Raw genomic sequence first — 238,920 nt, 5'->3', positions numbered from 1 at the left:
CAGCTTAGGCTGAACTAGGAGACGTGTGAAGCTCCTACAGTACCACTAGTATCACTTGCACAATATCATAAGAAAACACAATACACAGATATACTAAAAATAAAGGTACTTTATTTTTATGACAATATGCCAAAAGTATCTCAGTGAGTACCCTCAGTATGAGGATAGCAAATATACACAAGATATATGTACACAATACCCAAATATGCAGTAATAGCAATAGAAAACAGTGCAAACAATGTATAGTCACAATAGAATGCAATGGGAGCACATAGGGATAGGGGCAACACAAACCATATACTCTAGAAGTGGAATGCGAACCACGAATGGACCCCAAACCTATGTGACCTCGTAGGGGGTCGCTGGGACTGTAAGAAAACAGTGAGGGTTAGAAAAATATCCCACCCCAAGACCCTGAAAAGTGGGTGCAAAGTGCACCTAAGTTCCCCCAAGAGCACAGAAGTCGTGATAGGGGATTTCTGCCAGAAACAACAACACCAGCAATGCAACAACAATGGATTTCCTGACAAGAGTACCTGTGGAACAAGGGGAGCAAGTCCAAGAGTCACGATCAAGTCGGGAGTGGGCAGATGCCCAGGAAATGCCAGCTGTGGGTGCAAAGAAGCTGCCACCGGATGGTAGAAGCTGAGGATTCTGCAGGAACGACAAGGGCTAGAAACTTCCCCTTTGGAGGATGGATGTCCCACGTCGTGAAGAGTCGTGCAGAAGTGTTTCCGTGCAGAAAGACCGCAAACAAGCCTTGCTAGGTGCAAGGGTCGCGGTTAGGGTTTTTGGATGCTGCTGTGGCCCAGGAGGGACCAGGATGTCACCAATTGCGTGAGGAGACAGAGGGGGCGCCCAGCAAGACAAGGAGCCCACTCAGAAGCAAGCAGCACCCGCAGAAGTGCCGGAACAGGCACTACGAAGTGGAGTGAATCGGTGCTCACCCGAAGTTGCACAAGAGAGTCCCACGCCGCCGGAGGACAACTCAGGAGGTCGTGCAATGCAGGTTAGAGTGCCGGGGACCCAGGCTTGGCTGTGCACGAAGGAAATCCTCGGTGAGTGCACAGGAGCCGAAGTAGCTGCAAAACACGCGGTTCCCAGCAATGCAGTCTGACGTGGGGAGGCAAGGACTTACCTCCACCAAACTTGGACTGAAGAGTCACTGGACTGTGGGAGTCACTTGGACAGAGTTGCTGAGTTCAAGGGACCTCGCTCGTTGGGCTGAGAGGAGACCCAGAGGACCGGTGATGCAGTTCTTTGGTGCCTGCGGTTGCAGGGGGAAGATTCCGTCGACCCACGGGAGATTTCTTCGGAGCTTCTAGTGCAGAGAGGAGGCAGACTACCCCCACAGCATGCACCACCAGGAAAACAGTCGAGAAGGCGGCAGGATCAGCGTTACAAGGTCGCAGTAGTTGTCTTTGCTACTCTGTTGCAGTTTTGCAGGCTTCCAGCGCGGTCAGCAGTCGATTCCTTGGCAGAAGGTGAAGAGAGAGATGCAGAGGAACTCTGATGAGCTCTTGCATTCGTTATCTAAGGAATTCCCCAAAGCAGAGACCCTAAATAGCCAGAAAAGGAGGTTTGGCTACCTAGGAGAGGATAGGCTAGCAACACCTGAAGGAGCCTATCAGAAGGAGTCTCTGACGTCACCTGCTGGCCCTGCCCACTCAGAGCAGTCCAGTGTGCCAGCAGCACCTCTGTTTCCAAGATGGCAGAGGTCTGGAGCACACTGGAGGAGCTCTGGGCACAGGTCAGGGGAGTGGTCACTCCCCTTTCCTTTGTCCAGTTTCGCGCCAGAGCAGGGCTGAGGGATCCCTGAACCGGTGTAGACTGGCTTATGCAGAAATGGGCACTATCTGTGCCCATGAAAGCATTTCCAGAGGCTGGGGGAGGCTACTCCTCCCCTGCCTTAACACCTTTTTCCAAAGGGAGAGGGTGTAACACCCTCTCTCTGAGGAAGTCCTTTGTTCTGCCTTCCTGGGCCAAGCCTGGCTGGACCCCAGGAGGGCAGAAACCTGTCTGAGGGGTTGGCATCAGCAGCAGCTGCAGTGAAACCCCTGAAAAGGCAGTTTGGCAGTACCCGGGTCTGTGCTAGAGACCCGGGGAATCATGGGATTGTCTCCCCAATACCAGGATGGCATTGGTGGGGCAATTCCATGATCTTAGACATGTTACATGGCCATATTCGGAGTTACCATTGTGAAGCTACACATAGGTAGTGACCTATGTGTAGTGCACACGTGTAATGGTGTCCCCGCACTCACAAAGTCCGGGGAATTTGCCCGGAACAATGTGGGGGCACCTTGGCTAGTGCCAGGGTGCCCATACACTAAGTAACTTAGCACCCAACCTTTACCAGGTAAAGGTTAGACATATAGGTGACTTATAAGTTACTTAAGTGCAGTGGTAAATGGCTGTGAAATAACGTGGACGTTATTTCACTCAGGCTGCAGTGGCAGGCCTGTGTAAGAATTGTCAGAGCTCCCTATGGGTGGCAAAAGAAATGCTGCAGCCCATAGGGATCTCCTGGAACCCCAATACCCTGGGTACCTCAGTACCATATACTAGGGAATTATAAGGGTGTTCCAGTATGCCAATGTAAATTGGTAAAATTGGTCACTAGCCTGTTAGTGACAATTTGTACAGAGAGAGCATAACCACTGAGCTTCTGGTTAGCAGAGCCTCAGTGAGACAGTTAGGCATCACACAGGGAACACATACATATAGGCCACAAACTTATGAGCACTGGGGTCCTGGCTAGCAGGGTCCCAGTGACACATAACAAACATACTGAAAACATAGGGTTTTCACTATGAGCACTGGGCCCTGGCTAGCAGGATCCCAGTGAGACAGTGAAAACACCCTGACATACACTCACAAACAGGCCAAAAGTGGGGGTAACAAGGCTAGAAAGAGGCTACTTTCTCACAGCATCTGCAATAGGGGCCCCCAAATCGGTCTCCCATTTTTGTTTAAGGATTGTTAGTGGCTTACAGAATGCAGATCTGATCTTCCTATATAAGCCTTGTGTGTACCCGTGGCGCTTAGCAGGTATTGGGTGACTTCCAATAATGGCAGCTCCATCCTCCCCACCTGCCACTGTCGGACAATTGTTTCAGTGACTGCTCTATAAAGCAAAAAGTGCCCCGCTGGAATCTGGAATCAGGCACAGAAGTCCTCAAAGGGCAGGAGCGAATCTGCCTCATATAGAGCCCCCACAGTGGTTGCCCCCACCACCTCCCATCGCACGAGTCGCCTCCAGTCCCCTCTATGCGGCAACGCAAGCAAGCATTTCAGTGGTATGTCAGGTGTGTAGGGCGTGGCACATTGTGATCTGCGAAGATGCCGTAGCCAGCATCTATGCATCACCCTCAGCTCCAGCCAGTGATAGGCATGGGACCCAGACGTAGCGTGACCCTAGTCAGGGAGTGAAGGTCTGGGGTGAAAGGGGAAGTCTCCCTGTTGGGCATTGTCCAGCTAGCTAGCCATCTAGTCAGCCACTGCAGCTGACCTGCTAAATAGTATGCTTCGAAGTCAGGAACAGCCATCCCTCCTTCTTCAAGTGGGCGTTGCAGAATCGTGAGCGCCAAACGTCGTCTGCCTGTTCCCCATAAGAAGCCCACAATCATGGAGTTTAATTTTTTGAAGAAGACTCTCAGAATCCATAGCGAGAGAGTGGTGAAAAAGTACAACAACTTGGGTAGTGCTATCATTTTTAAGAGTGCCACTCGTCCCGCTACAGATTTTGGCAGTGAGGCCCAGAAAGTCATATTCCCCCAAAGGCTTCTCAGAGTTCGCTCTAGATTTCCCTCCAGCAGATCTAGGTTATTATGGTATACCTGAACTCCCAAATATGGCAAGCATCGTCGTTCCCACTGTAGGTTCCCAAGGTCCAAGGGTGAAGTCTTGCCCTTGAGGACAGGAAATAAGCTAGATTTTTGCCAATGTACTCTGAGGCCAGATATAGCCCCAAATCGTTGTAATAGACTGCAGGCACCACACAGGGCGTCTCCCTCATCCTGCAGGAAGAGTAGTAGATCATCTGCATACAGGGCGATATGGTGTGTTTGTCCCGCCACCGTTATGCCTGCATAAGCTCCACCCGCCCGGACGACACAATCCAGTTGTTCGATAGCTAATGCAAAAAGCAATGGAGAGAGTGGGCAACCCTGTCTAGTCCCCCTCTCCACCCGGTAGCTCTCTAATATTGTAGTGCCCGTGCGGACTCTAACCGTCAGATTAGTTTAGAGCAGCTTCGTCCATGCGATGAACTGGTCTCCCAGGCCAAATCTACAGAGCACTTCATATAAATATTGCTACTCGAGGCTATTGAAGGCCTTTTCGAAATTGATCACCATTATCACCGCCTTTTGTTTATCATAAGCTTCGCTATGAAGTAGAGAGAAGAGGCACCTTATATCCAGCGCCGTTTGACGCCCTGGGATTAACCCAGTCTGGTCCAAGTGGACCAGGCGCGGCATATGCCACAGAAGACCTGTAGCCAGAATTTTGCTCAGTATCTTATAATCCACAGCATCATCGACAGGGGCCGATATGAGGCCACGTCTGTGGGCAGTTTCCTCGGTTTCAACAGAGGAATGATCAAGGCCTCCCGGGTTGACGCCAGGAGAGTATGCTGCTCCCTAGCTTCTTCATATACCTCAACTAGTTTCGGGCCCAATTTATCCATATATGTTGAGTAAAATTTGACCGGGAGTCCATCTGGTCCCGGGGTCTTGTTTTTTGCCATGCTACTAACGGCCGCCTTAACATCAGCCAGGATGATCGCTGACCCCAGCTCTGTCTCCTCAAGTTCAGAGACTGTTGGGACCAATATATGAGATAAGAAACTGTGTATCTCTGCTGCCGCTGGTCGGACTTTGTTCTTATAGATGTCGGCATAGTAGTTATAAAACTCATCATTAATCTCGGTCTGGGTTTATATGGTATGCCCCCTGAGGTTGGTTAATTCGACTATAGCTGTGTTCCTATGTGTAGGATTTGCTAACCATGCTAGTACTTAACTGGCACGATCTCCCTCTGAATGCGCGCTATATACGCTTTGTAGTCATAACAGCGCAATCGTTCGATCGCTGCTGCTGTCTTTTCTCGTGCTGTGAGGAGGAGGAGCATTGTTTGTAATTCTGGGGCACCAGGGCGGTGCTGTTCAAGTGTGTGCTGTGCTTGTTCTGCTTTCTGTATGTCATGTAGCAGCGTGCAACGTGCACCAGCCGCTGCCGAAATGCAGTTCCCTCTAGTGACGACCTTAAATGCGTCCCATTCAGTCAATTTGGAGCGTGTAAAGCCCCTGTTAACTTCGAAGTAAGCAGCTATCGCTGCACTAATGGTATGTGTAAAAGCTTGATCCTCCAACAAGGCCGGCTGGAGCCGCCAGGTGGGGATCGGCGCGCGATGCTGCAACCACCCTTAGCTTCATTAACAGTGGGTTTTGATCTGATAGTGTCTGGGTTAGATACTAGGTCAGGTGCGTTTGTGGGTGGAAATCTGGAGAACATAGGAATGTATCCAGCTGTATGTGTAGATTATACATTGATGAGTAGAAGGAGTCCCTGCAATCTGGATGCTGGATGTGCCATGAGTCAACCAAGCCCCAATCCCTCTGCCAACTTTGGTAACCCTGAGCTGTTCTATTAACCGGTGAAGAGGGTAGGGGGGATGCGATCTATCCAGCATCGTATCTGCTACGCAATTAAAATCTCCCCCTAGCAGTACTGATCCTGTTAAGTGCATTGCCAGTTGTTCAGAGAGGGAGGCGAGGATTCCCACCTGGTCTGTAGTGGGACCATAAATTCTGCCTAGCACAATTGCCCTCCCATCCAATTTTCCAGTAATTATAGTGTAGCGTCCCAACGGATCTATAACTGTCACCGTGTGTTGGAATGGTACCCCATGTTTGACCCATATTAAAGACCCCCTGGCGTAAGCCGAAAATGTGGTGCAATAGACCTGACTTCTCCATCTTCTCTGGAGGGCACGGCTATCTTCCGCATCTAGATATATTTCCTGAAGCATACCTTGTGTCTTTTAGCTATGGATCGGATTCCTCTAACATTCCATGTGAGGAACTTAAAACTCAGTGTGGCCTCCATGAGCTATATAGTAAAGAACCCATTGACACGTTTAGGGAGCCCAAGCCCACCCTAGAGGAGCCCCCTCCACATCAATTTGCATATGTGACACATCCAGGCAACACCACATAAACTGTTCTGTACCTAAATAACATTTTATCCAACTCCCCCTCCCCAGGGCAAAAAACAGCATGTTCTCACCCAAACAGTCAAAGAACTGTAAGCAATAATACTCATGCCCTCCAACATTCAGGCTATGATATGAGTGGGGGTGGTGGTCTCAGTGGATTGCGGCAGGGTGGTCCAGGTGCACCTGGCCCCCATTCCCCTCCCCCCCAGCTTGCTATCAGCTATGGAGAGTGGGCAAACTTGCGCGAAACGAGTGCCGCCGCCGAGTCTATAGGGGCAGGGCGCGCCACTCTCCATGGATCTTGGTGGTAGCCAGCTAGCCGGTCGGCCAGTGTGTGAAGGTCCCAGTCAAGCACCTCACGCCATCGCAGCACTCCGTTAATTATCTATAAGAGTTCATCTGCAGTGTTTGGGGTGACCACTGGTAGAACTACACATGAACAAGTTGAAATCGTGGTCTCGCTCGCTCTGTTCATCACGCATCTGTCGACTCGGGGATATTGTGTGCCTCGAGGTCTCACCCATTGATGCAGCCACTGCTATTGCCTTCTGCCATTCCTCCTGCACTTCTTCTGGTGTGGGTGGGTCAATCCTGGACTGTGGATGGCTCCTATGAGATCTAGGTCATCGTTTCCTCTTTCTGTTTCAGCCAATAGCATTGGAATCAATGCTCGGTGATAGTTCAAGCCAAGTCCACGCTTCTTGGGGCGTATTAAAAAATTCCACCCCTGTCTGAGTGACTACCCACAGCCGAGCCGGAAATTACATGGAGTATAGGATCTCCAACTCTCGTAGCTTATGTTTCATGGATATGAAAGCTGCCCTCTGGCAGTGAACCTCGCGAGATGAAGTCAGGGAATACGGACACTTTGCTGTTGTCAACTTTCAGATCCTCCCATAGTCACGCCTGGCGCAGTATGGTGTCTTGATCTCTATAGTAAAGTAATCAGGCTATCACTGTTCTTGGCGGATCTTCCGGGGGGGGGGGCGGGTACTCTATGAGCTCTCTCCAGTGCAAAGAAGGGCAAAAGTCCCGCTGGGGCCACACCCGATTTGAGCCATTCCTCCAGATAACCCACCATGTCAGAGCCTTCAATTTTTTCTGGGAGTCCAATCACCCTAATGTTATTGCGCCTTGCTCTATTCTTGGCATTCTCTGCCCTATGTTCAAGCGCTTTCAGCCGGGCTTCGATGGCAGTCATGCACCCGTCCGTGGATGCCAATGTAGGGGTGCTTCTGAAAGTTCTCTCTCCGTCACAGTGACTCTCTCTGCTAAGCGCCGATGGTCGTCGTGAAGGAGGCCCAGGTCTATGCTTATTGTGTCTATTTTTACCTCAAGTGCTGTCCGTGAGGCTGCTATGGCCTGCAGCACGTCTTGTAGTGTTGGCGTGGCGGTCGTCGATTCCATTACTGTGGATTGTATTGGCTCCGCCATCTTGTTGGGTACTTGTACCTGGGAGGGCCCCTCTAGTTCTCCACCCCTCTTCCTGGTCGCTTTCCCCACTTGCCCATTTGCCTCTGCATGCGGTATTAGATCATCTTTTTCAGACGTTTACAGCACCCAGGTGTAAGTTTCTCCTTGACGCCACAAAATGACATCCTGTCGGAAATCCTTGCAGTGAGGCTGACCGTTGCATGCAAGGGAAACTGGAGTCCTGGACACTCTTGGGAGTTCGATAGGGATTGGGTGGGAGCTCCAGTTGTGTCCCTATTAATTGGCAATGTGCTGATTATTTCAGGGGCAGGGGAACGTCCAGTCAGCAATTTCACGCTTGTCCCTCTTCCCTTAGTCCACTCAGGATGCACTGGAATATTTCACCTCCCACAGTGCAGGCAAGAGCATGGCCTCAGATCGCCTTGTTACGTCGCTTCGCTCTGCGCCCCTGGGGATTACTCTCCACAATGCTCTTAGTGTCACTAGTCTCTTTGCAGTCACGACTCCCTTGCCAGATGTGATCCCCTAATTTGTGCTCTATCCACAGAGGTTCGCAGTAATATCTTGTGTCTCCGTGGCCCCACCCGTTCCTCCTGTCCAGGCCTCTCAGCAGGTCCCCCGGGGCTCCTCGTGTTACATGCGACTGTTGGTGTTCACTTTAATATGCTGCCCCAGGTCCCACTGTAATTGGCCCCCAATTCTCCAGCCAGGGTGTTCGGGTGGGCCCCCCAAGGGGCCGCTCTTCCGTACCCCCCATGACTAGGGCCTCCTCTAGTGATAGGCGTACCTACAACTCCAGGCGGCCACCTTCACGAGCAGTCTCCGCAGTGGTCCACTCCTATGTCCAGCGGCAGCACTCCGCACTCCTTCTCTTCAGCCTCTCAGCCCAATAGTCCCCACCTCAGGAGTGCTTGTGTCCTTTGCACCGCCGCCGCAGGTTTAGCGTGCTGCGCACTCAAAGCACAAAGGCCGCCTCTGCCGGCGGCCCGCCCCAATCAAGCGGCAACCCACGCGGGCCCCCGTCAGCACCGCTGCACCAGTATGCCCTGTGGCCCACCCTGAGCCCAGGTGCCCGGACTCAGCTGGGTCCAGCCTCCTCATCCTCCTCCTCTCAGCAGTCACTGGGCTCATGCCCTACGAATCAGCCCGATGAGCGCGGGCGATCCGGTCAGCAGCCAACTTGTGCCGGTCGCACCACCTAGCTCCAGACTTCGTATTCGGCTATTTGCCGGCTGCAGGGGACCCAGTCACCGAGCCCTCGATCTCCTTGGGGGTCCAGTGTACATGCCCTGCACTTCACCCTCTTTCAGGATGATCTGCAGGGGTTCTGATGTGGCCGTGGATCCCGGAGCTTCGGTGCCCCACCGCTTACTCCATTCACTGCTTAGCCAGGTCCCACCGCTTGGATTAGAAAGCTGTTGCTCTTTTTAAAAAGTTCCTTAATAACATGAGTCTTTCTTCGCTCTATGTGTTGTCCAATATGACTAAATCTGCCTTAATGTTTTTAGTTCGGCATTTCTCAGCATAAGGGTTTGGTTCCCTGTTTCTGTTTTAGAGGGTGAGGTAGGTTTAATCTTGTTTCTGATATTACCTACATCATGCCTGTTTCTTTAATGCTGTTTTGATGCTGGGTCCAACAAATGCCACCGTTCCCTCTCACCCGGTCTTGCACGCTTGCCTCCTCATAGGAGTTTACTGGTGTCAGGTGAGTCTGAATGCAGGTGGGTCATGTCTGGCCTTTGGTGTCCTTAGTGAATGGATATCACCTGCCTCAATACCTCTGGGATGCAGGGACCCTGCTGCTGCCGATGCATGTGTGCTCTGAACACCTTACATGGCAGTAAAAAGAAACTCCACCACCAGTCGTTTGCGTGCTGATGTAATAAAATGGCTAGCATGCAGCAAGACATGTGTAGTAGAGTTTGGCAAATCCTTTCTCATATTTTGTTTGCCAAAAGGCTGCAGTGTGGCCAAGGTTGACACTTCACCTTCCAGTAACTGAAGAAAGCTTATAGGTGAGGGCACTTGCTTCATAACTACTCTCGGATGGACCCTTGGACTTAGATTTTGCCCCTGCTGCCTTCACTTCGGTCAGTCTCTCATTACCTGGACTACTCCAGCCTCTCGTCTCTAACCCTTCTTCTGTCTGCGCTGATCTCCTGACTAGAACCGCCTTCTGATTTGCTCCTGGATTTGTATTAAAACGTTTGATTTTCCTGGGAGGCCCTCTGACCATCCATATGTTGAATGGAGTTTCCAGGCCCTGGTTGCGTGGAGCAGTCCATGTGGGTTTTAGCCTCTCTTTCTGGTTAGAGCCTCGTAGACATGATTAACAGTTATTTAGTTGTGTGTTTCCTTTGGCTGTATAGTACAAACTGATTCCTTGTCCAGTATCTTCTCGATATAGGTTTGCTTTTTTCATTGTCAGTGCAGCCTGTTTACTCATTCACACACTTCTGGGGACCACCAGCATTACCTGTATCAAGCCAGATGGGCAGCATGTTAATTGTATTTATTGTTTATTTTTATATATTTAATAATATAGCTTTGACACAAGTCCAGGGAGCAGCAGATACCTCTGCAAAGAAAATGTTTATTGGACTAGGACTGTCGGAAACAAACAGTGCTGTGGAAAGAGAAACAATGCATGTGTGGGGTGCACTTGAGATGGGACCACACACAATGTGACATCATTTAACACATGTTTGATTACACAATTCATACATTAACAACACATTGTTGGTTAAATACTTGCATTAAACAGCACACACATGTCTACAATGTATTACATATATATACATATTAAACTGATTTGCAATTTGAGAAACTAGGGGATAAAGTGGTTTGGCCTGAATCACACAATCATTAGGTGAATTGTCAATGCTGGTGTTAGAAACAGGGTTCCCAAGTTTCAAGGTCAGCAACAAAACCAAAGCATTTAGAGCAATAGAGCTGGTCTGCATTTCCTGCACCTAATACCACAACTGGTTAACCAGTGTATCAGAGGATCATGTATCAGAGAAGTTTGGGTTTTATTCAAGTATACTAAATAGGACGTGCATGTCCATTTACAGCCTGGTGAGTTTTCCTGCTCTGTCTTACTGATGAAATAATACTGTATTTCAGTTAGCGGTTGGGAATCCTCCGATTATGCCAATTAACTCTGGATGTAATTGTTATATGCAGTTTACTCTACTCAATATACTTTCACTTCTTGTGGTGTGAATTTGCTAAGCATCTGTTTAGTGTTGGGCAGTCCTTTGTGTAACTGAGCTAAACCAAGCATCAGCCCCATGGTTTAGGGCCAGTGCAGGAGATAGTGTGGTCTGCTTTATGTGTCCTTGGTTCATCCTTTTCTGTCAGATCAGTTAAATGATTGTTGTGGCTTTCCTCCAATCGCATAAGTGCAGAACGGTGTGCTTAAGTCTTTCATTGAGGTTTAGTAATTCACTAGCGCGATCATAAATGTTTCTGTTTGACTGTATTATTTCTCAAGAATGCATCTTCTCTAGTGTGTTTTCTTTGATGCAGATTTAAACTTTCTTTCCAAGTAAAGCTCTTCCCACAGTCAGTACACCTGTATGGCTTCTCTCCTGTGTGCATTCTCATATGTCTTTTTAGATTATCCTTCCGGCTGAAAGATTTATGACAAAAGGTACACGTACACGGCTTTTCGCCTGTATGTGTTCTGTAGTGCTTTATCAGGTTTTCCTTGTACAAGAAGCTTTTCTCACACTCAGTACACGAGTATGGCCTCACTTCAGAATATTTTCCTTTTTGCTCTCCTGTGCGCTCTCCTTCGCGACTCAAGTTTGTATCTAATGTAGCCGAAGAGTAGGATATTGAATTTTCCTGTAATTTCGAAAGTTTTTTCAGCAGCAAAGGACTTTTGAGATTGTTTGCATGATCACTGTAGTTTTGTGAGAGTCCTTGGGGTCTGGCATGATATGATCCATGATGTTCGGAACTGCTGAAGACACTTTCCCATGCAACAGTTCCCTTGCCTCCCTCTTTCCAGCACCTCTTTGAGTGCAGCTGATTCCTGGTGTTAGTTACCCTGGGAGACGTCTGCGGCACATTCATGTTGCCTTTCCTCATTGAAAGTTTATTCTGTGCTGTTGGTTTTGTACAGCGTATAAACTCTGCAACATTTTGTTGTCTGGTCATGCTTTGTTCACCTGCTGGATAGGAACAATAGTTAGATATTAGCCTTAAGCTTTTAGGAACATCATCTCACAAGCATTAACCCTACTCGGTTTCTATTGTTACAACTGTGTGAAAGAGCAATGCTATGCCCAAAATAAAATATGAATAGAGGTGTTGTAAAAAGGAATTCAGGTTATATTATGTATATTGATATATTATCAGGGTGTCAACATAGTCAGATCTCACATCGAAACAGTAGGCAAAGTGGTTAATTAGCATCAGATGTTTAGCTTTCATCAGGACCACAACAGAAATGAGAACATCTAGAATGGGGCCATCACAGTAAGTGGTTTATGCTTTCTCACACACTCCACAGCTTTGTTGCCTTGTCACTATACAGCCTTGACACACAGGAAAAGGCTGAATGCCTAACTTTTATGCACAAATACTATAGGTCCTTAAAAGAACACCTACTTAGCTCTTAAAATGAGTGACCACTTTGTTTCTTAGTTTGCTTTGCTCCTGGGATGATGTGTATCTACCTCCTCTTGTGGAAAATCATGCAGGTGGACACATCTTCAGTGCAGCCAACTGCATGACTGCTCCCACGGAAGACACCTAGTGATGGGCACAAACATGAGCCATACATCAAAGTTTCAGTCTAGAAGCCCGTTCAGGAAATGAATGTAACAGAGGGCCAGTGATTGCATCGTCTCTATCACCTATGGCCAGAGGTGCCCCACCTCCCCTCAACCCCCAGCTGTCTTTGTTTCACTTTAAGTGTTTAAGTGTCTTTTCTTATTTTGTACTGCAGAAAAGCCAATATATGTTAATACAAATTCTGAAAAAATATTCTGAATGGTCTGCTCGTTTACTTTGCCTGGAAAAGGGAGAGTATGAAACCAAAACACATGCTTTTACTTTAACAACTGGTGGTAAGGACACAAGGCAACCTCACAACAAGAGATGCTGCGCATCACAGAATGAGTGACACTAGCAGATGTTTAACCCCATCACAGGTAAATATTGAGTTGTTCCCCCCTCCCAGACCTGGAAGGCGAGGGGCTTAGTACATCACACATAATGTTTGGTCCCAACACAGTATGACTGCCATAACAAACAGTCAATAAGCAATGACACAAATAACACAACAGTCCACCTCTCATCGCCTGTCCTTGGGTGCATGGCCTAGCTCTGATGGCCGGAGACATCACAATGAGTTACTCTAGGTCTACAATGGTCTAGGTCGCTGGAAAGCCACCACACAGTTGATATTGTTACTCCTCAGTTTGGACATAGTTGAATTACTCTTTGTTGAACTTTTGTTACGGAAAATGAGGACTCTGACAGTCAGAGTAGCGATGGAAAGCTTGCAGTCAATGCACCAGTAAAACTATGAATTGAACAGAATGAATAGTGAGATGATACTTAGCATTGTTAGTAGTATAAATTGTGTGTAACTTATTCAAGGCAAATGTACAAAGTAAGTTAATAGGGTTAAGTAAACTGATGCGGTCTTCACTTCACTAACAAAAAAACCCAGTTGCTGAAGGCAGAAGGACTCTAAACAATTCTGCTAATCCTTTTCATATAGAAGGTGTTCCGCACCTTATTGTGGACAGATAATGTTATACTCTTTGAGACACCTGGTGGCCTGTTACACTAACAGAATACCCACAGACATGTAATTACCAGAGACCTCCACCGAGCCAGTATCACATGCTTTCCTAACAAGCCTCTGTGGATGGGCTTTCACTAAGTGAGAAAATAAACATTTGCTCTGTTGGTCTGGGTAGTGATGTTCCTGTTACAAAATAAAATAGGGTGCACTTTCTAATCAGGGAAACAAGTGAAATTCTCACGTGGAAAAACAGGCTTAACAAAAAACGTGCGCAGTATGAATCATAGTGCACACAAATAATGGGAAGACAGAAAACAGGTGTGAAGTTATGGTCTCTGATTCCAAGATCTGAAGCACAAGTCACTCACCTCCCGGGCTCTCCATTTTACCATTGTCTTCATGGTCAATGCTGTAGGGCTCGTCTTCTTCTTTGATGCAGATGGAAATAATCGCCTGCTCTTCTGTGTGGGTAGAAGCGTGTCAGTATAACATGTAAACTCAAACAAAAAGTGATCACAATGGAGGGGTCTCTGTAGATGTCATCAGAGTGCGGGTGGAGAAAGAGACCCCCTTTTTAGTGCTCCCAGAGTTTTGTATACCAGGCTATTGGGAGGGAGGCCATTTGTACAAGGCAGAGTGTCTGATTAGGAGCCTCCTGGTCTGTGAGAACAGAAAGACCCTCTAAACATTTTCTGGCTTATTCTGAAAGACAGGCAGTGTGACCAGGAGTCGCAGAGTCCTGCAGTTTGGAACCTTTGGGCTGAGTGTGATCAATTCTTGTGCAAACTCAAGAAATGCAAAAAATATTGGTCCCCACTAACCTGCGACAACTGAACCCTAACTAACCACAGTCAACAGAGAGTCAATTCGCAGTCAGGTACAACTTTCTGAGACAGTATATTTCTCTATCCTATCTCAGCACTGAAGCTGTGCTGCTTTCTATGACTCCTGCATCAAACTAATTAGTCCTACTTAAAAGTGCCTCCTCTCAAGTAAACACCTGGACTAAAAATAAGAGTAGAACAAATTCAACAAACATTGCGCAGATAGTTTAATCTATTACAAAAAAATCCATTTGTAAACAAATTATATTATTTCAAGAACTGGACCGGTATTCAACCACTGGTGCCACTTCAGAGTCACTATGTGCACAAGAGTTATAGATGTGCGCTCCCCTTGCTGGAGTCCGAGATCTTCCACTGCAGCTTTCAGAGCAAATCTACGCACTTGGCTTGTCTCTAATGCTAGAGAAATCAGACCATCTTACTCCAATCCTTAAGCAACTACACTGGCTGCTCCTTGAAATCCGCATCACCCTCAAAATCACTTGCATTACTGAAAGGGTCGTCCACACTGCGCTCCCGTCTTACCACAAAGACAAACTCCACACAACAGGCACTGAAAGATCTACAAGAGGAGAAACCAACCTCCTCCTTGAAATCCCTGACACAAGGAAAAGCAAGCCTGCTAGCCCAGCCTTTCCTCTGTGATACCATGTAGAAGATGTTTTAGTCAGTGTTAACATGTTTTTATTTTTATATGAGAAAGGTGTTGAGATGCATGTCTATTGCATCTATGTACACACACACACACACGTGTACGAACACACACACACACACACACACACACACACACACACACACATTTCCTTATTTAAGTGCCCAGGGTAACAGTTGTATAGCCAGTAACAAGCAGATTTATGATTGATCCAAAGAAAGGTACAACAGCAACCTTCTGAAACACTTAGATATACAATTATGATTCACAACTGTAATGACACATTTAGTTCTGAAATTCGGACTTTTGCAAACTTTTGATGTTGTCAGAACTGTACATTATTTCCGATAAGAAGTTATTAAAACAGTGGATGTAACATATTTTGTTTGGGTCACACACATCGCATCCATTATTTTTCACCTGGGTGGTGCAGATCAATTTTTTCTCTTCCTTCCAAGTCCTGAAGATTGTCCAGATTATCCAGATGCTGGTTTTCCTCTCTTCTGATGCTGAATAACGCGTCAGGACTGATAAATGAGTCATCTGTTGATTAAAGGCAACAATATGTGATTTCCGCTCACTTCTAACAATTTCTCCTAAGCATTGAGGCAAACATCATTCTAGTCCCGCCCTTTTTCTTATTGAATTACTTGTCCTGCGTAATGCCTCGGTTTCCTGAAAGGACCTTGTGTTGAGGGAACACAAAGGCTTTTGTGGAAAGGGTGAACCTAAATGGAAATGCCCAGTCACACACTTTATGGGTTCCAGAGGGTGGGCCAATTTGTTTTGAGAATTCTTCAGCATGAACATATATTTTAAATATCAACATAGACCATGGAGAATGTGTACCCTGGGTACAAGAACAATGTGGCGATATGAAAGAATCTGGATAAAACACTTCAGTGCCAGACACTGATTTTTATTTAAGTTGTATGTTCTTGAGGGGGATCAAAGGTGCACACACCCTCTGTGACGAGCAAAATTATACACATCAAATCCATTTAAAGGGTGCCGGACAATAGCTACACATTACTGGAAACGACTGGATGGAATACAATGCATGTACGACAGCTGCTGAGCTAAACCGGTCAGCCTGTAGATACCTGGACAGAAATCTTACTGGTCAGTGCTCTCCAGTTATAAACAAACACAGAAGCTAGTTTTGTGTTGTGTGTGTACTCAGATACATAGGCCCTCATTCTGACCTTGGCGGGCGGCGGAGGCCGCCCGCCAAAGTCCCGCCGTCAGGTTACCGTTCCGCGGTCGAAAGACCGCGGCGGTAATTCTGACTTTCCCGCTGGGCTGGCGGGCGGTCTCGTTCAGACCGCCAGCCAGCCCAGCGGGAAAGACGCTTCCACGATGAAGCCGGCTCGGAATCGAGCCGGCGGAGTGGAAGCTGTGCGACGGGTGCAGTTGCACCCGTCGCGTATTTCACTGTCTGCGCAGCAGACAGTGAAATACATGTAGGGGCCCTCTTACGGGGGCCCCTGCAATGCCCATGCCAGTGGCATGGGCACTGCAGGGGCCCCCAGGGGCCCCGCGACCCCCCCTACCGCCATCCGGATCTCGGCGGTCCGACCGCCGGGATCTGGATGGCGGTAGGGGGGGTCAGAATCCCCGCGGCGGTGCAGCAAGCTGCGCCGCCGCGGAGGATTCAATGGGGCCGCGGTACACTGGCGGGACCCCGCCAGTGGTGCCGGTCCGACCGCGGCTTTACCGCCGCGGTCGGAATCCCCATTGAAGCACCGCCGGCTTGTCGGCGGTGCTCCCGCGGTCCTCCGCCCTGGCGGTCAAAGACCGCCAGGGTCAGAATGAGGGCCATAGAGTCCTGATAGAACAGTGGGGGAAAGAAGCAGAGTACAGTGAACAAAGCAGGAATGGATGGGTTACTCATGGCACTCAAGAGCTCCTATTAGACACGCCAGCGTACTGCTAACTTGGCACATGGGCTCTATTTTTGGGATTGGACCTGTCAGTAGCAGGTTACACCCAGATGTCTAAAGCAGAAGCATTGCTAGTTCAGGCCTACTGAATAGTTTTTGAATCTTTGCTGACACCCTCTCAATCCTCATCACTGAGTATTCACTCACATGTGAGTTTCCAAAGGCTTTCTTTTCTCTTACTTTCCTAACAGTAGATAGGACTGTATTCTTCTTCATATTTTATGAAAAATGAAACGCCTTTTGAACACACATCTCTTTCAACTATTAAAGCTGTGCTTGGAAGGCCTATCTTAAGATCCACAGCCCAAACCACAACTTGAGCTCTCGATAACCCAAATCTCCCTGTGATTTTGTAGACAGTCTCAGGTCACTTTAGAGGACTTTGGCCAGACCTACTTCTGAGTTAATGCTCTTTACTCACCCGTAGGAATGCTGAAGCTTTCTATTCTCTTGTTGCCCGGATGACCACAACTATAGGATTCCAATTCGTCATTTATGCAGAAGGAAACAAGTGACTGCTCTGTTGTATAGAAAAAGCAGATTTAAACAAAAATAACATTATAAAATAGAGTCACGATGGGCAGTCTTGGTGTGAAATATTAATAAAGTGTACAGGTAGGAATGACCCTGTACAATAATATCGGGCAATTTCAAACAAATGAAGGTGATATATAGTCACTCGCACAAGCCTATCAGGAGATGTCAGATCGCGAGAGATCTGATCAACATGCCCATGTCTGTCACACGATCTTGGTCCAACATTTAATGCTGGTGGCCAATCTCACAATAACCTGCAATAGCGCATTACACGCCTTTCTTGGGCTGGTAATGATGGAAACAATACTGCACCAGTGGAAAACATAGTATCAATGGACCTTTTCAGGTGCTTGTTAAATTCCTTCTCTTTACTAGAAAACACATTAAACTGTGAAGTGAGGCAAACAAGAGAGCACTGCATGCATCTATGGGCCAGATGTATCAATATTAAAAATAGCGATCACCGAATTGTGATTGTCTGCAAGTTGCAATTAGGTAATCGCTATTCCAAATGTATGAAACTCGGAATTTCATTTAGTGATTCCTAGTTGGTCGCAAAATTGACATACCTCATGAATAATAATGAGGTAGGTTGCAATTTGCAACCTATTAGGAATCGCAAAAATCACAGGGATGGTGGCCTGCTGGGGTCAGCAGACCACCAAGTCTGTGATTGCTTTTCAAAAAAGTAGTCTTTAAAAAAAAATATATAGGGGGTGATTCCAACCCTGGCGGTCGGTGATAAAGCGGCGGCCAACCCGCCAACAGGCAGGCGGTTAAAAAAAAGGAATTCTGACCCTGGCGGGAACCACCAACACAGCCCGCCACTTTAACACTCCGACCGCCACGGCGGGACAGACAAACAGCGCGGCGGTCACCGCCAACATGCAGGTGGCAGACAATGTACCGCCCACCCTATCACAACTCATCAATCCGCCACCTTTTCCGGGGCGGGAGCCCCGCCGATAAAAACACGGCGGAAACAGACTACCAACGGGAAAACGCTCACCTATACACACTCCACGAGGAACCTGGACAGCATGGAACCCGAATTAAACATCCTACCAGCTATTGTCTACCTGCTGATCTACCACGAGTACGAACGCCGGCGCAGACGACAACGGTGAGTACTGCACCTACGACACAGGGGAGGGGGGAGGAGGAAAGCTTACGGGCACACACATACGCGACACCCCCCCCCCCCCCAAACTATCTACACACCAATGCAGAGCAACAACTCAGAGGTTCATTGAAGTCATGGAAAATCATCTATTTGAAATATTTTAAAAAAAAAATGAACAGTGCGAAATCTAAATACATAGGCAATAAGTCCAGCTCATTTTGTTAAAGTTCCACAGTCCGTGGGCCAATGTCCACAAACACATGGGCAAAGCCCACACAGGAGACCAGATACCGTTGGAGAGAACACTGCTGGGGCATCAGATGATAAAACTACAGGCACCTCAGGGGGAAGGGAAGGGGGGGCACCTCAGCCAGTTGAGTCCACGACGCCAGATCCACGAGGGGCCTCCATGCCCACTGTACCATCCTGGGGAGTGCAAAGCCACAGTCTCACAAGTCTCTACAGTGGGTGGATTGCCCACTGTGCCATCCTGGGGAGTGCAAAGCCACAGTCTCTCAAGTCTCTACAGTGGGTAGGTTGCCCACTGTTACATCCTGGGGAGTGCAAAGCCACAGTCTCTCAAGTCTCTCCAGTGGGTGGGTTGCCCACTGTTACATCCTGGGGAGTGCAAAGCCACAGTCTCTCAAGTCTCTACAGTGGGTGGAAGGGAAGGGGGGGCACCTCAGCCAGCTGAGTCCACGACGCCAGATCCACGAGGGGCCTCCATGCCCACTGTACCATCCTGGGGAGTGCAAAGCCACAGTCTCACAAGTCTCTACAGTGGGTGGATTGCCCACTGTGCCATCCTGGGGAGTTCAAAGCCACAGTCCATCAGATGGATAACCGACTCCACTGGTATTGGAGGAGGCAGGGTGCTCAGAGTGCAGCGTGAACACCAGCTCGACACAGAACCGGCACTGTCAATGGGCCAGCGGTGCTTGAGACGGCGGGGCCCAGCGGAGCGGTGCTTGAGACGGCGGGGCCCAGCGGAGTGGTGCTTGAGAAGAAGGGCCCAGCGGAGCGGTGCTTGAGATGAAGGGCCCAGCGGAGCGGTGCTTGAGATGAAGGGCCCAGCGGAGCGGTGCTTGAGATGAAGGGCCCAGCGGAGCGGTGCTTGAGATGAAGGGCCCAGCGGAGCGGTGCTTGACAGGAAGGGCCCAGCAGAGCGGTGCTTGACAGGAAGGGCCCAGCGGAGCGGTGCTTGACAGGAAGGGCCCAGCGGAGCGGTGCTTGACAGGAAGGGCCCAGCGGAGCGGTGCTTGAGATGAAGGGCCCAGCGGAGCGGTGCTTGACAGGAAGGGCCCAGCGGAGCGGTGCTTGACAGGAAGGGCCCAGCGGAGCGGTGCTTGACAGGAAGGGCCCAGCGGAGCGGTGCTTGAGACGGCGGGGCCCAGCGGAGCGGTGCTTGAGACGGCGGGGCCCAGCGGAGCGGTGCTTGAGACGGCGGGGCCCAGCGGAGCAGTGCTTGAGACGGCGGGGCCCAGCGGAGCGGTGCTTGAGACGGCGGGGCCCAGCGGAGCGGTGCTTGAGACGGCGGGGACCAGCGGAGCGGTGCTTGACAGGAAGGGCCCAGCGGAGCGGTGCTTGAGATGAAGGGCCCAGCGGAGCGGTGCTTGAGATGAAGGGCCCAGCGGAGCGGTGCTTGACAAGAAGGGCCCAGCGGAGCGGTGCTTGAGACGGCGGGGCCCAGCGGAGCGGTGCTTGAGATGAAGGGCCCAGCGGAGCGGTGCTTGACAGGAAGGGCCCAGCGAAGCGGTGCTTGACAGGAAGGGCCCAGCGGAGCGGTGCTCTTCACGGCGGGGCCCTCTTCAGCGGTGCCTGTCTTGGCGGGGCCCTGTTCAGCGGTGCTCTTCACGGCGGGGCCCTCTTCAGCGGTGCTCTTCACGACGGGGCCCTCTTCAGCGGTGCCTGTCTTGGCGGGGCCCTGTTCAGCGGTGCCTGTCTTGGCGGGGCCCTGTTCAGCGGTGCTCTTCACGGCGGGGCCCTCTTCAGCAGTGCCTGTCTTGGCGGGGCCCTCTTCAGCGGTGCTTGTCCTGTCTTTCAAGGGAGCCAGACCTGGCCAGGACTCCCCGCTTAGTCGCCCTCCGACAGTGCGGTTGCTGGCCCCTCCTGCGATGGAGTCCTGGGCCCGTGGGTGTCCTCCGTCACACCCGGTATGGGGCAGGTGGGGCCCTCCTGGTCCGCACGCCTGCTGGCTGACTTCTCCGCCCTGCTGCCCTTGCCCTCCTTCGATTAAGCTCTCTGGCCCTTGCCTCCCCTTGATGTTGTGGCAGGTGACGGGCCACGACTACGCTCCTTGGTGGCAGCCGTCTCAGCCTTCTCACGCCGACCCTTTGTTTTTCGGGTTCTCTTCCCAGGGGGTGGGCTGGCTGTCCCCTTGCTGCTGGCCGATGTAACTGCACTCGGAAAAGGTGGACTCCAAAACCCGTGCACAATGGTCGCCCTCGATGCAGGGCTGGTGGTGGCTGAGGTGCTCTTAGGACTCTTACCAGATGGAGGGGGTGGGTCAGGTGATGCAAAGAGGTTAACTTTGGAGAGGAAAAGTTTTTTAGGAGCAATGGGAAGGGTAGGTGCAGTGGGTATGGGAGTGGAGGAAGAGGATGTGGTTGTAGGAGAGTCAAGTGTGCTGTCTGTGGGTGCAGGTGCTTGTGACGTAGGCTGTCATGAGGTGGATGGCTGTTGGGTGGGTGGCTGCCTGCGTTTGTGTGTTTTGGAAGAGGGGGTGACAGACACACTGGGAGAGGACACAGGGGACGTGTAAATGGCAGTGGGGGTGGTGACTGCACGTGTGCGGACTGTACTGGAGGGTGTGCTGGTGAAGGAAGTACTGGCTGATGGTGGTGTGCATGCAGGTGTGAGTGGAGACGTCACAGGGAGGGAGGAGGGAGACGAGGAGGAGGGGGACACAGAGGTGGTAGTGACTGTTGGCATGTCTGCATCTGGATGTTGTTTGTGTGAATGCTTGTGGGATCTGTGGTGCTTATGTCTGGATGAGCTGCCCTTGGGTGTTGAGGTGTGTGCAGGCTGGTCTGATGGTGTGGATGGGATAGGCAGAGGAACAGGAGACTGGGACTGGGTGGAGGCAGTTAGAAGAGGGAGGCTGGAAACAGGGACAATGGCTGCCGTCAGTGCTGAGGCCAGAGCATTGAACGATCGTTGATGGGCAGCCTGACCCGAATGAATGCCCTCCAGGTATGCATTGCTCCGATGCACCTCCCTTTCTACACCCTGGATGGCATTCAAGAGGGTAGACTGCCCAACAATGAGTGTCCTGAGGAGGTCAATGACCTCCTCACTGAGGGCAGCAGGGGTAACTGGGACAGGGCCTGAGGTGCCTGGGGCGAAGGAGATGCCCGCCTTCCTGGGCGAGCGGGCACGGAGCGAAGGCTGAGGGGCTGCTGGGAGGGCGGGGCTGGTGCGCTGGGTGGCGGCTGTACCTGTTGTGGCGGTGGGCACGGATGTTGCCGCCACCGCAAGGGAGCTCCCTTCCGAGGACGTGTCGGTGTCGCTGACGTCTCCACGGGTCCCCGTTGTGGAGCTCCCCTCGCCCTCCGTCTCACTGGTGAACTCGGTGTCTGTAGCATGGCCCTCCGGGGCCATGTGAGTTGCAGCTCACTCGTGCTCCGATGCCAATTCTCCTCCGCCTGATGATGCTAATACACACATGCACAGGAAGATAAAGAAAATGGGTGGGGGGAGAAATAAAGACAGGTTGAGTGCATGCATTGGCAACACCGTTGGCGGAGAGGACAGACACAGAAGCCCCCTGCACTACGCCGCGCAATCGGGGTACACTACTCAGTACTTGTGACTAGGCCTGCAGGTCTATGGACAACAAATGCACACATGGGTGATGCAGGACCATGGATAGCTCGACTTGGCACCCTACAGAGGTGGGGGGCGGGGGCACAGGGCCATGCCTAAAGGAGGGGACTAGCCTACAGAAAGCGCCCTGGCCTAAAGTCACCCACAGCCCTCCTCCCCAACCCAGACACCTCCACTGCGTGCAAAGATAGCAGAATGTGCTGATACTCACCCCCTTGTGTCTGCTGTGATGTCCCCACGCGCCCATCCAAATCGGGGTAGGCCACCGCCAGGATCCGGGACATCAGGGGGGTCAATTGGCGGCTGGCACCCCTCCTATGTTGGGAGGCCATCCCCAGCAGAGACTCGGCAGTCTTCCTGGTCCCGCGGCGGATGTCCTCCCACCTCTTTCGGCAGTGGGTGCCCAGTCTGTTGTGGACCCCCAGGGCCCGGACGTCCTTGGCGATGGCACGCCAAATCTCAATCTTCTGATGGACGCTGACCTATGTGACATGTACAGGGTGGGAAAGGAAATATCATCACTTTTCTGCATGGTAGATGTGAGTGGCCCCCCCTCCCCAACCTTGCCATGTGGCACATGCTCTCATCTGTCGTGCGTTGCACTACTCATTCGCTCCCCTCCCCACCATCTTACATACACCCCACTCAACACAGGCATAGCCCATTCAACGTGCACCCAGTGTACTCACCTGTTGGTCTGGAGGACCGTAGAGTAGCGCATACTGGGGGAGGACCCCATCAACAAGTTTCTCCAACTCTTCTGAAGTGAAGGCAGGGGCCCTTTCCCCAGTCGCAGCAGCCATAGTATCTCCCAGACCGAGGTCACAGCAGCACTTGCAGTATAGGTCCTCTCCTGTGGATGATCAGGTCTCGAGTGATTAAGCAGCTAGAAAATGGCGGTCACGCCCGCGGCGGTGCGTACCGAGACCGCCGGCGCACATCGTCATTGGCTCCTGAGACCCATAGGGTTCAATGTTAACCAATGCGGCTTCGCACCGCGGTCTTCGACCGCCTACCGCCACGGTGTGCCACGCCAGCGCATTGACCTCACATCCCATTGTCACACTTCACAGGTCAGGCATCCGCCATTTCAAAGGCCCACATGGCTTAATTTCTACTGCGTCACACAGGCCTGGGCCGTGCATTGCCACTCATACACGCCTTTCACTGCATTGCGATTCATTTACTGTGCAAGCTGTGTGAACGAACCTGTGGCTTGCTTCACTCTGTACTCCATGTTGTCCTTCCTAGGCACCGTCCGCTGGGACTTGCGAGGAGAAGGATGAATCCTCCCATGTACCGACCGCTGGTGGACCTGTCGACAATGGAAGAACGACATATTATACTTCGTTACAGACTTGACAGAGCCACTATTCATGAACTGTGTGCCCAGCTGGAGCCAGACCTGATGTCCCCCATCCGCCAACCCACAGGGATTCCCCCTCTGGTGCAGGTTCTCTCAGTACTCAATTTTTTGGCAAGTGGGTCTTTTCAGACAACAGTGGCCATGTCATCAGGGATGTCTCAGCCTATGTTTTCTAAGGTTTTGTCCAGAGTGTTGTCTGCCCTGATGAAATACATGCGGGGATACATTGTTTTCCCTGAGGAGGATGATTTGGCTACAGTGAAGGGTGATTTCTATGCCCTTGGACATATCCCCAACATCATTGGTGCCATTGATGGGACCCATGTGGCTTTGGTACCACCCAAAGGCAGTGAGCAGGTGTACAGAAATAGAAAGAGTTATCATTCTATGAATGTCCAGGTGGTCTGTTTGGCAGACCAGTACATCTCCCATGTGAATGCCAAGTTCCCTGGGTCAGTGCATGACGCGTATGTTATGCGAAACAGCAGCATCCCCTATGTGATGGAACAGCTACAGAGACACCGTGTGTGGTTATTAGGTGACTCTGGTTACCCCAACCTCTCCTGGCTATTGACCCCAGTGAGGAATCCCAGGACAAGGGCAGACGAACGGTACAATGAGGCCCATGGGCGAACTAGGAGGATAAAAGAAAGGACCTTCGGGGTCCTGAAGGCCAGGTTTAGGTGCCTGCATATGACAGGTGGATCCCTAATGTACTCACCAAAGAAGGTGTGCCATATCATCGTGGCCTGCTGTATGCTTCACAATCTTGCATTGCGACGCCAGGTGCCTTTCCTGCAGGAGGATGGTCCAGATGGTGGTGTTGTAGCAGCTGTGGAGCCTGTGGAGAGTGAAGAGGAGGAAGACGACGGGGACGACACGGACAACAGGGATACAGTTATATAACAGTATTTTCAGTAGCACACAGGTAAGATTCACCCACGCCATTTTACATTTACTTCAGGCCTCCTGCGTCTCTACTTTCTGTGTTTCCCACCATTTCCTTTTAACTGAATTGTGACTTTCCCTTCACTTTTCAGAGCTGTTTGACCAACTGCGTGACTTCTGCTTTGTTTGCCCATGGACTACAGCTTGTTGTCATTGGTATGTTGTCATTACAATGTAACAGAACATAATTGCACCGTTATGTGTGATACATAATAGTAAAATAAAAGTAGACTCCTGTAATTGTAAGTGCAATAAGTGATTTATTATAAGTGCTACATATAGGTACATGATAGTAAAACGGTGATGGGTGGGGGTGGAGAAATGTCCATGGCAGAGTCCAGTTCTCAGTTTCACAGGTGCATTGTCCATATGCCTGTGGAAGGATGGAGCAGGGGCAGTTCAAGGTTGGACAGGGTGACAATGTGGGACAGTGGGATGACATCAGGGGGTATCTTATGCTGGCGGGGGTCTTGCAATCCTACTCTGTTTTCTTGTGTGATCTCAGGTTCCGCTTGCGGGGTGGTTGTTCTTCAGCAGGAGGTGGGGTTCTGGTGGCCTGACGTTGTGTGGGGGCCTCCTGTCCACTAGCGCCGGCGGAGGTGGTAGGCTGTTCCTGGCCTGGGCTAGTGACAGGGGCCCTTTGGGGTGCCACATGGTCCCGCAATGTGGTGACTATCTGGTTAAGGGCCAGGACGATGGTCCCCATTGCGGAACCGATGTTCCTCAGTTCCTCTCTGAACCCCATGTACCGTTCCTCCTGCTGTGCCTGGATCTCCTGGAACCTGGCCAGTACCGTCGCCATCGTCTCCTGGGAGTGGTGATATGCTCCCATGATGGTGGTGAGGGCCTCTTGGAGAGTTGGTTCCCTGGGCCTGTCCCCCCCCTGTCGCACAGCGGCCCTCCAAGTTCCCCTGTTTCCCTGGGCCTCTGTCCCCTGGACGGTGTGCCCACTACCACTGCCCCCAGGTCCCTGTTGTTGTTGGGGTGGTGGGTCAACCTGGGTGCCCTGTAGTGGTGGACACACCGCTGATTGACGTGTCCTGGAGACAGAGGCATGGGCCCGCTGGGTGGGAGCTGTGCTGGTGTTCCCAGAGGGGGTTAGGTCTGGTGTAGCCTGTGGGTGTCTGTGGGGAACCGACTGTCCAGAGGTCCCCGATGGGCCGAGCTGGTCATCTGGGTCCAGGTCGACAGAGCTGCTGTCATCGCTGGGGGCCTCTTCTGGGGGTGGGATGGACATCTCTGGACCCTCTGTGGCGGTGTGGTGGCGTTCGGGTCCTGCAGGGGTATAAGGGTATGGTTATTGGTTCTGTGTGTGGCATTTCGTGGGATGGATGGGTGTCCGTGTACCCAAGTGCAGGCATTCCCGTGTGGGGGCTTTTGTGAGGGTGGCTTGTGGGGGAGATGGTTATGTGCAGTGGGCATGCTTGGGTGATGGGTGTCCATGCTTTGTGGTCGCATGCAGGTCTAGGTGTTGGGATGGGTGGGTTGTGATGGTGGTACATTTGGAAGGAGTTGGTGTGATGGGGGTGAGGGTGGGGGTATGTGCTGGCATGCAGATGGGGTGGGAAGTAGTAGTTAAGATTTGACTTACCAGAGTCCATTCCTCCGCCTACTCCTGCGAGGCCCTCAGGATGCAGGATGTGCAAGACTTCCTCCTCCCATGCTGTGAATTCTGGGGGAGTAGGTGGGGGTCCGCCGCCAGTCTTCTGCACCGCAATGTTGTGCCTTGATACCATGGAACGCACCTTCCCCCGTAGGTCGTTCCATCTCTTCCTGATGTCCTCCCGATTGCGTGGATGCTGTCCCACCGCGTTGACCCTGTCGACTATCCTTTGCCATAGCGCTATCTTCCTAGCAATTGTTGTATGCTGCACCTGTGCCCCGAAGAGCTGGGGCTCTACACGTACTATTTCCTCCACCATGACCCTGAGTTCTGCGTCAGAGAACCTGGGGTGTCTTTGGGGTGCCATGGGGTGGTGTGGATGAGGTGAGGGATGTTGTATGTGTTGTGGAGTGTGATGTGTGTGGTGGTGTATGGTGTTTTGTGCGTTGTAATTGTGTGGGTGATGTTGTGATTAGCCTCTGTGTGATGGTCTACTCTAAGCAGTGCTGTCTCTCTCTGTCCTTGATTCGCAATTGTGGAAGTAAGGGTTTGTGGGTAATGTGGGTGTGTGTTTTATATTGTATTGAGTGTGTGGGAGTGGTGTGTGTATGTGTATCAGGTGTGTGTATTTCAAATTGTCCAATGTGGTTGTGTTTTGTAAGGGTGTGTGTATTTTGACCGCGGCGGTGTGTACCGCCAATGGAATACCGCGTTTGAAAGACCGCCGCGTGGATTCCTGGGTCGTAATGGCATGGGCGTATTTCTGTTGGCGTGACGGTGGAGGTTTGGTCATCGCCATTTTTTCGCTGACCTTTGGTGTGGCGGACTTTTGTGGATGTCGGGTTTTTGGCGGTTTGCCAGTTGCGGGTCAGAATGACCGTGGCGGTTTACCGCGGCGGTGTTATGGCGGTCTTCTGACCGGCGGTAAGCGCCTTTTACCGCCAAGGTCAGAATGACCCCCATAGTGCTTTTTCCTTAAAGGAAAACGTCATGCATTAAAAAATAAAATGTAAAAGTTTTCTTTTCATGTTTTAGGAGAAGGCAGTGGTAAATAAGGTTCCTAGAAGCATTCACAAAGGAGAATGGGGTCCCTTTGGGACCCCTTACCATTTTCAAATAGGTTACCACCTACTCGACGTACGTGGTAAAATGCTAATGTTTTGTTATCGCATTTTGGTATTAGGAAGGGACGACCTAAACACGCCCCTTCCTAATACCGAATAGGTCTGTATTTGCAATTTCATATTGAGATTCGGTAACATTTTACTGAATCCCAGTTTGAAATCCCTACGTACCAAAATGCATTCTTGTAGTTGCAAATGGCAAACGGCGACCACAGAAATGCTTGATACATCTGGTCCTATGCATGGTAAAATAAATAGGCTGATTATTATCAAAGTGCAGCTGTGAAACAACCTCCGAACAGATTATTTATTGCAGCACTATAAGCGATCAATTCACTGTACAACCCAAAGAAGCTTAACAGCTCAGGAGCCTTATAGACTACAAAGAAATCAGACACCAACCAGTATCCTCAAGCTGTCATTGCACTAATGGATGTAACTCACCTAATTTCGGGTTGGTGCTGCTTTCCCGGACTTCTGCTTCAAGATTAGAAATGGAAGCTGAAACTGTCTCTTCTTCTTTCCTCAAGCAATATCAGTGTTGACAGAACAAAATCATTTACAACTTAGCAACTGTTATGATATTGCATAGACATTATCCAAAACAATTATAGCAGCTCTTGCCATCACATCAGTTCGCAAAAAACTCATGTCAACTGCTTTGACGCCGGGAGGACCACAAGTGTCCTCCACCACCTACCTAGGGTCCCCACAAACCACATAAATAAAGAGGCTTCTTCTGCTGCTCAGGCCTTACCAACCTTCCCTGGCATCTCTGGACATGCCTACTGGAAGTAGGCATTGGGGAGTTAGAAGCTGAAGCATGATCTCCACACTCTCACCCAGATCTCTAAATACCAAAGGGAACCCGAGAAGAGTCACACGCTGGGGAGCTGCTTTACAGTGCCTTCTGCACAGCCCGGAGGGACTGAGAGGAGAGGTAGGTGCTGGTGCGCTGGCTACTGACACCTTCCTACGACTGCTTGTATCACAGAGCCCTTAGAGTGCAGCGATTGGGCTTCGGCTTAGGGAATTACGATCTGGGTGCAGGCTCTATTCTCATAGCCCCAACCAAAAACCCACGGCCATCACATGTGCACAGCTCAGTCTGGGCACAGGGCCTGGCCTTCGGTCAGGTCCTGCATCCCTTCACCCAAGAGACAATGGACTCAACCCTTGGCTACACCTTGCATACTCTGACACAAACGCCGGACTTCAGACAGACCATTTAAGGGACAGGGGTTCCAATACTTTGACAATGAAGATATGAAGGTCTGTTATCCTTTGCAGGCCTCCATCTCTGCATTTGTAGCCATTCACAAAGGAACTCCTCCTTCAAAAATATTACTGAGGTAGGACGTTTGCGAAGGTTTGAGAACGGCTTCCTAGTACATTCAGCAGAGGGGAAACATCTTCAGATCACAAGGCAGAAGTTGTTCAAAAAAGATATTCTTGTGCCGAGAAATGGCCAACCATACACAGGACACTAAATATGTTTTTTGCAGAAGGTAAAGACTTTTTGAGGTATATCTTTTCTTCTCTCTTCAGACCTGGTTATTCTGTTGGTTATAGGCTCAACCTAAAATTAAAATTAAGTTGCTATTTTACGTGTGTCCTATTTTGTCTTTGAGACAATAATATAGACGTGATCACATACAGTTAAACAATCTTTTAAATCTCTAAATAGAGCAGCATTTACGGCCTTGGTGGGGGATTACTCCATCCCAAATGTGACGGATATCCCGACCGCCATATTACAAACTCCATTATGTCCTATGGAACTTGTAATACAGCGGACGGGATACCCGTCGCATTTGGGACGGAGTAATCCCCCCGCCAAGGTCGTAATCAGGCCCTTAGTCACCAATGGTAATGTAAAAACACATTTATGAGTTCGACCCAATTAAAATCTGCGCCAGAGCTATTCTTTGAACTGGTGCATATGGATTCAACCTTTTTGAAAAAAATATTTGTAGAATTACAGAGAACAACGGTTTCACAGCAAATAAATGGCAGATCATTTCCGTGAGGATTTTAAAGTTTTGTGCTAGTTAAACGGTATTAGTAATGTGCACAACTCCACTGACAGTATCATAGTTCTGGAGATTGAAACAGACGAAGATTTGTAATGTATGAGATAGAAAAGACATCCACTCTGCATCACCTGCACTGGGGCAGTCACTCTGTGGCCATCTGTCTGCGTCCCGAGGGTTGTTTCGATGTCGATTTACATCTCTTTTTATGTGAAATACCTCATCAGGATTAGTGATGGCATCCCCTGTTGGATAAAGACAAAAGCCCATCAGTTCACTCACTAAAGAGGTTCTCTTCTGCGTTTGTACCCACATACACTATGGGTGCTGATCTTCTATTTGCTGTGAATTACTCCTCCCCCATTCAGAACAAACATACTAAAGAGAATTGATGGTAGAAGAAAAAACTGTCTGCAGACTTCCAAGTGCACAAGACATTCAGATACAGAATATACCGATTAAATGCAGACTTTTTCTTTTACCCCAGTACCTTAGTCTACTAACAGTGATGGTGCAGTTGTTCAACCAATGGACTGGACTCAAAATAGAACTGACTGTTTAAAATGGTGCCAAAAGTGGGGGAAACGAAGTAAAATAACACAGGAATGGAAAAGAGTACAAGAGAGCACAACAGGGTGAGAGCAAACATTGTTACCATCAAGAGAGTGCCTACAAAATACTTATTAAAGAAAGGCACAAGAAAAAATTTACTTAAAGATATTTAGTGTACTTGTTGAAATGCTCTAGGTCTTGAGAATAAATGGCTCTATATTCAGCCAGGGCCCAACAAAAAGTATAGACACTTATAGCAGTTTAGCGCAGGAGTGTAGTTTAGACGGATGTCTGACAGAACATTTGTGACAACAATATTGTGCAGACAGAATATCGTGTCAACAATGTTGAGGACCAAAATATTTAAAAGGTAAGTGCAAATAGGTTAAATATAGATATGCGATTCTTCGCTCCACATCTATGCACACACACATATATATATATACATACATATACACATACATACATCTATATATGGAAAATGTCACTTACCCAGTGTACATCTGTTCGTGGCATGAGACGCTGCAGATTCACATGCTGTGCATTATCCTGCCATCTAGTGTTGGGCTCGGAGTGTTACAAGTTGTTTTTCTTCGAAGAAGTCTTTTCGAGTCACGAGACCGAGGGACTCCTCCCTTTCGGCTCCATTGTGCATTTGGACAATGAAAATCGGCTATGTAGGCATCTGTTACATTTTCGTCTGCCAGTTCGCCCTTCATTTCCCCACAGCGAGCTGGGATTTGCATATATGGGAGACACCTTTAAGTTAGCCCCCATTCTACCCCATTCTAAAATGGCTAATGATTTGGTCCAACCCTGAGTTAACCCTTAATAGGGCCATTATTAGGGATTGTCTATTGCAAAAGGGAACATGTATTCCATTGATACTACAGTGAGGTAGTATTTTAATTCTAAAGAAACAGAGGGTGTGGGGCATTATATATCCTGGGCAATGGGAAGGTGGGAAAGTTCACTACTATTTCATTTTAGAGCAGGAGCAGGAACCGTTCATCATTTGCTCAGTTTCTCCTTCGGTTTCAACCATAAATTCGCCCTGGGTGTTTGTCCACGCAATGACTCTACTGAGAAAACCCTGTTCCATTTTTTGTTCTTTTGTAAATTTCACGTCATGGTTATCAAACAGTTTTTATTACTACTTTTGAAAAATGTGGTTTGCTTCAGAGCATGGTGGCCTTTCACTACTTGGATTTGTAGCAACTAAATGTTATGGGTGGCCTCCTTCCTGAAATATGCAGTGTATTGGAGGGAAAGTATGCTCTACTGAGCTCTTTTATCTATCTGCTCTTTGGACTTGGCTTTAATGTACTTTGCGTTTGTTTGATATACTTTTATTTTTATGTATTAGATTTGATGATTTATTGATGAATTGTTGTACTGATGTATTTATTGAGTTGTTATGTATTTTATAAACACTTTCTTTTATGCATACTTTGGTATGCAAATAAAGAACATTATGATTGATTGATACTCAATAATTAAAATCTAGAAGTGGGGAGGAAATGTAAAATTCTGATAGCTTTACTTGGCCCTCTTAAGAACAGGTAAAGGATTATGTCTCCCTTTGGGTGAGCATTGCTGAAAGCTGATGAGCCATACTGTGGGGGAGGCAAGAGTTAGGAGGACCAAGCCACCTTTGCTAACTTGAACTGGCTTTGTAAGAAGTTTAACATTTGCTCATTGTGTGCTAATCTATGCTGCAGTAATTGTAGCGATTTGGGGCCAAATCTATTTCAAAAGATTGAAGTTCTGTTGCATGAAGGGATTCTTGGGCCTGTTCATTTATAAACTAAGTTATGCAAAACAATGTTTTGTGCATTATGAAAAGGATGCTACATTCTTTGCTTGAGGAGTTTTGCAACAGCTCACCCTCCGATAACAAAGAACCTGCTGGAGTAGGATAGCATGTCCAGTGGTGAAGTATAGCCTCCGGCATGGCTTTTGCTGGTAGGCTTGTAGACCTGGTCCTTTTTACAGGGTCTTCCCCAAACTTTTTACGTTCCTCCTCCTATTTTTCTGACCTCTTTTTGTTGGCATTACAACTCTGAACACTTTATCACTGCTGATCAGTTCTAAAGTGCATATGCTCTCTCTTCTAAACTTGGTACGATTGACTTACACCTAACTGGCACATTTAATTTACCTGTAAGTCCCTGTACAGTGGTATCTCTTATACCCAGGGCCTGAAAATTAAATGCTACTAGATGGCCTGCAGCGCAGCTTGCGCCACCCAGAGAAGTAGCCTTTCAAACCTGTCTCAGGCCTGCCACGCAGGGCCTGCGTGCACAGTTTAGTGCCACAGGGACCTGGCATTTGAATTTACTTGCCAGGTCGGGAACTCCCCTTTTACTCCATAGAGGTTACCCCTAAGGTAGGCCCTACCTAGCCCTATGGGCAGGGTGCAGTGTATCTAAAAGTAACGTAGCTTGCTTGATTAGACCTGTGTTCCAGTTGCTCTCTAATGGAAGCTATGCGCTTCTTAACAGTGAGAGCTGCTGTGGAATACGAGCTGGAGCTGCTTACATCATTACGGTCTCTCAAATTGTCACCTGTTGGGGAATGTTCTTTTTCCCCTACACAACAGACGAAAATAGCAGATATTTGGCCTTACATTGCGACTTCAAATATGAATTTTGACAAGTTGAGCAGACTAAAGGCTGTATTGTTTCAAAAACATGTGGCGCATGTGAGACCTATGCTCTCCAAGTAGTGAGGTCACCTGCAGAAATACAGTCCCTTTTAAATACAAACTTTCCGAGACACTTTGCGCAACTTGTGGGACGAGTATTTAACGCATCCAGTACTACTTGGATTGTACATTTCTCTAAGGCTGTTGGTTCTGGTTTTGTTAACACCTTTTTGGCTCAATACTTTCAACCATACACTCAACGTTTTTAAGTATTTTGGGGGGATTTCTGATTACTTTGGCTGTAGCAGATGGCATCTTGCTGTTTTTTATTCGCAATGGCTGTCCCATCGTAACAAGGAGGGCTGATGGCGCATCCATTGGCGTAACTGTGTCGTGTACGCATGATGCAGTATTACAGACCACCACTTCTGGAAGAACTGGAGTGCAACTGTTCTCTGTTATTCAGACTGGTTTTAGATTGTGTGCAGCCCATGTTTCGATGCCTTTGGCAGCTTTTTGAATGTGCACTTCAAGTTTGTCTATCTAAGCAGTGCTTACTTTCATTGGTCACTGATCTGTTGATGTTCTCACTGAGGACTCACCACCAGACATGCGTGTTGAGGGTGCATTTGCTAGTGGAAGCAGTTTATGAGTTGCCCTTTGTGGATCATGCAGCTCTTCAATTAACATCGGGCACAACACGGACTGCTGCTGCCTCAGCTGAAGCTCAGGGTTTGGAACATGAGTGCTCCTTGGCACCGATTTGGAACATTTTCTTGACTCAATTGTCCCAGCTGTAATTGGAGATTTTAAGAATGATGCAGACTTTTAAATTTGGTTTCACTGGCGCCAGTGCCTACATTTTAAATTGACCCCTTCTAATTCTTCACATGTTTAAGTGTGTTTCAGCTTGTCATAATTGACATTTTTATATATATGTTTAAAAGCATTGCATTTTAGTTGTTTTATTTGGGAACTAGACTGCTTTACCACTTCTGAACCGACAAGGGGAGGTTGTTGTATAGCCATTTTAGTGATGTCTCTAGGCACATTACTTTAGCACGTAAGGCCTGCTGCTTGTGCCCTCTAGCCTAGTGACATTTCATTTTGCTTCACTTTATTATTTTAGAATCAGCCACATCAATGGTGGTGTTTTATTTTCTTTTTCTAGTTGTCCTTTCGCCTAGGAAAGCATCATGTTTCTTAGCATGATATTCCACCACCAAGGCACTGGAAGGAGCAGCTGCACCACGTGGAATGTCTTGGCATTCCTGATAATATGTTTATTCTGACATGTGCATTCTTGGTGACTATGACAACATGACTACTTCTTGTGTTATAGAATACCAGTAAACTATATGCTTGCGTGACTACTGCTTGCATTCGCAGAGTACTAGTAACCTGTTTAACGTTCAGACAACTGCTTGTGTAGCAGGTTATTACTGATACATGTTGTGTTAAACCTGACTGCTTGTGCCGAACTAACAAAGGGGTGAGCAGGAGTTCCTGCCTGGCTGAGGTGCATACCCTATCCAACCAGGAAACCCTTTTCTAACGTATGCACTGGGTTTGTAAAGTACAGTTCTGTTGGAGTACTCACAGGAGCTTCCCTCAAGTGCAGGGTTAATTGAGGTGGGCCTAGTGCCATTTTAAAACCCCATAACTGACCCCAGAGTAAATTATAATATTGTTCAGAAAGGAGTGTCCCTTGCATGGTATATGGGTGAGTTCCCCTGCCCTGAATGCCTGACGACATGTAACTCTAGTATTCTGACTTTTATTTTGGCCCTGGAGTCACACTGCTCAAGCATGTGCTTTGAGGCCTATCCACATCCCTTACAATGTGGGGTTCAGGACCTGTCCTGTGACTTTAAGTGGCACACCAAGTGCTCCTATGTACCTGAGAGAGGGCTGATGTCTCTGTCCTTGGTGCATCACATAACACAGTGGTGGCAGCGTACCATTTCGGGTAGGTATGACCAGACCCTTTTATCTGTGCCAGTTGAGTATGGCCTGCTGGTCCTTCTTGTGTGAAGTTTCTCTTTTATGTGTATCCTAAATCCCTGTGATTGTGCAATGAATCTGTGATCAATTCATGGTTGTAGGACTCTGTGTGTGCATGAGTCAGAATACTGAAGGCAGTGGGATCATTTTGGATGCCCCCGTTTTAAGATGGCATGAGATGGAGGATGAGGATACATTTTGCCCTCAGTGTAAGTCTGCTAGTGTGGCTGCAGTGTGGAGAGCCAGTCACAGAAGAGAGGATAATGGAGACTTGGCCACCTTTTGAAATACCATGAAGACTTTGTTAGCAAGGGGCTGCTGATTAGTTCTGCCTAAGCAGTGCCATTTGGCTGACAGCAGGGGTGAAGGGTGTGCCATTAGTTTCTGTTGCTCAGATTGGAATGTTTCTAGGTCAGACTGCGCTTTTTGCTATTCCTGATCACTGTTTTACAAAGTTTGGTGACAGCGAGGTACGGAGAGCTCATTCTCCATTGTGTCCATGTTGTGAGTGCTCCAGCCTGGAGACAGCCCCAGTGCTACCCAGCATTAAGAAGCACCACTCTACACAAGTTATGTATCTGTCGAGCAGCCTGAGAAGAATACTTGAAAAGAGAATATTTCCAACAAACATATTCAGAATTTTGAGACAGTGGATCCATGTCTTCTCTGGAGAGCAAGTCGGAAAAGGTTTTCGGACTCCTAAAATGAAATTCCGAAAGGATGTTGATTTGGTATACAGAAGTGGCATGTTGTAGACATCCCTTCCAAATACTAAATCAGTATCATCTATATCAATGTTTTGTGACCGAACTTTGATCGCAAAACATCGACATTTTACAGAACTCATGTTGGGGTGGTAACCCAGTCACAAAACTGCTCTTTTTAGTACCCCTTCCCTTTTGTGTATTAAAACAATATGTTTGCTGGGAAGCACTGTCAACTCTCAAACACAAAAAAAGTTTCTTTTCAAAATAAGCCCCATTTCCTTTAAAGAAAATGGACTGCATAAAAAACAGATTTTACTTTATTGAAAGAAAATCATATAGATGGCGGTCTGCTTACCTCTGCAGGTCACCACCTCTGTAATTGCCGCCAACTGAAGTGAGTCCCAATTTGCTACCTACCTCATTATTCTTAATGTGCTAGGCCAGACTACGACCCATTTCAAATCTGTATTTGTACATAGATCAGTCTGAAAAACTAGTTACTGGTTGCAAAATACTGATTGCAAACTGTACTCAGTGTTTTGCAACTAGTAACTAGCACACCGGGCACTAGGTAACATATATATGAGGCTTTTTAACCAAACACTTAAAGGATTAAATTGTCTGAAATGGCAGGAACCCCCTAAAAACAAACAAGTACTGCTTTTCAGTGTTCTATTCACTGTGCTGAAATGATAAAAAAAAACGTCAGTTCAGTCCTGTTCATACAAATAGGCACCTGATAATAAACTAGCTCATGGTATTCGCAGACAAGAAAATCTTTCTTCCTCTTAGGGACTCATTACGAGGTGGACTACTCTGACGCAACTTCACCGCCAGGGGTTCAATAGTAAGGGCAAACAACGGGGGAATAAGGGGAATCCCTGCCACTATCCACAACGTATGAGGTAGTGACATGCCAGCATGTCACTCCGTCGGCCCCCTAAAGGAGTTTAATCCACCTGAGCAGTGGTGGGGCTATACCATACTTGCTGAGAATTGAGAGAGAGATACGACCTCCTGAGGGTATCAAAGGCCTGCTTGAGGTCCAGGGAGATCTAGGCTACTCAGGCAGGGCTTTGTCCAGTATTTCTGATATTCAAGGACTTATTTCTACCATGACATTTCCAGGTGGAGACAATTTCTCATTTAACTTAATGAGTGAGACAGCAGATGGTGGAGCTTTGTCCCACCAAAACAGAGAAAACGTAAGAACCATAATTAGCGCATAGTGAGGACGCATAACACTGTGTTTTGAGGCAATTGCTTCTCGTTGAGGCATGAGGTCTATGAGGGAAGAAATGAGACAAGGCCGTCACTCAGCCCAGGGTGGATTAGGTGCTATATATAAGTCCGGGGAGATAGATCTAGCATGGCCTGTATGTGTAAAGGGCAGTAGAGTGTACTTAGAGAGTTGTTTAACCCTGCCTTCTACATCACAATATCCCATGGAGGATAAGGCCCATCCCTGCCCAGGACAGAGCATAGAAAGTGTGCGATAGTGACCAGGTCTATTACCACAGTTCATGCGCTGTCACACCCAGCGGTGTCGCTAAGCTCTGATCCCTACAGGCCTGCGCACAAGACCTGTTTGACTCTGGCATGGATCTTCTGTCGCATACTCTCCTCTCTCTATGAGACAAGCTCTCTTTTGTGATGTTTATTTCACTCCCTCTTTCCTGGACATAACCAAAGTGGCCTTTGTATAGTTTCTGATTTTGCTCACCCCTAGGTGTCTACTTCGAGCCTCCTTGGAATTTCCTGCTATTCGTCTTTCTCATCTTGTCGGTTCTCTTTCTTTCTTTTCTAGCTGTTGGTTTTCATGTATTTCTCTTAAATATATTGTTCCACCTTTCATCTGTCTTCCTAGCTCCTTCCATTCTTGTTTATCGGTTCTTCCCCTCCCTCTTTTGTACTCATCAGCTAAATCCAATTGGTCAGCTGGGTCTCATTCCTCCCTTCCTCTTTAGCTTATCTCATCACTTTTCATGTCTATCTTTTTGATCCCCAGTAGATTTTGTCTTTAACAGTTTCTCCCTTCTCCTCTGCTGTATCTTTATTCTCCTCTCCACAGCTCTCTATCATCTTTGGACTGAGTTTCTTTTCTTTGTCCACTGGGAGTTTCCAGCTCTTTGTTGTTTTAGTCTTCCTTTTTCGTTTACTTCTAGTTTCTCTTGTTTTCTTCCCTTGGTTGTTTTCGTCACCTGTTCCCATGTGATGCCTCTTTCTTTCTCACTGTTGAAAGTTATTGTTCTTTCTGCTGTAGTTGTTCTCATAAATCCTCTCTCCTGGACTCTTCTGTACTCCTGGCTCAACTCACACTCTCCTACAATTCACCCTTGCTTCTCCCCATGGAGCTCTCCTTCTCTCTCTCTCCAGGTTACCGCATGATCACTTTTCTTTTGTGCCTCTGTTTCACATTTAGATGGCTTTATTTTTTGGGCTTTTGTTCTACTTATTCCTCCTTTAAGTGTGTCTTTTCCCCTCCTCTACACTTTCAATATTTATTTCTCTCTCTTTTGACCTACACGTCTCCGGCTCACTCTTTCATTCTCTCTACCTCTTTTTAACGTGTGCTGCTGTCTCTCCCCCTTCTATCTTAGGCACCTGCCAAGTCTCTTGCTCTAGCTTTCTCATGCCTACTTTTTCTGTCTCTCAGACTTCTGACATGGTCTCTTTGTATTTCTCTCTGTATGCTTCTTAATTGTAAGCCCACCAGGATATCTCTTGCTGTGTTTTGGTCTCTCTCAGCCATTTTATTATTTTTTGAGTATGTTTTGAAGACTGAGTTCTCTCTAAGAAGCGTATCGTTATTGAACGTTTCTACTTCCCATCCTTCTCACTTTTTATATATTGTTTTTCCTGCCTTGTCTCTTTCCCCTGATCCTTTCAGGTCCTCTTTATCACTCATCACTCACACTACTGTCTTGTTTCCTCTTATTCTACCAGGCTTACACTATAATTCTTATTTTGCTGTGTCCCTTTGCAGTGCTTTCTTGTCCTTTACAAATTGAGCGTATCTATTAGTCATTTCAAACGCAATTATCCTTTAAGGCACATATCGCCCGGAAGACTCAGCGACCCCTCTCCAAACTTGGGCTCCTGTTTTACTGCATGCCAGGGACCAGCAGTCTGAGGCCTGAAGGATCACTAGAAGGGTTTTAAGAATAATGAAGTTTGCTCTAGTGACTGGACATAGGCCCTGCCCTACAGAAACACAATGTTCACTCTCCTGCCCCTCCTCCTTGTTTATCAGCAGTAGACAAGCAAGTGTGTGCGTGTATGTGTGGGTGGGGGGGTCTGTGTTTGTCTGTGTGTGTGTGTGGTTGGGGTCTATGTAAGTCTATGTGTGTGTGTGGGTGGGGAGGGCTGTGTATGTCTGTGTGTGTGTGTGTATGGGGGGTCTGTGTATGTCTCTATGTATGCGCATGTGTGCGGGGCATTCTGTGTACGTCTCTGTGTGTGTGAGGGATCTGTGTATGTGTGTGTGTGTGTGTGTGTGTGTACTAGTTGTGGAAAAAAAATCATAACTGTACAAACATAGAAAATGCACACTTTCACTTTTTTTTAAATTACTCTGGTACAATTTTCTGATCGGTGATGAGAACAGAGGCGTTGGAGCACTGTACAGAATAGACAATTAAGTAAGAAAACTGAAACCTACCTGAACTTTGAATAGCATGTCTTCTCTCTGACTCCTGGGAAGCAGCAGGGCACAGGTCTGGCTTTCCTTTAGCTCTTAATGTAAAGACAGTGGTGGTAATAAGAGGACCTGTAAACAAAAGGAAACAGAAGTGAATACTTTTTTGAGAGATCCGATGCAGTTGTCGGAGTGTTGTGCTCTTTTACCACGTGGCACATGCTGAACGACAAACGTCCATTTCACCAGAGAATGTTTAATAGAAGAGAAGGTGAGGCCTGGAACTGACATTAGAGTCTCCTTCTCCCTGACCCAAACCAACGCCTGAGTCACCTAACAGACCAGTAGCTTCACAGATGTCACCAAGCTGCTGAGCAGGTGCTGGCAAAACTAATCTCATGGATTCTGTGCAAGAATGTGAAGAATCCATGATTAAACCATACATTTTAATACAGCACTAAAATAAAATCACTGAAATGCACACCAAAGAATGTTATGGCTTGCAAAATGTACTTGTAAGAGTTAGACAGGCAACCAAGCTTTCTTAAGACAAGTAATGAATTATAGAAGGGAGCAGGGCAGGAGGCAAAGAAACACAAAACATAGTCTAGGTGTCCAGGTACAACTTTAAGTCCTTAAGAATATGAATGCTGTAAAAGCTCAATGGAGTGGTCAGCTTCCTGCAAAGATGGCTGCCTGAAAGTGGAGCTCTCTCCCACCTGCCAGCCCAAGACCTTCATCCGCCCAAATCCAGCCACAACATAAGACTGTCTCCTGTGCCCTCTTGTGATAAGCACTGGATGCACGGTATGTTTAGCAGGCCCTTTCCCCGAGCTGAATCAGTCAAGCCTGGTCGTGCCCTGAATGGCACGCTCTGTGCCTTGTGTTAACATGGCAGACTATACCGGCAGCTGAAGATTTGTTGATAAAGGGGTGATGGGGCTCTAGGTATGGGCATTAGGGGAGAGATGAAATCCTGCCCTGTGGGTGGGATGGTTAAATTAACGTTTGCACATGGCGGCCATAGAGCATGAACACACCATGGCCGCAATCAGCAACTCTAAACTACAGAGACGGAGTATAACACAATGGGAGTGGGATCGAGGACACTCCTCCGGTCACATTTTGCCTCTCTGCGCTTCTCTAGTAATCCTAAAGGGTGACAAAGAGCTAGGCTCCCCATGCAGGCTGGAGCTGACACTCAAATGGTCGTAAATTTCAACAGCCGCTGAATTATATGACAGGCTTCCTTTTTATGATACTCTACGTGCTCTTTTCTTGAAGACTGCATGCTTCCATGATGCGGATTATGAGGTGATTTGTCTCACCAGACATCTTTACAAGGCATTGCAGTTGCTAAATTCTGGTCTCTCTTTTGCACCCCTGCAAGCTCTTTAAATCTTCACCATGGAGAAGTCAAATGCCAAACACAGTAAACTGATGTTTGAACAAAGAAAGAGCACCAAGCTAAAGGGCGACCTGGTCGAATCATTGGCTTCTTCTCTTCGTCCTCCACTGGACTCAACCCCTGTAGACATCACTGTTAAGACACTGCAGACAGAAATACAAACCCTGCTGTCATTGAGAACAAGATTGATACTTTCAAGCAGATTCGACCCATCTAGAAAAGCAGAGCGCCACGTCTCAGATGTTGACAACAGTGGTGTGACAGCTACCGAAACCAAGTTATGCACTGAGAACGTCCTTGTAGTTATAAAGATCAAAACCCAAGACCAGGAATAGCACTCCCATGGCAATAACATGAGAACTGTAAAACAATTCATATTCAGTGAATATGACAAACTTGAGACCTTCAGCAAAACCTTACTGTTTGACATGTTTGGCTGCACATGGTTCTCAGACTTTCTGGCTATATGCAGGTGCACAGGGCTCAAGCCATTGATGGTGTGAGAGCGCAGTGTACCTAGTGGGAACGTATGGAGGAGGTGAGTGTCATGTCAAAGGCACACTGTCAATTCCAGATATTTACAAGGGTCCAATGGTGGTGGTCACATTTTAAATCAAGCCAATTTATGGAAGTCTGTGACATACTGCCTCATTTTTTGGGATTACTTTTCTTTTTATCGATTTAAAAACATCAGAGAAGGAAACAGTGTTGGACAGAGATACTTTTCTCGCTAGAGGAAAGGATTGTAGACAACAATTTTTGAGATACTGTACCAATCCAGGTCAATAAAACAATAAGATTGAGTTTCCTCTTTGGAAACTACTGATTGAAATGTATAAGTTGAAGGGAGTAATCACTCTTGTTGCCCAAATATCCGCCCTGCTCTCCATGGAAAACCCTGGACTAACCATGCCCTCCCATAGAGAGATTCCTTCCTGGTTCACAAAGGTCAATGCGGCAAAGTGCAGCTCCACAATCACAAATGTGGAACTGAATCTGTCACATTAGGTCGCAGAACTTACAAGTACATTGTAACAGGTGAACTTTTGAGCAATGTGTTTAAATTTTAGCTTCAATAGCAGGAAGGGAGGCCACTACTTACAGCCTGTACAATTAGAGGTTTTATCATCCACGTCACTAATTACAACAATAATGCTGTGATCGCTCTCCAGCAGACATCACTTCTGTCGATCTAAAGCTTCAAGGGTTAGAACTCACCTCATAGTGTGGACTATGCAGAGGTGGAGTCCAACACTACTCGCGCTGCTGGCTCACAACTGGAAATGTTTGCACTGACTGATTGTCACTGACTCAATGCTCATTTTATCCATTTTAGGCAGAACTGACCGGCAGATTTCAGACCATTTCACAGCCACTGATTTTTTTCCTTGTGTGATTCCATCTCCCATAAGGAACGGTCACTAATAAGCGGTCAGTCCGTCAGACGCTACTGCTTTATAATTTCCTGTAGAGTGAACTATGTCTAAACCTGTCAGTAGCTATGGTCAGTGCTGACCTTCCCTTTCTTGTAGCTCCCTCTTTTTTGGATTCCCCAAATCACTACTTCTGACTGCTCTCTTGGACTTCTCCACCTGAAAATGAATTACCATATTAATATTACAGTGAAAATCAGCATCATACTAGCTTACTGCTCCTAAATATTACACAAAGAGAAAAAACAAAGCAAACCCCCCACTAAAAATCCTGCAACAATTATTCAAGCTTTTGTTAGGCTGTCAAATCTCTTGCTAATTAACAGCGTAACTTTACCCAGCGAGATCAGGGCTTGGTGAATTTGCTGCATCACATTCCCATAAAGTTCCTTCTGCCATTCCTGTAAAAGCCTCCACTCCTCTTCCGAGAAGTAGGCAGAAGCTTCTTGGGTGGTAGCCTGTGTAAAGAAACCGAAAGATCACGTTGCTTACTTGGCAACCCACAGAGTGACATACCATACACATGGAGGATGCATTCGAACCAGATTCCCCGACACGTATCAATGCCCACCCAATGTTGCCCGTTCTCTTTACATGAGGTTAGATCGGCGAGCGTGGCGTTCTCGTAGTCAAGGTGACAAGAGGCGGGAGCTGAGAGACAGTGTGACTGTTTCAGAACAGAAACAGACATTACATGCGTTGAATAGAAGGAATCCCACCAGTCCAATTATCTAAACTTGAAGACCCTTTGAGGACATTTGTTGCTGTTAGAACAATATTGACACAACTAAGAACCTGTTCCATAATCTGTATGAAAATATGAATCCCTCCGTCCTGCTGAAGGCAAGAGATACTAACAGGTGAAGTTGAAACAGTGCTGTAAACAGGCAATATAAAAGAACTTCAACAACGGACGATTTATACAGAGACTAATGTGCCTCTGGTAGGATAATGATAAAAATAATATATGCTGCTGCAGTGTGGGGAGAGCCATAAGGACAGTATGAATGTTTTTGATGATTGGTGCAAGTGTGTTCATGTGATAAGGGAACAGTTTCTGTTAATCAATGTGAAGTGCTATATATATTGGGAGAATGCTGTTTAAATATTTCTTAACATTTGTATGAATTCATCATATTGACAAGTTTAAAATGTTTTTGGTGAGAATTGAATGTGTGTTAAATTAATCATTTTATAATAGAAAAGTGATGTTTGCATTTGACTACTGGATAAAAAAAATGGTTGTAGTATGCTGGGTTAATTTAAAAACTAGGATATTATTCATAACCCAATAACCCTAGGCAAGCAGTCTGACTATTCCTAATGTAGGAATTAAAATAACTTTCTTGGAAGCAGGTTTTATTATAGACAGATTTCATATAATGACAACATCGTTTATTAGGATAGAAAGGAACTTCTTCTGGTGTAAGATGATTTTTCGATGATCCTGACTAGATTGGTGGGCACCCAGTGTAACAACCAGGTGCATGCAAAGCAGAAGGGAAGTTTGGTCAGATGGAAAAAACAAAATCTCTGTCCTGTCCTGGTGCAAGGTTTGCTGGCAATGCTGCATCTTAGCATAGGCAGCCTGAAAAAATGTACAGACATTTGTATACACATTTAGGAATCTGTAAACGGCGTGCCATGCTGGCAAGGTACAGAGTGCAATAAGGAGTAAGGGGTGTAGTTCAAAGACATCTACTCTATGGTTCTTTTCGCACTGAGCCTGTGTTTAGGGGACAGATTGCGGTTCTTTATTGATAGTGGAAGATCTCCGCAGCAACTTAGCTAATGCTGTCCACTAGCTTTGTGAACATGCAGGGTACTTGCATTTTTACAATACTGCAACCAAAGCAACTGTAAAATCGCTAACTGTTTCTCCCCAAATTCGTAGCTTCTGAGTTTTCTGTTTTTGTGTGATATTTCTGAGATTGCTCATATTTGACATTGCAATGCCTTACGTGACACTATTTTGATTGCAGAAAACAGCAGTAATTGTCACCTACTTTTGTGTAAGTAACGGTCGAGAAAATGACTTAAAAAACTGCAATATTTATTTACTTCCTTATCACAGAATTGTACTGGGTTTTTATTGAGGGTCTGGATCTCAATTCAAGGAATGGTGCTGTTGAGAGAGCAAACTTTAAGGGAGTTTATACCACTGTCTACCTCACACAGCATTTAAAATGATCAATGCGTGCCATGGACCTTAAAAGTCTCATACAGCTGAACAATAAAAACAAATACTAGCATTTGTGTCAATCATTTTTTTAAATTCTATTAAGGACACAGAGGCAAGGATTATGGTTCTCTTTCTATGCTTTATTTGTTCAGCAGCCAATCAAAAGTAAAGTTGAAAACACTACACTGCCTATAAACATCATGTCACATGACCAATCATGAGGCCACCAGCCGTATATAACCATAATGAGACCCATAAGCCTCTTTTTTCTTTACGTAAATCCAAAACAGTTAAACAGTCTCAATCCTGAAACCAAAAGATCGAACCAGAAACACGAGCTCGAACTCCAAGGAAAAACTCTGGAACAGATCAGGACCCTGGAACTGGGGACTTCAGATCACCACTCCTGAACAGACCAACTCCACGACTGGAGGAAGGAGAAAACAAAAACACATCTGGCAACACCCAGGCAGAAGTGTCAGGATCACTTGTCCTCATTACCTAGGGCACAAATAATGCCAAAGCAATAAACACTGGACCGACAGAACTTTCAATACCCTAATCAAATATCATCAGGGGAGGGAAAAAAGGAACACTCAGAGAATATCACAGAAAATACATTTCAATCAGTAAGAAATCATGCATTAGAAAACAACAATGCAATAATGAAAAAAACAAAATGGGCTGGATAATCCTCGCCTCCGTGTCCTTAATAGAAATGAAAAATTCTTGATGCGAATTCTAGAATTTTTTTTATTCTATGTCAGGACAGGAGGCTCGAGTTATGCTAGTTTGAAGCTGAGCCACCACCACTGAAGCGACATCAACAATAGGTTTGTAGTAAAATGACTTAAACGTGGACGAGCGACCTTTGACCCTGTCACCAGGCAGGTCGCTCCCCCCATCTGCCACGCAGCCCCCTGTGGGTTGAACCTCTGTTGCCACTTTTGCCGCCTGACTACTCGCTCCCTTTTTTTTATTCCCCTGAGCTTGTGCTTCTGTGCCACTTGTTTTTTCCATTCTGTGCCCCTATGTTTTGCTTTCTGTACCCCTGTGCTCTGTTGTCCCTCTCCCGCCGTCTTTTCCCGCCGTTTTTTCCCCGGGTTTTCCCCTGGGTTTTTCCCTTGCTGCTGAGCCCCTGCTGCCCCGCCCCCTTCACTCCCATTGGCCGCCCCGCTCCCACCTCCCAGCTGCTCCTCCCTCCCTCTGCCCTCATATGAGGCCGCGAAGCGGGCGCGCACAGCAGGTGCGCCGCTGGCACGCCGAAGGCGCGCCTAAGGCAAGTCCGTCTGTGGCCGTCCGCGCCTGGACCGCACCCAGCACCAGAACCCCTGGAACCCGCACCCCCGCAACGCCAGACTGCACTACGACGCAAGCACCCTCCACGCACTCAACACCAGACGAGACCACCCCTGCTACCGGGCCACCCCGAAACGCACCCAGGGGCCTTTCACCTGCCGGAACTGCAGATTCATCAGCATCCAACCCTCCACACCACCAGCCAGAGAACCCAACCACCTCCGCTGCATCCTCCTCAACACCCGCTCCGCTCGCAAGCACGCCATCGAACTTTGGGACCTCCTAGACTCCACTGCCCCTGACGTTGCCTTCCTGACGGAGACCTGGCTGAACGCCACCTCAGCACCAGACATTGCCATAGCCATCCCACAGGGCTACAAGATCTCCCGCAGAGACCGCACCAATGGAGTGGGAGGAGGAATCGCCATCATCCACAAAGACTCCATCAAAATCTCAACGAACACCGATGACACCCTCACCACCGCCGAGCACATGCACTTCCAGATCCACACCGACCCCAACACCACCCTCAGAGGAACTCTCATCTACAGACCTCCCGGACCCCGCCCACAGTTCAGTGACACCATCGCTGACCTCATCAGCACCCACGCCCTCGCTTCCACGGACTACATCCTCCTCGGGGACCTGAACTTCCACCTCGAGAACAACAACGACGCCAACTCCACCGCCCTGATCGACAACCTCGCCAACCTCGGGCTCAAACAGCTAGTAACGACACCCACTCACGCCGCTGGACACACGCTTGACCCCATCTTCTCTGCAAGCCCCCACGTTTCCTTCAACCACACCACCGAACCACACTGGACCGACCACAGATGCGTCCACTTCACCTTCAGAAAACCCACCACCGCACCCAAAAGCTACCACGCCGCTGCTGGGGCAAGGTCACCGGGGACCAACTGACTACCGCCCTCGCCCTGAGACCACCCACTGACCCCACCGACCCAGACACTGCCGCGACCAACCTCACACAGTGGATCAACGACTGCGCCAACACCCTCGCCCCTCTCAAGACCTTTACAACCAACCACACCAACAAGAAAGACGCCTGGTTCACCGAGGACCTCCGGATCTCCAAGCACACCTGTCGGAAGCTGGAGAAGAAATGGCTCCACGACCGAACACCAGACAACCACACAGCCCTCAAGAGCGCCACCCGCAGACATCACCAACTCATCAGGACCGCCAAGAAGACCGCCTTCAAGGACCGCCTAGACAACAACGCACACAACACCAAAGAGCTCTTCAGCATTGTGAAAGAACTCTCCAACCCCAGCTCCATCACCAACGACATCCCGCCATCTCAAGACCTGTGCGACTCCCTGGCCACCTTCTTCCACCGCAAGATCACCGACATCCACGACAGCTTCAACCCCGACCCCCCCTCACCCACCACCGAGTCCACCACCCCTGCGACTACCACTCGCACCAGTCGCCTGATCGTCTGGTCCAGCGTCAGCGACGAAGACACCATCAAAACCATGAACTCCATCCACTCCGGATCCCCATCGGACCCCTGCCCTCACCACGTGTTCAACAAAGCCAGCCCAGCCATCGCGCCCCACCTCCGGAAAACAATCAACTGTTCCTTTGAGACAGCAACCTTCCCAGAAAGCTGGAAGCATGCCGAGATCAACGCCCTTCTGAAGAAGCCCAAGGCGGACCCCAAGGACCTCAAGAACTTCCATCCCATCTCCCTGCTCCCTTTCCCGGCAAAAGTGACCGAGAAGATTGTAAACAAACAGCTAACCCGCTACCTCGAAGTCAACAACATCCTGGACCCGTCCCAATCTGGTTTTCGCAGTAACCACAGCACCGAGACCGCCCTCATCGCCGCCACTGACGACATCCGGACCCTGATGGACAAAGGAGAAACAGCTGCCCTCATCCTCCTGGACCTATCAGCAGCCTTTGACACGGTCTGCCACCGCACCCTATCAGCACGCCTCCATGACGCCGGTATCCAAGAGAAGGCCCTGGCCAGGACCACATCCTTCCTCTCCGGCAGAACCCAGAGCGTCCGCCTCCCACCCTTCCGCTCCAAAACCACTGAGATCATCTGCGGCGTCCCACAGGGATCCTCCCTCAGCCCGACACTGTTCAATATCTACATGGCCCCCCTCGCCCACGTCGCACGACAACACAACCTCAACATCATCTCCTACGCCGACGACACCCAGCTGATCATATCCCTCACCGAAGATCCCGACACCGCCAAAGCTAACCTCCACCGAGGAATGAAGGCCATAGCCGACTGGATGAAGGACAGCAGACTGAAGCTGAACTCAGACAAGACGGAGGTCCTCATTCTCGGACCCACCCCATCAGCCTGGGACGACTCTTGGTGGCCCACGTCACTAGGCACAGCCCCGGAACCCACGGACCACGCACGCAACCTGGGGGTCATCCTCGACTCCACTCTCTCCATGACCAGGCAAGTCAATGCCGTCTCCGCGTCCTGCTTCAACACCCTCTGTATGCTCCGCAGGATATTCAAATGGATCCCCCTCGACACGAGAAAAACCGTTACCCAGGCCCTCATCACCAACAGACTCGACTACGGGAACGCCCTCTACTCAGGAACTACAAACAAGCTCCTGAGACGACTCCAACGCATCCAGAACGCCTTGGCCCGACTCATCCTCGATGTCCCCCGCCGCAGCCACATCACACTCCACCTGAGAGGCATGCACTGGCTCCCCATCAACAAAAGGATCACCTTCAAGCTCCTGATCCACGCACACAAAGCACTGCACAACACCGGACCCACCTACCTCAACAACCGACTCAGCTTCCACACCCCCACCCGAAGCCTCCGCTCAGCCAACCTCGCCCTCGCCACAGTCCCCCGCATCCGAAAAACCACCGCCGGCGGCAGATCCTTCTCCTACCTCGCCGCCAAGACCTGGAACACTCTCCCCACCATCCTACGACAGACCCAGGACCTGCTGGCCTTCAGAAGACTCCTCAAGACCTGGCCCTTCGACCAGTAGCACCCCCCCCTCCCCAGGCCTTGAGACCCTTGCGGGTATGTAGCGCGCTTTACAAATGCAGTGATTGATTGATTGATTGGACTCAGACGACCAATCAGCCACTTTGAGAATATCCTCCAGCCGTGAGCCTAATGAAAAGGACTTAGAGGCCTAGCACCCCTGGCAGAATGAGCACCAAATCTTGAGGTGTCAATACCTACCTCAGACAAAAACCATCACATTCACCTAGCCAAGGTAGCTGAGGAAACCGGGTGAAAAGGCTTCTGTAACGAAATCAACAATCGCCCCCCCATGTCAGTACAAAAACTTCAGCAGTACTCACCTCGTACTCCTTTAAATACCATACTACACATAACTTAAAATTATCAGGGAAACTAGGGTAAGAAACCATCCTAGTATCACACTTAGTACGACGTGTAATGGAAAAAGTGACTCCTTCAGGAAAAAACATTCTACCGCTAAATCCAAGGCCCTTACATCAGAAGCCCATTTACAAGAAACCAAGCACAATAGCATGGTAAGCTTAGCAGAAAGCTGCTTTTTGGAAAGATATCGATTTGCAGGTCAAGAGTCTAAAAAACGAAATTTACATCCCATAAAGAAGAATATCTTGGTTGAGGAGGACGACTGAAGCGAATGCCATGCAAGAGTTTGCATACAATGGGAAGCTCCCCCACAGGCTTACCTTCATAGGTACAGGACCTGCAGAAATGGCAGACCTATAGTTATTCACCGATGTATAGACCATATCAAAAGTGGCTCAGGAAGAAAAAAATTCAAAATCAAAGAGCAATCTGCTGAAGAGGGCTCAGCACCCCGTTCACTGCACCAATTACACCAGTGCTTCCAAGCTAAGTTGTAACGTTTGTGAGTGCTCGAGGACCAGGCCTGAGAGATGAACTCAGTAGACTCCTGCAAAAGTCCTGGGTGAGTCTCCCTGAAACCTTCCATGCCACCAGAGAGAGGCATTCAGACTGAATCAGGGGATGAGGAAGGCCCAAGGGATCTAGAACTAGGTTCCATCTTAACGGAAGAAGGACTGGAGGAGAATAACTTAGTTCCATAATTACTGGAAACCAAGCTTGAACCTTCCAGAGGGAAGTCACCAGAATCAAATCTTCCCTCGACGATGAGTCTGAGCTAAAACCCTGGGGATCATCATGAAAGGAGAAAATTCATACTCCAGGAACAGAGATCATTCCTGTGGAAATGGATCAGTTGCCAGAGACACCGGATGCGGGCGCCAGCTGAAAAACTGCATCAGTTGACGGTTGAGTCGGGAAGCAAAGAGGTCGATCGAGAAAGGACCCCAATGGCGATGGAGCGACTGAAAGACTTTAGGATGAAGTGTCCAATCGCTGAAGTCTCGAAGATGATGAGACTGCCAATCTGCTACCAGATTGCTGCAACCTGGGAGATATTCAGCTATTACCTATATCCAGTGTTGAAGGCAAAAATACCAGAAGTCCTTGGCAATCTCTGCCTGGAAGCGAAACTTCGTCCTGCCAAACTGATTGACATACCTCTCTGCGGAGATGTTGTCCATCCGAGGGAGGATGCAACAGTCTGACTTGTCGAGGGAGAGGCTGCGGATGACAAAGGATCCCACCACCAGTTCCAAGCAATTGATATGTAGGTCCAGCTCTGCTCTGGACCAACGACCTCCCGTGGAAATCGGACCACAGCGGGCTCCCCAACCCCAACAGCTGGCATTGGACTTTATTACGATCTCTGGAGATGATTTAAATATCGCTCTGCCATTTCAGGCATCCATATGCTCCAGCGACCAACGAATCTCCGTCTTCGCTTCCAGGGATAAGGGAATCATGTACGAGTAACTGAGGCCCCTCTGGAGGTGAGAGATTTTTTGTGTTGTACTTTTTTTTAATTGTTTTCATAACTTGAAACAACACACAAAAACACAGACCATAGACCTTCAAGACTTACATGACGTATACAGCCAATAGTCTGTCATATATACACGTCAGAATAATAAACAGATTAAGAAAGAATCTACGTTTATGGCATAAAATTGTTACCAGCATAGTTTTGGAGTAGAAAAATAGTTACAGTACAATAGTACAAGAATATTCCCATACAGTATCCTATTATAGTAAAACCAAGGAGGAAGAACACGACTACTCTATGGTATAACTGTAGTGCAGTATTGTTAAACCAGCTGTTGGGTGAGGTCAGAGATTTTGAGCCGCAGATGGGCTCAATAGTGAAGGGGACCAGGAAAGATATCCTGTATCGAAGAGGACAGAAGGCCCACCATGTGAGCAATGCATCTCAAGGAGACTGTCTGCTTGCTCAACAATGATCTCAGTTCCATCTTGATGTTGCGGATCTTGAGGGAAAGAAGAATTAATTGGGTCAGAACTGAGTCTACCTGAAACCCCAGGAATGCCATCCGCCGAGAAGGGGGCAGGATGGACTTGTGGCAGTTGACAATGAACTCCAAATCTTGAAGGAGATATAGCCCACTCTAGGTGAGTGATCAGCAAGAGAGGACACTGGGCCACAATGATGATAAAGTCTAGAAAAATTATAAGATAAACTTCTCTGCCTCGAAGAGATTCTGCTATTGGTTGCATCACTTTTGTGAAAAACCACGGGCCGTGGGCAGGCCGAAGGGGAGGACCTTGTACTTGAAGCAATGCCTCATCCAAAGAAGCTGTAGGAACCGACGGTAGGGAGGAAAACGAGGTGTGGTCAGTTAAGAATCCTTTAAATCTATTCTGACAATCAAATCCCCTTCTTGTAGGATATCCCTCAACAAGTGAATGTCCTCCATCCTGAAGTGGCGATAAACAATCCACCCATTGAAGTCTTTCCAATTTAGGACCAGATGGGACCCCCCACCTTTCTTTTCACTAGGAAAACGGGGCTGAGGAAACGGTGCGGGTGAGGGGGTACCTCCACTAAAGCTCCCTTGGCGATGAAGGTTGAAACCTCTGAGGAGATGAACTCCTGATCTTGTAGGGAAACAAATATCCCAGGGGAGGGAACTGTTGAACTGGGGAGTTGTAAAACTCTCATTTGTAACCCTGTATCACTTCTAGAACCCAGGAGTCCTACGTATTTTTTTGCCAGCTGTGAAGGAAACATCCTGTTCTCCCCCAAAATGACATCTGAAATTAAAACTAGTCTCACCTGTAGAACCGGATTCTTGGTAAGAGGTCTGAGAGCCTCTGTATTTTCCCCTTCGGAAGCGTTTGAGACCCGCTTGAGGTCAGGATAGGTAGAAGGTGGAGGAGGAGTAGAAATCCCGATAAACCCCTCTGTATTGCTGGTAATATCCTTGCTGAGGACCTTGTTGAAAACTGCGGCCGAAGGCTCACCATCTAAAGCATCCCTGGCAAAAAGTGGATGAAGGTCTTTCTTGATGGACCCTTGCGCTTTGTCTAAGTTGGCATATGTTGCTGCAAACTTAAAAGAAATCCCTGCGCCGAGGGACCTGCCTCAGATGTGGCAAGGTCAACTAACCTCGGGTCCGTCTTAATCAGAATAGAACATCGCCATTCACTAGAGATGACGCAGTTGGCGTTACACAAAAAAACACATGATCCTGGAGGCCCAGCCCACCAGTACTTCAGGATGAATTGGAGTCCCAAACTCCTGGGCGAGGAAACCCATCTCGAGGATCTTTGTTAGAGGCCCAGCGACGTCAAGAATCTTATCCTAACATCCGTGCCAAGCGCGATCAATGCCCTTCTTAGGGTCTTTTGAAAACCTTCTGAGATAGGTTAATAGTGTATTATCTATCTTGGGCATTGCGGTAACCTTGGAAGGTAATTCGGGTCTAGGGCATTCGGACCGCAACCGAGATCCGACATCCTTATTGAAACTGTGACGGCTATGGGGCTGAAGGCCTTCTGCCACCTAAGACGGAGGGGTCCAGGAAGATGAACAAGGATGAATAATATCCTCTGTTGTGAACGTGAGGACGTTAGGGGCATTTACGGCCACCTCAGAGTGGCGCAACTTCTTTGTGTGTTTGCAGGGAGGGGAACTATCCCCAAGATCAGGGCTTTGGGATGAAGAGGAAGAGCCTGACTCTTCTTGAGCAATAGCCACTGATGTAATAGTGGAGGAACTGTAACCATGGCCCATGGATAGGAACTTCACCAATTGTTCAAAATCAGACACATGAGGATTATCTGATGATCAGCCTGCAAGACAGAGGGAACTTCGCTGCTGCTAGGAAGATTGCCGGGGAGCCATCCCTGCTGTTCAGCAAAATCGAACAAGTGCTGCTGATTGGGCTGAATAGCCTTGGCCAAGGCTACATGAACAGTGTGGCGAATGCCAGAATCAAGTGCATAGATCAAGTCTTGACCCCACAGAGTCATTATAGTAGAGACCTTCCCCAGATTCTTCATCATATGGGGCCATTTTAAGTGACACAAAGTTGTAATTTCCTCAAAGACAGGGAAAAAAATCTGATTAAAATTGAGCTTCAGGACAGAAGCGGGGAGGTAACCACATCCAATGGATTTTAAGGCTGGTAATTGCAAGAAATTAAGGAAAACGTGGAGGGAGACCTGCCAAAACACTCAGGCAATGCCCAATCAGAATTATGACAGCCCAGAGTAGAAGTCCCAGTTGGACGTAGTCAGGGAGGAAAGCACTCGGGCCTGAGACAAAGTACATGTTAAGAGGCACTAAAAATTCAACTGGAGAAAAACTTTGATAATGCACGCATGAGTGCTATGGTCTAAGCATTAGACATCAAAAGAGGACAGCACGAGGGGGGACGCGCGTCCTCCCTCCCCTAATTTCCCGCTCCATAGACAATAATAGTGAGGCAATGCGCACCTCGCCGGGAGGTAAATACACTCCTAGAATAGTCAGTGCATCACAACCGAAGACCTCAATATAAAAACGAGTGCTGTCTGGTCAAGAGGCAAACGCTTACAAAATCGTCAGAGCACCACGCTCAAAATCTATTACAAAATCAAAGCGAGCACGCTGTAGAACACCACAGATTTACAGACAGTAATTAGTGAAAGGAAAATGACAGTACTTAACTGGCTGCAGAGCAGCAAGGAAAGAGAAAGCTTATGGGTACATTATGGTTATATAGGGCTGGTGGCTCTATGACTGGTCTTGTGACATTATGATGTTTATGGGAAGTGTAGTGTTTTCAACTGTATTTTGAATTGGCTGCTGAAAAAATAAAGCATAGAAAGAGAAGCATAATCGGAGCCTCCTGTCCTGACATAGAATTCCACGTTTTACACAAACTCACTGGCTCAGCTGTACACAGAAGAGCTGTAGAGGCAGCCATATTATTTGTGCCAGCCCTCTGGGATAATACATAGGACATATATTACCAATGCTTAGTTTCCGTTTCTATTTAATAGATGTTGAGGTTAAAAAGGCACCCCAGGAGTAGAGATAGCTGTTCCAGATTAATAAACAGTGACTTTCTGGCAGCGCGACCGTTGCTGTCCGATAACAAGAACAAGTCTACTGGTTCCTGCCCTGATGATGCCATTTCAAATTACAAAAAGCTCAAAATGCTGCCTACACTTTGAGCTAACAGAGTAGGTGTCATGATTCTTTACCTGTACAAAGCATTCAAGAAAAAGCAGGATTCCTGGTGGTCAGTGCGCTTTATACATGTATTGTAACATAACATAACACATAGGCGGTCATTCTGACCCTGGCGGTCAAAGACCGCCAGGGCGGAGGACCGCGGGAGCACCGCCGACAGGCCGGCGGTGCTCCAATGGGGATTCCGACCGCGGCGGTAAAGCCGCGGTCGGACCGGCACCACTGGCGGGCTCCCGCCAGTGTACCGCCGCCCCATTGAATCCTCAAGCTGCGCCGCCGAGGGGATTCCGACCCCCCCTACCGCCATCCATATCCCGGCGGTCCGACCGCCGGGATCCGGATGGCGGTAGGGGGGGTCGCGGGGCCCCTAGGGGCCCCTGCAGTGCCCATGCCACTGGCATGGGCATTGCAGGGGCCCCCGTAAGAGGGCCCCTAAATGTATTTCACTGTCTGCTGCGCAGACAGTGAAATACGCGACGGGTGCAACTGCACCCGTCGCACAGCTTCCACTCCGCCGGCTCGATTCCGAGCCGGCTTCATCGTGGAAGCCTCTTTCCCGCTGGGCTGGCGGGCGGCCTGAAGGCGACCGCCCGCCAGCCCAGCGGGAAAGTCAGAATTACCGCCGCGGTCTTTCGACCGCGGAACGGTAAGCTGACGGCGGGACTTTGGCGGGCGGCCTCCGCCGCCCGCCAAGGTCAGAATGAGGGCCATAATGTCCTCAAGGACGCACCTTCACACAGCTGTGCCTCACCTCTGCAGATCTGTGGGGTTCAGTGCGCTTTATAAATGTATTATAACATTACACATAATGTCCGCAGGGATGCACCCTCACAGTGTCATGCTTCACTTCTGTAGGATCTGTCGGTGTCCTTGCACTATATAAATGTACCGTAACATAATACAACATACCAAAAGATGTCCTCAAAGATACACTGTCACACAGTTGTGCCTCACCTGTGTAGAATCCATGGGTGTCACTGCGCTTTATAAATGTATTTTAGCATTACACAGAGGGCCTCATTATGACCCTGGGTGCCGCGGTGGCGGTCGGCCCGCTGTCAATGTGGCAGTCCGACAACCACATTACGACCATGGTGGTTGCGCCACAGTCGGACCACCAGCACCTACAGTTTTCTTCCACTGGATGGGCTGGCGGTCCAAATCTGCCAGGGCAGCTCTACAAGCAGCACTGCCATGGGGGTTACGAGTCCATTCTCCACCGGCGATTACATGGCAGTAGCTCTGCCATGTAGTGGCTGGCGGAGACTGGGTGCAGGGTGCCCCAGGGGGGCCCTGCACTGTCCATGCACTTGGCATAGTCAGTGCAGGGCTCCCCCTGACCATCCTCTTCATGATTTTGCAGACAGTTAAAATCGCGGGTGCACCCTACGCACTACAGCATTGCTGCCGGCTCTATTATGAGCCAGAAATGCCGATTCCCGCTGGGCCAGAGGGAAACACTTAATGGGGCCGGCGGGAAGGGGGCAGCACTGACAGTAACCTGACAGCGGGAGTATGGTGGACGGCCTTTTCCATCCGCCAAACTCAAAACTACCCTCAAAATATCCTCAAGGATACTCACTCAGACAGCCATGCCTCCCCTCTGCAGGACCAGTGGGTGTCTCGGCACTATATAAATGTACTGTAAGATAACACAACATAACACAGAGTGCTGTGAAGGCTGGACCCTCACACAGCCACGCCTCACCCCTGCAGGATCCCTGCGTGTCAGTGCGCTATATAAATATAATAATGTAACATCACACAGAGTGCTGTGAAGGCTGGACCCTCACGCAGCCTCGCCCCTGCGGGATCCCAGGGTGTCAGTGAGCTATATAAATATAATGTACCATAACACATAGTGCTGTGAAGGCTGGACCCTCACGCAGCCTCACCCCTGCGGGATCCCAGGGTGTCAGGGCGCTATATAAATATAATAATGTAACATCACACAGAGTGCTGTGAAGGCTGGACCCTCACGCAGCCTCGCCCCTGCAGGATCCCAGGGTGTCAGTGCGCTATATAAATATAATGTACCATAACCCAGAGTGCTGTGAAGGCTGGACCCTCACGCAGCCTCGCCCCTGCAGGATCCCTGCGTGTCAGTGCGCTATATAAATATAATAATGTAACATCACACAGAGTGCTGTGAAGGCTGGACCCTCACGCAGCCTCACCCCTGCGGGATCCCAGGGTGTCAGGGCGCTATATAAATATAATAATGTAACATCACACAGAGTGCTGTGAAGGCTGGACCCTCACGCAGCCTCGCCCCTGCGGGATCCCAGGGTGTCAGTGAGCTATATAAATATAATGTACCATAACCCAGAGTGCTGTGAAGGCTGGACCCTCACGCAGCCTCGCCCCTGCAGGATCCCTGCGTGTCAGTGCGCTATATAAATATAATAATGTAACATCACACAGAGTGCTGTGAAGGCTGGACCCTCACGCAGCCTCACCCCTGCGGGATCCCAGGGTGTCAGGGCGCTATATAAATATAATAATGTAACATCACACAGAGTGCTGTGAAGGCTGGACCCTCACGCAGCCTCGCCCCTGCGGGATCCCAGGGTGTCAGTGAGCTATATAAATATAATGTAACATAACACAGAGTGCTGTGAAGGCTGGACCCTCACGCAGCCTCACCCCTGCGGAATCCCAGGGTGTCAGGGCGCTATATAAATATAATAATGTAACATCACACAGAGTGCTGTGAAGGCTGGACCCTCACGCAGCCTCGCCCCTGCGGGATCCCAGGGTGTCAGTGAGCTATATAAATATAATGTAACATAACACATAGTGCTGTGAAGGCTGGACCCTCACGCAGCCTCACCCCTGCGGGATCCCAGGGTGTCAGGGCGCTATATAAATATAATAATGTAACATCACACAGAGTGCTGTGAAGGCTGGACCCTCACGCAGCCTCGCCCCTGCGGGATCCCAGGGTGTCAGTGCGCTATATAAATGTAATGTAACATAACCCAGAGTGCTGTGAAGGCTGGACCCTCACGCAGCCTCACCCCTGCGGCATCCCAGGGTGTCAGTGGGCTATATAAATATAATAATGTAACATCACACAGAGTGCTGTGAAGGCTGGACCCTCACGCAGCCTCGCCCCTGCGGGATCCCAGGGTGTCAGTGAGCTATATAAATATAATGTAACATAACACATAGGCCCTAATTCTGAGTCTGACGGGCGGCGGAGGCCGCCCGCCAGACTTCCCCCCTCCGAAATACCGCTCCGCGGTCGAAAGACCGCGGAGGGTATTCCGAGTTTTCCCCTGGGCTGGCGGGCGGTCTTCGCAAGACCGCCCGCCAGCCCAGGGGAAAACTCCCTTCCCACGATGACGCCGGCTCGTAATAGAGCCGGCGGAGTGGGAAGGTGCGACGGGTGCAGTTGCACCCGTCGCTTATTTCAGTGTCTGCTTTGCAGACACTGAAATACTTTTAGGGGCCCTCTTACGGGGGCCCCTGCCGTGCCCATGCCATAGGCATGGGCACGGCAGGGGCCCCCAGGGGCCCCGCGACTCCCCCTCCCGCCATCCGGTTCCCGGCGGGAGAACCGCCAGGAACTGGATGGCGGGAGGGGGAGTCGGAATCCTCCATGGCTGCGGAGCGCGCTCCGCAGCCATGGAGGATTCCTACGAGCGGCGGAAAGTCAGCGGGAGACCGCTGGCTTTCCGCGTCTGACCGCGGCTAAACCGCCGCGGTCAGAATGCTCGTAGAAGCACCGCCAGCCTGTTGGCGGTGCTCCCGTGGTCGGTGGCCCTGGCGGCCACCGACCGCCAGGGTCGGAATGACCCGCATAGTGCTGTGAAGGCTGGACCCTCACGCAGCCTCACCCTTGCAGGATCCCTGCGTGTCAGTGCGCTATATAAATGTAATGTAACATAACCGAGAGTGCTGTGAAGGCTGGACCCTCACGCAGCCTCACCCCTGCGGGATCCCAGGGTGTCAGGGTGCTATATAAATGTAATGTAACATAACCCAGAGTGCTGTGAAGGCTGGACCCTCACGCAGCCTCGCCCCTGCAGGATCCCAGGGTGTCAGTGCGCTATATAAATATAATAATGTAACATCACACAGAGTGCTGTGAAGGCTGGACCCTCACGCAGCCTCACCCCTGCGGGATCCCAGGGTGTCAGTGAGCTATATAAATATAATGTAACATAACACATAGTGCTGTGAAGGCTGGACCCTCACGCAGCCTCGCCCCTGCGGGATCCCAGGGTGTCAGTGAGCTATATAAATATAATGTACCATAACCCAGAGTGCTGTGAAGGCTGGACCCTCACGCAGCCTCGCCCCTGCAGGATCCCTGCGTGTCAGTGCGCTATATAAATATAATAATGTAACATAACACATAGTGCTGTGAAGGCTGGACCCTCACGCAGCCTCGCCCCTGCGGGATCCCAGGGTGTCAGTGAGCTATATAAATATAATGTACCATAACCCAGAGTGCTGTGAAGGCTGGACCCTCACGCAGCCTCGCCCCTGCAGGATCCCTGCGTGTCAGTGCGCTATATAAATATAATAATGTAACATCACACAGAGTGCTGTGAAGACTGGACCCTCACGCAGCCTCACCCCTGCGGGATCCCAGGGAGTCAGGGCGCTATATAAATATAATAATGTAACATCACACAGAGTGCTGTGAAGGCTGGACCCTCACGCAGCCTCACCCCTGCAGGATCCCTGCGTGTCAGTGCGCTATATAAATATAATAATGTAACATCACACAGAGTGCTGTGAAGACTGGACCCTCACGCAGCCTCACCCCTGCGGGATCCCAGGGTGTCAGGGCGCTATATAAATATAATAATGTAACATCACACAGAGTGCTGTGAAGACTGGACCCTCACGCAGCCTCACCCCTGCGGGATCCCAGGGTGTCAGGGCGCTATATAAATATAATAATGTAACATCACACAGAGTGCTGTGAAGGCTGGACCCTCACGCAGCCTCACCCCTGCAGGATCCCTGCGTGTCAGTGAGTTATATAAATATAATAATGTAACATCACACAGAGTGCTGTGAAGACTGGACCCTCACGCAGCCTCACCCCTGCGGGATCCCAGGGTGTCAGGGCGCTATATAAATATAATAATGTAACATCACACAGAGTGCTGTGAATGCTGGACTCTCACGCAGCCTCGCCCCTGCGGGATCCCAGGGTGTCAGTGAGCTATATAAATATAATAATGTAACATCACACAGAGTGCTGTGAAGGCTGGACCCCCACGCAGCCTCACCCCTGCAGGATCCCAGGGTGTCAGTGAGCTATATAAATATAATAATGTAACATCACACAGAGTGCTGTGAAGGCTGGACCCTCACACAGCCACGCCTCACCCCTGCGGGATCCCAGGGTGTCAGGGCGCTATATAAATATAATAATGTAACATCACACAGAGTGCTGTGAAGGCTGGACCCCCACGCAGCCTCACCCCTGCAGGATCCCTGCGTGTCAGTGCGCTATATAAATATAATAATGTAACATCACACAGAGTGCTGTGAAGACTGGACCCTCACGCAGCCTCACACCTGCGGGATCCCAGGGTGTCAGGGCGCTATATAAATATAATAATGTAACATCACACAGAGTGCTGTGAATGCTGGACCCTCACGCAGCCTCGCCCCTGCGGGATCCCAGGGTGTCAGTGAGCTATATAAATATAATAATGTAACATCACACAGAGTGCTGTGAAGGCTGGACCCCCACGCAGCCTCACCCCTGCAGGATCCCAGGGTGTCAGTGAGCTATATAAATATAATAATGTAACATCACACAGAGTGCTGTGAAGGCTGGACCCTCACACAGCCACGCCTCACCCCTGCGGGATCCCAGGGTGTCAGGGCGCTATATAAATATAATAATGTAACATCACACAGAGTGCTGTGAAGGCTGGACCCCCACGCAGCCTCACCCCTGCAGGATCCCTGCGTGTCAGTGCGCTATATAAATATAATAATGTAACATCACACAGAGTGCTGTGAAGACTGGACCCTCACGCAGCCTCACCCCTGCGGGATCCCAGGGTGTCAGGGCGCTATATAAATATAATAATGTAACATCACACAGAGTGCTGTGAAGACTGGACCCTCACGCAGCCTCACCCCTGCGGGATCCCAGGGTGTCAGGGCGCTATATAAATATAATAATGTAACATCACACAGAGTGCTGTGAAGGCTGGACCCTCACGCAGCCTCACCCCTGCAGGATCCCTGCGTGTCAGTGCGCTATATAAATATAATAATGTAACATCACACAGAGTGCTGTGAAGACTGGACCCTCACGCAGCCTCACCCCTGCGGGATCCCATGGTGTCAGGGCGCTATATAAATATAATAATGTAACATCACACAGAGTGCTGTGAATGCTGGACCCTCACGCAGCCTCGCCCCTGCGGGATCCCAGGGTGTCAGTGAGCTATATAAATATAATAATGTAACATCACACAGAGTGCTGTGAAGGCTGGACCCCCACGCAGCCTCACCCCTGCAGGATCCCAGGGTGTCAGTGAGCTATATAAATATAATAATGTAACATCACACAGAGTGCTGTGAAGGCTGGACCCTCACACAGCCATGCCTCACCCCTGCGGGATCCCAGGGTGTCAGGGCGCTATATAAATATAATAATGTAACATCACACAGAGTGCTGTGAAGGCTGGACCCCCACGCAGCCTCACCCCTGCAGGATCCCTGCGTGTCAGTGCGCTATATAAATATAATAATGTAACATCACGCAGAGTGCTGTGGAGGCTGGACCCTCACGAAGCCTCACCCCTGCAGGATCCCTGCGTGTCAGTGCGCTATATAAATATAATAATGTAACATCACACAGAGTGCTGTGAAGGCTGGACCCTCACGCAGCCTCACCCCTGCAGGATCCCTGCGTGTCAGTGCGCTATATAAATATAATAATGTAACATCACACAGAGTGCTGTGGAGGCTGGACCCTCACGCAGCCTCGCCCCTGCGGGATCCCTGCGTGTCAGTGCGCTATATAAATATAATAATGTAACATCACACAGAGTGCTGTGGAGGCTGGACCCTCACGCAGCCTCACCCCTGCAGGATCCCTGGGTGTCAGTGCGCTATATAAATATAATAATGTAACATCACACAGAGTGCTGTGGAGGCTGGACCCTCACGCAGCCTCGCCCCTGCGGGATCCCTGGGTGTCAGGGCGCTATATAAATATAATAATGTAACATCACACAGAGTGCTGTGGAGGCTGGACCCTCACGCAGCGTCACCCCTGCAGGATCCCTGGGTGTCAGTGCGCTATATAAATGTAATGTAACATCACACAGAGTGCTGTGAAGGCTGGACCCTCACGCAGCCTCACCCCTGCGGGATCCCTGCGTGTCAGTGCACTATATAAATATAATAATGTAACATCACACAGAGTGCTGTGAAGGCTGGACCCTCACGCAGCCTCACCCCTGCGGGATCCCAGGGTGTCAGTGCGCTATATAAATATAATAATGTAACATCACACAGAGTGCTGTGAAGGCTGGACCCTCACGCAGCCTCACCCCTGCGGGATCCCAGGGTGTCAGTGAGCTATATAAATATAATAATGTAACATCACACAGAGTGCTGTGAAGGCTGGACCCTCACGCAGCCTCACCCCTGCGGGATCCCTACGTGTCAGTGCGCTATATAAATATAATAATGTAACATCACACAGAGTGCTGTGAAGGCTGGACCCTCACGCAGCCTCGCCCCTGCGGGATCCCAGGGTGTCAGTGCGCTATATAAATATAATAATGTAACATCACACAGAGTGCTGTGGAGGCTGGACCCCCACGCAGCCTCACCCCTGCAGGATCCCTGCGTGTCAGTGCGCTATATAAATATAATAATGTAACATCACACAGAGTGCTGTGAAGGCTGGAACCTCACGCAGCCTCGCCCCTGCGGGATCCCAGGGTGTCAGTGCGCTATATAAATATAATAATGTAACATCACACAGAGTGCTGTGGAGGCTGGACCCTCACGCAGCGTCACCCCTGCAGGATCCCAGGGTGTCAGTGAGCTATATAAATATAATAATGTAACATCACACAGAGTGCTGTGAAGGCTGGACCCTCACGCAGCCTCACCCCTGCGGGATCCCAGGGTGTCAGTGAGCTATATAAATATAATAATGTAACATCACACAGAGTGCTGTAAAGGCTGGACCCTCACGCAGCCTCGCCCCTGCAGGATCCCAGGGTGTCAGTGAGCTATATAAATATAATAATGTAACATCACACAGAGTGCTGTGAAGGCTGGACCCTCACGCAGCCTCACCCCTGCAGGATCCCAGGGTGTCAGTGAGCTATATAAATATAATAATGTAACATCACACAGAGTGCTGTGAAGGCTGGACCCTCACGCAGCGTCACCCCTGCAGGATCCCAGGGTGTCAGTGAGCTATATAAATATAATAATGTAACATCACACAGAGTGCTGTGAAGGCTGGACCCTCACGCAGCCTCACCCCTGCAGGATCCCAGGGTGTCAGTGAGCTATATAAATATAATAATGTAACATCACACAGAGTGCTGTGAAGGCTGGACCCTCACGCAGCCTCACCCCTGCAGGATCCCAGGGTGTCAGTGAGCTATATAAATATAATAATGTAACATCACACAGAGTGCTGTGAAGGCTGGACCCCCACGCAGCCTCACCCCTGCAGGATCCCTGCGTGTCAGTGCGCTATATAAATATAATAATGTAACATCACACAGAGTGCTGTGAAGGCTGGACCCTCACGCAGCCTCGCCCCTGCGGGATCCCAGGGTGTCAGTGCGCTATATAAATATAATAATGTAACATCACACAGAGTGCTGTGGAGGCTGGACCCTCACGCAGCCTCGCCCCTGCAGGATCCCAGGGTGTCACTGAGCTATATAAATATAATAATGTAACATCACACAGAGTGCTGTGAAGGCTGGACCCTCACGCAGCCTCACCCCTGCGGGATCCCAGGGTGTCAGTGAGCTATATAAATATAATAATGTAACATCACACAGAGTGCTGTGAAGGCTGGACCCTCACGCAGCCTCACCCCTGCGGGATCCCTGCGTGTCAGTGCGCTATATAAATATAATAATGTAACATCACACAGAGTGCTGTGAAGGCTGCACCCTCACGCAGCCTCGCCCCTGCGGGATCCCAGGGTGTCAGTGCGCTATATAAATATAATAATGTAACATCACACAGAGTGCTGTGGAGGCTGGACCCTCACGCAGCGTCACCCCTGCAGGATCCCTGGGTGTCAGTGCGCTATATAAATGTAATGTAACATCACACAGAGTGCTGTGAAGGCTGGACCCTCACGCAGCCTCACCCCTGCGGGATCCCTGTGTGTCAGTGCGCTATATAAATATAATAATGTAACATCACACAGAGTGCTGTGGAGGCTGGACCCTCACGCAGCGTCACCCCTGCAGGATCCCTGGGTGTCAGTGCGCTATATAAATGTAATGTAACATCACACAGAGTGCTGTGAAGGCTGGACCCTCACGCAGCCTCACCCCTGCAGGATCCCTGGGTGTCAGTGCGCTATATAAATATAATAATGTAACATCACACAGAGTGCTGTGAAGGCTGGACCCTCACGCAGCATCACCCCTGCGGGATCCCAGGGTGTCAGTGCGCTATATAAATATAATAATGTAACATCACACAGAGTGCTGTGAAGGCTGGACCCTCACGCAGCCTCACCCCTGCGGGATCCCAGGGTGTCAGTGAGCTATATAAATATAATAATGTAACATCACACAGAGTGCTGTGAAGGCTGGACCCTCACACAGCCACGCCTCACCCCTGCGGGATCCCAGGGTGTCAGGGCGCTATATAAATATAATAATGTAACATCACACAGAGTGCTGTGAAGGCTGGACCCTCACGCAGCCACGCCTCACCCCTGCAGGATCCCTGCGTGTCAGTGCGCTATATAAATATAATAATGTAACATCACACAGAGTGCTGTGAAGGCTGGACCCTCACGCAGCCTCACCCCTGCAGGATCCCTGGGTGTCAGAGCGCTATATAAATATAATAATGTAACATCACACAGAGTGCTGTGAAGGCTGGACCCCCACGCAGCCTCACCCCTGCGGGATCCCTGCGTGTCAGTGCGCTATATAAATATAATAATGTAACATCACACAGAGTGCTGTGAAGGCTGGACCCCCACGCAGCCTCACCCCTGCGGGATCCCTGCGGGTCAGTGCGCTATATAAATATAATAATGTAACATCACACAGAGTGCTGTGAAGGCTGGACCCCCACGCAGCCTCACCCCTGCGGGATCCCAGGGTGTCAGTGCGCTATATAAATATAATAATGTAACATAACACAGAGTGCTGTGGAGGCTGGACCCTCACGCAGCCTCGCCCCTGCAGGATCCCTGCGTGTCAGTGCGCTATATAAATATAATGTTACATAACACAGAGTGCTGTGGAGGCTGGACCCTCACGCAGCCTCGCCCCTGCAGGATCCCTGCGTGTCAGGGCGCTATATAAATATAATAATGTAACATCACACAGAATGCTGTGAAGGCTGGACCCTCACGCAGCCTCACCCCTGCAGGATCCCTGCGTGTCAGTGCGCTATATAAATATAATAATGTAACATAACACAGAGTGCTGTGGAGGCTGGACCCTCACGCAGCCTCACCCCTGCGGGATCCCAGGGTGTCAGTGCGCTATATAAATATAATAATGTAACATAACACAGAGTGCTGTGGAGGCTGGACCCTCACGCAGCCTCGCCCCTGCAGGATCCCTGCGTGTCAGTGCGCTATTTAAATATAATAATGTAACATCACACAGAGTGCTGTGAAGGCTGGACCCTCACGCAGCCTCACCCCTGCGGGATCCCAGGGTGTCAGTGCGCTATATAAATATAATAATGTAACATCACACAGAGTGCTGTGAAGGCTGGACCCTCACGCAGCCTCACCCCTGAGGGATCCCAGGGTGTCAGTGAGCTATATAAATATAATAATGTAACATCACACAGAGTGCTGTGAAGGCTGGACCCTCACACAGCCACGCCTCACCCCTGCGGGATCCCAGGGTGTCAGGGCGCTATATAAATATAATAATGTAACATCACACAGAGTGCTGTGAAGGCTGGACCCTCACGCAGCCACGCCTCACCCCTGCAGGATCCCTGCGTGTCAGTGCGCTATATAAATATAATAATGTAACATCACACAGAGTGCTGTGAAGGCTGGACCCTCACGCAGCCTCACCCCTGCAGGATCCCTGCGTGTTAGGGAGCTATATAAATATAATAATGTAACATCACACAGAGTGCTGTGAAGGCTGGACCCTCACGCAGCCTCACCCCTGCAGGATCCCTGCGTGTCAGTGCGCTATATAAATTTAATAATGTAACATCACACAGAGTGCTGTGAAGGCTGGACCCTCACGCAGCCTCACCCCTGCAGGATCCCTAGGTGTCAGTGCGCTATATAAATATAATAATGTACCATAACACAGAGTGCTGTGGAGGCTGGACCCTCACGCAGCCTCGCCCCTGCAGGATCCCTGCGTGTCAGTGCGCTATATAAATATAATGTTACATAACACAGAGTGCTGTGGAGGCTGGACCCTCACGCAGCCTCGCCCCTGCAGGATCCCTGCGTGTCAGGGCGCTATATAAATATAATAATGTAACATCACACAGAATGCTGTGAAGGCTGGACCCTCACGCAGCCTCACCCCTGCAGGATCCCTGCGTGTCAGTGCGCTATATAAATATAATAATGTAACATAACACAGAGTGCTGTGGAGGCTGGACCCTCACGCAGCCTCACCCCTGCGGGATCCCAGGGTGTCAGTGCGCTATATAAATATAATAATGTAACATAACACAGAGTGCTGTGGAGGCTGGACCCTCACGCAGCCTCGCCCCTGCAGGATCCCTGCGTGTCAGTGCGCTATATAAATATAATAATGTAACATAACACAGAGTGCTGTGGAGGCTGGACCCTCACGCAGCCTCACCCCTGCGGGATCCCAGGGTGTCAGTGCGCTATATAAATATAATAATGTAACATAACACAGAGTGCTGTGGAGGCTGGACCCTCACGCAGCCTCGCCCCTGCAGGATCCCTGCGTGTCAGTGCGCTATATAAATATAATAATGTAACATCACACAGAGTGCTGTGAAGGCTGGACCCTCACGCAGCCACGCCTCACCCCTGCAGGATCCCTGCGTGTCAGTGCGCTATATAAATATAATAATGTAACATAACACAGAGTGCTGTGAAGGCTGGACCCTCACGCAGCCACGCCTCACCCCTGCAGGATCCCTGCGTGTCAGTGCGCTATATAAATATAATAATGTAACATCACACAGAGTGCTGTGGAGGCTGGACCCCCACGCAGCCTCGCCCCTGCAGGATCCCTGCGTGTCAGTGCGCTATATAAATATAATAATGTAACATCACACAGAGTGCTGTGAAGGCTGGACCCTCACGCAGCCTCGCCCCTGCAGGATCCCTGCGTGTCAGTGCGCTATATAAATATAATAATGTAACATAACACAGAGTGCTGTGGAGGCTGGACCCTCACGCAGCCTCGCCCCTGCAGGATCCCTGCGTGTCAGTGCGCTATATAAATATAATAATGTAACATAACACAGAGTGCTGTGGAGGCTGGACCCTCACGCAGCCTCACCCCTGCGGGATCCCAGGGTGTCAGTGCGCTATATAAATATAATAATGTAACATAACACAGAGTGCTGTGGAGGCTGGACCCTCACGCAGCCTCGCCCCTGCAGGATCCCTGCGTGTCAGTGCGCTATATAAATATAATAATGTAACATCACACAGAGTGCTGTGAAGGCTGGACCCTCACGCAGCCACGCCTCACCCCTGCAGGATCCCTGCGTGTCAGTGCGCTATATAAATATAATAATGTAACATAACACAGAGTGCTGTGAAGGGTGGACCCTCACGCAGCCACGCCTCACCCCTGCAGGATCCCTGCGTGTCAGTGCGCTATATAAATATAATAATGTAACATCACACAGAGTGCTGTGGAGGCTGGACCCCCACGCAGCCTCGCCCCTGCAGGATCCCTGCGTGTCAGTGCGCTATATAAATATAATAATGTAACATAACACAGAGTGCTGTGGAGGCTGGACCCTCACGCAGCCTCACCCCTGCGGGATCCCAGGGTGTCAGTGCGCTATATAAATATAATAATGTAACATAACACAGAGTGCTGTGGAGGCTGGACCCTCACGCAGCCTCGCCCCTGCAGGATCCCTGCGTGTCAGTGCGCTATTTAAATATAATAATGTAACATCACACAGAGTGCTGTGAAGGCTGGACCCTCACGCAGCCTCACCCCTGCGGGATCCCAGGGTGTCAGTGCGCTATATAAATATAATAATGTAACATCACACAGAGTGCTGTGAAGGCTGGACCCTCACGCAGCCTCACCCCTGAGGGATCCCAGGGTGTCAGTGAGCTATATAAATATAATAATGTAACATCACACAGAGTGCTGTGAAGGCTGGACCCTCACACAGCCACGCCTCACCCCTGCGGGATCCCAGGGTGTCAGGGCGCTATATAAATATAATAATGTAACATCACACAGAGTGCTGTGAAGGCTGGACCCTCACGCAGCCACGCCTCACCCCTGCAGGATCCCTGCGTGTCAGTGCGCTATATAAATATAATAATGTAACATCACACAGAGTGCTGTGAAGGCTGGACCCTCACGCAGCCTCACCCCTGCAGGATCCCTGCGTGTTAGGGAGCTATATAAATATAATAATGTAACATCACACAGAGTGCTGTGAAGGCTGGACCCTCACGCAGCCTCACCCCTGCAGGATCCCTGCGTGTCAGTGCGCTATATAAATTTAATAATGTAACATCACACAGAGTGCTGTGAAGGCTGGACCCTCACGCAGCCTCACCCCTGCAGGATCCCTAGGTGTCAGTGCGCTATATAAATATAATAATGTACCATAACACAGAGTGCTGTGGAGGCTGGACCCTCACGCAGCCTCGCCCCTGCAGGATCCCTGCGTGTCAGTGCGCTATATAAATATAATGTTACATAACACAGAGTGCTGTGGAGGCTGGACCCTCACGCAGCCTCGCCCCTGCAGGATCCCTGCGTGTCAGGGCGCTATATAAATATAATAATGTAACATCACACAGAATGCTGTGAAGGCTGGACCCTCACGCAGCCTCACCCCTGCAGGATCCCTGCGTGTCAGTGCGCTATATAAATATAATAATGTAACATAACACAGAGTGCTGTGGAGGCTGGACCCTCACGCAGCCTCACCCCTGCGGGATCCCAGGGTGTCAGTGCGCTATATAAATATAATAATGTAACATAACACAGAGTGCTGTGGAGGCTGGACCCTCACGCAGCCTCGCCCCTGCAGGATCCCTGCGTGTCAGTGCGCTATATAAATATAATAATGTAACATAACACAGAGTGCTGTGGAGGCTGGACCCTCACGCAGCCTCACCCCTGCGGGATCCCAGGGTGTCAGTGCGCTATATAAATATAATAATGTAACATAACACAGAGTGCTGTGGAGGCTGGACCCTCACGCAGCCTCGCCCCTGCAGGATCCCTGCGTGTCAGTGCGCTATATAAATATAATAATGTAACATCACACAGAGTGCTGTGAAGGCTGGACCCTCACGCAGCCACGCCTCACCCCTGCAGGATCCCTGCGTGTCAGTGCGCTATATAAATATAATAATGTAACATAACACAGAGTGCTGTGAAGGCTGGACCCTCACGCAGCCACGCCTCACCCCTGCAGGATCCCTGCGTGTCAGTGCGCTATATAAATATAATAATGTAACATCACACAGAGTGCTGTGGAGGCTGGACCCCCACGCAGCCTCGCCCCTGCAGGATCCCTGCGTGTCAGTGCGCTATATAAATATAATAATGTAACATCACACAGAGTGCTGTGAAGGCTGGACCCTCACGCAGCCTCGCCCCTGCAGGATCCCTGCGTGTCAGTGCGCTATATAAATATAATAATGTAACATAACACAGAGTGCTGTGGAGGCTGGACCCTCACGCAGCCTCGCCCCTGCAGGATCCCTGCGTGTCAGTGCGCTATATAAATATAATAATGTAACATAACACAGAGTGCTGTGGAGGCTGGACCCTCACGCAGCCTCACCCCTGCGGGATCCCAGGGTGTCAGTGCGCTATATAAATATAATAATGTAACATAACACAGAGTGCTGTGGAGGCTGGACCCTCACGCAGCCTCGCCCCTGCAGGATCCCTGCGTGTCAGTGCGCTATATAAATATAATAATGTAACATCACACAGAGTGCTGTGAAGGCTGGACCCTCACGCAGCCACGCCTCACCCCTGCAGGATCCCTGCGTGTCAGTGCGCTATATAAATATAATAATGTAACATAACACAGAGTGCTGTGAAGGGTGGACCCTCACGCAGCCACGCCTCACCCCTGCAGGATCCCTGCGTGTCAGTGCGCTATATAAATATAATAATGTAACATCACACAGAGTGCTGTGGAGGCTGGACCCCCACGCAGCCTCGCCCCTGCAGGATCCCTGCGTGTCAGTGAGCTATATAAATATAAAAATGTAACATCACACAGAGTGCTGTGAAGACTGGACCCTCACGCAGCCTCGCCCCTGCGGGATCCCAGGGTGTCAGGGCGCTATATAAATATAATAATGTAACATCACACAGAGTGCTGTGAAGGCTGGACCCTCACGCAGCCTCGCCCCTGCAGGATCCCTGCGTGTCAGTGCGCTATATAAATATAATAATGTAACATCACACAGAGTGCTGTGAAGGCTGGACCCTCACGCAGCCTCACCCCTTCGGGATCCCAGGGTGTCAGTGCGCTATATAAATATAATAATGTAACATCACACAGAGTGCTGTGAAGGCTGGACCCTCACGCAGCCTCACCCCTGCGGGATCCCAGGGTGTCAGTGAGCTATATAAATATAATAATGTAACATCACACAGAGTGCTGTGAAGGCTGGACCCTCACACAGCCACGCCTCACCCCTGCGGGATCCCAGGGTGTCAGGGCGCTATATAAATATAATAATGTAACATCACACAGAGTGCTGTGAAGGCTGGACCCTCACGCAGCCACGCCTCACCCCTGCAGGATCCCTGCGTGTCAGTGCGCTATATAAATATAATAATGTAACATCACACAGAGTGCTGTGAAGGCTGGACCCTCACGCAGCCTCACCCCTGCAGGATCCCTGCGTGTCAGGGAGCTATATAAATATAATAATGTAACATCACACAGAGTGCTGTGAAGGCTGGACCCTCACGCAGCCTCACCCCTGCAGGATCCCTGCGTGTCAGTGCGCTATATAAATATAATAATGTAACATCACACAGAGTGCTGTGAAGGCTGGACCCTCACGCAGCCTCACCCCTGCAGGATCCCTGGGTGTCAGTGCGCTATATAAATATAATAATGTAACATCACACAGAGTGCTGTGAAGGCTGGACCCCCACGCAGCCTCACCCCTGCGGGATCCCTGCGTGTCAGTGCGCTATATAAATATAATAATGTAACATCACACAGAGTGCTGTGAAGGCTGGACCCTCACGCAGCCTCGCCCCTGCGGGATCCCAGGGTGTCAGGGCGCTATATAAATATAATAATGTAACATCACACAGAGTGCTGTGAAGGCTGGACCCTCACGCAGCCTCACCCCTGCGGGATCCCTGCGTGTCAGTGCGCTATATAAATATAATAATGTAACATCACACAGAGTGCTGTGAAGGCTGGACCCTCACGCAGCCTCGCCCCTGCGGGATCCCAGGGTGTCAGTGCGCTATATAAATATAATAATGTAACATCACACAGAGTGCTGTGGAGGCTGGACCCTCACGCAGCCTCGCCCCTGCAGGATCCCTGCGTGTCAGTGCGCTATATAAATATAATAATGTAACATAACACAGAGTGCTGTGGAGGCTGGACCCTCACGCAGCCTCGCCCCTGCAGGATCCCTGCGTGTCAGTGCGCTATATAAATATAATGTTACATAACACAGAGTGCTGTGGAGGCTGGACCCTCACGCAGCCTCGCCCCTGCAGGATCCCTGCGTGTCAGGGCGCTATATAAATATAATAATGTAACATCACACAGAATGCTGTGAAGGCTGGACCCTCACGCAGCCTCACCCCTGCAGGATCCCTGCGTGTCAGTGCGCTATATAAATATAATAATGTAACATAACACAGAGTGCTGTGGAGGCTGGACCCTCACGCAGCCTCACCCCTGCGGGATCCCAGGGTGTCAGTGCGCTATATAAATATAATAATGTAACATAACACAGAGTGCTGTGGAGGCTGGACCCTCACGCAGCCTCGCCCCTGCAGGATCCCTGCGTGTCAGTGCGCTATATAAATATAATAATGTAACATAACACAGAGTGCTGTGGAGGCTGGACCCTCACGCAGCCTCACCCCTGCGGGATCCCAGGGTGTCAGTGCGCTATATAAATATAATAATGTAACATAACACAGAGTGCTGTGGAGGCTGGACCCTCCCGCAGCCTCGCCCCTGCAGGATCCCTGCGTGTCAGTGCGCTATATAAATATAATAATGTAACATCACACAGAGTGCTGTGAAGGCTGGACCCTCACGCAGCCACGCCTCACCCCTGCAGGATCCCTGCGTGTCAGTGCGCTATATAAATATAATAATGTAACATCACACAGAGTGCTGTGGAGGCTGGACCCCCACGCAGCCTCGCCCCTGCAGGATCCCTGCGTGTCAGTGCGCTATATAAATATAATAATGTAACATCACACATAGTGCTGTGAAGGCTGGACCCTCACGCAGCCTCGCCCCTGCAGGATCCCTGCGTGTCAGTGCGCTATATAAATATAATAATGTAACATAACACAGACTGCTGTGGAGGCTGGACCCTCACGCAGCCTCGCCCCTGCAGGATCCCTGCGTGTCAGTGCGCTATATAAATATAATAATGTAACATAACACAGAGTGCTGTGGAGGCTGGACCCTCACGCAGCCTCGCCCCTGCAGGATCCCTGCGTGTCAGTGCGCTATATAAATATAATAATGTAACATCACACAGAGTGCTGTGGAGGCTGGACCCTCACGCAGCCTCGCCCCTGCAGGATCCCTGCGTGTCAGTGCGCTATATAAATATAATAATGTAACATCACACAGAGTGCTGTGAAGGCTGGACCCTCACGCAGCCACGCCTCACCCCTGCAGGATCCCTGCGTGTCAGTGCGCTATATAAATATAATAATGTAACATAACACAGAGTGCTGTGAAGGCTGGACCCTCACGCAGCCACGCCTCACCCCTGCAGGATCCCTGCGTGTCAGTGCGCTATATAAATATAATAATGTAACATCACACAGAGTGCTGTGGAGGCTGGACCCCCACGCAGCCTCGCCCCTGCAGGATCCCTGCGTGTCAGTGCGCTATATAAATATAATAATGTAACATCACACAGAGTGCTGTGAAGGCTGGACCCTCACGCAGCCTCGCCCCTGCAGGATCCCTGCGTGTCAGTGCGCTATATAAATATAATAATGTAACATAACACAGAGTGCTGTGGAGGCTGGACCCTCACGCAGCCTCGCCCCTGCAGGATCCCTGCGTGTCAGTGCGCTATATAAATATAATAATGTAACATAACACAGAGTGCTGTGGAGGCTGGACCCTCACGCAGCCTCGCCCCTGCAGGATCCCTGCGTGTCAGTGCGCTATATAAATATAATAATGTAACATCACACAGAGTGCTGTGAAGGCTGGACCCTCACGCAGCCTCACCCCTGCAGGATCCCTGCGTGTCAGTGCGCTATATAAATATAATAATGTAACATCACACAGAGTGCTGTGAAGGCTGGACCCTCACACAGCCACGCCTCACCCCTGCGGGATCCCAGGGTGTCAGGGCGCTATATAAATATAATAATGTAACATCACACAGAGTGCTGTGAAGGCTGGACCCTCACGCAGCTTCGCCCCTGCAGGATCCCTGCGTGTCAGTGCGCTATATAAATATAATAATGTAACATCACACAGAGTGCTGTGAAGGCTGGACCCTCACGCAGCCTCACCCCTGCGGGATCCCAGGGTGTCAGGGCGGTATATAAATATAATAATGTAACATCACACAGAGTGCTGTGAAGACTGGACCCTCACGCAGCCTCACCCCTGCGGGATCCCAGGGTGTCAGGGCGCTATATAAATATAATAATGTAACATCACACAGAGTGCTGTGAAGACTGGACCCTCACGCAGCCTCACCCCTGCGGGATCCCAGGGTGTCAGGGCGCTATATAAATATAATAATGTAACATCACACAGAGTGCTGTGAAGGCTGGACCCTCACGCAGCCTCACCCCTGCAGGATCCCTGCGTGTCAGTGCGCTATATAAATATAATAATGTAACATCACACAGAGTGCTGTGAAGACTGGACCCTCACGCAGCCTCACCCCTGCGGGATCCCAGGGTGTCAGGGCGCTATATAAATATAAAAATGTAACATCACACAGAGTGCTGTGAAGACTGGACCCTCACGCAGCCTCGCCCCTGCGGGATCCCAGGGTGTCAGGGCGCTATATAAATATAATAATGTAACATCACACAGAGTGCTGTGAAGGCTGGACCCTCACGCAGCCTCGCCCCTGCAGGATCCCTGCGTGTCAGGGCGCTATATAAATATAATAATGTAACATCACACAGAATGCTGTGAAGGCTGGACCCTCACGCAGCCTCACCCCTGCAGGATCCCTGCGTGTCAGTGCGCTATATAAATATAATGTTACATAACACAGAGTGCTGTGGAGGCTGGACCCTCACGCAGCCTCGCCCCTGCAGGATCCCTGCGTGTCAGGGCGCTATATAAATATAATAATGTAACATCACACAGAATGCTGTGAAGGCTGGACCCTCACGCAGCCTCACCCCTGCAGGATCCCTGCGTGTCAGTGCGCTATATAAATATAATAATGTAACATAACACAGAGTGCTGTGGAGGCTGGACCCTCACGCAGCCTCACCCCTGCGGGATCCCAGGGTGTCAGTGCGCTATATAAATATAATAATGTAACATAACACAGAGTGCTGTGGAGGCTGGACCCTCACGCAGCCTCGCCCCTGCAGGATCCCTGCGTGTCAGTGCGCTATATAAATATAATAATGTAACATAACACAGAGTGCTGTGGAGGCTGGACCCTCACGCAGCCTCACCCCTGCGGGATCCCAGGGTGTCAGTGCGCTATATAAATATAATAATGTAACATAACACAGAGTGCTGTGGAGGCTGGACCCTCCCGCAGCCTCGCCCCTGCAGGATCCCTGCGTGTCAGTGCGCTATATAAATATAATAATGTAACATCACACAGAGTGCTGTGAAGGCTGGACCCTCACGCAGCCACGCCTCACCCCTGCAGGATCCCTGCGTGTCAGTGCGCTATATAAATATAATAATGTAACATCACACAGAGTGCTGTGGAGGCTGGACCCCCACGCAGCCTCGCCCCTGCAGGATCCCTGCGTGTCAGTGCGCTATATAAATATAATAATGTAACATCACACATAGTGCTGTGAAGGCTGGACCCTCACGCAGCCTCGCCCCTGCAGGATCCCTGCGTGTCAGTGCGCTATATAAATATAATAATGTAACATAACACAGAGTGCTGTGGAGGCTGGACCCTCACGCAGCCTCGCCCCTGCAGGATCCCTGCGTGTCAGTGCGCTATATAAATATAATAATGTAACATAACACAGAGTGCTGTGGAGGCTGGACCCTCACGCAGCCTCGCCCCTGCAGGATCCCTGCGTGTCAGTGCGCTATATAAATATAATAATGTAACATCACACAGAGTGCTGTGGAGGCTGGACCCTCACGCAGCCTCGCCCCTGCAGGATCCCTGCGTGTCAGTGCGCTATATAAATATAATAATGTAACATCACACAGAGTGCTGTGAAGGCTGGACCCTCACGCAGCCACGCCTCACCCCTGCAGGATCCCTGCGTGTCAGTGCGCTATATAAATATAATAATGTAACATAACACAGAGTGCTGTGAAGGCTGGACCCTCACGCAGCCACGCCTCACCCCTGCAGGATCCCTGCGTGTCAGTGCGCTATATAAATATAATAATGTAACATCACACAGAGTGCTGTGGAGGCTGGACCCCCACGCAGCCTCGCCCCTGCAGGATCCCTGCGTGTCAGTGCGCTATATAAATATAATAATGTAACATCACACAGAGTGCTGTGAAGGCTGGACCCTCACGCAGCCTCGCCCCTGCAGGATCCCTGCGTGTCAGTGCGCTATATAAATATAATAATGTAACATAACACAGAGTGCTGTGGAGGCTGGACCCTCACGCAGCCTCGCCCCTGCAGGATCCCTGCGTGTCAGTGCGCTATATAAATATAATAATGTAACATAACACAGAGTGCTGTGGAGGCTGGACCCTCACGCAGCCTCGCCCCTGCAGGATCCCTGCGTGTCAGTGCGCTATATAAATATAATAATGTAACATCACACAGAGTGCTGTGAAGGCTGGACCCTCACGCAGCCTCACCCCTGCAGGATCCCTGCGTGTCAGTGCGCTATATAAATATAATAATGTAACATCACACAGAGTGCTGTGAAGGCTGGACCCTCACACAGCCACGCCTCACCCCTGCGGGATCCCAGGGTGTCAGGGCGCTATATAAATATAATAATGTAACATCACACAGAGTGCTGTGAAGGCTGGACCCTCACGCAGCCTCGCCCCTGCAGGATCCCTGCGTGTCAGTGCGCTATATAAATATAATAATGTAACATCACACAGAGTGCTGTGAAGGCTGGACCCTCACGCAGCCTCACCCCTGCGGGATCCCAGGGTGTCAGGGCGGTATATAAATATAATAATGTAACATCACACAGAGTGCTGTGAAGACTGGACCCTCACGCAGCCACACCCCTGCAGGATCCCTGCGTGTCAGTGCGCTATATAAATATAATAATGTAACATCACACAGAGTGCTGTGAATGCTGGACCCTCACGCAGCCTCGCCCCTGCGGGATCCCAGGGTGTCAGTGAGCTATATAAATATAATAATGTAACATCACACAGAGTGCTGTGAAGGCTGGACCCCCACGCAGCCTCACCCCTGCAGGATCCCAGGGTGTCAGTGAGCTATATAAATATAATAATGTAACATCACACAGAGTGCTGTGAAGGCTGGACCCTCACGCAGCCTCACCCCTGCAGGATCCCTGCGTGTCAGTGCGCTATATAAATATAATAATGTAACATCACACAGAGTGCTGTGAAGACTGGACCCTCACGCAGCCTCACCCCTGCGGGATCCCAGGGTGTCAGGGCGCTATATAAATATAATAATGTAACATCACACAGAGTGCTGTGAATGCTGGACCCTCACGCAGCCTCGCCCCTGCGGGATCCCAGGGTGTCAGTGAGCTATATAAATATAATAATGTAACATCACACAGAGTGCTGTGAAGGCTGGACCCCCACGCAGCCTCACCCCTGCAGGATCCCAGGGTGTCAGTGAGCTATATAAATATAATAATGTAACATCACACAGAGTGCTGTGAAGGCTGGACCCTCACACAGCCACGCCTCACCCCTGCGGGATCCCAGGGTGTCAGGGCGCTATATAAATATAATAATGTAACATCACACAGAGTGCTGTGAAGGCTGGACCCCCACGCAGCCTCACCCCTGTAGGATCCCTGCGTGTCAGTGCGCTATATAAATATAATAATGTAACATCACACAGAGTGCTGTGGAGGCTGGACCCTCACAAAGCCTCACCCCTGCAGGATCCCTGCGTGTCAGTGCGCTATATAAATATAATAATGTAACATCACACAGAGTGCTGTGAAGGCTGGACCCTCACGCAGCCTCACCCCTGCAGGATCCCTGCGTGTCAGTGCGCTATATAAATATAATAATGTAACATCACACAGAGTGCTGTGGAGGCTGGACCCTCACGCAGCCTCGCCCCTGCGGGATCCCTGCGTGTCAGTGCGCTATATAAATATAATAATGTAACATCACACAGAGTGCTGTGGAGGCTGGACCCTCACGCAGCCTCACCCCTGCAGGATCCCTGGGTGTCAGTGCGCTATATAAATATAATAATGTAACATCACACAGAGTGCTGAGGAGGCTGGACCCTCACGCAGCCTCGCCCCTGCGGGATCCCTGGGTGTCAGGGCGCTATATAAATATAATAATGTAACATCACACAGAGTGCTGTGGAGGCTGGACCCTCACGCAGCGTCACCCCTGCAGGATCCCTGGGTGTCAGTGCGCTATATAAATGTAATGTAACATCACACAGAGTGCTGTGAAGGCTGGACCCTCACGCAGCCTCACCCCTGCGGGATCCCTGCGTGTCAGTGCACTATATAAATATAATAATGTAACATCACACAGAGTGCTGTGAAGGCTGGACCCTCACGCAGCCTCACCCCTGCGGGATCCCAGGGTGTCAGTGCGCTATATAAATATAATAATGTAACATCACACAGAGTGCTGTGAAGGCTGGACCCTCACGCAGCCTCACCCCTGCGGGATCCCAGGGTGTCAGTGAGCTATATAAATATAATAATGTAACATCACACAGAGTGCTGTGAAGGCTGGACCCTCACGCAGCCTCACCCCTGCGGGATCCCTGCGTGTCAGTGCGCTATATAAATATAATAATGTAACATCACACAGAGTGCTGTGAAGGCTGGACCCTCACGCAGCCTCGCCCCTGCGGGATCCCAGGGTGTCAGTGCGCTATATAAATATAATAATGTAACATCACACAGAGTGCTGTGGAGGCTGGACCCCCACGCAGCCTCACCCCTGCAGGATCCCTGCGTGTCAGTGCGCTATATAAATATAATAATGTAACATCACACAGAGTGCTGTGAAGGCTGGAACCTCACGCAGCCTCGCCCCTGCGGGATCCCAGGGTGTCAGTGCGCTATATAAATATAATAATGTAACATCACACAGAGTGCTGTGGAGGCTGGACCCTCACGCAGCGTCACCCCTGCAGGATCCCAGGGTGTCAGTGAGCTATATAAATATAATAATGTAACATCACACAGAGTGCTGTGAAGGCTGGACCCTCACGCAGCCTCACCCCTGCGGGATCCCAGGGTGTCAGTGAGCTATATAAATATAATAATGTAACATCACACAGAGTGCTGTAAAGGCTGGACCCTCACGCAGCCTCGCCCCTGCAGGATCCCAGGGTGTCAGTGAGCTATATAAATATAATAATGTAACATCACACAGAGTGCTGTGAAGGCTGGACCCTCACGCAGCCTCACCCCTGCAGGATCCCAGGGTGTCAGTGAGCTATATAAATATAATAATGTAACATCACACAGAGTGCTGTGGAGGCTGGACCCTCACGCAGCGTCACCCCTGCAGGATCCCTGGGTGTCAGTGCGCTATATAAATGTAATGTAACATCACACAGAGTGCTGTGAAGGCTGGACCCTCACGCAGCCTCACCCCTGCGGGATCCCTGTGTGTCAGTGCGCTATATAAATATAATAATGTAACATCACACAGAGTGCTGTGGAGGCTGGACCCTCACGCAGCGTCACCCCTGCAGGATCCCTGGGTGTCAGTGCGCTATATAAATGTAATGTAACATCACACAGAGTGCTGTGAAGGCTGGACCCTCACGCAGCCTCACCCCTGCAGGATCCCTGGGTGTCAGTGCGCTATATAAATATAATAATGTAACATCACACAGAGTGCTGTGAAGGCTGGACCCTCACGCAGCATCACCCCTGCGGGATCCCAGGGTGTCAGTGCGCTATATAAATATAATAATGTAACATCACACAGAGTGCTGTGAAGGCTGGACCCTCACGCAGCCTCACCCCTGCGGGATCCCAGGGTGTCAGTGAGCTATATAAATATAATAATGTAACATCACACAGAGTGCTGTGAAGGCTGGACCCTCACACAGCCACGCCTCACCCCTGCGGGATCCCAGGGTGTCAGGGCGCTATATAAATATAATAATGTAACATCACACAGAGTGCTGTGAAGGCTGGACCCTCACGCAGCCACGCCTCACCCCTGCAGGATCCCTGCGTGTCAGTGCGCTATATAAATATAATAATGTAACATCACACAGAGTGCTGTGAAGGCTGGACCCTCACGCAGCCTCACCCCTGCAGGATCCCTGGGTGTCAGAGCGCTATATAAATATAATAATGTAACATCACACAGAGTGCTGTGAAGGCTGGACCCCCACGCAGCCTCACCCCTGCGGGATCCCTGCGTGTCAGTGCGCTATATAAATATAATAATGTAACATCACACAGAGTGCTGTGAAGGCTGGACCCCCACGCAGCCTCACCCCTGCGGGATCCCTGCGTGTCAGTGCGCTATATAAATATAATAATGTAACATCACACAGAGTGCTGTGAAGGCTGGACCCTCACGCAGCCTCGCCCCTGCGGGATCCCAGGGTGTCAGGGCGCTATATAAATATAATAATGTAACATCACACAGAGTGCTGTGAAGGCTGGACCCTCACGCAGCCTCACCCCTGCGGGATCCCTGCGTGTCAGTGCGCTATATAAATATAATAATGTAACATCACACAGAGTGCTGTGAAGGCTGGACCCTCACGCAGCCTCGCCCCTGCGGGATCCCAGGGTGTCAGTGCGCTATATAAATATAATAATGTAACATCACACAGAGTGCTGTGAAGGCTGGACCCCCACGCAGCCTCACCCCTGCGGGATCCCAGGGTGTCAGTGCGCTATATAAATATAATAATGTAACATAACACAGAGTGCTGTGGAGGCTGGACCCTCACGCAGCCTCGCCCCTGCAGGATCCCTGCGTGTCAGTGCGCTATATAAATATAATGTTACATAACACAGAGTGCTGTGGAGGCTGGACCCTCACGCAGCCTCGCCCCTGCAGGATCCCTGCGTGTCAGGGCGCTATATAAATATAATAATGTAACATCACACAGAATGCTGTGAAGGCTGGACCCTCACGCAGCCTCACCCCTGCAGGATCCCTGCGTGTCAGTGCGCTATATAAATATAATAATGTAACATAACACAGAGTGCTGTGGAGGCTGGACCCTCACGCAGCCTCACCCCTGCGGGATCCCAGGGTGTCAGTGCGCTATATAAATATAATAATGTAACATAACACAGAGTGCTGTGGAGGCTGGACCCTCACGCAGCCTCGCCCCTGCAGGATCCCTGCGTGTCAGTGCGCTATATAAATATAATAATGTAACATCACACAGAGTGCTGTGAAGGCTGGACCCTCACGCAGCCTCACCCCTGCGGGATCCCAGGGTGTCAGTGCGCTATATAAATATAATAATGTAACATCACACAGAGTGCTGTGAAGGCTGGACCCTCACGCAGCCTCACCCCTGAGGGATCCCAGGGTGTCAGTGAGCTATATAAATATAATAATGTAACATCACACAGAGTGCTGTGAAGGCTGGACCCTCACACAGCCACGCCTCACCCCTGCGGGATCCCAGGGTGTCAGGGCGCTATATAAATATAATAATGTAACATCACACAGAGTGCTGTGAAGGCTGGACCCTCACGCAGCCACGCCTCACCCCTGCAGGATCCCTGCGTGTCAGTGCGCTATATAAATATAATAATGTAACATCACACAGAGTGCTGTGAAGGCTGGACCCTCACACAGCCTCACCCCTGCAGGATCCCTGCGTGTTAGGGAGCTATATAAATATAATAATGTAACATCACACAGAGTGCTGTGAAGGCTGGACCCTCACGCAGCCTCACCCCTGCAGGATCCCTGCGTGTCAGTGCGCTATATAAATTTAATAATGTAACATCACACAGAGTGCTGTGAAGGCTGGACCCTCACGCAGCCTCACCCCTGCAGGATCCCTAGGTGTCAGTGCGCTATATAAATATAATAATGTAACATCACACAGAGTGCTGTGAAGGCTGGACCCCCACGCAGCCTCACCCCTGCGGGATCCCTGCGTGTCAGTGCGCTATATAAATATAATAATGTAACATCACACAGAGTGCTGTGAAGGCTGGACCCTAGACGCAGCCTCGCCCCTGCGGGATCCCAGGGTGTCAGGGCGCTATATAAATATAATAATGTAACATCACACAGAGTGCTGTGAAGGCTGGACCCTCACGCAGCCTCACCCCTGCGGGATCCCTGCGTGTCAGTGCGCTATATAAATATAATAATGTAACATCACACAGAGTGCTGTGAAGGCTGGACCCTCACGCAGCCTGGCCCCTGCGGGATCCCAGGGTGTCAGTGCGCTATATAAATATAATAATGTAACATCACACAGAGTGCTGTGAAGGCTGGACCCCCACGCAGCCTCACCCCTGCGGGATCCCAGGGTGTCAGTGCGCTATATAAATATAATAATGTAACATAACACAGAGTGCTGTGGAGGCTGGACCCTCACGCAGCCTCGCCCCTGCAGGATCCCTGCGTGTCAGTGCGCTATATAAATATAATGTTACATAACACAGAGTGCTGTGGAGGCTGGACCCTCACGCAGCCTCGCCCCTGCAGGATCCCTGCGTGTCAGGGCGCTATATAAATATAATAATGTAACATCACACAGAATGCTGTGAAGGCTGGACCCTCACGCAGCCTCACCCCTGCAGGATCCCTGCGTGTCAGTGCGCTATATAAATATAATAATGTAACATAACACAGAGTGCTGTGGAGGCTGGACCCTCACGCAGCCTCACCCCTGCGGGATCCCAGGGTGTCAGTGCGCTATATAAATATAATAATGTAACATAACACAGAGTGCTGTGGAGGCTGGACCCTCACGCAGCCTCGCCCCTGCAGGATCCCTGCGTGTCAGTGCGCTATATAAATATAATAATGTAACATAACACAGAGTGCTGTGGAGGCTGGACCCTCACGCAGCCTCACCCCTGCGGGATCCCAGGGTGTCAGTGCGCTATATAAATATAATAATGTAACATAACACAGAGTGCTGTGGAGGCTGGACCCTCACGCAGCCTCGCCCCTGCAGGATCCCTGCGTGTCAGTGCGCTATATAAATATAATAATGTAACATCACACAGAGTGCTGTGAAGGCTGGACCCTCACGCAGCCACGCCTCACCCCTGCAGGATCCCTGCGTGTCAGTGCGCTATATAAATATAATAATGTAACATAACACAGAGTGCTGTGAAGGCTGGACCCTCACGCAGCCACGCCTCACCCCTGCAGGATCCCTGCATGTCAGTGCGCTATATAAATATAATAATGTAACATCACACAGAGTGCTGTGGAGGCTGGACCCCCACGCAGCCTCGCCCCTGCAGGATCCCTGCGTGTCAGTGCGCTATATAAATATAATAATGTAACATCACACAGAGTGCTGTGAAGGCTGGACCCTCACGCAGCCTCGCCCCTGCAGGATCCCTGCGTGTCAGTGCGCTATATAAATATAATAATGTAACATAACACAGAGTGCTGTGGAGGCTGGACCCTCACGCAGCCTCGCCCCTGCAGGATCCCTGCGTGTCAGTGCGCTATATAAATATAATAATGTAACATAACACAGAGTGCTGTGGAGGCTGGACCCTCACGCAGCCTCACCCCTGCGGGATCCCAGGGTGTCAGTGCGCTATATAAATATAATAATGTAACATAACACAGAGTGCTGTGGAGGCTGGACCCTCACGCAGCCTCGCCCCTGCAGGATCCCTGCGTGTCAGTGCGCTATATAAATATAATAATGTAACATCACACAGAGTGCTGTGAAGGCTGGACCCTCACGCAGCCACGCCTCACCCCTGCAGGATCCCTGCGTGTCAGTGCGCTATATAAATATAATAATGTAACATAACACAGAGTGCTGTGAAGGGTGGACCCTCACGCAGCCACGCCTCACCCCTGCAGGATCCCTGCGTGTCAGTGCGCTATATAAATATAATAATGTAACATCACACAGAGTGCTGTGGAGGCTGGACCCCCACGCAGCCTCGCCCCTGCAGGATCCCTGCGTGTCAGTGAGCTATATAAATATAAAAATGTAACATCACACAGAGTGCTGTGAAGACTGGACCCTCACGCAGCCTCGCCCCTGCGGGATCCCAGGGTGTCAGGGCGCTATATAAATATAATAATGTAACATCACACAGAGTGCTGTGAAGGCTGGACCCTCACGCAGCCTCGCCCCTGCAGGATCCCTGCGTGTCAGTGCGCTATATAAATATAATAATGTAACATCACACAGAGTGCTGTGAAGGCTGGACCCTCACGCAGCCTCACCCCTTCGGGATCCCAGGGTGTCAGTGCGCTATATAAATATAATAATGTAACATCACACAGAGTGCTGTGAAGGCTGGACCCTCACACAGCCACGCCTCACCCCTGCGGGATCCCAGGGTGTCAGGGCGCTACATAAATATAATAATGTAACATCACACAGAGTGCTGTGAAGGCTGGACCCTCACGCAGCCACGCCTCACCCCTGCAGGATCCCTGCGTGTCAGTGCGCTATATAAATATAATAATGTAACATCACACAGAGTGCTGTGAAGGCTGGACCCTCACGCAGCCTCACCCCTGCAGGATCCCTGCGTGTCAGTGCGCTATATAAATATAATAATGTAACATCACACAGAGTGCTGTGAAGGCTGGACCCTCACGCAGCCTCACCCCTGCAGGATCCCTGCGTGTCAGTGCGCTATATAAATATAATAATGTAACATCACACAGAGTGCTGTGAAGGCTGGACCCTCACGCAGCCTCACCCCTGCAGGATCCCTGGGTGTCAGTGCGCTATATAAATATAATAATGTAACATCACACAGAGTGCTGTGAAGGCTGGACCCCCACGCAGCCTCACCCCTGCGGGATCCCTGCGTGTCAGTGCGCTATATAAATATAATAATGTAACATCACACAGAGTGCTGTGAAGGCTGGACCCTCACGCAGCCTCGCCCCATGCGGGATCCCAGGGTGTCAGGGCGCTATATAAATATAATAATGTAACATCACACAGAGTGCTGTGAAGGCTGGACCCTCACGCAGCCTCACCCCTGCGGGATCCCTGCGTGTCAGTGCGCTATATAAATATAATAATGTAACATCACACAGAGTGCTGTGAAGGCTGGACCCTCACGCAGCCTCGCCCCTGCGGGATCCCAGGGTGTCAGTGCGCTATATAAATATAATAATGTAACATCACACAGAGTGCTGTGGAGGCTGGACCCTCACGCAGCCTCGCCCCTGCAGGATCCCTGCGTGTCAGTGCGCTATATAAATATAATAATGTAACATAACACAGAGTGCTGTGGAGGCTGGACCCTCACGCAGCCTCGCCCCTGCAGGATCCCTGCGTGTCAGTGCGCTATATAAATATAATGTTACATAACACAGAGTGCTGTGGAGGCTGGACCCTCACGCAGCCTCGCCCCTGCAGGATCCCTGCGTGTCAGGGCGCTATATAAATATAATAATGTAACATCACACAGAATGCTGTGAAGGCTGGACCCTCACGCAGCCTCACCCCTGCAGGATCCCTGCGTGTCAGTGCGCTATATAAATATAATAATGTAACATAACACAGAGTGCTGTGGAGGCTGGACCCTCACGCAGCCTCACCCCTGCGGGATCCCAGGGTGTCAGTGCGCTATATAAATATAATAATGTAACATAACACAGAGTGCTGTGGAGGCTGGACCCTCACGCAGCCTCGCCCCTGCAGGATCCCTGCGTGTCAGTGCGCTATATAAATATAATAATGTAACATAACACAGAGTGCTGTGGAGGCTGGACCCTCACGCAGCCTCACCCCTGCGGGATCCCAGGGTGTCAGTGCGCTATATAAATATAATAATGTAACATAACACAGAGTGCTGTGGAGGCTGGACCCTCCCGCAGCCTCGCCCCTGCAGGATCCCTGCGTGTCAGTGCGCTATATAAATATAATAATGTAACATCACACAGAGTGCTGTGAAGGCTGGACCCTCACGCAGCCACGCCTCACCCCTGCAGGATCCCTGCGTGTCAGTGCGCTATATAAATATAATAATGTAACATCACACAGAGTGCTGTGGAGGCTGGACCCCCACGCAGCCTCGCCCCTGCAGGATCCCTGCGTGTCAGTGCGCTATATAAATATAATAATGTAACATCACACATAGTGCTGTGAAGGCTGGACCCTCACGCAGCCTCGCCCCTGCAGGATCCCTGCGTGTCAGTGCGCTATATAAATATAATAATGTAACATAACACAGAGTGCTGTGGAGGCTGGACCCTCACGCAGCCTCGCCCCTGCAGGATCCCTGCGTGTCAGTGCGCTATATAAATATAATAATGTAACATAACACAGAGTGCTGTGGAGGCTGGACCCTCACGCAGCCTCGCCCCTGCAGGATCCCTGCGTGTCAGTGCGCTATATAAATATAATAATGTAACATCACACAGAGTGCTGTGGAGGCTGGACCCTCACGCAGCCTCGCCCCTGCAGGATCCCTGCGTGTCAGTGCGCTATATAAATATAATAATGTAACATCACACAGAGTGCTGTGAAGGCTGGACCCTCACGCAGCCACGCCTCACCCCTGCAGGATCCCTGCGTGTCAGTGCGCTATATAAATATAATAATGTAACATAACACAGAGTGCTGTGAAGGCTGGACCCTCACGCAGCCACGCCTCACCCCTGCAGGATCCCTGCGTGTCAGTGCGCTATATAAATATAATAATGTAACATCACACAGAGTGCTGTGGAGGCTGGACCCCCACGCAGCCTCGCCCCTGCAGGATCCCTGCGTGTCAGTGCGCTATATAAATATAATAATGTAACATCACACAGAGTGCTGTGAAGGCTGGACCCTCACGCAGCCTCGCCCCTGCAGGATCCCTGCGTGTCAGTGCGCTATATAAATATAATAATGTAACATAACACAGAGTGCTGTGGAGGCTGGACCCTCACGCAGCCTCGCCCCTGCAGGATCCCTGCGTGTCAGTGCGCTATATAAATATAATAATGTAACATAACACAGAGTGCTGTGGAGGCTGGACCCTCACGCAGCCTCGCCCCTGCAGGATCCCTGCGTGTCAGTGCGCTATATAAATATAATAATGTAACATCACACAGAGTGCTGTGAAGGCTGGACCCTCACGCAGCCTCACCCCTGCAGGATCCCTGCGTGTCAGTGCGCTATATAAATATAATAATGTAACATCACACAGAGTGCTGTGAAGGCTGGACCCTCACACAGCCACGCCTCACCCCTGCGGGATCCCAGGGTGTCAGGGCGCTATATAAATATAATAATGTAACATCACACAGAGTGCTGTGAAGGCTGGACCCTCACGCAGCCTCGCCCCTGCAGGATCCCTGCGTGTCAGTGCGCTATATAAATATAATAATGTAACATCACACAGAGTGCTGTGAAGGCTGGACCCTCACGCAGCCTCACCCCTGCGGGATCCCAGGGTGTCAGGGCGGTATATAAATATAATAATGTAACATCACACAGAGTGCTGTGAAGACTGGACCCTCACGCAGCCTCACCCCTGCGGGATCCCAGGGTGTCAGGGCGCTATATAAATATAATAATGTAACATCACACAGAGTGCTGTGAAGACTGGACCCTCACGCAGCCTCACCCCTGCGGGATCCCAGGGTGTCAGGGCGCTATATAAATATAATAATGTAACATCACACAGAGTGCTGTGAAGGCTGGACCCTCACGCAGCCTCACCCCTGCAGGATCCCTGCGTGTCAGTGCGCTATATAAATATAATAATGTAACATCACACAGAGTGCTGTGAAGACTGGACCCTCACGCAGCCTCACCCCTGCGGGATCCCAGGGTGTCAGGGCGCTATATAAATATAATAATGTAACATCACACAGAGTGCTGTGAATGCTGGACCCTCACGCAGCCTCGCCCCTGCGGGATCCCAGGGTGTCAGTGAGCTATATAAATATAATAATGTAACATCACACAGAGTGCTGTGAAGGCTGGACCCCCACGCAGCCTCACCCCTGCAGGATCCCAGGGTGTCAGTGAGCTATATAAATATAATAATGTAACATCACACAGAGTGCTGTGAAGGCTGGACCCTCACACAGCCACGCCTCACCCCTGCGGGATCCCAGGGTGTCAGGGCGCTATATAAATATAATAATGTAACATCACACAGAGTGCTGTGAAGGCTGGACCCCCACGCAGCCTCACCCCTGCAGGATCCCTGCGTATCAGTGCGCTATATAAATATAATAATGTAACATCACACAGAGTGCTGTGGAGGCTGGACCCTCACAAAGCCTCACCCCTGCAGGATCCCTGCGTGTCAGTGCGCTATATAAATATAATAATGTAACATCACACAGAGTGCTGTGAAGGCTGGACCCTCACGCAGCCTCACCCCTGCAGGATCCCTGCGTGTCAGTGCGCTATATAAATATAATAATGTAACATCACACAGAGTGCTGTGGAGGCTGGACCCTCACGCAGCCTCGCCCCTGCGGGATCCCTGCGTGTCAGTGCGCTATATAAATATAATAATGTAACATCACACAGAGTGCTGTGGAGGCTGGACCCTCACGCAGCCTCACCCCTGCAGGATCCCTGGGTGTCAGTGCGCTATATAAATATAATAATGTAACATCACACAGAGTGCTGTGGAGGCTGGACCCTCACGCAGCCTCGCCCCTGCGGGATCCCTGGGTGTCAGGGCGCTATATAAATATAATAATGTAACATCACACAGAGTGCTGTGGAGGCTGGACCCTCACGCAGCGTCACCCCTGCAGGATCCCTGGGTGTCAGTGCGCTATATAAATGTAATGTAACATCACACAGAGTGCTGTGAAGGCTGGACCCTCACGCAGCCTCACCCCTGCGGGATCCCTGCGTGTCAGTGCACTATATAAATATAATAATGTAACATCACACAGAGTGCTGTGAAGGCTGGACCCTCACGCAGCCTCACCCCTGCGGGATCCCAGGGTGTCAGTGCGCTATATAAATATAATAATGTAACATCACACAGAGTGCTGTGAAGGCTGGACCCTCACGCAGCCTCACCCCTGCGGGATCCCAGGGTGTCAGTGAGCTATATAAATATAATAATGTAACATCACACAGAGTGCTGTGAAGGCTGGACCCTCACGCAGCCTCACCCCTGCGGGATCCCTGCGTGTCAGTGCGCTATATAAATATAATAATGTAACATCACACAGAGTGCTGTGAAGGCTGGACCCTCACGCAGCCTCGCCCCTGCGGGATCCCAGGGTGTCAGTGCGCTATATAAATATAATAATGTAACATCACACAGAGTGCTGTGGAGGCTGGACCCCCACGCAGCCTCACCCCTGCAGGATCCCTGCGTGTCAGTGCGCTATATAAATATAATAATGTAACATCACACAGAGTGCTGTGAAGGCTGGAACCTCACGCAGCCTCGCCCCTGCGGGATCCCAGGGTGTCAGTGCGCTATATAAATATAATAATGTAACATCACACAGAGTGCTGTGGAGGCTGGACCCTCACGCAGCGTCACCCCTGCAGGATCCCAGGGTGTCAGTGAGCTATATAAATATAATAATGTAACATCACACAGAGTGCTGTGAAGGCTGGACCCTCACGCAGCCTCACCCCTGCGGGATCCCAGGGTGTCAGTGAGCTATATAAATATAATAATGTAACATCACACAGAGTGCTGTAAAGGCTGGACCCTCACGCAGCCTCGCCCCTGCAGGATCCCAGGGTGTCAGTGAGCTATATAAATATAATAATGTAACATCACACAGAGTGCTGTGAAGGCTGGACCCTCACGCAGCCTCACCCCTGCAGGATCCCAGGGTGTCAGTGAGCTATATAAATATAATAATGTAACATCACACAGAGTGCTGTGAAGGCTGGACCCTCACGCAGCCTCACCCCTGCAGGATCCCAGGGTGTCAGTGAGCTATATAAATATAATAATGTAACATCACACAGAGTGCTGTGAAGGCTGGACCCTCACGCAGCCTCACCCCTGCAGGATCCCAGGGTGTCAGTGAGCTATATAAATATAATAATGTAACATCACACAGAGTGCTGTGAAGGCTGGACCCTCACGCAGCCTCACCCCTGCAGGATCCCAGGGTGTCAGTGAGCTATATAAATATAATAATGTAACATCACACAGAGTGCTGTGAAGGCTGGACCCCCACGCAGCCTCACCCCTGCAGGATCCCTGCGTGTCAGTGCGCTATATAAATATAATAATGTAACATCACACAGAGTGCTGTGAAGGCTGGACCCTCACGCAGCCTCGCCCCTGCGGGATCCCAGGGTGTCAGTGCGCTATATAAATATAATAATGTAACATCACACAGAGTGCTGTGGAGGCTGGACCCTCACGCAGCCTCGCCCCTGCAGGATCCCAGGGTGTCACTGAGCTATATAAATATAATAATGTAACATCACACAGAGTGCTGTGAAGGCTGGACCCTCACGCAGCCTCACCCCTGCGGGATCCAAGGGTGTCAGTGAGCTATATAAATATAATAATGTAACATCACACAGAGTGCTGTGAAGGCTGGACCCTCACGCAGCCTCACCCCTGCGGGATCCCTGCGTGTCAGTGCGCTATATAAATATAATAATGTAACATCACACAGAGTGCTGTGAAGGCTGGACCCTCACGCAGCCTCGCCCCTGCGGGATCCCAGGGTGTCAGTGCGCTATATAAATATAATAATGTAACATCACACAGAGTGCTGTGAAGGCTGGACCCTCACGCAGCGTCACCCCTGCAGGATCCCTGGGTGTCAGTGCGCTATATAAATGTAATGTAACATCACACAGAGTGCTGTGAAGGCTGGACCCTTACGCAGCCTCACCCCTGCGGGATCCCTGTGTGTCAGTGCGCTATATAAATATAATAATGTAACATCACACAGAGTGCTGTGGAGGCTGGACCCTCACGCAGCGTCACCCCTGCAGGATCCCTGGGTGTCAGTGCGCTATATAAATGTAATGTAACATCACACAGAGTGCTGTGAAGGCTGGACCCTCACGCAGCCTCACCCCTGCAGGATCCCTGGGTGTCAGTGCGCTATATAAATATAATAATGTAACATCACACAGAGTGCTGTGAAGGCTGGACCCTCACGCAGCCTCACCCCTGCGGGATCCCAGGGTGTCAGTGCGCTATATAAATATAATAATGTAACATCACACAGAGTGCTGTGAAGGCTGGACCCTCACGCAGCCTCACCCCTGCGGGATCCCAGGGTGTCAGTGAGCTATATAAATATAATAATGTAACATCACACAGAGTGCTGTGAAGGCTGGACCCTCACACAGCCACGCCTCACCCCTGCGGGATCCCAGGGTGTCAGGGCGCTATATAAATATAATAATGTAACATCACACAGAGTGCTGTGAAGGCTGGACCCTCACGCAGCCACGCCTCACCCCTGCAGGATCCCTGCGTGTCAGTGCGCTATATAAATATAATAATGTAACATCACACAGAGTGCTGTGAAGGCTGGACCCTCACGCAGCCTCACCCCTGCAGGATCCCTGCGTGTCAGGGAGCTATATAAATATAATAATGTAACATCACACAGAGTGCTGTGAAGGCTGGACCCTCACGCAGCCTCACCCCTGCAGGATCCCTGCGTGTCAGTGCGCTATATAAATATAATAATGTAACATCACACAGAGTGCTGTGAAGGCTGGACCCTCACGCAGCCTCACCCCTGCAGGATCCCTGGGTGTCAGAGCGCTATATAAATATAATAATGTAACATCACACAGAGTGCTGTGAAGGCTGGACCCCCACGCAGCCTCACCCCTGCGGGATCCCTGCGTGTCAGTGCGCTATATAAATATAATAATGTAACATCACACAGAGTGCTGTGAAGGCTGGACCCTCACGCAGCCTCGCCCCTGCGGGATCCCAGGGTGTCAGGGCGCTATATAAATATAATAATGTAACATCACACAGAGTGCTGTGAAGGCTGGACCCTCACGCAGCCTCACCCCTGCGGGATCCCTGCGTGTCAGTGCGCTATATAAATATAATAATGTAACATCACACAGAGTGCTGTGAAGGCTGGACCCTCACGCAGCCTCGCCCCTGCGGGATCCCAGGGTGTCAGTGCGCTATATAAATATAATAATGTAACATCACACAGAGTGCTGTGAAGGCTGGACCCCCACGCAGCCTCACCCCTGCGGGATCCCAGGGTGTCAGTGCGCTATATAAATATAATAATGTAACATAACACAGAGTGCTGTGGAGGCTGGACCCTCACGCAGCCTCGCCCCTGCAGGATCCCTGCGTGTCAGTGCGCTATATAAATATAATGTTACATAACACAGAGTGCTGTGGAGGCTGGACCCTCACGCAGCCTCGCCCCTGCAGGATCCCTGCGTGTCAGGGCGCTATATAAATATAATAATGTAACATCACACAGAATGCTGTGAAGGCTGGACCCTCACGCAGCCTCACCCCTGCAGGATCCCTGCGTGTCAGTGCGCTATATAAATATAATAATGTAACATAACACAGAGTGCTGTGGAGGCTGGACCCTCACGCAGCCTCACCCCTGCGGGATCCCAGGGTGTCAGTGCGCTATATAAATATAATAATGTAACATAACACAGAGTGCTGTGGAGGCTGGACCCTCACGCAGCCTCGCCCCTGCAGGATCCCTGCGTGCCAGTGCGCTATATAAATATAATAATGTAACATAACACAGAGTGCTGTGAAGGCTGGACCCTCACGCAGCCTCACCCCTGCGGGATCCCAGGGTGTCAGTGCGCTATATAAATATAATAATGTAACATCACACAGAGTGCTGTGAAGGCTGGACCCTCACACAGCCTCACCCCTGCGGGATCCCTGCGTGTCAGTGCGCTATATAAATATAATAATGTAACATCACACAGAGTGCTGTGAAGGCTGGACCCTCACGCAGCCACGCCTCACCCCTGCAGGATCCCTGCGTGTCAATGCGCTATATAAATATAATAATGTAACATCACACAGAGTGCTGTGAAGGCTGGACCCTCACGCAGCCTCACCCCTGCAGGATCCCTGCGTGTTAGGGAGCTATATAAATATAATAATGTAACATCACACAGAGTGCTGTGAAGGCTGGACCCTCACGCAGCCTCACCCCTGCAGGATCCCTGCGTGTCAGTGCGCTATATAAATTTAATAATGTAACATCACACAGAGTGCTGTGAAGGCTGGACCCTCACGCAGCCTCACCCCTGCAGGATCCCTGGGTGTCAGTGCGCTATATAAATATAATAATGTAACATCACACAGAGTGCTGTGAAGGCTGGACCCCCACGCAGCCTCACCCCTGCGGGATCCCTGCGTGTCAGTGCGCTATATAAATATAATAATGTAACATCACACAGAGTGCTGTGAAGGCTGGACCCTAGACGCAGCCTCGCCCCTGCGGGATCCCAGGGTGTCAGGGCGCTATATAAATATAATAATGTAACATCACACAGAGTGCTGTGAAGGCTGGACCCTCACGCAGCCTCACCCCTGCGGGATCCCTGCGTGTCAGTGCGCTATATAAATATAATAATGTAACATCACACAGAGTGCTGTGAAGGCTGGACCCTCACGCAGCCTCGCCCCTGCGGGATCCCAGGGTGTCAGTGCGCTATATAAATATAATAATGTAACATCACACAGAGTGCTGTGAAGGCTGGACCCCCACGCAGCCTCACCCCTGCGGGATCCCAGGGTGTCAGTGCGCTATATAAATATAATAATGTAACATAACACAGAGTGCTGTGGAGGCTGGACCCTCACGCAGCCTCGCCCCTGCAGGATCCCTGCGTGTCAGTGCGCTATATAAATATAATGTTACATAACACAGAGTGCTGTGGAGGCTGGACCCTCACGCAGCCTCGCCCCTGCAGGATCCCTGCGTGTCAGGGCGCTATATAAATATAATAATGTAACATCACACAGAATGCTGTGAAGGCTGGACCCTCACGCAGCCTCACCCCTGCAGGATCCCTGCGTGTCAGTGCGCTATATAAATATAATAATGTAACATAACACAGAGTGCTGTGGAGGCTGGACCCTCACGCAGCCTCACCCCTGCGGGATCCCAGGGTGTCAGTGCGCTATATAAATATAATAATGTAACATAACACAGAGTGCTGTGGAGGCTGGACCCTCACGCAGCCTCGCCCCTGCAGGATCCCTGCGTGTCAGTGCGCTATATAAATATAATAATGTAACATAACACAGAGTGCTGTGGAGGCTGGACCCTCACGCAGCCTCACCCCTGCGGGATCCCAGGGTGTCAGTGCGCTATATAAATATAATAATGTAACATAACACAGAGTGCTGTGGAGGCTGGACCCTCACGCAGCCTCGCCCCTGCAGGATCCCTGCGTGTCAGTGCGCTATATAAATATAATAATGTAACATCACACAGAGTGCTGTGAAGGCTGGACCCTCACGCAGCCACGCCTCACCCCTGCAGGATCCCTGCGTGTCAGTGCGCTATATAAATATAATAATGTAACATAACACAGAGTGCTGTGAAGGCTGGACCCTCACGCAGCCACGCCTCACCCCTGCAGGATCCCTGCGTGTCAGTGCGCTATATAAATATAATAATGTAACATCACACAGAGTGCTGTGGAGGCTGGACCCCCACGCAGCCTCGCCCCTGCAGGATCCCTGCGTGTCAGTGCGCTATATAAATATAATAATGTAACATCACACAGAGTGCTGTGAAGGCTGGACCCTCACGCAGCCTCGCCCCTGCAGGATCCCTGCGTGTCAGTGCGCTATATAAATATAATAATGTAACATAACACAGAGTGCTGTGGAGGCTGGACCCTCACGCAGCCTCGCCCCTGCAGGATCCCTGCGTGTCAGTGCGCTATATAAATATAATAATGTAACATAACACAGAGTGCTGTGGAGGCTGGACCCTCACGCAGCCTCACCCCTGCGGGATCCCAGGGTGTCAGTGCGCTATATAAATATAATAATGTAACATAACACAGAGTGCTGTGGAGGCTGGACCCTCACGCAGCCTCGCCCCTGCAGGATCCCTGCGTGTCAGTGCGCTATATAAATATAATAATGTAACATCACACAGAGTGCTGTGAAGGCTGGACCCTCACGCAGCCACGCCTCACCCCTGCAGGATCCCTGCGTGTCAGTGCGCTATATAAATATAATAATGTAATATAACACAGAGTGCTGTGAAGGGTGGACCCTCACGCAGCCACGCCTCACCCCTGCAGGATCCCTGCGTGTCAGTGCGCTATATAAATATAATAATGTAACATCACACAGAGTGCTGTGGAGGCTGGACCCCCACGCAGCCTCGCCCCTGCAGGATCCCTGCGTGTCAGTGAGCTATATAAATATAATAATGTAACATCACACAGAGTGCTGTGAAGACTGGACCCTCACGCAGCCTCGCCCCTGCGGGATCCCAGGGTGTCAGGGCGCTATATAAATATAATAATGTAACATCACACAGAGTGCTGTGAAGGCTGGACCCTCACGCAGCCTCGCCCCTGCAGGATCCCTGCGTGTCAGTGCGCTATATAAATATAATAATGTAACATCACACAGAGTGCTGTGAAGGCTGGACCCTCACGCAGCCTCACCCCTTCGGGATCCCAGGGTGTCAGTGCGCTATATAAATATAATAATGTAACATCACACAGAGTGCTGTGAAGGCTGGACCCTCACGCAGCCTCACCCCTGCGGGATCCCAGGGTGTCAGTGAGCTATATAAATATAATAATGTAACATCACACAGAGTGCTGTAAAGGCTGGACCCTCACACAGCCACGCCTCACCCCTGCGGGATCCCAGGGTGTCAGGGCGCTATATAAATATAATAATGTAACATCACACAGAGTGCTGTGAAGGCTGGACCCTCACGCAGCCACGCCTCACCCCTGCAGGATCCCTGCGTGTCAGTGCGCTATATAAATATAATAATGTAACATCACACAGAGTGCTGTGAAGGCTGGACCCTCACGCAGCCTCACCCCTGCAGGATCCCTGCGTGTCAGGGAGCTATATAAATATAATAATGTAACATCACACAGAGTGCTGTGAAGGCTGGACCCTCACGCAGCCTCACCCCTGCAGGATCCCTGCGTGTCAGTGCGCTATATAAATATAATAATGTAACATCACACAGAGTGCTGTGAAGGCTGGACCCTCACGCAGCCTCACCCCTGCAGGATCCCTGGGTGTCAGTGCGCTATATAAATATAATAATGTAACATCACACAGAGTGCTGTGAAGGCTGGACCCCCACGCAGCCTCACCCCTGCGGGATCCCTGCGTGTCAGTGCGCTATATAAATATAATAATGTAACACCACACAGAGTGCTGTGAAGGCTGGACCCTCACGCAGCCTCGCCCCTGCGGGATCCCAGGGTGTCAGGGCGCTATATAAATATAATAATGTAACATCACACAGAGTGCTGTGAAGGCTGGACCCTCACGCAGCCTCACCCCTGCGGGATCCCTGCGTGTCAGTGCGCTATATAAATATAATAATGTAACATCACACAGAGTGCTGTGAAGGCTGGACCCTCACGCAGCCTCGCCCCTGCGGGATCCCAGGGTGTCAGTGCGCTATATAAATATAATAATGTAACATCACACAGAGTGCTGTGAAGGCTGGACCCCCACGCAGCCTCACCCCTGCGGGATCCCAGGGTGTCAGTGCGCTATATAAATATAATAATGTAACATAACACAGAGTGCTGTGGAGGCTGGACCCTCACGCAGCCTCGCCCCTGCAGGATCCCTGCGTGTCAGTGCGCTATATAAATATAATGTTACATAACACAGAGTGCTGTGGAGGCTGGACCCTCACGCAGCCTCGCCCCTGCAGGATCCCTGCGTGTCAGGGCGCTATATAAATATAATAATGTAACATCACACAGAATGTTGTGAAGGCTGGACCCTCACGCAGCCTCACCCCTGCAGGATCCCTGCGTGTCAGTGCGCTATATAAATATAATAATGTAACATAACACAGAGTGCTGTGGAGGCTGGACCCTCACGCAGCCTCACCCCTGCGGGATCCCAGGGTGTCAGTGCGCTATATAAATATAATAATGTAACATAACACAGAGTGCTGTGGAGGCTGGACCCTCACGCAGCCTCGCCCCTGCAGGATCCCTGCGTGTCAGTGCGCTATATAAATATAATAATGTAACATAACACAGAGTGCTGTGGAGGCTGGACCCTCACGCAGCCTCACCCCTGCGGGATCCCAGGGTGTCAGTGCGCTATATAAATATAATAATGTAACATAACACAGAGTGCTGTGGAGGCTGGACCCTCACGCAGCCTCGCCCCTGCAGGATCCCTGCGTGTCAGTGCGCTATATAAATATAATAATGTAACATCACACAGAGTGCTGTGAAGGCTGGACCCTCACGCAGCCACGCCTCACCCCTGCAGGATCCCTGCGTGTCAGTGCGCTATATAAATATAATAATGTAACATCACACAGAGTGCTGTGGAGGCTGGACCCCCACGCAGCCTCGCCCCTGCAGGATCCCTGCGTGTCAGTGCGCTATATAAATATAATAATGTAACATCACACATAGCGCTGTGAAGGCTGGACCCTCACGCAGCCTCGCCCCTGCAGGATCCCTGCGTGTCAGTGCGCTATATAAATATAATAATGTAACATAACACAGAGTGCTGTGGAGGCTGGACCCTCACGCAGCCTCGCCCCTGCAGGATCCCTGCGTGTCAGTGCGCTATATAAATATAATAATGTAACATAACACAGAGTGCTGTGGAGGCTGGACCCTCACGCAGCCTCGCCCCTGCAGGATCCCTGCGTGTCAGTGCGCTATATAAATATAATAATGTAACATCACACAGAGTGCTGTGGAGGCTGGACCCTCACGCAGCCTCGCCCCTGCAGGATCCCTGCGTGTCAGTGCGCTATATAAATATAATAATGTAACATCACACAGAGTGCTGTGGAGGCTGGACCCTCACGCAGCCTCGCCCCTGCAGGATCCCTGCGTGTCAGTGCGCTATATAAATATAATAATGTAACATCACACAGAGTGCTGTGAAGGCTGGACCCTCACGCAGCCACGCCTCACCCCTGCAGGATCCCTGCGTGTCAGTGCGCTATATAAATATAATAATGTAACATAACACAGAGTGCTGTGAAGGCTGGACCCTCACGCAGCCACGCCTCACCCCTGCAGGATCCCTGCGTGTCAGTGCGCTATATAAATATAATAATGTAACATCACACAGAGTGCTGTGGAGGCTGGACCCCCACGCAGCCTCGCCCCTGCAGGATCCCTGCGTGTCAGTGCGCTATATAAATATAATAATGTAACATCACACAGAGTGCTGTGAAGGCTGGACCCTCACGCAGCCTCGCCCCTGCAGGATCCCTGCGTGTCAGTGCGCTATATAAATATAATAATGTAACATAACACAGAGTGCTGTGGAGGCTGGACCCTCACGCAGCCTCGCCCCTGCAGGATCCCTGCGTGTCAGTGCGCTATATAAATATAATAATGTAACATAACACAGAGTGCTGTGGAGGCTGGACCCTCACGCAGCCTCGCCCCTGCAGGATCCCTGCGTGTCAGTGCGCTATATAAATATAATAATGTAACATCACACAGAGTGCTGTGAAGGCTGGACCCTCACGCAGCCTCACCCCTGCAGGATCCCTGCGTGTCAGTGCGCTATATAAATATAATAATGTAACATCACACAGAGTGCTGTGAAGGCTGGACCCTCACACAGCCACGCCTCACCCCTGCGGGATCCCAGGGTGTCAGGGCGCTATATAAATATAATAATGTAACATCACACAGAGTGCTGTGAAGGCTGGACCCTCACGCAGCCTCGCCCCTGCAGGATCCCTGCGTGTCAGTGCGCTATATAAATATAATAATGTAACATCACACAGAGTGCTGTGAAGGCTGGACCCTCACGCAGCCTCACCCCTGCGGGATCCCAGGGTGTCAGGGCGGTATATAAATATAATAATGTAACATCACACAGAGTGCTGTGAAGACTGGACCCTCACGCAGCCTCACCCCTGCGGGATCCCAGGGTGTCAGTGAGCTATATAAATATAATAATGTAACATCACACAGAGTGCTGTGAAGGCTGGACCCTCACGCAGCCTCACCCCTGCGGGATCCCTGGGTGTCAGGGCGCTATATAAATATAATAATGTAACATCACACAGAGTGCTGTGGAGGCTGGACCCTCACGCAGCCTCACCCCTGCAGGATCCCTGGGTGTCAGTGCGCTATATAAATATAATAATGTAACATCACACAGAGGGCTGTGGAGGCTGGACCCCCACGCAGCCTCACCCCTGCGGGATCCCAGGGTGTCAGGGAGCTATATAAATATAATAATGTAACATCACACAGAGTGCTGTGAAGGCTGGACCCCCACGCAGCCTCACCCCTGCGGGATCCCAGGGTGTCAGTGCGCTATATAAATATAATAATTTAACATCACACAGAGGGCTGTGGAGGCTGGACCCCCACGCAGCCTCACCCCTGCGGGATCCCTGGGTGTCAGTGCGCTATATAAATATAATAATGTAACATCACACAGAGTGCTGTGGAGGCTGGACCCTCACGCAGCCTCACCCCTGCAGGATCCCTGGGTGTCAGTGCGGTATATAAATATAATAATGTAACATCACACAGAGGGCTGTGGAGGCTGGACCCCCACGCAGCCTCGCCCCTGCGGGATCCCAGGGTGTCAGGGAGCTATATAAATATAATAATGTAACATCACACAGAGTGCTGTGAAGGCTGGACCCTCACGCAGCCACGCCTCACCCCTGCAGGATCCCAGGGTGTCAGGGCGCTATATAAATATAATAATGTAACATCACACAGAGTGCTGTGAAGGCTGGACCCTCACGCAGCCTCGCCTCTGCGGGATCCCAGGGTGTCAGTGAGCTATATAAATATAATAATGTAACATCACACAGAGTGCTGTGAAGGCTGGACCCTCACGCAGCGTCACCCCTGCAGGATCCCAGGGTGTCAGTGCGCTATATAAATATAATAATGTAACATCACACAGAGTGCTGTGAAGGCTGGACCCTCACGCAGCCTCACCCCTGCGGGATCCCTGCGTGTCAGTGCGCTATATAAATATAATAATGTAACATCACACAGAGTGCTGTGAAGGCTGGACCCTCACGCAGCCTCACCCCTGCAGGATCCCTGGGTGTCAGTGCGCTATATAAATATAATAATGTAACATCACACAGAGTGCTGTGGAGGCTGGACCCTCACGCAGCCTCACCCCTGCAGGATCCCTGGGTGTCAGTGCGGTATATAAATATAATAATGTAACATCACACAGAGGGCTGTGGAGGCTGGACCCCCACGCAGCCTCGCCCCTGCGGGATCCCAGGGTGTCAGGGAGCTATATAAATATAATAATGTAACATCACACAGAGTGCTGTGAAGGCTGGACCCTCACGCAGCCACGCCTCACCCCTGCAGGATCCCAGGGTGTCAGGGCGCTATATAAATATAATAATGTAACATCACACAGAGTGCTGTGAAGGCTGGACCCTCACGCAGCCTCGCCTCTGCGGGATCCCAGGGTGTCAGTGAGCTATATAAATATAATAATGTAACATCACACAGAGTGCTGTGAAGGCTGGACCCTCACGCAGCGTCACCCCTGCGGGATCCCAGGGTGTCAGTGCGCTATATAAATATAATAATGTAACATCACACAGAGTGCTGTGAAGGCTGGACCCTCACGCAGCCTCACCCCTGCGGGATCCCTGCGTGTCAGTGCGCTATATAAATATAATAATGTAACATCACACAGAGTGCTGTGAAGGCTGGACCCTCACGCAGCCTCACCCCTGCAGGATCCCTGGGTGTCAGTGCGCTATATAAATATAATAATGTAACATCACACAGAGTGCTGTGAAGGCTGGACCCCCACGCAGCCTCACCCCTGCGGGATCCCTGCGTGTCAGTGCGCTATATAAATATAATAATGTAACATCACACAGAGTGCTGTGAAGGCTGGACCCTCACGCAGCCTCGCCCCTGTGGGATCCCAGGGTGTCAGGGCGCTATATAAATATAATAATGTAACATCACACAGAGTGCTGTGAAGGCTGGACCCTCACGCAGCCTCACCCCTGCGGGATCCCTGCGTGTCAGTGCGCTATATAAATATAATAATGTAACATCACACAGAGTGCTGTGAAGGCTGGACCCTCACGCAGCCTCGCCCCTGCGGGATCCCAGGGTGTCAGTGCGCTATATAAATATAATAATGTAACATCACACAGAGTGCTGTGAAGGCTGGACCCTCACGCAGCCTCACCCCTGCGGGATCCCAGGGTGTCAGGGCGCTATATAAATATAATAATGTAACATCACACAGAGTGCTGTGAATGCTGGACCCTCACGCAGCCTCGCCCCTGCGGGATCCCAGGGTGTCAGTGAGCTATATAAATATAATAATGTAACATCACACAGAGTGCTGTGAAGGCTGGACCCCCACGCAGCCTCGCCCCTGCGGGATCCCAGGGTGTCAGTGCGCTATATAAATATAATAATGTAACATCACACAGAGTGCTGTGAAGGCTGGACCCCCACGCAGCCTCACCCCTGCAGGATCCCAGGGTGTCAGTGAGCTATATAAATATAATAATGTAACATCACAGAGAGTGCTGTGAAGGCTGGACCCTCACGCAGCCTCACCCCTGCGGGATCCCAGGGTGTCAGTGCGCTATATAAATATAATAATGTAACATCACACAGAGTGCTGTGAAGGCTGGACCCTCACGCAGCCACGCCTCACCCCTGCAGGATCCCAGGGTGTCAGTGCGCTATATAAATATAATAATGTAACATCACACAGAGTGCTGTGGAGGCTGGACCCTCACGCAGCCTCGCCCCTGCGGGATCCCAGGGTGTCAGTGCGCTATATAAATATAATAATGTAACATCACACAGAGTGCTGTGAAGGCTGGACCCCCACGCAGCCTCACCCCTGCGGGATCCCAGGGTGTCAGTGCGCTATATAAATATAATAATGTAACATCACACAGAGTGCTGTGGAGGCTGGACCCTCACGCAGCCTCACCCCTGCAGGATCCTAGGGTGTCAGTGCGCTATATAAATATAATAATGTAACATCACACAGAGTGCTGTGAAGGCTGGAACCTCACACAGCCTCGCCCCTGCGGGATCCCAGGGTGTCAGTGAGCTATATAAATATAATAATGTAACATCACACAGAGTGCTGTGAAGGCTGGACCCCCACGCAGCCTCACCCCTGCAGGATCCCTGCGTGTCAGTGCGCTATATAAATATAATAATGTAACATCACACAGAGTGCTGTGAAGGCTGGACCCTCACGCAGCCTCGCCCCTGCAGGATCCCAGGGTGTCAGTGAGCTATATAAATATAATAATGTAACATCACACAGAGTGCTGTGAAGGCTGGACCCCCACGCAGCCTCACCCCTGCGGGATCCCTGCGTGTCAGTGCGCTATATAAATATAATAATGTAACATCACACAGAGTGCTGTGAAGGCTGGACCCTCACGCAGCCTCGCCCCTGCGGGATCCCAGGGTGTCAGTGCGCTATATAAATATAATGTAACATAACACAGAGTGCTGTGGAGGCTGGACCCTCACGCAGCCTCGCCCCTGCAGGATCCCTGCGTGTCAGTGCGCTATATAAATATAATAATGTAACATCACACAGAGTGCTGTGAAGGCTGGACCCTCACGCAGCCTCGCCCCTGCGGGATCCCAGGGTGTCAGTGCGCTATATAAATATAATAATGTAACATCACACAGAGTGCTGTGGAGGCTGGACCCTCACGCAGCCTCACCCCTGCAGGATCCCAGGGTGTCAGTGAGCTATATAAATATAATAATGTAACATCACACAGAGTGCTGTGAAGACTGGACCCCCACGCAGCCTCACCCCTGCGGGATCCCTGCGTGTAAGTGCGCTATATAAATATAATAATGTAACATCACACAGAGTGCTGTGAAGGCTGGACCCTCACACAGCCACGCCTCACCCCTGCAGGATCCCTGCGTGTCAGTGCGCTATATAAATATAATAATGTAACATCACACAGAGTGCTGTGAAGGCTGGACCCTCACGCAGCCTCACCCCTGCAGGATCCCAGGGTGTCAGTGAGCTATATAAATATAATAATGTAACATCACACAGAGTGCTGTGAAGGCTGGACCCTCACGCAGCCTCACCCCTGCGGGATCCCAGGGTGTCAGTGCGCTATATAAATATAATAATGTAACATCACACAGAGTGCTGTGAAGGCTGGACCCTCACGCAGCCTCACCCCTGCGGGATCCCTGCGTGTCAGTGCGCTATATAAATATAATAATGTAACATCACAGAGAGTGCTGTGAAGGCTGGACCCTCACGCAGCCTCGCCCCTGCGGGATCCCTGGGTGTCAGTGCGCTATATAAATATAATAATGTAACATCACACAGAGTGCTGTGAAGGCTGGACCCTCACGCAGCCTCGCCCCTGCGGGATCCCAGGGTGTCAGGGAGCTATATAAATATAATAATGTAACATCACACAGAGTGCTGTGAAGGCTGGACCCTCACGCAGCCACGCCCCTGCGGGATCCCTGCGTGTCAGTGCGCTATATAAATATAATAATGTAACATCACACAGAGTGCTGTGAAGGCTGGACCCTCACGCAGCCTCGCCCCTGCGGGATCCCAGGGTGTCAGTGCGCTATATAAATATAATAATGTAACATCACACAGAGTGCTGTGGAGGCTGGACCCCCACGCAGCCTCACCCCTGCAGGATCCCTGCGTGTCAGTGCGCTATATAAATATAATAATGTAACATCACACAGAGTGCTGTGGAGGCTGGACCCTCACGCAGCCTCGCCCCTGCAGGATCCCAGGGTGTCAGTGAGCTATATAAATATAATAATGTAACATCACACAGAGTGCTGTGAAGGCTGGACCCTCACGCAGCCTCGCCCCTGCGGGATCCCAGGGTGTCAGTGCGCTATATAAATATAATAATGTAACATCACACAGAGTGCTGTGAAGGCTGGACCCTCACGCAGCCTCGCCCCTGCAGGATCCCTGCGTGTCAGTGCGCTATATAAATATAATAATGTAACATCACACAGAGTGCTGTGAAGGCTGGACCCTCACGCAGCCTCGCCCCTGCAGGATCCCAGGGTGTCAGTGAGCTATATAAATATAATAATGTAACATCACACAGAGTGCTGTGAAGGCTGGACCCTCACGGAGCCTCGCCCCTGCGGGATCCCAGGGTGTCAGTGCGCTATATAAATATAATAATGTAACATCACACAGAGTGCTGTGAAGGCTGGACCCTCACGGAGCCTCGCCCCTGCGGGATCCCAGGGTGTCAGTGCGCTATATAAATATAATAATGTAACATCACACAGAGTGCTGTGAAGGCTGGACCCTCACGCAGCCTCGCCCCTGCGGGATCCCAGGGTGTCAGTGCGCTATATAAATATAATAATGTAACATCACACAGAGTGCTGTGAAGGCTGGACCCCCACGCAGCCTCACCCCTGCGGGATCCCTGCGTGTCAGTGCGCTATATAAATATAATAATGTAACATCACACAGAGTGCTGTGAAGGCTGGACCCTCACGCAGCCTCACCCCTGCAGGATCCCTGGGTGTCAGAGCGCTATATAAATATAATAATGTAACATCACACAGAGTGCTGTGAAGACTGGACCCTCACGCAGCCTCACCCCTGCGGGATCCCAGGGTGTCAGTGAGCTATATAAATATAATAATGTAACATCACACAGAGTGCTGTGAAGGCTGGACCCTCACGCAGCCTCACCCCTGCGGGATCCCAGGGTGTCAGGGCGCTATATAAATATAATAATGTAACATCACACAGAGTGCTGTGAAGGCTGGACCCTCACGCAGCCACGCCTCACCCCTGCAGGATCCCTGCGTGTCAGTGCGCTATATAAATATAATAATGTAACATCACACAGAGTGCTGTGAAGACTGGACCCTCACGCAGCCTCACCCCTGCGGGATCCCAGGGTGTCAGTGAGCTATATAAATATAATAATGTAACATCACACAGAGTGCTGTGAAGGCTGGACCCTCACGCAGCCTCACCCCTGCGGGATCCCTGCGTGTCAGTGCGCTATATAAATATAATAATGTAACATCACACAGAGTGCTCTGAAGGCTGGACCCTCACGCAGCCTCACCCCTGCGGGATCCCTGCGTGTCAGTGCGCTATATAAATATAATAATGTAACATCACACAGAGTGCTGTGAAGGCTGGACCCTCACGCAGCCTCGCCCCTGCGGGATCCCAGGGTGTCAGTGCGCTATATAAATATAATAATGTAACATCACACAGAGTGCTGTGAAGGCTGGACCCTCACGCAGCCTCACCCCTGCGGGATCCCAGGGTGTCAGGGCGCTATATAAATATAATAATGTAACATCACACAGAGTGCTGTGAATGCTGGACCCTCACGCAGCCTCGCCCCTGCGGGATCCCAGGGTGTCAGTGAGCTATATAAATATAATAATGTAACATCACACAGAGTGCTGTGAAGGCTGGACCCCCACGCAGCCTCGCCCCTGCGGGATCCCAGGGTGTCAGTGCGCTATATAAATATAATAATGTAACATCACACAGAGTGCTGTGAAGGCTGGACCCCCACGCAGCCTCACCCCTGCAGGATCCCAGGGTGTCAGTGCGCTATATAAATATAATAATGTAACATCACACAGAGTGCTGTGAAGGCTGGAACCTCACGCAGCCTCGCCCCTGCGGGATCCCAGGGTGTCAGGGAGCTATATAAATATAATAATGTAACATCACACAGAGTGCTGTGAAGGCTGGACCCTCACGCAGCCTCACCCCTGCAGGATCCCTGCGTGTCAGGGAGCTATATAAATATAATAATGTAACATCACACAGAGTGCTGTGAAGGCTGGACCCTCACGCAGCCTCACCCCTGCGGGATCCCAGGGTGTCAGTGCGCTATATAAATATAATAATGTAACATAACACAGAGTGCTGTGGAGGCTGGGCCCTCACGCAGCGTCGCCCCTGCAGGATCCCTGCGTGTCAGTGAGCTATATAAATATAATAATGTAACATCACACAGAGTGCTGTGAAGGCTGGACCCTCACGCAGCCTCACCCCTGCGGGATCCCTGCGTGTCAGTGCACTATATAAATATAATAATGTAACATCACACAGAGTGCTGTGAAGGCTGGACCCACACGCAGCCTCACCCCTGCGGGATCCCTGCGTGTCAGTGCGCTATATAAATATAATAATGTAACATCACACAGAGTGCTGTGAAGGCTGGACCCCCACGCAGCCTCACCCCTGCAGGATCCCTGCGTGTCAGTGCGCTATATAAATATAATAATGTAACATCACACAGAGTGCTGTGGAGGCTGGACCCTCACGCAGCCTCGCCCCTGCGGGATCCCTGCGTGTCAGTGCGCTATATAAATATAATAATGTAACATCACACAGAGTGCTGTGAAGGCTGGACCCTCACGCAGCCTCACCCCTGCAGGATCCCTGCGTGTCAGTGCGCTATATAAATATAATAATGTAACATCACACAGAGTGCTGTGAAGGCTGGACCCTCACGCAGCCTCACCCCTGCAGGATCCCTGCGTGTCAGTGCGCTATATAAATATAATAATGTAACATCACACAGAGTGCTGTGAAGGCTGGACCCTCACGCAGCCTCGCCCCTGCGGGATCCCAGGGTGTCAGTGCGCTATATAAATATAATAATGTAACATCACACAGAGTGCTGTGGAGGCTGGACCCTCACGCAGCCTCACCCCTGCGGGATCCCTGCGTGTCAGTGAGCTATATAAATATAATAATGTAACATCACACAGAGTGCTGTGGAGGCTGACCCCCACGCAGCCTCACCCCTGCGGGATCCCAGGGTGTCAGTGCGCTATATAAATATAATAATGTAACATCACACAGAGTGCTGTGAAGGCTGGACCCTCACGCAGCCTCGCCCCTGCAGGATCCCTGGGTGTCAGTGCGCTATATAAATATAATAATGTAACATAACACAGAGTGCTGTGAAGGCTGGACCCTCACGCAGCCTCACCCCTGCGGGATCCCAGGGTGTCAGTGCGCTATATAAATATAATAATGTAACATCACACAGAGTGCTGTGAAGGCTGGACCCTCACGCAGCCTCACCCCTGCGGGATCCCAGGGTGTCAGTGCGCTATATAAATATAATAATGTAACATCACACAGAGTGCTGTGAAGGCTGGACCCTCACGCAGCCTCACCCCTGCAGGATCCCAGGGTGTCAGTGAGCTATATAAATATAATAATGTAACATCACACAGAGTGCTGTGAAGGCTGGACCCTCACGCAGCCTCACCCCTGCAGGATCCCAGGGTGTCAGTGCGCTATATAAATATAATAATGTAACATCACAGAGAGTGCTGTGAATGCTGGACCCTCACGCAGCCTCACCCCTGCGGGATCCCAGGGTGTCAGTGCGCTATATAAATATAATAATGTAACATCACACAGAGTGCTGTGAAGGCTGGACCCTCACGCAGCCTCGCCCCTGCGGGATCCCAGGGTGTCAGTGCGCTATATAAATATAATAATGTAACATCACACAGAGTGCTGTGAAGGCTGGACCCTCACGCAGCCTCACCCCTGCGGGATCCCAGGGTGTCAGGGCGCTATATAAATATAATAATGTAACATCACACAGAGTGCTGTGAATGCTGGACCCTCACGCAGCCTCGCCCCTGCGGGATCCCAGGGTGTCAGTGAGCTATATAAATATAATAATGTAACATCACACAGAGTGCTGTGAAGGCTGGACCCCCACGCAGCCTCGCCCCTGCGGGATCCCAGGGTGTCAGTGCGCTATATAAATATAATAATGTAACATCACACAGAGTGCTGTGAAGGCTGGACCCCCACGCAGCCTCACCCCTGCAGGATCCCAGGGTGTCAGTGAGCTATATAAATATAATAATGTAACATCACAGAGAGTGCTGTGAAGGCTGGACCCTCACGCAGCCTCACCCCTGCGGGATCCCAGGGTGTCAGTGCGCTATATAAATATAATAATGTAACATCACACAGAGTGCTGTGAAGGCTGGACCCTCACGCAGCCACGCCTCACCCCTGCAGGATCCCAGGGTGTCAGTGCGCTATATAAATATAATAATGTAACATCACACAGAGTGCTGTGGAGGCTGGACCCTCACGCAGCCTCGCCCCTGCGGGATCCCAGGGTGTCAGTGCGCTATATAAATATAATAATGTAACATCACACAGAGTGCTGTGAAGGCTGGACCCCCACGCAGCCTCACCCCTGCGGGATCCCAGGGTGTCAGTGCGCTATATAAATATAATAATGTAACATCACACAGAGTGCTGTGGAGGCTGGACCCTCACGCAGCCTCACCCCTGCAGGATCCCAGGGTGTCAGTGCGCTATATAAATATAATAATGTAACATCACACAGAGTGCTGTGAAGGCTGGAACCTCACACAGCCTCGCCCCTGCGGGATCCCAGGGTGTCAGTGAGCTATATAAATATAATAATGTAACATCACACAGAGTGCTGTGAAGGCTGGACCCCCACGCAGCCTCACCCCTGCAGGATCCCTGCGTGTCAGTGCGCTATATAAATATAATAATGTAACATCACACAGAGTGCTGTGAAGGCTGGACCCTCACGCAGCCTCGCCCCTGCAGGATCCCAGGGTGTCAGTGAGCTATATAAATATAATAATGTAACATCACACAGAGTGCTGTGAAGGCTGGACCCCCACGCAGCCTCACCCCTGCGGGATCCCTGCGTGTCAGTGCGCTATATAAATATAATAATGTAACATCACACAGAGTGCTGTGAAGGCTGGACCCTCACGCAGCCTCGCCCCTGCGGGATCCCAGGGTGTCAGTGCGCTATATAAATATAATGTAACATAACACAGAGTGCTGTGGAGGCTGGACCCTCACGCAGCCTCGCCCCTGCAGGATCCCTGCGTGTCAGTGCGCTATATAAATATAATAATGTAACATCACACAGAGTGCTGTGAAGGCTGGACCCTCACGCAGCCTCGCCCCTGCGGGATCCCAGGGTGTCAGTGCGCTATATAAATATAATAATGTAACATCACACAGAGTGCTGTGGAGGCTGGACCCTCACGCAGCCTCACCCCTGCAGGATCCCAGGGTGTCAGTGAGCTATATAAATATAATAATGTAACATCACACAGAGTGCTGTGAAGACTGGACCCCCACGCAGCCTCACCCCTGCGGGATCCCTGCGTGTCAGTGCGCTATATAAATATAATAATGTAACATCACACAGAGTGCTGTGAAGGCTGGACCCTCACACAGCCACGCCTCACCCCTGCAGGATCCCTGCGTGTCAGTGCGCTATATAAATATAATAATGTAACATCACACAGAGTGCTGTGAAGGCTGGACCCTCACGCAGCCTCACCCCTGCAGGATCCCAGGGTGTCAGTGAGCTATATAAATATAATAATGTAACATCACACAGAGTGCTGTGAAGGCTGGACCCTCACGCAGCCTCACCCCTGCGGGATCCCAGGGTGTCAGTGCGCTATATAAATATAATAATGTAACATCACACAGAGTGCTGTGAAGGCTGGACCCTCACGCAGCCTCACCCCTGCGGGATCCCTGCGTGTCAGTGCGCTATATAAATATAATAATGTAACATCACAGAGAGTGCTGTGAAGGCTGGACCCTCACGCAGCCTCGCCCCTGCGGGATCCCTGGGTGTCAGTGCGCTATATAAATATAATAATGTAACATCACACAGAGTGCTGTGAAGGCTGGACCCTCACGCAGCCTCGCCCCTGCGGGATCCCAGGGTGTCAGGGAGCTATATAAATATAATAATGTAACATCACACAGAGTGCTGTGAAGGCTGGACCCTCACGCAGCCACGCCCCTGCGGGATCCCTGCGTGTCAGTGCGCTATATAAATATAATAATGTAACATCACACAGAGTGCTGTGAAGGCTGGACCCTCATGCAGCCTCGCCCCTGCGGGATCCCAGGGTGTCAGTGCGCTATATAAATATAATAATGTAACATCACACAGAGTGCTGTGGAGGCTGGACCCCCACGCAGCCTCACCCCTGCAGGATCCCTGCGTGTCAGTGCGCTATATAAATATAATAATGTAACATCACACAGAGTGCTGTGGAGGCTGGACCCTCACGCAGCCTCGCCCCTGCAGGATCCCAGGGTGTCAGGGCGCTATATAAATATAATAATGTAACATCACACAGAGTGCTGTGAAGGCTGGAACCTCACGCAGCCTCGCCCCTGCGGGATCCCAGGGTGTCAGTGCGCTATATAAATATAATAATGTAACATCACACAGAGTGCTGTGAAGGCTGGACCCCCACGCAGCCTCGCCCCTGCAGGATCCCTGCGTGTCAGGGCGCTATATAAATATAATAATGTTACATCACACAGAGTGCTGTGGAGGCTGGACCCTCACGCAGCCTCGCCCCTGCAGGATCCCTGCGTGTCAGTGCGCTATATAAATATAATAATGTTACATCACACAGAGTGCTGTGAAGGCTGGACCCTCACGCAGCCTCACCCCTGCAGGATCCCTGCGTGTCAGTGCGCTATATAAATATAATAATGTAACATCACACAGAGTGCTGTGGAGGCTGGACCCTCACGCAGCCTCGCCCCTGCAGGATCCCTGCGTGTCAGTGCGCTATATAAATATAATAATGTAACATCACACAGAGTGCTGTGAAGGCTGGACCCTCACGCAGCCTCGCCCCTGCGGGATCCCAGGGTGTCAGTGCGCTATATAAATATAATAATGTAACATCACAGAGAGTGCTGTGAAGGCTGGACCCTCACGCAGCCTCGCCCCTGCGGGATCCCTGGGTGTCAGTGCGCTATATAAATATAATAATGTACCATCACACAGAGTGCTGTGAAGGCTGGACCCTCACGCAGCCTCGCCCCTGCGGGATCCCAGGGTGTCAGGGAGCTATATAAATAAAATAATGTAACATCACAGAGAGTGCTGTGAAGGCTGGACCCTCACGCAGCCACGCCCCTGCGGGATCCCTGCGTGTCAGTGCGCTATATAAATATAATAATGTAACATCACACAGAGTGCTGTGAAGGCTGGACCCTCACGCAGCCTCGCCCCTGCGGGATCCCAGGGTGTCAGTGCGCTATATAAATATAATAATGTAACATCACACAGAGTGCTGTGGAGGCTGGACCCCCACACAGCCTCACCCCTGCAGGATCCCTGCGTGTCAGTGCGCTATATAAATATAATAATGTAACATCACACAGAGTGCTGTGGAGGCTGGACCCTCACGCAGCCTCACCCCTGCAGGATCCCTGGGTGTCAGTGCGCTATATAAATATAATAATGTAACATCACACAGAGTGCTGTGGAGGCTGGACCCTCACGCAGCCTCGCCCCTGCAGGATCCCAGGGTGTCAGTGAGCTATATAAATATAATAATGTAACATCACACAGAGTGCTGTGAAGGCTGGACCCTCACGCAGCCTCGCCCCTGCGGGATCCCAGGGTGTCAGTGCGCTATATAAATATAATAATGTAACATCACACAGAGTGCTGTGAAGGCTGGACCCTCACGCAGCCTCGCCCCTGCAGGATCCCTGCGTGTCAGTGCGCTATATAAATATAATAATGTAACATCACACAGAGTGCTGTGAAGGCTGGACCCTCACGCAGCCTCGCCCCTGCAGGATCCCAGGGTGTCAGTGAGCTATATAAATATAATAATGTAACATCACACAGAGTGCTGTGAAGGCTGGACCCTCACGGAGCCTCGCCCCTGCGGGATCCCAGGGTGTCAGTGCGCTATATAAATATAATAATGTAACATCACACAGAGTGCTGTGAAGGCTGGACCCTCACGCAGCCTCGCCCCTGCGGGATCCCAGGGTGTCAGTGCGCTATATAAATATAATAATGTAACATCACACAGAGTGCTGTGAAGGCTGGACCCTCACGCAGCCTCGCCCCTGCGGGATCCCAGGGTGTCAGTGCGCTATATAAATATAATAATGTAACATCACACAGAGTGCTGTGAAGGCTGGACCCCCACGCAGCCTCACCCCTGCGGGATCCCTGCGTGTCAGTGCGCTATATAAATATAATAATGTAACATCACACAGAGTGCTGTGAAGGCTGGACCCTCACGCAGCCTCACCCCTGCAGGATCCCTGGGTGTCAGAGCGCTATATAAATATAATAATGTAACATCACACAGAGTGCTGTGAAGACTGGACCCTCACGCAGCCTCACCCCTGCGGGATCCCAGGGTGTCAGTGAGCTATATAAATATAATAATGTAACATCACACAGAGTGCTGTGAAGGCTGGACCCTCACGCAGCCTCACCCCTGCGGGATCCCAGGGTGTCAGGGCGCTATATAAATATAATAATGTAACATCACACAGAGTGCTGTGAAGGCTGGACCCTCACGCAGCCACGCCTCACCCCTGCAGGATCCCTGCGTGTCAGTGCGCTATATAAATATAATAATGTAACATCACACAGAGTGCTGTGAAGACTGGACCCTCACGCAGCCTCACCCCTGCGGGATCCCAGGGTGTCAGTGAGCTATATAAATATAATAATGTAACATCACACAGAGTGCTGTGAAGGCTGGACCCTCACGCAGCCTCACCCCTGCGGGATCCCTGCGTGTCAGTGCGCTATATAAATATAATAATGTAACATCACACAGAGTGCTCTGAAGGCTGGACCCTCACGCAGCCTCACCCCTGCGGGATCCCTGCGTGTCAGTGCGCTATATAAATATAATAATGTAACATCACACAGAGTGCTGTGAAGGCTGGACCCTCACGCAGCCTCGCCCCTGCGGGATCCCAGGGTGTCAGTGCGCTATATAAATATAATAATGTAACATCACACAGAGTGCTGTGAAGGCTGGACCCTCACGCAGCCTCACCCCTGCGGGATCCCAGGGTGTCAGGGCGCTATATAAATATAATAATGTAACATCACACAGAGTGCTGTGAATGCTGGACCCTCACGCAGCCTCGCCCCTGCGGGATCCCAGGGTGTCAGTGAGCTATATAAATATAATAATGTAACATCACACAGAGTGCTGTGAAGGCTGGACCCCCACGCAGCCTCGCCCCTGCGGGATCCCAGGGTGTCAGTGCGCTATATAAATATAATAATGTAACATCACACAGAGTGCTGTGAAGGCTGGACCCCCACGCAGCCTCACCCCTGCAGGATCCCAGGGTGTCAGTGCGCTATATAAATATAATAATGTAACATCACACAGAGTGCTGTGAAGGCTGGAACCTCACGCAGCCTCGCCCCTGCGGGATCCCAGGGTGTCAGGGAGCTATATAAATATAATAATGTAACATCACACAGAGTGCTGTGAAGGCTGGACCCTCACGCAGCCTCACCCCTGCAGGATCCCTGCGTGTCAGGGAGCTATATAAATATAATAATGTAACATCACACAGAGTGCTGTGAAGGCTGGACCCTCACGCAGCCTCACCCCTGCGGGATCCCAGGGTGTCAGTGCGCTATATAAATATAATAATGTAACATAACACAGAGTGCTGTGGAGGCTGGGCCCTCACGCAGCGTCGCCCCTGCAGGATCCCTGCGTGTCAGTGAGCTATATAAATATAATAATGTAACATCACACAGAGTGCTGTGAAGGCTGGACCCTCACGCAGCCTCACCCCTGCGGGATCCCTGCGTGTCAGTGCACTATATAAATATAATAATGTAACATCACACAGAGTGCTGTGAAGGCTGGACCCTCACGCAGCCTCACCCCTGCGGGATCCCTGCGTGTCAGTGCGCTATATAAATATAATAATGTAACATCACACAGAGTGCTGTGAAGGCTGGACCCCCACGCAGCCTCACCCCTGCAGGATCCCTGCGTGTCAGTGCGCTATATAAATATAATAATGTAACATCACACAGAGTGCTGTGGAGGCTGGACCCTCACGCAGCCTCGCCCCTGCGGGATCCCTGCGTGTCAGTGCGCTATATAAATATAATAATGTAACATCACACAGAGTGCTGTGAAGGCTGGACCCTCACGCAGCCTCACCCCTGCAGGATCCCTGCGTGTCAGTGCGCTATATAAATATAATAATGTAACATCACACAGAGTGCTGTGAAGGCTGGACCCTCACGCAGCCTCACCCCTGCAGGATCCCTGCGTGTCAGTGCGCTATATAAATATAATAATGTAACATCACACAGAGTGCTGTGAAGGCTGGACCCTCACGCAGCCTCGCCCCTGCGGGATCCCAGGGTGTCAGTGCGCTATATAAATATAATAATGTAACATCACACAGAGTGCTGTGGAGGCTGGACCCTCACGCAGCCTCACCCCTGCGGGATCCCTGCGTGTCAGTGAGCTATATAAATATAATAATGTAACATCACACAGAGTGCTGTGGAGGCTGACCCCCACGCAGCCTCACCCCTGCGGGATCCCAGGGTGTCAGTGCGCTATATAAATATAATAATGTAACATCACACAGAGTGCTGTGAAGGCTGGACCCTCACGCAGCCTCGCCCCTGCAGGATCCCTGGGTGTCAGTGCGCTATATAAATATAATAATGTAACATAACACAGAGTGCTGTGAAGGCTGGACCCTCACGCAGCCTCACCCCTGCGGGATCCCAGGGTGTCAGTGCGCTATATAAATATAATAATGTAACATCACACAGAGTGCTGTGAAGGCTGGACCCTCACGCAGCCTCACCCCTGCGGGATCCCAGGGTGTCAGTGCGCTATATAAATATAATAATGTAACATCACACAGAGTGCTGTGAAGGCTGGACCCTCACGCAGCCTCACCCCTGCAGGATCCCAGGGTGTCAGTGAGCTATATAAATATAATAATGTAACATCACACAGAGTGCTGTGAAGGCTGGACCCTCACGCAGCCTCACCCCTGCAGGATCCCAGGGTGTCAGTGCGCTATATAAATATAATAATGTAACATCACAGAGAGTGCTGTGAATGCTGGACCCTCACGCAGCCTCACCCCTGCGGGATCCCAGGGTGTCAGTGCGCTATATAAATATAATAATGTAACATCACACAGAGTGCTGTGGAGGCTGGACCCTCACGCAGCCTCGCCCCTGCAGGATCCCTGCGTGTCAGTGCGCTATATAAATATAATAATGTAACATCACACAGAGTGCTGTGAAGACTGGACCCTCACGCAGCCTCACCCCTGCGGGATCCCAGGGTGTCAGGGCGCTATATAAATATAATAATGTAACATCACACAGAGTGCTGTGAAGGCTGGACCCTCACGCAGCCTCACCCCTGCGGGATCCCTGCGTGTCAGTGCGCTATATAAATATAATAATGTAACATCACACAGAGTGCTGTGAAGGCTGGACCCTCACGCAGCCTCACCCCTGCAGGATCCCAGGGTGTCAGTGCGCTATATAAATATAATAATGTAACATCACACAGAGTGCTGTGAAGGCTGGACCCTCACGCAGCCTCGCCCCTGCGGGATCCCAGGGTGTCAGTGCGCTATATAAATATAATAATGTAACATCACACAGAGTGCTGTGAAGGCTGGACCCTCACGCAGCCTCGCCCCTGCAGGATCCCAGGGTGTCAGTGCGCTATATAAATATAATAATGTAACATCACACAGAGTGCTGTGGAGGCTGGACCCTCACGCAGCCTCGCCCCTGCGGGATCCCAGGGTGTCAGTGCGCTATATAAATATAATAATGTAACATCACACAGAGTGCTGTGAAGGCTGGACCCTCACGCAGCCTCGCCCCTGCAGGATCCCAGGGTGTCAGTGCGCTATATAAATATAATAATGTAACATCACACAGAGTGCTGTGAAGGCTGGACCCCCACGCAGCCTCACCCCTGCGGGATCCCAGGGTGTCAGTGCGCTATATAAATATAATAATGTAACATCACACAGAGTGCTGTGAAGGCTGGACCCTCACGCAGCCTCGCCCCTGCGGGATCCCAGGGTGTCAGTGCGCTATATAAATATAATAATGTAACATCACACAGAGTGCTGTGAAGGCTGGACCCTCACGCAGCCTCGCCCCTGCAGGATCCCAGGGTGTCAGTGCGCTATATAAATATAATAATGTAACATCACACAGAGTGCTGTGGAGGCTGGACCCTCACGCAGCCTCACCCCTGCGGGATCCCAGGGTGTCAGTGCGCTATATAAATATAATAATGTAACATCACACAGAGTGCTGTGAAGGCTGGACCCCCACGCAGCCTCGCCCCTGCGGGATCCCAGGGTGTCAGTGCGCTATATAAATATAATAATGTAACATCACACAGAGTGCTGTGAAGGCTGGACCCCCACGCAGCCTCGCCCCTGCGGGATCCCAGGGTGTCAGTGCGCTATATAAATATAATAATGTAACATCACACAGAGTGCTGTGAAGGCTGGACCCCCACGCAGCCTCACCCCTGCGGGATCCCAGGGTGTCAGTGCGCTATATAAATATAATAATGTAACATCACACAGAGTGCTGTGAAGACTGGACCCTCACGCAGCCTCACCCCTGCGGGATCCCAGGGTGTCAGTGCGCTATATAAATATAATAATGTAACATCACACAGAGTGCTGTGAAGGCTGGACCCTCACGCAGCCTCGCCCCTGCGGGATCCCAGGGTGTCAGTGCGCTATATAAATATAATAATGTAACATCACACAGAGTGCTGTGAAGGCTGGACCCTCACGCAGCCTCGCCCCTGCAGGATCCCAGGGTGTCAGTGCGCTATATAAATATAATAATGTAACATCACACAGAGTGCTGTGAAGGCTGGACCCCCACGCAGCCTCACCCCTGCGGGATCCCAGGGTGTCAGTGCGCTATATAAATATAATAATGTAACATAACACAGAGTGCTGTGAAGGCTGGACCCTCACGCAGCCTCACCCCTGCGGGATCCCAGGGTGTCAGTGAGCTATATAAATATAATAATGTAACATCACACAGAGTGCTGTGAAGGCTGGACCCTCACGCAGCCTCACCCCTGCGGGATCCCTGCGTGTCAGTGCGCTATATAAATATAATAATGTAACATCACACAGAGTGCTGTGAAGGCTGGACCCTCACGCAGCCTCGCCCCTGCGGGATCCCAGGGTGTCAGTGCGCTATATAAATATAATAATGTAACATCACACAGAGTGCTGTGGAGGCTGGACCCTCACGCAGCGTCACCCCTGCAGGATCCCTGGGTGTCAGTGCGCTATATAAATATAATAATGTAACATAACACAGAGTGCTGAGGAGGCTGGACCCTCACGCAGCCTCGCCCCTGCGGGATCCCAGGGTGTCAGTGCGCTATATAAATATAATAATGTAACATCACACAGAGTGCTGTGGAGGCTGGACCCCCACGCAGCCTCGCCCCTGCAGGATCCCTGCGTGTCAGTGAGCTATATAAATATAATAATGTAACATCACACAGAGTGCTGTGAAGACTGGACCCTCACGCAGCCTCACCCCTGCAGGATCCCTACGTGTCAGTGCGCTATATAAATATAATAATGTAACATAACACAGAGTGCTGTGGAGGCTGGACCCTCACGCAGCCTCGCCCCTGCAGGATCCCTGCGTGTCAGTGCGCTATATAAATATAATAATGTAACATCACACAGAGTGCTGTGAAGGCTGGACCCTCACGCAGCCACGCCTCACCCCTGCAGGATCCCTGCGTGTCAGTGCGCTATATAAATATAATAATGTAACATAACACAGAGTGCTGTGAAGGCTGGACCCTCACGCAGCCACGCCTCACCCCTGCAGGATCCCTGCGTGTCAGTGCGCTATATAAATATAATAATGTAACATCACACAGAGTGCTGTGGAGGCTGGACCCCCACGCAGCCTCGCCCCTGCAGGATCCCTGCGTGTCAGTGCGCTATATAAATATAATAATGTAACATCACACAGAGTGCTGTGAAGGCTGGACCCTCACGCAGCCTCGCCCCTGCGGGATCCCAGGGTGTCAGTGCGCTATATAAATATAATGTACCATAACCCAGAGTGCTGTGAAGGCTGGACCCTCACGCAGCCTCACCCCTGCAGGATCCCTGCGTGTCAGTGCGCTATATAAATATAATAATGTAACATCACACAGAGTGCTGTGAAGGCTGGACCCTCACGCAGCCTCACCCCTGCAGGATCCCTGCGTGTCAGTGCGCTATATAAATATAATAATGTAACATCACACAGAGTGCTGTGAAGGCTGGACCCCCACGCAGCCTCACCCCTGCGGGATCCCAGGGTGTCAGTGCGCTATATAAATATAATAATGTAACATCACACAGAGTGCTGTGAAGACTGGACCCTCACGCAGCCTCACCCCTGCAGGATCCCTGGGTGTCAGTGCGCTATATAAATATAATAATGTAACATCACACAGAGTGCTGTGAAGGCTGGACCCTCACGCAGCCTCACCCCTGCGGGATCCCAGGGTGTCAGTGCGCTATATAAATATAATAATGTAACATCACACAGAGTGCTGTGAAGGCTGGACCCTCACACAGCCACGCCTCACCCCTGCGGGATCCCAGGGTGTCAGGGCGCTATATAAATATAATAATGTAACATCACACAGAGTGCTGTGAAGACTGGACCCTCACGCAGCCTCACCCCTGCAGGATCCCTGCGTGTCAGTGCGCTATATAAATATAATAATGTAACATAACACAGAGTGCTGTGGAGGCTGGACCCCCACGCAGCCTCGCCCCTGCGGGATCCCAGGGTGTCAGTGCGCTATATAAATATAATAATGTAACATCACACAGAGTGCTGTGGAGGCTGGACCCCCACGCAGCCTCACCCCTGCGGGATCCCTGCGTGTCAGTGCGCTATATAAATATAATAATGTAACATCACACAGAGTGCTGTGGAGGCTGGACCCTCACGCAGCCTCACCCCTGCAGGATCCCTGGGTGTCAGTGCGCTATATAAATATAATAATGTAACATCACACAGAGTGCTGTGAAGGCTGGACCCTCACACAGCCACGCCCCTGAGGGATCCCAGGGTGTCAGTGCGCTATATAAATATAATAATGTAACATCACACAGAGTGCTGTGGAGGCTGGACCCTCACGCAGCCTCGCCCCTGCAGGATCCCTGGGTGTCAGAGCGCTATATAAATATAATAATGTAACATCACACAGAGTGCTGTGAAGGCTGGACCCTCACGCAGCCTCGCCCCTGCGGGATCCCAGGGTGTCAGTGCGCTATATAAATATAATAATGTAACATCACACAGAGTGCTGTGGAGGCTGGACCCTCACGCAGCCTCACCCCTGCGGGATCCCTGCGTGTCAGTGCGCTATATAAATATAATAATGTAACATCACACAGAGTGCTGTGAAGGCTGGACCCTCACGCAGCCTCGCCCCTGCGGGATCCCAGGGTGTCAGTGCGCTATATAAATATAATAATGTAACATCACACAGAGTGCTGTGGAGGCTGGACCCTCACGCAGCGTCACCCCTGCAGGATCCCTGGGTGTCAGTGCGCTATATAAATATAATAATGTAACATAACACAGAGTGCTGAGGAGGCTGGACCCTCACGCAGCCTCGCCCCTGCGGGATCCCAGGGTGTCAGTGCGCTATATAAATATAATAATGTAACATCACACAGAGTGCTGTGGAGGCTGGACCCCCACGCAGCCTCGCCCCTGCAGGATCCCTGCGTGTCAGTGAGCTATATAAATATAATAATGTAACATCACACAGAGTGCTGTGAAGACTGGACCCTCACGCAGCCTCACCCCTGCAGGATCCCTACGTGTCAGTGCGCTATATAAATATAATAATGTAACATAACACAGAGTGCTGTGGAGGCTGGACCCTCACGCAGCCTCGCCCCTGCAGGATCCCTGCGTGTCAGTGCGCTATATAAATATAATAATGTAACATCACACAGAGTGCTGTGAAGGCTGGACCCTCACGCAGCCACGCCTCACCCCTGCAGGATCCCTGCGTGTCAGTGCGCTATATAAATATAATAATGTAACATAACACAGAGTGCTGTGAAGGCTGGACCCTCACGCAGCCACGCCTCACCCCTGCAGGATCCCTGCGTGTCAGTGCGCTATATAAATATAATAATGTAACATCACACAGAGTGCTGTGGAGGCTGGACCCCCACGCAGCCTCGCCCCTGCAGGATCCCTGCGTGTCAGTGCGCTATATAAATATAATAATGTAACATCACACAGAGTGCTGTGAAGGCTGGACCCTCACGCAGCCTCGCCCCTGCGGGATCCCAGGGTGTCAGTGCGCTATATAAATATAATGTACCATAACCCAGAGTGCTGTGAAGGCTGGACCCTCACGCAGCCTCACCCCTGCAGGATCCCTGCGTGTCAGTGCGCTATATAAATATAATAATGTAACATCACACAGAGTGCTGTGAAGGCTGGACCCTCACGCAGCCTCACCCCTGCAGGATCCCTGCGTGTCAGTGCGCTATATAAATATAATAATGTAACATCACACAGAGTGCTGTGAAGGCTGGACCCCCACGCAGCCTCACCCCTGCGGGATCCCAGGGTGTCAGTGCGCTATATAAATATAATAATGTAACATCACACAGAGTGCTGTGAAGACTGGACCCTCACGCAGCCTCACCCCTGCAGGATCCCTGGGTGTCAGTGCGCTATATAAATATAATAATGTAACATCACACAGAGTGCTGTGAAGGCTGGACCCTCACGCAGCCTCACCCCTGCGGGATCCCAGGGTGTCAGTGCGCTATATAAATATAATAATGTAACATCACACAGAGTGCTGTGAAGGCTGGACCCTCACACAGCCACGCCTCACCCCTGCGGGATCCCAGGGTGTCAGGGCGCTATATAAATATAATAATGTAACATCACACAGAGTGCTGTGAAGACTGGACCCTCACGCAGCCTCACCCCTGCAGGATCCCTGCGTGTCAGTGCGCTATATAAATATAATAATGTAACATAACACAGAGTGCTGTGGAGGCTGGACCCCCACGCAGCCTCACCCCTGCGGGATCCCAGGGTGTCAGGGCGCTATATAAATATAATAATGTAACATAACACAGAGTGCTGTGGAGGCTGGACCCTCACGCAGCCTCGCCCCTGCAGGATCCCTGCGTGTCAGTGCGCTATATAAATATAATAATGTAACATCACACAGAGTGCTGTGAAGACTGGACCCTCACGCAGCCTCGCCCCTGCGGGATCCCAGGGTGTCAGGGCGCTATATAAATATAATAATGTAACATCACACAGAGTGCTGTGAAGGCTGGACCATCACGCAGCCTCGCCCCTGCGGGATCCCAGGGTGTCAGTGAGCTATATAAATATAATAATGTAACATCACACAGAGTGCTGTGAAGGCTGGACCCCCACGCAGCCTCACCCCTGCGGGATCCCTGCGTGTCAGTGCGCTATATAAATATAATAATGTAACATCACACAGAGTGCTGTGAAGGCTGGACCCTCACGCAGCCTCGCCCCTGCGGGATCCCAGGGTGTCAGTGCGCTATATAAATATAATAATGTAACATCACACAGAGTGCTGTGGAGGCTGGACCCTCACGCAGCCTCACCCCTGCGGGATCCCTGCGTGTCAGTGCGCTATATAAATATAATAATGTAACATCACACAGAGTGCTGTGAAGGCTGGACCCTCACGCAGCCTCACCCCTGCGGGATCCCTGCGTGTCAGTGCGCTATATAAATATAATAATGTAACATCACACAGAGTGCTGTGAAGGCTGGACCCTCACGCAGCCTCGCCCCTGCGGGATCCCAGGGTGTCAGTGCGCTATATAAATATAATAATGTAACATCACACAGAGTGCTGTGAAGGCTGGACCCCCACGCAGCCTCGCCCCTGCGGGATCCCAGGGTGTCAGTGCGCTATATAAATATAATAATGTAACATCACACAGAGTGCTGTGGAGGCTGGACCCTCACGCAGCTTCACCCCTGCGGGATCCCTGCGTGTCAGTGCGCTATATAAATATAATAATGTAACATCACACAGAGTGCTGTGAAGGCTGGACCCTCACGCAGCCTCACCCCTGCGGGATCCCTGCGTGTCAGTGCGCTATATAAATATAATAATGTAACATCACAGAGAGTGCTGTGAAGGCTGGACCCTCACGCAGCCACGCCTCACCCCTGCAGGATCCCAGGGTGTCAGTGCGCTATATAAATATAATAATGTAACATCACACAGAGTGCTGTGAAGGCTGGACCCTCACGCAGCCTCACCCCTGCAGGATCCCTGGGTGTCAGTGCGCTATATAAATATAATAATGTAACATCACACAGAGTGCTGTGAAGGCTGGACCCCCACGCAGCCTCACCCCTGCGGGATCCCAGGGTGTCAGTGCGCTATATAAATATAATAATGTAACATCACACAGAGTGCTGTGAAGACTGGACCCTCACGCAGCCTCACCCCTGCGGGATCCCAGGGTGTCAGTGCGCTATATAAATATAATAATGTAACATCACACAGAGTGCTGTGGAGGCTGGACCCTCACGCAGCCTCACCCCTGCGGGATCCCTGGGTGTCAGTGCGCTATATAAATATAATAATGTAACATCACACAGAGTGCTGTGAAGGCTGGACCCTCACGCAGCCTCACCCCTGCGGGATCCCTGCGTGTCAGTGCGCTATATAAATATAATAATGTAACATCACACAGAGTGCTGTGGAGGCTGGACCCTCACGCAGCGTCACCCCTGCAGGATCCCTGGGTGTCAGTGCGCTATATAAATATAATAATGTAACATCACACAGAGTGCTGTGAAGGCTGGACCCTCACGCAGCCTCGCCCCTGCAGGATCCCTGGGTGTCAGTGCGCTATATAAATATAATAATGTAACATCACACAGAGTGCTGTGGAGGCTGGACCCTCACGCAGCCTCGCCCCTGCAGGATCCCTGGGTGTCAGAGCGCTATATAAATATAATAATGTAACATCACACAGAGTGCTGTGAAGGCTGGACCCTCACGCAGCCTCGCCCCTGCGGGATCCCAGGGTGTCAGTGCGCTATATAAATATAATAATGTAACATCACACAGAGTGCTGTGGAGGCTGGACCCTAGACGCAGCCTCGCCCCTGCGGGATCCCAGGGTGTCAGGGCGCTATATAAATATAATAATGTAACATCACACAGAGTGCTGTGGAGGCTGGACCCTCACGCAGCCTCACCCCTGCGGGATCCCAGGGTGTCAGTGCGCTATATAAATATAATAATGTAACATCACACAGAGTGCTGTGAAGGCTGGACCCTCACGCAGCCTCACCCCTGCGGGATCCCAGGGTGTCAGTGCGCTATATAAATATAATAATGTAACATAACACAGAGTGCTGAGGAGGCTGGACCCTCACGCAGCCTCGCCCCTGCGGGATCCCAGGGTGTCAGTGAGCTATATAAATATAATAATGTAACATCACACAGAGTGCTGTGAAGGCTGGACCCTCACACAGCCACGCCTCACCCCTGCGGGATCCCAGGGTGTCAGTGCGCTATATAAATATAATAATGTAACATCACACAGAGTGCTGTGAAGGCTGGACCCTCACGCAGCCTCACCCCTGCAGGATCCCTGCGTGTCAGTGCGCTATATAAATATAATAATGTAACATCACACAGAGTGCTGTGAAGACTGGACCCTCACGCAGCCTCACCCCTGCGGGATCCCAGGGTGTCAGGGCGCTATATAAATATAATAATGTAACATCACAAAGAGTGCTGTGAATGCTGGACCCTCACGCAGCCTCACCCCTGCGGGATCCCAGGGTGTCAGTGCGCTATATAAATATAATAATGTAACATCACACAGAGTGCTGTGAAGGCTGGACCCTCACGCAGCCTCGCCCCTGCAGGATCCCTGCGTGTCAGTGCGCTATATAAATATAATAATGTAACATCACACAGAGTGCTGTGGAGGCTGGACCCTCACGCAGCCTCGCCCCTGCAGGATCCCTGCGTGTCAGTGCGCTATATAAATATAATAATGTAACATCACACAGAGTGCTGTGAAGACTGGACCCTCACGCAGCCTCGCCCCTGCGGGATCCCAGGGTGTCAGGGCGCTATATAAATATAATAATGTAACATCACACAGAGTGCTGTGAAGGCTGGACCCTCACGCAGCCTCGCCCCTGCGGGATCCCAGGGTGTCAGTGAGCTATATAAATATAATAATGTAACATCACACAGAGTGCTGTGAAGGCTGGACCCCCACGCAGCCTCACCCCTGCGGGATCCCTGCGTGTCAGTGCGCTATATAAATATAATAATGTAACATCACACAGAGTGCTGTGAAGGCTGGACCCTCACGCAGCCTCGCCCCTGCGGGATCCCAGGGTGTCAGTGCGCTATATAAATATAATAATGTAACATCACACAGAGTGCTGTGGAGGCTGGACCCTCACGCAGCCTCACCCCTGCGGGATCCCTGCGTGTCAGTGCGCTATATAAATATAATAATGTAACATCACACAGAGTGCTGTGAAGGCTGGACCCTCACGCAGCCTCACCCCTGCGGGATCCCTGCGTGTCAGTGCGCTATATAAATATAATAATGTAACATCACACAGAGTGCTGTGAAGGCTGGACCCTCACGCAGCCTCGCCACTGCGGGATCCCAGGGTGTCAGTGCGCTATATAAATATAATAATGTAACATCACACAGAGTGCTGTGAAGGCTGGACCCCCACGCAGCCTCGCCCCTGCGGGATCCCAGGGTGTCAGTGCGCTATATAAATATAATAATGTAACATCACACAGAGTGCTGTGGAGGCTGGACCCTCACGCAGCCTCACCCCTGCGGGATCCCTGCGTGTCAGTGCGCTATATAAATATAATAATGTAACATCACACAGAGTGCTGTGAAGGCTGGACCCTCACGCAGCCTCACCCCTGCGGGATCCCTGCGTGTCAGTGCGCTATATAAATATAATAATGTAACATCACAGAGAGTGCTGTGAAGGCTGGACCCTCACGCAGCCACGCCTCACCCCTGCAGGATCCCAGGGTGTCAGTGCGCTATATAAATATAATAATGTAACATCACACAGAGTGCTGTGAAGGCTGGACCCTCACGCAGCCTCACCCCTGCAGGATCCCTGGGTGTCAGTGCGCTATATAAATATAATAATGTAACATCACACAGAGTGCTGTGAAGGCTGGACCCCCACGCAGCCTCACCCCTGCGGGATCCCAGGGTGTCAGTGCGCTATATAAATATAATAATGTAACATCACACAGAGTGCTGTGAAGACTGGACCCTCACGCAGCCTCACCCCTGCGGGATCCCAGGGTGTCAGTGCGCTATATAAATATAATAATGTAACATCACACAGAGTGCTGTGGAGGCTGGACCCTCACGCAGCCTCACCCCTGCAGGATCCCTGGGTGTCAGTGCGCTATATAAATATAATAATGTAACATCACACAGAGTGCTGTGAAGGCTGGACCCTCACACAGCCTCACCCCTGCGGGATCCCTGCGTGTCAGTGCGCTATATAAATATAATAATGTAACATCACACAGAGTGCTGTGGAGGCTGGACCCTCACGCAGCGTCACCCCTGCAGGATCCCTGGGTGTCAGTGCGCTATATAAATATAATAATGTAACATCACACAGAGTGCTGTGAAGGCTGGACCCTCACGCAGCCTCGCCCCTGCAGGATCCCTGGGTGTCAGTGCGCTATATAAATATAATAATGTAACATCACACAGAGTGCTGTGGAGGCTGGACCCTCACGCAGCCTCGCCCCTGCAGGATCCCTGGGTGTCAGAGCGCTATATAAATATAATAATGTAACATCACACAGAGTGCTGTGAAGGCTGGACCCTCACGCAGCCTCGCCCCTGCGGGATCCCAGGGTGTCAGTGCGCTATATAAATATAATAATGTAACATCACACAGAGTGCTGTGAAGGCTGGACCCCCACGCAGCCTCACCCCTGCGGGATCCCAGGGTGTCAGTGCGCTATATAAATATAATAATGTAACATCACACAGAGTGCTGTGGAGGCTGGACCCTAGACGCAGCCTCGCCCCTGCGGGATCCCAGGGTGTCAGGGCGCTATATAAATATAATAATGTAACATCACACAGAGTGCTGTGGAGGCTGGACCCTCACGCAGCCTCACCCCTGCGGGATCCCAGGGTGTCAGTGCGCTATATAAATATAATAATGTAACATCACACAGAGTGCTGTGAAGGCTGGACCCTCACGCAGCCTCACCCCTGCGGGATCCCAGGGTGTCAGTGCGCTATATAAATATAATAATGTAACATAACACAGAGTGCTGAGGAGGCTGGACCCTCACGCAGCCTCGCCCCTGCGGGATCCTAGGGTGTCAGTGAGCTATATAAATATAATAATGTAACATCACACAGAGTGCTGTGAAGGCTGGACCCTCACACAGCCACGCCTCACCCCTGCGGGATCCCAGGGTGTCAGTGCGCTATATAAATATAATAATGTAACATCACACAGAGTGCTGTGAAGGCTGGACCCTCACGCAGCCTCACCCCTGCAGGATCCCTGCGTGTCAGTGCGCTATATAAATATAATAATGTAACATCACACAGAGTGCTGTGAAGACTGGACCCTCACGCAGCCTCACCCCTGCGGGATCCCAGGGTGTCAGGGCGCTATATAAATATAATAATGTAACATCACAAAGAGTGCTGTGAATGCTGGACCCTCACGCAGCCTCACCCCTGCGGGATCCCAGGGTGTCAGGGCGCTATATAAATATAATAATGTAACATCACACAGAGTGCTGTGAAGGCTGGACCCTCACGCAGCCTCGCCCCTGCGGGATCCCAGGGTGTCAGTGCGCTATATAAATATAATAATGTAACATCACACAGAGTGCTGTGAAGGCTGGACCCTCACGCAGCCTCGCCCCTGCAGGATCCCAGGGTGTCAGTGCGCTATATAAATATAATAATGTAACATCACACAGAGTGCTGTGGAGGCTGGACCCTCACGCAGCGTCACCCCTGCAGGATCCCAGGGTGTCAGTGCGCTATATAAATATAATGTAACATAACACATAGTGCTGTGAAGGCTGGACCCTCACGCAGCCTCACCCCTGCGGGATCCCTGGGTGTCAGTGCGCTATATAAATATAATAATGTAACATAACACAGAGTGCTGTGGAGGCTGGACCCTCACGCAGCCTCACCCCTGCGGGATCCCAGGGTGTCAGTGCGCTATATAAATATAATAATGTAACATCACACAGAGTGCTGTGGAGGCTGGACCCTCACGCAGCCTCGCCCCTGCAGGATCCCTGCGTGTCAGTGCGCTATATAAATATAATAATGTAACATAACACAGAGTGCTGTGAAGGCTGGACCCTCACGCAGCCACGCCTCACCCCTGCAGGATCCCTGCGTGTCAGTGCGCTATATAAATATAATAATGTAACATCACACAGAGTGCTGTGGAGGCTGGACCCCCACGCAGCCTCGCCCCTGCAGGATCCCTGCGTGTCAGTGCGCTATATAAATATAATAATGTAACATCACACAGAGTGCTGTGGAGGCTGGACCCTCACGCAGCGTCACCCCTGCAGGATCCCAGGGTGTCAGTGCGCTATATAAATATAATGTAACATAACACATAGTGCTGTGAAGGCTGGACCCTCACGCAGCCTCACCCCTGCGGGATCCCAGGGTGTCAGTGCGCTATATAAATATAATAATGTAACATCACACAGAGTGCTGTGAAGGCTGGACCCTCACGCAGCCTCGCCCCTGCAGGATCCCAGGGTGTCAGTGAGCTATATAAATATAATAATGTAACATCACACAGAGTGCTGTGAAGGCTGGACCCTCACGCAGCCTCACCCCTGCGGGATCCCAGGGTGTCAGTGCGCTATATAAATATAATAATGTAACATCACACAGAGTGCTGTGAAGGCTGGACCCTCACGCAGCCTCACCCCTGCGGGATCCCAGGGTGTCAGGGCGCTATATAAATATAATAATGTAACATCACACAGAGTGCTGTGAAGGCTGGACCCTCACGCAGCCTCGCCCCTGCAGGATCCCAGGGTGTCAGTGCGCTATATAAATATAATAATGTAACATCACACAGAGTGCTGTGAAGGCTGGACCCTCACGCAGCCTCGCCCCTGCGGGATCCCTGGGTGTCAGTGCGCTATATAAATATAATAATGTAACATCACACAGAGTGCTGTGAAGGCTGGACCCTCACGCAGCCTCGCCCCTGCGGGATCCCAGGGTGTCAGTGCGCTATATAAATATAATAATGTAACATCACACAGAGTGCTGTGAAGGCTGGACCCTCACGCAGCCTCGCCCCTGCGGGATCCCTGCGTGTCAGTGCGCTATATAAATATAATAATGTAACATCACACAGAGTGCTGTGAAGGCTGGACCCTCACGCAGCCTCGCCCCTGCGGGATCCCTGCGTGTCAGTGCGCTATATAAATATAATAATGTAACATCACACAGAGTGCTGTGAAGGCTGGACCCCCACGCAGCCTCACCCCTGCGGGATCCCAGGGTGTCAGTGCGCTATATAAATATAATGTTACATAACACAGAGTGCTGTGGAGGCTGGACCCTCACGCAGCCTCGCCCCTGCAGGATCCCTGCGTGTTAGGGAGCTATATAAATATAATAATGTAACATCACACAGAGTGCTGTGAAGGCTGGACCCTCACGCAGCCTCGCCCCTGCGGGATCCCAGGGTGTCAGTGCGCTATATAAATATAATAATGTAACATCACACAGAGTGCTGTGAAGGCTGAACCCTCACGCAGCCTCACCCCTGCGGGATCCCAGGGTGTCAGTGCGCTATATAAATATAATAATGTAACATCACACAGAGTGCTGTGAAGGCTGGACCCCCACGCAGCCTCGCCCCTGCGGGATCCCAGGGTGTCAGTGCGCTATATAAATATAATAATGTAACATCACACAGAGTGCTGTGAAGGCTGAACCCTCACGCAGCCTCGCCCCTGCAGGATCCCTGCGTGTCAGGGCGCTATATAAATATAATAATGTAACATCACACAGAGTGCTGTGAAGGCTGGACCCTCACGCAGCCTCACCCCTGCAGGATCCCAGGGTGTCAGTGAGCTATATAAATATAATAATGTAACATAACACAGAGTGCTGTGGAGGCTGGACCCTCACGCAGCCTCACCCCTGCAGGATCCCTGGGTGTCAGTGCGCTATAAATATAATAATGTAACATCACACAGAGTGCTGTGAAGGCTGGACCCTCACGCAGCCTCACCCCTGCGGGATCCCAGGGTGTCAGTGCGCTATATAAATATAATAATGTAACATCACACAGAGTGCTGTGAAGGCTGGACCCCCACGCAGCCTCGCCCCTGCGGGATCCCAGGGTGTCAGTGCGCTATATAAATATAATAATGTAACATCACACAGAGTGCTGTGAAGGCTGGACCCCCACGCAGCCTCGCCCCTGCGGGATCCCAGGGTGTCAGTGCGCTATATAAATATAATAATGTAACATCACACAGAGTGCTGTGAAGGCTGAACCCTCACGCAGCCTCGCCCCTGCAGGATCCCAGGGTGTCAGTGCGCTATATAAATATAATAATGTAACATCACACAGAGTGCTGTGAAGGCTGGACCCCCACGCAGCCTCGCCCCTGCGGGATCCCAGGGTGTCAGTGCGCTATATAAATATAATAATGTAACATCACACAGAGTGCTGTGAAGGCTGGACCCTCACGCAGCCTCACCCCTGCGGGATCCCAGGGTGTCAGTGCGCTATATAAATATAATAATGTAACATCACACAGAGTGCTGTGAATGCTGGACCCTCACGCAGCCTCACCCCTGCAGGATCCCAGGGTGTCAGTGAGCTATATAAATATAATAATGTAACATAACACAGAGTGCTGTGAAGGCTGGACCCTCACGCAGCGTCACCCCTGCAGGATCCCAGGGTGTCAGTGAGCTATATAAATATAATAATGTAACATCACAGAGAGTGCTGTGAAGGCTGGACCCTCACGCAGCCTCACCCCTGCAGGATCCCAGGGTGTCAGTGCGCTATATAAATATAATAATGTAACATCACACAGAGTGCTGTGAAGGCTGGACCCTCACGCAGCCTCACCCCTGCGGGATCCCTGGGTGTCAGTGAGCTATATAAATATAATAATGTAACATCACACAGAGTGCTGTGAAGGCTGGACCCTCACGCAGCCTCACCCCTGCGGGATCCCAGGGTGTCAGTGCGCTATATAAATATAATAATGTAACATAACACAGAGTGCTGTGAAGACTGGACCCTCACGCAGCCTCACCCCTGCGGGATCCCAGGGTGTCAGTGAGCTATATAAATATAATAATGTAACATCACACAGAGTGCTGTGAAGGCTGGACCCTCACACAGCCACGCCTCACCCCTGCGGGATCCCTGCGTGTCTGGGCGCTATATAAATATAATAATGTAACATCACACAGAGTGCTGTGAAGGCTGGACCCCCACGCAGCCTCACCCCTGCGGGATCCCAGGGTGTCAGTGCGCTATATAAATATAATAATGTAACATCACACAGAGTGCTGTGAAGGCTGGACCCTCACGCAGCGTCACCCCTGCAGGATCCCTGCGTGTCAGTGCGCTATATAAATATAATAATGTAACATCACACAGAGTGCTGTGAAGGCTGGACCCTCACGCAGCCTCACCCCTGCAGGATCCCTGCGTGTCAGTGCGCTATATAAATATAATAATGTAACATCACACAGAGTGCTGTGAAGGCTGGACCCCCACGCAGCCTCACCCCTGCGGGATCCCAGGGTGTCAGGGCGCTATATAAATATAATAATGTAACATCACACAGAGTGCTGTGAAGGCTGGACCCTCACGCAGCCTCACCCCTGCAGGATCCCAGGGTGTCAGTGCGCTATATAAATATAATGTTACATAACACAGAGTGCTGTGGAGGCTGGACCCTCACGCAGCCTCACCCCTGCGGGATCCCTGCGTGTCAGTGCGCTATATAAATATAATAATGTAACATCACACAGAGTGCTGTGAAGGCTGGACCCTCACGCAGCCTCGCCCCTGCAGGATCCCTGCGTGTCAGTGCGCTATATAAATATAATGTTACATAACACAGAGTGCTGTGGAGGCTGGACCCTCACGCAGCCTCACCCCTGCGGGATCCCTGCGTGTCAGTGCGCTATATAAATATAATAATGTAACATCACACAGAGTGCTGTGGAGGCTGGACCCTCACGCAGCCTCACCCCTGCGGGATCCCAGGGTGTCAGTGCGCTATATAAATATAATAATGTAACATCACACAGAGTGCTGTGGAGGCTGGACCCTCACGCAGCCTCACCCCTGCGGGATCCCTGCGTGTCAGTGCGCTATATAAATATAATAATGTAACATCACACAGAGTGCTGTGGAGGCTGGACCCTCACGCAGCCTCACCCCTGCAGGATCCCTGCGTGTCAGTGCGCTATATAAATATAATAATGTAACATCACACAGAGTGCTGTGAATGCTGGACCCTCACGCAGCCTCGCCCCTGCGGGATCCCAGGGTGTCAGTGCGCTATATAAATATAATAATGTAACATCACACAGAGTGCTGTGAAGACTGGACCCTCACGCAGCCTCGCCCCTGCAGGATCCCTGCGTGTCAGTGCGCTATATAAATATAATAATGTAACATCACACAGAGTGCTGTGGAGGCTGGACCCTCACGCAGCCTCACCCCTGCAGGATCCCTGGGTGTCAGTGCGCTATATAAATATAATAATGTAACATCACACAGAGTGCTGTGAAGGCTGGACCCTCACGCAGCCTCACCCCTGCAGGATCCCTGCGTGTCAGTGCGCTATATAAATATAATAATGTAACATCACACAGAGTGCTGTGAAGGCTGGACCCTCACGCAGCCTCACCCCTGCGGGATCCCTGCGTGTCAGTGCGCTATATAAATATAATAATGTAACATCACACAGAGTGCTGTGAAGACTGGACCCTCACGCAGCCTCGCCCCTGCAGGATCCCTGCGTGTCAGTGCGCTATATAAATATAATAATGTAACATCACACAGAGTGCTGTGGAGGCTGGACCCTCACGCAGCCTCACCCCTGCAGGATCCCTGCGTGTCAGTGCGCTATATAAATATAATAATGTAACATCACACAGAGTGCTGTGAAGGCTGGACCCTCACGCAGCCTCACCCCTGCAGGATCCCTGCGTGTCAGTGCGCTATATAAATATAATAATGTAACATCACACAGAGTGCTGTGAAGGCTGGACCCTCACGCAGCCTCACCCCTGCGGGATCCCTGCGTGTCAGTGCGCTATATAAATATAATAATGTAACATCACACAGAGTGCTGTGAAGGCTGGACCCTCACGCAGCCTCACCCCTGCGGGATCCCTGCGTGTCAGTGCGCTATATAAATATAATAATGTAACATCACACAGAGTGCTGTGAAGACTGGACCCTCACGCAGCCTCGCCCCTGCGGGATCCCAGGGTGTCAGGGCGCTATATAAATATAATAATGTAACATCACACAGAGTGCTGTGAAGGCTGGACCCTCACGCAGCCTCGCCCCTGCGGGATCCCAGGGTGTCAGTGAGCTATATAAATATAATAATGTAACATCACACAGAGTGCTGTGAAGGCTGGACCCCCACGCAGCCTCACCCCTGCGGGATCCCTGCGTGTCAGTGCGCTATATAAATATAATAATGTAACATCACACAGAGTGCTGTGAAGGCTGGACCCTCACGCAGCCTCGCCCCTGCGGGATCCCAGGGTGTCAGTGCGCTATATAAATATAATAATGTAACATCACACAGAGTGCTGTGGAGGCTGGACCCTCACGCAGCCTCACCCCTGCGGGATCCCTGCGTGTCAGTGCGCTATATAAATATAATAATGTAACATCACACAGAGTGCTGTGAAGGCTGGACCCTCACGCAGCCTCACCCCTGCGGGATCCCTGCGTGTCAGTGCGCTATATAAATATAATAATGTAACATCACACAGAGTGCTGTGAAGGCTGGACCCTCACGCAGCCTCGCCACTGCGGGATCCCAGGGTGTCAGTGCGCTATATAAATATAATAATGTAACATCACACAGAGTGCTGTGAAGGCTGGACCCCCACGCAGCCTCGCCCCTGCGGGATCCCAGGGTGTCAGTGCGCTATATAAATATAATAATGTAACATCACACAGAGTGCTGTGGAGGCTGGACCCTCACGCAGCCTCACCCCTGCGGGATCCCTGCGTGTCAGTGCGCTATATAAATATAATAATGTAACATCACACAGAGTGCTGTGAAGGCTGGACCCTCACGCAGCCTCACCCCTGCGGGATCCCTGCGTGTCAGTGCGCTATATAAATATAATAATGTAACATCACAGAGAGTGCTGTGAAGGCTGGACCCTCACGCAGCCACGCCTCACCCCTGCAGGATCCCAGGGTGTCAGTGCGCTATATAAATATAATAATGTAACATCACACAGAGTGCTGTGAAGGCTGGACCCTCACGCAGCCTCACCCCTGCAGGATCCCTGGGTGTCAGTGCGCTATATAAATATAATAATGTAACATCACACAGAGTGCTGTGAAGGCTGGACCCCCACGCAGCCTCACCCCTGCGGGATCCCAGGGTGTCAGTGCGCTATATAAATATAATAATGTAACATCACACAGAGTGCTGTGAAGACTGGACCCTCACGCAGCCTCACCCCTGCGGGATCCCAGGGTGTCAGTGCGCTATATAAATATAATAATGTAACATCACACAGAGTGCTGTGGAGGCTGGACCCTCACGCAGCCTCACCCCTGCAGGATCCCTGGGTGTCAGTGCGCTATATAAATATAATAATGTAACATCACACAGAGTGCTGTGAAGGCTGGACCCTCACACAGCCTCACCCCTGCGGGATCCCTGCGTGTCAGTGCGCTATATAAATATAATAATGTAACATCACACAGAGTGCTGTGGAGGCTGGACCCTCACGCAGCGTCACCCCTGCAGGATCCCTGGGTGTCAGTGCGCTATATAAATATAATAATGTAACATCACACAGAGTGCTGTGAAGGCTGGACCCTCACGCAGCCTCGCCCCTGCAGGATCCCTGGGTGTCAGTGCGCTATATAAATATAATAATGTAACATCACACAGAGTGCTGTGGAGGCTGGACCCTCACGCAGCCTCGCCCCTGCAGGATCCCTGGGTGTCAGAGCGCTATATAAATATAATAATGTAACATCACACAGAGTGCTGTGAAGGCTGGACCCTCACGCAGCCTCGCCCCTGCGGGATCCCAGGGTGTCAGTGCGCTATATAAATATAATAATGTAACATCACACAGAGTGCTGTGAAGGCTGGACCCCCACGCAGCCTCACCCCTGCGGGATCCCAGGGTGTCAGTGCGCTATATAAATATAATAATGTAACATCACACAGAGTGCTGTGGAGGCTGGACCCTAGACGCAGCCTCGCCCCTGCGGGATCCCAGGGTGTCAGGGCGCTATATAAATATAATAATGTAACATCACACAGAGTGCTGTGGAGGCTGGACCCTCACGCAGCCTCACCCCTGCGGGATCCCAGGGTGTCAGTGCGCTATATAAATATAATAATGTAACATCACACAGAGTGCTGTGAAGGCTGGACCCTCACGCAGCCTCACCCCTGCGGGATCCCAGGGTGTCAGTGCGCTATATAAATATAATAATGTAACATAACACAGAGTGCTGAGGAGGCTGGACCCTCACGCAGCCTCGCCCCTGCGGGATCCTAGGGTGTCAGTGAGCTATATAAATATAATAATGTAACATCACACAGAGTGCTGTGAAGGCTGGACCCTCACACAGCCACGCCTCACCCCTGCGGGATCCCAGGGTGTCAGTGCGCTATATAAATATAATAATGTAACATCACACAGAGTGCTGTGAAGGCTGGACCCTCACGCAGCCTCACCCCTGCAGGATCCCTGCGTGTCAGTGCGCTATATAAATATAATAATGTAACATCACACAGAGTGCTGTGAAGACTGGACCCTCACGCAGCCTCACCCCTGCGGGATCCCAGGGTGTCAGGGCGCTATATAAATATAATAATGTAACATCACAAAGAGTGCTGTGAATGCTGGACCCTCACGCAGCCTCACCCCTGCGGGATCCCAGGGTGTCAGTGCGCTATATAAATATAATAATGTAACATCACACAGAGTGCTGTGAAGGCTGGACCCTCACGCAGCCTCGCCCCTGCGGGATCCCAGGGTGTCAGTGCGCTATATAAATATAATAATGTAACATCACACAGAGTGCTGTGAAGGCTGGACCCTCACGCAGCCTCGCCCCTGCAGGATCCCAGGGTGTCAGTGCGCTATATAAATATAATAATGTAACATCACACAGAGTGCTGTGGAGGCTGGACCCTCACGCAGCGTCACCCCTGCAGGATCCCAGGGTGTCAGTGCGCTATATAAATATAATGTAACATAACACATAGTGCTGTGAAGGCTGGACCCTCACGCAGCCTCACCCCTGCGGGATCCCTGGGTGTCAGTGCGCTATATAAATATAATAATGTAACATAACACAGAGTGCTGTGGAGGCTGGACCCTCACGCAGCCTCACCCCTGCGGGATCCCAGGGTGTCAGTGCGCTATATAAATATAATAATGTAACATCACACAGAGTGCTGTGGAGGCTGGACCCTCACGCAGCCTCGCCCCTGCAGGATCCCTGCGTGTCAGTGCGCTATATAAATATAATAATGTAACATAACACAGAGTGCTGTGAAGGCTGGACCCTCACGCAGCCACGCCTCACCCCTGCAGGATCCCTGCGTGTCAGTGCGCTATATAAATATAATAATGTAACATCACACAGAGTGCTGTGGAGGCTGGACCCCCACGCAGCCTCGCCCCTGCAGGATCCCTGCGTGTCAGTGCGCTATATAAATATAATAATGTAACATCACACAGAGTGCTGTGGAGGCTGGACCCTCACGCAGCGTCACCCCTGCAGGATCCCAGGGTGTCAGTGCGCTATATAAATATAATGTAACATAACACATAGTGCTGTGAAGGCTGGACCCTCACGCAGCCTCACCCCTGCGGGATCCCAGGGTGTCAGTGCGCTATATAAATATAATAATGTAACATCACACAGAGTGCTGTGAAGGCTGGACCCTCACGCAGCCTCGCCCCTGCAGGATCCCAGGGTGTCAGTGAGCTATATAAATATAATAATGTAACATCACACAGAGTGCTGTGAAGGCTGGACCCTCACGCAGCCTCACCCCTGCGGGATCCCAGGGTGTCAGTGCGCTATATAAATATAATAATGTAACATCACACAGAGTGCTGTGAAGGCTGGACCCTCACGCAGCCTCACCCCTGCGGGATCCCAGGGTGTCAGGGCGCTATATAAATATAATAATGTAACATCACACAGAGTGCTGTGAAGGCTGGACCCTCACGCAGCCTCGCCCCTGCGGGATCCCAGGGTGTCAGTGCGCTATATAAATATAATAATGTAACATCACACAGAGTGCTGTGAAGGCTGGACCCTCACGCAGCCTCGCCCCTGCGGGATCCCTGGGTGTCAGTGCGCTATATAAATATAATAATGTAACATCACACAGAGTGCTGTGAAGGCTGGACCCTCACGCAGCCTCGCCCCTGCGGGATCCCAGGGTGTCAGTGCGCTATATAAATATAATAATGTAACATCACACAGAGTGCTGTGAAGGCTGGACCCTCACGCAGCCTCGCCCCTGCGGGATCCCTGCGTGTCAGTGCGCTATATAAATATAATAATGTAACATCACACAGAGTGCTGTGAAGGCTGGACCCTCACGCAGCCTCGCCCCTGCGGGATCCCTGCGTGTCAGTGCGCTATATAAATATAATAATGTAACATCACACAGAGTGCTGTGAAGGCTGGACCCCCACGCAGCCTCACCCCTGCGGGATCCCAGGGTGTCAGTGCGCTATATAAATATAATGTTACATAACACAGAGTGCTGTGGAGGCTGGACCCTCACGCAGCCTCGCCCCTGCAGGATCCCTGCGTGTTAGGGAGCTATATAAATATAATAATGTAACATCACACAGAGTGCTGTGAAGGCTGGACCCTCACGCAGCCTCGCCCCTGCGGGATCCCAGGGTGTCAGTGCGCTATATAAATATAATAATGTAACATCACACAGAGTGCTGTGAAGGCTGAACCCTCACGCAGCCTCACCCCTGCGGGATCCCAGGGTGTCAGTGCGCTATATAAATATAATAATGTAACATCACACAGAGTGCTGTGAAGGCTGGACCCCCACGCAGCCTCGCCCCTGCGGGATCCCAGGGTGTCAGTGCGCTATATAAATATAATAATGTAACATCACACAGAGTGCTGTGAAGGCTGAACCCTCACGCAGCCTCGCCCCTGCAGGATCCCTGCGTGTCAGGGCGCTATATAAATATAATAATGTAACATCACACAGAGTGCTGTGAAGGCTGGACCCTCACGCAGCCTCACCCCTGCAGGATCCCAGGGTGTCAGTGAGCTATATAAATATAATAATGTAACATAACACAGAGTGCTGTGGAGGCTGGACCCTCACGCAGCCTCACCCCTGCAGGATCCCTGGGTGTCAGTGCGCTATAAATATAATAATGTAACATCACACAGAGTGCTGTGAAGGCTGGACCCTCACGCAGCCTCACCCCTGCGGGATCCCAGGGTGTCAGTGCGCTATATAAATATAATAATGTAACATCACACAGAGTGCTGTGAAGGCTGGACCCCCACGCAGCCTCGCCCCTGCGGGATCCCAGGGTGTCAGTGCGCTATATAAATATAATAATGTAACATCACACAGAGTGCTGTGAAGGCTGGACCCCCACGCAGCCTCGCCCCTGCGGGATCCCAGGGTGTCAGTGCGCTATATAAATATAATAATGTAACATCACACAGAGTGCTGTGAAGGCTGAACCCTCACGCAGCCTCGCCCCTGCAGGATCCCAGGGTGTCAGTGCGCTATATAAATATAATAATGTAACATCACACAGAGTGCTGTGAAGGCTGGACCCCCACGCAGCCTCGCCCCTGCGGGATCCCAGGGTGTCAGTGCGCTATATAAATATAATAATGTAACATCACACAGAGTGCTGTGAAGGCTGGACCCTCACGCAGCCTCACCCCTGCGGGATCCCAGGGTGTCAGTGCGCTATATAAATATAATAATGTAACATCACACAGAGTGCTGTGAATGCTGGACCCTCACGCAGCCTCACCCCTGCAGGATCCCAGGGTGTCAGTGAGCTATATAAATATAATAATGTAACATAACACAGAGTGCTGTGAAGGCTGGACCCTCACGCAGCGTCACCCCTGCAGGATCCCAGGGTGTCAGTGAGCTATATAAATATAATAATGTAACATCACAGAGAGTGCTGTGAAGGCTGGACCCTCACGCAGCCTCACCCCTGCAGGATCCCAGGGTGTCAGTGCGCTATATAAATATAATAATGTAACATCACACAGAGTGCTGTGAAGGCTGGACCCTCACGCAGCCTCACCCCTGCGGGATCCCTGGGTGTCAGTGAGCTATATAAATATAATAATGTAACATCACACAGAGTGCTGTGAAGGCTGGACCCTCACGCAGCCTCACCCCTGCGGGATCCCAGGGTGTCAGTGCGCTATATAAATATAATAATGTAACATAACACAGAGTGCTGTGAAGACTGGACCCTCACGCAGCCTCACCCCTGCGGGATCCCAGGGTGTCAGTGAGCTATATAAATATAATAATGTAACATCACACAGAGTGCTGTGAAGGCTGGACCCTCACACAGCCACGCCTCACCCCTGCGGGATCCCTGCGTGTCTGGGCGCTATATAAATATAATAATGTAACATCACACAGAGTGCTGTGAAGGCTGGACCCCCACGCAGCCTCACCCCTGCGGGATCCCAGGGTGTCAGTGCGCTATATAAATATAATAATGTAACATCACACAGAGTGCTGTGAAGGCTGGACCCTCACGCAGCGTCACCCCTGCAGGATCCCTGCGTGTCAGTGCGCTATATAAATATAATAATGTAACATCACACAGAGTGCTGTGAAGGCTGGACCCTCACGCAGCCTCACCCCTGCAGGATCCCTGCGTGTCAGTGCGCTATATAAATATAATAATGTAACATCACACAGAGTGCTGTGAAGGCTGGACCCCCACGCAGCCTCACCCCTGCGGGATCCCAGGGTGTCAGGGCGCTATATAAATATAATAATGTAACATCACACAGAGTGCTGTGAAGGCTGGACCCTCACGCAGCCTCACCCCTGCAGGATCCCAGGGTGTCAGTGCGCTATATAAATATAATGTTACATAACACAGAGTGCTGTGGAGGCTGGACCCTCACGCAGCCTCACCCCTGCGGGATCCCTGCGTGTCAGTGCGCTATATAAATATAATAATGTAACATCACACAGAGTGCTGTGAAGGCTGGACCCTCACGCAGCCTCGCCCCTGCAGGATCCCTGCGTGTCAGTGCGCTATATAAATATAATGTTACATAACACAGAGTGCTGTGGAGGCTGGACCCTCACGCAGCCTCACCCCTGCGGGATCCCTGCGTGTCAGTGCGCTATATAAATATAATAATGTAACATCACACAGAGTGCTGTGGAGGCTGGACCCTCACGCAGCCTCACCCCTGCGGGATCCCAGGGTGTCAGTGCGCTATATAAATATAATAATGTAACATCACACAGAGTGCTGTGGAGGCTGGACCCTCACGCAGCCTCACCCCTGCGGGATCCCTGCGTGTCAGTGCGCTATATAAATATAATAATGTAACATCACACAGAGTGCTGTGGAGGCTGGACCCTCACGCAGCCTCACCCCTGCAGGATCCCTGCGTGTCAGTGCGCTATATAAATATAATAATGTAACATCACACAGAGTGCTGTGAATGCTGGACCCTCACGCAGCCTCGCCCCTGCGGGATCCCAGGGTGTCAGTGCGCTATATAAATATAATAATGTAACATCACACAGAGTGCTGTGAAGACTGGACCCTCACGCAGCCTCGCCCCTGCAGGATCCCTGCGTGTCAGTGCGCTATATAAATATAATAATGTAACATCACACAGAGTGCTGTGGAGGCTGGACCCTCACGCAGCCTCACCCCTGCAGGATCCCTGGGTGTCAGTGCGCTATATAAATATAATAATGTAACATCACACAGAGTGCTGTGAAGGCTGGACCCTCACGCAGCCTCACCCCTGCAGGATCCCTGCGTGTCAGTGCGCTATATAAATATAATAATGTAACATCACACAGAGTGCTGTGAAGGCTGGACCCTCACGCAGCCTCACCCCTGCGGGATCCCTGCGTGTCAGTGCGCTATATAAATATAATAATGTAACATCACACAGAGTGCTGTGAAGACTGGACCCTCACGCAGCCTCGCCCCTGCAGGATCCCTGCGTGTCAGTGCGCTATATAAATATAATAATGTAACATCACACAGAGTGCTGTGGAGGCTGGACCCTCACGCAGCCTCACCCCTGCAGGATCCCTGCGTGTCAGTGCGCTATATAAATATAATAATGTAACATCACACAGAGTGCTGTGAAGGCTGGACCCTCACGCAGCCTCACCCCTGCAGGATCCCTGCGTGTCAGTGCGCTATATAAATATAATAATGTAACATCACACAGAGTGCTGTGAAGGCTGGACCCTCACGCAGCCTCACCCCTGCGGGATCCCTGCGTGTCAGTGCGCTATATAAATATAATAATGTAACATCACACAGAGTGCTGTGAAGGCTGGACCCTCACGCAGCCTCACCCCTGCGGGATCCCTGCGTGTCAGTGCGCTATATAAATATAATAATGTAACATCACACAGAGGGCTGTGAAGGCTGGACCCCCACGCAGCCTCGCCCCTGCGGGATCCCTGGGTGTCAGTGCGCTATATAAATATAATAATGTAACATCACACAGAGTGCTGTGAAGGCTGGACCCTCACGCAGCCTCACCCCTGCGGGATCCCAGGGTGTCACTGAGCTATATAAATATAATAATGTAACATCACACAGAGTGCTGTGAAGGCTGGACCCTCACGCAGCCTCGCCCCTGCAGGATCCCAGGGTGTCACTGAGCTATATAAATATAATAATGTAACATCACACAGAGTGCTGTGAAGGCTGGACCCTCACGCAGCGTCACCCCTGCGGGATCCCAGGGTGTCACTGAGCTATATAAATATAATAATGTAACATCACACAGAGTGCTGTGGAGGCTGGACCCTCACGCAGCCTCGCCCCTGCAGGATCCCTGCGTGTCAGTGCGCTATATAAATATAATAATGTAACATCACACAGAGTGCTGTGAAGGCTGGACCCTCACGCAGCCTCACCCCTGCGGGATCCCTGCGTGTCAGTGCGCTATATAAATATAATAATGTAACATCACACAGAGTGCTGTGAAGGCTGGACCCTCACGCAGCCTCGCCCCTGCAGGATCCCAGGGTGTCAGTGCGCTATATAAATATAATAATGTAACATAACACAGAGTGCTGTGAAGGCTGGACCCTCACGCAGCCACGCCTCACCCCTGCAGGATCCCTGCGTGTCAGTGCGCTATATAAATATAATAATGTAACATCACACAGAGTGCTGTGAAGGCTGGACCCTCACGCAGCCTCACCCCTGCAGGATCCCTACGTGTCAGTGCGCTATATAAATATAATAATGTAACATCACACAGAGTGCTGTGAAGGCTGGACCCTCACGCAGCCTCACCCCTGCGGGATCCCTGCGTGTCAGTGCGCTATATAAATATAATAATGTAACATCACACAGAGTGCTGTGAAGGCTGGACCCCCACGCAGCCTCACCCCTGCGGGATCCCTGCGTGTCAGTGCGCTATATAAATATAATAATGTAACATCACACAGAGTGCTGTGAAGGCTGGACCCTCACGCAGCCTCACCCCTGCAGGATCCCTGGGTGTCAGTGCGCTATATAAATGTAATGTAACATCACACAGAGTGCTGTGGAGGCTGGACCCTCACGCAGCCCTCCCTCACCCCTGCGGGATCCCTGCGTGTCAGTGAGCTATATAAATATAATGTAACATAACACATAGTGCTGTGAAGGCTGGACCCTCACGCAGCCTCACCCCTGCAGGATCCCTGGGTGTCAGTGCGCTATATAAATGTAATGTAACATCACACAGAGTGCTGTGGAGGCTGGACCCTCACGCAGCCCTCCCTCACCCCTGCGGGATCCCTGGGTGTCAGTGCGCTATATAAATGTAATGTAACATCACACAGAGTGCTGTGGAGGCTGGACCCTCACGCAGCCCTCCCTCACCCCTGCGGGATCCCTGCGTGTCAGTGCGCTATATAAATATAATAATGTAACATCACACAGAGTGCTGTGAAGGCTGGACCCTCACGCAGCCTCGCCCCTGCAGGATCCCTGCGTGTCAGGGCGCTATATAAATATAATAATGTAACATCACACAGAATGCAGTGAAGGCTGGACCCTCACGCAGCCTCGCCCCTGCAGGATCCCTGCGTGTCAGTGCGCTATATAAATATAATAATGTAACATCACACAGAGTGCTGTGGAGGCTGGACCCTCACGCAGCCTCACCCCTGCAGGATCCCAGGGTGTCAGTGCGCTATATAAATATAATAATGTAACATTACACAGAGTGCTGTGGAGGCTGGACCCTCACGCAGCCTCACCCCTGCAGGATCCCAGGGTGTCAGTGCGCTATATAAATATAATAATGTAACATCACACAGAGTGCTGTGAAGGCTGGACCCTCACGCAGCCTCGCCCCTGCAGGATCCCAGGGTGTCAGTGCGCTATATAAATATAATAATGTAACACAGGGGTGTGGAATTTATTAAAATATCTACTTGTCCAGGGGACAGGTTGCTTCTCAAATCTACTTGTCCTTTAAAAAGATCTACTTGTCCCTTTGGTGCCATGTAGTGTGGCGACAAATTATGGCAGCAATTAATAGCCTCTCTGATTATGCCAGGGCTACTACCATAGTAGGGCTTGAATGCTTGGAGTTTCAATCGCTACTGTAGCAATTTCCTTATTTTGCCACCTTTCTGCAGATCTGCATACTGGGGCTGGAGGAAGCAGTAAGCAATAGTTTCAGGGCTGGAATGCCTTTGAGTCTGCAAACCTACTAACCTGCATGTTTTAAAGATTTTTACCAGCTTCTCTCTAATATTTTCCCATAATAAGAAAGGTTGGACATTTACTCCTGACAATGGCAGAATTAGAACTTCTTCCAGGGTTGGGAAGAAAGTGGCTGGAGGGAAAATGAACTTGCAAATGCTCAATAGATTTTCACATGAGCAAATCTACACATCGTATTTACCCATGCTAAAATACAGTTCACAAATATTTTATAGGGGTACGACATATACCATGGGTGCACTTTTGTGACTTTCTTTAAGAATTTGGGGCCACATGTAGGTAGGTTCAGATTTGTGACCTGCAAATTGCGAGTCGCAAATCCGAATGTAGGATGGTGTCCTTGACACCATCTGTGATCCGCAAGGGCTTCGCAAATGCCCACCTCATGAATAATCATGAGGTGGGTCGCAATTTGCGACCTCCTCGCGAATGGTGGCCTGCTGGAGACAGCAGACCACCATGTCTGTGACTGCTTTTCAATAAAGCAGTTTTTTTTTGTTTGTTTTTGTAATGCAGCCCGTTTTCCTTAAAGGAAAACGAGATGCATAACAAAAACGAAAAATGAAACGTTTTCGTTTCATTTTTTCAGAGCAGGCAGTGGTCCGCAGGACCACTGCCTGCTCTGAAAAAATGTTTACAGTGACATTCACAATGGGGAAGGGGTCCCATGGGGATCCCTTCCCTTTTGCGAAAGTGTTAGCACCCATTTGAAATGGGTGCAAACTGCGATTGGTTTGCGCCCGTGTTCGCGGTCACAAAACAATCCTACATTGCACTGCGAGTTGCAATTAGGAAGGGAATACCCCTTACCAATTGCGAGTCGCAAACCCGTTTTGTGATTCGGTAACCAGGTTACTGAATCGCAAAACTGGGTTTGTGTATCGCAATGTGCTTTTTGCATGTCGCAAACAGCGAAAGTCGCTGTTTGCGACATGCAAAAAGCTACCTACATGTGGGTCTTGGTCCCTAATTAGGTCTGGTGTTAACAAAGACATTTTGTTTTTATTAAACTTCTATTTCTCTCTCTTTCGGCTGGCTTAACTGTGAGCGATCGCATTCTGCTCTTCCACAAGGAGCATATTGCCACACAAAGTAGTTTTGTTCAGTGTCAGGAACTACAGTGGCAATCAGTGACGTAACAAAACTGGAGGGTGCCCCTTTGCAAAGAACATGGAGGAGCCCCCTCTCCAGACTCACTCAGGGCAGGTGCTGTGCTGGAGGGGCCCCCTGGAGGGCGGCTGCGGGGCCTTTGTTATGCCGCTGGTGGCAACGTGTGCTTTAAGAGTTCAAAAACTTTTTGGGGGGGTTTTGCCAATGTTTGTTACAATGTTGAGGGCCTGGTAGCTCCCACAAGAATAAAGTGTTACAAAAGCCATGTCAAAACAAGACACGCATTGATGAAACTAAAAGACTTATAAAAATATGTCAGATCAGTTGGCTTTGTCAGTGTTTGTTTATTTTCATGCTTCCCATAATCGTGTTGAAAATGGTTACACTGATTTTCCATTAGAAATATTTTTGGGAAATACTAGCATGCATCAACACATTTTACTAAATGACACTTCATTTGCATATAATCAGAGAGCATTCTGGGAGCATTATACTTAGCCTCTTAGCCTAAACTTTTCAAACATGTGTGTACACGTTTTATTTTTTTTTGTACTGGAACCAACGTCAGTAGTGAAGTGTGACCTTAAAACATTTATTTACAGCACTCACCCTAATAATGAAGGCTTTCAAATAATGAACCATATATACAAGTTCGAACAGCATTATCTTTTGGAAACACATTACCTCAACTGCAGAGAATTCCACTCTCTGTAAACAAGCAACCAAAGGGTTTGTGCTGCAGGGGGTTGGGCCTACTTGTCCCAAGGACAAAGTAAACATAAAAACTTGTTGCCCTTGACCCCAAACAAGATGTCCCGGGCGTCGGGCTATAGGAATTCCACATCCCTGTAACATCACACAGAGTGCTGTGAAGGCTGGACCCTCACGCAGCCTCGCCCCTGCGGGATCCCTGGGTGTCAGTGCGCTATATAAATATAATAATGTAACATCACACAGAGTGCTGTGAAGGCTGGACCCTCACGCAGCCTCGCCCCTGCAGGATCCCAGGGTGTCAGTGCGCTATATAAATATAATAATGTAACATCACACAGAGTGCTGTGAAGGCTGGACCCTCACGCAGCCTCGCCCCTGCGGGATCCCTGCGTGTCAGTGCGCTATATAAATATAATAATGTAACATCACACAGAGTGCTGTGAAGGCTGGACCCTCACGCAGCCTCGCCCCTGCGGGATCCCTGCGTGTCAGTGCGCTATATAAATATAATAATGTAACATCACACAGAGTGCTGTGAAGGCTGGACCCCCACGCAGCCTCACCCCTGCGGGATCCCAGGGTGTCAGTGCGCTATATAAATATAATGTTACATAACACAGAGTGCTGTGGAGGCTGGACCCTCACGCAGCCTCGCCCCTGCAGGATCCCTGCGTGTTAGGGAGCTATATAAATATAATAATGTAACATCACACAGAGTGCTGTGAAGGCTGGACCCTCACGCAGCCTCGCCCCTGCGGGATCCCAGGGTGTCAGTGCGCTATATAAATATAATAATGTAACATCACACAGAGTGCTGTGAAGGCCGAACCCTCACGCAGCCTCACCCCTGCGGGATCCCAGGGTGTCAGTGCGCTATATAAATATAATAATGTAACATCACACAGAGTGCTGTGAAGGCTGGACCCTCACGCAGCCTCACCCCTGCAGGATCCCAGGGTGTCAGTGCGCTATATAAATATAATAATGTAACATAACACAGAGTGCTGTGGAGGCTGGACCCTCACGCAGCCTCACCCCTGCAGGATCCCAGGGTGTCAGTGAGCTATATAAATATAATAATGTAACATCACACAGAGTGCTGTGGAGGCTGGACCCTCACGCAGCGTCACCCCTGCAGGATCCCTGGGTGTCAGTGCGCTATATAAATATAATAATGTAACATCACACAGAGTGCTGTGAAGGCTGGACCCTCACGCAGCCTCGCCCCTGCGGGATCCCAGGGTGTCAGGGCGCTATATAAATATAATAATGTAACATCACACAGAGTGCTGTGAAGGCTGGACCCTCACGCAGCCTCACCCCTGCGGGATCCCTGCGTGTCAGTGCGCTATATAAATATAATAATGTAACATCACACAGAGTGCTGTGAAGGCTGGACCCTCACGCAGCCTCGCCCCTGCGGGATCCCAGGGTGTCAGTGCGCTATATAAATATAATAATGTAACATCACACAGAGTGCTGTGGAGGCTGGACCCTCACGCAGCCTCACCCCTGCAGGATCCCTGCGTGTCAGTGCGCTATATAAATATAATAATGTAACATCACACAGAGTGCTGTGAAGACTGGACCCTCACGCAGCCTCGCCCCTGCGGGATCCCAGGGTGTCAGTGCGCTATATAAATATAATAATGTAACATCACACAGAGTGCTGTGAAGGCTGGACCCTCACGCAGCCTCGCCCCTGCAGGATCCCTGCGTGTCAGTGCGCTATATAAATATAATAATGTAACATCACACAGAGTGCTGTGAAGGCTGGACCCTCACGCAGCCTCGCCCCTGCGGGATCCCTGCGTGTCAGTGCGCTATATAAATATAATAATGTAACATCACACAGAGTGCTGTGAAGGCTGGACCCTCACGCAGCCTCGCCCCTGCAGGATCCCAGGGTGTCAGTGCGCTATATAAATATAATAATGTAACATAACACAGAGTGCTGTGGAGGCTGGACCCTCACGCAGCCTCACCCCTGCAGGATCCCTGGGTGTCAGTGCGCTATATAAATATAATAATGTAACATCACACAGAGTGCTGTGAAGGCTGGACCCTCACGCAGCCTCACCCCTGCGGGATCCCAGGGTGTCAGTGCGCTATATAAATATAATAATGTAACATCACACAGAGTGCTGTGAAGGCTGGACCCTCACGCAGCCTCGCCCCTGCGGGATCCCTGGGTGTCAGTGCGCTATATAAATATAATAATGTAACATCACACAGAGTGCTGTGGAGGCTGGACCCTCACGCAGCCTCGCCCCTGCAGGATCCCAGGGTGTCAGGGCGCTATATAAATATAATAATGTAACATCACACAGAGTGCTGTGGAGGCTGGACCCTCACGCAGCCTCACCCCTGCAGGATCCCAGGGTGTCAGTGCGCTATATAAATATAATAATGTAACATAACACAGAGTGCTGTGGAGGCTGGACCCTCACGCAGCCTCACCCCTGCAGGATCCCTGCGTGTCAGTGCGCTATATAAATATAATAATGTAACATCACACAGAGTGCTGTGGAGGCTGGACCCTCACGCAGCCTCGCCCCTGCAGGATCCCTGCGTGTCAGTGCGCTATATAAATATAATAATGTAACATAACACAGAGTGCTGTGGAGGCTGGACCCTCACGCAGCCTCGCCCCTGCAGGATCCCTGGGTGTCACTGCGCTATATAAATATAATAATGTAACATCACACAGAGTGCTGTGAAGACTGGACCCTCACGCAGCCTCGCCCCTGCGGGATCCCAGGGTGTCAGTGCGCTATATAAATATAATAATGTAACATCACACAGAGTGCTGTGGAGGCTGGACCCTCACGCAGCCTCACCCCTGCGGGATCCCAGGGTGTCAGTGCGCTATATAAATATAATAATGTAACATCACACAGAGTGCTGTGGAGGCTGGACCCTCACGCAGCCTCGCCCCTGCAGGATCCCTGCGTGTCAGTGCGCTATATAAATATAATAATGTAACATAACACAGAGTGCTGTGGAGGCTGGACCCTCACGCAGCCTCGCCCCTGCAGGATCCCTGCGTGTCAGTGCGCTATATAAATATAATAATGTAACATCACACAGAGTGCTGTGAAGACTGGACCCTCACGCAGCCTCGCCCCTGCAGGATCCCTGCGTGTCAGGGCGCTATATAAATATAATAATGTAACATCACACAGAGTGCTGTGAAGGCTGGACCCTCACGCAGCCTCACCCCTGCGGGATCCCAGGGTGTCAGTGCGCTATATAAATATAATAATGTAACATAACACAGAGTGCTGTGGAGGCTGGACCCTCACGCAGCCTCGCCCCTGCAGGATCCCTGGGTGTCACTGCGCTATATAAATATAATAATGTAACATCACACAGAGTGCTGTGAAGACTGGACCCTCACGCAGCCTCGCCCCTGCGGGATCCCAGGGTGTCAGTGCGCTATATAAATATAATAATGTAACATAACACAGAGTGCTGTGGAGGCTGGACCCTCACGCAGCCTCGCCCCTGCAGGATCCCTGGGTGTCACTGCGCTATATAAATATAATAATGTAACATCACACAGAGTGCTGTGAAGACTGGACCCTCACGCAGCCTCACCCCTGCAGGATCCCTGGGTGTCAGTGCGCTATATAAATATAATAATGTAACATCACACAGAGTGCTGTGAAGGCTGGACCCTCACGCAGCCTCACCCCTGCAGGATCCCTGCGTGTCAGTGCGCTATATAAATATAATAATGTAACATCACACAGAGTGCTGTGAAGGCTGGACCCTCACGCAGCCTCACCCCTGCGGGATCCCAGGGTGTCAGTGCGCTATATAAATATAATAATGTAACATCACACAGAGTGCTGTGGAGGCTGGACCCTCACGCAGCCTCACCCCTGCGGGATCCCAGGGTGTCAGTGAGCTATATAAATATAATAATGTAACATCACACAGAGTGCTGTGGAGGCTGGACCCTCACGCAGCCTCACCCCTGCGGGATCCCAGGGTGTCAGTGCGCTATATAAATATAATAATGTAACATAACACAGAGTGCTGTGGAGGCTGGACCCTCACGCAGCCTCGCCCCTGCAGGATCCCTGGGTGTCACTGCGCTATATAAATATAATAATGTAACATCACACAGAGTGCTGTGAAGACTGGACCCTCACGCAGCCTCGCCCCTGCGGGATCCCAGGGTGTCAGTGCGCTATATAAATATAATAATGTAACATCACACAGAGTGCTGTGAAGACTGGACCCTCACGCAGCCTCGCCCCTGCGGGATCCCAGGGTGTCAGTGCGCTATATAAATATAATAATGTAACATCACACAGAGTGCTGTGAAGGCTGGACCCTCACGCAGCCTCACCCCTGCAGGATCCCTGGGTGTCACTGCGCTATATAAATATAATAATGTAACATAACACAGAGTGCTGTGGAGGCTGGACCCTCACGCAGCGTCACCCCTGCAGGATCCCAGGGTGTCAGTGAGCTATATAAATATAATAATGTAACATCACACAGAGTGCTGTGAAGGCTGGACCCTCACGCAGCCACGCCTCACCCCTGCAGGATCCCTGCGTGTCAGTGCGCTATATAAATATAATAATGTAACATCACACAGAGTGCTGTGAAGGCTGGACCCTCACGCAGCCTCACCCCTGCGGGATCCCAGGGTGTCAGTGAGCTATATAAATATAATAATGTAACATCACACAGAGTGCTGTGAAGGCTGGACCCTCACGCAGCCTCACCCCTGCAGGATCCCTGCGTGTCAGGGCGCTATATAAATATAATAATGTAACATCACACAGAGTGCTGTGGAGGCTGGACCCTCACGCAGCCTCGCCCCTGCGGGATCCCAGGGTGTCAGTGAGCTATATAAATATAATAATGTAACATCACACAGAGTGCTGTGAAGACTGGACCCCCACGCAGCCTCGCCCCTGCAGGATCCCTGCGTGTCAGTGCGCTATATAAATATAATAATGTAACATCACACAGAGTGCTGTGAAGGCTGGACCCTCACGCAGCCTCACCCCTGCGGGATCCCAGGATGTCAGTGCGCTATATAAATATAATAATGTAACATCACACAGAGTGCTGTGGAGGCTGGACCCCCACGCAGCCTCACCCCTGCGGGATCCCTGCGTGTCAGTGCGCTATATAAATATAATAATGTAACATCACACAGAGTGCTGTGAAGGCTGGACCCTCACGCAGCCACGCCCCTGCGGGATCCCAGGGTGTCAGTGCGCTATATAAATATAATAATGTAACATAACACAGAGTGCTGTGAAGGCTGGACCCTCACGCAGCCTCACCCCTGCAGGATCCCAGGGTGTCAGTGCGCTATATAAATATAATAATGTAACATCACACAGAGTGCTGTGAAGGCTGGACCCTCACGCAGCCTCGCCCCTGCGGGATCCCAGGGTGTCAGTGCGCTATATAAATATAATAATGTAACATCACACAGAGTGCTGTGAAGGCTGGACCCTCACGCAGCCACGCCCCTGCGGGATCCCTGCGTGTCAGTGCGCTATATAAATATAATAATGTAACATCACACAGAGTGCTGTGAAGGCTGGACCCTCACGCAGCCTCACCCCTGCGGGATCCCAGGGTGTCAGTGCGCTATATAAATATAATAATGTAACATCACACAGAGTGCTGTGGAGGCTGGACCCTCACGCAGCCTCACCCCTGCGGGATCCCAGGGTGTCAGTGAGCTATATAAATATAATAATGTAACATCACACAGAGTGCTGTGGAGGCTGGACCCTCACGCAGCCTCACCCCTGCGGGATCCCAGGGTGTCAGTGCGCTATATAAATATAATAATGTAACATAACACAGAGTGCTGTGGAGGCTGGACCCTCACGCAGCCTCGCCCCTGCAGGATCCCTGGGTGTCAGTGCGCTATATAAATATAATAATGTAACATCACACAGAGTGCTGTGAAGACTGGACCCTCACGCAGCCTCGCCCCTGCGGGATCCCAGGGTGTCAGTGCGCTATATAAATATAATAATGTAACATCACACAGAGTGCTGTGAAGGCTGGACCCTCACGCAGCCTCACCCCTGCAGGATCCCTGGGTGTCACTGCGCTATATAAATATAATAATGTAACATAACACAGAGTGCTGTGGAGGCTGGACCCTCACGCAGCGTCACCCCTGCAGGATCCCAGGGTGTCAGTGAGCTATATAAATATAATAATGTAACATCACACAGAGTGCTGTGAAGGCTGGACCCTCACGCAGCCACGCCTCACCCCTGCAGGATCCCTGCGTGTCAGTGCGCTATATAAATATAATAATGTAACATCACACAGAGTGCTGTGAAGGCTGGACCCTCACGCAGCCTCACCCCTGCGGGATCCCAGGGTGTCAGTGAGCTATATAAATATAATAATGTAACATCACACAGAGTGCTGTGAAGGCTGGACCCTCACGCAGCCTCACCCCTGCGGGATCCCAGGGTGTCAGTGCGCTATATAAATATAATAATGTAACATAACACAGAGTGCTGTGGAGGCTGGACCCTCACGCAGCCTCGCCCCTGCAGGATCCCTGGGTGTCAGTGCGCTATATAAATATAATAATGTAACATCACACAGAGTGCTGTGAAGACTGGACCCTCACGCAGCCTCGCCCCTGCGGGATCCCAGGGTGTCAGTGCGCTATATAAATATAATAATGTAACATCACACAGAGTGCTGTGAAGGCTGGACCCTCACGCAGCCTCACCCCTGCAGGATCCCTGGGTGTCACTGCGCTATATAAATATAATAATGTAACATAACACAGAGTGCTGTGGAGGCTGGACCCTCACGCAGCGTCACCCCTGCAGGATCCCAGGGTGTCAGTGAGCTATATAAATATAATAATGTAACATCACACAGAGTGCTGTGAAGGCTGGACCCTCACGCAGCCACGCCTCACCCCTGCAGGATCCCTGCGTGTCAGTGCGCTATATAAATATAATAATGTAACATCACACAGAGTGCTGTGAAGGCTGGACCCTCACGCAGCCTCACCCCTGCGGGATCCCAGGGTGTCAGTGAGCTATATAAATATAATAATGTAACATCACACAGAGTGCTGTGAAGGCTGGACCCTCACGCAGCCTCACCCCTGCAGGATCCCTGCGTGTCAGGGCGCTATATAAATATAATAATGTAACATCACACAGAGTGCTGTGGAGGCTGGACCCTCACGCAGCCTCGCCCCTGCGGGATCCCAGGGTGTCAGTGAGCTATATAAATATAATAATGTAACATCACACAGAGTGCTGTGAAGACTGGACCCCCACGCAGCCTCGCCCCTGCAGGATCCCTGCGTGTCAGTGCGCTATATAAATATAATAATGTAACATCACACAGAGTGCTGTGAAGGCTGGACCCTCACGCAGCCTCACCCCTGCGGGATCCCAGGATGTCAGTGCGCTATATAAATATAATAATGTAACATCACACAGAGTGCTGTGGAGGCTGGACCCCCACGCAGCCTCACCCCTGCGGGATCCCTGCGTGTCAGTGCGCTATATAAATATAATAATGTAACATCACACAGAGTGCTGTGAAGGCTGGACCCTCACGCAGCCACGCCCCTGCGGGATCCCAGGGTGTCAGTGCGCTATATAAATATAATAATGTAACATAACACAGAGTGCTGTGAAGGCTGGACCCTCACGCAGCCTCACCCCTGCAGGATCCCAGGGTGTCAGTGCGCTATATAAATATAATAATGTAACATCACACAGAGTGCTGTGAAGGCTGGACCCTCACGCAGCCTCGCCCCTGCGGGATCCCAGGGTGTCAGTGCGCTATATAAATATAATAATGTAACATCACACAGAGTGCTGTGAAGGCTGGACCCTCACGCAGCCACGCCCCTGCGGGATCCCTGCGTGTCAGTGCGCTATATAAATATAATAATGTAACATCACACAGAGTGCTGTGAAGGCTGGACCCTCACGCAGCCTCACCCCTGCGGGATCCCAGGGTGTCAGTGCGCTATATAAATATAATAATGTAACATCACACAGAGTGCTGTGGAGGCTGGACCCTCACGCAGCCTCACCCCTGCGGGATCCCAGGGTGTCAGTGAGCTATATAAATATAATAATGTAACATCACACAGAGTGCTGTGGAGGCTGGACCCTCACGCAGCCTCACCCCTGCGGGATCCCAGGGTGTCAGTGCGCTATATAAATATAATAATGTAACATAACACAGAGTGCTGTGGAGGCTGGACCCTCACGCAGCCTCGCCCCTGCAGGATCCCTGGGTGTCAGTGCGCTATATAAATATAATAATGTAACATCACACAGAGTGCTGTGAAGACTGGACCCTCACGCAGCCTCGCCCCTGCGGGATCCCAGGGTGTCAGTGCGCTATATAAATATAATAATGTAACATCACACAGAGTGCTGTGAAGGCTGGACCCTCACGCAGCCTCACCCCTGCAGGATCCCTGGGTGTCACTGCGCTATATAAATATAATAATGTAACATAACACAGAGTGCTGTGGAGGCTGGACCCTCACGCAGCGTCACCCCTGCAGGATCCCAGGGTGTCAGTGAGCTATATAAATATAATAATGTAACATCACACAGAGTGCTGTGAAGGCTGGACCCTCACGCAGCCACGCCTCACCCCTGCAGGATCCCTGCGTGTCAGTGCACTATATAAATATAATAATGTAACATCACACAGAGTGCTGTGAAGGCTGGACCCTCACGCAGCCTCACCCCTGCGGGATCCCAGGGTGTCAGTGAGCTATATAAATATAATAATGTAACATCACACAGAGTGCTGTGAAGGCTGGACCCTCACGCAGCCTCACCCCTGCAGGATCCCTGCGTGTCAGGGCGCTATATAAATATAATAATGTAACATCACACAGAGTGCTGTGGAGGCTGGACCCTCACGCAGCCTCGCCCCTGCGGGATCCCAGGGTGTCAGTGAGCTATATAAATATAATAATGTAACATCACACAGAGTGCTGTGAAGACTGGACCCCCACGCAGCCTCGCCCCTGCAGGATCCCTGCGTGTCAGTGCGCTATATAAATATAATAATGTAACATCACACAGAGTGCTGTGAAGGCTGGACCCTCACGCAGCCTCACCCCTGCGGGATCCCAGGATGTCAGTGCGCTATATAAATATAATAATGTAACATCACACAGAGTGCTGTGGAGGCTGGACCCCCACGCAGCCTCACCCCTGCGGGATCCCTGCGTGTCAGTGCGCTATATAAATATAATAATGTAACATCACACAGAGTGCTGTGAAGGCTGGACCCTCACGCAGCCACGCCCCTGCGGGATCCCAGGGTGTCAGTGCGCTATATAAATATAATAATGTAACATAACACAGAGTGCTGTGAAGGCTGGACCCTCACGCAGCCTCACCCCTGCAGGATCCCAGGGTGTCAGTGCGCTATATAAATATAATAATGTAACATCACACAGAGTGCTGTGAAGGCTGGACCCTCACGCAGCCTCGCCCCTGCGGGATCCCAGGGTGTCAGTGCGCTATATAAATATAATAATGTAACATCACACAGAGTGCTGTGAAGGCTGGACCCTCACGCAGCCACGCCCCTGCGGGATCCCTGCGTGTCAGTGCGCTATATAAATATAATAATGTAACATCACACAGAGTGCTGTGAAGGCTGGACCCTCACGCAGCCTCACCCCTGCGGGATCCCAGGGTGTCAGGGCGGTATATAAATATAATAATGTAACATCACACAGAGTGCTGTGAAGACTGGACCCTCACGCAGCCTCACCCCTGCGGGATCCCAGGGTGTCAGTGAGCTATATAAATATAATAATGTAACATCACACAGAGTGCTGTGAGGGCTGGACCCTCACGCAGCCTCACCCCTGCGGGATCCCTGGGTGTCAGGGCGCTATATAAATATAATAATGTAACATCACACAGAGTGCTGTGGAGGCTGGACCCTCACGCAGCCTCACCCCTGCAGGATCCCTGGGTGTCAGTGCGCTATATAAATATAATAATGTAACATCACACAGAGTGCTGTGGAGGCTGGACCCTCACGCAGCCTCGCCCCTGCAGGATCCCTGGGTGTCAGTGCGCTATATAAATATAATAATGTAACATCACACAGAGTGCTGTGAAGGCTGGACCCTCACGCAGCCTCGCCCCTGCAGGATCCCAGGGTGTCAGTGCGCTATATAAATATAATAATGTAACATCACACAGAGTGCTGTGAAGGCTGGACCCTAGACGCAGCCTCACCCCTGCAGGATCCCAGGGTGTCAGTGAGCTATATAAATATAATAATGTAACATCACACAGAGTGCTGTGGAGGCTGGACCCTCACGCAGCCTCACCCCTGCAGGATCCCAGGGTGTCAGTGAGCTATATAAATATAATAATGTAACATCACACAGAGTGCTGTGAAGGCTGGACCCTCACGCAGCCTCACCCCTGCAGGATCCCAGGGTGTCAGTGAGCTATATAAATATAATAATGTAACATCACACAGAGTGCTGTGAAGGCTGGACCCTCACGCAGCCTCGCCCCTGCAGGATCCCAGGGTGTCAGTGCGCTATATAAATATAATAATGTAACATAACACAGAGTGCTGTGGAGGCTGGACCCTCACGCAGCCTCGCCCCTGCAGGATCCCTGCGTGTCAGTGAGCTATATAAATATAATGTAATATCACACAGAGTGCTGTGGAGGCTGGACCCTCACGCAGCCCTCCCTCACCTCCGCAGGCCCCCGGCCGGACATGTCTCTCGCTGCCGCTGAGGCGCCGCCTGCGGTGGATCCGGAGCCGCTGTACTCCGGGGCTTCCGAGGAAGACTCCACACAAACCCTGCTTCCGGGTACGGCGGTGCGCATGCGCGGGTCCTACCAGTGCGCATGCTCAGAGCGTGGACACCTCCAAGGAGCGTCTCAGAGAACACGCGCAGAGCTGCGCTGCCGAACGCGGCTTAGAAAGAAGTGAAAGGAAAGGAGGAGCGGGAGAAGAAGTACACCACTCGCGTACAGTGCGCGCTCGGCAGAGGGCTACAGTAAAGTGCACGTTTACGTTTCTCGACCAGTAATGATTTGTGGGATGAAAAATCTGAAGACACACGGTGTCTTTGCAGCGAGCACGCGCAGTAGTGACCGCTGACTTGATGTGAGCATGCGCGGTAGTAGTGTAACTGAGTGTAAGCATGCGCACTCTTGCTCCTGTCTCGAAGCGCATGCGCACGGCAGATGCTGCGGTTTCCGGGCACGAGCTCACGTCCCGGTAATTAGAAAGAAGCTCATTAGCGGCTCCGGGCCTCCGTGCCTCCGTGCCCTCCTCCCTCCCCGGTGCCAGCGACGGCTCCAATGAAATGCACTGGGTCATGGGCGTCAATTCACCAAAATGCCAGGGGTAGCGGAAGTGACATCACAGCCTTTTGTCCTGTACTTTCACTCACACACATGCTCACACAAACACACATTCACTCCCCACCCGCACATAACAACGCGCCCTCGCCCGCAAGAGGCATCCACAGACATTAAAAAGCATTCTTACTACCTCACCAGGCAAATAATGTCAAATTCCAGAAAACCGTACTCAGTTTTTATTACACCAGTAGCGAATAATATTATTAACTATTTGTGTCATAAATAACTATCAGGAAGCCAGGGAAGTGCAGCCACAGCCTGTGCACGTTAGCACGGGCTGCCCGTGTCCAGGCACTGATATGCCATCTCCGCGGCCAGCGGCTGCAAAGGCAGTGTCCCGGGTCGCAACTGGGACCCTAAGTGAGGTTCATGACGACTGGTGAAAATTCAGGCGAAGGTTAACGTACGCGGGTCCTTGGTGGCGGAGAGACTTGTGCGCGTGGGTCAGCAGCTTGAACTGGCATCTACTCTGTACTGGGGCCAGTGGAGCTCCCTGAGGTTGAGTGTGATGTGGGTTCGTCAGGGAAAGCCGAGGATGAGTCTGACTGCGGCTTTCGGTATGAGCTGAAGTCTCTGTAGGAGGTGTGTAGTGATTCCTATGTAGAGGGCGTTGCCGTAGGCCCGTGCCAAGAGAAAACTTGGGCTCCCCCTTTTATTGTGTTTATTTTTATGACATTTCCATCTGTATTTATCCAAATTTATTAGTCGCTAGTTTTATTTGTATTTATCCATATTTATTATTTGCTAGTTTTATTTCTATTTACTAATTTATTTTGGGGTTTGTGAAAAAATGAAGTTGAAACTAGTATATTTTCACATTTAACGGATAAATGTGCACTCATGCTTGAATACCTGACGTTTCTGTTATATGAACACCTACGGATGATAAATCACAGCGCTTACATGAAAACAAGCACATTTTAGCATCACCCTTGTGCATATCTTCTCCTGCTTAAGCCTCTTTACTAAAATTATTTTTTTCATTAAGCCCCCTTACCTGTCAATCCACATAGCAACTAGTTTGGCAGTTGTGACTGACAGCATCTAAATTCACTCAAAAACAATCCAATGTCTGTTTTTATCCACATTTAAAAATAAATACATACAGAAAAATACATGATTTTCTGTCTGTATGTATCTTTAAAAATCAGTAAAAACGCTAGACAGGGAGCCGTAATCTCAACCCAGTCATCCAGCCGTTTTCCCCCCACAGAATTTATACCTGGTGGTGGTAAAGATTTTATATTCATCAACCACACTTATGGTTCTTAGAAAGACCCCTCACCCACCAACCAGGTTGGTGGCATGCTTCATCATAGGGGCCCCACCCGAGACACTTAAGCTTCAGGGTTGTTCTACGACACCTGGTTACAGCAGAACGGGTGGTTTTTGAAGGACAGTGCTCAAAGAGTCATGAATAAGAGAATTAAAATTGTCTGCAGGGTACCCAAAGGTACAGTTTAATTTTGGTGCCCCTAAACAAGATTAAAAACAGTGAAGGATGAACTGGGAGATGTAATGTACTCCTACAGCCATAATATTGGTCAACATGTTTCAGCCAATGTGTATTAATTGCTCAGATGGGTCAGTATGGCTGTCTTCAGGACCTCAATCACATTGTTCTGAGCTCCAGGAAACCAAATATGTGCAGATGCGGTCGACTTGTGAAAGTCAGCAGGTTCATTTTCTCACTCTCTATTGTGTTTTCATGGTGGTAAAGATTCTTTATCTGGAGAGTTAGAAAAAGTGCAATACTGTTCTTGGTCTGGGCTGTCCAGGAGTGGCCTCCCTGACATCCAGGGGGACTAATAAACATTGGTCTGACTGTTCAGTGCTGATCGCCTCTCATATTCAATAACTGCTGCCCATTCTAGCATAGGGTAACCCCTTTTGGAATTTACATGAATCCTTAAAACTTAACATAACATAGGACTAACCTGACACAAACCGTCTTACGCACTCAAGCACTCTGAAGTTGCACCAGGTGAGGAGTCAGTGTTTTCCAAAACATTCAATACAAATCAATAAATAAATACGCTTCCATGAAAAACTGTACTTGTTCAGTTAGAAATCAATAACACCACAAGAGATCACATAATTGCTTTATTTAGCACCTCAGTTTCATAGTACTGCTAGTATCCCAAGTTTACATACCGGTTTTCTATCATAAAACCATTTCTTGAAAGTACGTTAGCATATTACATTAAACGATTACAAAGCGTCAAGCTGCAGTTCAGTTAAGACTCCAATTTCACACAAAGGCAGCTTGCAATATCAATTTTGTGTATAAATATGTATTTATCTGTCTCAAGAATGGTTACAGATGCTGCCTCAACTGAGAAAATGTATAAAAACAGCACTTTCCCAAGAACAGAGTAAAGGATGGGTGCCCAGCACTAAGTGTTCCCATTTGAAAAGGAACAAGAAACCTCTGTAGCAGTCTTCATTGTTTAGGTGGAGCAGACCCAGCAGCCTGGTAACTGAGAAGGCGTGCTCAGAAGACGACACCATCTGGTTCATCGATTCCACATCTGCCATGGAGACAATCCACTTGTCAGCAGCTCTGGTATCCTCAGAGATATAGTCAAGCCTTTCCAGCACTTCTGCAGGCGCAGTATGTAACAGACTTCAGACATGGTTTGAATCTTCCAAGCTCACAAAAGACAGTAACAGATTATTCCTTTATGGAATACGTCTGTCCTTGCCACCACAGATTTTATCTCAGACAAGTGAAAAGCTGGGGCTGAGATTGCAACGTCCTGTAATCTTGTTGAAGCTTTTACCAAAAGGCGAGAGTGCCAAATCCTCATGGTTTCTAAGTGAAGGATTCAGACATGGACAATGTATGTTAACAGGAAAACAATGCCCTAACAGATCCACAAGCAACTACAGGAGGAAACACAGAAATGTTTGTCAGGGTTGAGTCTTTTGCTTCTCCAGACACCAGAACCTGAAGCAGCAGAACTCACTACCCAGAGAAATCCCAAGAGATATCTCTACTGCCCCATCTCCCCTCTGTACCATGACCTGGTACTCCAGAGCTCCATCTGGTGGCAAGGAACATATCCTGCTAGGTGCAATGAAACTGGTTTTTGATCAGGGCTTAAATTAGATTTACCTCTAGGTTCGTTGAGGCCTTACTTTCAAAACTTACCAAAAATGACTTGATGTTTGCCAGATCATTTTATTCCCCCCCCACCCACCACCTCATAAATGTAGTAGCACTTCTTTTGGTATGAGGAAAAAGCTGTACATTATGCTGTTAATTTCAGCCCAATTATATGATCCACCCCATCCCCATATCTTCCCAGTTTGTGAGATCTTGTTGGAATTTTATTGTAGGTTTCAATCTGGCAGTTTGAACAATAAATGACACTTACAAACAACGTTACTGCCGTAAAATCCTTATGGGTATCAGAAAAATAATATCTGATTCGCACTTACGCAATGCATTGCATGCCTGAGCAGTGTTTTAGCTGCTTCAATACAATATTCTCTGTTTCCAGAGTGCTCAGTTGTTCCTTGGAGCTCAGTTTGTGCTAAATCAAACACATACAATAATTAATTCCCTAGATTGAATTTTTTCCAAATGTCCTATTTCCTTGTACAAAATGGAAAATGGAGACTCGATCACAAACGCGGTGTTCCTGACTGATTAGTCAATGTCTTGACAGCTTTACAGAAAGCATGCTTCCACTTTCTGCCTGGAAGTACTTTAGGTTCATAGCAGGCAGTGGGAAGGATGGATTACATTAACACCACAGGGCATTGTCCTTTGCCATAAACTCAGCAACCCAGATGTTTACTAAATTGATGCCAGAAGTAGCTGCCCAGCTGTGACAGAGGGGGAATCCATGTTTATCCCTAATCAGGTGCCATGGAGGGAGGCTGAGGGCACAAGCCATGACGAGTTTCAATTATCTTTACTCAGCACTCTGGATACTGCTTGCCAAGTGAGTGAAAGGGTCTCTGACTCCATCTCATATAGCAGGAGAGAGTAAAACACTCTGGTATGTGAAGCATTTTATTATCAGAACAGAATCATGGTAACGCAAGACAAAAACTGCCCGCACAGTGGAGATGCCAATGCTTGCGAAGTGTACCATTATTTACGGCGGGAGGCATAAACGCTGGCCAGACTGGAGGATAGTCCAACTGCTCTGGTTCAGCACAGAGAGCTAAGGGTTATAAACACTTTCTTTCTAGGTTTCACTTTCACTTACTTTCCTTCTATGTTTCCCTTTCACTTCTAGTGTACAGTGATCTCCATCTCCAGTGGAGGTTCGGAAAAAGACATAAAATTGAATAAAAGTGGAGGTCACAACAAAAAAACACCAATAGTAGCAACTGTCATCCTTGAAAGTTAAAGGGCAGCAACATTCTAAAGGCCAGGGTAATGCTCCTGGAGCTGAAGGTCTTTCTCTTGAACAGGGTAGAACTTGCTTCTAGCTCCTCTTCCGTGCCAGGAACATGTGGCTGAGGGATGAGGAAAGACCTACTTCTGCCTGCTAATCATGTGATGATATCTAACAACCACACAGGCACTCATGCTGGCTAGACATGTGTCCCATTTTTCACCCAAAGTCCCACTCTAGACGGAAACTCGCACTATGCAAATACGTCTTGGTCCTGCTTCAATAGGGAATGTCCAGCCCAAACTTCCAGGCCAGGACCCTTCCAGACCGGAACACAAAAACCCCCACATTGCTTTTGGTCTAACTAGATCTTCTCAGTGAGGTAGAGCCTGAGTCCTGTGGCACCGGGAGCACAAGATCCATCACGCCTGGGTACACCCGTCGAACTTAGGGCATTGCACCACAGAAGAAAAAAAAGTGATGGGCGAATCGCTTGAATTGATGCCAGCCACTTATATTCACTAGTATAAGATGTGGCACTGTGCCCTGGAAATCATGTTTGAAACAGTGCTAAGATGGAGCAATGAGTAAAACACTTGCTGCTGACTTCTGCCAGGATCTGTAGGTCATGGGTTACTCCAACTAACCTTCCATCCTTTCGAGGGTGCCAGATTCAGTAAGGTAAAAGCGGGTACTCCCCATGCGGTATTTACAGTACGTACAACTGGCAAAGGTGCAATATGCGGTACTATATAAAAGAGTAAGGTACTGTTTTTATTGTTATGTTCCCATACTTGTAACCTGTGCCTTACTGCACTCACGTTTGCTATTGGTTTGTGCTTACCAGTCTCACAGTGTCACTACTGTCTACGTGAGCCCTAGTACTTATCAATACATCCAGGACTGAGAGGTTGGTCTTATTTTCTGCACAAACCACAGATTGTGCAAGTGTTAATAACAAGGTAATGATATTATGATCTCCTTGCCTGCAGCACGTGTGGTGTTAGTGTAAAGTGAAGTTTATTGCACAAGCGGTCTTGTTTCATATTAATACCATGTAGGAGCGGTGTGCGCTGGTCCCTTAGACAGGGCATTATTCATGGAATCAATCAATCAATCATTACATTTATAAAGCGCGCTATGTGCCCGTTAGGGTTTCAAGGCGCTGGTGGGGGGGGGGTAAATATCCAGGGCCTCCTGCTTGCTGTTCGTGTCTTTTCAGATCTCGCTGTACATTTGCCCACAGTGGCTAAAAACTGCTCCAGTGTGTATTTTCAACAGCACCTTGTGGTCATTAAAGCAGGAGACTCACTTCTGGTGACACAACATCCCTCCACCGTGAAACCTGTGGTTACTTGTGCGTGGGTCATCAGACCTGTGAAGAGTTTCACAAACTCGACTGCACACTGGCTTTGGGTGAATGGCCAAGGGCGGCCCCCTTCTGGTGCTCATACACAGGGGTCGTCCACACCGCACAGGGTCGTACAAGTCGCTCTGTGTGTGATTTCTGGTGCCTTAAGAGACTGTCACTTCGGTTGTAGTTTTTCCCACATTCGGCACAGATGTACGGCCTTTCTTTGCTGTGTGTGGCCTGGTGACGAGTCAGTTTCCACATATTGCGGAAGCGCTTATAACATTTGACACACACATAGGGTCTGTCCGCACTGAGCGTCCTCTCCAAGGCGATCTCACTCCCCAGCCGATGGAAGGTCTTGCTGTAGGCCGCGCACTGATCAGACAACGAACTCACATCTCCGAGTCCCGACCCCAAGCTCACCTTGCCAAGATCTTCCAGGGGGCTGCGGGTTTGCACACAGTTTGAACTTGGGATTTTCCGTCCATCTTGTGGGTACACGGCAAGTGCTGTGCTTTGTGCTTCACTCTCACACTCATTGTGTCTTTCCAGTGCCACCCCTGTGCCCAAACCTGGATATAAATGAGTATAAGTGTCCTTCATATATGCACCGCCGCAGGGAGCGCTTCTCTCATCCGCCAGCTCCTGATTACTTCCAGGAAACATCTTCGCTAACATGCCTGTTTCTTTCTGAAGGAATCCCTTTGTTTTTACTTTTCCCATTAACAATGCTTTTTTTGTACATCTGTCGGACTCCTTATAGCTCATTTTCCTTTTAAAAACCCGATCATCTGCGGGAGTAATGAGAGACAAAAAAATTAGCTTTCCTCGTGTAAGAAAACTGCTGACACAAAAAATATTATGCTTATGCTAATAATCTGCAACATAAACCGAAGTCTCAAAACGCAGCCCTCTGGGTCCTGTAGCAAACCCCGTGACGTGTGTGGTATGGTTTAATAAGGCGTTGTTTGATACACCATAAGGTGCAGGCTTTCGCACATGTCAGCAAGGCTATGTGTAGTTTATGCTTAGACGGTAGTAAAGCAGAGTCTAAGGGTTAGAATTCAAGTCTGTTTAATTCTAGTGTGGGCCCTTCAGCTTTGGGCAAAACGTGAGTGTGTGCTGTTGTCATGTGTTGTGCACTGCTCGTGTTAACACGCAAGAGAACGGACTTTCCATTCCCTGGAGTAGTTTCCTTTCACTGTGGATCTGCTGTGGAAGTATAAACACCCTCGTCTGCTTCTGTATCAGAGGACCTACAAGTTTCAGTAGTTTCCTAGATTCCTGAAATCCGAGCAAAAGCATTGTTTGCCCGTCAGTATAAAAAAATACAGGAGCCGAGGATAGCCAACCCCCTGCTCACCTCTTAAGGCTGTTATGAATGAAAAAGGTATGAAAGGCCCCTGTATTAGCGCCAAGGCACATGGAGCGGTTGCGAAAGGATGCTGAAACAAATCTCTAACTTCAGGGCTGATGACATAAAGTCAGGTGGGCATGAAAGTGACATTTGAGATGCAGGACACCTTTGTGAGCTTTTCCTCAGATATTGTCTCTTACGTCTGCCCACTTTTACTTAATGAACACTCTCAACTCTTACAACACTCCTGGGGTTGGCTTTGTTCGTTCAACCATTCGGAACCCCGCAGAGTCCTAGTTCTGTTACGATCCCCTACCCCAAAGGACTGCATCCTCCTATTCACTGTCTGCACCCCTTACCCACACCCTTATTCACTGCCTTCACTGGTTCTGTATATCAGTACAGATTAAGCTCATGACAGTGCGTCTGGTGCATGAATAGTACGAGCAAATTCCGTACCTTTCTTATAGACCACCTACCCCGCCCTCTCCCACACAACCCCTTCATTCGTCAGAACAGTTCTTGTGAATACTTTTTAACATTCCTTTGGACATGAGACAGTGGAAATGAGGCTGAGCTTTCTTGGTATTGGTGTCTTCTTTGTGAAACAGGTGCCAATTCGACTTTGTTTGACATCTGAACATCTCAATTTCAAGAGGCATCAAAAAACCTTGATGCTTTCCAAGTGCTTTTCAAGGTTGCTTTAAATGGTGGGCGTAGGGCAGGTTGGTGGTGAGTGCAGGAAACCATCCAGGGATTATGAGTGCACTATGAAAGCTTTGAGTAACATAACAAGCCACTGCTGATATGTTATCGGCTTCCATTACAAATGCACATAGATAGGGGAGGAGACAGTGCTCAGTCTTGGGAGAGGCCCATAGAGGAACAAGGAAACCAAGGTACAAGGCTGAAAAAATCCTGCAAGTAAACCAAGATATCTGAAACTTGGTTCTGACTGTCTAGTAAAAATCAAAATAAATCATAGAAAGTGGAGCATGGAATCCCTTTTTTGAAGGCCAGCAATTAAGCGACCCGGCTGTACTTTGAATCCCCCTGGGGTAAGTAAGCAGCATCCTCTGGAAGATTATGAATAAGATGTTTGTGTAATTATACCTGTGACTAGCCTAGGCACCTAAGTAGGGTAGCAATATACATATGTTACTGAGGTGTTCGAAAGTTGCAGATTGCTGATTTGCCAAATGCAGAAAAGGATCTGTTTAATAGCGGGGCAAGAAAAACAGATGATCAATAAAACAATCATTTTCAATGATGACTCAGAGATTAAAAATCAAAATACAACTGAGAAGATGTGGATTCAAGAAGCTGTAATGGAAAGGGAAGTACTGGTGAAATTGATGTAGGAAAGTACCCTCTTTTTGGCACGGTTACCCCCACTTTTTGCCTGCTGTCAGTGTGTTTTGACTGTTTTTCAGTGGGATCCTGCTAACCAGGACCCCAGTGGCTGTGCTCTCTCCCTCTAAATATGGTTGTTTAGAACATTGCACACCCCAATTGGAATACTGGTGCCCCCGTATAAGTCCCTAGTATAGGGTACTTAGGTAACCAGGGCTTTGGGGCACCAGGAGTTCCCCATGGGCTGCAGCATATATTGTGCCACCCATGGGAACCCATGCAAAATGTGTGTGCAGGCCTGCCATTGTAGCTTGCGTGAAAAGGTGCATGCACCCTTTCACTACAGGTCACTGCACCAGAGCACTGTAAGTCACCCCTATGGCAGGCCGTCCTAGCCCAGGGGGTAGGGTGCAGGTACCTGTGTGTGAAGGCACCCCTGCTTGAGCAGAGGTACCCAGCTCCATTACACTGGACCTCGTAAGTGCTGGGAAGCCATTTTACCTGTTTACTGGACCTGTGTCCAGCTACATAATGGTAACTCTGAACCTGGGCATGTTTGGTATCAAACATGTCTGAATAATACCCCAATACTGTTGCCAGTATTGGTTGTATGTTTCTATGCACCCTGGGGGCTCCTTAGAGGACCCCAAGCATTACTCTGACTAGTCTTCTGGGGTTTTCCGGGCAGCCCATGCTGCTGCCACACCTCAGACAGGTTTCTGCTCTCCTGCTGCTTGACCAGCTCAGGCAGAGGAAGGCAGAACAAAGGATTTCATTTGAGAGAGGGAGGCAACAACCTATCCCTTGGAAATAGGTGTTACATGGCTTGGGAGGGTACTGCCTTACATAAACCTTTTTTCACCAGTCCAGCAACTCCTGGTTCCTGCTCTGGTGCAAAACTGGACAAAGGAATGGGGACTGACCACTCCCTGTCCATCACCACCCTAGCAGTGGTGCCCAGAGCTCCTGCTGGTGGCCACTTGATTCTGCCATCTTGAATCCAAGATCCTGATAGGTGGTCGCCCTGCTAGGTGACCAAACCCACTTCCTGGGCTATCTAGAGTCTCCCTCTTGAGTGAGGTCTTATATTTGACTTGCAAAATTCCCGAAGGACTCCTCTGCATCGTTTACTTCATCTTCTGGCCACCAGGGCTGCAACTTGACCCTCCAGGAATCGACAATCTGCAACTTCAGTGACAACTCCACTCTGCAACATTGTTTCTCCGCCTCCTTCCAGCAACTGCAACATTTCCCTGGCTGTGCATCCTCTGAGGGTGGCGAGTCTTCAGTCTGCACAAGAAGTAAGAAGGAATCTCCCTTGGAGTGAAGGAGTCACTCCCCTACATCCGCAGGCACCAACTGCAACGACAAACAGGTGTGTGGATCTTCTCTCCTCCGGAACTACAGGGAACCTGCATCATAGGAGTCTGGAGTGGTCCCCTTAGTCCTCTCTTGCAGCTGTCCAACTTGGGAGACAGTAAGCCCTTGCCTCTCCTTGCAGGACGTTACCCCTGTGCACAGCGACTCTTGCAGCTACCACGGCTTGTTTGTTCCTCCTCCAAGAGATCTTCAGGCTCCAGGTAGCCCCAGCCTCCAGCACTTCTTCCTGCAACGCACAGTGTCCTGTCTGCTGCTCTAGTGATGTGGGACACTTCTTCAGGTGTGCTGAGTGGGCCTAACTGCGACTCCTGTGCCAGATGCCTGTGGGTCTCCTGTGGTGGCTGCCTTCTCTTGAGACTCTTCCAGCTGCTGAGGGTCACCCCGGACTTCCCTCTGTGGGTTGAGTCCCCTGGACCTTACTGGTCCTCTTCAGCCCTGCAACCCTTATTCGCCATCTCTTGCATTTTCCAAAGCTTGTTGGTGGTTTTCCAGCACCACTAACTGACTGCATCACGACTGCCGATGTGGGACATCACTTGCATCACTTCTGGAACTCCTCTTCCGCTCCTGTGCTGCACTGCTGACCTTCTTCGTCCACCGTCGACCTGCTCCTGCATCGACAGAAGGGTGGGTAGTGGCTCCTGCCACAACCGAACACTCCAACTTGAACTGGTCTTGGTCCCCTTCCTTTTAAGGTCCTCTTCTGTCAGGATCCATCTTTGGGTTCTTCCAGTCTTGATTGGGTCTTGCATAATCCTTTTCCAAAGTCCTCCTGTTGGGTTTGGGGAAAACCAGGTACTTACCTCTTCTCTCCTGGTCACTGGGGGCACTCTGGTACTTAACTTTTGGGGTTCCTAGTTCCTCCAACTCCCCTCTATTGATTCCACTTCCTTGGGTGGGGGGACTGCCTTTCACATTCCACTTTTTTAGTATATGGTTTGGCCCTCCCCTAGGGTCCTCAATATTTGCCTTTGCTTTTAGCAATGCCTATTCCTTTCTATGCTATTACTGATTTCTAATGTGTACATAATAGTGTGTTTACTTACCTGCAGTTGGGGTATTGCTTATACATTTGTTTTAGTATCTGTGTTACTATAATAAAGTACCTTTATTTTTGTAACATTGTGTGGTTCTTTCATGTGTGTAAGTGCTGTGTGACTACAGTGGTATTGCCTAAGCTTTGCATGTCTCCTAGATAAGCTTTGGCTGCTCATCCACAGCTACCTCTAGACAGCCTGGCTTCTAGACACTGACTACACTTCATTGATACGGGATACCTGGACCTGGTATAAGGTGATAACACCATAGGTGCTCCCCACACACCAGACCAGCTTCCTACAATTGGAAAGTGTGATGTCTTGAGATGTGAAACAGCAGGTCATGGAAATGTCAAACAGCTGTTCTAGAAGTGGTAAACTCTGTGGTAAAAGAAAGAAAAGAAGCCTTTGAAGAGATCTGGAAACATTCTTGAAAGTTTTCTTTTTTAATTATCTTTAGAGAGGTTTTAACGTGTACAATGTATGTTCTACTACCTTGAGCACCAGTATGGAAGTTAGCAGATTAAAGAAATATGTAAACAGGCTTAATATGAGTTGGTATTAAAAAATGAAATTCAAAAAGATCACACCTAGCTAATTCTGTATAGCAACTGTATAACATCTAATAGAAGTACCTTTGAAAAAACAGTGTTGTTTCTGTGCACTTCTATGTATATAAAGTAAACATCAGGTGACATTCTGAAAATATACCTCACCTCTGAGTGAACAAACACATTGGCAACAAAAGGTTAGTAGACAGATTAGTTGACAAATGGTAACACACCTACACTGAGAAAAATAATGGGCTCAGTGACTTCTTATTATGTTCTGATAATCATGTGAACCCTCAGGCCATTCACCTAAAATATTGCTTTTTCAGAAGCACATTCCTTAGTACAGCAGTCAAACACAGAAAGACTTCAATCTTCTGAACTTGTAACAAGGCAAGCTCCCTCAACTTACCTGTTGGTACATAACTGCTGCCTCTTGTGCTGGAGTCCTCGTGTTCCATTGAATGAGCCGTTCCATCTTCTTTTATGATACAAGGTACAAGTTGTGTGATTGCTTCATGCTCTATATGGAAAACAAAACTTTACTTCTACATATGTCTTGAAAGATTTGCTTTCCTGTGGCACACCACCAGATTTGTGGTAACAAATACTACTGTTACGAGATCTTGAAGATCTTAAGTCCGAGCCCTACCTCAACCACTAGTGGCACAAGCAGTACAATCACACCAACCACCACTGGCACCATAAGCACTACCTCAATCACCATAAACTTCACCACCAGCAGCACTACCTGAAATGACACAACCACCACCGGCATAAGTACCACCTGAAATCACACAACCACCACTGACATAAGCACTACCTGAAATCACACAACCACAACCAGCATAAGCACTACCTGAAATCACACAACCACCACCGGCATAAGTACTACCTGAAATCACACAACCACCACCGGCATAAGTACTACCTGAAATCACACAACCACCACCGGCATAAGCACTACCTGAAATCACACAACCACCACCGGCACCATAAGCGCTACCTCAAACACAATAAGCTCAATTGCAACAAGCACTAGCTCAATCACCATAACCTCCACTGCCAACAGCACTACCTGAATACACACTACCACCACCAACACATTAACCACTACCTCACACACCATAACCTCAACTGCAACAAGCACTAGCTCAACATCATAACCTCCAACGCCAACAGCACTACCTGAAATCACACAACCAGCACAAGCATTACCTCAGTCACCATAACCTCCACAAGCTCCATCTCACTCATCACAACCACCACCGGCATAAGCACTACCTGTAATCATACAACCACCACCGGCACAAGTACTATCTGAATCATCATAACCTCCACCTCCAACAGCACTGCCTGAAATCACACAACCACCACCGGCATAAGCATTACCTCAGTCACCATAACCTCCACCTCCATAAGCTCCATCTCAATCACCACAACCACCACCGAATGCACCTGCACAATTACTGGCTCTATTCTTCTCAGTTAGGCCCTCCAGCAGACACATTTTTCTTTTTCATGGAATACAATACTTTAACCCATGTAGTTAGCCATCGCCAAGGATCTGTTATCCTAGTTAAACTTGAATATATTTACAGTTCAAAGCTTTTGCAAAATTGTACATCACACAAGCTTTAGACATGGCAGTGAGATAGGTGCACAAAGCACTACATACAATAGCAGTCAAGGTGCCAAACTAGCTATGTAATAGTTCCACATAGACGGGTAATGAGGGACCAATTAAGGCGGTGTCTATGAAGACATTCAGCCTTCATTTAGCAAATGAGATGCTAGAAAGCTCAAATGCCTGAGAGCCAGATCCAAGATAAAGAACTGAGAACCACTTTGAGGAAATCCTCCAAATAGGAATGAGTCACAGGTGCCTTTCCCGGGTGGTCTCTCGCAAACAAAAGGCCAGTTTAGAGTATCTGCTGCTGTCAGGCAAGCCGATCATGAAACCTGAATGCAACCCAGAGAGGCGGCTCTAATGTTTACACATAAACGTCTCTAGGATATGGTCACTGCCTAGAACAGGTTATGGTCTTTATCTGAAAGTCAAGGCGGGAGGAGGCAGATTAGGGTCCGCCTCACAGCCAGGAGGAGGGAAGTTCTCAGACATAAGTCACCAGATATACACACAAGGCCGTCGGGGTCCGTGTAGTTGGAGTCTGTAGAGATCAATGAATCTGAAGGGCCTGGACCAAGAAGGCTGATTGAGGTCTTAGAGGTCTGAAAAGATGGCACACTTTCCGACTACACAAAAGAGGTAAACGTGCATTAAATGAATATAAGTGGAGCTCGTTTACAACGCAGGTGGCTGTTCTGAAAATGTGGCATGGATCGAGCAATCCTAGACACCGCTGATTCAGACGGGCCCTGTGACTGCTCTTGGTTCAGCTTTACTAATAATGACCGAAACAGAAAGCGACTGACTGTGAATTACCCGGTAACATGAGGCGCGGAAGCTCAGGCTGCTGCGAAATATGTTGCAAGAACAAACAGTTTCCCATATTAAAGTTGCAGACCAGAAGACTTTGTCTTATTTTGACCTCCCTGAACTTATTATTGTTACAAATACATTTCTACTGGTCTGGAAGTGATTGTTAGGAAGGGGTCAAAAGCAGATTGCTGCTGTGCCCATGGAAATTGCAGTTCATCCACATTTGCTATTTAGCCCTTTTTTGAGGGCCTTCCAACCAGATCTCAAGGGCGCTTCAAGCCCTCAGCAGTAGTAGTGACTGATGGGGACCCCCAGAAATACTCTGGACAAAAGGCTCACAAGGGTGCGAAATGTAACTTTTTCCATGTCTTTCTATAGAATTTAGTTTTTGTACACAATTACCAATTTGCTGAGTATAGGAGCAGATACAATATTTTTAGGATCTTTTGTCAGCTGAACATTATATGCTTATCAACAACAGTACATAATTTCCAAAATCTCATCCAGACAGAGCAGAACGCCCACATTCGTAAAGCCCTCATTTCCAGAATTGGAAGCGTAAGAGGAAAGCAGAACACCAGAGCCAGAGCTGGAGCCCGCACCTGGAGGAGTCGGTGAAGTTCAGGCTCTGGCAGCTTATGGTAGAATAGAAGTAGGTTGACGGCGGCGCAGGCTTCTGGGAGTGATCGTCTCACGTCTCATAGCCGCCGTTCACTCACCTGTGTTCATATAGATGTCTTCTCTCTGCTCAGATTCCCGCAGGTCTCTGGAGTTTGTCTCTTCCTCTTTTATGATGACTTGAATGTCTCCTGTGTTGAGGAGGGAGATGTTTTCAGTCAAACAGGACCATTTGTTAAAATGCATAATAGGGCATGTTCTGCACAATCATTTCAAAAGGTGTCATTGAACCAAAGGGTCCCCAGTATGTGAGTACACAGGCACCATGTAGAGTTTTCGTTGGTTTACTAGGTATGTACAAAAAGTAGTACATCACAGACAAATGGACCCCAGGAGCAAGACGTTGGAAATGCTAAGCCCAGGTCCTCATACCCCAACCGTCACCATGAGAACCACAGAGTGCATCTAATTCTAGGACCTCACAGGGAACTCAGGACCACCACATGCTGCGATTTCACAGGGGCAGCCAGAAAGTCTTGCATTTCATGACTTAAGAAGGACCTCAGAATCCATAACCTCACAAGGACCCTCGCCGCAGACCATCACAGTCCATGATGTCACATGGAACCCCCAGAGGGTCACGTTCAGCTACCTCACACGGAACCCCCAAAACATCACACCCCATGGCCTCACACAGAACCCAAAGAGGGCCACATTCCATGCCCTGACAGAGGACTCCAGAGAACATCAAATTACGTGACGTCATGGGGGACCTCAGAGAACATCACATGACATAACTTAACGGGGGACCCCAGAGAACATCACATTCCGTGACCTCACAAGGAACTGCCGAGAGCATTAAATCCTGTGACCTGACAAGAGACCCCACCAAGCAAGTGCAGAAGAATATTACGCCAATGCGTATAACTGGGTGGTTTGCGTCAAGCACACAGAGGGTTTTTCCACGCTCTGCAATGAGAACAGACATTTCCACAGCACGGCAGAACCATCTCCTGCAAAGGAAGCTCACCTTGGCTAGAAACAGAAATGAAGAAAGCGCTTCATTTCCAAGCGCTGCTGAAGCTGCCGTTCAGAGATGTTGCCTTTAAGTAAGGCTGAGTTGCAGCTTACCGTCCGGCGAGACTCACACACATGAAGATTGGAGACCTCCGCTCAGGAAGGAAGTGGGGGTGACGCCACAGGTCGGCATCTACGGGCGGGCAGAGGACGGTGCTTTATGGGTGTCCCAGGATTTCTGCAGTTGTCCCAAGGTTAAGCAGATGAAACAGAAAGGGGCCCTGGCTCGGTAACGCGTGGACACACCTATTTTTCTTTCTAAACCCCATCAGGTGCACCAAATATTTGCATTATTTTGAATTTACAAACCTTTTGTTCCTCTGTTGTTCGAAGTTCGAACTGTTGCATTTATAAGCTTTGTAAATAATATCCACCAACTGATGTGTTTTTTTCCCCTCTCTTGTGCTGCACACATTGGTCTCCATTGAATGTCTTGACATCTAATTGTCCAGTCGGTTTTACCAACACAGAACATATGCATCAGGCTTTGTGTGCATAGTATTAAATAAGATATGAATGTGCCTTTGAATGAACAGTGAAATTTGAGAACCTAGTTTGATTGTGCTCTGTTGATTCTGGCACCTGTGATGGGAACCTGGGCGTCCCGCCATCTAATGTAGCAAGAATCATTTCCAATGTTTGTTTGTGTGATGTGCGAGTCCGCTGCTGATGGTCATTTGCTTCAGGTGGGTGGTACAGGTTGGTGTGACAGTCAGGACCGGTGTTTTAGTGGTGACTACACTTGGTCTCTTCTCTTCTCACCAGATTGGTCAGTTAGTAGTAATATTGTAGGAAAAAATGGCGCACTGAAATGTAAATTTCACTGCGCCATTTTTTCAGGCCTTCCTGCATCGAAACGCCTGCCTTGCAAACATTATTCCTGTTGCAGGTGCAGGCATAATGTGGCGCAAGGGGTTACAGAGTGGTGCAATACAAGTATTGTGGCACTTAGTAAATACGCTGCAGGAGAAAGGCCTCCTTAACTCCACGTTAGCATAAAAATATGATGCTAGGTCGGCGCAAGGGTCTTGTAAATATGCCCCATAGTCCCTCTCTGCTGCAGGAGAACATATCTATCTACATACGCTCCTGAAGAAGAAATTTCGGAGTCCAAGGCAAAATAACACTTTGTCATATAGGCATTTCCTCTCTCCTTCCATTAACGTCATTTTAGGCCACATTTTGCAGTCTGGCATATTATTGGATCTTTTGTAGTGATCACAAAAGCAAGCACCTGCAGTGGTCTTAATAAAGCACCAGGCATGTTTTTGTGCCATAGACAGGAAAGGCAGTAAAGGGGTTTCCAGAATATGGATATTTTAATTTTTCGGATCCTAAAGCTGATGGCAGTGCCCAAGAGATTAAGGCCCTCATTATGTAAAAACCGCCTACCGCCGCAGCAACAGCCGCCAAAAGACCGTCGCCACAGCTACCACCCGTCCTCCATAATATGACCCCAGCCGGATTTCCGCCACAAGAAGTGCAGAAATCCGGCTGTGGCCAAACTGGCAGACAGTGGTGAGGTGGTGCTGCTACCACCAGCAGCGCCACGCCAGTAGACTGCTGCCAGCCGCATGTTCTGGCGGTGTTCTGCTGGGAGGCGCTCCTGGCGGTAGCAGAGCCTCGTCCCGTGCCCTGCCGGAAGACCCCCTGGATCCAGGTATGTTGGGTTTCTGACAGGGGAGGTGGGTGGGGGTGTTGTGTGGGTGTGTGTGCATGTATGTGTGTGTAGTGTTGTTTGCGGGGGTGTATGCATGTGTGCGAATACGTGTATGCATGGACATGTGAATGCGTGTCTGCGTGTCAGTGTGAATGTGGGTATGGATGTGTGCGTGTATGTGTGTGTGAATGGGGGGAGGTAGGAAGGGAGGGGGAGCGTGGATGTAGGAGGGAGCCTCCTGTTAGTGATAGGGAAGGAATTCCCTGTCACTGACAGGGCCTACAGCCATGGTTTTTGTGGCATTACAAACGCCATGAAAACCATGGCAGTAGGCAGGGTCATGATACCGCCGGTGGAACAATAGCGGCTGCTGGGCTGGAGAGTCTTATCTTCAGCCCGAAGGCTGCTACCGCCATGGCGGTCGGAGTGGTACATTGGCCAATGTCATAATGTGGTGGTAAGTACCGCCAGCCTGTTGGCGGTACTACCGCCACATTATCTCCAACCCCCTGGGTCATAATGACCCCCCAAGTTCTTTTGGCAAGTTTTAGAGTTGACGCAAACTGTGATAAACTGAATGTGGTGAACTTAGATATCAGGTCTGATGAGACAGGTTGTTAGCTAATTCTATACAGATTTGCATGAATAGATTGTAATACTGTTGTGCTATCTCTGGTCTCATATTCATTATATTTCCTGCAGGTAGGTGTACTTTGGGCACAATAAGCAAGAGATGACCAACAAGAACTGGGTGAGTTGAATTACTGTCTCTTCAATTAAACGCTTAAAGTCTTTGTACAAGAACAGCGCCTTGTGTTGTTGTGGTATAAACTGTACAGCGGCCTCCTTAGCAGTGTTTTGTTCTCGGTGGAGTACTTTTGACTGGAGTCTTTCTATAATTCCCGTTCCCAGGGTCCCTGGGCGCTTCAGTTTAATGCTCCTGAAAGTTTGCTCTCTAACATATTTTGTTCTTCAGCCGGCCACATTTGCACTATTCTGCCCAGTCTGGCCAGTTCCAGGTGGTATATTTGTTCAGAGAGGGAGCCAGAAGAAGAAAGGGAACCAGACCTTATGGTTTGAAAAGCGACGCCGGTAATGAGAATGGCTAACGCCTGGATCTTCAGTGAAGACGATGCTTGCGGGAGGCAGGCTCATATTATGTAAAACAGTGAAAGTGTCTAGGCAGAGCTGCGGGTCTGATTGATGAAGAAGCAAGCATCTATTTCTTTATATTGTTATGCGACTTTGCATCTTTGTCAATTAAAATATTTGACTTTCAAGGGGGGAATAGTAGGATTTGCCACGGGTTGTGTCAGAAAATGGAGAAACAAAACTGCAGAAGCAACTGTAAAGCGGGAAACCATTTGGGGGGGAGTGCACGAAGGAGCTGGATGAGTATGGGAAACAGCAAGACTACTTGACTGCGTTGTTCTTATTTGTGTTTATATTTAATGTAGCTACACATGTGTGGGAGAAATATGTGCAACTGGGGGTTTCCATCCTGCCGCAAAAGCTGTCATGCCAGTCTGCGAAGGCTGTTCACACCCATATCAGAGAGGGCAGAGGGAAAGACTCCTGCGAGGAATGCACACCACCCACGTCTATTGCAGTATCACAGGTCTGTGGTGTGTCTTTAGAGACAATTATATTTCCTTAATCACTACCAGACTTGGTAAACACTGGATTGAAACCAACATCAGTTTTTCATGACAGGTTCTCTTAGTGGAAAGAATTATGCACTTCTGGCCAGACACCACATTTCATTCAATCTTTTGAAGGTAGAATGCCTCCCTGTTGAGAGCGGGATTTAGTTTCAGGCTCTGTGTGTCTCCATTCTCATCAATCTCTTCCGTTTTTTTAGGTCAGGTGTGCACCGGCAATCGTCCTATTTGGAGTACTCAGAACCTGCCAATTTTGACTGGGAAACCAAACTTTCTCCTAAATGGTAGCTCAAATATGGAATTAGCTGCTGGGAGAAATGAGCAGTAGAGAGACATCGACAAACATTTTAGTTTCCAATAGACTATGAGCCTAATTTAGAGTTTAACGGAGGGGTTACTCTGGATATCCAGCCTGCCGTATTACAATTTCTATGATCCAATACCTGAGCAAAGGCCTGAAGTCTGCATAAGCAGCTGTAGAGAAGCGTTCAGCAATCAGCATACAGCTGTGGTTCTCTGGCTGGAATCTCCCTCTAACGTGTAAGGGACAGGGAAAAGTTTTTATAATAAAACAGCTGATGTTCTGAGAAAATGTCCCTACGTAAGGATGAATGTCCGAGACAAAACTTGTACCACGTTCACTGGCAACCTATCTTACTGCAGCTTTGAAAGAAGCACAGAGTGTGCAAGAATGTCTTGTTTGAGAACGTAGTGCTGGCCTAGGCAAAAACAGATAGAGAGAAATAAAACAAAACTGCAAAATTGGCTATTGTAGCAATAATAAAATGAGGCTGAATAAAATATATCTAGGTTCAAGTGCACAGCAGCAGGCCTAGTATGCTAAAATAACGTGCATGGAACTATAACTAAAATGGCTACACAACAATGGAATCATAATACAGCGGAGGGGATATCCGTCGTGTTTGTTATGGAGTAACCTCCTCTGCAAACTCAAAATCAGACCCTAAGACCCTCGTCCATCCTTGAAGGGATTCATTTCTCACAACATCAAGAAGCCACCAGCTAGACAGGAACAATTAGATAATATAGCACAACAGCCCTTTAGGAGCTGAACACTCGCTGAAAACAAACGCAGGGTGCTGGAGTGTTTAGATTTGAAGCCTGGCAAGGAAGACCACACTTTGAGCCTTTGAGTTTGGTAAACTGAGTAACGAAAACTGGGTAATAGTAACACCTGGTAATATAATATAGCAGAAAATATGCCTCTCATTTGAACACAGCATACAGAACTTGAGAACGCGGACCACGAGTGGGTGAGAAACACTAGAATGAGCTAGTAAGGGGCTGTTCTAGATGACTGTGTGAGATGGGCAAGTGATGGCAGAGTGTTGGAACATTTTATTGATTTTGAGCCTTAGTGAAACAAGGATGGATCACTTTCTCTGAGACACCAGTCATCTATACACTTCGGGACACATTTTACCTGCACTTGAGCCAATGCTGCGCTCTCTTAGGTCTGTAGCACGATGGTCCTTCGAACTGGACTCAAACGCATTTTCCTCCCTCAAAGCAGTGTCAGAATTTGGGAATGGAAATTCTGTTGAAAACCAATTAATGTTACCAGTTACATATCATACCTTATAATTAGATGTATAAAAGTGAGAGATTAATAATTAGGATAAGCTACTTGAATGAAGCGTCACCCAGCGACAAATTACTCTTTGAATATCAGCCAGAATTTTATTCCGAATGAGAAACATTCCAAGCGCTTCTGACCTGCACTGGGGTGATATTGATTTCCCCACTGGTTCGGGTCCTCCGTGCCCTTTATTTCGAGCTTTGTCGATTGCTGGCTCCTGAATGACACATCAGAACTGGTAATCATATCACCTGTTAAAAAAAACATGTTAGTCGCTTACCACCGGACCACTGAAAAAGTATTAAGCACATCATTCAAGATATGGAATTTCACAGGTCTAGCAGATGGGAATTACAAGCTGATATCACCATTAGGCAATGGCCCTCCTTCCTGTCAGGACTCGGTTTCCTGTGGTGTGTGGGACCAGCCTGTGCTCCTGGATACATGTGAGCTGTGTGTGGTCCATTTCAGGTAGCACATTTCACCTTCTTTAAGATGCAGGAGTGTCAGTAAGATCAGAGGGGCAGATGTTGGGGGTGGCATGACTGAGCTGTGTAATGCTGGAATGGCCAGGACCATATAGCACCGCTCAGCTGGTTCCTACACCAGCCCTTTACGCCCTCGCTTGGCAGGCTACACATTGGCTCCCTTATGTTCAAACCTAGAGTGGCCTTCTGTCGTGCGGTTGGGCACACTGAGGTCTCTAAATCTCAAACTGACGTAACCATAGCTGGTTTGAAACGTATCGCTCTGACACTTGCCCCAGAAGGAGTAAAACTGTGACGCAAATTACTTCAACACAAAAACCTCTTACAGGCCAGGGAATCGCCTCAGAAATTGGTTGTGTAACCGCCTGATGAATTCATATAGATGAATAGTTCTGGCTCCCAAAAGAGAGATGGTATTACCAGAACGCCCCCAGTTGTACATCTATCATGGGCCCCCCAAAATGCTCCACGAAACACATAGGGCCTGATTACGACCTTGGCAGATAGGATATCCCTCCCACCGTCTTACAAGTTCCATAGGATATCATGGAACTTGTAATACAGCGAACGGGATATCAGTCACCTTTGTGACGGAGTACCCCTTCTGCCAAGGTCGTAATCAGGCCCGTAGTCTGTTTTGGCATACGGGAGACCATACTCTTTTCCACCAGCTCAGCAGAGGGATCCACTCGGCTGACCTGACAGAATACAGCCTTGTCATACCTAGAGTCTTAGCAAGGCGGGCAGCGATCTCTGCCTTCAGCAGAGCTGCTGTCGCAGCCTGCTCTGCTAACCGCACTGAAACTTCTCTGAGTGACTGCCATGTTTATTTCAGTCACTCAGCAACTTTTTTTGTTCTATTGAAAAACAAAAAGTAAATGTGCCTGAGCAGCTGTGAGATTTCTCCCAGCACGAGGGGTTCACTTCTTTGCTTACCAGTTCAAGACTTCCAGGCGTTCAGTGGCAGTCCCAAAAAGGAAAATAGGCACTTTGGGACACTCAGCCTAACTTGGGTGTAATGTCTGAGGTACTCTGACCAATGATCGTCGATTCTCCGGCAGTCACAGTAGGCTTAGCCTTTGAAAATGTGTCATCCCCCAGACTGTAAATAGATGGGTCAATGCCATCTATTTGGTTACATTTCCTTCCTCCCTTCTGGTCTCTGCTACCATTCAGTCAAACTTCTAAAATGTTACTGCCCCTTCGCGATCCCGCGTTCTAAATGAGCAAATAAATATCGAAGGCCCGCGCCTGGTGACTTGTGAGAGGGGGGTATGGGGGAACAGCTCACCACTGCATGTGAAAATGTGAACCTCCTGAGAGATAAGGACTGAAAGAAAAGAACATTGAATAGTTCTGCTCTAGCACAGTCAATATCCGTAATTTATAGACAAAACATATTTTCAGTGAAATTCACACTCTTAAGAGCTAGTCTCCAAATTGATACAAATTGGATTACCAGCGGTGTTGTGCCTCAGAGGCCACTCCAGTACTTGAGACAAACTGTGAAATGTTGATGGTCAGTTTCAAGCATGCACTGTAGGCCCTCTCAAGACAGGCCTCACAGATGTCCCTCATAACCTCACATCCAAGCGTCCCCGGACCTTCTTTCAGGGTCTGCATGTATCGGAGCAACGGACTGGAGCAGGGGCTCAAACCCAGGGATAAAGGCTTCGTCTTTGAGGCTACAGGGACCTCTCCTTCTCAGTCACATTCAAGATGCATTTATGGCTCCAGCCTCTCTCCTCCACTGCTTCTACACGCGACAGTGGAAGCGGAGCCTCTCACCCTGCACATCCTCTTCCACTATTCACATACGACACGTGAGCCTTGGGAAGCCCATTCCAACACTTTGTTTGTTTAATAATGGCCATGATCGACAGCAGAAAAGAGTGAAGGGTTTGTCAATGTTTTCTACTTGACTCATTCATTTTGTGGGGAAGGTGAACAGAGGCCAGGGAAGTTACTGAGCCAATACTTCAAAACTGACCTCACAGACTGAGACACTAAAACCAACAAGTCTGCATGCTTTCTACTCCAAATACTTACAAATAATATTCTAGTGCCAAGGAGCACTGTACACCGCCTTTGCTTCGAGGGTATGAGGCTGCCTCATAATCACCATACTCTCAATGTGGCTTCAGAGATGTCAGGTCACGGGGGGGAGTTAGGGCGGAGCTGAGCTCTTGCACTTTAGCTGCAGGTGCTGAGCATCTGTGTGCGGTCTGTCCCTGGAGACAGGTCATGTATGTTGGACTTTAAAGATGTTTGCATCCGTGTCTCTTTCTGTCAGCGTCAGATGACTTAAGTGGCTAAAAGCCCCATCATTTCCTGTATATATCACAATAACAGGTGCTGCACTCACTCACTCGAGGGACATTGGCTCCCATCTCTCATCTTCGAATCTTCTTGGTCCAGGATTAACACTTCCTCCCTTTCTTTTGGTTTCAATGAAAACACAGCATCGGCAATAAGAGGGCCTGGTTTAAAGAAATGTGAGACATCAAATCACTCTACGCCTTTCTTTAATCAACAAATACGTAAGGAAAGTTACTCACAAAAGTAAAGTTTAAGTTGATCCCAGCTCATTTCCTAGGGCCCTGAATGGAACACCAGGAGTGTGAATTTGGATATACATGTGGAATTAAAAAAACGCACTGATGGAGAACCCCAAGGCCCACTTGAGCAGAGTTTAGCATGGAGAGCATTTTCACCCAGCAGCTGGAGGGAGTGGTCTCCGGGGTGGGGTGCTAGTCTCAGAATCTACAAACTGTATGGAGAGAAATGATCAAACTAACACACTTCTGATTAATTATGTGTCAAAAGAAGGTACTTTATATAAAAGTTAGAAACAATCTGCCCTTCAAAATTACGTAAAGTAATAAAGGTGATCACAAGCTCTGTGTGTCAATTTTTACGTACAATGCTTTCACGTTAACATTTCATAATACACTTTGGTGTAATTTAAAAATTTGAATTTTGTAGCTTTATAGTCTAAGGGGGTTATTACAACTTTGGAGGAGGTGTTAATCCGTCCCAAAAGTGACAGTAAAGTGACGGATATGCCACCAGCCGTATTACGAGTCCATTATATCCTATGGAACTCGTAATACGGCTGGTGGTATATCCGTCTCTTTACCGTCACTTTTGGGACGGATTAACACCTCCTCCAAAGTTGTAATAACCCCCTAAATTGAGTCATAATTACAACGGTGGAAAGAAAAGCGAGCATTCTTGTGTAGGGACCATGGACTCAAATTTGTGACCTACATTTTTCATCAGGGTCATCTGTGGTGTATTGTACATTAAGTAACATAGGAGATGCTACAGATAGTTAGACCACAAGATCCACTACAAGTTCTGAGCAATAATGACCTGGCGCTATGACCACCTTTAGCGTGCATGAGATGTACGTGAATAACACACTGGGCATAGCAGAGCTGAAGGAGTACAAAGCGCAGCTGGCCAGGTGCAGCGTGAGTGAGGGTGTGTAGGGCACATGTGAGGGCCTCAGTCATTCTTCCTGCACTGTCAATCACTCAGCTCGCTTAGAGTTCAGTATCGCTGCAGTTAATGCACTTTACACTTAAAAACGAATGTATTCTCTAATTAAGCATTATTACTCGTAATTAAGAGCCTGGCACAAAAGGAATGGTCCATAATGTTGAGAGGGCAATTAAAAGCTATTACTGCTCTAAAGATAAGGTCAATGAGGCTACTGACATCACCAGGAGTCATCTCACGCGGCACGGCATGGAGAAATCTGTCCTACCTGATAGGTGGGGTGCGCCTGCACCATCCTTTCAAACAGAAGGAAATCAAATCCAACTGCATTGGCGCAGTGAGGCAGCTAGGCGCATAATATTCCCTGAGTGGGTATAATTAGGCATTCTGCTGTTCTGTCCTGCTCTCAACACTCAACTGAAGAGGCCCAATACTGATGGGTAAAGACCATTGGCTCGCTCATTCCATTATCTGTCTTTCTGTTTCTCCATACTAGTGTGAAATATTGTACCCTGAATAAATGAAATGTTGCAGTAGTATGCATCTCATCTGATTCTGCTGCCTCCAGCTATATCAGTAGCTAAAGGTCAAATCCCTTGCTACAGCTGGAGATGTACCTTGCCACAAGGCCTTTAACAACCCGTTAGCACTTGGCAGTGGGCTATAATACATGAAAAATTCTAAGCTGTAACAATGTAAACTTGAAGTGACTAGCAAAGTATAGGTTTGCTGAACACAATAGTGAACATGCTTGTAAAATGCCTGAAAACGCAAACAAAATTTCAAATAAATGGAACTTCCAATGCACAGTGGAAGATTTAGTAAATCACTTGACATCAAGCATGTGTCCAGAAAGACTTGAGTTCTATCAGGCTTCATAAGTAATATTTCAATTACAAAGTACAGTATTTTTAAGTAAAACTGATTATTAAATATGTTTTTCTGAGCTTATGAACCAGAATCATGGGGTTCATTTATCATAAGAGCATTCAGAGTAACTTTACCAAGAGACATCAACGTGTGGTGAATTTCCTTTATCACGGTCTCATAAAGTTCAGTCTGCCACTGGTGTAGAAGCTTCCAGTCCTCTTTAGAGAAATGAGCAGCAACATCCTGGAATGAAACTCGTTCCTGGAAAAGCAAGTTTGACATCACAGATTCATCAATGCATTCAGCATTATACAATGCTTACATCTTGGCATTTTGGATGGCTGATAAGCAACAAAAGTGGCTACGGAAAATGAAGGCCAAAGGGGCACGTAATGCTGTGACTTAGTGGAGTTATGTGGGTAAATTCACCTGTTTATTTAGTAAATATCAAGCCCTTATTTAATTTAGGTGCTCTTTCCACATGCTTGAAAATATCTGTATTAGATTGCAATAAGGGAATAGATTTCAAATGTTTGTTACTGTAATTTCTCAATGGCCGAACTCTGACGTGGCCCCACCCTCTCAGCTCGCAGGTGTCTATGGTCTGTGTCCCTAAAATTGCATACATCAATGGACTAATACATCTTTGCCCAAACTTAACATGCCCAGCTCTACCAATTTTAAAGTGCTAAAATGTGTTATATTTTGGTGGGGATTTATTTTGGTATTTCTATAAATGTGCTGCCCTTCATTCCCCCTTAACACCCCCCTCCCTTTCCCCCCATCCTCAGAACCCAAAATATCCAGGGTATGTTTATAATACGCAGTATTGATTATGTATTTTATTATATTTTATTTTTAAATTTTAATTCAGCATGTAAATAGAGCCCAAAAAACCCCAGTACTTTGATCAATGAAGTGCATTGGGACAGTGGAACATGTTGGTTTCGAAAACTCTTCAAAATTTCCTGTCATCTAGTTTGCCCCAAAACAGGCACTCTTGGATTGTGGGGCCTTAGCAATGCATGTGATAGCCTGATAACTTGCACCTAATGTATCTGTGGTTGCAGCCCTAAAAAACCAACCCAATCCTACCTCTGAGCGCTAATCTGTGGCTCCAGCTTTATTGTATCCCACTATATTACAGATGTACTTAGGCCTCCCGTGATCAATGTTAAAAATACAATGAAGCCTGATTAAGTCTGTAGTTGAACTTTAGTCTCAAGCCGAATTTGCAGAAAGTATTACTATACAGTTTAGAGCCTCAGAACTTGCCCTCTAATCATGGTGTAAATCAGTTTTTAATCTGGGAATTTCCAGAGATGATAAGTAACCAATTGTAAACCTCCTGGCTCAAGTGTTGTTATACTTTTGGTTATTTTAGCTGTTTAAACCACGTCTTTTCATTTCATATTTCCCAACTCATTATTTCAGTTTGATCCAGATGTAAATTATGCTATTTTGGCAAGACGGTCTCATGAGTTAATTGGGCTTAGTTCTAGACAAGCAATCTAAGTTGTCATTTTTCAAAGTTCAATATAAAAAGTATCACTAAATGGATAACAGTAACGACCTGTTATTTACAGTGCTTAACGACAGCAAATGTTTTGCATGGTGCACCATATACGTTAAAAAACATGCTGAACTTCAATCATTCCTTTTAAGCTTTTATTCTTCTACAATAGTGAGCTTGTGAGTCTGTGCTGTGTTTATTCTTGAAAGTGAAATGTTTACTACTGTGCATTATAGATGACCAGAAGCAGAGATGTCCAATAGAGGAAAGGACAACCAGAGGAGTAAGAGGTGTACATTAATAAACACCAGAGGCACAGGGGGAACTGAGAACCTGAGCTCACAGCATGTGACACAAGGGAGGTGCACATTCAAAGATTAGAATATATCCTCGGAGAGTGTAGTAACTGCATTTAGCAGTCCCCCAGCAGATGTGCGGGGAACAGAGCTATTGTTACAAAAGTGTGACCAGAGACAGGAACACACGAGTACTAAGGGCCTGATTTAGAGTTTGGCGGATGGGGTTACTCTGTCACATGTCCTGTATGCCGAATTACGATTCCATTATATCCTATGAGTATTGTAATACGGCGGACGGTGTATCTGTCCCGTTTGTGACAGAGTAACCCGTCCGCCAAACTCCGCCTTGTTTTGATTTTGGTGGACGGGTTACTGCGTCACAATAGTGATGGATGTGATGGATATCCCATCTGCCGAAATCTAAATCCCACGGGAAACTATTTAGGTTTCAGTGGATGGGTTATCGCTCACCGTTGTGACAGAGTGACCCCGCCGCCCAAACGCCCTCAGAGTACAGCTGGATGTTCTGGATATTTTGCGGCCTCAGGAGGCGGGGGCACCGGGGAGGCTACGCGCAGCATCTGCTGCCAAGAGCAGGCCTGTGATGAGGCTATTGGTGGTTTTGGTTATTTGTGGTTCAAGAAGCCTCGCCCTGCGCTCGGGCCCTCCCCAGGCTCACCTTCCGGGGCAGCTGCCTGGGGGCTCCTGCCGTCACCTCCATTGGAATTCTCCGGGTGAGGGATGGGTCCAGGCCGGGCAGAGGGGTGAAGGAGCCCCGGGAGCGCCTCCTATGAACCCCTAAAAACAGCAGCTCTGGGTGGGAACTGAGCTGTACTCTCCAGGACCCTGCTCGGGTGTGAGAGAGCAGACTCACTGGAGAGACACTCATCACCTGCGCATGCTCACCAGAGCGCAGTAGAGATACACGGCTCATCCGCGCATGTGCACCCCGATACACAGCAAAGCTCCGTGGAGAAACACTGCTTACCCACGCATGCGCACTCCGGCTCACTAGTACCGCCTCCTAAGAATAGCTCTGGTGCAAACCTCTGGGTGGGAACTGAGCCGCACTCTCCGAGACGCTGCTCGGGTGCGAGAGAGTAGGCTCACTGGAGAGATACTCCATACTCAGCAGATGAAAACAGATAGCTCACTCGTGCGTAGGTTGCTCACGACAAGCATTAACTGTCTGGCGTGTTCAGTGAGCACATCTCCAATGGAGCGCATGCCTCATAACCATGTAACTGGTTGTGTGCCAGAGCAGTGTCTGTAGTGGAGCGCATGCGCAGTGATTATCTAAGTGAGTTTATTGAAGGGAGCAGTATACCCTGTGGAGCGCACGCGTAATTTGTATCTATATGAGTGTGTTGGAGGGAGCAGTATATCCAGCGGAGCGCATGCGCAGTGTTTATCTTCCGGCGCACACCATGGAGAGCGGTGCGTCCAGTTCGGCGCATGCGCAGCAGAGCAGCACGGCTCCCGGCGACATTTCTGAGGGGGAGCTGCATATGTGCCTGGAGGTCCCTCCCAGGCTTCTCCCCGCTACAGCCTGTGCACGGAGCACGAGGGAACCCGGCGGCGGCGAGATGCCCCGGCAGCCTTCAGCGGAGGTGGGTCTGGCCTGCGCCTCTCTCGGGGGTGAGGGGTCCCCGCCTGCCTGACCCCCGGTAATGCGTGGACAGCACTCTCCGCGGGTGTCAGCTTCTACAAGTGACCCCCCCCCCCCCCCCCGTACTGTACCTGACCCGTTTAGTTTGCAGAGTTGCCTTCTTCTCCATTGCCACACAGGAGTGCAGCTGCAACTATGTGAGCTCGGCCTCTCTGCTGTACAAAAACTTCTTTGGTTCTTTGTTTGATTAAATAGACTAAGGCAGTCATTCCGACCCTGGCGGGCGGCGGAGAAGCGGCGGTGAGACCGCCAACAGGCTGGCGGTCTTTTTTCTGACATTCTGACCATGGCGGTTACCGCCATGGCCAGCCGCCGCTTCACCGTTCCGACCGCCACGGCGGTAACGACCGCCAGCGGTATTCCGACCCGCCTGACCCCGGCTTACCGCCATGGATTTCATGCAGATTTCACTATCAGTGCCAGGGAATCCCTTCCCTGGCACTGATAGGGGTCTCCCCCACCCCCCACTCCATCTCCCTCCCCTACCCCCCCACCACCCCTGCCACCCCCAAAAGGTTGCAGGACCCCCCTCCTCACCCAATCCCCAACATGTACACAGACATACACACATACACGCACGCATTCATGCACGCACACATGCACATACACCCCCCCCCAGCATTCATGCACACACTCTCAACATACACACATACACGCACGCATTCATGCACGCACTCTCAACATACACACATACACACCCCCATGCACGCACAGAACTCACAACACCCCCCCACCCCCTTTCCCTAACGGACGATCACCTTACCTGTTCCGGTGATCCTCCGGGAGGGAACGGGACCCACGGGGGCAGCTCCACCGACATCACCACGCCAACATAACACCGCCACAGCGAATCACAAGTCGTGATTCGCTGGGCAGTGTTCTTTTGGCATGGCGGTGGAGGTGGAGCTACCTCCACTTCCCCGCCTGCCGCCAGTATGGCTGTTGGCGGCTCTTCGTCCGGAAACGGGTGGAGCACTGCCAATGGTCGTAATGGCCCGTGCGGAAGACCGCCAGTACTGGCGGTCTTCCGTACGGCAGTTCCTCGGCGGTCTACAAAAAAGACCGCCGAGGTCAGAATGACCACCTAAATGTTTGCTCCTTGTATCAAAATAATCTAACCCACATACAGGGAACACATGATCCGTGACTTGCCTCTTAGTTTACTAACAGCATTGCCATCAGGACAAGAGTGTTCTCAGATTATGTTTAAACAATCACTTCTGATATATTACAAAAGCGTGATGTGATTGCACAGTGTCATTTACAGACAGAACATTTCCAAGAAATGTCCAAAAACTTTCACACTAACTTGAAGCTTTACTGATAAAACTATATAATGTATTAACAACCTGTGAAAATTGAGTTTCAGAAAACATATTTATTCTTTACACATAACCAAGTAAAGTGTTCTGATTTCTTTTCATCCTATTAAAAAAATTTTCATCACAAAGAAATACATACAATTAATTGGCTTTTACATCTACTGAAATATATTTTGGAAATGTTTGTACATTTGTATTAACTGTGTGTTAGGAAAAACCTGACAAAATCCTGGAACTCTGCAGTGAGAAGGAAAATGAATTGTAAGACAAACTGACTTTTGACCTCTGTCTCTGAACAGAGAGCAAATGTGACACAAAGTAGATTTAAAGGCTTCTTTATCGCTCTCCCAATTTCTCACTGAACAGAACACCTCTTCTTTGTCAACTCACCAGAAGGGGCGAGTAGGGCCTAAAAATAGCTCGACCTGATAAATTATGACTTGCTGTGGCAAGTAGTCAAGTGGATTTTTTGAGCCCTGAAACACCGTTATTCACAGTGCCTAGAAGCAGCAGAGATGCAATATGAAGTGCTATGTGGAAAAAAGAGTATCCTTCATGAATATAAGCAGCTTTGGCATCACTAACTGAGCCACTGCCTCAATAACAGATACTTGTGCTCACTGCCCCCCACCCCCTGCGATGAAAGAATGTGCTTATATCACATGATCATGGTAGGCCTGGCTCCTTGTAGAAATGGTGCTAGAAGTACCAGACGTGGTAATCAGTAAATCATATTTGCCAGTAAAGCCAAGTACAGTGGATTCATGAAGATGGCTCTGCTACTGAAATAAAGACTTCCTCCTCGGATAATTGGTACCCACCAGTCACCCATCCCTTGCACTTCATCAGTGCATCTTGTGAACATGGGTGCAATACTTAATTTGTCAGGAACTAATGCCAGCAAACACAACATTCTGTTTTTTTCACAGAGTTGTGCTAATTCGAAACCTTTCTGTTTGTACTTTCTCTGTGTGCAGCTGAGGCAGGGTTGTGTTGTGGGTAGTTACACTGCTGTGACAGTAGTTTTCACCATTATAAGTTTGAGATCTGGGATTGGGTGCTAATGTGCTTATGGCGAGCGGGTTTCCACATTCCTAGGTGCACATAGTCAAAGTTTGTGATATTGATCCCTACAGCTGATTCTGTGATTCACCAGGCACCGACCATATGGGGAAAAAACCTGATGGGGGAGCTATATGCAAACCAGTTATCATCCCATCTGAATCATGTTTTTTTCAGAGAAAATACAACTGTTTTCCAGCAAAGATGCTACACCTTCATTGGAATAGTACCTGCGTCTTGCTGGAGAATTTCTATAATTTTCTGTGGACAGTATCAGTATGAGCAACATTTTTGAACTTCTAGTGGTATTTTTTTTCTTACCCTTCTGAGCAGGAGCACCACCCTTCCACTAGGAGGGTGTCAGTCCTCCTCAAAGCCCATGCTGTGATTTTTACTGGATTGTTATGTTCTTCTTGGTTTGGGCAATGTTATATGAGAATGACCACAAAGCAACCACATTTTGCCCTCTCCCTTGATTCACGTGCACTCAGCGGGTCTCTGTTGCGGTTCCATGAGGAGGGTGGAAGAGAAAGTGATTGAAATAAATTATTTAGTGTTTAAGTGAGTTTTATAAACCCTCCCATCAAGAAGGCTGCACAGTAAGTGATGTAACATCTTCTGTTCCAGGTTTCCTTCCAAGAGGCCTCTGTCTGCTTCTCTGAGGAGGAGTGGGGGCTTCTCCGCGAGTGGCAGAAGGAGTTGTACATGACAGTAATGAAGGAGATTCATCAGGCTCTAATCTCTCTAGGTAATTCACATTGTCATTGATGGGTTTTAAAGCTCATCACATGTTTGCATTGTTATGTGTCTGTCTAAACAATTGACATAGCTTATCCCTCTCATTGTCTTCACTGTCCAGTTATGGTTATGTGGTCGTGTGCCGTTGAACACTAACACAGTAGCAGCTTGGGAGGTATCTGATGTTACAATGTGAAGGACAGCAGTGGGGGCTGACACTTTTACTTACTGACAGCTCATCACTTAGTGGGCAGTAAACGTTTGAGGTGACATATTAGGTTGTTAGCTCTTACTCCAAGAGACAGGTGTACCTCAGGCTTCATCCATTTAGTGTGTAGACAATATTCAGGAACAGGTTCATAAGTTGAGGCAGGACTCTTTAGCGGTAAATTGTTCATTCTTTATAACGCATCCCTCTCTTAACACACAAGACAAACGGTGGTTCTTGTTTGCTGCAGCTGAACATAAAGCTGAGTAGTCATGTCAGGATAAGACAAGAGGCCGTTGTAATATGCAGTACCACGGTCTGTGGCCAGATAGTTGAATATAAGCAAATTCTGGAAGAAAGCAATTTCGGTGCTAGGGTTTGAGACAGAACTACGGGATGGGGCAAAAGTCCAAACAAAGTATAAGCTAAGGCAAGTCGAAGAGGCTACCCAGATGCGGCAGGTATTACATTAGATTGATCATACTAGTAGTCAATGAAGTGGTCACCTGGAGCCAGTTTGTATCTTGCCAAACTAGCAGCTTACTGTTCACATGTAGAATATGTCGGCAGATGTTGGCATTATCCAAATTAAAGTATTGAAATACATTTATATTGTTGTTTACAATTCAAAGACACTCCCCAGTAGACTGACAGCTGTATTGATTGCAGATAGAAAAGACACCATGAGTCACTTATGTCTCCAGTATTTCTTAAAATAACACCCAAAGAACATGAAACATCAACAAGTTACATGATCACAGCTGTCTAGATTTATGACTTAACTAGACATTGCATGTCACCTAAAGCTGCCATTTCCAAATCCAATAAAACACTGGTCTTCTGACACCCCCAAATTCCCACTCAGCAGTGCCCTGCGATACCGGGCAAGAATTCAAATGGAACAAATTATAAACTCAACAGACCCAAGGCCTTTCTACTCCTTGAGTTACTGTAGACACACAGAGCGAAGCAGGGAAATCCTATTCCTGGACACCTTGTGCACTTGTCTCTGATGTGATGTCAGGAGGGACGTGACCATGTTGCAATGATGTTCTGAGAAGAGAGGAACAGAATGTAATAAAAGCACAAATCCACGAATGACAATATCAATATTGTAGGCAAAGCTAGAAAATTACACTACTCAAGAAAACAACCAGAAACAGATGTCACTGATTAACACCTAATGTGTGTTTGCTAAAAGTTACCTTAAGGACTGAGAGGGATATATTTTAACTTATTCAGAGAGAAACAACATGGTATTAGTAGCGCTATGATGCCATCATCCTACTCAAGGTTTTATAGTAATAGCCTCAGTTCTGATGGAACAGTTGGTGGTCCTTGATTAACAGAGCACGTTTCCTTCAAAAAAAGAAGCTGAGCTGCACACTAGCTTACAGAGCCGCAGCGCCTCGACCACTAGCAGGGACCGTGGCTGTCTTGCACCGCACTCATGCGTTCTGAAGCCAGGCCTTGCTTTTACTGTTTGCTCTGAGTCCCAATGAAGGGACCTCCTTTCTCAACCCATTGGCTACCTCACCGCTGGAGGTTGACTTTAGCAACCTTAAAGACTGTGGTGATCTGTATCAGTTGCCACTAACTACAGTATCCAGTTTTAAACTGTAGTCCAAGCGTTGCGCTGGAGGTCAGGTGTAGCAATGAGCAGTCAGTTACCGGGTTTCGCTCAAAGTTGTGAACAAGCAGCCTTGCTCTGTAACATGGTCTAAAATACTACACATACAATCTTGCACTACAATTTATCCCAGGTATCCAAGTCTAGTGTCTAACATTAGAATTTTCTCCTATGTGCCATGTTTGCAGTCTCATACCTGGCAGATGGCTTTCTTGGAAGAGTTACGTCTCAGGCCAGTTTCGATGTCAGCCCTGGGAAAGCAAATCATTGTTGCTGGGACTGTGGGCTTCTAAGTTCCCAGCATTAGTACCATGTGGTCAACAGGAACAGTGGGAAAGCCAAGATTCTTGCAGACTCGAATGATTTGAGGTCTGGTCTCAGTGTCAAGAAGTCCTGCAGGATGTGGCTGCTCTGTCCACCAAAGATCTGTTAGTCACCCAGACTCCCTCAGTGGGACAGGTTTTGGACTTCTCCCTTCCTCATGTGGCCTTGAAGGGTTTCCTGTGGGACCTTTTTAAAAAATATATATTTTTGATAAACCATTTTATTCATTTTTATTGTGTCAACAGTACGATAACAGCAGGTCTCCTGTGGGACCTTCATGTGCCATACTGCAGGAAGCAAGTGTATTGAAAGAGCGGCTACACATGTTGCATTTTTCTCTGTAAGACATTGTCTTCGAGCATCATCAAAGAATGACCACACCTCCTGATGCTCCTTTCCCATCCATCCGAGGAGGCCTTGAGGGCTTGGGGCCTTTTCACCTGTTTATTGTGCTACCTTACTGTTCTCACGTGGGGAGTGCTGCAGGCGTAATGCTGTCCTGTAGCGTGTTAGTGTTGTTGCATATTTTTAAGACCATTATCAAGAACACTTCAATGCACCTGTCTTTACAGACGTTAGCTGATGACTTCAGTTTCTTCCTTCTTTTACTTTGCCGCATGAAAGAGTCCTGGCAAAACTGCTAAAATATTCTCTCTGAGCAGAAGGAAACAAGCAGTTCTAGACATTTTTTGGGCTAGTTTGATCGCTCAGTGAGGCTCAGTTTTAGTTAACAGGTTGAGGACCCATGCGTGAGCAGACCCACACTAGATAATTTGCCTGCTGCTGTTGTTTCTTTAATAAAATGCTTCAGTGTATGTTCCAAAAGCATCCCACTGCCAAAGCTTAGAATCACAAAGGTGCCCTGAACAAACTTCAAGAATTAGCAAGGGCCTCCTCGGTCCTCAGTGGATGCCACCATTTCACGTGAAGAGGGTCCTATCGCAAGGGTCCCCTCTGTGCTGTGGGACATGCCTCATTTGCACCTCAGTCTGCCTCTGTATCACATGTGTGGTGTCTATTTTGTAGCCTCTGAGAGTTTGTACATGCTTTACTAGAGGTATGTGTACTTCAGTTCCTTTGGTTCACCTCTGTGATACTGTGTGTTGGTCCGTATCCTGGACTTGTTCTTTCCCAACTTTTGCATTGACCTCCCTCTATGCCAAGCCTTGCTGCCGGTTTACACTTCTGCTGCTGTTTGATGGTTTCACTTTGGTGTTAGAAAGACGACCTACAGGCAGACTGATACCATATGCGTGGCTAGTGGATTAGCAAGTGTGATCACGCGGGCTGAGAGGGGAATAACCTGCATTACATGGGCGCGACACACTCCTATGGGTAGAGTTATGTTGGAGCTCCTACATCCTCAGGATGGTGGCCCAGGTTTTAAGAGGGTGGGAGCAAATGGGACCCTGCTGAGTCTCCTGAACACCCGAAGACCTGGTCAAAACCAGACAGCCGAGTCCACTGGAGCAGACAAGTCTTTACTGTTATTGGTGTTTCTGTTTCTGGTAACAATAGACTAAAAACCTGTCCTGCTCCAGGGAACTCAGCTGTCAGTTTCTGAGGGGCCTTCAGGAGACTCGGTTGAGCCCCTGTTCGTTCCCAGCCTCTTTGTTCCCCTCATTAAGAGATGGGAATAACTCTTCAGCTCTTGTTGAAGTGTGTGGAGGTATCTGCAGCGCAACATACAATTTAATCCCAACTAGAGTTGTTTGTTAATACTCTTGCCTCTAGAAATCTTATGCCCTCCTCGGGTAATCTTGACAGATGCAAAAACCGACACTTCTGATGATCACATAGGACATGTGCTATGACTCTTCTTCTGTTCAACAACAGGTCCTCTCATCGTCACCACCGTCTCATCCCTGAGAGCTAAAGAAAAGGAAGAGCATCTCTCCAGGGCGGAGCAGGGCTGGGAGCAGAAACACAGGATTCATCCCTCCCCAAGTGAGTAGGAGCTGCATTAACATGGGAATACCTTCTCCGCATCTGCAAACACACACAAGCACACAGCAGACACACAAGCACTCAAGCAAGCAGATTCATAGTGAAAGGAGAGCACGTTGCATGTTCAGCCTTAAGGGCCGAGGCATGAGCCGAGCCATGAAATGACTTGTTGTGTAAATCACACAACAACCGTCATGTAAAAAATAATGGACACTCGTAGGACTTCAGTACAAGTGGACTGTAGATTGGCCCATTATTTCGTTCTTTCATGGAATTACGAGTACCAGTGGGATCGTAACTCGGTGGAACTAATGGTTGCACCCACAGGGTGTCCTTCTCCTTATCCATTCAGGGGTCAGAGTTCCAGAAGAACCCACAATCTGCGTAATTAACAAGGATCTCATGAATCTCGGTGGTGCCAGGTCCATCAGGATTAGAGTCCAACCTGTAATAAGGGCCTTAGGCAAAAACATTTGTAAATTGTATGTTTCATTTTGGCGTGTTTGGGTTCTCTACATTGATTGTCATTCATTAAAAGAAAACGAATATAGAAACATTGAAAAGTATCCCCCGTGTCATAAGAACGTTACCATGGTAAACCCAGAGATGTCTGCTTTACATAGGTGATGTATATATGGCAGTATTGTTAACACATATGGAACAACATTATTGTCTATCAAACTACAAGCATATGTGGTTGTGTGAACCGCACATTGTGATCTGGATGAATCCGAGCTGCAGTAACATCTGCTGCTTAGGAGACGAGGCGCAGTGGAAGAGGTTCGGCTGACACGAAGCAATGTGCTTAAGGGGGAGCCGGGATATGAGCCGTAGCTCATGGCGATGGGTCGCGCAATTCTGCAACTGGAAACACATGTCCTTCTCTCTCATGCTTATCACCAAAGGACAAAGCTTTGTGTCTGTTCAATTCTTTCAGGAGCTAAATTGCTTCAGTCAGTTCAACAAATGTTCATATCACTTTTAAAGCAATCTGACTCTACTTACGTAGTCTTTCCAGAAATAAGTAGACAAATGAGTGGAAGGGAAGGGCGGATGCTCTAGTCTCTTACGGCCAGATGTATCAAGCGAATTTGCATTCGCAAACGGTGCGAATTGCAAAATTCGGCCGTTTGCGAATGCAAAAATGCCTTTCAGAATGTATGAAAGGCATTCGCAGTGGAATTTTAAGGAATCGCTAAAATTGCGACTCTCTAAATAGGAAATCGCAGATAAGGAATCCTTATTTGCGATTTCTTAAGCACACGTATCAAGCATTTCCTAAATGCGAATTGGGCATTAAGGAAATGCAATTACCACCAACAGAAGTTTGGTGGTAACCATGTGCAAATTTTTAAAATGTGTGTGCTTCACATGTCCACCCAAAAATATTTTTGGAGTGCAGCAGAGGGGGCCTTAGGCCCCCAACACCCTGGGATTTGCATTTCCTAAATTGCTAATTCCTAACTGGAATTCGCAATTTAGGAAATGCAAAACCATTTGCAGCAGGCCCATAGGTGCAAATGGATTTGGATTCTCTATTTGCGATTCGGTAATAGCATTTGCGAATTTTAAGAAATCGCTATTACCGAATCGCAAAAATCATACATACCATTTTGCATTTCTTAAATAGCGATTTCTTAAAATTCGCTATTTAAGAAATGCAATTTGGTTTTTTGATACATCTGGCCCTTGGTGCCCCCTCCCACCGCTAACGTGACAAACAGAATGAATTCAAGAGTGGATCAACACCTCAATTATTTTTTTAAAGCAATTTTTATTGATTTTAAATTTGGAACAGAGAAGATTACAGTGTGTTTCAAGATAAGCAAATTAGTCTGAATTGACTCCCTATAGGCAACGGATTTTAAAAGAAAAAGTGATGAGTGGTCAGAAGAGTGTCCAATGAGGCGGAGGGGAGGGTGGACATTGTTGAGGGGGGGCCATGGCAAGGAAGGGAGGACCCAAGATAAATCATGAGAGGATTCAGCCCAGTGGACAGTGTAGGAGGCTGGACTGGCTTGTAGTGAGTACCAAGGGGTACTTACACCTTGCACCAGGCCCAGGTATCCCTTATTAGTGTATAGGGTGTCTAGCAGCTTAGGCTGATAGATAATGGTAGCTTAGCTTAGCAGACCAGCTTAGGCTGAACTAGGAGACGAGTGAAGCTCCTACAGTACCACTAGTGTCATATGCACAATATCATAAGAAAACACAATACACAGATATACTAAAAATAAAGGTACTTTATTTTTATGACAATTTGCCAAAGTATCTCAGTGAGTACCCTCAGTATGAGGATAGCAAATATACACAAGATATATGTACACAATACCAAACATATGCAGTATAGTATTAGAAAACAGTGCAAACAATGTATAGTTACAATAGGATGCAATGGGGACACATAGGGATAGGGGCAACACAAACCATATACTCCAAAAGTGGAATGCGAACCACGAATGGACCCCAAACCCATGTGACCTTGTAGAGGGTCGCTGGGACTGTAATAAACCAGTGAGGGTTAGAAAAATAGCCCACCCCAAGACCCTGAAAAGTATGTGCAAAGTGCACTAAAGTTCCCCAAAGAGCACAGAAGTCGTGATTGGGGAATTCTGCAGGAAAGACACAAATCAGCAATGCAACAACGATGGATTTCCAAACGAGGGTACCTGTGGAACAAGGGGACCAAGTCCAAAAGTCACAAGCAAGTCGGAGATGGGCAGATGCCCAGGAAATGCCAGCTGTGGGTGCAAAGAAGCTGCTACTGGACAGCAGAAGCTGAAGATTCTGCGGGAACGACAAGGGCTAGAGACTTCCCCTTTGGAGGATGGATGCCCCACGCCGTGGAGAGTCGTGCATACGTGTTTTCCTGAAGAAAGACCGCAAACAAGCCTTGCTAGCTGCAAGTCGTGCGGTTAGGGTTTTTGGATGCTGCTGTGGCCCAGGAGGGACCAGGATGTCGCCAATTGCGTCAGGGGACAGGGGGGGCGCCCAGCAAGACAAGGAGCCCTCTCAGAAGCAGGCAGCACCCGCAGAAGTGCCGGAACAGGCACTACGAAGAGGAGTGAAACGGTGCTCACCCGAAGTCGCACAAAGGAGTCCCACGTCGCCGGAGGACAACTTAGAAAGTCGTGCAATGCAGGTTAGAGTGCCGTAGACCCAGGCTTGGCTGTGCACGAAGGATTTCTGCCGGAAGTGCACCGAGGCCGGAGTAGCTGCAAAAGTTGCGGTTCCCAGCAATGCAGTCTGGCGTGGGGAGGCAAGGACTTACCTCCACCAAACTTGGACTGAAGAGTCACTGGACTGTGGGAGTCACTTGGACAGAGTTGCTGGATTCAAGGGACCTCGCTCGTCGTGCTGAGAGGATACCCAGGGTACCGGTGATGCAGTTCTTTGGTGCCTGCGGTTGCAGGGGGACGATTCCGTCGACCCACAGGAGATTTCTTCGGAGCTTCTAGTGCAGACGGGAGGCAGACTACCCCCACAGCATGCACCACCAGGAAAGCAGTCGTGAAGGCAGCAGGATCAGCGTTACAGAGTTGCAGTAGTCGTCTTTGCTACTTTGTTGCAGTTTTGCAGGCTTCCAGCGCGGTCAGCAGTCGATTCCTTGGCAGAAGGTGAAGAGAGAGATGCAGAGGAACTCTGATGAGCTCTTGCATTCGTTATCTAAGGAAAACCCCAAACAGCCAGAAAAGAGGGCCTGGCTACCTAGGAGAGAAGACAGGCCAGCAACACCTGAAGGATCCCACCAGAAGGAGTCTCCGACGTCACCTGCTGGCCCTGGCCACTCAGAGCAGTCCAGTGTGCCAGCAGCACCTCTGTTTCCAAGATGGCAGAGGTCTGGAGCACACTGGAGGAGCTCTGGGCACCTCCCAGGGGAGGTGCAGGTCAGGGGAGTGGTCACTCCCCTTTCCTTTGTCCAGTTTCGCGCCAGAGCAGGGCTGAGGGGTCCCTGAACCGGTGTAGACCGGCCTATGCAGAAATGGGCACCATGTGTGCCCATGAAAGCATTTCCAGAGGCTGGGGGAGGCTACTCCTCCCCTGCCTTAACACCTTATTCCAAAGGGAGAGGGTGTAACACCCTCTCTCTGAGGAAGCCCTTTGTTCTGCCTTCCTGGGCCAAGCCTGGCTGGAGCCCAGGAGGGCAGAAACCTGTCTGAGGGGTTGGCAGCAGCAGCAGCTGCAGTGAAACCCCTGAAAAGGCAGTTTGGCAGTACCCGGGTCTGTGCTAGAGACCCGTGGGATCATGGGATTGTGCCAACAATGCCAGGATGGCATAGAGGGGGCAATTCCATGATCTTAGACATGTTACATGGCCATATTCGGAGTTACCATTGTGAAGCTACACATAGGTAGTGACCTATATGTAGTGCATGCGTGTAATGGTGTCCCCGCACTCACAAAGTCCGGGGAATTGGCCCTGAACAATGTGGGGGCACCTTGGCTAGTGCCAGGGTGCCCACACACTAAGTAACTTAGCACCCAACCTTTACCAGGTAAAGGTTAGACATATAGGTGACTTATAAGTTACTTAAGTGCAGTGTAAAATGGCTGTGAAATAACGTGGACGTTATTTCACTCAGGCTGCAGTGGCAGGCCTGTGTAAGAATTGTCAGAGCTCCCTATGGGTGGCAAAAGAAATGCTGCAGCCCATAGGGATCTCCTGGAACCCCAATACCCTGGGTACCTCAGTACCATATACTAGGGAATTATAAGGGTGTTCCAGTATGCCAATGTAAATTGGTAAAATTGGTCACTAGCCTGTTAGTGACAATTTGAAAGAAATGAGAGAGCATAACCACTGAGGTTCTGATTAGCAGAGCCTCAGTGAGACAGTTAGGCACCACACAGGGAACACATACATATAGGTCACAAACTTATGAGCACTGGGGTCCTGGCTAGCAGGGTCCCAGTGACACATAACAAACATACTGAAAACATAGGGTTTTCACTATGAGCACTGGGCCCTGGCTAGCAGGATCCCAGTGAGACAGTGAAAACACCCTGACATACACTCACAAACAGGCCAAAAGTGGGGGTAACAAGGCTAGAAAGAGGCTACTTTCTCACAGACAGGGCTTGTTACGCATCCTGTCAGGTGGTTTAAGATTCTGCCTAGGTAGGTGGGTGGGGATAGGGCTCACATCTCCGCCTCTGCTAAAGAAGGCAGGGGGAGACAATTCACCCCAGGCCAGTGGAAAGGGGCATCTCCCAGATGGTGTATCTGGACTGTCTGCTGGGTAGAGCTGGTGTGCTAGGTACACATGTGGGGAAATCAGACACCCATGGCCCAAGCACCCCCAGGGTCAGAGAAGTGGGTGTTCTGGTCGGCAGAAATTTTGAGTTTTGCCAGGAATAGTAACGCATATCTGAGGCCCATATCTCTAAACTTCAGTTTAATACCCAAGGAGGAAAATCTTTTCTTCTGAACCGCCATTGTATAATCCTGGAAAATGAGGATACAGTAATTGTCCTTGAGGATGGGGTACAACTATCAGGTTCTGTTGAGGATAGGTTTCTCGGTCTCTGTAGAAGGATCTTGGTCACAGTTGGTTGCAGCTGTGCTCTGGGTGGAGGTCGATGCAGGGGTGCCCGGTGGGCTTTGTCAACCAAAAAATAGGGGTGAGCTCCTGGGGGGAGGGCTAGACCTCCAGGAAGCCCTCTCCGTTATGGCCCTTTTCCCCTTCTGGCAGGCCCACCACCTGTACGTTCCTGCGGCGGGAGAGGCCCTCTGCATCCTTTGCCCATCCCTCTAGGAACGAAACCCTGCTGCAAGATCATGTACCTGAGCTTGTAGATTTGTAGTTTGGGGTTGTAGTTCTGTCTAAGCCCCTTCTGATCGGGTGACAGGCTCTGACAATTTCCGATGGTTGTCACGTAGCAGAGCCACATCCATGGATACTGAGTCTATCTTGGCCACTAAGAATGTACAGGATGTCTCTTTGGCTTCGAGGATGATGTCCAGTTTGTCCAAGTCCATGGTGGTGGCAGCCGGTGTGGCCAAGGAGTCTGATCGTGTGGGGGAGGACATGTTCGTCCCATGGCAAACATGGAGGGTGCTGAGCATGGGCCGAAGAGAGTGAATGGTCTGCATGGGCCCACTTGCAGTCACCTGTGCAGTAATACAGAGTCGCCAGCTGGTGCAGCACAAGCAGCCTGGCGCCCTGGTGCTTAACAGGGTAGCAGTTTAGTGTTTATGGGTGTATCTTGGGCTCAGGTTGCTGTTTCGATGGTTTCAGTCCTATTTACCAGGCAGAAGGCCGTGGGTTCTCCCGACACCAAAAGAGGGATGCAGACTTGCTACTGAGGGACTGAGGAGGACAGAGGTTCCCAGGTCAGCAACTGGGGCAATCGGGCTCCTTGCTACACCACCTGGTTGCCGACATGTCCATGCATGTTGTCAGGGGTTCCTGGGCAGCTTCTCCATCCAGCCAGCCGCTGTTGGTTCCCACCAGTGTTTCTACTGCCCCTGGTGGTATGTAGAGCGGGAGGACTTGTGCTGGTGGTCTGGGATCAGCAATAAATATAGGCCCAGTCACCAGGCAGCTCTTCAAATTGGTGGGACCCATCAGGCAGGCAGGCAGCCAGCCAAAGCAAAATCTATCACTCTCTGTCACTCTGATGCCCTACTGGATGCACAGGTGAAGGCGGCTGAACTGTCTTTTCGGGGCTGGAACTATGTTCCAGCTCATTGCTGCCCTCTCTCCTGCGTGGATGGCCCTCCCTGGTTCCCTGGCTTAGACTTTCTGAGTCTGGTGCCAGAGCTCTGCTTTCAGGCGGTCACCATGTCAGGGGGTCTTGTAGATCCCAAAGAGTTTGCTCTTGACTTACAGGCCTTTAGGGGGCACATGCCTAGCTACAGAAAGGACTTCACTTACATATTCTGCATTTTTGCTCTGGTTTCTGTCGAAATATTAGTAAATTGGAACATGTGGCCAGTGCTTGCAGTTTCACCCTCAGGCTTCTCCCCCAACGCATGTGAAAGATGCCTGGACTCAGCCAGAGACTATTCTACAAAGGAGCTGATTTTTTTAGAGGTGTATGTTTACTACGGTCAGTGCTGTCAAGAGTCCATTCTTCTTTCAGTAATAGAGTCAATGGCAAACAAGGGAACAATTTACAAGTTTTCTATTCCTTGCAGTTGAGTTATTTAGGGCTTGAATTAGGGCCTCATCACGAGTGGCCCAGTAACTCCTATTGCACATGTAACAGAAGTATGAGTTTTGCAGTTTGTTTTCCTCACTTGGTGGTAAAAAAAACATCCCTTGGATAAATGTGATATTTATCAGAAGGAACATGTCCAATAAATACAGGGCATGTGGTTTGATGTGGTAAACTCACGATAGGCAATATTCATTCCACACAATACATTCTGAACAACTCAGTGCCATCATTTTTATCGTGTGGTAATAATTATTGTACATGAAACTGGATCACTCATAATGAGAGCATCAGAATCCGTCAACAATGGAAAATCATCTTATTTATAGAAGAAGTGCTAAGTACGGAGGAGGGGCCCCTGGTGAAATGTTTGCTCTGTGGTGGTGGAAGACATTCTACTGGCGGATTTACCACTACCTCAATAAATCTGAGAACCTTTCATTAACAGCTACCTCCAAATCTGGCCCATAGTGAAGCAAAGCTTCACGAGGAGACCATCAGAGAAGCAACAGCCAAGAGGCTCATGTCTGAGTAGAGAATCTCATTATGGGCTAAAACAAGAAAAGAGAGGCTAAAACAAGAAAATAAGGAGGGCCAAAAGAGAATCACCCAGAGTAGAGAGTGGTAGAAATCCAAAGAGACAAATGTGAGAAAAAACAAGAGTGGTAGAGCGTGAGGGTAAAATCGAGGGAGGCATTGAAAGAAAAAGAGAGAGGTGACATTGAACAAACAAGAGGGAGCCAGTGGGGTATATGGAGCCAGGAAGTATTAAGGAAACAAGAGAGGGAGACACTGAGATATAAAAAGAGACAAGAACTCAAGAAACAAGGGGGGGCATTGAGGGATGGAAAAAGGAAGTCAAAATTGAGCCAGAGAGACAGTGAGGGACTAAGAGTGAGTAATATTGAGAGAACAAAAGAGGAGAACATGAGGGATGAGAAAGAGAGAGAGGAAATATTGAGGAAACAAGAGGGAAGTCATTGAGATAAAAGAGAACGAGGGAGACATTGAGGGATAAAAAGGAAGGCAAAGTTGAGCCAGAGGGACAGTGAGGGATTAAGAGTGATAACTATTGAGGGAACAAGCGGGGGGCCAACAAGGGATAAGGATAGAGGAGACATTAAAGAAACAACAGATAGAGACTGAGCTACAGAGGGAGACATGGAGGAATGTATATACTGAAGGCAAATGAAGTACTCGTGGTAAAAATAAATGTGTACGGGAAGCTGTTACCATTAAAACAAAGTGATGTCTAATCAAAGCACATTTCAAATGTTTTGGGTCTTCATTATACAAAAGCCAGCATTCCTTAAATCAGAGGATTATTTGTCGAAAGGTGAGGCCCCAAAGAGCTAATGACCCCGTGAGTCCTACGGGCTTCCAGGTGCTACAGTCGGCAGAGTCCTGCAAGGTGACTAACACAAGGACGGCAGAGGGATTTGTTAACCCAACGAGGACCTTGCTCTCGGGGGAAGCTCAAAGCAGGCCAATTTGAAAGAATATGTAAACACTGGAATTTTGTTTTGGTATTACAGGTGATTCAAGGGAGGACCCTGAGATGTGCTTCAAGGTAAATTTCGATGAGTCCCCGCAGTGGAACAATCCACAGGACCCAGAAGGGAAGGAAGTACATGAACGCCTTAGCACAGGTGAGAAACAATTAAATGAAGAGATATCTACAGTATTCTGATTCCAAACAGCTTACAAACAAGCACCTCTCCACAGAGTTAAAACATGGTGCTAAGTAAACATCGTGATCTTCTGCAAGGCCCCTCTCCTCGGTTCACCATACAGCCTTACAGTCCCAGGCAGCCTGGCTCCCATTAGTCTGGCCGCCATCTTAGTGGGGGGCACGTCTTCCCTTTTGACTTGTTTTATTGTTTTAAGTTTTGCACTGATATTTTAACTGTGCATTTATTTCCAAGTATAGAGCGCTTGCAGAGAACCTGTCAGATCTGTAGGGGTTGCTGGACCCGGTTTAGGTCCCGTTTTATTTGCCCATTTGTTTTTTGCATTGGCACCCAGTACGAGGCCACACCCCCTTCATGGAGGGCTATTTAACTCTGGGGTCAGCCCGTCTGTGCAGCAGGTGTGCCAAAAGCAAGCCCGTCTGTGCCCATCTACGGCCGGATCCCGCCGAGCGCTAGGACCCCTGCCCGACTAGAAGCCCTATCAGCAGTTTCTTAATACACACACTGTTAAGGAATTGCATACATTCAACACTTTTAGCCTACTCTCTAGCTGTTCATGTTTGACCTGGCGAAACTCTCATCGAGGACTAAGACCCATTGCCACAGTTGCGCTTTCACCCTCAGACCGCCTGACCTGTCCTCCCCCACGTGCAGTTTGACATCAGTTTCAAGACTCCTACTTTTTGCTCCAGTGTCTCTGCTCAGACTCGCCGCACGGTCACACATGCTCGGTGCGAACTTATCACGCTCCTCGTGCTTCCTGACAACAACACTACAGACCTGGCTTCCCGTCCTACTCTTGCCACTGCACACTCACGTGGCACGCTTCTTAATGCACAGTCTCTGCCCAAGCATAACATTGAAATAGCCTGCTTGATTAATAGTCAGCACCTTGACTTACTTTTTATTACTGAAACCTGGGCAGATCCATCAGCTGGCTCTGATTTCTGCATTGCAATACTGCCTGGTCTCTTAGTCTATAGAGAGGAAAGACCCTCGAAAAGAGGTGTCTGGCTCGGTCTGATCTACCGTGATAGCTACACAGCGGCATTTGAGAGATCCCCTTCCCCTGACTGTGAAGCCTTCATATTTAATCTAAATTTGAACAAGTACTCACACAAAGGCATGCTGCTGTACCTAGAGGTAATTTTGTAAATAACTTTGGTTCCCTTCTTGAGGCCATGGCTTGCAAGATGAACATCAGCCAACTAGGCGATTTTAATTTTCACCTAGAAGCTTCATTAGATAAGACACACTAGCCCTCCTAGGCACCTTGAGCACGATGGGGCTTACGCAAAGAATTAATACTCCAACTTATTTGGCCGGTCACATCTTAGAAGGCCTTTTTACCAATAATGCTCAGATCAATATTAAAGAGGTTTTACCTTTATCATGGACCGACCATCATGCTATTATCTTTGAGTTAAATATGTTGACAGGACATTCCAAGGGCGTTAATCCAAGCCACCCATCTCAGTTTTGACATTCTCTCCTCACCCATCATCTGGCTAAATCACAACCTAATCTCCCTCTTGACGCAGAACAGCCATCTCGTTATTACACAGATCACCTTCAGGATACCTTCTCTAAGTTAGTTGCCTGCTCTAAAGCCTCCAAGAATAGGAGCATCCCTTCTGCTCCCTGGCTTACCGAGACACTTAGGGGGTCATTATGAATACAGCGGTAATCCCCACCGTGTTCGTGCTGGCGGTTTTATAGCAGACAGTGAAAAGTGCGACGGGTGCAACTGCACCTGCCGCACCGCCGCAACACCGCCGGCTCCATTTGGAGCCGGCTCCCGTGTTGCAGCCGACATCCCCTCTGGGCCGGCGAACAGAAACTCGGTTTCCGTCCGCCGACCCAGCGTGGATGTTGAAATGGCCACCGCGGAAGTGCGGCCGCATTGGCGGCCACGCAGCGGTAACAACTTGGCTGGCCGTAGCTTCTTTTGCACCATTTTGATTAGATTTGTTGTATCCTTACGCTGGTCACTTTCAGGGAACTACTTTTTCTTGTTCTCTCCTGTTTGCCACTTCCCCACCTGCTTGATCTGTTGTTATTGTGTATTTTTTATTTTAACACCTCCCCCTGTGCTCCTCCTTTACCCCGCGCTGCGCTTGCGGCTTGTGGCACTTTAACCCCCCAGCCCCCACCTGTTCTGCAGTTGCTCCTCTATCCTGTCTGCGTCTCTTTCTTTCACTTTTTTCTACTTCCTTGGAATCCTAGCAGCTGCGACTTGATGATAAAAAATATGTTTCACTGTGCTTTTGTGCACCTTTACATTTTTTTAATTTACCACTCCGTGATGTGCATCGACCATGCTGGAGCAGTAAATTAAACCCAAAAGGCTGATGCGTTATGGCCCCTGCCTACTTGCATGGTAACGTAGGGATGCAGAGCCTCATGAGGGATGCATGGTAACACATGCACATATATGCATCATGTGTTTTTCAAGTGGATCCTCATTGGTTTTTACATCACTGTGGCAGTGAGAGAATCACCATCACTTGCACATTGCAGACAGATAACCTCTCTATCTCAGGATGCATCCAGGTAATGTTGAGACCCCCAAAAAACATAAGCACCATGGGGACGAAACCAACGTTGAACTCAGTGGAAATAAACAGGCTCTGTTTCTTCTTTTGTCAGGTCCGTCACTTCAGGGGTCCTACTGTGTTTGGACTCCCTCCTCGTCAAACCTTGAGGCGTGGGTTCCTGCCTTGGAGGAGAGCTGTCCTAGTGCCGTACGCGTGTGACGCAATCCAGTGTTCTCTGTCCCACCAACTGTGCTGTACAGTGTCCCTGTCTGTTTCTCTATGTGTTGTAGTGTGCACTGGTCTTTCTCTCCGCTGCTAGCGATCTACTGGCCAACACAAAGAGGAGTTCAGGATGGCCGCTCGTCCGAGTTTGTCACAGTGTACGTGTCTGAAGCATCTTTACGGCGTCTCTTATCACCCACTCGCTCAAGCAGTTCCTCACAGCGATCACGGCAGTCACCCATTGGGTGAGGTCGCCAAGTGCTGAGGGGCCTTCCATGTCATTGCTATCTGTCTGTTCGTCACAAATACGCTAGGTCTATGAACATTGTGACGCCTGATTCACAAAGGTCTACGTTTAGACCAAAAGGCTAAACCTAGTCCAAAAGTCTAACTTTACTAGAATTAATGTTAGATTTTAAGTACAAACTGAGAGTTTTGGTCTATGTTTACCTTTCTGAATCGGGCCCTGCACGTTTATCCTTCTTGGTGCGTGTCTCTATCCCCAAGAGGGTCCACCACCAGCAGACTGCCAGTGATTTCCTCTGTGATGGCCTCTGACTGACCAGACACGCACAACCACGGGTCAAGTCTAGACCATATTATAAAATTCAGCCTCTCAACAGGCATCAAGGGCAATTGGGCGTCGCCTTCGGGAACATGTGGTTGATCCACTTAGGCATTTGGTAAGTGCAATTCACAAAATTGAACTAAGTGAATTTGAGGCAGGAGTTCCGTAACACCTGCTTAACATGTTCCAGCGCGGACTTCAACTATGTGTCGGTTCCTGCCTGACAATCCGGGCTCATCGTTCCCCGAGTGCTGGATAGTCAGACTTCTGAGTCCCCAGTAGGGCTCCGTAGAGCAGAGTGACAGCTCTTCTGCCATTACTGTGAACGCGCAATAGGTGTAATGTGTTGGATGTCGGTGGTTCTTTATGGTCTGGTCCCTATACTGCTCTGATCATGCTGTTTGGAGCATTATACCTTAGAAATTGCTCCCCTTCTATGCCGTGCTGACCCCCACTTTCACCAAGTCGTTTGATGAGCAACCATACGTGTGTTAGGGAGCGCCCATATTGCGAGACTTTGCCAGTAGGGTGGGGTGTTCTTACTGAGTTGCACTTTTTTGTACGAGTAGTTAGTATGTGACCACTTTGGCGAGGTTGCCCACTGGGGAGGTAGGCCTGTGTAGGTCGAGCAGCCACACGTGGTTGTTCATCCCTGCAGTACCATGAGTATACTCGCCCCCTCTGAATCAAAGGTAGGTGAGAGTCACCGAGTTGGCCCCTATAGCTGCACCGCCACGTGATGCAGTTTGTTCTGTGGAGCTCCCAGCCGTCCCCTCTCTGGAGGATTATATAGTTTCCGCAAGGCCACTCTCTTCCTGCTGAACCCCCCATAGCAAGTCAGGTGGAGGCTGTTAACATCCGTACAGGAAACCTTGGGTAAAAACACCAGGAGTGCAGAGAATTGGGATAGCAGTCTAGGCAGAAGCTAGCATCTTGGTACTGGCCACTCTCTCCACTGGGGGGAGAGGTAGGACCTCCTGAAGGCCAAGGCTGGCGCACACTCGTCAATATCGAACCCCCGGTTCTCTTGATGGAGGTCTTTCCTAGTGTGATACATCTTATACGTAAATGCCTCATTGCTTTTTTTAATTGCCTGTGCTACTTAGCATCGGCAGTAAACATTTTTTTCTTTTTGCTGAAGCAAGACTGTTTGGCTTTGCTCCTACTTTTCCGACACGCACACAATGTTTGCTAACGTTGCACGAACTGTGCTCGTGGGTTGGGGTGAGCAAACGTGAGCCAGACAGTTCGGTTTGTGTAGTTACAATATTTTAACTTGATGTTCTAATGTACACATTGAAGTGGCTTAATACACGTTTTCCCTTTTGGTATGCGTGGCAGCAATTTTCTGTGGGTGTCACACAGCACAATTCTCATCATTTCTTTTTTTTTTTTTTTTAACAACACACATCCAAAGAGATCGATCAGAAGGACAAAAACTGTAGCAATTTGGAAATTTGAAATAACTGCTTTGTGCACCACGTGGTGTTTGAATGTCATTTTCATCCACAATTTCCAAATGAAAAAATACAAACCGTGGACGATGCAGCGCAGGGCTCTGCAACTTACCAGTAGGTGTTTGGCGGGGAGGGCGGTAATGGCACCCAGGGCCTGATTTAGAGTTTGGCAGAGGGGGTTCTCTGTCACAAACATGATGGATATCCCGCCCGCTGTATTACGATTCCGTTATATTCTATGGACATCATAACACAGCTTACGTACATCCGTCGTGTTTGGGGCGGAGTAATCCATCCGCCAAAGTCTATATCAGGCGCACGGGGTGTTGAAGCCTGAAGGCCATAAGTCAGAGTAGGTGATCCTTAAATCTGTAATCCTGCGGGCTGTCCTCCGACCTCACAGTTAACTTTATTGCCATTATTGGCACAGAGATCGGCCACCAAATAATTCTAGAAACAAAGGGATAATTTCCCTGGCTGCCCTGGCAACCATGCGATCTCCATCACTAGCAAAACGTCTGCCTCCAACTGGAGAACATTCACTGGTTTAAGAGCAAATATGGGAAAGGTCTTGTTAAAGGGTTTTCTAATAGAAGCTAATGTTAATGGATTTTGTGAATCTGCCGTACATCTGGCTGCCCGGTGAGTCTGAAGCCACAGGAAATGGAGAATAATATTACACTAACCCTGATGTTAGCACAAAAACGTTATCAGCAGTAACAGCATCTGCAGATGCTTCGGTATCTGCGCGTGAAATCGAATGCTAGACACAAAGCTCAGAGGCTGAAGTACAAATGCACGTACTGGGCACCGCTGCCCTTGAAGACCTGGATCAGTTGTACCTACGTAGCCCTGACATCTGCCTGTTCTCTCCTGTTATGTTCTGTGTTGGTGGTTCCCATCTCTGAAGTTTCACTGTGGGTCACCGCAGTAACGGTTTGCCCTGGCGGCAGGTCTGCAGCAGGACCTCCGAACCTCTAGCGTACGAGTGATTGACGCAGGGCCTAATTTATATTTCGGCGGATGAGTTCCTCCATCACAACGGTTATATCATATTTCGGCAGATGGGATATCCATCACCGTTATAACGGAGTAACCCATCCGCTGAAATCTAATCACACCCTTAGTTTCCCATAGTTCTTAAAAAGGTTCTTAAAGGAATAAATCTAGGTGGCTCCTCTCGGGCCCCCTCGTGCCTTCAGTGAGTTCAAATTTAGCAAATCATACACAACTTAGTGACGAATATAATCAGCTTAAAATTGAATATATGCACCATCGAAAAGGTACTAAAATGTAGTGAATGTAAACTCAATCTTTTCTTGTTCCACAGAACATCCATTTGTCAATACAGAAATCTCTTTGAGGAAGGAGGAACCAGTTTCAATTTCCATTGATCATCGTGGAGATGCAACGGCAGAAGGGACCACTGGCCCAAACTCTGGTACGTCACGGGTACTTCAGATCCTAACGATGCCGAGATTCATAAGTGAGTGACCCAGTGCTTAATTTGTAAATAAAGAGGTGCCGGTGCTCAAAGCCCTTCTCTTAAACACAAGGCTGCGGTAATTAAATCTGCCAGCACTGAATACTGAGGCACCTTAATCCTGAAGCCATCTCGGGCCTCTTCAATCCATTTACGGCCACCCCTGCCCCTTCAGCTCATCCAGCAACTTTCTACTTTCTCCCTATATGACGCTTTTTAGTTTTTCCTTCTTCCGTCTATCTCATATGTTTCTTTTGCTCGCACCAAATGCTTGAGGCATAAGAATAGTCCCGGCCCTCACAAATAAGTGCTGGTGCTCAGCACCGGAAACAACAAGCACAAATTAAGCACTGGAGTGACCCCTTTCAAGGAATCTGCAGAGCCCAAGAGTTTTCTTGGATTTTGTTAGTGAGTGATCACTTCCACAGTTCAAATAAACATCAACTATTTACAGCCTATGGGCCATATTGATCTAATTCATCATTGACTCAAGTACCCCTAAGTGTCCTTGATTTCTAATAATCTATTAATGTCATTTTCTAACCAAGATGGTTTATCGTAGATTCATGCCTTTAAATGTTAGCAATTGTGTTAACAAATTGTATCACAGAGACAAAACTGTATTACAATTATATTTGTACAATATGAATACTTCTACACCAAACAGTATATTCCTCTGCATTGGTGGGGGGACGAGCAGTGCTGTCAAAAAGCCCTTTAAAAGCCTTTGAGAGGATAATCTCTTTTCTCAACACCTGCCAGTATCAAACAGCTCCAAAGAATGGGAAAAGAGTGGTGTGTTGTTACCAGGCCTATTATTTACTCACTCACTCACAGTAGAAACACTGATAGCTTTGAGCAGGGTGGCATGGCTCCCCCCCCTTTACCTGCATGCAACCACACCTGTTTTTTTCACTCACTCACTCACAGTAGAAACACTGATAGCTTTGAGCAGGGCGGCATGGCTCCCCCTCTTCACCTGCATGCACCCACACCTGTTTTTATTCACTCACTCATCCACAATATAACCATTGAGAGGCTTGTGCAGGGTGACTGCAACCACTCCTGTGTGTGTAGCTGTCATGCACAGGACCTGTGTTCACTCACTCATTCATAATGTACCTTTGTTAGACTTGACATGGTGACGTGATCCTTTCCTCCCATGTGCCCATCTGTGTCCAGCACATGGCCTTTATTCACTCACTCATCCATAGTGGAATCATTTATAGACTTGCGCGTGGTAATTGTAAACACGCTGTGTCTGCCATATTGTGACCGAAGCTTCATTCATGCACTCATCCATAATGTAACCATTTATAGACTTGCGCATGGTAAACACGCTGTGTCTGCCATATTGTGACCGAAGCTTCATTCATGCACTCACCCATAATGTAACCATTTATAGACTTGTCAGGGCAACATGACCCTGCCTCCTTTCCTCCAACATGTCCATATCCGTACTGTTCAGCCCCTTAATTCACTCAGTCATTCCTCTTCTGCTTCACCTCCAATACACAGGCGAAACTCACCACCTGCATGTCTGAAGTCTCCAACTAGATGAAGACAAACTGCCTGAAACTCAACTCAAGTTAAAGGTGGTACCTTTTGGAAAAGACACCACGCTGTGGTCACAAAAACGTGGATTGACATGTAGCCAGTTGAACCAAGTCAGGATCCTGGGCGATTGCTTTCTCCTGCCTCCACACCCTAAGCTGTTTAGAATAATATTCAGATGGCTCCCACTTAACCTCCAATAAACTCTCAAGCAGAAACCTCCACACACCGGCCTCTGGTTTGTCCAGATCAGAAGAGCTAGTGCTGGTCGGGGTGCATTCTCATATCTGGCTCCTAAAGCCTGGCGTGGCCTCTGGGCACACCAGGGCTACCAGCTCAGTCCTAGAACTGAACAAGAAACTTAAAACCTGCCTTTTCAAGGACCCCAAGTGAGGGCGGCACCTGCCTGAGGCCCCAGGAGCCTGTGCTGTGGGATATATGGGGCCACACAACTGCTCTTCATATAACATAATGTACCCATGGATAGACTTGTGCTGGGGACTCAATCAATCAACATTTATAAAGCGCGGCATGTCACCCAGGGAGTCGCAAGGCGCTACTGCCCCTGTGTTTACGTGTCTTGCTTGGAGCCTTTGTTCACTCGCCGGTCCATAATGTACCCATTGACGGACCTGTCTAAGGACTGTCATCAACCTCTGTCCATACCTTATTCTAACAGGGGCTTTATTTGCACACTCATTCCAGGTACAACCCCTTTAGATGCGTCAATGGATTTTAAAATAGTTTTATCCTTTTCCCTCACACTCTGAGGCAGTATGCCCTGTTAAATAATATTGTGTTGGGTAATACAGACTGTACCCCCATATTAATACTTCCAGTCACCAGGAGGGACAGTGGCAAACATTGCACTGTGAAAATAATACAACGTAATATACACCTGTAATTTGTTTGCAAGCAGATATAAAGATGTTAATCATGCAGGCCGCTCTGATAGGACATTTTGCAATATGTTGTATCACGCTGACAGATGTTTGCCGACCAAAGGTACTGATTTCCAGCAATGCATTAAATAAACAGGATCACACATATTTCCTGGATTGGATTGAAAACTAGAGCACCAATTTAATTCGATGACAGTTGCTAGAGGAAGCTATTTTAGCATATTGCTGATGTAGCCTAGAGAAACGAGGCTGAAGCTGTAATACCCTGTTACATTAGTGATGTAATTTACCAATTACATGGAAACGGTGACGTCCTAACTAAACTATGAAAGGAAATGCATCACATTTTGTACATATGTATTGGAGACCTTCCTTGTGTCATGTATTGATATACAATTTATCTTTTTTAAGTAACCGGATTTGAGGTTCTTTCGTTCCACATCAAAGACGAAGCGGAGGCCTGTGCGATGGTTCATCGGGACAGGATGAGGCTTGGGAGTCCCTCGGGTGAGTAAAAGAAGAAGATTCTGTTACAATGTCTGACCCCTACTGGAAATTGAGGCTTATGTCTGGAACTCTCTCCCCTCCTCTGACCCCTACTGGAAATTGAGGCTTATGTCTGGAACTCTCTCCCCTCCTCTGACCCCTACTGGAAATTGAGGCTTATGTCTGGAACTCTCTCCCCTCCTCTGACCCCTACTGGAAATTGAGGCTTATGTCTGGAACTCTCTCCCCTCCTCTGACCCCTACTGGAAATTGAGGCTTATGTCTGGAACTCTCTCCCCTCCTCTGACCCCTACTGGAAATTGATGCTTATGTCTGGAACTCTCTCCCCTCCTCTGACCCCTACTGGAAATTGATGCTTATGTCTGGAACTCTCTCCCCTCCTCAGCCTGTACCAATGTGGATGATCTGTTTTCCTTTAAAGTGTGGCTGTTCACTTGCGACCAGCACAGCCTTTTAAATCCTGTGTGCTAAGTACACCCTTGACTTGACTTTATATTGAGGCACGGTACAGGACAGCCCCTCTGAACCATCGGCTTTCATTCAGTCATTTCCCTTCGGAAGTCTAACGGGCAATACTTGAATAAGTCAAGAACACAGATTATTTTTCTGATACTTAAGCAAAACTGTTACAAATATATATATCTCTGTTTTTCCAAAGGAAGAGCAAACAACCTGGGCACTACCTCATATACGAATCAGTCTCCTCTAACATATTTCATACACTGAGCAAACTTGCCATTTTCAACAGATGCTCTTAATTTTTTTTATTTTATTGGAATTAGTCTGCATCTGGGAGTCTTCGGATCCCCAAGCTGGCATCTTTATTTTAATAGCGCTATTTAGACTATCTATGTTCACTGGAGTGTTATCCTTCTATACCAATTCTAATTAAACTCTTACTTCTTCAAGAAAAACATTCTCTCTGTCACATAATGACTGATTCATTTCAATCATGCAGGTGGTGAACGGATGAGCAGAAAAATGAAAGTCGGAGACTCTGTGAACGGTTCAGAAAGAAGAAGAATCAAGGCCGCGGTTCTTCAGAGCTCCCACGCGGAAGCAAACCCAAGACCCCAGACGTTGTCCGAATGCTACCAGGAACCAAGTGGGGAGCAAGCACCCCAATGTGGAAGTACTTTCAGCAATCCATTACATTACAGTGCACCCCGGGGAAGCCCCAACCACGGAAGATCAAACACATATAGCGAGTGTGATAGCAATATCCGAAGCACAGCACAACATCCGAGCAGATACTCATGTGCTGAGATGGATACAAGTTACAGTGTCGATAGAGACTGTACGAGACTTATGAGACCGAACCAAAGGAGGAGGCCCTATCCCTGCACTGAATGCGAGAAAGTCTTTTACTACAAGAGTCATCTTATCAAGCACCATAGGACACATTCAGGTGAAAAACCATTCATGTGCCATTTCTGTCACAAACGATTTAATCGGAAAGATTACCTGGATGGGCACATAAGAATACACACGGGAGAGAGGCCTTATAAATGTACTGCCTGCGACAAAAGCTTCACTTGGAAAAGCCATCTTAACGAACATCAACGGAAACATGCTGGCAATCAGAAATCCAAAACAACAATTTAACAACATGGACTGAGAGAGACAAAAGAGAAATGTACCGTTCAGTAAAGCTTTGCAAATATGAATAACTATTCTCATGTAGATCGAGAATTTAAAAAATGAGTTACTAGCAAAGACTTGGGGCCTGATTTAGAGTTTGGCAGGTGGGTTTACACCATTACACACGTGACGGATATCCCATCTGCCTTATTATGATTCCATTATATCCTATGGAAATCGTCATATGGCAGACGGGATCTCCATCACATTTGTGACAGAGTAACCCGTCCAACAAACTCTAAATCAGGCTCTTGGTAATCAGACCTATTTATGTTTGTTTCAGTGTTTTATGTAGCACCAGTGATCTCCCTTGGAGCATTTTATATTTCGTAAATATTTACAATGGGTCAGTGAACCAACATGGGTAAGGAAGACTCCGGACGAGTACAAGCACTCTGCGCGAGCCGCTCCGTTCCTGCTTCTCCTCGCTGCAGGCACAGGCTCCCAGCCTGCCCTGTGGCTAATACTAACGCTGCTCAAAGCAGCGTCAGGATTGGCTGGGAGCGCCCAGCCAGGTCGCTCCCAGGCAAACTGGGAGCCTGGGCAGGCTCCCTACAGCCTGGCAACTGCGTTGCTGGGCTGGAGAGAGCCTCTTGCGCATGTGTGTTTGGACAGCCTGAGACGGCCGGCCAAACACACATGCGCTCTGCACTCCCCCTCACTGCTCGTCCCCTCCGTCGCCCCGCCCTTTTACCAAACAACGATAATAAACATAGTTTATTATCGTTGTTGGTAAACGTTTTGCAGCTGTCGCTGCTGGTTGTGGGGGGAGAGGGGAGTGACGCTCCTCCGCCCTCATGGAGGAGCCGCCCCAGCTTTCACTTCTCCTGAGAGTGATGTAATTTGCTACGTTTGTGCTTAATTATTTTGTAGCGTTTGATTTTCATTGTGCACTTGAACAAACTTTCTCTGCAGCACGTAAATGATTGGCGAGGCATGAGGAAAAAAAATTCAGTAGCAATGCTCTAATCTCTTCTATGCCAAACAGTTGATTCGCAAATGTTGGTTTCACCATGGCGAAGGAATATATGCCCAAGAAAACACAAGCCCTGCCGCACTTCTGGAAAAGAAAACAATGCCTTTCAAATTAGCAGAAAATTGCAATTTTTGCATGTACCGTATTGATGCAGCTGAAACCAATGAAAGCACACTAAACTTATGCACAATGACGTAGTAACATTCCACAAAAGACTGCTATAGATGGTTCTGTGCCAAAGTCACACAATCTTTATTTAGAAATGCCAGTTTAGCCATGATTTTGCCAGCTAAGTATGCAAGGTTGGCATCAATCTTTTGGTATATCTACACGTATATGCCACCCTAATCGATGCACACAAGTAGTGACATGTATGGTAGGCAGTTATCATGTGGTCTGATATGGTCTTTTTTTTCTAATTTCTATTCTGTTGTGCAGTTCCTGATAGCGTACGGGGAGTGTAAAAAATAAAAGAACTGCCAAATGAAAATGTCACTTACCCAGTGTACATCTGTTCGTGGCATCAGTCGCTGAGATTCACATGTTCTGCAATAGCTCGCCATCTGGTGTTGGGTCGGAGTGTTACAAGTTGTTTTTCTTCGAAGAAGTGTTTTCGAGTCACGGGACCGAATGACTCCTCCTTCTGTGCTCATTGCGCATGGGCGTCGACTCCATCTTCGATTGTTTTCCCCGCAGAGGGTGAGGTAGGAGTTGTACTATAGTAATAGTGCCCGCGCAATGAAATGTGTAAGTATGTACCTATTAAAGGTTTAAATAATATATATACAAATGTACAAAATTGAAGGTAACTTCTGAACTGCTACAGGCTCCCGGGGAGGTGGGTGGGCACATGTGAATCTCAGCGACTGATGCCACGAACAGATGTACACTGGGTAAGTGACATTTTCAGTTCGATGGCATCTGTCGCTGTAGATACACATGTTCTGCATAGACTAGTAAGCAGTTATTTCCCCATAAGCGGTGGTTTAGCCTGTAGGAGTAGAAGTTGTCTGAAATAGAGTTCTTAATACAGCTTGACCTACTGTAGCTTGTTGTGCGGATAGCACATCTATACAGTAGTGTTTGGTGAATGTGTGAGGCGTAGACCATGTGGCTGCCTTACATATTTCATGCATTGGGATGTTTCCTAAAAAGGCCATTGAAGCACCTTTTTTCCTTGTTGAATGTGCCCTGGGAGTAATGGGCAGTTGTCTTTTTGCTTTAAGGTAGCAGATTTGGATGCATTTAACTATCCATCTGGCTATACCTTGTTTTGATATTGGGTTACCTGCATGAGGTTTTTGGAATGCAATAAATAGCTGTTTAGTCTTTCTGATGTTCTTTGTTCTGTCAATGTAGTACATTAATGCTCTTTTGACATCTAATGTATGTAGTGCTCTTTCAGCCACAGAATCTGGCTGTGGGAAAAAAACTGGTAGTTCTACCGTTTGATTTAGATGGAACGGTGAAATAACTTTTGGTAAAAATTTTGGATTAGGTCGTAGGACGACCTTATTTTTATGTATTTGTATAAAAGGTTCTTGTGTTGTGAACGCTTGAATTTCACTTACTCTTCTTAGAGATGTAATGGCGATGAGAAAGGCAACTTTCCAGGTTAGGAATTGTATTCCGCAAGAGTGCATGGGTTCGAAAGGTGGGCCCATGAGTCTTGTTAGGACCACGTTTAGGTTCCATGAAGGAACAGGTGGTGTTCTTGGTGGTATAATTCTTTTAAGACCTTCTATGAATGCTTTGATGACTGGTATCCTATACAAGGAAGTTGAATAGGTAGTCTGCAGGTATGCAGATATTGCTGCAAGGTGTATTTTAATAGAAGAGAAGGCTAGCTTTGCTTTTTGTAAATGGAGCAAGTAATTTACTATATGTTTTGGAGTTGCGTGTAGTGGTTGTATCTGATTATGATGGCAGTAACAAACAAATCTTTTCCACTTACTTGCGTAGCAGTGTCTAGTGGATGGCCTTCTGGCCTGCTTTATGACTTCCATACACTCTTGGCTAAGTTGTAAGTGTCCGAATTCTAGGATTTCAGGAGCCAGATTGCTAGATTCAGCGATGCTGGATCTGGGTGTCTGATCTGTTGGTTGTGTTGCGTTAACAGATCTGGTTTGTTGGGCAGTTTGATGTGGGGTACTACAGAGAGATCTAGCAGTGTTGTGTACCAGGGTTGTCTTGCCCACGTTGGTGCTATTAAAATGAGTTTGAGTTTGTTTTGACTCAATTTGTTTACTAGATAAGGAAGGAGAGGGAGAGGAGGAAAAGCGTAAGCAAATATTCCTGACCAGTTCATCCATAGGGCATTGCCTTGGGATTGCTTGTGTGGGTATCTGGACGCGAAGTTTTGGCATTTTGCGTTCTCTTTTGTTGCAAATAAGTCTATTTGAGGTGTTCCCCAGAGTGTGAAGTAGGTGTTCAGAATTTGTGGGTGGATTTCCCATTCGTGGACTTGCTGGTGATCTCGAGAGAGATTGTCTGCCAGTTGATTCTGGATCCCTGGAATAAACTGTGCTATTAGGCGAATTTGATGGTGGATTGCCCACTTCCATATGTTTTGAGCTGATAAGCTTAACTGCGTTGAATGTGTTCCTCCTTGTTTGTTTAGATAATACATCGTTGTCATGTTGTCTGTTTTGACAAGGATGTATTTGTGGGTTATGATTGGTTGGAAAGCTTTTAGTGCTTGAAAAACTGCTAATAATTCTAGATGATTTATATGCAGTTTTGTTTGATGTATGTTCCATTGTCCTCTTATGTTGTGTTGATTGAGATGTGCTCCCCACCCTGTCATGGAAGCATCTGTTGTTATTACGTACTGTGGCACTGGGTCTTGGAAAGGCCGCCCTTTGTTTAAATTTATACTGTTCCACCATAGAAGCGAGAGGTAAGTTTGGCGGTCTATTAACACCAGATCTAGAAGGTGACCCTGTGCTTGAGACCACTGTGAGGCTAGGCACTGTTGTAAGGGCCTCATGTGCAGTCTTGCGTTTGGGACAATGGCTATGCATGAGGACATCATGCCTAGGAGCTGTAGTATTGTTCTTGCTTGTATTGTTTGATTTGGAGACATGTGTTGAATGACTCTGTTGAAATTGTGAATTCTTTGTGGAGTCGGCGTTGCTACTCCTTTTGTCGTGTCTATTATGGCTCCTAGATATTGCTGTACTTTGCTTGGCTGAATGTTGGATTTTGCAAAGTTGACGGTGAACCCTAGTTTGTAGAGGGTTTGTATGACTTGATTTGTGTGGTTTGAGCATTGTATGAGCGAACTGGTTTTGATTAGCCAGTCGTCTAGATACGGGAATACATGTATTTGCTGCCTTCTGATGTGTGCAGCGACTACTGCTAGGCATTTTGTGAATACTCTGGGAGCGGTTGTTAAACCAAAAGGCAATACTTTGAATTGGTAATGTATTCCTTTGAATACAAACCTTAGATATTTTCTGTGTGATTGATGTATTGGTATATGGAAATATGCGTCTTTGAGGTCTAGGGTTGTCATGTAGTTGTGTTTTTTGAGCAATGGTAACACTTCTTGTAGTGTGACCATGTGAAAATGGTCTGATTTGATGAATGTGTTTACTACTCTGAGGTCTAGAATTGGTCTCAGTGTTTTGTCCTTTTTTGGTATCAAGAAGTACAGAGAATAAACTCCTGTGTTTATTTGTGTGCTTGGTACTAATTCTATTGCATTTTTTTGCAGTAGTGCTTGAACTTCTATCTCTAGAAGCTGTGAATGGTGTTTTGATAAATTTTGTGATTTTGGTGGTATGTCTGGAGGGAATTGCAGGAATTCTATGCAATAACCATGTTGGATAATTGCTAGGACCCATGTGTCTGTAGTTATTTCCTCCCATGCTTCGTAATATTGACCTATCCTTCCCCCCACTGGTGTTGTGTGGGGGGGTGAGTGACGTGTGAGTCACTGCTTGTTGGTAGTGGTTTTGGGGCTTTGAAATCTTCCTCTATTTCTAGGGAATTGGCCTCCTCTATACTGGCCCCGAAAGCCTCCCCTGTACTGTCCCTGGTAGGTGGACGGTGCGGACTGTGAGGTACTAGCTTGTGTGGCCTGACCCTGAAACCCTCCTCTAAAAGGTGTTTTGCGGAAGGTGGTATAAGATCCTCTGCTCTGCGGGGAGTAGAGTGCGCCCATGGCCTTGGCAGTGTCCTTTTTGAGCTTTTCTATGGCTGTGTCGACCTCCGGACCGAACAGAAGTTTTTCGTTTACTGGCATGTTAAGTACTGCCTGCTGAATTTCTGGCTTGAATCCAGACGTTCTGAGCCATGCGTGCCTACGGATGGTAACCGACGTATTAATGGTCCTTGCGGCTGTGTCTGCTGCATCCATAGAGGAGCGTATTTGATTGTTGGAAATGTTTTGACCCTCCTCAACAACCTGTTTTGCTCTTTTTTGTAGATCTTTTGGGAGATGTTCAATGAGATGCTGCATCTCATCCCAGTGGGCTCTGTCGTATCGCGCTAGCAGCGCTTGTGAGTTTGCGATGCGCCACTGGTTTGCTGCTTGGACAGCGACCCTCTTCCCGGCTGCATCGAACTTTCTGCTTTCTTTATCTGGGGGAGGTGCATCCCCAGAAGTGTGTGAATTTGCCCGTTTTCTGGCAGCCCCTACCACCACAGAATCTGGTGGCAGCTGAGAGGTGATGAATACAGGGTCCGTAGGAGGCGCCTTATACTTTTTGTCCACTCTAGGCGTTACTGCCCTACTTTTAACTGGCTCCTTGAAGATCTCCTTTGCATGGCGTAGCATGCCTGGGAGCATAGGCAGGCTTTGGTAGGAGCTGTGGGTGGAGGAGAGGGTGTTAAATAAAAAGTCATCCTCTACTTGTTCAGAGTGTAGTTCCACATTATGGAACTGTGCTGCTCTAGCCACCACTTGTGAATAGGCTGTGCTGTCCTCAGGTGGTGATGGCCTAGTTGGGTATGTGTCTGGGCTGTTATCAGACACTGGTGCATCGTACAAGTCCCACGCGTCTTGATCTTGGTCATCGTGGCTCATGGCGGTGTGAGCTGGCGAATGTGACGGGGTGTAAGTTGGCGAAGCCGGAGTTACAGGTGGAGGCGAGGGAGGAGGTGTTACCTTCTTTGCTGTTTGTTGCTGAGGAGCCTCTAGTGCTATAAACTGAAGTGTTCTCCTTCTTTTGATAGGTGGAAGGGTACTGATCTTCCCTGTCCCCTGCTGAATAAAGATACGCTTTTGCGTGTGATCCACTTCAGTGGATTGCAGTTCCTGTTCGAATCTGTGTTTTTTCATTTGTGAAGACATAGAATGTTCTTCAGTATAGGAGCCTGAAACTGGGTCTGTTGGTGCTTTTTTCGGCTCCGAAAACCCTGTTGTTTGTCTTTTCGGCTCCGAGGTAACCTTCCTCTTCTTTTGTGCCGAAAAATCTTGGCCTCTATGGTCTTCGGCGCCACTGTCTCGGCGTCGATCCGTGTCGACACCGAACTCTCGCTGTCGATGCTTCTCTTTAGCACTCTCTCGGTCCCGAGGAGGCTGCGTGCCGGTGTCTCGACCGGAGTCGGACGATCTCGACACTGAATGGGCCTTTTTCGGTGCCGATTGTTGGTCACCGGGAATTTGGGTTGAGCCATGGCCGGTTGGCAGTGGCGTCCCCTGGGCCTTTTTGCCTTTTTTAAGTTCTGATCTCGACGTCTTACTCACAGTTTTTGTATTGTCGAGTTCGTCGGAGTCTGAATCCTGGATGGAAAAGGATTCCTCCTGTTCCTCTTCTGTCTCGAACTGTCGATGCTCCTTTGGCGTGGACGCCATCTGCAGTCTTCTCGCTCGACGGTCGCGCAGAGTTTTTCGGGACCGGAACGCCCGACAGGCCTCACAGGTTTCTTTGCTGTGCTCGGGTGACAGGCACAGGTTACAGACCGAGTGTTGGTCCGTATAAGGATATTTGTTGTGGCATTCAGGGCAGAATCGAAATGGGGTCCGTTCCATCGGCGTTGTTCTCCACGCGGTCGGGCCGACTAGGCCCCAACGGTGTGCCGAAATCTACCCCGAAGGGCACCGAAGCGCTTCGATGTTCAATGCGTCGTCGTATGTGTTTATCTCGAACCGGATCGCAACGATACCGTCGAAAATCTTCCGTTTTCAGCTATCTTTCCGTTCCGAAACTCAGAGCGACAGGAACACGTCCGAACCCGATGGCGGAAAGAAAACAATCGAAGATGGAGTCGACGCCCATGCGCAATGAGCACAGAAGGAGGAGTCACTCGGTCCCGTGACTCGAAAACACTTCTTCGAAGAAAAACAACTTGTAACACTCCGACCCAACACCAGATGGCGAGCTATTGCAGAACATGTGTATCTACAGCGACAGATGCCATCGAACTTATACTTTCAGATGAAAATATTACAAAGAGCAGAACCATTTAAAAAAATGTCTTGTACCAGATATGCCGCAGCATGTGCCTGTTTGCTGGGGACAAGATGTCATCCAGAGGTCTACATCTGGCCCAGGAGTGCTTCTCTAGGTAGCAAGCACCACTGCCAATAGGAAGGCTGTGGCTCTACGGGCAGTGTAGGCAGACGGAACATCGACTTTGGAAGTGAAGAACCTGGTTTGAGTCTCGGCCTCCCCACATCCTACGCAAATCACGTCATCTCCCCACCTTAAAAAAATAAAAGTGAATGTGAACTTGTGTAATGTAACTGGTGTTGATGTAAAGCGTCTCATACTTTCCCGTCAGGTGCGCCTATTTAAAAATCTATAGCAAAAAGGAACAGTACCTCGAATGCTGGGCAGAGGGAGACTAAGTAAGTTCAATTCTATGTCAGGGCCGGAGGCAAGGATTATGCATTTCTTTCTTCACCTTTATTAAACAGAAGTCTCTCAAATAATATATTTTTTTTAAAACAAAACATTAAAACATATCTCCCATGAACCATTAGGGCATAAGTATCCACAGTAACAGTCCTCTAATCACACAACGGTCATATGTGTGTGTGTGTGTGTAAGTAAGTATGTATGTGTATGTATATATATATATATATATATATATTTATTTATTTAACGTCCTTTCCTGTTCCTCTTTTTTCACTGCTTCTCAGTTAATTCACCTGTCTTTCCTTAAACTTCACTGTTTGTATACACAAGGTAGAGATTCTCTGCCCAATGGCGTCTTATTTGATTACATGCAGACCCCCTAGGTGGCGCAGTTTCATGACGTCAAAGGAGCCTGCCAGGGAAGCCCCGTGAATGCTCCCAGGCGTGCGACGCACGCAGACGAAATCCCTGTAGGTGATTCCCTTGTACCTTCCTCCAACCCTTGGTCGACACCGCACAGCAGTCACAGCCAAACAAAGCTTCATTCTACAGCCAGATCAGTTGATGACGCCACCTGGTGGCAGAGTTGGGTAATTTACATTTTGTATTTACTGGAGCACCATAAAGAGGCTTCCCTGTTATATTGACTAACAGGCAGTTTTTGCTAATTGTGAATAATTACAGTGTGCTCTCACCCTCATCGAAATGGAATCCTTCAAGGACCATGAATATTCTAATTATTATAGAAAGGAAGAGGAATGGCTCCCAGAGGGTCGCCATCTATCTGCAGAGGTGGTTAGGGTTCTCTCGAAAGCTACTTCCAAGGCTCTTTCCCCTCTACAAGACCAGACTGACAGATTAGCCACACAGATTCCAAGAGTTTTTGAGGACCCTCAATCAATAGTAGCAGAGCTAATGGACGTACTTCCTCTGTGGCCTCTAAACATGATGGGGGGCACCTGGAAGGCTTCAACAGACTTTGGGAAGTATTTTGTAAGAGTGTGCACACATTGACGAATGCGCCCTACCACAAGGAAGAATTACCCAGAGGAAATTGCAACTTAGATGCGCCAAATTATGCACACAATACTGGGTTCCCCAAGAAAGGGGAGGGTGATTCAGATGAAGGTTATTCATTAGAGGAGGAACACTCCATTAGACCTGTACGCTCTGCTCTACCACCTACGACTCCCTGGATGGGGAGCCCAGTCGCTCAGATATTTTCGATCAAGGCAGGATTTACCACCCTTAGTCCTTGCAGTAGACTGCAGATCAACAGATGGAAGAGTATGTTGCCAGCAAAATCCGTCAGCCACTAAAGGAGATGAGGGGTCGCTTGAGGGCAGAGTGCCCCGAACCCTCGATTGGGGTGGGGGAAGTGACACTGACTCCTGAGAGCAATGCTAAAATGTGTATGTTTTTCAGGAAATATATGAAAGACCCTAAAAAAAGAAATTCACTGCTCATGAAGGCATACCAGGATAAACTCTTAGATGTAGTGGGTCCTGTCATGCTAGCGGAGCAGTCCAGGACCACAGGGACGCATGCCTACAGACACTATGGCAGGCTGGGCGCAGAGACATGTGCCTCAAAGGGAATGCAAACTGCCCCATATCAGCTGAGAGACGCGGGACCATATAAAAGATTGATCCCACATTGGAGGAGCCACTTCCAAGGCATGGGCAATAGCGCAAAATAATCTCTTTGGAGAATCTTTTGTCAAAGAGTTGCCCAGGTTTGTGGCCCTAGATCGGGCTCAGTCATCTATCAAAAAGATTTTTCCTGGGAAGGTTTTTGCCAGGCCTGGACGTGGCAGGGGCCGCTTCTCTGGCCACTCATTCCAACAGGGCTATTCTAGAGGAGAGTCCAAGTGGAAATAAGGGATGGCATGATGGACACCAATGGACATTCTTCCCCAGTAGAGGCTCTGGCAGAAGCCGAGGAAACAGACCAGGAAGAGGTGCAGCAAACACTCTAGGAGGGTTTACTGGTAAGCATTACCCTCTCTTTCCCTAGAGAACTAGGGGGGAGACTACAACTGTTTGTACAAAAGTGGTGGGAAAGAACCTTAGACCCATGGGTTTTAGAGACAGTTCAAGGGTATCACACAGAATTCTACGAATCCCCGGTTCGGGTAGTACGGCATAGACCCTTGAGTTTCTCAATCCAAGACGTGAGCCTTATAGACAGCAAGGTGATAGATCTCTTAACCAAAGACACAATTCCCAGGTTAGTACTACACCTCAGGGTTTTTTTAGCAACATTTTCTTCGTAGAGGAAAGGGCTTCAGACTGGTCATAAATCGAGTGGCTGGTTTATCAGCATCCAAGATGGAAGGTATCCATCATTTACAACATATCCTCTTGGATGATGAGACTGGACTCAAAGGTGTGTATCTCACCGTGCCCATCTACTCTCCTCACCAGCGGTCCCTTCAATTTTTCTGGAGCAGATAGGTTTATGTTTCCAGGCACTCCCTTTCGACCTATCCTCAGGCGCGTGGTGCTTCACCAAGCTCCTGCGTCCAGTGGTGGAGGTTCTCAGAATGAGAGGGGTTTAGCTGATCATATATCTGGACAATATCATGTTGATGGACCAGTCTCGGCATCAATTAGTATCAAATTTTAACATGATGACTGCACTCCTACAGGAGCTGGGGTTTGTGATCAAAGGCCAGAAATTGGAACTGTTTCCGTCCCGGAAGATGACCTTTCTAGAATTTCTCATAGATTTGAACCTTACCACTCTGAGTCTGCCAGAGACTAAAATCTCCAAGATGAAGAAGGAACTGGCAAAAGTACTGAGGTGAGACAGTTTCTCTATGGCAGTTAGCCTGGATTGTGGGACTGTTATCCTTGTCGATCCAAGCCATTTTCCCAGTCCCACAGCATTAGAGAGCTCTCCAATGAGTCGAGGAAACGCATCTCAGGTGAGGACTGACATACCTGACGCTGATTTCCCTGTTGAGGCCAAGACGGAGCTCCAGCAGTGGATAGATTACATTGAGGTCTGGAATGGCCGGGGGATTTTTGGATCCTTACCAGACATGATCACAGATTCAGATGCCAACCTTCTGGGTTGTGGAGCCAGGTGCGGCAACATCTCCATGGGGGGGATATGGATAGAGGAGGAATTGCTGTTGCACATCGAACTCCTGGCTAGATTCTTTGTGATCAGGTCCCTCACCAGGGACAAGGTCTCATGCTGCCTGATGCTGATGCTGGCATTGTGTGGAATGATATAGAAAGGCATACACTGGTGCGGCAGAGTAGGGTGGACTAGCGTAGAGTGCATTGACGTAGAGTGTTGCAGAGTATAGTGGCAAAGAGCGCAATGGCATCGCATTCAGGAAGCATACAATGCAGCCTCGTAGAATGCAGTGGCGTTGATTAGAGTGGCGTAGAGTAGAGTCAAGTGCCATAAAGTACAGTGTCAGAGTAGTGCAGAGTACAATATAGTGCCACAGAGTACAGTAGCATAGAATGTAGTGGCGTAGATCAGTGCAGAGTAAAGCGTCGTAGACTTCAATGGCAGAGAGTACAACATTGCAGAGTAGAGTATCAGAGTGTAGTGGCACAATCAATCAATCATTACATTTATAAAGCGCACTATGTACCCGTCAGGGTTTCGAGGCGCTGGGGGGGGTGGGGGGGGTGGGTGAGCTGTTAGCGGTCGAAAAGCCAGGTCTTGAGGAGTCTCCTGAAGGTGAGGAGGTCCTGGGTCTGGCGTAGTGAGGTGGGGAGAGAGTTCCAGGTCTTGGCGGCGAGGAAGGAGAAGGATCTGCCGCCGGAGGTCTTGCGCTGGATCCTGGGGACGATGGCGAGGGCGAGATTGGCAGAGCGGAGTTGACGAGTGGGGGCGTAAAAGTTGAGTCTGGAGTTGAGGTAGGTAGGTCCGGTGTTGTGTAGAGCCTTGTGAGCGTGGGTGAGGAGTTTAAAGGTGATCCTCTTGTCCACGGGGAGCCAGTGGAGGTCCTTCAGGTGAGGGGATATGTGACATCGGCAGGGTATGTCGAGGATCAGGCGGGCGGATGCATTTTGGATACGCTGGAGTCGTTTGATGTCTTTTGTTGGGATGCCTGTGTAGAGTGCGTTGCCGTAGTCAAGTCTGCTACTGACGAGGGCTTGGGTCACCGTCTTTCTGGTTCCTGTTGGGATCCACTTGAAAATTCTGCGGAGCATTCGAAGGGTGTTGAAGCAGGAAGAGGAGACGGCGCTGACCTGTTTGGACATGGTGAGGGCGGAGTCCAGGATGAAGCCGAGGTTTCTTGCATGGCTGGCTGGGGTGGGTGGGGGACCGAAGTCGGTGGGCCACCAGGAGTCGTTCCAGGCCGAAGGGGTGCGCCCGAGGATGAGGACTTCCGTCTTGTCGGAGTTGAGCTTCAGGCGGCTGTCGTTCATCCACAGAGTAAAGTGATGCAAAGTAGAGTGCACTGACAGTGCAGCTGTGTTGAGTGCATTGGCGTAGAGTGCAGTGGTTAAGAGTAGAGTGGCATAGAATGCAGTGGCATAGAGTGGCGCAGTGTGGAGTTAAGTGGAGTGACGTAGAGCAGATTCTTTCAGAGTAGCGTGAAGTGGAGTGGAGTGGTGCAGCCTAGATTGCAGCTGTGTAGAGAAGCACAGAGTTTATTCTACTCTGCACCACTGCACTCTCCACCACTTTTCTCTACACCATTAGAGTGGCGTAGAGTGCAAGGGGCATAGAGTTGAGGGTACAGAGTAACGTGCATTGGTGTACAGTGCACTGGGTTGAGTGTAGAGGGCAGTGTTGCAGAGTGGTGTAGCGTACAGTGGCTTAGAGTGGAGTTGTGCAGAATAGATTGGTGTGGCTTAGACTGCAGTGGAGAAGAGTGCAGTGGTGTACAGTAAAGTGACAGCGTAGAGTGTCACAGAGTAGAGGTGTGGAGTGGTGTAAAGTTTAGGGGAGTGATGTGGAGTCATGCAGGGGAGAGTGCAGTGGTGTGAAGTGGTGCAGAGCAGAGTGGAGTATTCCTGGTGTGGTGGCGCACTGCATTATAGAGAACACATTTTCAGTTGAAATGACCATTTCATTTCCACAGACTTACAGTTTTACTAATAACACTATACAGTGCACAGATGATGTGTGTAAATTGCATTACCTAGTTTAATGATTAGCTGTGATCATATTAAATTGTTTCCAACACACTTCAGAAATAACAAAAAAAAGTGCTTCATTTGTGCATTCATAATTCTGATATATTCTGAAATACTTAAACAGTTTATTTAAATGTTGTGTGCTAGAAAAAAAACTCTTTCCAACCCCCAGTACCAAGCAAGATGGTCACGTAAATCCTCTCACTTTGAAGTCAGAGAAAGAAAAGTAAACAAGCACCATTGGAACAGAGTGCCTGATATTTGACCTTGGTCTTTGACTGCACAGCGAATATGACGAGATAAGAACAAGATTTAAAGGCCTGTTAACAGAAAGCAAGATCATGGAAGGATACAGAAAACATGGTTTAGGCAACAGGAGGAATTAAATAAATCTGGGAGAGCCTAAAGCAAATAAAGCCAGCAAATGGAAAGCTATAAAGTGCGAGTTACAAAGCCAATGGAAATCAACGAGTGGAATGCGTTCCTAGGTCAACTTCCTGAAAGTGCCCAACATGTCTTTAGCATCTGGTAAGCTGCGACCTAAAAGGGATTTATCAATTTGAAATGCCTATACATGGCTAATATGTGACAGCCATAGATTAAATGCTCCTGGCACTAAGGGAATATTAGTAATATGTCTTTCCAATGTTGCATGATTTATCACTCCAACACAGCTGTAAATATATTTTGGAAATTCAACCATTTTTCTCCCCAACATTAGCTTACGAGCTATGAAAATACACACACTTATGCCTCAAATACAGTGTTTCCAATGTTGTAATGCATATAAAAATTTACCAAAGCAAAAGCTTCCATTTTAGTAGAGTGGGCTACACACAGGAGAACTACTTACAGGTAGCTGGAGAGCTACCAGAAGCCTGCTTCAGATCCAATTCAATGCTCTTTCATTAATTCAACTCAATGTTCAGCTTCTCTTTTCAGATGTTGCTTTTGCACATTTGTTAAGACCAAAGTCCATAATAACTGGAATTGTTTAGCTGTTTTACTTTTTACCTTACATTAGTCATCAGCCACAGTCCATGTGTCATCCGAAAACAGCAGTTGTTTTTTGGGGATTCCCTTGAGCTATGAAGTAGATTTTTATGTTGCTAAAGCAGTACAAGTAAACATGAAATCTAGCCGAGACTGAACTTATCAAAATGAAGTATGCATTCATTACAACTAAAAAGAAACAATCCAGAAGTACTTAAACCAATACATAATCAGAAAGAATTTCTAGACTAATTAAGAGACATGATGGAGAGAAAAATACAATAAAAGGAGAGCGCACAAGGGTAGTACAAATGTATAATAATTAGTACCAATGTAAGATAAGCAAAGAGAAATTAATCAAGTTTCAAGTCTAAAATAACACTGTGGATAGTCTTCAGTAATCAAGATGGTTTTTAGCATATAGAGAGTGGGGGAAAGGGTTGGCTTCCGCACAAGGCCCAAGGTCGTAGAGGAGGTTGTTTACTAGGCCAAGTGCCGCCCAAACTGGAAATAGTGCATCTTCACATTGGGGATTATAGTCTGGTCACTCTCATGTTAAGTAGGGTCTTGTTTTCCACTGTTTCACGATAGTTTAACTAACTGCATCCAGCCACAACTGTACAAATGTTGTACAATTAAAAGCATTCTTTGATCCAAGAATGTGTTATGCTTTCACATGCTTTGTACTTTATCAAACAGTGCAACACGTTTGCCTTTTCTTGCAACCGTCGAACATGGCTTTATTAAGCATTAGTCAGTCTTTGGATTAAACGTGCATATATTTATATCTGGTCTACTTCTACTCCAGTGTGTTCAGTAAAGAAATTTCAGACAAGAGCTCTCAATATGTTCAAAGCAATGATAAAAAAAATTCTTGACATCTTCTATGCAGATTGTTACGATTGAAGATGGTCAATAAATACATCACTAACAGTCAAGCCTGGCACGTGCTCCCTCATGTGATGGGTTAGACTGATTTTATGATTGAAGCTTTTTGGACATTCACTGCAGCAATAGGGTTTTTCTCCTGTATGTGTTCTCTCGTGTTGAGTCAGATGGATTTTTTGACTGAAGCTTTTCAGACACTCGGTGCACTGATAAGGTCTTTCTCCTGTGTGTGTTCTCTCATGATGGGTAAGGTGGATTTTCTGAATGAAGCATTTCCCACATTCACTGCACTGGTACGGTCTTTCTCCAGTGTGTGTTTTCTCATGCTGCGCCAGGGTGCATTTCTTACTAAACCATTTGTTACATACCGTGCACTGATAGGGTTTTTCACCTGTGTGAATCCTCTTATGCTTAGTAAGGGTGCTTTTTTCACTAAAGCTTCTCTTACATTCATTACACTCAAAAGGTTTTTGACCTGTGTGTGATCTCTCATGTTGAACTAAGCTGATTTTATGACAATAGCTTTTCTCACATGTAGAGCACTGATAGGGTTTTGCTCCTGTGTGTACAAGCTCATGCTGAGTCAAACTGGCTTTAGTACGGAAACTTCTCTGACATCCACTGCACTGATAAGGTTTTTGTACTACGTGGGTTCTCTTATGCTTAGTCAGGTAGCTTTTAAGGCGGAAAGTTTTTCGGCACTCAGTACACTGATATGGTTTTTGTGCTGAATGAGTTCTCTCATGTTTAGTAAGAGTGTTTTTTTCACTGAAGCTTTTCTGACACTCACTGCACTTGTAAGGTCTTTCCCCCGTGTGTGATCTTTCGTGCTGAGTCAGACTGATTCTATGGCAGTAGGTTTTCCCACATTTAGCACACTGATGTGGTTTTTCTCCTCTGTGCGCATGCTGATGCTCGTTCAGGCTGCTTTTCTTGGTAAAACATTTGTGACATTCAGTGCACTGAAAAGGTTTTTGTCCAGAATGAGTTCTCTCATGTTTAGCCAGATAGCTATTAAGACTGAAGCTTTTCTCACATTCAGTGCAATGAAAAGGTTTTTGGTTGGAGTGCGTTCTCTCGTGTCGAATCAGATAAGATTTCTGACTAAAGGTTTTCTCACATTCATAACACTGATACATTTCTTCTTTCACATCTGTCTTATTCTGTAGCATCATTTCTAGGTTATAACTAAGGCTTGTCTCTTGTGAAGTGCAGGGGAATGCTATTGCGACAATTTCCATTTTGTTCTCTATAATGAGCAGCCTCTTAACTAAAGTTAATTGAATTTTCTATTATGTTTTCTACTTTGACTGCTCCTTTATTCCGGTTATGTTCTTTATGCTACAGATCTTTAGATCCCATGAATGGCGGCACACTTTTTACATTTCTGAATGCTCTAATGTCAAGTTATTAGGTGAATAACGAAAGGTGATGGACTGTAGTAAATTGCTTAAACAAACAATAGCTCACTCTGCTCCTTCTTCCCAGGTGCTTCCCTGGCACACTGTGGCTTCTATAAACTGTTCTGTTCTCACATCCCTGGAGCGTATTCAATGTTTTTGACGTAATGGTGTTTATTATTCTGGTCCAGGATCCTAAAGCATCTTTTTTTTTCCTGTCCATGCCCGAGATACCTGTAGAAATAAAATAAATGATTATCTTTCAACTTGTGAAACACCACACAGAGCTGTTATGATTTGACATATTCCGGAATGTTAATTTTTAGAAAAGGTGTTGTATGCTATCCGGTGGAGATGTGTTCTGGTGGGGTTGCCATGAGCCTGGATTGCTGTGAAAAGGAGGGCACGAGACAAGAATAAGATGATCCTGATGATCTGTAAAAAGGTCTACATCTGAATAACCATTAAAAAATTACAGAATTGATTTGGATCCCTTTCTTCAGGATACCCAGTGACAAGTGTGTAATTAAACTAACTTAGAGCCTTTATTTTAGGTACCCACAGAGCATCACCCTTATCTCATTTGTTACTTGTTCTCCCTCACTTTGTAGAAGACATAGGACCATGTTAAGCAATCCTAGTCTTTAGTGAACAATTGTGTCTGCCACCGATATAGGGAGATACTGGAGAACTTGTAACCAGCACGCAATCACTATACTGGACAGAAACTGAAACCTCCAGTTCCACATTGACTCTCTAGCTAAGGGGCACAATATCAACTGAAACCACTACAGGGCATTAAACACCTGCTCGCAGAGATGGATCTCAAAACGTTTAATGAAGGATCTAGCTCCGTGAAGACTGGATTACAGCAATACTATTCTCAGCGGCATCCCCACAATTCACATGGTGCTTCACAAAACAACTCACCATGCAGCTGCGGGACTTGTCACAGGAGCAGGAAGATACAACCACATCTCCCTCCTATTGTCTTCATTGAACTAGCTATGTACCAAAGCCACATTCCAATTCAAGCTTGCCTTTACTGCATACAAGGGCATTCACATAAAGCACCTACTTAAACCCAAAACTCATCATCTGAACTAGACAGCACGCTCTGAGAAATGCAGACCTTTGGTGCTGGAATTTCCAGCTTTCCAGAAAGAAAAAATAATCTTCTGAAATGCACCCAGGATTTGGAACTTCGTTCCCCTCGCAACTGCACCTCTTCATAACATTCAAACTTTCGATTAAGTACTCAGAACCCTAATGCTCCAACTATGTTTATTCTAGAAAGAGATTTCTTCTTCTACTGAAAGAAAGGCATGGTTTTCAATTATGTATTACTTTCTTCTAATATTAGTACTGTAACACTTCCACCTTGTATTTGTATTGTGCTTGGACAGCTCTTTTGCCTTGTATGCACTTTATAAAAACCCTTAATAAAGAAATAAAACCTGGAGTTTGATTATAAGCTGACAAGGGTGCTACTGATCTAAAAACCATAACGTGAGTTCCTAGTATGACAATTAGAATTCCTTTGTATTCAGTGACTTCCCCGACTACCCTGAGCACAAGGGGTGTCTGATGAAGTACACAGAGGAGACCATCTGATCACCATTCCTGCTTTTGGCTTTCCCACAGATGTTGCTGAACTACCTATGCCCATACCGAGTACCAATAGTGTGCACTTGGAGAGGATGGCCACACAAAGGTGCATCTCCAAGACCGAATAACTACTTTTCCATAGGAAAGAGAAAGCAGCACTTATCCTGAACTGCAAGATACACTTTGAACTTCTTATTATAACCACACAACGTGCAGCAGCAGCACAAACAGAAGATAAAGTGTGATGACATTAAAGTGTCTATAGACACTTATAGCACACATAACAGATGCGGATTAGACAACCACAAAGGAAGACAAATAAGTTGATCAATAAATCTGTGAATTGGAGAGAAACAGTGTTTGCACTTGAATCTGAAACACAACCATTCCCGGCACTCCTAACTGGAGCATTCTCATTTGACATCAATGGTCTTGATGAAGGGAACTTTACTTGTTCGCTACTGAGGGGAGGATCCACATTGACGCCCCAGCATCTTACCAGAAGACCCACTGCAAGTCCCATGAGATCTCTTAAACTTCCTCTAGTACTATTCCAAAGCCAGCTTTGGAGCCAGACATACACCTATGTCTCCAATCCGAAAGAGGCCTCCTTTTCCTCGCTTGTCACCTGTGCCTGTTCAGACCTCATCAAAACACATCTCACTGTAGTCTGTTGCGACATGTTCTTATGTCCATTATCAATGTTTGTGCTATGTAAAACTGCGAAAAATACAAGATGAAACGTTAGCTTTAATGCCATAAAGAGATACCCATGTAAGGGCTAAACTCCCTCCCTGAAAAACTGGAAAAATCTAGGATCATTCCTGGCTTCCATGACTGACCAAATTGTGTGATCCTAGGCATAATGCTTTGTTTCACCAATCTCTATTTTGTTCATTATCAGACATCAGAACACATTCAAATATGTGCAGTCAGTGTGTGTGCTGTACAACGCTTCATTTGTTTGGGTGGAATAGATTGTAATTTTGCTGCATATGTAATAAGAATATAGCTAACATACAGGATACACATGAACCCCAACATGCCTCTTAGTCAGTGCCACTGGAACTATTCGCTTTTACAGTTGCTGTGTTTTCCACATAACTATGGATTTGTCGCATTTGCGGCATAAGCCATCTGCTCCATAATGTGTAGGTTTTTTTTTTAAATAAGAAAAATGCTTTTGTTACTAGCTCAAACATTACTAAAAACACAACACTTGTCACTGCACAGTGGGAAGTCCTTCACAAAGGTTAACTGGTCACCTTTATATTGCTTACTGCTGTATGTGGATGAATGAAAAAATAATGATGTAATGCTATCACAAAATGTGTCACAATCTACCATATAATTTGCCTCGTTTCTGCATAAATTAGTAAACCCAGCCATCTAATTTGGCACTTTCCTGCCACATAACTCCAGTGGCCCTGCTCTTAGTTCATCAATACCGTTATCATCAGGGCAGGGCCTGCAAAGTTTTTAAGTTCATGTTTAAAAAAAAAAAAAAACTCACTTTTACTAAATATATATCAATGTAGTGATATAATCTCATGTACCAATGTAAAATGCTTCTGTGCGTTAAAGAAGTGTGTGTGTTTTTTTTTATATATTTTAAATGATGCCAGAGTCCCTTCCCTCCATCCTAGGCAATGGCACTTTTTTATTAGGGTTGAGCCTGCGTTGCATGCGCTCGCGCTTGCGTATCGCAGCGAGACGCTTTTGTATTTAGAAAAGGCTCGGAACCCTGTCAACTTCACGTCAGTGTCTTTTATTGGTTCGTGGGCTTGTCTAATAAAATCTGCTCGCTTTCATTAGTCGAGGGCAAGCATACGTTATTCCTTTTCCGGTGGCTAGCCCTCTTCGAGCGCAGCGACCAAGTACAGAAAACATGCGAGGCTCGCTGTTTTCCATCGGGCTCGTGGACTTCTTTTTCTCTAATTTAAGAGCGCAATCTTGCTTGGCAGAAGTCGAGCGCTTTACATAGTTAATTTCACTTTTTCGGGTTATGTACATAAATGCTCTTTTGCCGAAGAGGTGAAAAGTCAGGTTAAGAGTTTACAACGCGATCAGCTCTAACATGAGCAAACGCGAGACCCGTTGCATTGTAAATGCTTGTTTCTTTTGTCGTGAGCCCGGCCAGACACTGCTTTTCATTCATGCAAGGGCAGGGGTCACTTCACATCTAAGGGCCCATCTATTCGCTGTTGTCATGCAGATGCAGTGATTAGATTTCTGATGCCCTTTCAGACCATAGATGAGAGACCCAGGGGAGGGGATTCCCTCCTTTGGGCCTCAAAGCGCTAAACCCTTGATGCTCTCCGAGCCCCGTAACGTTCACATTTTCTAACAAGAGGTGCTAGGCCCCCTAGTTACGAGGAGGCATGGGGTGCTGGTCAGCTGCCCACAGGGCCCATGCCTAGCACAGGGCCTGTGCAAGGGAGCAGTATTACCCCTATAGTCCAAGTAAATCAATCAGTATTTACACATTAATTCACACTTTTTCCTTATGAACACTTCATCGGTGTTTTCATGGTGAAAATCAGTCGAAGTTAGGCCCTCCTATAACACTTCTTACACCAACCTGGGCAGAAAATTGGTCCCTTTGCCACCTCATGATTTCCTCCCAACTCATAATAAGGGCCTGTCAAATGCAAGCCCTGCACTCGCCACATATTTGTTATGTTTACAAAGGGCCACTGGAGCTGCTGCGCTTTCCACATAATTATGGATCTGCTGTACCTGCCACATAATTCATCTTCTGCAAAATGTTCAGATTTTAGCAGAAAAACATTGCTTCTAACTCAAAAGGATCCGAGTCACCAAAACCTCTGCAAGAATGACAACATAATAAGGTAATACTGCCAGAAAAGTGCTGCATGTTATTGTCTTTCCCTCCTGCGGCGCTCCGTCGTCCCTGCCGCATAACTCCTGCGGCTCAGGCTCCACCACCCACCTGTCACAAACAAAGGGAGGTGCCTCGGCTGCACCGCAGCTTCAGAGCCCGGGTGCTGTGTGACCGCAGCGCTCGCATGGAGTCACCGCGGGTATGTAGCGCCTAGAAGCTCTGATGCGCCCACACCGCCTGTCTCACGCTCCGGAGCTCGCCGCCCGCTAGGGGGAACCCAGGGGGTCCCTCCCTACCCACGCCCCGGGCAGACACGGGCGTGAACCGGCCCCGAGAGGGAAGGGCCCCGCGGCCTGAACCCGGCCCGGGGGTCTCGGCACCAACCCCTGCGTGACCCGAGCGTGACCTCGACGAAGCGTACCGACGCTCAGAGCATGCGCACTTCAGGGGTTTCCTACGCTGGCCCTGCCAACCAGGGGCGCATGCGCATATCAGGTCTCCCTCTCAAGCTGAGCATGCGCACAAGGGGGCTTCTCAGGGTTAACATGCCTTTACTGGTCTCAACCTGGATCTACCCACGAGGGCCGATCCAATACTGAGCATGCGCACATCAAGAGTGACGTCTAATATTGAGCATGCGCACATCTGGAGCGCCGTCTAAGTGAGCATGCGCACACCAGGAGGCTCGTCTAAGACTGAGCATGCGGACATCAGGCGCCTCGAGGCGCTCCTTGGATTTATGTCAGCACCATAGCTGCCAAGGTTTCACATTGCTTATGTGTGACATTTTCATAATATCAGTGTAATTATGAGTAATATTCACCGATTATGAGTGACAGTTCCTCATAAGCAAAAGCAAGCAATGAAAGCGAGGGATACATATCATAAATTACACTCATTTCAGCAACAAGAAGCAGAAATGGAAGGGCGCTAAGGTAGTGCCCAGTTTACCTAGGCCCATGATCACGACGCGCTAGAAGTAAACTAAGTAAGGATTGGAGAAGGTACTAGTGGCAATTACTAGTCTGTAGCAAGCAGCGCAGTGCGAAGGTATTGGATTTATTTTCCACCCGTGCACTGCGGCACTACAGTCCGCTGTGTTAAGCCGCCCCACCCACTAGTCCCCAGTACTCTTACCAGCAGCGACAACATAGTTTTGGAATGTTCTCACGCCTGGTCGGGTAAGAGCGCCTCTTCTCAGGTGCTGATGTAAGCTTGTCCGCGTGTCAGGAGCTCTCTCGCGGCTGCTTTGACCAACTGAGCTGGCTGCCACCAGGTGTCACTGTCTGGCAGCTAATTAAAAAAAGTAGAGCCATTCACAACAAGGCAGGGAATTAGAGACAACCTGCTTAGCTTTCTCTTCATCTTGTTTGCGTGACAAATTACCAATCATGCGGTAATCTGGGATCTTAACCTAAATTCTATGTCAGGACCGGAGGCTCAGATTATGCTTCTCTTTCTTTACTACTCAAAAGTCAGCAGCCAATCAAAAACACGAACTACATTTCCCAAAAAGCAACGCAATAAAATGTCCACCAATCAACAGTCCTTTACTCATATTAGAGTCCATCAACGTCCAGGAACTTCCTCTTTCTTTGCTGCTCCTCACTGAGATAAGTGCTTACTTCGCTGTTCTGGTGTGAAGAGCGCGCATGTGTCTTTTCTTTTAGCATTTCAGCGTTTTTTCCTTTTCCTTGCAGTTCTGGCGTGCTGAGCGGAGCGGGCTCCCAATTTGGGAGCCACCGCTCGCGCTTCGGGTTTCCCCGGTTTTGTTTCCCTTCGGGGCTTCCCCCCGACAGCTTTCTCTTGACAGAAGGCGGAGCGGACTCCCATTTCGGGAGCCTCCACTCCTGCATCGCTTTCCCTCTGTGCATTTCCTTCGAGGCTTTGCTCCCTGCAATTATTGTTAGGGCATCGAGCTTAATCGGTGCCTTCCCCTTGTGCGGCCAGATTCTGAGAGCGCGACTGTGCATGTAGCCCAAAACCTACTAGTTCTACTAGTTGGGCTACATGCATTCCGTCATCAATTTCTCCTCCTCCAGCCATTGACAGAACATAGGATTCGCGCGCTTAGCATTCCTGACGTGTCTGTCATCGGCTGCAATAATTGAGCTTTGCCCTGTATTTTAGCGGTGTGCACGCTATTTGGATAATACTGTTGGCTCTCATATACGCCCCTGGCTGCATTTTAAATAGGCTGCAATAATTATATTACGCTGTGCCGAGGAGACTGAGTACTTTTTTTTTTTTTCTTGTACTTGGGGTTGGCTCCCTCCCTGCCCTCCCCCCCCCCCCTCACCTGGCTTCAGTGTTCAGACTGAAAATTGTGAAGTTGCGTTGTTGCGTTGGCAACCTGGTGTAACCATGACCGAGTGGCTGCCCTTTGAGGAGGAGGAGTTGGGGCTTGGTTTTGAGGACGCCCTCGGTCCCCAGTTGGGAGCAGGTTTGTCTGAGGTAATTAATGCCTCAGTGCAACAGTCTTTGAGCAGGGCACTAGTGGTGTCTGTACCGCAGAGGATTAACCAAGCTGTCCTCGCAGCTCTCAAGCCCATCACTCAGCAATTCGATTCCTTTCTTAAAAAGCAAGGGTTGGCCCCCTTGCCAGAGGAGAAGGTGAGGGAAGGCCCTGAGACAGCGACTACTCCCCAGGTCTCTTCTTAGCCGCATGATGGTGCCTTGTCAGCGTTGGCTAAGGCTTCCGCTGACCATTTTTATTGTTCTTTGCCGTCTACATCCAAGGACCCTCTTCTAGAAGTGGCAGATTCATCTGATTCTGATTCATCCTCCTCCAAGTCCTCTCACTCCAGCAGTACCTTGCGTAAGCGCAAGAGAGCTCGTAAATCCAGCTCTTTTCAAGGCAAGGAAGGGTCTCACTCGCCCTCTAACCCTTTCCAATTCAACCCAGAGGATATTATTCACCCTCGCTCTGCGGATTGGGCCCCAGCGCAGGCCGTGGCAGATTACCTCCACAACAAATTGAGAAAGGGTTTTGACAAGGAGGTCCGAAACTGAGTGCCCCAGGCCGGAGATCCCGGATAAGGTGGCGGAGACGCCAGATATAGACCCCAGCATGCTGACCTCCCTTAAGAAATTCGCCAAGGACCCCAAGAAAGGGATCAACAGGGCCTGGCGCTCATGCCAGGACAAACTTTTGGACCTCGTGGGTCCCTTGGCAAAATTTTTGGAAATGGCCCTCAGGGCTAAGGAGTCTGGGGACCCTATTGATCCCCATACGCTAGCTGAGTGGACTCAGAGGGCAATCTGTTTATTGGGGAATGCAAACTGCGCTATCTCTTCTGAGCGGCAGAAGTCCCTCCTCATGAGGATTGATCTGACATTGACGGAGCTGGCGGCGGCGGATGCAGGGCCCTGGCAGGTGGTCGTCTTTTTGGCGACAAGTTTGTTAAAGATGTTGCCAAGTATGTAACTACATTTACAACCCTGGCTAAGGCACAAGCGAACCTAAAAAAGTTTTTTCACTCTGGTGTTTTTGGCCGGGCCGGACGAGGTAGGGGCCGCTCGTCAGGCCATCCCTCCTTCCAAGGCTCCCAACGTGGCTCCTTCCGGGGCCAGGATTATAACAGAGGAGGTGCTTTCTTCCCCTCACGCTCCCGATTCACCCAGCGGCGTGGTCAACGTGGCAGTGCCAGATCCATCTCCCAATCAAACTTGTCTACAGGTGAGAATGTTAGACGATTCATTCATTCAGTTGGGGGGTCGTGTTCAGTTTTTCCTTCACAATTGGTCTTGTGTGACTCAGGATGCATGGGTGTTTCAAACCGTTCAAGGTTTCCGTCTGAAGTTTTATCAGACTCCGATGCAGGAGAGGGTTCCTCCCCCTCTTCAATTATCCCGACAAGACGCCTGCATCATAGACTCCGAGATTCAAATGCTGCTCCGGAAAAAAGCCATTGCTCCTTGCGATCCCCATCCTTCGGGTTTCTGCAGCAATATCTTCCTAGTTCAAAAAAAGGGGAGGGGGTCACCGTTTAGTCATAAATCTTCGAGACTTCAATGCTTTTGTCGTTTACCGGCATTTCAAAATGGAGGGTCTTCATCTCTTACCAGACCTCCTTCAGCCGGGAGACTGGCTGATACGACTGGATCTCAAAGATGCCTATTTGACAATCCCCATCTGGCATCCCCACAGGCGTTTCCTCCAGTTCAGGTGGAGGAATACTTGAATGGGGTACTTAGTTCTGCCCTTCGGGCTCTCTTCAGCGCCTTGGTGTTTTACCAAGTTGCTCAAACCAGGAGTGGCATTTTTGAGGGAGAAAGGGATTCGTTTGATCATCTATCTAGACGATATCTTGATCATGGCTCAATCCCAGGAACTGCTGAGGCAACACGGGCTCACAACTGTAACTCTTCTTCAGGATCTTGGATTTGTCATAAACTGCAAGAAATCAGTCCTGGTTCCTTCCAAGACTGTAGAATTCCTAGGTTTTCAGATAGACTCCGACAAATCTCTCTTGGTCCTTCCCAAGGCCAAACTTCGGGCCATCAAGAAAGAACTTCAGGTGGCCTTGTCCAAGACATCGTTGTCCCTGAGAAAGATCGCTCGGATTGTGGACCTCCTGGCATCCTCAGTCCAGGCGATCTTTCCAGGTCCCCTCCACTACAGAGCGTTACAGAGACTCAAAATACGTCATCTCCAACGGGGTTTGACATATTCGGAGTTGGTCCCTCTGACGGAAGAAGTCCGTGCGTAACTCAGCTGGTGGCTGTCCCAAGTCGACGCCTGGAACGGCAGAGCCATCTTCAGCTCCCAATCCGAGACGGTGATAGAGTCGGATGCCAGTCTTTGGGGCTGAGGCGTGAGATGCAGGGACATCTCGACGGGGGGAGATGGTCTTCGCAAGAACTTCAGTTGCATATCAACTGCCTGGAGTTATTAGCGGGTCATTTGCAATAAAGACCTTGTCACCCAAGAGAGTTTTGTGTTCCATTCTCCTTCGGATGGACAATGTGGCGGCAGTCAGATATATCAACAAGCTGGGGGGCACACATTCGCCTTTCCTAGCGGAGATAGCCAAAGATTTTTGGCATTACTGTCTGGAAAATCGCCTACAAGTGAAAGCAGAATATCTGCCGGGTCAGATCAATGTCGTAGCGGATTGGCACTCTCGCTACCTCACGGATTACAGCGACTGGAGGCTTCTGCCCCAGCTGTTTCAGTTGACTCAGCAACTGTGGGGTCAATGCAGAGTAGATCTCTTTGCCCCTCGCCTAAACAAGCAGCTTCTGATGTTTTTCAGTTGGAGGCCAGATCCGTTGGCGATGGCAATGGATGCATTTCTTCAGGACTGGTCAGGATCCCTCAACTATGCATTTCCTCCGTTTGTCATGATTCCGAGGGTGGCGTTGCAAACCAAACGCCAGAAAGCAGAGGTGATTTAGACCACTCCGCTCTGGAAGGCACAACCATGGTTCCCGCTGCTGTTGGCACTTGTGTGCGACTATCCTCTTCTTTTGCCTTGGTCGCCGGACATGCTTCTGGGGACGCAGGGCAAGAGACACCCTCTATTTCTGGACAGGCAGTTGCAGCTGATGGCCTGGAGGCTTTTAGGCAACAGTGGCACTTGCCAGGCATTTCGCAATCAGCTCAGAAATTTATCAGTGGGGCTTGGGCGCCTTCCACTAGAAAGAGGTATCTCTCCACCTGGAGAGCATGGAGCAGTTGGTGCCTGGAACGGTCTTTGGATCCCGTGGCAGCCGAGCCTGTCCACATTGTAAATTTTTTATCGCAGAAAGCCGACGATGAATTATCTTACAGGTCAGTAAATAATTTTCGTTCGGCTATTTCCGCTGGCCATGCTAAGGTGGATGGTGTTTCGGTAGGTATGCATCCATTAGTCGTTAAGTTATTAAAAGGAGTCAGGGTTTCTAACCCTCCTTCTTCCAAGTATACTTCCCTTTTGGATGTGAATCTAGTTCTTCACCTCTTTGAGAGATGGCCAGAGAATCCTGTCCTTTCTAGAAAGCAGGTATCGGCTAAACTGGCCATGTTGCTATGCCTAGCAGCTTGTCGGCGTTCTTCAGATGTGGTAGCCTTGGATCTTGCAGGTAGAGTTTTTACACCGGACGGTGTCTCTTTTTCCATTTCTAGAAGAACAAAAACAATGTTTTCCTGTATAGACTACTTTGCCTTCCCCTTTTCTAGGAAATTGTGTGTTGTTGCTTGCCTAAAGGAATATGAACAACAAACGAAATCTCTTAGACAGAATCCGACAGGTCAGTTATTGATCTCTCTTTGCAAACCTTTCAAACCTGTGTCTACGGCCACCATTGCCAGATGGTTGCGTTTTGTCATGGCTGAAGCAGGAATTGATACGCAGGTATTTGGTGCGCACTCAGTTCGGGGCACGATGGCTTCAAAAGCTGTAGGTTTGGGTTTGTCAGTGCTGGACATTATGAAATCAGCAGATTGGTCTTCAGATTCTACGTTCAAGCAGTTTTATTATAAACCTGTGGGTGATTTTGCATCCAGTGTGTTTCAAGCAGCTTTGAACGAGCATAATCTGAGCCTCCGGTCCTGACATAGATTGAAAAATTTGCTAGCTTTCGCGCCAAGAATGTTCAATTCTATTAAGGACACGGAGGCGAAGATTATCCCGCCCTAGGGTTGTGTTGTTTAAGCAATCACTTTCTGGTTAAATGCAGTTTTTCTGTTGAGATGTGTCGTCATGTTCCCTCCCGAATTTATCCTACGGTTATGTAGATAAACTTATTGATGCCAAAGATATTTTTTTGCTAGTTTGATTGTTATTATCATTTTGTCGTTATTATTATGATCTTTCTTGTCTATCTAGGATCGGAGCAGAAAGGGGAGTAGGACACAGTACCGCCGGAAGCTCGCTGGCTTGCTCTGCTGGAGGAATGTTATCTTCAGCTGTTAATGTTTTCAGGCGTTCATCAAGTTCGTGTTTAGGATTTCTTA

The 238,920-nt window shown here is 48.9% G+C and overlaps 4 protein-coding genes across 9 annotated transcripts; 1 reads left to right on the top strand and 3 right to left on the bottom strand.

Annotated features, from left to right (window-relative positions):
* Positions 1 to 10,212: 10,212 nt before the first annotated feature.
* On the bottom strand, positions 10,213 to 155,289 carry LOC138303518 (zinc finger protein 282-like). Of its 4 annotated transcripts, none has more exons than XM_069242717.1 (9): positions 154,927 to 155,168; positions 42,145 to 42,265; positions 38,991 to 39,098; positions 29,551 to 29,664; positions 27,831 to 27,905; positions 17,282 to 17,380; positions 15,338 to 15,460; positions 13,789 to 13,881; positions 10,213 to 11,831 (listed from the first exon to the last, which is right to left on the bottom strand). In XM_069242717.1, exons 1-9 carry the CDS (start codon positions 155,059 to 155,061, stop codon positions 11,113 to 11,115), a joined length of 1,587 nt encoding a protein of 528 aa, XP_069098818.1. In that variant the 5' UTR covers positions 155,062 to 155,168; the 3' UTR covers positions 10,213 to 11,112. The 4 variants fall into 4 exon arrangements, with proteins under 4 accessions (XP_069098818.1, XP_069098816.1, XP_069098817.1 ...); XM_069242715.1 differs by having other exon boundaries at positions 10,213 to 11,834; positions 154,927 to 155,076; XM_069242716.1 differs by having other exon boundaries at positions 10,213 to 11,834; positions 27,831 to 27,902; positions 154,927 to 155,076.
* Positions 155,290 to 157,694: 2,405 nt separating this feature from the next.
* Positions 157,695 to 183,771, bottom strand: LOC138303521 (zinc finger protein 90 homolog). 3 transcript variants are annotated; one of them, XM_069242726.1, is made up of 8 exons: positions 183,713 to 183,771; positions 181,047 to 181,173; positions 178,904 to 179,018; positions 176,188 to 176,301; positions 175,895 to 176,008; positions 170,154 to 170,243; positions 167,404 to 167,514; positions 157,695 to 162,104 (listed from the first exon to the last, which is right to left on the bottom strand). In XM_069242726.1, the coding sequence occupies exons 3-8, from the start codon at positions 178,926 to 178,928 to the stop codon at positions 161,347 to 161,349; spliced, it is 1,212 nt and encodes a 403-aa protein (XP_069098827.1). In that variant the 5' UTR covers positions 178,929 to 179,018; positions 181,047 to 181,173; positions 183,713 to 183,771; the 3' UTR covers positions 157,695 to 161,346. The 3 variants fall into 3 exon arrangements, with proteins under 3 accessions (XP_069098827.1, XP_069098826.1, XP_069098825.1); XM_069242725.1 differs by having other exon boundaries at positions 178,908 to 179,018; XM_069242724.1 differs by lacking the exon at positions 183,713 to 183,771 and adding an exon at positions 183,404 to 183,581 and having other exon boundaries at positions 178,908 to 179,018.
* Positions 183,772 to 184,124: 353 nt separating this feature from the next.
* On the top strand, positions 184,125 to 212,813 carry LOC138303522 (zinc finger protein 282-like). The gene is made up of 7 exons (XM_069242727.1): positions 184,125 to 184,334; positions 187,405 to 187,525; positions 191,514 to 191,624; positions 200,321 to 200,434; positions 206,591 to 206,701; positions 209,611 to 209,706; positions 210,665 to 212,813. Exons 1-7 carry the CDS (start codon positions 184,152 to 184,154, stop codon positions 211,309 to 211,311), a joined length of 1,383 nt encoding a protein of 460 aa, XP_069098828.1. The 5' UTR covers positions 184,125 to 184,151; the 3' UTR covers positions 211,312 to 212,813.
* An 11,418-nt stretch (positions 212,814 to 224,231) lies between these two features.
* Positions 224,232 to 232,399, bottom strand: LOC138303529 (zinc finger protein 135-like). The gene is made up of 2 exons (XM_069242742.1): positions 232,089 to 232,399; positions 224,232 to 227,761 (listed from the first exon to the last, which is right to left on the bottom strand). Exon 2 carries the CDS (start codon positions 227,366 to 227,368, stop codon positions 226,136 to 226,138), a length of 1,233 nt encoding a protein of 410 aa, XP_069098843.1. The 5' UTR covers positions 227,369 to 227,761; positions 232,089 to 232,399; the 3' UTR covers positions 224,232 to 226,135.
* Between the last annotated feature and the right edge of the window lie 6,521 nt (positions 232,400 to 238,920).

The sequence above is a fragment of the Pleurodeles waltl genome, chromosome 7, assembly GCF_031143425.1.
Source record: "Pleurodeles waltl isolate 20211129_DDA chromosome 7, aPleWal1.hap1.20221129, whole genome shotgun sequence".
Taxonomy (NCBI): Eukaryota; Metazoa; Chordata; class Amphibia; order Caudata; family Salamandridae; genus Pleurodeles; species Pleurodeles waltl.
Note: the sequence above shows the minus strand (reverse complement) of the source record. Positions and strands in the feature narration are given on the sequence as shown.

What these genes read in the sequence shown, in the direction of transcription:
- LOC138303518 (XM_069242715.1), bottom strand. Translation starts at nt 155,061, where the DNA reads ATGCGCACCGCCGTACCCGGAAGCAGGGTTTGTGTGGAGTCTTCCTCG. An exon ending in GAGTGACTGCCCCAGTGCAG is followed by an intron (nt 27,906 to 29,550) that starts GTGATGCAGAGT and finishes GCTTGAGGAAAG; the next exon opens with AAGAAGAGACAGTTTCAGCT. An exon ending in AATTGATCTGCACCACCCAG is followed by an intron (nt 13,882 to 15,337) that starts GTGAAAAATAAT and finishes CTACCCACACAG; the next exon opens with AAGAGCAGGCGATTATTTCC.
- LOC138303521 (XM_069242724.1), bottom strand. Translation starts at nt 183,445, where the DNA reads ATGGAGGTGACGGCAGGAGCCCCCAGGCAGCTGCCCCGGAAG. An exon ending in CCAGGCAGCTGCCCCGGAAG is followed by an intron (nt 181,174 to 183,403) that starts GTGAGCCTGGGG and finishes TTGCTTTTCCAG; the next exon opens with GAACGAGTTTCATTCCAGGA. An exon ending in TGGGAGCCAATGTCCCTCGA is followed by an intron (nt 176,302 to 178,907) that starts GTGAGTGAGTGC and finishes TTTTTTTAACAG; the next exon opens with GTGATATGATTACCAGTTCT.
- LOC138303529 (XM_069242742.1), bottom strand. Translation starts at nt 227,368, where the DNA reads ATGGAAATTGTCGCAATAGCATTCCCCTGCACTTCACAAGAGACAAGC.
- LOC138303522 (XM_069242727.1), top strand. Translation starts at nt 184,152, where the DNA reads ATGGAGAGCGGTGCGTCCAGTTCGGCGCATGCGCAGCAGAGCAGCACG. An exon ending in CAGGATTCATCCCTCCCCAA is followed by an intron (nt 191,625 to 200,320) that starts GTGAGTAGGAGC and finishes TTGGTATTACAG; the next exon opens with GTGATTCAAGGGAGGACCCT. An exon ending in GAGGCTTGGGAGTCCCTCGG is followed by an intron (nt 209,707 to 210,664) that starts GTGAGTAAAAGA and finishes TCAATCATGCAG; the next exon opens with GTGGTGAACGGATGAGCAGA.